The 266563-nt window shown below is 47.9% G+C and overlaps 4 protein-coding genes across 5 annotated transcripts; 2 read left to right on the top strand and 2 right to left on the bottom strand.

The window, feature by feature from the left end:
* Positions 1-33930: 33930 nt before the first annotated feature.
* Positions 33931-226169, top strand: rdgC (retinal degeneration C). Of its 2 annotated transcripts, XM_089567013.1 has the most exons (16): positions 33931-34979; positions 154547-154594; positions 157914-158041; positions 178342-178438; positions 181460-181626; positions 183842-184003; positions 192877-193043; positions 197576-197612; positions 198239-198388; positions 198925-198987; positions 200136-200321; positions 214511-214656; positions 214760-214866; positions 216992-217158; positions 217837-217921; positions 218296-226169. In XM_089567013.1, exons 1-16 carry the CDS (start codon positions 34901-34903, stop codon positions 218613-218615), a joined length of 2109 nt encoding a protein of 702 aa, XP_089423139.1. In that variant the 5' UTR covers positions 33931-34900; the 3' UTR covers positions 218616-226169. The 2 variants fall into 2 exon arrangements, with proteins under 2 accessions (XP_089423139.1, XP_089423140.1); XM_089567014.1 differs by lacking the exon at positions 154547-154594.
* A 7205-nt stretch (positions 226170-233374) lies between these two features.
* LOC149372520 (uncharacterized) lies at positions 233375-235083 on the top strand. The gene has a single exon (XM_089567012.1). It carries the CDS (start codon positions 233635-233637, stop codon positions 234970-234972), a length of 1338 nt encoding a protein of 445 aa, XP_089423138.1. The 5' UTR covers positions 233375-233634; the 3' UTR covers positions 234973-235083.
* Positions 235084-241602: 6519 nt separating this feature from the next.
* Cpsf73 (cleavage and polyadenylation specificity factor 73) lies at positions 241603-250698 on the bottom strand. The gene is made up of 2 exons (XM_089567011.1): positions 249048-250698; positions 241603-242172 (listed from the first exon to the last, which is right to left on the bottom strand). Exons 1-2 carry the CDS (start codon positions 250692-250694, stop codon positions 241699-241701), a joined length of 2121 nt encoding a protein of 706 aa, XP_089423137.1. The 5' UTR covers positions 250695-250698; the 3' UTR covers positions 241603-241698.
* An 11245-nt stretch (positions 250699-261943) lies between these two features.
* LOC149372518 (serine/threonine-protein phosphatase 2A regulatory subunit B'' subunit beta-like) lies at positions 261944-264466 on the bottom strand. The gene is made up of 2 exons (XM_089567010.1): positions 264436-264466; positions 261944-263262 (listed from the first exon to the last, which is right to left on the bottom strand). The coding sequence occupies exons 1-2, from the start codon at positions 264464-264466 to the stop codon at positions 261944-261946; spliced, it is 1350 nt and encodes a 449-aa protein (XP_089423136.1).
* Positions 264467-266563: the final 2097 nt, after the last annotated feature.

The following is a 266563-nucleotide window of genomic DNA, read 5'->3' as shown; positions in this document are numbered from 1 at the left end:
GAGTTCGAGACGTGGATGTTCAGGTGCTAATTGTGTCAACCGCTTGGTGAGGAGGTACAGGACAGGGAAGGAGATCACGTGCATTGGCTTGTACGCTGTGCTTAAGGGTCCTGGAGTGTTGCAAACATAACGGTATTGGTGGACCTAGTTTGCATATTTACAATCCAGTCGCTGCTTAAGCCTATGCATTTATGTTGAGGGGCGCATCTTCGTATATGCCAGCATACCAATCGCTTGTAGACGAATCCGTCTGGAGTAAGGGGCTTTGTGGATCTGATGCGTCTAGTCATCGTGGCTGCCAGACCTGTGGAACTTGAGATTTTTAGAAGAAAAAAAAAGGCGAGCTAGCTAATTGAATTATAACTTATTGTGCCAGTTCTTGGTAAGCCAGACATCTCTGCACAACAAGGCACTCCTCGATCTTGAAAAGTGGTGATGTGCATCCCAGACGTGGGTCAACAAATATCATGAGGTTGCAACCACGGGCAAAGCATTATTGAAGCGTAACTGCAAGCACCCGAGCAAGACCGATATTCCATGTGCAGTAATGGTCTCGTCTAGTTGTAACGTCGAGCACTTTACCTGAGTGAGTTTGGTGCCACTAACCTCAATTGTCTTCCAGATTTCGTGCAGAGTGACGCTCTCGACAGCTATCTTGTTGACTGTCACAAAGTCGTTGCCAAAGTCGATCTCTCGGACCTAGAAAATGCAGAGAAGCGTCGGTTTTAGTCGAACCATTTCCTCAAAGAGCTGATCTGATCGCACCTGCAGTTTGCTTAACACCTTGCTGGCCGGACCACGTAGCACCGTACGAAAAGCCTTGTTCAGTTTCGAAAAGAAAACACTGAAACGAAAAGAGGAATAAAACAGAGCACACGTAAAGCGCCCGGAAACATTACTGCACTTCTTTTATTAGTCTTTTTCCTGCACAGTCACCGCGGTAGTTCAGTGCTTATGGTGCTCTGCTGCTGACTCGAAAGAAGCGGGTGTCGATGCCGCCCGCTGCAGTCACAATTTCGACGAAGGCGAAATTCTAGAAGTCCGTGTAGTGTATGGTGTGAGTGCATGTTAAAGAACCCCAGGTGTTGGTAAAATGTTCTGGGGAATCCCCAAAGCTAGAGTAAATTTGTAATAAGGGAGCAACTTACTCATTGGCATCCACCATGTGGGCGCTGCATAGCTTTTCTTTGTAGCCGCATAGCTGCGTTTGGGTGGAAGCCAGTGAGTAATCTGCTCTCTTATTAAAGAAACGCAGGCGGTTGAAATTATCCGGAGCCCTCCACTACGGCGTCCCTCATAGCATGAGTAGCTTCGGGCATTAAACCAGCTGAACCAAACCAATTTTTTTCTGCGTAGCTGAAGAGGCACTGATGTTATTGGACTCAACTATTTCTGAAAACACAGGGACAACTAAAGAAGAAAGAATGCGCTTACATCACATCACTTCGGCAGAAAGCAGCTGAAACCTCGATGCCCCGTTAGCCAACTTACCGGCGAATAAGCGTGGATTCTTTCCATTCCCGAAAAAGAAACTGGCCGGCTAGGTTCGCAACGAGAAGGCTGTCGCGCTCTTTCTTCCAGTCCCCGGACTGGACGGCTTTCAGAAGCTTCTGCACCGGAAACGTAGTTACGAAGCGAATATATCTCGGGGAGGCAAAATATTTCGTGACTACGAAACATTGATATAATTTCGAAGCTCATCACGCACACAGCAAAAGGCTAAAAGTAAAAAAAAAAATGTTGCATGTAATCTCGTCACCACTTCCTTCTTTTTCGATATTAGAGGCCGCATCATTTAGAAGTTCATGTTTTTTTTTTTTCGACCTCAAATGGAAGAGAAGAGACAAACGACAAGAAGTGACCCCACTTCTTTGAAAACTACAGTCATTGGACATGTAAGACATTAAACTGCGCTATAGTTTGCGTCATTGGATGGTAGGTTTCGTTCGATTGCACTTCACTTTTTCTTAAAGTTAATTTTGTAGTGTTCACTGGGATGCGAGTGGACGTGCGCAATATGAACAGACTCGCTTGCCTCATTTGCATTTGGCGCTTTGAGTTGGGCTTTGGTCTCTCCCTGCATTTTTTCTTCACTGCATGGAATGCAGTTTGCGATCATATGTGTATACGACACAGTTCATCCTGATGATAGTTCTCATAAGGCATCTATGCTACTTACTATAAGAGGGAAAGAGAATTCCAAACTTTGCGCCCTGACCTGGGGTAAAGAAGCTACAACGGTACCAGCACCAGGAGCTGTCCTAAACAAATAGCTATCAGAAGGCCCCGCCTGTGCCGCCCTATCCCTGTCCTGTGAGAGGGCTCTCACCAGCACTGCTCTCATAACTCGTGTGCGAACAAATAACGTGGCCACAAATTATACGTTCTGACTGGTATCTCGACCGCGCGGATCTCAATCACATTTCATGGCCGAAAGTAAAGCGATTGCGCTTTTTGGTTGCGATCCTTCTGCCGTGACAGTTACGATTAGGTGCACACGCTGCAAATGTTGGGGAACTTCTGTGTACATATCTCTGCAGAATACACAAGGGGAGAATGTCAACTTCCAGTGTTGGACTGTACGTCCTCCGTGTTCACAAAGCGGTTTTTACCACAGCTGCAGGACAACAGAGACGGCCACTCACCTGAGGTATGTTAGTGGGCGCGTACCTCTTGCCGACCTTCTCGCGGGCCTTGGTGGGCGTCGTGGCGACGCGAATCATGATGTACACCTGCACCAGGAACACGAAGACGGCGCCAGCCAGGAAGGAGGCCACGAACACAACGCCCAATATGATCATGGTGGCGCTCCTGAACCACGACCTGCGCCGCTACACGGGAACACCACAATGTGGCCCAAATGAGTACAAAATAAGGAGGTGGCCAGAAATCGCTGCTGCACAAGTAAGCTTCGCTCCAGGGAACATCCGCCCAGAGGAAGAGTCCTCTTCTTCTTCTTCTTCACCTCTTTATAATGGCACATACCCACGTGGGGGGATTGGCCAAGGTATAGTGGTATACATAAGGAAATTTTCATTGCAATGAAGAAAAAATGCAGGGAGAGACCAAAGCCCAACTCAAAGCGCCAAATGCAAATGAGGCAAGCGAGTCTGTTCATATTGCACAGGAATTTTCAGTGCAGGAAGAGTCCTGCACTTTCTTCTTCTTCTTCCTTTCACGTGATCTGTCCCGTGCCTCTCCTTTACGCGAGGGAATCTTCTTCCTCTACAATATATAGCACTCAACCACCGCGGTGGCTCAGTCCAAAATCGCTGCGTCGAAACATAGCATACTGACCCGCCGCGGTGGCTCAGTGGTTACGGCGCTCGGCTGCTGGCACGAATGACGCTGGTTCGATTCCGGCCGCGGCGGCTGAATTTCGGTGGAGGCGAAATTATAGAGGCCCGCGTACTGTGCGATGTCAGTGCACGTTAAAGAACCCCAGGTGGTGGAAATTTCCGGAGCCCTTCACTACGGCGTCCCTCATAGCCTGAGTCGATTTGGGACATTAAACGCCAATAAATCAAATCAAACATAGCATACTGAGCAGTTAAGAAGTCGCCAGCTCGCGCGCCATGGCAAAGTAGATGATGATCGAACGTGCCTAGACTCGGGGCTCGTACTCAGCGCCCTGCTCATGTCGATGTTTCTTGGCGACATTTTTCGTCGCACACAAGCCTTGCCCTGCTGTAAGAAAATGTCCTTCGTCCGGAACGGGTGCTCAGTTAAGGTTTCTCATCAATGCAGCAAAGATTTACCTTGCATCAAGCTGCATCATGCGTCTCATCGCGCATATTTGAAACAGTTGTGAGTAAGCTTGCTGTGGAGGATGTGAATTTCCGGCCGTTTTAAGAAGCGTCTGCTCTTGGATGTTCTTGGCGTGGGTAACTCTTGATTAGTAAGCAAACAGACATTGTCCGCGTGAGTTGAAGATCGTAGTACCGAAGAAAAGAGAATGACAAGCAGTAATAATAATGAGAAAAAAGGTGGTACGTAGCTTCACCTCTTTCTCTGTCCTCCCGCTTCATACTCACTTCCATCATCTCTTATCTCACGGTGCGTTTGAGGATTGCACCGTAGGTGAGGTAACCAAACTTGACCAGACCTAGAGAGGGCGTCACATAACTAAGGACCGGACTGAGAGTGGTTCAATATCAACCTCCTCCCACGTACGGGACAGTCGGTTTAGCGAAGCAGCCAAATCCGTCTTGTCTCAGCCGTTCTACACGCGAAAAACAGCGGGGATTCTTCCATAACACGGAACTGTGGATTCCTCTGTTATGCAAATGTGTCATCGGCAGTCAGGGAAAGCGAACGAGGAAGACGAAGCACTGTGCCGTTGATGAAGTGGTGCGAGTTGTATAACTTGCACACAAGGGCAGATCATAGTGAGAAAGAAAATAACTAAAGATTCTTTTTCCTCTCGGAGAACGAACTCGAGTTCTAGACAACGTGAGAGAAAAAAAAAATGCTGGATATTATCCATGCGGTAATACGAATTTTAGCGACAGCTGAGGCGGTGGGAAATGCTGACGCGAGACGGAGTGTTCAGCAACTATGGCTGCGCGTGTGAGACTCCTGCCGCTTTTATGCCGCTCACTAGCATTAGCGACAGGGCTAAGCTTTAGTGAATGCTTTTTGCGGAGAGTGTTGAGATATCAGGGTAGAGTAAGCAGACAGTGGGCGCGGAGATTAGGCAAGCAGAGTTGTGTTTAGTGCTGGCGGTTTTATGGCGCATAAGTGGGTGTTGTGGCACACGCTGCCGTTTGATCAGTGGAATAGGAGTGTCAGTGTGTGGGAATTCGGAGTGAGCGGACGACGCCGACAATGACATAACTTCGCAGAACGACACCCATACAGCTCTCGCTGCAATTAAAAAGCGCGCTACTTTTCCTTCCCCACAAGCCTAGCGGTGCATCCAACCAACCCCTTCCCGTCCGCTTTACCTTTGCCACTTCCTCTCCTCCCCCGACCTTTCTTCTCACCCGCAACGCTCGTGGTCTGAGCACGGCTGCGCACAGCAGTTCTGCGCACGTGGACCGCAATGCTGTTTTCAGGTGTCTTTATATATTCGCAATTCCGTGGCTATGCAACGGTTTCCGCTGCATGTGCAATACAGGGCCAGAGCTTCGCGGAGCGTGTCAAACTTACGTAAGCACAATCGTCTGCTATCGCTGAAGCGACCAAATTTAATTTATAAGTTGCCACGAGGTACTCAAAAAACAATTAAAGCTCGCTGATGTTGATTGTAACTCGCTTAATTTGAACTACTGGCCTATTCGAACGGATTCTTTGCTCCCCAAAACATAAGCAGTACCAAAGAGGCTCTTCTTAATTCTAGGTGCACATAACTAGAAAAAATTCATTGTCCGCGATGCGTTCGAACCGATAGTCTACTCTATTCTACCCGTCTGACCTACTCAAATTTTCAGTACCTTCGTATAGGAGCATTTATTTTTAAGTTTATTTAGACTCTTGTGATTGTTCGCCTTTTCGCTGTGCCATTAAAAAAAAGAGAGAGAACAAGTAAAAAAAGGACATAATCACCTATAGCGCGTTAGAGCAACCTGTTATATGCAGTGATGCGTGCATTCTCTAAAAAAAATGACATCAGTTCAGTTCCCTGACGTGTCCGGGCCCCGCGTAAGTATCCGCAGAAAAGCCACCTTTGCCTGATAAAGTGAGCAGGATCACGGATTTTTCTTCACGAAGCGTGAGGAAGGCCGGTTATGGCAGCGGCCTTGTGAAAGCCGAATCAGTGCTTAAACGATTGTAGCGTCATCTTGCAGGCAGCGTCATTATTTATTTTTAAAGCCTAGATAGAGTTCTGCGACGCATGAGAAATACGCTGACGCGAAGAGTACTTAAGGTCACTAAATCAGATGCTGCTTGAATAGTAATCACACCGAAATAAATATTTAGTGCAAAGTTTGATTTTTCTTTATACGTGACTTTCTATAGTTTAGAGAACAGATTGCGCGAAGTCTTTTGTGCTCTGCGACCACATCGTATTTACGTGGCAGTAAGTCAACCGAAGTCGTCAGAAATTACGAAATCAAAACATGGGTGTCGTCGACACGCATGGGAGAAAGCGCATATATGAAATGACATTCATTACGTGTTGGTACTTTTTGTTTATTTCGAAGCTGCACGTGACTGACCGGCACGAAATAAATCACTATACCGTCAACACGGTGGTGGGCAAGGTTCGTGCAATCAAGAACCGTTCTTACGTATACGATGAGCTTTGTGATCCTGGATCTGCCTGGCAGGAGCTTCCCATGGAGGAAAGCATGATAAAAAAAAATAGAATGCGCACCGCTCTTTTCGATGTAGGCACGATGCATGGTCCAATCTTATGTCTGGGTCGGAATGCGATTGCGTTTCTTCCTCCAAGTTTGGAATTGGAGGACTGAAACGCGAAGAACAGAGCTGCTAGATAAGGCCCCATTTAAGCCGAATCAAGCCGGCCACATAAAACCTTTCTGTAAGAATAAATAAATAAATAAACAGAAGGCTGAGATAAAACGAGGAAGGCTGTGAGAGGAATAGCGTAAAATAGAGTTTGCGGTAAAGGCCGGGGAAGCAGCGTCGAGAAAATTGTGAAGCTCTTCGAGGCTGAACGGTTCCAGTGAACGACTTGCAGCCGCGCCACGGGCTCGCGGAAGTACGTTACCTCTCACCGAAATGTCCAAAGAAGCAAGGCCTGGAAAAAAAACACTGCCGAAACGTACCAATTGCTCTTTTCCCCTCTTCCGATCAGCGCCGGATAGAATTTGGCCTCACTATCTTCGTTTTTTATTTATTTATTTTTTCGCTCAGGAAGGCAAATGCAGCCGTGCCGACGCGCACTAACTCCGCAGGCGCGGAGTTTTCGGCGCATGGCCGACGAAGAAGACAAGCGATAAATTTGCTTGCCACTTTTAATCGCCTCCGTTCTCGACTGGCGGTTCGAATGGACGGGTTTGAAAGCGGCTCTCTAAGAAATTTGAGTATGTGTGTAGCGGTAGAATAAATCTTGCTCACATGAAAGAGCCCTCGCTTGCACCCCCCCCCCCCTCCCCCCTTTTTTTTCTTATTTCCACGCAGTCCTGAACTGAGTGCCTTTCGACGGTACTTCTTCCGTAAGCGCTGGTCATCGTGGGCGCGTGTTCTTCAGGCGGCTATTTTATTCGCTGCTCACGTTCCCAGATCGGCTTTTGAAATCACAGGGGCAGGCCGAGGTATGGAGTTGAGACGGTCCCTACGAGAAAAGCAAAAAAAGATTACTGCAATCGCGTTATATGGGGCCCTCGAGTTCCTTGTTAGCGGTGACCACGAGGGAGTTTCTTTTACAGTAACTTATTTGATAACTTCCTTGGTGTATTTTGCGATTTTAATCAGCGTTCGAAATCAGTCATTTATTTTTGCAAGCGATTTTTATTCAGGACTGTTGGTTGAATCAAGAATTATACCTATCAAAGTCAGTGTTCCGCGGTATTTTAACTTTGCTTTGCATTGTTCGACTTCCGCTCCTTGTGAGACGCTTTCATGGTCTTTCTCGGTAGATAGGAGTTTCAGCATAGTTTTGCGGTATTTGCACCACTACCACTGCTGTTTCCGCTCCTGCCATGTGGTAGTTGCGCCCGGGTGCAGCGTGCATTTGCGTGGTAAGTATCGTTGTTCGAATTACCCGTACCGCTACATCACTACCGTTACTGAACTTAAAAGTTACTGAACTGTTACTGAAAAGTTACTGAACTTAAAAGATCAGGAAGCATGGGCTTCCTGATCTTGCGCTGGTTAAGTCGTTATTTCGAAACCCTCTGGCCCTTTAAACGTCTCTCTTAAAAAAGAAGAGCTGCTGCTGATAGATTTCTGTAGTACATAATTTTCGCATATCGTTCTCTGTCCCGAATGCTGTTGGAACGTTGGTTCACATTTCCTGTTGAAATCATTCTCCTTGTCCACCTGGATGGAAAGGAGGGTGCTGAAAGTTGTTTATGGCTGCTACCGATTTTTTGCGTCAATATATTAAAAGGAAATTGGAGCTGATGTATTTGCTGAATATGCAACGCTCGGATTACTGTTGCTGCAGTGATTGCTTACTTGGCAAGTTTACCCACAATTCCTTTTAGGATCGTTCATTAGCATTTGCGGGATCGACAAACAAACGATTATGTGAAATATCTTAACGAGCTAAAATCTCACCGCTGGCATGTGGTTGTTATTTCTTATGCCTGTATTAATTTCCCATCGATAGAAACTAGAAATAAAAAAAAACAATCCCTATGCTCCTTGGTTTAGGTGACTGTTGGTTTTTGTCAGTTATACTATAACGAGCGCCTCTTTCCATTCCATTGTCTTCTAAAATCTCCTAAGACTTTCACGTCATTATATACACAAAAATAAGTAGACACAAGCTGCCTTATTTGCTGAAGACAATTTCTGCATATCATTCTCAGACGTCACCTCGTTAACGTATCGATTCTACACTGAGGTTACAATGAACCTTTTACGTTCGCCACATGACTGAAAATACGATGAAGGGGAACTAACTAGGGATATATGAATGCCTTCATCACCATTGCTTTTGGGTGGGCTTCATTGCACGCGTAAAGTGTGTTGCCACCTTTGTTTGTTTAGGTCCAACCACGTTTTGTCGACACCGATAACTTTCCACCACCATTCGTTTTCGAGAATTAACCAAATTTGTCTCTAGTACGTTTCTTCGGCCAGATAACGAAAGGTTCGGCAATGAGAAGATAATTAGGCGTGCTTCAGGAAGCTGCTAATCTTTTTAGAACCTTCTGCACGGCTTTTTCCTCTAATAAATAAAGGCTCCACAGCGAATTGTATGAGCTCGCATACTAACTCTTTCGACACTCGTGGGTGGGCGACGGTGGAGTACGACGGTGGAGTAAACAAACAGTCTTAGAACGGTGGGAAAAACCGTAATTACATACGTTATTCCTTGCCATCAGGTGGAACAGTGTAACGAGGGCCATTAGTATGAAGAGAGAGATGACGCCATAAGAGCAAATCGGATATGGCCGCCCCTTTAAAAGTATATCCACGAGATAGCAGCAGCGGGCGATTATTTGTGTCCTGATTAGTGAGAGTTAAAAACCATTTCATACTCTTCCAAGGATAAAGGCATAGTATGGGCTCATCTATCTGTCGTTTCAGCAGGCTTACCAGAGGCAGAGAAAGTTTGAAAACGAAGTTTCAACATTCGCTTACCGAACACAGTGCGAATGCCCGATGGTTCGACTACGCTGCACGTAACTGCTGCGAACTGTGAGCGCAGAATGATACACGGCAATCGCTGGATAACTATAGACGAAGTGTCGGAAATAATAAAAATTAGTCATGGCCAAGAGAATCAGATAATTAATTTATTAAGACTTGTGCCGTGGCTAATTTTCTGTTAGGCGAGTGCCGAAATAATCCCGTGAAAAACTGAACCAGAAGAGAAAAAACTCCGTGGGGACTTGTGTCAGGCGCTGCTTTCTCAAGCTTAAGATGTCTCGCACAGCATGTATGCTCACATGAAACGATTGCTGTTCTGGGCAGCAATTTTAGCCAGAGGCTAAACAAGAGGGCAAGCAATGGTGGCATCTATCGCCGCCACAGCCCAAGAAGTCTCCGACAACTCCGTAGCCCGGTAACACTGACCCTGTTTCCGGACCGTACACTCTAAACACTAACACGCCTATGTGGGAGTAAAGAAGCGGTAAGCTCTCCGAGCACTCTCACTTTTGTAAAAGGGAGTGCGCCATAGAGGACAGCTTCACCCCCTTTTCACTCCTTTTCTGTTCAAAGTGTACAAGAGGGTTGATCGTGAAGGAACATGGAACCATAGAATGCAGGAAAAAAATACCTGGGCAATATTCAGCGAGAAAAGGCAACAGAAGTGGTCTGGCTGAATTGAAGGGAAAAGAAAAAGAAAATGTGAAATTACAACAATTCTCACACTCCTTTGTTTTGAGGAAAAATTGAATGCTCTCCAGTGCTTTGAAGAGGCTACCGAATTATTCTGGCAGTCCATGCCATCTTTCTCGAGCACAATCGAAACGAGTTTTTCGCTTCGTAATTTCATATTCAAGCAGTTTTTTTAAACAGTTCATTCAACTTGCTTTACCGCTAAAAAAAAACAACAAAAAAACAACTGACTCGTGCTAGGTCAACTGACGTTACTATTTATGTAGTCGAGTTATTCTAGTTTTACGTGCGTGGAGAATTTTTCTTCCCGGGCGACCGCCCATAAGGACCTTCCAAGATTACCCGTCCTAATTCTTTTAGTAACCGTGCCCCAACAACTTGTTGAAAGGTTTTTCTTTTTTACTCATTCGCTTCGCGATTAGGCGCGCGTTAACTTGCGTACGATATATGCTGGCTTCGAGCCATAAGGACGAGAAAACAATTCTCTTCAATCGCATAAAGAAAGAGACGGAGCGATCCAGGCGACGTCCTTGGAGAGAAGGGAAGCGGCGAGGGAAGGCCACGGGGCGAGGGGCCTTAAAATGCGGCGCGGGCATTAAAAAGTAGGCAGGCAAGCTGCGCCCATTTCTGGAGAAAGAAGTTAGCCGCCAAACGACGACCCGTTTACGGTGGCTCGATCGATCTTTAATTCCGGCTCGAATAAAATCTGATAGTAGTGGTCGTCGGCACGCTTCTATTGTCCCCGGTGCTGCTGACCACGGCCTGCTGGGAACGATCAATACGCACAGCTGTCCTCAGCGGGGGATCCAGAAACAAAGGATCGTGCCCGGGGGCTATTTCGCGCGCCTGCCCGTGTCCGTTGCCGCGGGCTGTCCGAGACTCAGTGCGTTGCGTGCGGGGGGTCGGTCGCCGACAGCGCAGCCACGGGCGAGCGCTAATCACTGGAGATGGTGGTGGTGACATCGGTTTAACGAAATTACTGTCATTAAACAGCTTTTGTTCTTTTTCGTTACCTCCTGCCTCTCCAGCAAACTTGGTATCGAATTATATGCCTCGCAGCACTAATTTGTCGAGATAATTACTCCTTATTTTCAACATCATTTCTGTGCAGAGTTCGCGGTATATCATTTTCCCTTTTGTAAGCATGCATGTGCTCACATTATATGGTTGCGAATGTCGTAAGCCTTTTTTCAGCGAACGTCGTAAGCATATTATCGTTATCTTTATCGTTATGTCATCTTCGGCCGCGTTAAGCCCACATCAAAACTAACGGATTGCCCGTTTATCGCCAGTAATTTTTGCCTTGCGTATTCCGGCAGATTCGTTAATCCCATCTCCCAGCTTCACTGTCTACCTCAATCAATTACGTAATATCCCTTTGTACCCACCTCGGAAACTCTGGTAAACATTTGTGTGTTGGCACATACGAGCTTCGAAATTAAGCGAGAGTTGCGTAATATTTATTGGTCAGGACGTCTGCAGCCTCAACATGCACCGAGGTAAATTTTCAGATCTTCGTGAGGGAACTACCGAAACACGAAGATGACCAGATCTCTTTCATGTCAACCACCTTTTTCTTTCGTCCGCGTCCTTGTCGTTCGCTGGGACCTTTAAGGGATCTGAGGAAGTGTCGAATGGCCCAATAGTTAGCGTTACTTCACCAATATAATGGTGGCTGGAAAAAGCATCGTGATATTAAAAGGCATCTGGGCCAAACGAGGCATGCATTCGACATCAAGTGATCATGACAGGTATGACGGAAGTCTGGGCGGGTTAGGGGTAGCATCGTGCTTGCAACTGCGTAAGAAACAGAGAACCAATGGAAAGGTGAACAGATGACCGGTGCATGCGCTATTTTTGCCTTTTCATTCGTCCTTTATCTTTTGTGTCGTTTCATTTAAAGATGCATATTTGATTCGTGTCAAGAAGTGGGACTTTAAAAACACTGCTCACGGAATTGAGTCTGTTTCGAACAATGACAGCACAAAACTTGTTCCAAATAACATCGGTTGTTTCTTAAAGCGAATAAATAGAAAGATGCTTTAATTTGTTCTGCTGGCTCTCCCTGCGGTACTCGTTGGGAGCGCTGCTGTGATGCTCGTTTATCGCCTTTTAGAATAACCGTTCTGGCTCCCACGCATTTCCTCAATCCACAATTTATTCGTTCTTCCTCGTGCACAGCTAAAGGAAGAGAAGCGAATCAAGGAAAGCAACACTTCACTTTTCCTGCATCATGTGAAAATTAAAGTGAAATTAGCGTATCGAAGTTAATTAAAATTCAATCCCAGCAGTTTCCTCACCGTCAATTTTTAAGGCACTAATTTCACGTAATCGAGAGGTCGAAAAACAATAAAGTTGAGCAATTACTTTAATAAACTGATGGATGGCATCTTTAATAACATCTAGAGGCTTTTATAAAAAAAAACACAAAATTCAACGAGGAGCACGAATTATGATGGATAGAAAGCATTTATGCGTTTAGATATTTGCCTTGCCACATCTTCCTGCCTGTTCAGCTGGCGGGACCTCCCAGGGGCTCTGATAATTACTGTATATTTGCAATTACAGCGGTCAGAGCTCATATGTCATGCATATTATAATTGTATAATTGGAGCTAAACAAGAGCAAGCGGCCACTTAAAGTTGTCTGTGTGGGGTGGCTGTCTGCATCACCCAAAGGCGGGATGCTCGTCCCAACCCGGGCAGGGATGACGACAATTGCATGGAAGCGATAACGAACAGAATCCTTGATTTGCTGTATTGAGACGAAAAATATCCGACCCACGCCAGCCTTTGGAAAGAAAATGCACAAACTCAAGAAGCACAGCCCGGACTTATTTCTAATATTTATATAGAGGATAACGCAAAAAGGATCTTTCAGGAAAGTCAGACGCTGTCACTTTCGTCCGATATATATATATCAGAAAAACTGAACTTCAATAACGTTTAAGATATGGCTCGTGTAGTTTTTCAGAAAGGCTCAAACCCTTCCAAAGGTGGCGATTCGCTGATGATGAATTACACGAGGCAATGATGCAGAGGATGGAAGAGATGTATTTAGAGACATGTACAAGAATAAAAACTGAAATTTACAGAAGTGCAGTCACACAGACAGTTTAGACAAACTGAAACTTAGATAAAATGCTTGAACATAGAAAGCAGTTATGAGAGGCCTTATTTATCGCCAAAGTAATAGCCTAGGCACTGTCGAAGTATATGCAAAGCACGGAGCCCCTCCTAAGATTAGGTTCGTCTGGACTCCGTGCAGGTTGATCGAGACTCCCTGCTTAGCACGTACTTCCGACGGCACCTAGGCTTCAGCTATTACTTAAACTATGAATAAGGCTCAGTACACGCGCTTCTCTGAGGGAGAGTTAGCTTTTAAGTTGCAGTTCGTGTATTTGATTGTATGTCGACCCTCCGTAGGTTTCAGCTCTCATTTTTGTACATTTTGGTAAATACGTCTCTTCTTGAACTTCTGAATCATCGTATCGTGTACTCCGTGAGCACCGAATCACCATTTTTCCCATGAAGCAGAAGAGCACCGCAAAGTCATTGGTCTCGCCCTGACCGCCGCCGAGTCCCAAGGGATTCCGGGGGGCGGTTAGGGGAATGAATGGGGGTTAGGCTGCAGCCTTCTCCACCGTCATTTTTCACGGGTGCAAATAAAATTTATTTCTCTCTCTCTCTTTCGCCGCTACAGGCAAAAAGAACGTACCATAATCGCTCTTATAGAAAGCTGCTTGCGACACACTAGACGTGGTCTAAGCACTTCACAATTCGCTGCGAACTCGGCGTTGCGGGGAAATTTGGATTTTAAATGCCATTCTATGTTGGCACCTTTCAGAGCTGCGTGTCAAAGCGCGCATTTAAAGCCGTAAAGCGCGAGCCCGAACCGCAGCTCTGTCGGCACAATGCAATTCATAATAAGAGCAACTCGCTAGCTGTACACGGGCAACCGCACGTACGAGTCGTAAACAACGTACGCACACATAGAAATATACATAGATTGGCACAATAAGGGATGAATAGTACAAATTTTTTCGCGTGCTCTTACGCGAAAAAAATATAGAGAGGTGTGATAAAAAAGGGAAGCGGGGCGAGAAAGGTCAACCGTAAATTCAGCGGCGTAAAAACAACAATGACGACGACAGCGACCGTATAGCAACATCTACACAAACAACAACACGTTTCTGAATATCCCTCGGAGTTCTAGAGCCCATTATCTTCGCCTTCTGTCTTAGGAAGGACGATTAAGACAGAAGGAAGTCGAAACCGAGAGTGCAGAAACAATTCATATGCAAAGAAAGACAGAAAAGGTCGGCTTAGAAATGTACTATATTGTAATGCTGTAAAACTCGAAGATTTAATTCAACTTTCGTAATGACACGCACGGTTGTTAACAGACAACTTTCTCACCCATAGCCTGAGACTTGTTTTATGACAAACAAGAAACATTCAGAACCAATACATCAATAAGCAACCAGAATTAAAAAGAAAAGTTTCCTGGGTGATTAATTGCGGCGCTCTTGCATATGGTTGGTTCTTTATTTCTCGCCTTGTGCATTCGAAGTGCAACCTTCTCTTCTGGAAGCTTTATCCAACTTCTCAACTTCTCGTCGGCATTGAGCCAGCTATAGGCCAATGCTTTGCCTGTATTTCACCATTCTCGGGTCCCAGCCCACTGAAGATACGCGTCAGAAGGCGACTTCTAATACCCGTCTGAAGTGAATTCATAAGATGGTTGGAAACACTTGCCGGTCTTCCACTCTTTATCTAAACGTATTTACTTTGAGCCCCGCCTCTGGGGCGCAGTTCAAAGAAGGAAAGGAGAAAGCAAGGCGTCCTTATTTGCATGAGAACGTCCAAGGGTGACCCTGCGGTAGCAGGTGTGCTTGTCACTTCGAAGGCCGAGGCCTGCTGCAAGTTTCTTGTCTGAAGACACGCGAAGACGTGACACTCTGGAATAAGGAAAAGAAAAAAATGAAACAAGACGATGAAAAACAATACACTTGACAGTTCAAGTTGTGCGCATTTTATTTAAGCGCGTGCATACGTTAATTTTATTTTTCCACAGCGGCTTCTGAGTTGCATACAGGAATTCATACAGAAATTTATTCAAGGTTCAGTTGCTATGGCACTCGTCTGCTGAGCACGGATTTGCTGGTTCCATCAAGCGAATAGGCGACTGCATTTCTGTGGAAGTGAAGTGCAAAAACGGCTTTCTACTGAGATTTGGTCACCGTTAAAAATACACAGGTGCTCGAAACATCGCCGCCTCGGGATGAACAGTGCTCTTTTGATACGCAAAAGCCAATAACCCATTATTAATGCTGGAGTTCGTCTTAAGGCCATTAGTGGTCTAAGGGCCAACTTTAAAACACTCCTTGCCGGAACTGAGGCTGCCGTAATGTCAGTTCACTTTATTTTGGTCAATTTTTAAACACGCCTTAATAAGCAGTCCCTGGTCCTCCCTTAGGGCGCCTTTTGCATAATGTAGAGAAAAAGATATCTTCGTGCTTCTTTACCTCGCCCCTCATCCTGACGTTCCAGAACTCATATGCTTCCTTTGAAAGGTTTCTTGAGTCAAGGAAGCACGAGAGGTTTCTCATTTGAGGCAGAGAAACTGCGTAAGGCAAGCAGCGTTCTAAAATTCAGCCTTAAGCAGAAAATACGCAAACTGGAAGTGAAGCGTAAGAGATACGACGCTATGCGCACAGCTTGAAGATAAGTAATGATTGCAAATCATCAAGTGAACAACAACAAAAGAAAACGTCAAGAAAATCGAGAATAAGGACAATAGAGGAAACGGTCCGCGCAAGAAAGGACAGAGCGAGAGATATGCCTAATTTTTAAAGAACTACCTCTGAAGGCTGAAGTAAGAAATCGGCACAGCCGTAAAGCTCCAGCTTTCTATCGTTGTAGCCAGTGCCTTTTCTCGTTAGAGATATGCCTAATTTTTAAAGAACGACCTCTGAAGACTGAAGTCAGAAATCGGCACAGCCGTAAAGCTCCATATCGTTGTAGCCAGTGCCTTTCCTCGTTGCTCACGGAAATAAATGCATGAAGAACTCATCGAAAGAGCTGTCCTTTCTGAAACTCAAGCTCTTCCTGATGAGCCTGCGTGAAAGAAAGGCGCACACACACACTAAAAACAGTGGGGGAAAGTCTGCCTTACAGTCGGCAATAGAGAAACAAACCAGGTTTCCCAGAATGCAATCTCTGGAAGTGCGCTTGATACGGTGTTCCAGTATTTTCAGGAGTGGATTGCTTATGTATGCCTGCAGTTCGTGGGAAGTGAGTGATTCTGGGAAGCAGTCTGTTGCGGCTTCAACGTTTTCTGGTACCAGGATTTGGACAGAGAGGAAATTGAGAATGTCGAGACCGGAAGGGAATGCGTAGGCAGAATGCAATTCATGAATTTGAGAAAGCTGGGACGATGCACAAGTAATGCACGCGTATTCGAGGGCATTTCTAATTTGGCGTACAATTATGCGGCCACCTTTCGACGCAGCAAGCAATTTTTCCGACGATACTCTTTGTCAGGAAACAACAATATGTTTAATTAGCAGCTCATGAAAAAAAATTCCTTAAAATTTTTTATAAAAGTTTTTTTTTTGCAAAGGAAAACTCAGTAACTGTCATGATCAATCATATTGCGGTTGCGTGACCGGTACAGAGAAAAAGAGAGTCGAAAAAAAAAGGAGGGAGCCCTGCCATGGCTTGAAAGGAGTATAAAGTGAATATTAACTTGCTGCGTGAAGTAATCGAAAGCTAGAAGGAATGGAATTTCGGCCGTTTCTTTTATTACGAAAAAATGCGCTTACCTTACTTCAGGTCTGCGCAGTGTAATTCAGCTGTAATCACAGAGCTTGTGAAAATCAATCAACCACCAAGCAGAACTACTTTTGAAAACCTTTCCTTAGAGACTTGAAAAGAGCCCCAGCTGTCTTCCTAATGAGTTGCTTTTCGCACGAAAAATGATTATCCGGCGGGATGTGCCGGAGTGCTGCGATAATGGCTGTAACGCAAGAGTTATGGTTACCCTCTGTTCTTGTTGTAACGATGTTTCGCTGCAGAATGCGTGCACTTAAAGGCCGCACGCGTGCGTACCGCTGGGTACTGATCATATTTTGTCCGCCCAAAGGGATTTGTTATGAGATTTCGCGCGGGGGCGTTGTGGAATGGAGCAGCGCGCCTCTTACCGCCGACGCGAGCGTCCCGTCGGCTCGGGACGGGTACGCCGCGTCTGCGCCTACTTCTGCGGCCGGGATTGGGCTCTTGACATTTGGCCTGCCGCAGAGGAAGAGAGTGGGGAGAGGAGGAGAGGAAGGGCTTAACGGGACCCGCGGGAACCCGCCGAACAACCAGCTCGAGGCGCTGACGTTCAAGGCGGAACATCTTCCGGCGTTCCTTTGGCGCCATTGTGTTTTGGAAGCACAAGCTAAGGGAGAGGAATGGGACGATGTCGGAAGGATAGCGGATGGGAACGGGTAACGCAGTCAACAGCACTAGCCATATGTACAGCGTTTTTTTTTAGATGCTTTCGTTAAACACCATTAGACTGAAAATGGTCTTCCCATGGCTGCCACTAAATACAATGTGGCTTTTAAATGCGCAAACTCGCGTCATGCTCGTTACTGTGGTTGAAATGACACTTTTATCCTGAATGCCTAACCACCGCGTTAAAGAACAATGAACACATCTTCCGATATGAGGAGTGAGAAGTGCGCTGTTCTCGTCCCTGTGACTTGTATGTCCATGTAGCTAGGCTTCAGCGTAACCTATGTCCAGCAATCTTGGACAAAAATTTTGAAAACTGGAGAATTATAAGACACTGATATGCAAATATTGAAGGTAATGGTCCATTCTTCTGCTATGCAGCAAAATCTTTATTTTAAAGCGTTTCCATCGATCGCATCGAATAGTTAAGACTGCCATAGAAAACCAATGGGGAACGCTTTTGATGATAGCAAAAACGTTAATAGAAGAAAAAATCAAGATTGCCGTAGGGTGATCTGCGGGTATATTGATTGTTATAGTGAAATCTTATATTTTATGAAAAAATTGCGTTCATAAACGGTTTCCCAATCAAAAATGTTTTTGTCCAGAGTTGCTGCGTAAGATTTCTTTCCGCGCCGTAGCACCCGGGTCATATTTGGATTTATTTGCTGCTCCGCAGCTCCCCGGCAGCGGGTTCTGCGCAAGTCTAGTCATGCCTGCAGTACTGCTCCTGCCACATTCTCTACTTTATACTCTGCTTTAAGACTTTATACTCTTCTTCTGAACCAAATCGACCACAGCGAGCTTAGATTACGAGTGAACCAAGTCCAGCGTTTTGGACATGAATTTTAATTGTGAGGCGATTGTAGAATATTGAAAGGTACTTTTACCGAAATATTGAAGGTAACGGTTCATTCTTCCGAAGCGTAGCAAAATCTGTCTTTTAAAGTTTATCCATCGCTCATATCGAGTACTTAAGACTGCCATAAAAAACCAGTAGGGAAAGTTTTCAACGTTAGCGAGGACGTTAATAGCAAAAAAAAAATGCAAGTCAGTCTAGGGGGAGTCTGCTGATATATTGATTGTTATAGTGGCATATTACGATGTATGAAAAAAGTCGTTCATAAACAACTTCCCGTTGAAAAATGATCTTTCCCAGAATTCCTGGGTATGGCTGCATTAGTTCTTTTCTAGTTGATCGCTCCTCGTTACTTTATGCTTTTTATATGCTCACACAAACAAGAACCACTTTCAAGGATTGCGTAAACAAAATAAAAAAAACACGTAAATATAGGCCTCCAGATCATTGTGCATTTGCCCAAGCAATTTAGCGCTCCGTGGTGTGTCAGAACCCACCTTTGAGCTCGGGTTTTTATTCTTATACGCTCCTTCCCTAGGGTGCACTAAAGGTGTGAGAAGCGGTCGCAGGACCCCTCCCCAAGTGCCTGTAGCAGCGTTCACGGGCAAATGAGCCATTAAGTGATTCCGGCTTTTACTATTCATCACGCCACGTACGCTTGCCTCAGTGCACCGATTATTACTCCGCACTGCAGCTATAAATTTTCTCCAATGCACAGCGGATTCGCCAGACCATCGATCAAGTGTCCCTGCCTAAAGCGCACTTTGTTGGCGCAGGCAATATACGCCGCCTCTTGACCAGAGTTCCCTGTTTTCGCACTCGTGACGGGTGAGGGCGGCAAATTGCAAAAACAAACAAGTAAAATACGCGAAATCGCGATGCCACGCAATAAAAAAGCAAAAGAAGGAAGGAATACAGAATGAGGAGGAAGTAATAGAAACACGGATGTCGCCTCTTCGGCGGAAGCTGCGCCTTGCTTCCCTGAAGTTTGAGCAAACAGTTTTCTTCCTGCGGTGCGATGGAAACTTTCGCTTCGACTTCCCCCGAGGGCTCAGGCATTAAAAATGGGGAGCGGAGACAAGGGCTAGTATACTTAAGCGAAAAACTTCCTTTTTTCGCAAGGTAGTTGGAAAGTCGGTGCTATGAAGTTGAAAAATATCTTTCTAAAATCAATACATATATAACAGAGAACACGCACTGAAGTATCTGCAGTGTTTCATTTAGGTCGTTAAAATTTCACGCGCTCGGAAACGTTGAAAGAGCCATCAGAGATCAAAATTTTCGCTCTCTTGTCACTGTGCGCTCTTGGTGTGCTGTTCACAGGAACAAACGCATTAGGTAATAGGGACCAAAGAAGGAAGCCAGCTTTGTCAAAACATGAACGCTGAGAAGTGCGTGTTGCTGGGCTGGGAATTGGAAGTTGGAGGAGCGGTGGATTAAATCAAATAAATAAAACACATAGACGTGCCAGGCAACGGCGAAGGAATCCAAGAATGACCAGTTTGTAACCCGTTGTCAGAAACACGGAGCCCATTGAGTTTCCCACTGGAGTTCCCAACAGTGGGGCTCTCTTGCAACAGCTTTGAAATTCCTAAGCTGCGGAGGGTGAGGACCATAGTTTCCTATCTTTCGAGAGGTAAAGAGCGCGGCCAATTCAAGAACTAGACGCATTGCATGGCCTTGAAGCTAACATTTTAATTCATACAATATGTTTGACATGTATACGACAATATATCATTTGCGAATGAAAACTTCCAAGGTGTGCGAGCAGCGACGGAGGTTTTTTTTTTTTTTTTTCTGGGTAACTGCCAGGACGTCATTGTCTTGGACGCCACATCAGATAGAATGAGAGTAGTGATCGTAGCTACACATGTGGACGCCACAAGGCCTGCCTAGAAAGTGCAGCTATGCGCCTCGATCGCATTTCGCGACTGCGGTGAATAATAAACATTTAAAGCAAATTTATTACGTGGCTGTCATTAACGAAAGTTTATTTCCTATCCACACAGATGTTTGACCCAACTGCTTCCAGCGACTGCGCTTGCAAGGAGATCATAGGCGATGTTCTTTACCCTAGCCGCCACTATAGTGCTCGGCAGGTCAGTCGTTCTGCACAGTACCGACATGCCTGGAGGACAGGTCAGTGCCTGAGAAAACGATTCTTTCTTTCACAACAGGCTCTTTCACCCTTCCCTTTCCGTCCCTCTGCAACACCTCCCCCTGCCCTTCCCTTCAAGTTCAGCGTATGGTAGCAAAGCGGATTCTCGTTTGTTCGGACTGCATTTTCTGCTTTCGCTCTCTTTAATCTCTTACTTTACCTGTTCGTCCTCCGGGCGTCAAGTATGCGCGTTTTAGGTGCACAATCCCTTGATCGCGTACTCATGCACGCTGCATAGATATTGATCTCAATTGCTGTAGACATGCACCAGTGCGAAATACGTGTTTACAACAGCGCAGACCTCACAACTGTTCGTAAAAACGCTGAGCCCGTTGTTCGTTGCAGACACTGCCGTACACGGGCCTGTCTGGCATGCTCAGCGGCGCGCACTTCCATGCTGCCTTAAACAACGCTCGAAGCGCATGATTGCGCGCCTCACGACAGCGCTGGTCAACCGGCGTACGCCTACGAAGCCGAGTAATGACGCATGAAAGTGATCTCTCGGGCTCGCTTGTATACCACAGGCGATAGAGTTGAGTTTATGCTTAGACCCACGCAGAGACTAGGCCCTTTTTTATACGCTATTACCGCCAACCAGAACCTATCGCCGGTCGACGATGGCTATCAGCGCCCGCTCATTGTTCGAGCGCTGGCTGCCTAAGCGTAAGAGTCCGTACAAGCAGTGTACCGCCTATACATCCGTGCCAAGTGGCCCCTCCGCTTTTTGTAAACAGGGCAAACAATTGGCGTCCGGTTACTATAGGCGCGCGCCGTAACTCACATTTGTGAAGTTCGCAATGGTAGACGACTGGGCGAGTATGTGCTTCGTAATGCCTGGCCTACAACGCAAGGCACGGACGCGGACAAAGAAGCGGACGACCACAACGTTTCGCTCATACGATTCCTTCCTTTGACCGCATCTATGCCCTGAGCTGTGGTGCCAGCCATTTGCGAATTTGTGCGTTCATTTGACGTGCATGTTATGTACACTGTGCGCATATCACCGGTTAAGGCGGGAATTTGAAGCAAATAGAGTTTTGGAGCGCATGAACTACGCTCACTTTAAACTCGCAAGGTCGCAAAAGTTCATGAGAGCAGCATTCGGCGGAGAAGCGGCGTGTTCTGGGTGCGATCAATCCCCAATTTGTGGAAATAAACGTTCGTACTCAAATACCGGAGTTCGGGGCTTGTCAAGCCTGAAAAAAGCCGTCTCTTTTTATACAAGCTCCGAATTCTGAGCAGGGGAGATGGAAGTGGGGCAGGGAAGCTATACACAACACGTCAGAAGTTTTCACAGGCTTAAAAAAGCAAACAAAAAACAGGCGCATGATTAGTAAACGCGCGCGCACCAGTATTTCGCTACAGAAAGCAGTGACGGAAAGCAGATGCCTTATTAATTCTAACTGCCTTTTTCGTTTCAGCAAGAAACGTAGCAAAAATAAATTCTTCCTCTCCAGCTTACCTAAGCGAGCTTCGTAATTATGGTCGCTGCCTGCTTGATGGAAGCAGTGTTTGGGGATTGCTGAAAAAAAATGGAGAAGCGAGTGGGCAGCCAGTAAGTTTCGGAAAAATGTATTGAACTTTATCAGCAATGAAATGAACGTGCTGGTTTAGCTTAGATAAATACATATTTAAAATGCCCATTGGCTGAAATGTGGCAATACTTTGGCCGACAATGGTGTCCAGTTTTACGGGGTCGCAGCTTTAATCTTCCGGAGGTAATTAAAACTCCGAACGGCATACACGCACACAAGAAAAATAGAAAAAAGTATTAGGGAACAAAGCCAGGAATTAACGGGATGGCGATAACACGGATGGGAACGGAGTTGAAGCGAAGGTTTTTAGGAAAAGAACGGCAACAAAGGCTCTGCAACGAAAAAAGCCTGCAGCTGCAGAGATACAAGGAATAGGATTTATGACGTAAATTGTTTCTGTAATAGGCCCGCCATTATGCAACAGCAATATCCTTGATGGATTGGCACCCACTGCGAGAAACACCGCGGGTATTAGTACGAAGGACTTCTTGCTGCGGTGTGGGCATTTTTGAAATTAGAATCTGTAAGGGAAGCGAGATATCCGAAGCCATATTTAAAAATACAATACGCGAGTCATCTGTCCCCTACGCACCGAAGAAACATGAAGTAATTAAATTGAAAGCTGTCACTTTACGTTGTCAAAAGAGCGCGCTAAAAAGTGTTATGGATTTAACGTAGTTAAACCGAGTAGACGTGCGACAGCGTGTGTTCAGTCTTCCACAGGAGGGGGCAGTAAAGCTCCGCCTTAAGGGTATGACGCGATAGCTTTAGTGGGTCAAGGCCCATATATGCACAACTGGCCATTCTCTACTTGACATTCATCAATCGCGGCGGGTCCTCAAGCCTCTATCGGCGCAGTGGCGCGGCAGTTATGCGATGCGCCACTGCACTGACACGTGGCTGTTTCTACCACAGCCACCGGTAGGTACTGTGCTACTCATGTTGCTCTCTCTCAGCAACCTATCCGACAAGTCATTAATTTAACTGCTACCTGCCTCTGAATGGTTACACCTTTCGCGGCGCGACGCGAACATACCCGAGCTCCCTCTCATTGGCTGCAGCTTGCGCGGCACTCCTCCGAACTTACCCGAGCTTACCCGAGCAAATCGGGTAAGCTCGGGTTGGTTCGGAGCGCGGGACAAGATTCTTTTGCTCGATGTTGCTTTGTCTGGAGTAGTGCTTTCCCACTAATACTGCACTGACTGCAGACTGTCTGGAGGTGGAGTAAGAGGACTTGAGGAGTGGCAGGCAGTCATTGTGTCTAAAGTGAAAAACATTCCATCAGAAAACTGAAGTGACCCCCGTCTGTGTTGCCATAAAGCTTAAGGAAAGCATTAGGCAGATGGTACTGCCTACCCTTAATCAATGTTGCTTCGTGACTTCACGCTAAAAATGGTCACTGAAGATGGAGTACCCAGCAGTAGTTTATAAATGGGCAGAATTTAACATGTACGTGTTTACCGGGTCACTGTGCTGCTATAAGCAACAATGGCGCAGGCGAAGCTTCTTCGCCAGCCTCCGAGGAAGCATTCCTCTTACTTACTTTGATGCAAGAGGTAAAAGTAAAAACGGTTCTCTTACCAAAGCGCCAGCGTCGATCAACGCAGTTGAATTCGCTTTACTGCAAACACTCTAGCTGCACATACCCAACAATTCTGTTCAAAAGCATTTTTGAATGGGAAATAGTTGATCTTATTTTCATATATTTTACGATTTCACTATAACACTCAATATATCCGCAGATCTCCCGTCCGCAGGCTTATAATTTTTTTTCTATGTACCTTTTTGCGGTTGTCAAAAGCGTTCCTCTTTGGTTTTCTATGGAAATCTTAACTGCTCCATGCCAGCGATGGAAAATTTTTAAAAGAAAGTTATTGCTGTACATCGGAAAGATGGATCATTACCTTCAATATTTCGATTACAGTACCTTACAATTTTCCAATATTCAAAATTTTTGTCTAACAATGCTGGACGTGCACGCCCTCCGAAACAGTTCCCTGTCCACCAGAATCTGACGTCGTTAGGCAGCTGTCTTTCACTTAATGTGGCTGGCAGGCGCTTTTTCTGGAATCCGTTCATCCCTCGTCGGGAGGAGCGAAGTGCTCCACGGATAAGAGGTGGCGATCGGTCATCGTTTGTGCCGCCGTCGTGGCTTCATTATGCGCAGACTCCAGCTTGCCGTGCAATACGCAACGGGGACAATCGACCACACGGCCCCATCCGTCATCCGCGTCCCACTAGGCGGGACAAGGTGCAGCTCCAGTTACGCAGGTCCGGAGGCTTGCACTGACGTCTGTGCCATGGCGGAGCACTTTCTCCCTTTTTGCTTTATTCCGAAGCCCTAATTGCGCGAATTGCCACTACTCGTCGTTTCTGTTTCCCACATCTTCTGATTCGGTGGGTTCGCGCTCCGCGCCGCACAGTGAACCGTGCATCTTTCGTTTTGTTTTTCATCAAGAGTGCCAGTTTTTGTTTGTTTGTTTATTTGTTTGCTTCTTTGTTAATATGACCAATGTTTTCTTCCCTTGTACTGTGCTCGTTTAATTCCCACGCGGTCTTTACACGGTCAGGAATCCATTCTCCAAGCCGCAAATGCCGCTCCTGCACATTTTCTGTCATGTCGGAGGATTTGCAAGTTGCTCGTTTTCACTCTTCAGTAAATGATCTCGCTGGCATGTTCTGAAAGAAGAGTGGAGAACCCACCAAAGAGAGCAGCCACTCTTCGATGCGTTGCGCACAAATGGCACGAGTAAAAAAAACGATGTCAGTAAATCAGTGAATCAATCGATTGACCTATGAGTGAGTGAGTGAGTGTGAGTGTGAGAGTGAGTGAGTGAGTGTGAGTGAGTGTGAGAGTGTGTGAGAGTATGTGAGAGTGTGTGAGAGTGTGTGAGAGAGTGTGAGCGTGAGCGTGAGAGTCAGCGTGAGCGTGAGCGTGAGCGTGAGCGTGAGAGTGAGAGTGAGAGTGAGCGTGAGCGTGAGCGTGAGCGTGAGAGTGAGTGTGAATGTGAGAGTGAGAGTGAGAGTGAGTGTGAGTGTGAGTGTGAGAGTGAGAGTGAGAGTGAGAGTGAGAGTGAGAGTGAGAGTGAGAGTGAGAGTGAGAGTGAGTGTGAGTGTGAGTGTGAGTGTGAGTGTGAGTGTGAGTGTGAGAGTGAGAGTGAGAGTGAGAGTGAGTGTGAGTGAGTGAGTGAGTGAGTGAGTGAGTGAGTGAGTGAGTGAGTGAGTGAGTGAGTGAGTGAGTGAGTGAGTGAGTGAGTGAGTGAGTGAGTGAGTGAGTGAGTGAGTGAGTGAAGTCGGTCGGTCGGTCGGTCGGTCGGTTTATCCTTCAGCTCAAGAGTTTGGAAGGAAAAGCGAATGACATTAATAACTATTCCCGTGTAACAGTTACCGCAGGTCTAAGCGAACTTCAGTTGGAGTTAAAAGCGTCGACATACGACAGTTCCGCGCATTATACGAGGCCGTTCTGAACAATGTCGCAGCATTGAAAAATGCCTCGCAGATAACGGAGCGGGCACAAATCTCACTCTCCAGATGAGTGACGTTATGAGTTCGTGCGCTGCAGGCGCCTATCTTCAGCGCTTTTCTTCATTTTGCTGCCTTGCTCACGAAAAAAAAAAATATAAAGGGAGTAAGGAGAACGCTAGCACCCGAAAGGTCCTAAAAATGAATAGACATATGCTCTGATTCAGCACAGTGTAAAGGTTCGCTCCATATGTCCCGCGAGTGTGTGCACAGATTGTAACGAAGAATGATGATCTCAAACGAAGCTGGCGCAAGCTAGCGCTTAGAAATCCTGGTGGCACTCTCCCCAAGCGGCTGTCAATGTTAATTTCCTGCTCCAAAGATGTTTGCGAAACGGTGGCGGCTGTGGTTAGTTTAAACAAAGGAGCTCTTTCGCCGAGCCGTGAAACGTCCATGAGCAACGCTGGCGCCAGCTCTGCCGCGATAAAAAACCGTGAAATAGAAAGTTTCAAAACTTCGAAATGCGTTCTTTGGGCTGAATGGAGACACGGTCACTGCACCCCTTTGCATTAAAGCGGCACGACTATAGTCTCTTAATGGCGAAAAAAATGGAACCTAAATGCACATCTGGATCAATATATCGCAGCAGTGAAATGCAAAGTATGTTTCATGAAGAACCGAGCCTTATATTAGACTGAAATATGGCGAAAATTTCCAAAAGGGTATGCTGGCGAACTTTGCCATTTTCTGTACTAGCATAACTTGAGAATCACTTCTAGGATCCCCCCCCCCCCCTCCCCCAAAAAAAACGAAAAAAAAAACAAGGAAGAAACTGCTTTAGAAGTCGAAAACTGGGATGAAATGGAGCTGCCGTTAGTAGAGACTTGCAAAAGTAAATGTACTTAGATGCTGAAAAAAAATAGAAGGCATGGTGATAGTTTATCGTAAAACGTGTGACCCATCCAATGAAGTTTGGGTGCGTAAAGAGCCGAGATAGGGTAAACAAACAATATTTTTGAACTGCATTGATGAACATAGTACGAGAAAGATAGGCTTCTTAAGCGTATCTGTCGAGTATTCTCTTCTTTTCGCTTTATGTTAAACAAATGACGGAGTCATTCATTGCACTTAAATTCTGTCTTTTTTTTTCTAACATTAAAAAAGCAATAATTACAGCACAGTGACTGATTCCAAACTATTGCAGTGACTTTTTCTGAAAGAAGCCAAATCTCGCGAACCAAACAGCAGGCAAGCAGGCAGGCTGGCAAATATTAAGAAACCGCTTCGTAAAGAATACCGCTTGTTAATGTCGGGGGTATACTGCGGAGTTATACTGACACAGTAAAACAATACAATCCTGCGAAAAGTAATGTTCTCTACTTCACTTTTTCTGCAAATACACAGCATCAAAACGGTGAGGACTAAGCCACAGTCCTTCAATGCGTCCCTACTGGTCGTGAATACGGGTTGGATTTTTCGGGTTTGAGCGAAAAAAAAAAAACAATAAACCTCCGCCAAATAGAATTTTCTACATTAAATTCGATCTTAACCGACAATGATCAGTATCCATGACATGCACGCCACATTTAACTGTCTATTTAGAAGTGTTACGCTCAGTCAAAGGAGCAAATTAGCAAAGCACGGAAGCCAGCGTCGGGGTGGGAGTATGGTACCGTTGGATTAAGTAGAGCAGTCGTGCATTTTGAGGTGTTGCTCTGCAATAACTTTACACGTCTCTGCGGACTATCAGGCTCCCCTTCCCCGCGAAACGTCGTCCTGTATATCCCAGTTCACTCTCATCACCTGCTTAGGGAGTTATGCAGGCCTCTCTATCGCATGCAAGGACACTGACGCGAAAAACCATGCACGAGGGTCGCTAAAACTGTGACGTTCCGTCTACTGCGGTGGTTATGCTGCAGCTCCATCGTTTCTATGAACACGCATATCACGTGACGCCCCGTTCTCTCGTTTAATCCAGCGTAAAACACAAAGATAACACGCCAATCCACATTGTGGCACTGAACTTCTACATGAGTTTTTGTCAGGCGGTTCCATCAGTTAACCTCAATTACCTTTTCAATGGCAATAGCATTTCCTTCTACAAGCACCGTTCTAAGTGCGATAACTTGTGCTTATTTAACACGATAGCGTAATACCCTTACGGGGTATCACGCTATCCGAAAGTGTTTCGTAAACTTTTAATTGTTTCTTAATAACAACAAAAACACGAGTTTGGGTAAGCTTCTGATCCAAGGCTTGCCTTATTCCTGTTCTTTTTTAGAGGATAAACTGATTTTTTTTTTCAAGCATTAGACCCAGTTGTTGCCTCGATGAAGCTCTTGTTTTCGTATAAACAGGGGGTTGCAATCTTTTGCTGTCCATTTATCGCACAGTGAGGAAGTTTTTAATGTCGCAATGAACCTAAAATCAGCAATATGTATTATTTTGATGGCTTACAAATAAAGCCAGTTAAGTTTGTTGCGGATTTGTTAGTGCCATACCTAAACTATGTTTTAATCTTTTACTCACATTGGGTGCTTTTTCCTGCAACAATGAAACAAGAAGTGTTCGTTATTTTCAAAGGAGGTGATAAAGCAAGTTGACAAAGTACAGGCCGATTTCTATTCTTCCTATGTTTTCGAAGGCTCTCGAAAAACTAATGCTTAAGAGAATCGATGGATCTTTCTCCAACCATTCGTTATTAACTGACAGCCAGTTCGGATTTCAAAAAGGCAAGTCAACAAAATCTGCTTTACTCTTCCAAAAAGAAGTTATTTCAACGAACATAGAGGCTAAAACCTTCACGCTCGGTATTTTCGTTGATTTTACCGAAGAATTTGACCTTCTTAATCATGAAATACTAGCCTGTAAGCTCGAGAGCTATGCCGTCCATGGTCTTTCTCTTGAATTTTGTCGGTCTTATTTAAACATGCGTAGGTAGGTTGTTGCAGTCGATAATTACAAGTCTGGTTTCCTTTTGATCCAATGTGGTGTTCCGTAAGGCAGCCTTTTAGGTACGTTCCTTTTTAATGTTTTGCAAAGGACATTGCAAGCATAGCCCATAATGTAAGTTGTATTCAATACGCTGATGACAAGTCTTTTCCTTAGCGGCTTCTCTGCCGACGAACTAATTAATGGAGGAAATTTGGTCCTTTGTGCTCTCCAGAAATAAGATCCAGAGCTAATAGTTAGTTAGTCAACTCTAGCAGAACTACAGCTGTCTTTTGTCGGCCCTTTAGCTTGGATAATGCTGTAACAAATGAGCTAAAGTTAGAAAATAAGGTTATTTAAATTGTGGACAGGTTTAAATCACTAGGCATCGTTTTCGACTCTCGGATGAGATGCGTTGGCCATATATTGCCTACTGAAAGCAGGATTTCTGAATCTCTAGGCTTCTTTTCTAAATGCCGTATTGAGTTTTTCCCGAAGCATAAACTGATAATTTATAGCCCAATATTTCAATCGTACATTAATTACTGTCCTCTTGTTTCGGGCAATACATGAAAACAAGCCTAAATATCATACTCGCTGTCCAAAGGATCCAGGTTACTCTTCCCCAGCAACCTCTCAGGATTAATCAATAATTGAACTTCCACATACAACGGTGGGCAGGTTGTAATAACGTCAGAACATCACGTAACGTAGGTGGCCTACCTCCCACCCAGGCCACCCAGCTCTTCAAAGTCGCATGGGGATCGGACAGACAAACATCCATACCCAACAATTTTGGACAAAAGCATTTTTGAACGGGAACCAGTTTATGAACGCAATTTTTTTCATATATTGTAAGATTTCACTATAACAAACAATATATACGGAGATCTCCCGTCGGCAGGCTATATTTTTTGTTTTTTGCTATTAACGTTGTCGCGGTCGTGAAAAGTATTCCTCATTGGTTTTCTACAACAGCCTTAACTGCTCGATGCGAGTGATGGAAACACTAAAAGAAAGGTTTTGCTAAACATCGGAAGAATGAACCATTACCTTCGATGCTTCCATAAAAATACTTTACAACATATCCGTATTGAAAATTTTTGTCCAAGAATGTTCGACATGTGGGGGCTCCAGTGCCATCGCACTAAAACAGGAAAGTCCATTGTCTAGTAATTAAGCTTCCCAGGAAATTTTATACAGGGACGACATCATAGGTGCACGGCAAAATCAGTAAATCCCTTTGAAAACTTTTGCTCCCATGAATTCGCTAAGGCGCTAAGCCTACTTTTCACCCCAAGGCGAGTCCGGCTGCCGCGAACGCCCCCTTTGTTTGTAAACATGGTGTTGATCTATAGCCTCCATCGTTGGACACGCCGCGTCTACATCTCTGTTTGTACTGATCCGTACATCTCTGCAACAATAAAGAGCAAAACTTGAGTACATACAGCTCGCGTTTCGAGGGCGTAATACCAATAATGAAGTGAGAGAACAATTAACGCGGCGCGCAGCTAATTCTACCCTGCTACGCACTAGCCGTTGCCTATATCAGCTATGTCGGAAATGCTCGCGTGCCGGTAGGCACAATTTCCCGCTTTGTCGTGATCAGATTACGGATACCGATGGCATTCTGGCGCGTAAGCGACCAAGATAACGACTTAGACGAATTCACCGGAGAGCGGGGGGGCATTTGACTACGGGCCAGAGCAGCCAGTACAGCGTAGGCCCGTCCTGTATTGTGCGCGGGAGCCAGCAAGTTTCACCTGCATTCACGCTGCGACGAGACGACATCCAGGACGGCACGATATCACTCACGTCAGAATGCTTTTTGTAGACGTGGACAGTTGGGAGTCGGAAGAAACACCACCGGTTTACTACCGTGGCGTGGCCCGTTACAGCACTCAACGCCGCACGCAGTCACTAGGTGAGGCCAACGACATATTTTCGTCCGTTCTGCAGCTGCGCGGCAGCGCGTCGCACAGCAGGCCATGGCTGTCCGTCGTTCCATTCTCAAGAAGCATTTACTCTCACTGCGCAGAATGAAGTTCACAAATTTGGTGTGAATCCGTCACAGTGCCAGCGCGTCCCATCACTGCCAATGGTGAGCGCCTTCCCCGCTGGCCCCCACGTGACCGCTAGCGCCGCGGTGAGGTCACTCTTGGCTACGTACAAAGCTCTCCTCTAGCGTTACGTGCAACTTTCATGACCAGGGAAAGGTACATTGAAAGACACTGGTGTCACTCACATCTTAAGAACGTTACGTTTGCTACGTATGGACACAAAGAGTAATCAGGTTTAAACTGCGAGCTCTTCTGCTTAGATAGCAGTCACTAGAAATAGGTGTTACGTAAAAATATTTTATTTTGCGGCGACAGCTGTATGTGGCACATTCGGCGAAAGCATGTCGTCGTTGTCGGCTTCCTCGGATGCTCTTCCGCTCTCCCTCGGGCTCTCCCCTTCGCCCGTTTCTTTCGGTGCGTGTGTCATGTCTGACGGCGCCTTATATATGAACGGTCAATTGACTGACCGCGCGTGACAACATGGGAAGTACGCCTATACTTCATGGACGAAGGAAATAATTCAGCAGAGGCCATTACATTTGAGCTTGGCCCCATGCTTGGCCGCTGTCTCAGCATGCATGCGCAGCAGACGACGCGCAGAACGTTACTACTGGCTGTGCCGTCGGCCGAAGACTCCCAGTAGTCCTCGCGAAAGCGATTGACTTAGGGCACACTTTCTGGCGTGCTGCTCGGATAGCGAGGACCTCTCCTGAACTTTCCTTCCTCCATGGCCTGCCCACACCCCACAGCCCATGACTGCTTAATGCACCCGGCTACTCCAACACTTTCAGCGAAACGCATTCATTAGTGCTTGCCCGTGCCGCTAATCCGAGTGTAGCGGCATAAACTCAGCGACGTCCCACACACCTAACCAAAGTAACTAAACACACCGACTGGCACCCTGCCGCATCTGGCACCGACCCAGCTGTTGTTGAAATTGCATTAACGCACGGGTGAATGTCCCGTCATATTTTTTGCTTCCATTCTTGAAATGGATTGATGGTCACTCCGAACCGCCATTTGCAGCCACAATAGACCCTCGTTTAAAGTCCGCTTTCGGAACAGATTTCATCTTTGTAATTCAAGAAACAAATAACTGAAGGAACAAAATAGCGTCCAAGAGGTTAATTCATACAGCAAAGCAGTGATCATTGCGCACAGACTTACGCCATGATCGTGGTATGTGGTGCAAATGTGGGCTCTTTTAAATGAGTTCACTGCTGTTTCGACACGACTCTGTGCCGGCTTTCATTTTTAACCCCAATGAAAACACCGAGAACATATTTCATGACCTGATAACTAGTACTTTACTTTTGCCACCTGCAAAAATAGGTTTGTTTGAGTATTAAAGGAACAATCAGGACAAACTTAAGTTAGCTAGTATCAACAGACTGCCGTGCTCTGCTGAGAAGAAGGTCAGAAAATTAAATACAGATGTCGCCACAACCGGTCCTTTTATCAAGCAAACTGCGATGACGTCAAGAGCGTTTTTTGTTTTTCTCGCAGACCTCTCAGACTAGGCAGTGCTGACCTATCACTTCCAATTGCGTAATCAGAGTTTTTCGTTTGTTTGTTTTTTTCAGTCTTGACGAGTTTGAATTAAGTGGCGGAAAAAGATGCGGCATTCCAAAATCCTACAATTACAGCAGATAATGCATCTTTTGTAGCCTAACAAGAATCAATCCCACGAACATCAGTAGCCCCAGAAACAATTCTGTCTAAGTGCAAAAACTTGGTCAAGTTGTCATCAGTGCCGGTTTAAAGTGTCTGTAGAGAATTTCAGTAGTAGTAGTAGTAAAAGACTTTTATTCGACCATAATTTATAGGCCGAGCATGTCAACCGCCTGGGCGACCAGAAGCCGCTGTTCTTCTTCCCCTTCAGCGACAAGCCAAATTTCAGTGAAATACGTTTTTAATTTACACATTATTAAATCGTGAAATAAAACAGAAAAAAAAGTAATAGCGCATGTCGCTGCGTGGCGTCCGCTGAGCGAGGGGGATTATGTTACTGAGGGTTGATTAATTCATGTTTTCAGCTCTAGTAAGAAATTTGGTCTCTTACAAGTAGCCCCTTAATTTCAAAAAGTTTGCAAGCATGTGATTTGGTCTTGTCAATTTCTTGGAATAATTTTGACGCGATTGCCGGTTTGAAGTAATCACACTATGTTGTGAGAGTCGTGTTCACTCTGCTATTATGCTACTGAATATTTTGCCTTGTAATTAAATAGATACGCGTCTACTACAATGAGATATGAGAGAAATAAGGCACGCGCATTATTGCTAACCATTAAATATAGCTGAGGAACGCCAGGTAAAGTCCTGTGGAATGGTTTGTCGGGCTGCCGGTATTCTAGTCGATGTGTATGAACCGACATGTCGTATACCGTAGATTTTTTTGCAGCTTGTGGAGCAGCGTATCTAAGTGCCGTTAATCATGGAGATTTTTTTTTGTTGTAGATGTCGACAAAAGCCCAAGCAAAATGCAGTGTTATGTAAGCAAACAATTAAGATATGGGGCCATGGCCCTTTACAGCCAACAATGCATGCCCTGTTATGTTCGCTTACAGCTTCATAAAACTCAGTTGCACATTAAAAGTGCTTGTTTTGCGCTTTGCTCATTAAAGCCACAACAGAAGTACTATGAGCTACGATGGGCCCCGGAGATCTCTTTGCATTAGGGACATTTGAATGTATTGTTTATTCACTTAAAAGCCCGTAATTTTCCAATTATTGTTGCACAAGTTCGCAAGTAAACAGCAAAAAGACAAGGAAAATAAACAACTTTTGGCACCGCTCCTTCACATCCAGGACAACCCTATGCGAATCGCCAAATTAAGAATAAACGCCAACTTAATTACTGTAGTCATCACCATGGAATGCACCTTGGTGCACCGCCAATAAAAGAGCCAAAGGAAGTGTCACTCGAAAATAAAAGAAAAATAGTTATAAAAGCGAAGAAAGTAGAGCTAAATTCTTAGTAGAAGGAAAACGAAACTTGAAAAAGAAAAGCAGCTCAATGAGTGTGTAATTTATCATCCGGTGATGTTGAAAGGAAACTTGGAAGCAAGCGCCATTTCTTCCAGCACGCCGCATTAACAAATTGCCAGCGATTCCCAGTGTCATTTAGCGCCCTATTCGGCAAACAAAAGCTCGCGCGAAAAACACGAAAACCGCCTCGCGCTCGGAGCGGGGGCGAAAAGGCGGGAAACGGATCTTTGAGAGTTGTGTCTTTCTTTCTCCAAGGGCAAACCGCTCGCCGTGCAGAGGGAAGAAAACTCATGCGCCCCAAACGCCATTCAATGCTGCGTGTTTCGCCCGAACCGGGTACGGCGGGCGAGCAGCAGCAAGCGGCGCGCACGTTCTGCGCCGCGTCGTCTGCTCTGCGCGAAACTACTCCACTGCGCATGCGCGCCAGAGTTTGGCGCATGCGCTTTCTCCTCCCGTCCGGCCTCGCGCCGTTTTTCGGAGCGGCCAAGCAAGTGGCGTCTCAAACCGCCTGCGAGCGGTGCTTCACCGAACACGTCGATCGCCACTTCTCTTCTCAAGCATGTAGCGGCGCGACACCGTCGTAGACTGCGCGGACTTTTTGAGTTTCGTTCAGTTTTCTTTGGATCCGTTCTCGGTGGAAGAAACAAATTTATCCTCCTGCTTTCTCCTCCACGGACTGTCCGAAGCCCCCCTCTCTCTCACCGTGTGCTATAAGATTGTGCTTGGCCGTCAACTTCGAGAAAGCGTTGCTTATACTGCTCCAGTTTCTCACTTACATGGTGCCACTTCCTGAAAATTGTGTGCTGCTTTTTTCTCCCAAACACCAAAGCATGACAAGAAAGACTTGACGACTGTTGGCCCGCACCGAATGTCAACGGCGGCGACCACTGCTTGCAATCATCTGGAGTGAGGATCCCTCGCCACCGGTTCTCCGTTTTCTGGTCGGCTAGCTGTGCGTGCATTGCCGTCTTCTAGTCCGCCGCGCCGCCGCCGCCGCATCACGCGGGCTCAGCCAAGCGTCACGCTTTCCCGCGATGCTCGAGCCTGCGACGGGCACGTCACTCGCGGAGGCGTCCCTTCACCGCTACGCACACCCTCTCGGCGCCGAGGAACGCACGGACGCACGCGTGATGATGTTTCGCCGCTGAGCCGCAGAGCGCCGACAAGACGACCACAACGACTTCGACGACGGCGACTTGCGGCCGCTGCGAGGAGTGAGTGACCAGTGCGCGGCGGAAGATCACTCGACGGTGGAACGACGCCTCGGCTAGTGAATTACAGCCGTGTTCATTTCACTTTTTTTTTTTCGAGGGGCCAACGGTGTTATATTCGCGGTCTCTTGCCGTTGTTTGGGTGGAATGCGCTGTTGGCCGCGCGACACGTGAGACGGGTGCGTCGTCTTCGCTGCCAGCCGTGAGCAGCGCGACTGGGTGAGCTTGGTTCCGAGGGGAAGACAGCCTTCCAGGCCCGGGAAAGAAGAGATGGGCTGCACAGGGACGAAACAGAGCAGCGAATGCGACGCCGTGGAGAAAGTGGAGGCCATGGGCAACGCCGAAAGGGGTGAGTGTGTCAATAATCTTTCTTTGACACCACTGTAATAACGGATTGTTACCGACCGGTGGTGAAGCCACCGTCACCGTAAGCACGCGTGCGAAGAAGTTAACTCACAGTGGAGTGAATAACTATATATTGAGAGGGGACACATGTGGCATATGCGGTTATCGTTCATGTATTTCATCGAGTAATTCATTATTTATTTCTTTTTACTTCGTAATTACATGATAAGATAAGTGACCATGGGCTGGTTGACGCTGAAATTAATTGGAGCAAAATGGCGGTTTGAGCTAGTTGGTACATCTTCAAAATTTCACCAGCGCTGGGACTAGGAACAAGAACAGTTCCTTAGTAGCGCTTGTCCTTGTCTTCCTTCTCTGTTCTTGTTCCTAGGCGCAGCGCTGGTGAAATTTTGAAATAAATTGACATCCATAGTTCACGCAACCTTCGGCTCATACAGCGCGTATTGTAACAACAAGTGTTTCGTCCTTGAGCACATCTTGAAGTGGTATGTTTCAGTTGTTAGTTAACTACAGTGCCCCAAGGACAGTACGTGAAAGAAGTGCAAACCGGATAAGATAAAGAACCGTGAAAGCAGGTAACAACCGATAGCAATGTGCCGGCAATCAAGGTAAAGCAGAGGAAAACAAAAGTGGACGAGAGTAAACAAGATAAGACAACTCCGGCAGCATTCGCGGCACCGATAGGTAGCGTTCTGAAGGCCAATACAAAACGCTCAGATGGCGTAAGAAGTGACGGAACATTCCTGCAAGAATGTTTACTCGCACGCGTTGCTACGGGGGAGTAGCGCAAACCATTTATATACTCACGACCAATACGTTTCTTAAAACTTTTTTTTGTTTGTTGTTTTTTCTTTTTCCGTTGTCATAGTTAGTGTAGCGGACGTAGTTACATTCCGGTGTCGCCAAATTCCTCGCCACATAAAGCCTTAAAATGCGTAACTTGTTTGGTGTTTCATTGGCACATTTTGAAATAAATACAGCAGCTAAGCTGAAGAGGTGTCATATAACCATTCCGCACTGAACTGACATGAGAGTAACTAACGCCAAAGATTTAAACTATCCTTGGCAGCTTCAAGTCAGCAAGTCGTTACAGGTATAATGAATCCATTTGCCATTTCCTATAGTTTCTGTCGCTACGACTTAGAGCACAATCTTATCGGTTCTTTTCGGCGAAGGCATCTACGAAGGACAACAGTTCACCACAATGCATAGGCTCCTCTTAATGCGGATAATCTATTACTGCTAAACAATTTTTTTCCTGTATGTTCTTCGGGCAACTAAGGAATACATCACACCATGATAGCGCAGAACCGCATAGCATTTTTCAAGCTGAACTGAAACGCTACTGAAGTTTACTCCTCAAGACGTTTCAGGACTTTAGAGAAACCTTGCACACGTTGTCACATGCTCACTCAGTCGGCCATTAACTTTGAAACCTAGAGATATACGCTATAGACGAAAAAATTCAGCCGAGGTGAAAGAATGTATTGTTCTTTCACCACGTGTGGCTTAGCCGGAAAATCCTTTGTCATGTGTGTGTGTGTGTGTGTGTGTGTGTGTGTGTGTGTGTGTGTGTGTGTGTGTGTGTGTGTGTGTGTGTGTGTGTGTGTGTGTGTGTGTGTGTGTGTGTGTGTGTGTGTGTGTGTGTGTGTGTGTGTGTATATATATATATATATATATATATATATATATATATGAGCCACATTTCCTGTGTGGTGCCTACACGCTTAGCTCCATAAACCATTAACTAAAGGCTAAGTACGATGCAGCACTAACACAGCTGCATTTGGCAGTTCGGGCTCAACAGAAAATATTCGCGTGCAGTGCCTTGTTTCTGAACTGACCAGTTTCTGCCGTTATCCACCAGAGCCGAGCCTGCACCCTGGCTTGGACAAACATTGCATCCGAAGCATTCTTTCGACAGTCTGCATCAAACGAGCCTCGCGAGTCGGGCGTCCAGTGCCAGCCGCTAAAACATACCACTCGCACTGATCTCCGCAGTCCGCGCACTCGCACCAGATGACAGCTGCTGCGGAGGAGAGAAGTGCACATTAGCAGCACACGGTAACCCCAGCGGCTGCGACACTGCAAAGCACTCTGTTTTAAGCGTCAGAAACGTGGTGGCCGTCGTATGCATACTAATGGCGTAACCTTGTCGAGCCGAAGAATTGAGCAAGTTTGTCCCAAGATGGTACACGTCACTGACGCTCCCTCGCGAACGGTTATTAGGCATCGTAAATCTTTTGTCTCCTTTTTTCTTTCGTAGATTGTTGGTGGCCGTGATACAAGCAGGCGACAAAACTGCGAATCCAGTGAAACAAATCCGTACACGAAACGACTCTAGTCTTCCTGTCTGCATCGAGTGTTAGCACCTTGTGCGTTGTCTTCCCTCACGCCGTTCCCAGAGATGACGTATGCGTTGGCATTCGATACAACATAGCTACTCGCGTCAGCGTTCAAACGAAACCCCTTCCAACTCGCACATTCGTGGACGGCTTCATAGCCGACCACTGTCCGATCGCGTGTTGGCTTCTCCGCGCGAGCGGCCAGTTTTTACAAGTGGGTCAACGCGCGGCGGCGGTGGGGGCGAGACTTAACCGGTCGGAACCCCACACCGCGAAAGCGCGCGCGACGGCGTTCGGCGCTGGATTCCTCGACTTCTTCTCCGCAGCTGGCTGTTCGGCCATTACCGCACCTTCGGCCAGCCGCCGCTCGTGAGCGATGATGTCCTCAGCGCGCGCAGCCGATAGCATCTGGCAATTATTGCGCCCGTGCCGCTCGGCACGCGAAGCCTTCTCAAGCGCGCCTTCATTAAGACCGTCCGATTGCGCCACACGCCCCGCCTCTCTCTTTCCAGCCGGCCCGCTTTTAATCATTCCCACATCCCGCTAATCCGGCGCTTATACGGGCTCCCGCTGACGGTGACCGAAGAACTGCGAGCGCGCCTCTATCGCCTTCGATAGAGACGTATCGACTTTTATTTCCCCCGGCGACTTTTTTTATTGCGTGCGTTATCTTCCACCGGAGCACGCAGGACGAATACGTAGACGAAACTTGCACGCCCTGTGCAAACATACCTAAGAGGAACTGTGGACCTGAAGCTTATCGCGATCTCCTCTGCGTGCGACCTACTGCCAGGACGGAAGCCCGACGACGTCCCAAAAGGGAGCTTTGCTTCCAAGTCTGAAACGTCTATTATGGTCACTGTAATAGGCTCAGCCTTGCAAGAGCGCGTTCGTAAAGAAATAAGCCGGGGGACACACTCCGCAGCGTGCAGTTTTCGGGGTGGAACTAGCTCAAACGGGAACTTAAATTTAGGCAAAATGACGTCAGTCTCAGATTCAGTTGCGGGATGTCTATGGTTTTGTACCGTCGATCGCTGGGGGTGCATAATGTAAGCCAGTTCCTGTTCCCTGAATGCCGATATAGATTTGCAGTTCGTACCGGCAGATTCGCCAGGTGGCCATGTGCCAGCTATAGGTTGCATGTGGCCACCGTTACGCGGCTACTTTCCGAGCGAAGGTTATGAGTGTGACCTACACCTCCCCCTCTGAACATTCTTTCAGACGCATGTCGCTATGGTAGAAATTGAGAGCCGGCCCGCCTCAGCACTAAACCGAGTCATCCTTATTACTGCTCCTCGAGCAGAGGTTATACCCTTGCCCCAGGAGTCCAGACCCTGTCCGGTGATAACGTATCCCTATTTCATCCTTGCTCTCCAGAAAGTTATATTCCATTGTGGAGAGAATAGTGTCAGTTAGATTCCCACTTTGTTACTGCAACATCGCCGCCTACTACACTGCTTCCATATTATACCGCCACTCGAGAAAACTGAAATAGTTCCGGGAACATTCCAGGCCCCAATGTTGCAAAGTCTACCTCTTCCTGTTGTGCGGGCTTTCGGTTGCAGCACTCATCTCGCCTAGTGCGTTCCCATGGGCTTCGGTGCTCCGTTTTACAAAAAATAAAAAATGAGAGCTGAAACAAATAACAAACGTGCACAATGCTAGTGAGGCAATTGCAGCTCTGGAATACATTTCCAGCGCTTGCTAAAAGGGCTTAGAACAATACAAATAAACCTCACGAGAGCAACGTCCGGTTGTAAGGCGTTTATCTTCGGCCGTGTTTGCTCTCGCGATATCGGGGCTTGGCGGAAACTGCACGCAGATTGTGTAAAGCAGCGAAGCAAAAAATCGTCACGGAGAAACTGAGCGCATGCGCCGATTTTTTTGTTGCGAGCTTCAGGACGCCTATTACATTATTTGGTGTTAAAAAACAGTTGCGCGAAGGAACGAACTGAAAGGAAAAACAGTGTAAGACTGAGCAGGATCGATTCACGATGCAGCAGGGAACAGACTATAGTAGTCGCCCCTAATAAGCATTATTCTAGAGCGAGTGCCCTAAAAGCTTCCACGAACGGCACGGCACGTCAGGCACGTCAGGCACCGTTGTCAGTCTTATTTTACTTATGGTTAATTGTAAAAAAAAAAAAAAAATGAAGAAAAGAGTTGAACAGTCGCGTTCTCGATGCGTTCTTTATTCCAAACACACAGTATATATTTTTGATGGAACATCTTCAACACCTTCCCCATTTTAATATGTTGAGGAGGCCCAACTTCCCACAACGTGTAACCTTCCACAAACTACTGCTTCCCTCTTCTTGCTTATTTGGTCGCAGGCCTTCGCACTTTTGATACCGACACGTACGACAAACTGAGCTCGAACGAAACCGGGAGAGTACGAAGCACCCCTCCATTCCAGCCCTAGGCTTTCGCAAATCTGCAATCAGCAAAAAAGCGTAATGAGTGTACGACGCGGCGTCGTCCACGCTTGGCCGTAACTCGGCCCATAATCGCGAATCGTATTTCACTCCGATTTGCCGAAGCACCTCCCAGGCCCGCACTGACACAACGTAACCGTAAAATTGCGAGCAACTTGCTGCCGGAAATCCTCCTTATTATCGCCGAGAACACAGGGGGTAGGGAGCAATCGTGTGTAAGTATAATCACGTCCGCAGCCTTGTAGCACATGTTTACTCTAAGCGCCTGTATAGTATGCCCCAGGTTAATCTCCTCGGCACACTTCGGCCAAACTTGCCACTCTGTTCGCAAAGTACGCGTGTCGGGTCTTATATATCTTTGCACCTGCCCGGACTGCTGCCCATTAAGGATGCATCTGCAGAGTATAGGTAGTATTGGCATACAAGCGAACGGCGCGCAAATGCACTGTTGTGAGCACACAAGAAAGAACGCTCTCCCGACCGCACCCGTGCCTGTTCTTCCGGCTGGCTCTGCTTCGCGAAAAGCGCCGATTGAGTTAGCGGGTAACAGCGCGCTCTAATACAGCAAAAAGGATGTACCGCGGCTTTGCGCGTGCATGGGAAGAAAACGAAACAAAACGAACGAAGGAAGGAAAGGCAAGAATAGATTGGAGGCATCGGCGAAGCAGGCAAGTAAAGCAAATGCAAGCCGGCCCGACCGGACAGCGGCCGAGGCGGGCTCATCTATCATCATTTGCGAGCCATGACCGCACCAAATCGGCCATGCGCCGTAATCACTGACCACGAAAATCGGCCGGCGCGTCGCCACGGCTTTGCGAGGTAGAGAACGAGTGGGGGGGGGGGTATCCTCTCGCGCGATCTGCCGACCCCGGCGATGCGGGCTGCCTACGCGAGTGCCTATGTATATGCAAGCGAGTGCGATCGTCTCCACCGCTGGCCGTAAATCGGAATCGGTAGTAAATCTATGCAACGGCATTCCGATAGCACGCGGCCTTGGTTGCCCTGGCCCGCGCCTAATGTTGGCCGAATATTTCTGAACGGTTCCGAGTCTTTTAGCCGTCATTGCGGCACGGTGTCACACCAGGACATCGTTTTTTTCTGTTGTTTTTTTCAGTGAAGACCCTTCCCCAGCGGTGTCCTTGTCAAAACAGGGAGGCGCGACTCGACCTTCGCAGCTATTTAATCGTCGGGCGTTCCCGGCCGAGCATACCGTCGCTCGCTGCAGTCGCTGAATGGTGTTTACCTCTGAAATCCATATATCAGTCCTGAAATTTAATTCACTTAGGAGATCGGGCGACGCGTATTCATTGATGGTCTGAACGGTCTGCACCATTTTGTATTGGTTTCCTTTTTCTTTTTTTGAGTGCTGAGTAAAATCGCTCTCAATGATATTATATCTATTCCTCATTCCATTTTCTTATTTATTATATCAGTGTCGTATTACATTACACGTCACATCAATTTGTTTACGGACTCTGGTAATATGATTAATTTATTTGAAATTTCAACTTTCAGTTTGAAATCACCACAAATGAATGAATGCTGCATGTGTCGCTATCTATAGGCATCAAGTGTTTTGCACAGATGGTGTTCCTAAAAAATCAGCGTCAAGTATCGAATATGATCGAGCCATGTACACGCGACATTAAGGCAGCAACGCAGTAACTGTTTGAACGAGTAATCCCTCAGTGAACTGTTGCACGTATTCTACGTAGGCGACCTCGTCGTGTTGGACATTGTTGTATTCCTTCGCAGTCGTGCACGCGGCACCGCTATACAATGTACTACGTTGCCGGCATTTTATGGGCAACCGCGAGGGTTGTCCCAGCACTTTGAGTTCATTATCGCATCAGATTGTTTGGCGGTGGTGGTAGCAATTTAATATTACAAAAGAATAAATTGCCCTAAAGGATGCGAAGAGCCTACAGGACTAAGCTTCACGGGGAGCTGTGTCCACTAGCCATGTTTGGCTAACTGGTTGAGCAGAGCGGCCTCCGATGAGGAGAGTGATGGGTTGGGTATCGGGTGTACTGCCATGGGTTGGGGGCATTCCAACAGGCAGTGAATAAGGGTAGACTTGGCAGCCCAAGATGTTGAGCAGAGTAGGAGGGTCAAGGCAGGGTGGTAGCGACGAAGGAGTGAGATGTCCCCTTCGTCAGGTGCAATTGAAACAGCAAGTAGAACTATTTAAAAAAATTGAAAACAGCGAACCGACAACGAAAATTGGTTCGTGGCTGCAGGGACAAGGCTGCACTCAATGCGGTGGTGAGGTCGCAGGGATTGTTAGAAAAACAATCGTAGCAGAGTTGAGTGGTTGAAATAACTACTGGAAAGGACGATTCCATTCAGAAAATGTAAAACAAACTAACGAAAGCCTCAAAATTTGTTGCTCGCGTGCAGGGCGGGCAATAACGTGGGAGTAATGTTTGTGACGCCACAGGATGGGAAGAAAAACCTTCACTAGAAATTTCATTAAAATACGTTAATCTCTAAAGTTGCTCTTTAAGCGGTGACGCGTCGGTATGATATTACCGCTACTAAAAATGAATTCAGTCGCTTGAAAGCGTAAGGCCCATTTCTTGTCCGGACGTCGGTCCCGCTAGTACTGCTAAATAGTACCAAATGCGCACACTGTACATGTGCGGAGCTCACGTGACAGAGCGGGTGGCACGTGCTTACGCACACATGTGGCCTATAAGCGAGCTGTCACCGAAGCAGAGTTGGTAGTTAGAAACAAACCTCGGACAGATGCAACCCGATTTTTTTTTTTCGGATGCGGAACCAATTCTTTTCAGTATTTGCCGAAATTTTTGATTTAGCGAAATAATTGTCAGTTCTCTCAGACTTTTCGTATCGAGTTTAAGTACAACCCAGAACCCCTGCAAGGTCTTTTACACAGCACACTCGTTCACAGTTCACTTGCTTTTGTATGGCACCCGTGTCGAGTATAAGTAGCGCCGAGAAGATGGCGCCCGGCAAGGACAGGGTCCAAAAGCAAGCGCCAACGCCGGACACGCGTTATCCGAGCGGCGCAAAGGGAAGCGATGAAAAGCAAACAAGCGGCGGCGGAGCTCTTTCCACCGCGACCCCACCGTGTCTCGCTCCGGAAGCGCTTTTTACCGTCTCGAGATAAACGCGCATTCCGCATGTATGATGCGCGGTCGAAGGCTACCTTGGGCGCAGCTGATGATGCGCGTTCCGGACGCACCGCTGCCTGTGCATATAAGCGCTTTTGAGGTAATTTGGCGAGCAATTTACGACGCCTACACGGCGCCTATCTCGCGCCGATCGTGTCGACACGGCAACACCGCCAAGTATGCCTGCTACTCCGAGTGTTTACTTTAATCCTGTGCAACGTCGCGGGCGTTTATGAGCGCGCGGGCCCAACTACAAACGAGATCACCTCGCGTTTCGTTCCTCTCTTCTTTTTCTTCCTGGTGCGTCGGCGTGGCTGGCTCGCGTGGTGATAAATTATTCTTTTCGATAGGCAAGAAAAAAGAGGTGGAAGAAGAAGCGGTCTTGTTAAAGGTAATTTCGGCCGTCATCGGTCGTAGCCTCCTTTGAAGATATAAATCGTGCTTGGGAGTCCATCCGCGAACTCGCCCACGTTCTTTAGATCGCTGTCCGCTACTATGTTACGCTAGTCATCGGGGTATTCCGATGCGATAACATTCGGCACATGCCTTGCAGTTTCCTCGCAATCGTTGAGCACGACGTGGTAGTTATCCCTATTTAGATAACTTGGTAATAGCTACTCTCGGCATACTATTTGTTCTTCGAAGATTAGTCTCCTTTCTGTATGCATGCGAGCGTGTGTGTCGGCCTGTTTGTGTTTGTGAGGGAGAGGCGGATTTGCTGCTCATGAGAGTGTGTGTGTGTTTTTTTTTAAGATGTTGATTGCCTCAGGGCATAAAACGGTATGTAATGATAGATGATGTTCTTAGTTTGCGCGCTCATAACATTCAAGTGCTATGGGAAACCAAACTGGGAACTGAGACTACGAATTGGCTCAGCATTTTTTTTTTATTGACACGAAAGCATTGTATGGCTATGTCACGTCAACAAAAAGTGTCCGCAAAACGTGTCCTTAAATTTTTATCCGCACCATTACGTCGTTCTCTGAAGATGAATGCGTGAAATTGTGATTTCGACAGATAGTGTGTGAAAAAATGTTACCGTGGGAAAAGTTTGGCTGATGAGGTATAATTGGGTAATTAATTAAAGGCGAAAAGAACGCAAAAAAAAAATACGCTTAGACGTCAAAATACCCATGGACGGCGATATAGTACATGGACGTCAGAGCAGCCACGGACCTCGATGTAGCATGTGGACGTTTTGTTTTCGCATTGGCCCAATACGGGTCTCCGCAGTGATCTCAAAGTTTGTTTGTTTTTATTTTATTTTTCTTGATTGCTTGGATCTTAACCAAGCATGTTCAGCGCAACTTTGCTCATTTCGTATTTGTCGTTTCGTAAATGGTCGTCCTCTGTATGCAGGGAGGCAGTTCTCCTGTCGCGGTGGTTATGCTTGGCCACGTCGTGTGACGCGCCGACCGCAGGTGCGCGGCTCTCCTTGGAAGCGCAGCCTCGATCTCGCTCTTCCACCTGGTTGTCAACGCTGGGGCGAGATTTCGATTCCTAGAATCCGCGCTCCTTAAATTTCACTCGCAAACTTTCGGCAGCTGCGGTGCGAAGCAGTCTTTCCCGCGAACTGCGGCTTCAGACACGGAGCATATGTAGAGTTTCTGTTTACTTTTGTTTCTTTCATTTGTCTTTTTTTTTTCTTCTCTTGCGCTTAAACGTATTTTATGGCTTATGGGGGTTTTAACGTCCCAAAGCGACTAAGGCTATGAGCGACGCCTTAGCAAAGGGCTCCTGAAATTTCGACCACCTGTGGTTCCTTAACGTGCACTGGCATCGCACAGTACACGGGCCTCTAGATTTTCGCCTCCATCGAAATTCGACCGCCGCGGTCGGGATCGAACCCGCGTCTTTCAGGTCAACAGCCGAGCGCCGAAGTGCATACACAAAAACTGAAACGTTACGTATTTTATGCGTTCATGAACCCATCTCTAATATTCGCTTCAATATGTGAGCCCATCTCTCTAAAAATAGTCATCCCCAGTGTCGCCACTGGGACCTTATGACCGTTCTCGAAGGGGAAATCTGTTGGCCCGATTTTCATGTCAGTAGTATCTACCGGAAGCCGCTGCGGACACTTCGGCGCACAAGCCTCAGAGGCGGATTATCTTCATATACATTCCCGACACTACTTCCCTGATGTTCTACATCTGCTCTCTGCGCTCCTTAACAATTCCTGGGGCATTTTGAACATTGAGTTGATAGACACATCACATTCTTTACAGCCCTCTCTCCGCTACAACAAACCGCCTATTCAAAATACCGAGTGGAACCATTTTAAAATAGCTAAAACAACAAACCGAAGTCGAAACCGAGTGTGTAGCCAGGGACAACGCTTCCCGTGCAGCAGCGATGACGTCAGAAACACATCTAGAAAAACACGTACGCGCGTTCATTGGCTGAATTAGCGACTAAAAATGATAAGTGCGTTGATAAAGTACCCGGGTCGACCTAATACAGGGCTCGAAATTTTATTAGTGTGCGGAAAGGTGGTATTAACGTGCGGGCAATGTTTGTGGCGTCGAAAATGCAGTGTTGCCCGTAGAAAATATCTGAACTGAGACCACTCAAACAACAAGTTTTAATATTCAGTTTAGCCGGAATGAAATGTCGCATGGCTACCAGACTTGGTGGAAGTAAATAGTATACGTTACCTCACAAGCAAATAATTCGAAAAACCCCCGAAGCTGTGCTAAAACGACCAAAAACTGGCCTTTACAATGGTGCTGCTTTTGCAGCACAGCAAAAAGTTTACCATCAAGGGTACCCACCCGTTCCGCCCAGTGAAAAGGGTATGGTGCTTTGAACATAACTCTGCAGTTTCCTATTTTTGTACAAGTTTTTTATAAATGTTGCCAGCACTGGGAGAACTGTTCACTTAGACCAATACCTACTGCACGTAGATAAAAGTGAGGAACCGAAATGAAATGTGATCATGGCCGTATGAATTAAGTTTACCTCTACACAGTGTTGTTCTCAGATTGAATTTATGTTCCCCACAAATTACAGGTGGTTAAATTATTTTCTAAGTTGATATGGTACTTCAGGACCCTGCGCGTCTTCGGAATTAATGTGCGCTGCAACCACATAATGGCTGTATCTGATTTCATCGGTCTGTTCGCAGGTACTAGTGAGGCTATAGCGCGGTTTTGAACATACACTTTCTTTGCAATAATAAAAACATATCAATGTTCGCCAGGCGCTAATGAAAACTAACAGGTACCCCTTTCAAAGAAGCCCTATTATTTCTTTAGGTATCCTCAGGTGCTGATGTTTCACCACATAGCGTCGCTTCTCTCAGGCCTGGGCCAATTTCTGTACCAGTTTAAGCTTAGTTTCTCTGCCAGCTTGTATTATAGTACTTGGTTCTGTCATTATAAAGCGACGTCCTCTTCATTTCCACTACACCTCGCATTCTGCTCACGTTAATAAAAGTCGCCTGTACAAACATTACTGCATAACTCCATCGACCCGTTAAGTGGTGACTTTCATGGTACCTTATTGACGCGCATGCTCAGCTAAAGTCTGAACTCTCGCTTCCAGTATTACACACGCATGATTGAATTTAACGCAGCATAGGCACGCCTATCGCCCGGTTTTCAAACATACACCAACTGCTCTCACAGGCCAAAAGAGGAGCGCACGCTCGAACTAGTCGTGTAGAAGTTCGGGGAGTGTATAGTGTGACTCCCTGGGACCGACACGCTTTCTGCGAGGCGCGCGAGCCGCCAAGTCAGGCATGCATGCAGCGTCGGGCACGTGGGGACGTTCGCGCGTGCCCAGACGGGCGCGAAAACAATGACAGAAGCGTGTACAAGCGCGCGAAGGCAGAGCGTGCTCTAAAGAGAGAGGAAAACAGGCGTGAACACCAACAAAAGCAGGGGGGGGGGGGGGGGGGGGGGTGCAGTATGGAGTTGTGCCCCCTCCACCTCTCCCCCAACTACACCTGGTAAAAGATAGAACAAAAATATAGACAAAACAACGTCGTTCGGTGCTTGTCGCCGGAGGTGGCAGGAGCGGCTGCGCGGTCGGGAGCTCTCAAACTGTCAAAGCGGGCCCCGACGCCTTTCGTCCGGTTCGCGCCGCTGTGTGGACGTGGAATGCGCGGCGCGTCCGGATGTGCTGTTGGGCCGTCATCGGTCGACGTCGTCGCAGTCGGCGTCGGTGGCGGGACCAAGCACGCACGCCCGCACCCATTGCGGCGGCGTGGTCTGTCCCCTCAAGTAGAGGAGCCCGTAAAACGGTGGGCGCTAAACGGATCTCGGGCCCTCGGGGCGGCACCGATAAGGACGCGTAGCGACGCGACGCGCGGCACGCTAATAAAACGTCCAAACGGAGCGGAATACGCGGCTTCTTATTCTTTTTCGTCGTCTTCTCGCGGAGAGCACGGTGTCGACAAGCAGTCGGAGAATGGTTGGTGCCCGCAGTCGTTTCGGCGAAACTGTTTGTCGACGACGGCGTGTTTGCCGAGTGCGGGTTCCTGTCTCGGACCCCCCTCCTCAGTTGAAAGAGGAGGAGGAGGTGGGATAGGAGTGTGGGTGGTGTGTGTGCGGGAGAGACGCTTTCTAGCTCATTTTATCCCCCATACAATCGTGTGCGCCAAAGATCGATAGTATGCAACAAAGCGAATACGTGGAAGAAATCAGGGTCGAAACGGAGCGAATTCAGCAATACGCTGTTAGAACGATCTGGCTATACCGGTCGAATGAAGGAACGCAAGCGGAAGAAGATACGGAGAAGACTAAAATGGAAAGAAGGCCGAAATAGGCTTGGAGGCGGAACATCGAGGAGTCTTCTGCGCAGAATAAATCGACCGAGTAAAACTCCTCCTGTATGCATTCGGAGCCTGCCATTATGGACGACGCATCCGCCGTATTGCTTATTATCCGGCTACTTGTTGTTGGAGCAGCGAACGACGCTACGTCGTCGGCTATGCTACGTTTTAGTCGCTGTGATTTTATGCAGTCACGAAGCTGAATGCAGAGATGAGCGCATTGGGAGTTCCAGGTCCTGCCTTCAAAGAGGAATCTTCAATGCGAACCTCTCCTGAAATCAATGCGCCTGCAAGATATGCACTTTTCCTCGGGACAAGAAGAAAAAGTCGCATTTTCTGTGTTTAGAGGGCTTCAAGCGTTTTCTTTATTTTCCGTTGTTGAAGGCTGAGACATGAGTACGTTTGGTCCTTTTCAGTTCTTTCTTCCAGGCGAAAAAAAAAAAGAAAGGTTCTATTGGGTGGCTTTTATATCTGCCAAGACCGCTTCGCCTACAACTGCGCTTTATCCAGAGAGAGGTCAGAAGAGGGGCAATAATGAGTGTAATCTTCTGTATAGCTGACCTGTAAGTTTGCCGCTAAAAGTAAAATGGTAGGAAGAAGAAATTCTTTGGTTTGGTTTGGTTCACGGGGTGAAGGCCTCCGGAAATTTCGACCACCTGGGGTTCTTTAACGTGCACTGACATCGCACAGTACACGGGCCTCTAGCATTGCGCCTCCACCGAAATGCGGCCGCCGCGGCTAGAATTGAACCCGCGTATTTTGAGTCAGCAGCCGAGTACCATAACCACTGAGCCACCGCGGCGACGTAGCAAAAAAATTGAGGAGGGCGGGAGAGGGGAGTGAGGGAGAGGAGGGGAAGAGGTTGTTACTAAAAGCTTTATTGAAATTGCGGATCACATGATTGTCTGCGCGGTCTCCCATCAGTTCTGCTGAAATTATCCAACTAGACGAGGTTTACCAGAGAGAAATTGGCTCGCGAGATTGCCAGCGACATCTCTCTTCCGGTGCTCTTAATAGCCGCATGCTTTTACGAAGGACGCAGACCGCGGCGGAATGTGCAGCTGGATCGCGTATAGTACAAACATGCTCGCATTTGCATTTTGCTGTCTCTGAGATGCTAATGCCATCATATGTTGCCGATGCTTTAACGAGCACGAGTTTGTTGCTCGGGGTTTTCGGCAATAGTCCATTGAAAGGTCTGCGTCACATATCTGCAAGGCTCAGTGCTGGGTTGTGTAGTGAGTGGGCGTGCACTTGCGGCGTCCTTCTAGCCCCGAATCACTCACTGATGTTTAGAACCTTCGTTCTTATCACACCAGTGGAGCGTCAGTGCGATAAGTCAATTAGGCACCAAGGTCTGACTATCACGGGAGCGCATACAGCCTCGTTCACTGCGACCTGCAACGCGTATTGTGGAGTGGCACCTCAGTTTTCGATGCAGCACTGCTCTGGATATGCCGATGACGGATGCGCCGTGCAGAAAACAGATAAAGGGAGCTACTACATGGTGCTACAGCCTGTCCAATCCAAGTGTCGCTTCGGTGATAAGTTGCACCGCTTATACTATGCACTCACTATACAAGTTCATCGCCGCCGCGCCGCCGGTCATTCTCGGTACTGCCGTTACAGGCGACTTCCAGCGATTCGGGCTGAACGCGACGAGCGCTTATAAGTAGGCGCACTGTCCGGCCCTGTGACTCTTCCTCCAAACCGGAGCTCGTCGATGCTAGTCATGCGCGAAACCAGTTTAGCGACGCGTGAAGCCGCCCGACGCTGTTGTGACGCTGGCTGGTTCCCGTTCTGCTGTCTCGGGCCTGACTAGGCGCCTGTACGAACCGGTCACCTTGGTCGAGAACCCGTTCACGCCGTTCTCGGTACCGGAGGCCTAGAACACAGCGCGAATTGTAATCAGCGGTGCACGAGGGCATGTGAGCGGAGAGGCGGTGTATCATTGCGATGTTTGTTGCACCACCAGTAGCTAAAAATGTGCGCATCGTTTATAGACACACCTCAAGTTTTCAGCGACGCTTGCACTGAACACGACCCACAAGAAGTGTCGTTTAACAAATGAAGTGTAGAGTACATTGAAACTTATCCACTGAGCTAACTGACGCAGTTATTTGTGTACCTGCTAACTGTGTATGGCGATTATGCAAGAGCATTTCTTCGCTACGCAGTAGCGCTACTTATATCTACAAGCACGTATGATGAGATTTGTAGTGGCACTGACTGCACTTGATACACCACAATCGCAGTCTTCTAAATGCGTAAGGGCTCTGCAGACGCTTTGGATTGAATGACCTGGCGCTAATATGTATGTTCTGTGTAGGCTTCGACAATGTTTATCAGTATCTTAAAAATGCAAAGAATGTTGTTTACACGCACATTCCATTTACCTTACTTAGCTGCAACACGCTGAGGTGCGTGTAAAATAAATTAAGCGCCCAGTATGATACAGAGAAATATGCACTGAATGGGCACACAGACCGAACAAGGCACATACGGCACACAAGTCTGTCTCCCATATTTATAAATGCTTGGATGGGACCGCAGCGGTGGCCTAGTGGTTTGAGCATCCGCCTCGAATGCGGGAGGAGCGGGGTTCGATGCCCAGCGCCGCCGGGTACCCACCGGTGATACAATGGGTAAAAGCTTTCCGCTGGTCTGGTGGTTGGATTCTTTGAAGTGAATTGCTTGGAGAATGGGTCATGGACCCCCACCTTAAGAAGAAGACAAATCTTGTGTCATGGCGCTGTTTGGCTTCAGATGCCCTTGCGCCATTTTTTTTATTTTTTTTTTTATTCGGTTACCCTAAAGGCCCGTGTGGGCATTACATATGGGGGGTACAATAAAAGTTTAGAATACGGAGAAAATACACAAACAGGCGAGTGCACACAAAATTCGAACATGAAGCAAATACGTCATTGCAGCTAGATATATGTAGCTCATACAACATTCACAGCCCCAGGAAGCACTTCAGACTGTCGACAAATGTGACGTGGTCAGTGATGGACGCCACGTTTTCCGGGAGCTGATTCCAGTTGCGAATGGCAGCAAGAAGCGGTGACTGAAAAAACAGATTTGTGCGGGCGCAAATGGGTTGTACTTTGTGTTGGTGACCCAGTCGCGGAAATACCTGGTTAGCTGGTACTACGTGTAGCGCAGAAAAGGGTGAATGACTATGGTAAAGTCATCATCATCATCACTTTGCGTGCTCCGCAAGCGAAAACCACAATTTTATCACACCAGACCTGTCTGAAACTGAATATTACTGCCTCTTAAACTGATCTTAAAGTCTCGAGTCGGTATGATATGCACGCCGACACAATTTTTGTGTGCTAAATCTGCATTTATGAAATACTGTGTCTTCAGCACACGAGCGAGAAAAGTGTCGTCACGAAGCACGGTCTTAAGCTTTGAGAGTGCTTTCGCTACCATTGTGCTGCTCTAAATCCACTTACCTTCGTCAAGCGCAGACTCGACTTGGCACCTAAAGTGGGTTAAGGCTCCAAAGGCACTATTCTCAGCATGTGGTATCGCGCTGAAAAGCAAAAGTAGGTAGTATTTGGCCGATGAAATGTTTCCTGCAAAAAAGACTGGAAACGAGGCATTCGACGGAGAAAACTATTGTCCACTTAAGTGAGGAAGAAAGCGCTTTATTTATCAATTTTCGAAACAGTTCTGGGGATTAGAAACTACTAACTGCATATTTTATAGGCGGTCTGCGGAGGGGCAGAAACGATGACAAAGTAGCGTCCGGATTATTGATTTTTTTTTCCCCACATCAAGTTTCCACATAAAGGGACACTGAGAATCAACTGACATTGCCCTGCATCGATAGATTACATTGTTTTAATGAAAAAGATGTTACTTTCATTGAAAACAGAGCCCTCGTCAGCTACAAAAGGTCAAAAAAGTAAACACAGATGTCGCCACCACTGGCCATTTTCGCATGCAAATACGGTGCAACAAGGCTATTTTTTTCGCACAAATCCCTGAGGCTAGTCTGCACTGCCATTCTCTTTCAAACGGTGAAGGCGGAGTAATTTCCGCGGCACATCGTCACGAGTTAAAATCGAGTGGCGGGAAAAGTTTGAAGTCTCATTTTCTCAAAAATAAATCCGTCTTTTGCTGTGGGACGAATATGAACGTAGCCAGAAATAGCCATTGAATCGACTTTCCCTGGGAAAGCATATTGGATGACGATGTGCACAGTGACCTTTTAAATATCTCAGCACAGTTTATTACCCGCCAACAACATTCCATTTCCGCAGCTTGGCAGCTGTCAGTCAACACAGGTGCACTGAAGTAAAATTTTAAAAATCACCGTTTTTATCATAATTACAGCGTTCTTTTGCTAGGCACGAAGTCACGGGATCTAATTCCGGTCATAGCGACCACCTTGAGATGGAGGCAAACTAGCAAATACACCCGTGTACTGCAAGATGTTAGTGCACGTTAAAGAAATCCATCTGATCAAAATTATAATCAGAAGCCCTCCACTACGGCGCACAATTTTATCTGCCTCCTTTCACTGACTTCCTTACCCTTCCCTCAAGGCCCTGTTCCGGTGTCCACCAAGAGTGAGGCAGTTACCCAGCCTTTCATGTTCTCACAAGACCTTTCCACTTTCAGATTTTCGATTTTTCTTCACCGCGGGCGCCGTTGCGCCGGGGTACAGGTCGCGCAGCAACCTGGCGCTCTCCCCCAATTGAGCGAATGGCGCCGCGAACGAGGGGGAGGCACCAGGCTCACCCCGAGAGCGCGTTGTTGTTGCCCCGTGCGGTTGCGTCGAAGAAGCGGTCGCGCAGTCTCTCCCCCCAACGATCCTCTTGAGCTCGCCGCCGCAGACCCAACGAGCATTCCGCAGTCAAGGCCGCATCGCTGATTCTCCTCCCTACTCCTGCTCTTGCAACGGCGACGAGCTGAGAGAGCGGCCCAGCAGCTCGATTCCACCGGCGGATCTCGCGCTTGCCATGGTCGCTTAGTTTCTTTCTTTCTTTCTTTCTTTCTTTCTTTCTTTCTTTCTTTCTTTCTTTCTTTCTTTCTTTCTTTCTTTCTTTCTTTCTTTCTTTCTTTCTTTCTTTCTTTCTTTCTTTCTTTCTTTCTTTCTTTCTCTTTTTATTTCCTTCTTTCTTTCCTTTCAGGCCACTGGGTTCGCGCGCGGCCGGTCCCTGAATGGTAATTGGAGAGAGACGGAGAGGGAGGTATTCATTGACGTAAGGCGAATACCGGCTTCCTTGCGAGTGATAGAAAGCTACACGGTGCCTTCCGAGCCAACAGCGGCGCTGAGGCGAGTCTCCACTGATTAAGGAAGTGACTGGGATCTGCTTCACCAGAGAACCGCAAACCAGCCCGGGAAACTAGATGGATTCCTGCACTACCGTCATGGCACATTTCGAAAGCACATGCATTAACGAAGAGCTGTGCCCCGGGTTATTCTCTGTGTGGACTTAGCTTCTGTCTTTCCATTATAGGAATTTAGCGCTTATATCCCCTCATGGCAATAATTATCAGTTGTACGGATGCTGCTCCGCTGCAGTATGTGGTGACGTTGGTGCGTGCAGACGCCTGCGGTATCCCTCGCCCCCGGCGCCCGTATAATCGGCGTTCTGATTTACTGAGACAGGGCCCGCTATGAAGCACGCTCCTAGCAGATCTGCAGACCTTGCGAGTGCTTCTAGAAGGACAGAGACTAGAAGAGTTTGAAGCCTCTATTCGGGTGATTAGGCACGTGGCAATCGAGGACTTGTACCGGCCTATTACGGTCACGATCATGGCTTCCGACGGGCTACGATTGCGTTATTTCGCTTTGAATCTCCCTGTTACCTTGTTTTCAGCGGGGCCGAACGCCATACGGTTCCGATAGTTGCCACTGGGCCCCCTAGACTCCTGCGTAGCCTTCCGGGACACATCTTCACAAGCATCCCTCTTTCCTTTATTCACTCATTCTCTCCCTTCCTCGTTAACTCTCATTCTCTCCTTCCACACTCCCATGCACCCTCACTCACTGTCATTCCCCTTCCCTCCATTCCCCCCGCCCTCACTCCCTCACTCACTCACAGCACCACCAGACTGCGTGAGGAATGACTCAATGGCAGTGAAGTCTGTGCAAAGCTTAGCGGATGGCATCATAACGGTTTGCGGGACGGAGTCTGTCGCTTTACTTTTAGACGCCGTACACCTCGCCCTCTGTTACGTTGCTTCCAGCCCAGCACCCACCTCCTTCCTTGAACCTGCATATCCTCAACTCCAGACCGGTGTGTGCCCGGCCATCGCTGCCACGCAGTGCGGCGCCCTGCTTGTCGGCACTCAGGAGAGAGACGGGCGCACGCGGTGCTGAGGCCGGCGGGTGGCATTAACGAGAGGCCCGGGCCTCCTTTCGGGACGCGAGTGAAGGGGCAGACTCCCGACCCACTTAGGCCGGTCCGACCACGCGCGCCGCAACCGCCCATAGCCCGGCATCCATGGTTTGCTCCTCCGCCACCACTCTCGAAGTACGCGGCCAAGTGTCCTCTCCGCTCTCTGGGCAAACACGTCGCCGAAGAAAGAGCCCTGATCGAAGGAGCGGTGCTTGTTTTCTTCGGAGAGGGAAAAAAAATGTTCATTGATTTACTCGTTCGGAACTCTGCCCCCAGTGGGGGGACTTTGTTTCGTCCGAGCGGAGGCCGCAGCCGTGGCCCCGAAGGGGAATGAAAGTTAAAGAGTAGCTGAGCGTATCTCAACCCCACGCCTTACACAGGCAGCGAAATTGAAGAGGCAGGACGTTGCCAACTAGAGGCTTGCTTTTTTTTTCTTTTCGGAGACGGCGGAAAGACAATATTAATATGCACGACGCGTACACTCAGTCTCGTTAAAACTGCATGTTTTGCAAGCCTATTGCGATGTCGGCTAAACAGGGAGCAGAATCAGCAACGTTATTTTGACATATGCAAGGGCGGATTTATGGGCATCATCTGGAGGGTACGCTATGAGAGGGGTTGTTGTTGCGACTGTAGGAAGGATGAAAGGGAAAGCACACGGGCCTGCCCACTGGCTCGGGCTGAGCCACACTCGCTGCCACGTGCAGAAAGAAGAGAGTTGAAAGATATGAGAGGAAAGATTGAAAAAAAAAAAAGACGCGCGTCGCAACCACCGCGTCCGCCGAAGCGACGACGCCGGCTGTAACAGATACCCCCAGCCTATGAGAGGGGTTGTGGTCGGAAGTGCGGATCTATTCGCGCAATGCGTTTCGTCAAAAAAAGAAAAAAAATTTAAAGGACGCGGGATCTCTCTTTTCTTTTCAGATAAAAAATCAAATGTCTCATTCTTCCACTGCGTCCTGTGTTTCGCGCTGCTTTAAGATGAATCCGTTCCAACTTGCCCAGTTTTCTGTTCTCGTTAAATGGCTCATCATGTTGAAAACTCCTCCCTCGGGAAAGAGCGGGTTCAGGTGGTGCTCTGCCTTGTTCTTCTCTCCCTTTAAATCCACTCTCAGCGTGAGAAAATTTCTACATTAGCTGGTGTCCGGCAATTCCTCAATCACGAGAGCTAACGTAAGCTAAGGCGACGGCCGGTATGCAGCGTTTTCAACGCGCTTGAGAACTGCCTTCTGGATTCCGAGTACAATTACTGATTTACTTTATAGCTTCTGGTAAGCTTCGCTGTAAGGCACTGAAATGAAGCGCTGACTGGGCGCAAGTAATTGGTAGCTAGATCGCCCGGAACTGCGAGCATAGACCCGAACGCCATATGCCGTATACCACATTAAAGGATCATGATTACTCGCACTGTTCAGCCCTGTGCCGCGCGTATCAAGGCGTCCTATTTACGGCGCACACGCTGTAAATAGAACGCATCTGGCGTGTTTTGCCTGCGCGGCGGGGAACTGGGCAAATCGTTCAGGAAATCGTTACCTCGGTTGTTGCAACCTTACAGATTTGCCTCACTTTTTCACAACATTCAGCGCCTCGGTCAACCACGTACGGGAACAGCTGTCAGCTCGCACGAGTGCCCCTGGCGACCGCAGCGGGGACCTATAGTAGCTTGGCCTATAGTAGCTTCGATCCCAGTGCCAACGGGTACCCACCTATGAGACAATGGGTTCAAGCTTATCCCTGACCTGGTGCTCGGCTTCTCTTGGTTTAAATGCTTGGAAAATGGGTCTTTGACCCCACCTCTATAAAATGAAAATACCTTACGACATTGCACTCATTGGCGAAAGCGGCCCTTGCGCCATTAAAATTCACCATCGCCATCATCGTATGTCCCTGACGCCTCCTTGCTGCGCTTTTCATTTTCGTTTTATGGAAGAACGCAAGTTTTTCATACTGCGCGGTGTACCGAAGCGTACACGTTCACACCATGCTAGAACTCCTCTTTAAAGCTCGGTAATCGATGCCGTCTTCTGAATTATTGCTGAAGCCTTCGATGTGGCGTTCTTACAGCAAACAGCACAATGACGCGCAATGCTGTACAAAGAATCTCTGTCGTCACTAAAAACGTCGATATACAGTTCATAGACTGTCTATGAACTTCCAAAGAAATTTTCACCAGGGCTGTGTAAGCACGCTATACGACTATTCCTGTGCCTTCACCCAGTGAAAAGCAGCAAGTCTGGGAGTTCTTTTTTTTTTTTTTTTGCAGACGGGGCGCCGACGAAGTATTTCTTGTTCAAGCAGACTTACACTCTCCTTTGCCAAAAGTGGCTGGCCCACAGGGTTCGCTAGTGAGCCGTATAGAGTAGGATGTACTCGGCAGAATACTTATCCCGAACTAGTGACCACCAAAGCTCCGCAGAGGTGCGCTCACCCTCCGCGGATTCGGAACTGTACAGGAAAGGAGAGAAGGTGGGTGCCGTAAGCGTCCAGCTATATGCAGCTGTACCGCGAAGAACCCTTCGAACTTTTAACGAAGACTGCGCTTTCTTTTGGTGGCGTGTGTAGCAGAGATTGTAGCGTGTAGTATCATTTGGCGCCTTCATTAATGAAAAAACTCTGCGTGTCACAGGGCAATTCTGTACGCGTAGAGTGATGGCGTATGAACGATTAAGAGCATGTCTTGGGCGCTGGGAAGCCAACGCCTTCCTGAGACGCCCCTGTGGATTCGGGGTATCACTTTGGTCTCAACGTGCTCTTTTAGTCCAAATAATGCGAAACCAAAGTGTAGAGGCACTGCAAGCAACCTGAATTCGTTAGGAGGACAAGTTAACATTTACTGCTGAATTCAGATGAAGGAGCTGTGCATCAGTATTGGTTAGACTACACGAGGAAATGAAATGAGTGCCTCGCAGAAATGCTGGACGCCACGGCTACACTGCTGTCCATTGTTATTTAGCAGCCCGCGACTGATTAACGATCGAGTGTGGAATACCAATACGGCGAGAGACATTTCCTGCATTTCGATTAGCGACTAATATGCAGCCACCGTGGTCGGTTCCGGATCTGCGTCACCGCCCTTGTGGGCCTGCGTTTCATACCTTAGCGGATAAAACTTCTTGGCTGAGGTCTGAGGCCTTAGAGATTTACAGCCTCTCAAAAAAGCGCGATATCTTTTTCACAGAAGTGCTGACAAAAAAAATCTAAAGCGCAGACCAAATCTTATATGCTTAAATACCTGCTTAAAGCACTGTTGAGGATGCCAGCCGTCGCAACACCACACGCGTCATGACCAGAGGCCGTGAGCTCGTCTTCCGGCTGCAAGTCAGCAATGCATCTGCCGAGATAGTAACCTTCAAATCTTGTCAACACGAAAGAATAAAGAATAAATGACTATTACAGAAAGGGGCCATGCAGAAATGCAGCGCTAGCTGGCATGTGATAAAGCTTACGAGAGGGAAAATGCTACTGCAGTGAAATTATTCTGTCTAGCTGCCAATCACTGGCGGGTGCCTTAAGCACGCTGTTATTAAAGTGCTACAGCTCTTGATTTCTCTGCTGGGCGGCGGCTTCTTCCAGCTGTCGCACCCGGGGTCTTCGCATCTGAGAGCAGCGGATTCTTTCTTGGCGTTCTTTCTTAGACAGCTTGGACCACGCGCCATAGGAACCGCGTTCAAAGCACAATGTTTTGCTTTGGTTGCTTCCATGGCCCTTCCGTAACTCGACTGATAATCCGCGCCACTGGCGGCTGTATCATAAGTGCTGCAGCAGCTGCTACTGCGCAGGCACGCAGGATGCCGTGCCATCTAGTCATTTCACGATGTTTTCTTAAAAGCCAAGGTGCTGGGAAGCGTCTTTTTTTCGATCCCGCGCTACACCTGGTGACGATGATGTTAGCTGCAGAAGCGCAGGCTGTGCGCGTGAGATGATCACGGGATCTCGGACGCAAAAAGACCTTGACTACGACTACGAACATCCCTTGCCCTGGAACCTTCATTCTAACATTTCGCGCTGTAGAAGAAACGTGCACTCGAGTCATGTGTGCTAATGTTCAAGATTCTAGATAACACGCCTTAGATAGTATATCTAGGCTATGTTGGCACACCGACCTATGTTTACGCCTCATCAACGACTGGGCCAACACTTCGACTGGCGCGAAAACAGCACAGTACGACAGCCATACCGAGACCCAAAGAGGTGGGAACCGATGCGAAACGGAAAAGGGAGTGCGCATGGTGGTTGTGCTCGTAAACAGTCCCGCACGCACGCTGAATGTGCCCCATTGATGGCGCTCCAGCCGAAGAATAGAAAGAAAAAGAAAAAAAAGACAAACACAGGCATGACCCGCTCTCAAACAGCGTTCTGCAAGCCAACACGATGACACACACGCGTGACAGAAAATGTGCACCCATTGTCCCAATTCGGGGAATTTAGAGGCGTGACAGCTTGGCATTCGGAAACGCCACGCAGAACACGCAGGCCTGGCGCGCATACGTCCAACACGAAATTTACTCGCGTTACGTGCGATCTGTAGCGGCTATAATATAGAGTAAGAACCGGCTGCTCTGCGCTGGTGCCCTAGGGAAGTTCGACGTTACGCCTTTTAAAGGAATTTGACCTTACTCACCGAGATAGTACGCCGTTCAGGAAGGCAACGCTGGCGTCAGCTCATTCGAAAGCTAGCTTCGCACTGCTCTTTCCATGTAATAGCGGTTGGTGTGACTAGCTGGCGTGCCGACCGACTTGTTAGGCTGTCGCTGCCGCACGAGCCAATCATTACTGCCGGCGGTACGATGACTGCGATGCGGGCTCACGTATATCGCTGTTGCCAGCTAACAGATTTGTGAATTGCGTAGTGATCGCGCAACGGCTTCAACAAGGGCGAGAAGTTTCAGTGAAAGAGGGCGCTGTATGAGAGTGCGCGTCTCTGGGTTCCCGGGGCCCGCAGCTTGAGCGCCATCTGGCCGCGCGTATCTGCCTCTGTTTGCTCGCAACGCTGAGAGAATGTGAACGCATTACGCTGTATGCTGGTCGCTGTTGCGAGCGTGGCGTGAGGCACTAAAAAGCAAAGAGAAAGAAGACATTTGCACAATATTTACGCCGTCGGCACCCTCTGGAGGAAACCCTGGGTAAACAAACGTGCTCATTGCCACTGCCCCCCCCCCCCCCCCACCTCTTTTCTTTTCTAATTCTATTAGTGCGGCGGGGTTCGTTCGGAAACAGCGCAGTCTCAATGCTAATGCATATTCACGGAGCGCGGCTTTATAAGGCTGTCCTCAGCTACGTATCATTGACCGAGAAAACAGTGAAAGTGCTTCTTCATCCCGTTAAAGCCCAGTTTTGTTTGTTCTCTTGGCCATCGAGAAATGAAGCCCTCTTCCTATTTTAGCCGCTGACACCGGTAAGCCGGCCATGATTATTCATGAAGTCGAAGGAGTGACGTCGAGCCGTCGTATGACAGCATCAAGAACGAAGAAAAAAAAGAGTTGTTCGTCACCACTCCAACATGACCGTTCTTTTCTTTTGCCTCATTTTCTTTTTCTCTTGTGTGAATGATAAAAGATAAAGGTCATTGATAGCTTAAGAGATTAACCTACTGGTGGCGCTGCAGTCTGGAGGCAAGGTTTCGCATTGAGTACTATAGTCTTCACTGCGTACGTAAGCTTACTCTCCGCGTACTAAGTACCACTCTCCATAATTCACCTCGCAGTCTTCCACAAGCTCCCCAATTTCTATTAGCTTACAACGCCACCTTTTCAAGACGCCCAGTGTCAGTCAGTTAACTGGTCGGTCGGTCGGTCGGTCTCACTCACGCACGCAAGCACTCACTCACTCACTCACTCACTCACTCACTCACTCACTCACTCACTCACTCACTCACTCACTCACTCACTCACTCACTCACTCACTCACTCACTCACTCACTCACTCACTCACTCACTCACTCACTCACTCACTCACTCACTCACTCACTCACTCACTAACTCACTCACTCACTCACTCACTCACTCACTCTCTCTCTCTCTCTCTCTCTCTCTCTCACTCACTCATTGAATCAATCAGTGTAAACAGTTGTCATTTTATGTCGTTTCCTTCTCCATAAAAATTTAAGGACCAATGATGACAAATGCTGCATGCGCTTACGCATCCCCATTTCAGGTACTCAACTCACGGTCGTTTTCGCAAGCGTATTTATTCAAAGATCTTCGACGTCCAAATCTTTTTTGAGCAGCCCCTGTCACAACTGGCAGCGCATGGGCTCCACTCTGTGACGAAATGAATTTACGTACAAGGAATCAGGGGGACATGTCTTGAATCTGACCGCCAATTTCCAATCCGTGTAGCCGCGCTAACTCTCAACTGCCTCCGAATTATGTGCGTTTGCTCAATAAACTCGGACTGGAGCAAATCGAGCATACAGGGATGATGAATTGTGCCCATTCTTCCTCCATGAGCTCGCTTCGCAAACGCGGCACTGGAACGGTCCCGTAGAGCGTTCCAAGTAGTGCGAGGAGATAAAATTTTACGAAGAATTTTGACTACTTTTTTAGAACATGTTGCCGCCTTGAAATTGTCTTATTTCCCCAACCTGATTTCATATCGGATTGCGTTGTCTCTCACGCTATCTCATTGTACTTCGGAAAGTGCTTCTTCCGAAGCTTTTCTAAACAATGAGGATAATATATAGAGCATGGGGAAAGAGTATTGAGGAGATACTAGCTGTTTCTTGGAGATTCCAGTTTCGATCGCAAGGGGCGTCCGAGCCAATTTTCTGGAATGAAGATGGTGGGAAAGGGCGGACTTGCTCAGCTGGAGAGGTTTATTCAGCGCTTCACGGTAATAGATTCGGCCATTCGGCGAGTTTGGCTCATGATTTTCAGTTTTCACTTTACTATTTACCTGCTTTAGAGTCTCTGAAAAATCCATTACTCTCCAAAACTCTCCAGGCGATGGGCCTTGTGACAGTAATAACGGGGTGCTGCGTATGTTCCCTCACGGTTTTGTCTGAAGAAACCGGGAACCCGTTGAGTGCAGGGCCCTTAACACGTAGAGCGGCGAAACACACCCTGTTGACGGCGTAATAAGCGGGCTTCGAAAAGGATGGCCGCGGATTGCCCGCGCCTTTCAATAACAACGCTTATTTCTGTTCCTCAATTTTTCAGTCCTGAAAGGAACAGCCGAACTTTCTCGTGCTTACGCTTTCTTTGTTGAGTCATAATCACTCTTACAAAGCTGTACCTGTCTAAAACACTAAAGTTAAATTATACTCGGACGCTTTCAGGCTAGGTTTTTTTTTTTTCTTCTTTATTAGTGCGCCGTCCGTGCAAAGAGCTGCGCTCAAGGCCCGCTTGATTCTGCTCTGTCCGCTAGGAGCAACGCTTTCTTTGTGGCGTTGAGTTCTCTTTCTTCCTGTTCACCCAATAGTGCGAAAACAAAGTCACTTTAATTTGACGAGTACGCGAACTGTTCATGCGTTCTGTGCGATAAACCGGAACAACATCGCTTGACATGCTACGCAACATCGTTCGGAATAGGTGCGCAAGTGAAGGCCACTCTCAGAGAGCTAGCATATGACGACAAAATACTGCTTTAAATAGTCGGGTCATGCATAGACAGTTGCATAGTAAAAGCTAATTTTTAGTCTCGCTGTAAGATTAAAAAGCCATGAGAATGCGAAAACCTTGTCTTAAACAATGCCCTGCTTGTCCCTCCCAGCCTCATCACTGCAACGTGCCGAAAAGGCACCAGCAAGCAAGGAGAGCCACCGCCCTTGCCAGGGCCTCATTTGTTTCAATATATGGCGGAGCTGCCTTTCGCTGCGTGCAAATATATATCCGTCACGGCCGGCGAACAGCTGATATAGAACAGAAGCGTCCGGCGAGCTCTTCTTGGTCTGCCTGTGCAGTTTGCGGATCCCATTCTTTCTCCCTCTCATTCGCTACATTATATAAAGAAGGACATACGTTGCAGCAGCAGTGCACCAGGTTCTGGCGGGAAGGAGGTATCGACCCTCTGCTTTGCCCAAGATAACTTGGAGAACGTTCTGTTCCAGCGCGCTTGCATGCGTCTTCCCGAAGCAGGTGCATCGGAAACTCGTGATCATTTCTAGAATGCCTTGGATCGAAGGTTTTTTTTTTGTGTGTGTGGTAATTACCGGACACGCATCAGAGCCGCATGGGGGACGGAATGCGTCGTTGGTCATAAAGTTCATTAGTTGTAGGTGAGTGACCAGACTGGATCATTTCTAATGGCTGGAGGAAAGTGACGTCACCAGAGTTGAACATTTCTATTGGCTGGAGGAAAGCGACGTCACCAGACCGGAACATTCACATTGGCTGGAGGGAAGTGACGCCACCAGACCGGAGCATTCCCATTGGCTGGAGAGAAGCGGCGTCACCGGATCGCAACACTCCCATTGGCTGCGAGTGACATTACCGTCAGGGCCTGTAAAGTATAATAATTATTTTCATGCCATTATGTAGCACTGCTGTCATCTGCCGCGCTCACTGTAAAAATCATGGCAAGAAAATATAGCTGCTGGAGCCTCGTGCAATTGAAACACACGGAAATGTTTAATTGAACCAGGATAGAATATATTATCCAAGCCCAGATGCCGGGTTTGAAGGGCATAACGGTTAGGCAATGGTATAAACAAAGTTTGTCGAAAACTTTTCAACATAATTATTTGCTCACCTTATTGTTTTACCACTGACTGAACCTGCAGCTTTGGCCCTTCTTCCGTACTGACCTTGCCAGGCGCCTTTTGGAGTACAGCATGGACGGCGAAAATTGAAGACGATACTGTCGTGCATTTAAGTGCAGCTGCTGCATCGCCTTTTCTGTTTCGTAACCCAGATGATGAGCGGGGTATAGATGTCGTCGAAGAGAAACGAACAACGGTTTCGTCTTTGGTCCCGAAACTGAACAATCAGGACGCGCTGTCACATATAATTACGCCAGACGACATGACACGCTGTCAACTGCTGTTTATACTATTATTTCGAAAGTGAGAAGCATATGCTGTAAGTAATAAGGATTTCGCCATCCGCCACACGTTACTTCGGAGATTCGGATACCTCGGGAAACGTCAGTTGTCAGTTTATTGTGTTCCTTCGCGCGAAAGTCTTAAAAGGCGTTTTAAAGCGCAAAACTGACACTGAAACATGGAACCGAACTGAAATGGGCTTCGCCGAAGAGCCGCTGTATCAATGCACTTTTGAAACCTATTAGAACCAACACTTTCCTATCGGCTCAGAGTAAGCTGGTACCACTAAAAACTGAAAAGCCCTAAGCCCTTCTAAAATCTTCACATTTTCATTCTGCCGAGTTACACAGCGGCCGCTACTAAGGAGTCTCAGATAACTGTAGTCAAAGGCCCTTTCATGTTTAGAATTGTGGGGGAAAAATTTTTAAAAGTGAAAAATTGTAAGCAACTGTTGCGAAAATATTGAAGGTAATGTCCATTCATCTGATATGTAGCAAACTTTTTATTTTGAAGTGTTTCCATCTATCGCATCGAACAGTTAAGATTGCCATAGAAAACCAAAGGGGAATGCTTTCAACGACAGCAAGAACATTAATAGAAAAAAATACAAGACCGCCGTCCCGTGACCTGCGCGTATATTGATTGTTCTAGTGAAATCTTCCGTTATATAAAAAAATTGCGTTCATAAACGGTTTCCGGCTCAAAAATGCTTTTGTCCAGAATTGCTGGGTATGCGATGTCCATACGGTGATGTCTTAATACCCAACGGCGTCGTTCAAGGCTGGAGGCGGGGCATCTTCGTTATTTCTGAGTTCGCACACGGTCTCCTCCAGCATTAACGTTATTGCTGAAGGCAACGCTTTTAATTGGCTGTGTGGGTCAATACTCAGTAAAATGCCGATAGCAGACGTCGCATCCTTGTTTAAGGTGGGAATTTATAAATTGGGTATGTATGCGACAGGCCTGCGCTATATGTATACCCCAAAAAGGCATCCGCTGACCGAGCGTTGAGTGTAGCGGTATCCTTATAGGCGTTGCTGCATAGAAGCACCTTAGGAGTTCGTAGGCTGAGGTTGAGTCCTCCTCACTGCAGTGAACTGCGCAGAAGCGAAAAACACGCTACAAATGTCGGCTAGGGCATGACTGCTGCCACAACTGACGGTCACGCGAGCTCGCGTACCCTTGGAACACTCAACGAACATAAAAGAAAAAACAATAATAGAAGCGTGCGCGGCGGGAGAAGTGGAGAGCGGTAAAGAGAGGGAAGGGCAGTGGCGTCCGAAGCGCGTGTAAAGCAGACATTCCGCCCGGCAAAGCAAATTCTCGCTAGTGCGCCACCACTGAAGGCAAAAGAACTCTACAAATAAGGTGTCGAACTTCTGGAAATTGTAACAGCGTCAGTGGTTAAACAGCGTTCGTTCTGGCATCCAAAACTACGTTAGCGCAGTCGCGGCGCCTTCTACGCGTTCATTTCGAGCGGGACACAGTAAAATAGAAACAAAACTCACCGCTTTCCGGTAAAAAGAAGGAAAAGTAAATCACCGCGCGCCGTTCGAAAATAAAGCTTCTTCTTAAAAGCAAAGCTGAGCGAAGCGCCAGGACACGATGGAGAGAAAAAACACGCGTCCCAGCGCGTGTGCCTGAGGCTCTTACTAGCTTTGCTTTTCGCCGAAACTTAAACTATGCGCTGTACTGATTTCTCTTCAACAGCCCCTCTCTTTTTTCGTCTTTCTTCTGCTTCTTTCTGGTTACCTTGACAGTGCAAATCCTGCTGGCGTCGCTTGTGTTAGCGTCAAGAATAAGGTAGTACGTGTCCTTCAAGCGGAGGCGTCGAAGTCCCACGGGTAAACGGTTCTCTGCTCGTTCTTCGCCTCGGGGCGTCACCACCCACTCGGAGAACGCCTCGAAAATGTCCGACAAAAACGCAAAGGAAAACAGGGGGAGGGGGGGGGGGGGGGTTGCGTCAGCCGGAAGTGAGCGTTGACGCTGTACGCGTCCCTTCCTTCCAGCTTGTGCTTCTCAAAAGTTGCCTGAAAACCAGAGCAGTGGTTGTCACCAGCAGAAAATAGCCACTGAAAACGGCAGATCGGAGAATTTTCACGCTTATCGCCTACATTCTGCAAGTTGCTTATAGTCTTGCTTTTGCTTGTGAAAGATGAAATCCTGCTGGCTATAATGTGGTTTGTTTTTGCGATCGAGTTTGATGTTTTTTGCTGCTGTTGCCTGCGGAGCAGCCGAACTCTTTACTCTCGTTGTGAACTATGAGCAGTAAAGCAATAAAAACCGTGTTCGCCTGCAGCTACCGAATTATACTCCTGAAAATACATACATGAAAAAAAAACAGAGCTGCGTAATGACAGCTAGGATACAAACTTCGCGACGCAGAAAGGTTGGGGAAAGTGGAGGCAATACACTAACCATCAAGACGACAGGATGTTAACTACAGGTGTCCTACACAGATCTTTTAGACGCCCCAGAGGCGACCACAACAGCCGATAACTGCGCTGTTAGGTACAAAGCGGTTGGCCAACATTGAGGCTACAGCGAACCTTTTCCTCGGAGCACCGCGCCCATACATCCGCTGCTGCGCCTTTAGGAGTAGCAAAGCAGAAATAAACCTTTTTACGTGCCGTATTTGCCAAAAGTAACCGAGCAGCGGTGGTTTAGGTCCTTAGCCACGTGGCGAAGCACTTATGGCAGCCCTTAAAGGGATACTGAGGCGGTTTTCGAATCATCTAACCTTCTAGGGTTTTGAAGTAGTGTCATTGCTGATCACGTCTGTGAAATTATTTTTTCGATTTTGGCTAAAACAGTGGCGCAATCACCAATTAAAAACGCGCTGTTTAAATTTCCCGCGCCCAGCGCGAGCGCAGGAGAGGGGAACAGCGGAGAGGGAAACCTCGTCCATGTCGGCCAGCGTGACGTCATGTTGAGGAGCCGGGGATGCTTCGGCGCACCCGAGCGCGCTTTCAGCGCGCGTTGTTTCTCGTGCTGCATGCGTTGTTCCTCGTACTGCGTGCGTTGCGACGTACAAAGCGTGTCAGCCGACCTTGAGAATCAGATTCAACAGGTACTACTCAGCGTTCGTGTCCACGAACAACTACGGCCGCGACTGTGTCGTCTTCCACTGTTTTCCGCAAGACCACAAGCTCGCAGCGCAACCGCTCGCTGCTGTGACGAAGAATTCAAGCCGACCAAAGCAAGCTTACTCTGCTCGAAACACTTTAGTAAAAGCGGCTACAGGCAGAGCTTGTCCTAGTGTGATCACTGGAAGTTTCTGTCGAAAAGGCGGGCTAAACCATGACACAGTTCCATCGGTTTCCTCGCGCATAAGAGGCGTGCCACCATTCCGAAGAAGCGCCTCTTTTAAAAGTAGAAACATGCTCACTTAGCCCCTGAAGAAACCTTATAGAGGCTTAAGCATGTGTCGCTCTCCTCAGATTAGGTGCGGCCAGACCACCTGAGACGTGCTCAGCAAGGCTCGGTTAGTGATTTTATACTCTGTTCGACGTGTCCAAGCAAGCAAGCAAGCAAGCAGAGCAAAGCACAATAAAGCAAAGCAAGCAAGCATCGAAGCTCTTCATATGCGGCATCTCGTTTAATCCTAGCTAAGCAATTAAAATGAAAGCGTTCGACGTTGATTTCGGATGCAAATTTATGAGAGAAATGAATGCCAACCGAGTTTTTGCAAAAAAACACCGCAACCTTACTCGGTTTCTTCATCAAGTTGTGGCACCAGGCGAGTTGCAGCTAGCTTGGCTTTTAAACACACCTATAGTTGGCAACTACTTCAATGAACCTAAACTGCAAATCTAGGAAGGGCGAACGTTTCCGAGGCAGCGATTAATATTTTCTGGCATCTGCTGAACGCGCCAGGAGTGAAGCGTATTTGTGCGCGTATTTGGCTTGGTTTCCAGACCGCAATGATTGCGTCACTATCCTGTGGTCACATGCCTCGCAGTGCTCGGCCACTGCGCTTCGCTAATTTTGACACCAACTTTGTGCTCCTTCATCGTTCACTTGAAATACTTTCTTGCCCCAACCTGCAACGCCGGGTACTGAGAACAAGATTTACGCAGTGCTTTGGGCCTTTTCTTTAGGATGACGCTCTTCCGGGCGAGCCAGGAGGCGTCCGGTGGTGGTAATTGACTTGAGTATTGTTCGCACCCCTTCCTTTCCGAGAATACGAACCGAGATTGTGCTGGCACCTTTTACGCATGGTCTGCATCGCGTCTTTGACGCTGGCGTATGCTTGTGCTAGGCATAGAATTTTTTGCTCGTGTCTTTCTTGGTTTCAGGCGATACGTGGAATGAGCAAACTGTAGTATTCTTTTCTTCGGTAGTCAGTAAAAAAAAATAGTCGCCGTATTCGCTTTTACAACGACACGGAAAGCTGCGATCTGCCCTCAACGCAGCGCCGGATCCGCATCGGCAGCTTCTCCAGTCCTCAAAGTGACGTCACGACCTCTCTTGACCAATCACGGGCGGCGGCGCGCCGCGCGGCGTGCCCCGCGGCACAGGCCGCATATTTCGGCTAAAAAAGGCAATTCGCACTTGTTTTTGCCTTATTTGGATGCGATATTCCAGTATACAGCATGAAAAACTATAGGATGCCGCTGCCAGCCCGATTTTCAGGAAAAGTGCTTCAGTCTCCCTTTAAGCTCTGGACCTTTGTAATGCAAGGTGAACCCTTGTCCTCACGTTTTGACACCTTTCGGTTTTTTTTCTTTGGAAGGCGGGGGGTGCCGTAAAGGCTCCACTATACAGTTGAGAAACAAACACCTGTTGCTCGGTTACTTTGGCAAAGGGGGTAAATCCATGCAAAGTTGGCCTCTGCGTACAAAGCCAACCATGCCTTGTGGTACCTGAGAATGATAATTCACTGCATAGCGTCCCATATCTGCGCAAGTCACTTTAAGAAGTCACGCACTTCGCGTACTAATCCAGTTAACGTAAAAACAGAGTCCATTAATTTTGTTACCGGTCGTGAGGTCCCCTGCTGAGCCTGCTAACTGAGTGCTATTATTTACTAGGAACGCTTTGCAACCTGAAACATGGGTGTCAGAAGTACTCAGCACTTGCATACTGAGGACATTCATTCATTCATTCATTCATTCATTCATTCATTCATTCATTCATTCATTCATTCATTCATTCATTCATTCATTCATTCATTCATTCATTCATTCATTCATTCATTCGGTCGCTTGGTTGTTCGGTCGGTAATCCACCTACCCTCTCTTTACCTTTCATCTTCGAACCTAAATCGTGCAGCCGGCTGTTGCTTCGGTTCATCCTGGTCCTTCATTTTACTTCTCTGTTCATATAATTATATCGTTGTAATGCGTGGTAAGTCGTATCAAGTTCGACTCCTTAGCCTGTGAGTTGAATTATCGGAAGCACCCTGGTAGAAGGAAGGCATTTATGTCGCAGCCGTGTACACCTCTCAACACTTTTAGCCTTTTCTGTTCATCCCGTCACCTTCAGGAACAGGTAAATCATGGTTTATGGGTGCTTTGCTCTCGCTATAGGCGTCGAGGCATTCCTACACTGCACTACAATGAACCGCAGATGCTTCAGTGAGCGCACCATCGTTAACTTATGGAGAAAAAGAGTTTAATGCAGTTGACAGGCCTAAGCGGAGAGGAGAGAAAGGAATACAGAGGGTACATTCCTTCCGTTTTTTTTACTCGGTTCTATTTTCCCCAGTCCCTTTTACAACGCTACCTAACGCCGACATCCAAGCTTTCATGGCGCTGCGCCCGCGCCGGAATGGAATAATTAAGCACGCGAGGGCCGGAAAAATGTCGCCCACAAGCACGGTTGGTTATTCCTTCGGAACAATCTGCTCCAGGAATGGGTGCCAATAATAGAAAACAAAAACGGCAAATTACCTTAAACGAACACTATTTCCACATTTTAAAAAAGGTTTGCAGAGACTCGCGTCTTAACCAGTTCTTGAAGAACTGTGCAGAAATCTTTAGAGCTTGTTACATTTTGTGTTATATATTTTTATCTTGGTTATAATATATATTTAGTTTCCATAAGTGTTGGGGCTTCCGTCGAGCTTAAGTACGGTCCGGGAATTCGCAATTGGAACATGAAAAAAAATTTTGCTTCAATTACTGTGAGAAAGGCCTTCGTGTTACTTGGGCTGAGGTGTGTGAAGACGGGCGCTGTTTCAGAGTCTGACAGGAGGCCGAAACAGAACGTGACTGCGCAGTGTCCTTGTTTCTTATAATAGCCGCAAAACTTCGACACTTTCTTGCGAAAGAGAGACAATACAAAAAATACAGGCTTTCCAATACTTTCAGCCAGTAGAACTGAAAAGGGAAGGACAAGTAAGTTTATTATACTGCTCTTCCTTCCTTTCCTGTTGGGCGAAGAAAAGATAATCGTTTCTCTGCGGACACTAAGGACGTTCCTATGCTGCATACAAAGAAAACATGCATTTCTTTTCCTGCCGTTACGCGGATTCACGGACCTAAATTTACGAAGATTACTTCAGACAAGCTTCAAGCATTTAGACGGTGGAGTTCCTTCAGAGCGCGAGCGCATAAAACTTGCATTAATGCTATCATCAAGTCAGCGCTAAGTTTTCAACGTCCTGGGCGCCTCGACCTAAGGAGCAGCGCTCGTTCCCGAGTCTTGGCAGGAATTTTGTGGACAAGACATGCTTCGGGTGTTATCTGAAGTCTGTATTTCTTTGTGAGTGCGTGTGTGCGTGCGTGAGCATTACGTGGCTCAAATGAGCGACACAAACCTAACGAGCCTTTGATGACGTGTCTATGCATCGAAAGAGTTTCCGTGCCCAAGAAATGCCAACCAGGCCTGATACATCTTCCTTGTCGAGCTTAAGTATAAGGAGAAAAGAAAAAGAAGACCTCGAAGAAGCCTCCCCGCCCCTCCGCAACGAATGAAGCGCAATGAAGCGCAGAATGTCATTACAGGAGCCCTAGCAGAGGAAGGCATGACATGGATATATAAGTGAAGCAACTTTACTGTGCATGTCGTTGTCGAAAGAAATGGAAGTTTGATAGGAGAGTACCGCGAAGCCGATGCAGAGCGGCACGGGCACCTTGCCAGATAAATTGCTCGTGCCATCGATCAGTTCTCCCAAAGGAACGTATGTGGTTTGGAATCGACCGCGTTTGGCGGCGTTTACGCGCGGGCGTTTCATAAGATAAAAAGCTTTCAGGACATGTCGGTATCCTGTAAATCTGTCGATACCGTATTCGTGCTCTGGCGGAGAATATTTTTGGAGTTGCGTTAGTGGTTTGCATTAGAGGGCTGCATTCAGGGCGACGCCGGAGACGTCAGAGCACGTCCCAAGAAATAGAAAATTCCTGAAAAAAAAAGTAATAGAAACGCGCGCCTGTAGTTCCTGAACGGACAAAATGCGCTGCCAAGCCACTTTTTGTACGTGCAGCGGAAAAATTTTTTTTGGATAAGGAATCTATGTGCTAAAGAAATCAAAATGCGTAAGTGAAACTGTTGCTGAGATGGAAGGCCTATCATAGAAATTTGCAATTATAGCAAGGGCTTACTTACACATTACTTAATTATATATATAATAATTTTGACCTTTTCAGTTCGTCAAACAGGTCTTTGCGTGCTTTGTATGCTAGCATGTAGAATTTTTGTTTTGTGTGTTTTTTTTCTTTCTCTTTTTTTTCTTTGCTGCCATTACCTGAGTCTACCCAATGTGAATATTGTGTCAGTATTGTATAATGTTCTTTCGCTTTCTCTTGTACCTGCTCATTATTGTATACTTGTTGTCACGCTTTGCAACTGCCTTTTGTATTAAAAGCCTTGCTGTCAAGCTGCTGCCAAGCGAAAGGGGTCTGCGGCTTAGTCAAGCTGTCTCTCACAGCTTTTTCTGCGCCTCCGCTGTCTGTATCTTTACAAGGCAGAAATAAAGAATTTGAATTTCAAACTTTAGCGCTTTTCCGTACTTTCGATCAGTAGTGCGTGTTTGTAACTCGGCTACTTGTATGACCTGGACAGCTACAATACCTGTACGAGTTCGCGCTGCAAAGACCAAGTGAAACGCTCGGCGAAGTTTTCCAAGCATTTATGTAACAAAATAGAGCCACTACGTTACTGAAAAGGTATACCGTGATGCAGGGCAGTAAACTGAAGCGGAGTAACCGTGATAGATTCAAAACAAGTATTCAAGGCAGTAGCTCATTGGGCTGCGCAGTATTTCAATTGTAACACAATAAAAAAGTGACAGACATGAAAAAAAATCAATATGCCGTCATGACTGCAATGGTCGCAAACACCTGCGCCGTGAGCTGAACTGCAGAAACGCCGTTTTGTGGCGTCGCAACTGATTCTGGTCACATTCGAGGCGGGCCGCCTGTGGAGGCCGTTTTCGCACTCCACCCTTTCACCGAATATTGTAATGCAAAAACATCGCGAAAACGTCGCGGGGAATAAATGCATGCCTGCCACCTCCGAAAAAAAATGTATATAAAGCAGCGTGGAAAAGCGACGCCCATCTTGGATTTTGGTTTCTGCCGGTGGTAGTGCCCCTGAAGACGCCTGTCTTAATTCCCTGCCATAGCGCTTCCGTTCTCACACTGAAGAGACGGATCGACACTGTGGCCAAGTCGGCAGCACTGTGATATTGCTGATGGTGAGTCCTGACCGGCATTAGGGCGGTGTGGCGGGCTTGCGGAGACGAAAGGTCAGCGGATACGATTCGCTTTTCTGTAGCTCAGTTCGTTGGCGTTTGACCCAATTCGTTGCACGTACACTTCGAGACCGGGGCGTTTAAGTTCTTAACGGATCGAGTTAGTGTGGCACTCCGACTAGTCAAAGGTCGTGTGGAAATTAGGTCGGCGTTGCGAAGGGCCCGATTTAGATAGGTTGAGCCCACCGCAATAGTGACAGTTAGCCGCACTCCTGTTGCCACGCATTACGTCATCGCTGACCGCTTCTGAAGCCGGCATCCGCGGGCGTGCTTCAGGTGTCGCTGTCTTTGCGAGCGAACGTCATAAGTACCGCATGTCGGCGGATGGGTGGATTTATGGAAAACTTTATTACGTGAGTGAGTTTGGACCGTGCAAGGTCTCAGGGCCACCGCACAGCCCTCACATTACGCGCATGTGTCCAGGCCACGTAGGGCCATGGCACTGGCACCCGGTTCACACAGCGAAGTTGCGTGTCCGGGTCCTGCGACGCAACGAGGGCCTCCCATTCCTTCCATGTACCGATGGCGGGCTGTCCCTGCGGGGGAGGATCGGCAGGGCAGCGGAAAGCCGGCCAAAAGACAGGCATGCAATACTAACATCATACCGTGTTTCGCATTCGACCGTCACTCATGCATTCTGTTTGTTTTGTGCTTGCTTATGCCGCACGTTTGTATGACGGAAGTATTCAATGTGGGCACTCATCAGACACACTACAAACCTCCTGTTTGCAATTTTGGCCTAATCTCGGTAGGAACAATACAACGGGACCTGTTATTTCTTCCACTGAGCTTGAAATCTTTTTCCGTTGTCACCTGTAGAGTGTCGGCCTTGGTAAAGCCTGCTTTTCGCATCACACTGCTGCGTAGAGGCTCCATCTTCACCGCACTTGGCTGTACAGGGATGCGCGAGCTTTCCTCCGTGCCGAAGGTCACATTATGTTTTCTATACCAGGTACAATAACTTTATACAGACCAGCCCTGCGCTGACACTTAATGGAAAATAGGAGAATTTTTGAAAGAACGGACAACAGCGCATTTGAAAGCGCTTGTTTTACACTGGTTCGGTGGCGCGATTAACCCCCTAAAGGGCACTTTTTTTTTTTAATGGTAACAAAATGTTCATTTAGTAGTCCTGCTGCCTTCTCTTGGCAAACCGAAAAATCTTGTGGCGGGTGCAGCGCAGCACGAGACATAGAAGATAGAGGCGGGACACGACGCATTTTACCTCAAAGTCCTCGATCTCACCTCAGCCTCAAATAAAATCTGTAGACCGAATTCACTCAACCTCAAGCTCAATATTTGAGATTGAGGTCTGCTCAGGAGCCCTCACCTGGTTTTCCTACAGAACACTAGCGACCTTACTCAACCTCTCCTCAACCTCACGATATGAGGTTGAGGTGGCGTGCTCAATTTCAAAAACAAAATAAAAATAAAACGTGACTAAATGAGCTCTTCACAAAAAACAGGAATCAAGAATCCAACTGTCGAGAATCCTGTGAAATGGGTAACCCAAAATTAATGCAGTACCGCTATAATTCCCACTTATAACAATATTTCAATTTTAGGCCTGTATAAATCTCTATTCAATATGCAATGTAATATACAGACAGGAGAAAAAATCTCTAGGACGCGTGAGCCTCAAACGAAGCCGATAGCACTATTATTCTCGGCCAAGCCGAGGTCGCACTAGTGGAGATGAAGATGAGATTCACGTTATTTAATATGTGGTAGTGAAATGATGTGATAATTGACAAATGTGGCCATAAGCCTCCACGTGGCTTATACGAGCCTAAACCGCTATCCGAGCAACGCAGAGACTTTCGTCCCAGATGGTACAATATGCCATTCAACGTGCATGAAGTAGAAAAAGCTGGTAATCCGGCATGACAGCTCGGATAGTTTATGATTTGCACCCGGAAGAACACACGTCCCCAGCAATTTCCCGAGGGCTGCTTGTAAACATCGGTCAGTCATGCGCAGCTAGCCCACTGCGGTAACAGCTTGCGGACCCGGGTTCAGAGTGCGCGGCGACGACCACGAGTACATTGCTGGGTACATTACTGGTTACGTTTGCTTCCGCTTCATAGAGCCGATCCTTTGTTCAGATTGTTTTCTTTCGAAATTGCACTGACCAATAATACATCGACTCCCATGACATTGTGTGTCTGCTAGTACCACATGAATTCTGCAAGCTGTTTACGCCTTTAGAGTCATGATTACAGCACGTGCACACAAAAATACTGACAACCAAGAGGAGACAAACACACCTGCGGGAGAGCGCGCCCGCTTTGAACGCGTCCCCCCCCCCCCCCCCCCCTCCCCTTCGCAATCTGTCTCCGGGGCATCTGGTGTTGCTCACGCGTTGTGCTGTAGAACTGGCACTGTTTACAACCCCAAACCGTTTGCGCACGTTAATTCCGCCCAGGCAGAAAGGCGCGATCTTCAGGTAATCTGGGCCTGTCGCAGTTTGCTTTAAAAAAAAAAAAAATTGAAGGGATCAGTGCCGGAGAGGACGCGGGGGTTAAGTACCGGGGGTTGCAATGAGCCTCTGCAAAACAGGTAGAGAAAACTTGGCTAACGGCGCAGTTCGATAAAACGGCAGAAAATGGAATGATGACGAACTAACGAATAAAAATCGCAAACAAAAGTCGCCGTGGGAGGAGAACTCATCCCAAGAATACCGGCGAGGAGCGTCCTGCAGCAAAGGTTCGTACTGAAGGGACATTACCGTGGAGCTGCCGAAACCTAGGAGCACGCCGCTGCATCCGGAATCGAGAAGGAGGGCAACCGAACACAAACCGACATTCCAAACCAAACTTTATTTTATTTTACAAATGTGCATACAGTCTTTAGGATGAGCCACAGGCCAAAAGCTAAAGAAAATAGCTTGAAAATGCCTGTGGCTCATCTAAGAGCCATTACAAAATAATAAAATAAACACATGCATACAACGGTGGCAGATCGGAAACGAGCACACTGTGGAAAGAATTTATAATATTTACGATTGAACTGATGGGTACACAGAGATGTAGTTTGAAACTAGAAAAAAACAATTAAAACTGAACAAATGCATTTGAAAGTTATACACTGCTGGGTTGATTACAAAGGGGGAAAGGACACCGATACATACACAAACTACAATATATGAAAAGAAGTTATGGAATATTATTTACAAAGTACACTTTTAAATCATGTGGTCGGAGGTTATACATGCTCAGCTGGTTAGATTCGTAGCTGTTTAGAACATTAGGTATAAGGAAGTTAAGTGCTTGTTTACCATAGTTAGTTCTAGCTCGTGGAAGTGTCCATTTTGCAGTTGATCGGGTTTGAACATACTTTTCTATGGGCTTTAACAATGCGATATTAAGCAAAAAATTACATATTGATGGTGAAGAAAATTTGAGATAGTATAATAGGCGGTACTCAAGAAAAACATTGACACGAATTACTTCATACTTAGTAAACAATTCAGCCGTATGGGCAGTAAAACTGGCACCTGCGATAATCCTGATAGCTTTCTTTTGGAGAATTAGAATTTTCTGTAGATTTGTTTTGGATGTGGTAGCCCAAACTATGTGGCAATAGTTAATGTGTGATTGGAATAGGGCATGATAAATCATTCGTTTTATACAGGGAGGAAATTCAGTGCGGTATCGAGCAAGAAAACCAACGGAAGGAGCTAATTTCTTGCGAATATATGTTGCGTGTGCGGTCCAGCTCATACAGGCGTCAAAAATTACACCGAGTGATTTGAAGGTGTCCACGATTTCTATTTTATGATTCCCAAGTTGAAGATCATCGTTTAAGTTAATTTTGACGTTTTTAGGCCTGAAGAAAACAGCTTTAGATTTATTGGTATTAATAGACAACCCATTTTGAACGGACCATGCATGCAAAGTTTTAAGAACAGCATTACCGCGATTTAATAACTGATCTGTTGAGGAGCCCGTTAAGAAAATACTGGTGTCATCTGCGTACAGAATGAATTTAACGTTACTGTCAATGTTTACGAGATCATTTATGTATACGTTAAAGAGAAAAGGACCTAAAAGGCTGCCCTGAGGCACTCCACAGTTTATAGCCTGAAGAGTGGATCCATGTCCATCACAGAAAACAGCCTGTTTTCGATCAGTGAGGTATGACCGTAGAAGATGGAGACACATTCCTCGAACACCATACATTTCTAGTTTAGCAAGCAAAATAGTGTGGTTAAGAAAGTCAAAAGCCTTACTGAAATCAACAAAGATACCGAGAGTTAGACATTTACGTTCAAAATTTTGCAAGATAAATTCTTTTTGTGAGAGGAGAGCAGATTCGGTAGAGCGTCCTTTTCGAAACCCGAACTGTGAATCTGTTAGCAAGCTGTGTTTAGTAAAAAAGCTATCCATTCTTTTTAGAATAATCTTCTCATATACCTTCGAAAAAACCGGAAGTACGGAAATCGGGCGGTAGTTGGTTAATACGGCTTTATTACCTCCTTTAAAGATAACTGTTACTTTGGCATTTTTCATTTCATTAGGGAAAATAGAGCATGAAAGGGACTGATTAAAAATGAAAGCTAGATACGGGGCTATTAGGTCTGCAACAAACTTCAGCGGTTTTATTTGCAGCCCATCATAATCCACACAGCGTGTTGATTTCAGATTCATTAATACTGAGAACACTTCTTCCGAATCCGTTTGATAAAAGACTATTGATTCATTAGGCATATTGCTCATTAGGCACATTGTGTTCAAACAAATCACTGTACTCAGATATTTCTGGAACTCTGAATTTCGGTTCCAAAACGTTAAACCAATCCCATTAATAAAAGTTTCTCGATTCCCGAAACTCGAGTCCCTGCAGTGCGAACTCATTTTGGTATGTCTATGAGGTCATATTATATCCCATGTATATTCAATGAGATGCCTGATAATGTTTTCAACTTGAACACTCGCAGACAGTTACGGGATGCTATTGCCGAGCTTGAACAGCTCTAGTGCATGTGTTTTAATCTACACAAAACAAAGAATTGATTTGGTAGCAGAGGTTGTTGCGTCCGCGTCTTGTATTGTTTCTTTGGAGTAAATAAAGTAATTATTATTATTATTATTATTATTATTATTATTATTATTATTATTATTATTATTATTATTATTATTATTATTATTATTATTATTATTATTATTATTATTATTATTATTATTATTATTATTAAACTCTCACTGCTCACTTCGGCGGTGCGATCCAACTCAGCTTCGACAAGTCTCGGCCTCACCGAATGACGATCTCTCTCAGCCTCAAACTCACGGGTGAGGGTTCGATTTGCTGGCCTCACTCAAAAAAATTCGAGCTAGACCTCACCTCTTCCTCATTTCACTACGTAATAGGGAGGTCATTTTGAGGTTGAGGTCGAAACCTCATTGGGTTGGTTGCCCATTTGTGTGAAAAACAGAATTAAGGGTAAAGACGCATATTATTTTGGGATCCTCATGCTATAACGGACCTTGAAGAATGGAATTAATTTGACTTCTCGTAGTGTGCATTACCTTACTGCTCGGCAATAAACTGATAAAACCTTAGACATTTCCTTTCTAATTTGAGTATACAGCCCATGTAAAACTCTATGTAAAACTCGCATGGTGGACCAGCGCTGTGAATCCCCTGTTTCAACAAAAGCCCTTTTCAGCCATAAGATTGTTCATCTTCAAGAACTGAGTAAGCAGAAGGACTTCCAACCAGAGTGGCGATCCCTCTTGGCGGCATGCTCAGCCTTGCCTCCCTTCTAGTGACTTGTGGCCTCAGCGTGTTTTGCTTTGAGATCCGTTTAATATCTCTTGCTGAAGCCTTTGTAGATATTTCATGAGCAGAGAACTATACGTCACTGTAGAAAAAATACCGTGTTTAAGAAAAAAAAAGGTTTCGTGGCATAATGGCTATAGTGCTGCGTTTGTGACGGAGGAGACAGTAGTTCAGATCCTTTGTTAAGAAATGAGCTTTTATTCGTCTGTTCTCTTTTAAAAACAAAGAATTGGCACCAAGTAAGTAGTTTACAATTTGGCCTAAGTATGTGTTTTCTTCTAGGCAGAGTTTGGAGAGGCTGTGGAGCCAAATTCACGGTTTAAACCCCACGCTCAAAATCAGTTACTTCTCCTCCTCTTTCTTTTTCTTTAGATCAACAATTACCAGGCCGCAAATCAGTTACCGTTTCCCCTGTGTGTGTATTACCTTTTTAGGTTACATTTTGAGACGTTCTTCTTCAGCCGAAATCTTGCCACATGACCACGCTTCTAGATGTCGTCTGCTTTCGCCTTCACGGGGTATGTTTTGGAAATACGCGTGCCAGACATCTGCCAGATCTCTCCTTCGTGAGTGAAAAGAAACAAAAAAACAACATATAAATACGATTTTCACGGGACGGGTTTCTCCCATCCGGCCGCATATGGTAGCATCGCAGCAAAACACCGCCTCCGCAAGGACGCTCGGACCCGGGCAGGCTCGGAGCGAACGTCGGCGTTTAGAGTGAACCCGAGAAAACGAGCGAAGCGGACGCGTTTGAGCCGACCGCGCGGGTGAGCCTCGTTGGAAATGTTCCGGGGCTGAAGGCCTTAGAAAGGCGCGCGTTTACAGCGAACCATGCAGTCTGCCCGGGTCCCCGAGACGCCGCATCGTCGTCGTGAGTGCTCCCCTGTTTGTGTGGCTGCGCTTCTGTGAAACAAATCAAAAACAAACAGAGCGTAGAGGAAGCTATGGGAAGCCCTGAGCTCAGAGGGGCTCCAGTGCGCGGTTTCTTAGCTCTTTCCCGTCGTCTCTGTGCGATGACCGCCGCTGCGGCGGCGGCGTCTTTTACGGCGTCGTCCTTTACGGCAGGTGGTTCGGCCGCGGCTAACGAAGTGCGCCCCACCGCAGAGCCCAGCGCGCTGCGTTTACGGGCGTCCCCACCAACGACTGCGCTGACGCCATCAAGGCGCGCCGCGACGCTGTTCCGGGCGGAAGCATGCTTCCGCCGACCCGGGTCGCTTCCTCCCTATCCGACTTAATTCGTTTATCGGATCCCTGGCTCGCAAACGCATGTTGGTTGTTGGGGAACCTAGAAGGTCACCTGACGGAGATTTGGGGTTCCTTTTTATTGCACTTCTGACTTCAGACGCAATATTTTTTTGTTTCTCCTTACCCTGCTGCGGTTACGGCTGGGTGACCTTTATTAGAACGCTGAGAACCTGTCATCCCTTCTCATTGATGTCATAATGTCCTTTCCTGTCGCTCCAAACAATCGGTACGTCATAAAATCAGCAACCGAATCACCGAAAGAGACCGACTTGGATTATGGTCTTGCTTGGCTGCAAAAATGGCAACTTCTCCAAGCGCGCAACCTTCCGCAGTGGCTTCTAAGAAACATCGGTCAAGGTAGCCATCGTTGCTCTCCTCTCTTTCAGAGCACGACAGTACTCTTGTTCTTTACGAGTAAGCAAAATATGTAAACTTTGATCTGAACATTGAGCCAGCGTGTTTGGCGAGCTGCGATATTACCTCAGCTTCAGAAACGTACGTGATAAAAAAAAAGAGGTAAACAGGTAAGTAGGCCCAACACCAACTATCCGAGTTTAAAGATACCAATGCAGCTTTTTTCCCCCTTTTTTTTAACCCTTGCTGTGTCCTCTTCTCAACAATCGTGACTCTTCATCGTATACTCATTCTTCTCGCATGTCATATGATCATATTTAATATCACAAGTCCTCTGCACATGTTATACCTCATCTCATAGTTTAAGACGGAATGCTGTACTGCAGAGGCCAAAACTTCAAGTCGACACACACGCGCGCGCGCACACACACACATACACACACACAAACACACACGCGCGCGCACACGCACGCACGCACGCACACGCACATGCACACACACACACACACACACACACACTCACTCACTCACTCACACACTCACTCACTCACTCACTCACTCACTCACTCACTCACTCACTCACTCACTCACTCACTCACTCACTCACTCACTCACTCACTCACTCACACATACACACGCATACACAAACACACACACAAACACACGCACACACACACATACACACACACCCGCGCGCGCGGGCACGCACCCACGCACGCACTCACGCGCACACTCACGCACGCACTTGTTTACGCCCTAGAAGTAAGTTTCTAAGCTTGGCGGAAGGAGATTTCATCTACATTTTTAAACTCTGCCCCCTCTTTCCCATGAGTCTTTCTGATTCCTGGCGAACCCTTTGCTGTTCATCAAACCCGCCTTTTATATAACAGTACGTTCATTCGATCACTCAGTGAACAGAGTCACCCGCGGCTGCCCCGCGTGTTGCTCCTTTCCGTGACACAGCATCGTTGCTGCTCAACCCCTCTGCTACGCGCCCTTCCCCTCCACAGCGGTCCAGCGTGCTCTTTTCCATTTGGGTCCGCTTATTGTTCGGCACTGGCCTTCCCGAAAGACTACTCATTGTCGGTGCAGGGACGGAAGTAAGGCGAATCGAACGCACTTAAGCCTGCCACCACCGCCACGATCTCTGCTCTGCTGCAGTGTATTCATTAACGAGTCTCGAAGTTCGCGCGAAGTTCCTCCTGCCCTGAGCGAAGCGCCTCACGCGAGGCGTACCGTGTTAAACGCACTGTCGCACCAGCATGACACGGATGATAACCGGTGTGATAGCAGGTGGGGTGGTGGTATGGATCGAGGGACTACCCCGGAGTTCTGCTGGTTCCCTCATGCAGTATGGAAATGCATTGAAAACACATAATCACTTTAAAGTTCTGAGCTTATAAAAGTTTTATTGCGAAAGCAATACTACTTGCACTTTCACGCCTTTGCCGTCCCGCGGCGGTGACCACCCTTGACCTTAATTTGACCTTGATTGCATTAGATTGGATTAGATTAGATTAGATTGGATTAGTCTGGATTGCACTGGACTGGATTGGATTAGATTAGATTAGATTAGATTACATTGGATTGGAATGGATAGGATTGAATTTGATTGGTTTGGATTGGATTGGATTTGTTGGTTTGGATTGGATTGGATCGTATAACCGATGCATCACCACAAGTCTAACCACAAGCACCAACACCAGCTACACTACCAGCTGTACCATGGCATAGGTACGGATATTGCTTTCGCAATTACCGGGCTTAACCAAGCTAAGCCACAGCGAATTTTTTTTTCCACCACCAATGAATATCGCTTGCCCAGACCAAAAGTGGTCTTTCTCTGTGGCCGGACGCGGGGAAAATTTATTTTGAGGAAAGCAAGGACGCAGTAACTGCCTCGCTTCTTTGTGGAAACCTCAACCGCGATATCAGTTAGAGTAATTACAAAGTTTGCAGTGACGAAGCTGAACTTTAGCGGTGGTACGTGAAAGGGATGAAGGAAATAAATTTAAAATTGGCTTTTGTCGAAAGAAAATGGCGCAGTGACTGTCTCGCTTTTCGAAGGAGTAGGGAAAGAGGCGCACTGGTGGATCATTCCGGACAAACTTCGACCTTCTGGGGCCATTAAACACGCACTGACACTGCATAAGGTTGTCAGTGCACGTTGAAGGACCCAGGATAGTCGAAAAACAGCCAGGGTGGGTAACAAATAGGAGTATCAGATGTAGGTCGTGAGGAGAGGAAAGCCGTGGCGTACACCTGCACCGTGCAGTGAGGGCCGGAATGAACAGGGCACAACAGAAGAGGGCGAGAAAGAAGTGAGAGCAGACTGAGAGAGGGTGAGGGCCGTCGGCAGCAGCGAGTCCGTATCCACTCTAGCGGTAGCGGCTGCGGCAGCGGTCGTGGCGCAACCGGCGGGGCACAGAGTTCGCCTAAACGAACAGATCGAAATGCCAGCCGCAGACACGCCCCTGAGCAGAAATGTGTTCTATTTAAAAGCGCCGAAACAGAGCATTGCCTCCGGGCACGCACTGACGTCGGCAGTGGATCGCAGAGCGGTTGTGCACCGTCGCTTCAGCAGGGCCACCTCGGCGACCGACAGAGGCGGTGTGCTAAACGGGAGTTTCTCGCTTTGCTAATAAGTAGCCCATTGCGCTGCAGTGAGCGCTTCTTATGTTGATTACTTAACATTCCGACTTGTCTTACCTGTCAGCCTTACTAATATGCTATTGTGCACTTTCATATTTTATATGTGCACTTCCTCCGAAAAGAAATTGGTACATGGTCAGCTGGTTGTCTTAATATTGCGTTGCTTAATTATTAAAAAGTAAATTTAATTAACTGTGGCTTCTGTTAAAGGGACCCTGAGAGTAACTGCGTCCAATTCCGTTTTTAACTAAATATCATGTTCTCGCCTATTTATGGCTACGTTGATGTTTTCGGCACCAAAAGGCGCATTTACTGGTAAACAAAAATTGAATTTGAAACATCTCCAGCCTCTAGATTCGATCCCATTACGTCAAAAGTGAAAAGGGCTCCATGATCACTGCTTGGAAATTAAGAGAGAGTAGCTAGCTTCAGGATCGGCACAGAAAAAAAAAATCTGTCTTGACGTCACCGATGTTTGCTTGCGAAAACTACCGAGGTGATGGTCGTGCCTGCATTTTGCTTTGTAACCTTTTTTAGCTTATAGAAATGTCATTGCCAATGACCACAACATCTTGGCAGTGATATATCGATAAAGCCAACTCCAGTTTTACCTCAGTGTCGCTTGAACAGTGTTGCATTTCTCGTGTCATAAAATGAATCGGTTTGATCTGCAGTTCTGCAGCAGCGAAAAAAAATGGCAGAGGAATTATGAAGTGCAAGGAATCGAAACGGAGCCACTACATCGAACCCCCTCCCCACACGCATACACCAGAAATGTAAGGGGATAGGTAATTAACCGTACGACGCCATATCGTTAATGCTTCCGTTCAGCGACGTGCAGTCCTCTTTGTATGTAACTTCGCAGACAAGGACCCAATTTCCTTTTCAGTGCAATTAAGTTACTTTACAGCCTTAGAAGCAAAAATGACGTTCGAGTAGTGTCTCTACGTCATATTCAAAATTTATGTGACTTATCAAATCCACCGTTCCACGTTTGACATCACTACCCTTTCGACGAATCCGCATTTTCTCGCGCGCCGTCGGGTTCTCCGCTGAACGGTAGCGCTCGCTATCCCTTTACGAAGCTTTAGAACCAATTTCTGGCTTACGGAATCCACCTTTTCAATGTTCTGAGGTGAGGATGTGTTCCGGACTGCATGCGGAGCCTTACAACCCTTACAAAAAAAGTTTTCGACACTCTATAGAGCGTCTATAGAATTGTGTCTATAAAGTCTATAGATTGTCTATAGACAAAAGTCTATAGGCAATACAAATGCCAAAGACAGTCTATAGACAATCTCTAGATTTATGGCCATATACTTTTAGTAGACTTTTCTCTATAGACGGTCTATAGACTATGAACAGACAAAAAGCAATATCTATAGGAAGTCAATAGAGTCAATAAGGAGTCTATAGACTGTCTATAGACCATTTTTATAAGGGAAGTAAGGAAGACAGAATACCCAATCTCGCAGCACCACCCTCTAAACACGAGAGGAGTAAAAAGGGAGTAAGATGGGTGCTAGCAAATAAGGTGTACGATGTGCTGTTCAAAGCCTGAGGTAGATTTCCATCGATAAAAATACGAAATACTTGCCATTGGCAGCACAAACACACAAACAAATTCCCTCTTCAAAACATGGGAAGCTCGAGCAGTTACGAAGATTTTAACCAAGGTTTCAATCTCCTCTATTTGATAACCTCAGGACCTCCGGCACCGCGTTTAACAGCCTCCTCCCATTGCTAACTGCATCAAGTTACTATGCCTTGCAGTGAGAATACACCTGCGATGTCAAGAGTAAGCATCCAATATATTTAGTGATAGAAATCTACTCCGGAACTGGGCTGGCATACCCAGCGTCTAGAAGGGAGAACGCTGGAAGAGAGCTTTCTTCCTTTTTACTGCCACATAGGCTTACTCGTGTTTACTGTGTATATTCAACGGCGGAACTATTAAGCCGCTGGGGAACAGCGTTACGTTCAAAGGCTAACGCCATCAGGGGCACTTTGAGAGGCCTTGCATGTGCAGTTCGATGGGGGCGAAATGTTAGAGGCTCGTGCGCTATGCGGTGTCAGTACACGGCAAAGAACCCAAGGAGGTTAAAATTATCCGGAGCCCTCCACTACGGCGTCCCTCATAGCAAGTCGCTTTGGGACGTTGAACTCTGTGAACCAAAACCAGAAATTACGCGAGACTGATTACATGCTCATCTAACCACAAAAGCACAATGAAAAAAAAAAATATAAGATATGGATGGCTTTCGCGTGGCAGAATTGATGACCTCATTCACAAGTGGTGCAGATTTCGCGAAATGGAGCTGGTGACATTACGCAGGCTCATATTCTTTTTATTTACCCCTTGCAAAATTTTTTACACAGTCTATAAACTGTCCATAGACTTCTGTCTATAAAGTACATAGACTCTCTATAGACATCTCCTAGAGAACAGTCTATAGGTAATACAAATGCTATAAACGTGCCGCCGCGGTGACTCAGTGGTTATGGTGCTCGGCTGCTGACCCGAAAGACGCGGGTTCGATCTCGGCCGTGGCGATCGAATTTCGATGGAGGCGAAATTCTAGAGGCCCGTGCACTGTGCGATGTCAGTGCACGGTAAAGAACCCCAGGTGGTCGAAATTCCCGGAGCCCTTCACTACGGCGTCTCTCATAGCCTGAGTCGCTTTGAGACGTTAAACTCGGCAAACCAAACCAAACCGCAAATGCTATAAACAGTAGAATAGTAGACAATCTATAGATTTATGGGCACACACTTTTAGTGGACCTTTGTCTATAGACAGTCTGTAGACTATGAATAGACAAAAGAAATATCTATAGGAAGCCAATAGAGTCTACAAGAAGGCCATAGACTCTCTATAGACCATTTTGATAAGGGTCGGCTGCGTTCTTTCTGCTCCTGCTGTAGGCAGGCGGCTCCGCATATAGTGCGAGCTACTTCGCAGGGACCTGATTTCCGTAATCCGGCTCCTCTCAACCCATCCGAGAGTGCGGTTGACACGTCGCAAGAGAGGAGTCGATGGAGCAGCCGAGAAGCGCGTGTACTACCTTCTCCAGCCGCTGTCTCTGCCCCGTCCTTCTTTCGCTCAAGGCCCGCGAGGAGGTCTTGGGAAAGCACCGTGCGTGCCAGTTCGACGTTTGCACGGGGCTCGTCAAGATTCGTGTACCGTCGCTCTCTCTATCGGAGCGGCGTGACGGATCAGCCTGGCAGCCTCTGTAGAAGGAAATCTGTCTTCGGATTTGTGACGCAACGCAATCATTTGGAAGAAAAGAGGTTAACGACGCGAGGGAGCTAAAAGACGATTCCGATAGTAAACCTCGCGCTCCCGGGGTGCGGCAGAGGAGCCTTGCGACAGATGTAGAAGCAGCACATCCGGATCGCACGCGCCACGAAGACAATCAAGATGTGTTCTTTTTCTGTTCTTAGCGTCAAGGCCGCCTTGTCCTTGAAGAGTAGGTCAGGAAAATATCAAAGTAGATTCAGCTTAGAGTATTTGGGCTTATACGAGGTCTTAACGACCCCGAAGTTCGTAAAAGCAACCGATGTAGTAAAACAACAGACCAAGTGTACAGTATTCAAATATGCGTTGCTCATATAGCAAAAAGATTAAAGACGCTTCGTTAAAACTGCACATTTACTATGAAGTTCCAATGAAGGTACAATACCGTGCGGCGTAAGTTACCTCGTATGACAGGAATGGGGAGCTGTGTACTGACATCTTAATTTGACGACTAGGGGATAGTATTACCTGCCAGGGACGAGCAGGAAAAAAAAACAACGTCCGCGAGTGAGTCAGACCGTAGAGGCAATGCAAAAAACCCAGCCCTTTTTCCGTGCTTTAAAAATCACCTTCAGCCAAACACACGCAAAAAAAAGAGTCGTTTCAATTTAGAGCGCCAGCTTTGCAACTGTGCTTGTGAAGAGCTTTGGAAAGTACAGTGTGACTACAAGTAAGGCAAAAATTAAAAAGGAATTGAGTGCACTGGAGGCTGGATGCACCTGTCAAGCGTCATTGATTTCCGCCTTTTGACACAAAGCGAATTATCTGCGTGGCACGTAGTGATATTATCTCTTCGCCTTTGGAAAAATCTGGCCTTCTGGGACTGACCTAATGATTCAGGAGCAAGAGGTGCCTTGAGACCTCGTTTGTCAGGGTTATCGGTAGTACTTCATTAGTGCAATCTATGTACAGTTAACCTATAACTAAGTCGGGACTACCCCACCAGGTGGGTTCTGGCGCGTGGCTTCTTTGGACAAAAATGTACTGCCCGATTCTTGAACTCATGGGCGTGTTCTATTTACCACCTGCAGCCATAGACGAGCCTTTCGATGTCGTGGGTCTGTACAGGAATGTATGCTCTTTGAATGGTCTTGGAGGGAGAATACTTCACGTTGATTCACGGTAGTCTAATCACTAGTCCATACTCTACATCTTGCTCGCACATGTCGACCGGTTTCCGTTCGCACGGCTGGGATAACAGTATACTGGCGATACGTCCAGACTTCAGAGCACGTCAGGAACTGCAGTGATGCATCTCGAGCTGTCCATAAATATTTAGTTTTAGCGCTTTTTGTCGGCTACAGTCAATTTAGTGCAAAGCTATTCTAAAAAGTTCACAACAGCAAACAAAAAGGCTCCGTTCCGAATCGTTTATTCGGATGTTCTTGCCAGTACTACGGGCATAGTCCCATCTTTTTTTTTTTTTGTCTCTGGTATTTATCTTTATTTTTTCGCGAACAGTGCCAAGTGGGTAAAAAGTCGTATCAAGGTCAAGGTCCTTGCGGAGCGTGAACTGCGTAACAACTGTGATGAGCAATTTTTTTTTTCCTTCCCTAAATCTGTCCCGCGCTTTCAGCACCGCATGTGTCTCATTGAAAAGCTCAAAAATAACGGAGAACCATCAAGAAAGGGTGCGCAAAAGGAAAGAGGAAGGGGGGGAGGGAGTGTAGGTCATCGGACATCCCGGCTGCATTCCACTTCGCTTGCTACAGCCGCGCCGGAGCCGGCGTCTCCCTAGGCGGGTGATCAAGCTGCCGTCGGCATCGGTCCCCTGGCGCAGACAATGACGCCAGAGCGCATTAGGAACGCGACGGCGAATACAGACGGGGTCCACTGTAGCGGCGGTATTCGCGCGCAGCGTATATGGCCTTTGCTTCGCTCGCACTACACATACGCAGTGCAGGACGCTCAAAAGCAGCAAGCGTTAAGTGCATATACTGGAGCTGAGCGTCTGCTTCCCATGTGCGGGACAGAGATAGCAAAAAAGTAGAGAGATGGGAGTGCACATTAGAGCGCGAGCAGCGTCGCTCCATTTCTGCTGTCTAAATTCGGGTGAGCTGCGTGTCGTTGACCGTCCTGTTGAGCAATCGTATGGTCGCCGTCGTCATGAAGTCGCACGTTGCTCTCGAAACTTTATTTCTGAGCTTGAACCGGACGATCCTCTACTACTACCACCGGCGTTCTTTTGGGAGTTTGGGCGCCAGATGCACTTACCTCGTCTTTTTTTTTTTTTTCGCGAGATTTTGTTTTTCTTGTTAAAAAGGACCGGAAGTAAGTCAGTGTGGAAGCAATAGCCGGTCTTTGGTATACTTTGGCCTCCGCTGTCGCTTTGGCCTGCGCCGCACACATTAAAAAAAGTACCAGTAATCTCGCCGAATGAAGCCTGAACAATAGCACTCAAGCTTGATGCGTTCGAGCAGTCTATACAGCGTTTCAACAAGCGCGCTCGTCGTAACTTTTTAATCGTTTTCGCCGTCTTATTCCCTCCTCTACTTTGAATTCGCGGACGAATAAAGAAGAGTGCTGCTTAACCGATGACGCGGCGTTTCTCAAGAGAAGGCCTTCGGCCGGCAATTTATTCCAACAGTTCGACGCCTGTGCCCCCGGAGGCAGGCGGAAAGGCGAGCTGCTGTTCATGCTGCTGCTGCTGCTATCCGGGCGTCACGCTGCCACCCAGCGATTCTGCCAGCGTCAGACGGCGCCCAAGCGAGTCGAACGACGGCCTCTGACTTTTAAAGTCTTCTAAGTGTCGAACCCTGTCCCTCGATGCGATCAAAATGGCGGGAAAGGGGGAGCACAAAAGAATGCAGAGGCCGCTTTAATTGAAGGCGCCAATCTCTGTCGGTGGCGCTCTTTCTTGCAGCTGCGCCCCCCCCCCCCCCCCCCCCCTTTCTTCCTCTTCTTCCTGGCGGGCGGCCGGGCGGGGCGTTTAATATGCATGCGACGACAAGCGATCTGCGGGTCGCTGCGCCTGTGGCAAGAAAGGCCGACTCGATCTCGCTCCTGCCCCTTGTGTCCTTTTGTTTTGCATTTCCAATCCTCCTTTTTTTTTTCCCCCTCGAAAGTTCGCGTCACTCCGTGTATATACCGGACCCTCCGATGGCGCGTTGCTGCGAGGTGAAAATACATTCCCCTCCGTTTCTTCGCTTTTATTTTTTATTACTTTCTTCTGCTCGCAGAAAGGGGGCTCGTTGCCCGGCAGCTTGATAAGCCTGCCTGTCAGACCTCCTCTGCGCGTTGATTAGCTGCCCACAGCCTTCGCGTCCCGCTTCGAAGCGAGGAACAGGCTGCTGTCATACGCGTTTACCCCCAGCCTTAAAGAATCATCGCGAAATTTTCCTGCTTCTCTTCTTACCTCGCCGCAAGAACGCGGGGAGGCCACAGATCTCGGCGCCATTTTTTTTAGATGTGTTCAGCCGCCAGTCCAGCCGAGCGACCTCGCTGCACAGCAGAATAACACGACTGCTGACAGTCTCTACCTTCGCGCTCGGGACTTTCATATATCTCACCGTTTCTATTTTCCCTGCTTTCATACAGTACTTTCGATCTACCATTTAGGTGTGACGAAGCAAAGGAAACTCTTTCCCCTAACGAAACAGTTGAGAATGGACGAATGTGAACTGATATGAATCAAAAGCGGTACCTGCGAAGACCTCTGACTCCTGGCTCATGTATCTGACGCTCAGACGGATTGCGAATTCTTTTTCCCTGGCGGTGCGCCAGGAGGAATTGCTTAATAGCCCTGTCGGAGAAAAATACCGCGCTTTGTATATGGAAGCCCACACACACACGCAGGCATCTGTTTATAGCCTGCTACTAATCCACGGCTATCATCCTGTGTGACGTCTTGTGGTCATTGCGGCTGACAAGAGCAGATGAGTGAGCACACAGGCCTTTCTCGACTGCCTCTGGGAAGCTATGTACGCCGTATAGGTCAACGCCTTGGATGTGCAGAAGACACCCGCCGATCTGAGCGTCGCACGACTTTGTGTCGCTGTTCGATGACTTAATTACCGTGACGATGCGTAAGTACGTTTTCACGTATTGTCCTCGTTGGACCGCAATGAGGGCATCTACTGGGGCATTTCTGCGCTGCGGGTGTCTCGGCTGCTGTGTAACACGGGTGAACTCCGCATAAACTTTGTCGTGTGACATGGTGGCTTCCTTCCGAAATGGCTGATGAAGTGGTCTAGAAAGGGTATTTTGCACCGTCTGGGTGACGCACTTCATGAAAATTCGGTGCTGAGAAATTGGTGTTCGTTTCTGCGATTTGTTCGGCCGTGGCGATGTCATCACGAAGTGTTTTAGGCCCGAGTTAACGTATTCCGTACTACGACGACAGCACGACGATCTGCAGATTCTCAGGGTAGCCTTTGAATTTTATTTGTTATTCGGCGGCACCGACTCGTCTTTTTTTTGTATTCGAATTACCCATTAACTAAACCTAGCATGACCGCGGCCTGTACATTCGTGATACTTCATTCAACTTGTTCGCCTAAAGTCCAAGAAAGAGAAGTCACAGCTGTGGTTGTGAGATGGGCGTGCGGACTGTTCAGCCAGTGTGTAGAGCACGTCTCTATTTTATTTTCTTTGGGTACGCGCGGGCTGCGGTTCTACCTCACTCTCGTAAAAACAGTACTCGCGTTAGGCAACTTCACTTGCCGCCGTAACAGTTTATGAGTTGGCGTTGCTGCTTCTGTTTGTAGCTGGACGCCATCGAGAAATGGTTGTTGGGTCTGCTCATGTTTCTTTTAATTTTTTTTTTAAGTTCATGGATTCCGTGCCGGCCAGTCGTTCGTTCTGGGCCTCTATTGCGTTAGTGATATCTTGGCACTTGTCCACGCCTTGGATCGAAAAGCCAGCTCTCTTGGAAGAGTAAAATGCAGTGGTTACTACATGGCGGGTGACGCGGTTTCGCTGGTCGCTATCCGTAGCGTGAAGTGAGAAACTCTCGAGCAGTTTACGGCGGTCACATACTGAAGATTCTTACACTTCGCCGTACTGGTTAAGAGCGAAGGCACTCACTCTAAACACAAAGAAGTAAAAAAGGAGTGCGCTACAGGACAGCTTTATCTTTTTTTACTCCCATACAGGCGTATTCGTGTTCAGAGTGTAGACGCTGAAGCTGCGGGAGAGCGGAATATTCTAGAGTTGCGACAATGTATATCGCGCCCGAGATTCACCGTCACAGTCATCGTTGCAGATTGTAACGCTACATGTGCACAAGTGCTGCTGATAGCTTTCCGCGATGCAAGGTACGAAACCGGGTGGGCTTGCATGCACTAACGCGACACCGTTGACGGAAAATCCGGCATCGTAGTCGGTGTGGTGATCAGAAAATCCGGATTGGTCAAAAAAGGTGGCTAGGTCACACGTGGAGCGGTGAATTTGAGAAGCGATTAAAACATTAGAAAACTGGTGATTAGAACGCCTCAACATACCTCAAACTTCAACGGGACAAGTGAATGAATAAAGTAAATTAATTTCGCTAGAACAATGCGGAGAGCTTCGCCCGCAATGCGTAACACGGCAGACTTGAACGTAGCTTGTCGCGTGCTCGCCTTTTGCCGCATCCGGATACCATGCTCTGTTCGCGAAGAAGCTTCATAGCCTGCTAAAAGTCTCCCTTGTCGGGTATTACACAAGAAGAACGTCGGCCATGGCTTTAACCAGTCTTTGCACGATCGCACCGCTTTCTTTAAAGCTTCATTATTTTATCAAAATCTTAAACGACAAGGCAGCAGCAGGAAAAGCTCGAATAAAGCGAATGAACGAAGGCAATGCACAGAGGACCACCGCTTTGGCAAGGGGGATGAGGGAGAGATTGGTTGAAGGAGAGTAGGAGAGGGGGGGGGGGGGGGTTGAGACATCCGCGGACAGCTGTAACTTTGCTCCCGAAACGGCACGCTGTCGTGACAATGTCCATTGGCATCGCCGGCAGCGGACGTGGCTAGGGGAGCTGTCCCTTCCGAGTGTCCTCATCCCATGTGGAAAGCGGCGCAAGGGGGGGGGGGGGGGGGGGGGGGGGGAGAGAAGCGGAAAGGAAAGCAACCTTTGGCCTTCCTTCCGCCTTGCCCTTCCTTCATAGCCTGCAGCCTGTCGACGACGCCAGAGGCGAGCGTTGTCACCGGGCTCCCGTGGGAAAATGCCAGGTGCGCACCGGCCAACTTCGAGCGGTCAGTTGGGTGGTGCGTGTCTTGTGCCTTTCGGTCAGGCCGCGACGGTTGGAGGGAGCGGAGAGGCGGACGGATCCAATCGTGTCTGTCTTTTTTTCTTTCTTTTTTCTTTCTTCTTCTTTTGCTCGTTCATTACCTGACAGATTTCCCACTTCCTCGACACGCGCTCTTGTTTTCATTATTTTCTTTCACTTAGCTGCCGCCGCGCTGTTCTTCGAGACACGCCGAGGAAGTAAACATAGGGGCAAGGAATTTAGTGGGCCACTTCTATTCGGCCAGCCTCGTTCAGACATCGGTCAGAGAAAGTTAGAGGCAAGAAAAAGGGCCGTGTGCCACAGGGCGGTCCCAGTGACTGAGTGAGAGACAAAAGGAAAGAATTAACTGGTCGCGATAGATTTCAAAAGCACTGCAGTGTTCGTGGTAAGGAACAGTCCTTCTTTTCTTTTTAGAGAAGAAAACAAGGCTAATATAATCGAAGCGAGGGAAACTTTCTGGCGAAGAAGCGGGCCTGTAGTCTTGTAAACACATCGGTCGTCCTCGCAGATTGTGCTCCCCAACATAATTTTGTAGATTAGTGCATACGCGTACTTGAATACTCTAAATCTCAGATTATTTCGGATGAACAAAGTTTCTGCTTTTTTAAAAATTAAAGTGCCACGAAACAAGAACAAAGAGAAATGAGGCCTGCCCCAGATTTAGGCGGAAATAACTGTACGAACAATAGACGTCCCCTCACAGTTGTGAGGATGCATACTTAGAAACTTGACCTTTGTTCACATCACATTAATCTTCACACTCCAATTTCTGCGTATGACTTAAGAGGCAGCCATCATGCATACCTATCAGCTTGTGGGCGCTTTAGTTTTTTGCACAACGGGTAATGTTTATTGGAATATTAACTTCATGTTCCCTCTGGTATCGCAGCTTGCGTGCGTTTGACAGATTCTGCACTTGCCTCCACCCTGCCATCAGCATAACGCTGCTAATAAAGCGGGAGAAAGTTTAGTTCCGGGCGACAAAGGATGGGTAGAGTAGGACACAGCTAAAAAAAAAAAAAATCTGCGGTTCGTAACACTGGGCCACGGTCTGCGTCGTCCTGTATTACTCCGCTGGCTGATCATAACAGTAAAAGAAATCAGCTTCTTAATGTCTGCCTATATTAAAGAAGCCAGGAATCGAAATTATAGAGCTTATATATATATATTTTTTCATGGGGCTACCTTCTTGTTTAGGCAACAGGAGGAGTTTTCACAACGGACTACTTTTTTGTCGCGGAGGAATTCTGTGCGGTGGTCCTGAATGTGGTCTGAGCTTGCTTCACTGCAGACTTTGGTTGTATCCGACTATAGTCGGCCCGGCCCGCGCGTTGTGGCCAGGCGCTCTGGTAATGGGTAAGGGTTAAAGCAAAAGAGAAGGATGGGAGTGATCGATGGGCGATGAGGATGGAGAGCGGCGACGCATATATATGTAAAACGCGGGAACCGAAGTCCTTATCTAAGAAGCGCGATCCGCTTGCTCTGTTGTGTAAAAGCTTCTGCAAAAACGATGGTGGTCTGAGTAGGAAGGCCTAAGATGATAGAATTGACAAAATAACATCCCAAACTGGGCTTGCATAACTGAACACAAAAGTTGGGACTTTGAGCAGCGGTCAACGACCCTTTTAAAGCGTTTCGTTCAGAAAGTTCTTTTTTTTTTAACGTGTTTACTTCGCGTTATCACGGTCTCGGGGCGACGTTTTCATTAAAAAAATAATGAAAACATCGTTGAAGTTGCGGAACTCTCTGTTAGTCCTTGAATATCCGGGCCATTATCCTACAGGTAGGTGGCAGTTGTGCATGTTAGTTCACGCCCTGTTAATCAACTATTGCTGAGAATTTCCACTTGTTAAGAAGCCTGCATAGCCTAGCAAGGTCTCTCATCACCTCTCTTTTGGGATCTTGGTTTTACGTATATGTCTATTCAATGTGAACCAGCAAATGAAGCAGCATGCATTTCTTAAGCAACACTTCAGGCAGAAGTATTGGCCACAACAAGAACAGCGTACTACACTCTAAACATGAATACGCCTATATGGGTGTAAAAAGGGTGTAAACTGACCTCTAGCGCATTCCCTTATATAAAAGGGTGTGCGCTATAGGACAACTTACTCCCTTTTTACTCCTTTTTGTTTAGAGTGTATCATGGGCATCTCCATAACGGCTGAAACCCTCAAAGCCCCGGGTCTCAAGCTAAAGCTGAAAAAAAAAGGCGGCGGGGTGCATTCATCGGAGCGCATCATACCGACACACCACGATGCCTCAGAGTCTGAACGAGACAAATCGCTGCTCCTAATGTCGACTAGCCGAACTAGTCAGCAAGCGGAATTGCACGGGTCAAACAGATGCAGTAAACGAGACGAGGAACAAGCAACATAGAAAACGATGCTGATCAAACAAGCACCGGTTTCTGCGTTCCGCGTCTGGCTCGCTTTTCTTTCTTGGTGTGGTCTCGTTCCCTGTTTGACCCTTCATAAGGGGCTTCCGCCGCGTATGCGTGCGTTTCCCGGGAGGCCTAGACGAAGAAGACCGCGCTGGCGACAACGAGGAGCGGCGCGTATGATCAGCGGCTTGACCCAGATTGCGGGACAGCGCGCCGCAATGGGTCCCCGGGGACCGGCCGGGGCCGCCATAGGCGTTGCCCCCAGCCCGTGCGGGTCGTCCTCACGCTTTAGTGGACGTGAGCGAGCGCTATCTGTCCGCACGACGCGCCCGCAGCCCCGACACGCAGACGCCTGGCGCCAAAGCCTCGTACGCCTTGGCGTGCACCGAGAGGATCCGCCGAAGGCGACTCCGTAAAACCGATGCCTCCAATATTCAACGAGAGATCACATCACCACTGACAGCTAATTATACAGGGACAAGGTCGAAGTCCCAAGTGGATATGATACTCCCATGTAGTTGTGGCTCGTGATTGTTCATCGCCTTTCTCCGCGAAATATGACATCGGCGCCTCAGAATACCGTGACCAACCCCCCCCCCCCCCCCCCACCCTCCCTTCCCCCATCTATCACTGTCGCTATCCTTCGCCCAAGAGACGAGTGGAAGCCCTGAAACTTTTTATTGTTGTTAGCGACCATGATTCGGCTCTGCTATTGTGCACGTCCAGTCAGTAGTGCCGTTGCGACAAAATGGTTTCCCGGATGTCGCCCGAGGCCCTTCAGCGCTTTGGAACTTCTTCGGACGTATAAAGAGAGTTCTTGATTTGTCCATATGCCTTAGCGATCGTTTTTTTAGGTGTTATGACCGGCCTGATTCCAAGAGAAGGCAAGCGTAGCAGGGCCGGCCGAGATTTAGGTGTGCGAATGAGACCGAGATGTTTGCGGGGATAGGGTGACCGCAGCTTGCACAGACCTGACGCATAGGCCGCAGCCCTTCACTACGGTATGCCTGATAGCCTGAGCCACTTTAGGACATCAAACCCCCATAAACCAGTTGCTTTAGCGATCATCTGAGTTTAAATGCACACAGAGCACTGGCTGTGGCCAAAGGCGATATTAGGCTACATACAAATAGTACTACATACGTATCCAGCTCCCAGGCAGCTGTCCGCGGCGATTACAACCTGCGATGAAGCGCTCTGCCCCCACATAAAACTAACTCTGAAATGTCCAATCAGTCGGGGTGCAAACGTACCGAACAGTGCTGTACCTGAGATGTGACCATGTTACGCAGAGTATCGCTCAATCCAAAGCAACCATTTCAATGTCCCTGGTTTCGCATATATATAGATTTCCAGCCTCAGTCCGTGTTTCCCGACCGACCCGAAATTGAGTAGCAAATTTTATTCTCTCCTGTGGCGAAGCGATACCCCACAACACCAAGGCCCCTTCATCGCTGTTTTACCACTGTGAGGGAGGGTGGAGTTCGTGGGCTAGGCTTAATTGCCACTACAGAAATCTCAGAGCGCGTGCAGTGGAAGCAACGAAGCTATTGTGCCGCGGGTTACAGTATACGCAGTGAAAAGAGTACGAGCAGACCTCCAGGCAGAGTGCACATAGAAGAAGGGCACAGCGACTTGCGCTAAGCGTTCTTCATCTCTTGCGAGTTCCCGAGTCAGTTGCGCACAGAAATATCCATCGCCATGGTCTCGGTTATCGTGGCTTCGTGACTACGGAATGCAGTCACTCTAGCCACAGCCCGGTTTGGGCGGGGCGCACTGCACGCCTGGAATGCCCGTGCTCGTGACAGCGCACTGTGGCCCGCCGAAGGAATCGCTGCAGCGGCAAGAGCAGCGCGAGCGGGCGTTGGACGAGTGGGCACCGGATGGAGCCGACCCATTAACGGCCCGTCACGTACCACGTATGCACGCCGCTGGAATCTCGTGGCGAGCCCTTCGCCTAGCAGTCGTCGGCGCTGAGTCTGCTACGATGTGCGCCGTCCCTCCACCCGACCCTATCCATTTTACGTCGCTGGCAGCGTTCCCGATTTTGCTACGCATTTTGTTGTGGGAACTATGTACGTTACTAATTTGGCCGGGAGCGGTTAAAGACCGGTCTATAAGTAGCCCAAAGGCGAAAGTAGAGCACAAAATGTGGCCTTGAGAACCTATTGTCTGGTACTCAACGCGTTCTGTTTTTAAAGTGACCACAGTGGTTCCCACTCTTTACAACCCGCGCATGGAAGCGCGAGTACTCCGATTCGCCATCGTGTCTTTTTATGCGTAGCATATTGCAATCACTCAGTTCAGCCCTTAGGCGCGGCCGGGCAGCCACCAAACCACGTGAGCAAAAAAGAAAAAAAAAAGACGACTGAGCATGGTGGCGGTTGCCACCGCCCCGTTTCAAAGGGGGCGCTCCTATCCATCCATCCATACGTCACGGAGAAAAAGCTGCTGAGAAAATCGAGTGCCACCAAACAATACCTCGCGCAAAAAGACCGCGCAATATGCAATGCATTCTTGGCTTAACCAAGCTAAGCCTGGGCATCTTTTTTAACTGTTGAGTTCAAATAACGGACTTTCTTCTTTTTTTTTTCGTTAAGTGTCCTATTCACTGTTTATTCCTTCCATACACATAGAACAGCTGCCTGTATTGTGTGCCTCACTGACACACTCTTCCAAAATGCCTGTGTCCATTTTTTTTCGTCTCGTCTTCTTCTTCGCCCATAAATATGCACGTCACAAAATGCAGTGTCCTTGCTGCTCGATTAGTTTTTGTTTCAACTTCAGTGCCCTAATTGCTGTCCATCTCGAAAGACGACGCTCAAGAAAAATAAATGCGAACTCCGGAATCTCCACGTATAGGCCGCTCTTAGCCCTCGAAATATTTCCGGAGTTATATCAACATTTGTCCCATTGGTCTCGAGTTTAAGAAGGCATAGTGAGCAGTTCTTTCTTGAACAAACCTCTTTTTGATTTTTCCGTTTACTCATCGAAAATAACAACGAGCGTCTGGCACTGTTTCCAACGGACTCATATCTCCTTTCTAGCTCACTGTTTCTCAGAAGGCCGATTCTCTTCGTACCGAATTCCACCCGAGAGGCGCGCGGCTGGCATGGCTCGCTCGCACAATAGGCTCGCTTGGAGCCGACGGCCTTGCTGCTGCTGCTTCTCCGATGCTGATGACGATGCCAGGTCTCGCTGCCGAGGTCGCCGTTTCCCAAACACGTGAGAAACGAGCCAAAAAAGAAACAAAGAGGATAGCTGCCCGCGCATGGAGAGGATTAAATGGCCTTCCTTCGGGGACCGGCACGCGACGAGATGGTGCGGCGCTGAGTGAGGAAGAAACATTTATTACTTAAGGCGTGGGGCGGGGGGGGGGGGGGCACATGTTCCGGGAGTTCTATTGGTGAAGGTCTCCGCCACGTTCCGGGCACTTGCCGTCTCAAGCGCTTAGACCGGCAGCTCCTTAGCGGGAATTTGATGCTGGGACCTTCCAACTCTCTTCCAACTATGTGTCTCATCTTAAAGTTCTCTCGCACGCGCGTTTAGCGTTCTCATATTTTTTATTTTCACGCCCAGCCAGTACTCTTGAGTAGCGCTATATAGCTAAGCGCCCCGTTCCCACTAAAGTATGTGCGGGCGATTGGTATCGAGTTTCGAAGTTTTAGCCGTGCAAAGACGTTCCTCGGGGAGAGTTAATCCTCAGCCGGGTGCTGCGGTCAATCCGATCACGCTTTCCCGAGCACGCGCCTCTCCCTCTCTTCGTCCTCATCTGGCCGCCCTTTTCCCTCTCCCCCATGACGCGCGGTGCCCCGAAGGCTAAGAGCGACGGGCCGCCGCCGCTTGCTCCATCGACTACTTTCGAGAGTGGACGTGTGGAAGGAACGCTGCACGCACTTTCTGAGAAAAAAAAAAAAAAGAAGTGCCTAGCCTGAGTCTGCAACGCTCCTAACTCTGAGCTCCTCTCGAAATCTCCTTTTCGCGAACGCTTTCGCCTTTCGAAACTTTGCGTCACCGTGCGTACAGGGTTGCCCCTACACTCTGCCGCGCAGAGACCCTGGGCACTCAGGGCTTAGGGGCCACTTTGGGAACTGCTCTACAACGGCACCAAACGGTGCGAGCGAACTTTCATGGCAGTGGACCTCCCTCGCTGCCACTTTCGTTTCTAACGTTCTGAAGCTGTAGTCGCTTCGAGCTGTTGCCATCAAGCCTTTTACTGCCTCGAAACTCGTACGAAACAAAGACGACTAACTTCGTTTTGACTTTAAGCGGAGAGGAAGGCGGGGTAAACGAAGCGCCGCCTCACTTCGACCTGGTGTGGATGCTTGTTGCCGGACAAGCTGTGACGAAGAAATGTTCGGGCTCTTGAACATCGGTGTATGTGAAGGCCGGTAGAGGTATCTTACATCATGTGCTAATCACTGCTCTTTAAACTTGTGTCAGGTTCCTTAGTAGCATACTGAGGTGACCTTGCCTGCTATGCGCGCCAACTGTTCTTGAAAGCCGTGACATCTTTCATGTCTGTAGCCCCCCCCCCCCCCCCCCCCCCCATACGAATGTGCACGTGTAGCCACGCCCCTTTGCAAGCATTCACGTTTCTTTTATTTTCTGCACTTTTTCATTCAGACATGGCGTACAAAGCGATAACAACGTTTTGTACGGTGCAGCAGGCATAATGCGCTGCCATTCCATCTCCTCTTGTAACAAACGGCGGCTGTCAGCGAAGCCCTCGATGTCAGTGCACGAGTCTTTTGTATCCACGCTCAAAGCATTCATCAGTTCGACTGAACAGTGGCGCTGACAAGCCGACGATCATTGTCGACGGAGAGAAATAACGACCGCGCCGCTCGGCGCGGGAGCAAGTCGCCAATTGGCGCACTATACACGAAACACACGCTGTTGCGGCTCGAGGTAGCGTGGCCAGTTGTTGCGTCACCAAGGGGGCTCGTCCGGGATGAGGGAATGGTCTGAACTTCCGAGTTGGTTAGAGATTACAAAAACAAGCAGATTTAATGGCAAGAAACTGAGACACTTATTTACAAAATTTTACAAAGGAAGTACAAGGAATCAAACGTTAAGAGTTCATAGCGTCGAGCGTCTGGATGAGCCTGTTAACCAAGGCTCAGAGCCACTGGATGGACCTATTACCGAAGGTCCAGAGCCACACTGGATGAACCTATTACCGAAGGTCCAGAGCGTTCGTGCCCACTTTGGTCGCAGGTTATATAGCCCAAGACTCCGCCCCTGCACCAGGCGACATTCCATCGCGACACAAAAGATCGGCACCAGCACCGCCATCGAAGACCTGTTGAGCCTCCTCACTAGGCGGTAACTCATCGTGGCACAAAAGATCGGCACCACACGTCACTGCCAACTAAGACACCTGCTTAGAGCCCGCACGTGGGAACTGGCGAGTCCGCATTCCTAAGTCCGCAGTCCGCATTCCTATAGCATTGTGTCGTGTTGACGTCACAGCCGCAGCTGCGCAGGCTTCCTCTGATTCGTTCCGGGTTTTTTTTTTTTTTCAAGACGAGGGACACCCTTTCTTCTCCTGTCGTCGGTTGCTTCTCGAAGGGAGGTCGTTTTCGCCGAGCCGAGTGTGGGAAGAGCCTCGTCGGCCACTTCCCAGAAAGCCACCCTTTTTCGTGAGGTCATCGTGGGGTCAAGTTGAAGTCAAACGACCCGTCAAAATTGCCGCTACGTTGAATCTCCCTCCGTTACATCTCAGGTCTCAAGATGGGTCGTAACAGCTACCTCCCCCGCCAGACGAGTCTCGGCGAGTAGCAGTCATCGCTGCTGCACGAAGAGACGACTTGCAGAAGCATGCCAGAAGTATGCCAGAAGCCTTCTGCCGCTCGCAACGTGGTCTTCTATTACGCCGGCCAAATTCTTTGAGGCGTCTCTGAAACCTCAACCACATGCGCAAGCAAGCACTCAACTTTCCTCCGAGCAAACCAGTTCCAAAAGAGGGTGCTATAATCCGGTTAGTATAGTCGTTGTAGAAAAGCTCACACTGAAAACCCCCAAGACCCACGCAAGCTGAGAAAAACCGAACCTGCTACTGTACCCTTCACTTTCAAAAACGCACGAGAAAACTTATAGTAGTAATTTTGGTTCATAAAGAGCATTCCGGACAGCTAAAAAGTCCGCGTCCCTTCCGGCATATACTTAAAAAAAAAGTAAACAGCTCCAAAAGCTGCATAATTGAGTGAAAATCACAAACTTTACAAAGACCACTCAGCATTACCACTAAAAACTGGAAACTCGTTTGCCTTCATCCCTGTCTCGTTTTTTTTTTTTTTCAGTGAGTCAATGCACAAAAAAAAAAGGCAAACATTTATTCCCCGACTTGGACATTCTTCAGCCGCGCCCTGCGAGGTCGTGGTCGGATGGCCGTTCTACAAGCAGGTGCTTCAAGAAAACTGCGAAGTTGATTGGTTCCGCCTCCGCTCGACCTACTGCGGAAAGGGTGCCTCCTCCATTTCCTTGTCCCTGCTTGCCGCGACTCCCTCCGACTCACGCGCTCTCTGCGGCGACCCTTTGTGTGGCTGTCGAGCCCTATTCTTCGTAACGCAAAGCATGCGTCTCGTGTCCAACGACCACGCCGTCTGTCGCTCTCTCGGCCCGCAAGGGCAGTCACCTGGGCTTTCATCGTGCCCATCCGCCTTCGGGAAAATGACACTGTGGGTTTTCCCTTTCCCTCAACAGTTCTCGCGGTGCTGTCCCGCGTTAATTTGCCGGCCCTCGCATCAGCATTAATCTCTGCCCTAGCCTTTCTCAATTGCTTGTCGCGTTCGCGATGTTTCTTGGGTAGCGACGCTACTCGTGCTTTACTCTGAGTGCTAGGCGGCGGATTAACTGACGAATCGTCTACTCCGGTGGTTTCGTCTGAGCTGCAAAGCTCATTTTCCTGCTGTTTTACTATCGGAGCAGCATCCTCCTCATTCCGGGCAACAGAAACAGTCTCGTTTGTACGGCACTTTCCGGCGAGCGTTGCGCTCCTGCCTGGCGCTTCACTGTTGCCGTCAGGCAATTCCCGTTCACTCTTTGTGCCCCTTAGTACCGGCGCCTCAACTTCTTGACTGCTAGTGCTCGCCAGCTGCACCAGCGGTGTCCCCTCTCTGGCTCTGTCATTTCTTTCACACCGAACCTCACTGCATTCTTTCTGGCGCGGGACCTCTGCCTTATCTGCCAACGCGCCATCTGTCTCAGGGCTAACAGTAAGCGTTTCTCCCATCTCATCTTCCTTGCATGGCTTCCCGTTCACTACCAGGTCATGCATGTAAGGTTTCAGCAGCTTCATGTTTTCATCGCAGTCACTGACATACGAGAACGCCACCTTTTCTTTTCGGCAGTTCATTGCTATGTGACCCGGCTCATTGCATCTGTAACAAGTGAGTGGCCTCCTAGCCTCAAACGCGGCTTTTTCCTTCCGTGCATTGGCCATTTTTGCACCCTTCTCACTGTCATCCTGTTTTTGAGGTTTCTCGTAAGGAACCTTCCTTTCTTTCTTCTCGACTGTAGAGCTCGCAAAGTGCCTCTCGGGACGATAATTCGCACTCCTTCCGAAATTACGGGGCCTATCAACTCTAGTTGTGTTGCTAAACTGCCGGCGCGAAGCGTACTCCTCAACGAGTTCGGCAGCTTTCGTCGCCGACGCTACGTTGTCCCGGTCCCTTAGCCAATTTCTCTCCTCTTCAGGGAGGCAGTTGTAAAACTGTTCCAACAAAATTCTCTCAACTACAGCGTCCCGGTCACTATATGACTCCGTACTCTTTAGCCACTCAACCAAGTTCACTTTCAAATTGTATAAGAAATCGGGATAGCTCTCGTCCCTCGATTTCTTAGCTCCCCAAAATCTTTGCCTAAACGCCTCGGCGCTAAGTCTATACTTTCGTAGAAGGCAAGCCTTGACCTTCTCGTAGTTGTCCGCGTCCTCCCTACTGAGCCGCGCGACAACCTCCGCTGCCTCGCAGGGCAGAACCGTCAGTAACCTTTGAGACCAAGTTTCTTGACTGTAGACGAGGTTCTCGCAGGTTCGTTCAAAATTTACAAGATACAGACCGATATCCCTTGATACCACAAATGGCTGCATGTGCTTAGACATCTTGAACCCTGTCTCCTTGCTGAGAAGAGGTACCACTTGCTGGGGACAACTTCCCAACCTCTCCCTCAACTCTTCTTCTAATTTACTGAGCTCAGCCTTTTTCTTCAGTAATTTTGCTTCCCTCTCACGTTCGCGCTGACGCCACTTTTCCTCTCTTTCTCGCTCTTCCTTTTTTTGTTCGATGAGACTCCACTCTTCAATGAGCTCCTCATCATCTGCCCCCAAATCAGTAATGGCCTGAATTATCATGGGTTTTCGTGCCAAACCCCTTGTCTCAATCCCCAATTCCTCACACAACAGCAACAGGTCCGACTCCTGCAGTCTCTGTAGGTCCATGATAGTTCTGAGTCTGAGCTATTTCCAAAACAACTATGCAAAAATACCAAACCTGTAAGATTTAAGCACAGGTGTCTACCAGTTCTAAATTTTAACCCTCTTATAGAACCTGGTCCACATCAAAGGAAAAGCCAAGCACTCACCCACACACGTGATCATGTCCAAGACAGCTGCACTCTCGCTGGCCGACCGTTGTTGTCGCTTGTGGCTTCAGATCCTCATCGCTGATCCACAGTTGTTGGTTCTTCGTATCTCACCAGTCTCTTCAGATCCCAAGGCTTCGGATCCCAGGCTTCGGATCCCAGTTGGGTCTTCGTATCCCACCAGTCTCTTCGGATCCCAAGGCTTCGGATCCCAGGCTTCGGATCCCACGGCTTCGGATCCCAGTTGGGTCTTCGTATCTCACCGCTGTTCACCAGTTGTTGCAACTCAAGGTAGCAGATCCCACCGCTGCCACCAGTTGTTGTGACGCAAGGTAGCAGATCCCACCGCTGCCACCAGTTGTTGCGGCTCGAGGTAGCGTGGCCAGTTGTTGCGTCACCAAGGGGGCTCGTCCGGGATGAGGGAATGGTCTGAACTTCCGAGTTGGTTAGAGATTACAAAAACAAGCAGATTTAATGGCAAGAAACTGAGACACTTATTTACAAAATTTTACAAAGGAAGTACAAGGAATCAAACGTTAAGAGTTCATAGCGTCGAGCGTCTGGATGAGCCTGTTAACCAAGGCTCAGAGCCACTGGATGGACCTATTACCGAAGGTCCAGAGCCACACTGGATGAACCTATTACCGAAGGTCCAGAGCGTTCGTGCCCACTTTGGTCGCAGGTTATATAGCCCAAGACTCCGCCCCTGCACCAGGCGACATTCCATCGCGACACAAAAGATCGGCACCAGCACCGCCATCGAAGACCTGTTGAGCCTCCTCACTAGGCGGTAACTCATCGTGGCACAAAAGATCGGCACCACACGTCACTGCCAACTAAGACACCTGCTTAGAGCCCGCACGTGGGAACTGGCGAGTCCGCATTCCTAAGTCCGCAGTCCGCATTCCTATAGCATTGTGTCGTGTTGACGTCACAGCCGCAGCTGCGCAGGCTTCCTCTGATTCGTTCCGGGTTTTTTTTTTTTTTTCAAGACGAGGGACACCCTTTCTTCTCCTGTCGTCGGTTGCTTCTCGAAGGGAGGTCGTTTTCGCCGAGCCGAGTGTGGGAAGAGCCTCGTCGGCCACTTCCCAGAAAGCCACCCTTTTTCGTGAGGTCATCGTGGGGTCAAGTTGAAGTCAAACGACCCGTCAAAATTGCCGCTACGTTGAATCTCCCTCCGTTACATCTCAGGTCTCAAGATGGGTCGTAACAACGCTCACCTGTAGCAACGTCCCTGCCTGAGTAGCGTCCCGCGCAGAACAGACGCACAAATGCGATCAACCACGCGCGCCGCAGCGGTGGTCGATAAGGGGGCCGCGACAATCCCATTACGCCAGTACACTATAGCCACCGCGCGGCTGCCGTATGGCCTTCTTCGGACTCTGCGCGGTTAGAAATTGCTGCCTTCGGCCCCTCAGCCACCAAGCGTCGTGACGAGCGCGCTTCGGGTGCCGGATCTGCACGCTTTGTGCTTCGTTTTTCAACGCTCACTCCCCGCTGATTGATCAATTTGCTGGCGAGTTAACTCGGAGGGCGGTTCCTCTGTATTTTTGGCTTCTTCCTACTTTTTCTCTCTCTATCGCCATGCTTGCTTTTTTGCTTTAGTTTTGTTTATCCGTGCGGTCGAGGTCTCCCCGGCGGTCCGATGGCTGAGCGGATAGCCACAGTCAACGCGTTCACCGCGCCACGAAGTTTTGGGCAACAGGGCCGAAACTGAGCAATGTGAAATACGCTCGTTTTGTTTTCGTGGACGATGGCATCGAGTTCCTTTCTGCTGTAAGTTATGATGTCTCGTGTTATTTGCAGGCGTGCGTTGACGTTAAACTATAGCGTGTTTTTGCTTTTCGCGATGCTCCAGTGGTTACAGCTTGTTTTTTGTTGACAAACGTTTGTTTTGATGGACCGATGCATTTCGATGATGTTTCGCGCTCCTTAATTAAGTGCATTCGTGCTTTTAACACTGTTTTAGCATTGTCGCATTAATTTCGCTTCACAGGCTCGGACGCAACGAACTTTGTAGAAAGCATGCTATTTTCTTCACGTATTGAGGGCGAACGCGACAAACATACACACGAACAAATGGCAATTTAAGAACTTCGACTCAAGGAACGTAAATACTACATTGCTTGGATTCGCTGCGACATCCAATGCGATTCGACGCGGCTCGCGTATGTACGATAAAGCTTAAGCCAAAGCAGCGTAGAGAATTCGAAGAAAAGCGTACTAGTGATTTTCATTTGCCCTATGGAGAGAAATTAATATTTTAATAAGTAAACATAGCTCGTGTTCGTGCTCTAACTGAACTGAAGTAGCGTGTTTGCGCCACTCAACAACAAAGTACGGTGATCGGCTCCGTGGTATCCCGACGTGTTCTTGAGTAAAACGTGCAAATCCATGAAAGTTGTGTCGAAGAGGAAACTTTTGCAACTTAGTTTCACTCCACGGGTCCCGAATGTTACTTAGTTGCAGCCACGCTAAAACGTTTGGGCCAATTTGGCTTGCCACGATCTGGGTAATTTATCTAAAAGCTCGAAGTGTCGCACACAACGCCAGTAATTTGTCTGAAAAGGTCGAAGTTGCAGCCGGTATCCGTAGCTTTCAAGAGCGTCGTGCTTTCAGCATCGAACGCCTCGGGCGGTTAGGTCACTCTCGCGAGCGCAGAAAACTGCCACCCGCACCCTCTTTGCGCGCTAGAGTCCGTCCTACGAGAGCATACAAAGCCGAGCTGTAAACACAGCGACCGAAGCACTGACCCCGAGACCGCCTGGACGTGACACAGCGGCTCTATTGAAGCTCGGGTCAGAGCGTCCAGCCGACGGGCAGCAAACGGCCAAGTTTGTCAGAACTGACCCTATACATAATGCCCCTGAGCACGTCCGGCGACGAGTGTATGTATGGGTATGTATGGCACCCGGTTCGTCGTGTGGAAACTTGATGTCTGTCGACTCGATAACAAACGCCAGACGTCCCCTCCGTGTCCAGCGCTTTCTCGCACAATCGGCGAGCTTCCATAGCATTCATAGAAAGGCGTGCTTTTTCTTTTCAAAAGGCAGAGCCGGCTTAACAACTGTCCTATTTCGTACTACTTTGCGTTTGGTCTTTTTTTTTTTTGCACGCTGCTTCACGATTAACTTTTTGCATTGTCTCTCTGAACGATAAAGAAAATGTAGGAAAGCAGAGGAATACGCTCTGTTGCTCTTTGGATAAGGTGTGACGTGAGCCAAATACAAATCACGATAACAACGGATCGTGTGCTCAACATGAAACGGAGAGATGATCACAGCCTTTCAAGAGTTCTTTTTCAGTAAAGCAGGTTTCATAATTTCTGTTTCATGAAGGGATCTTCGAACGACGTGTGTGTAAGGTTCAAAGGTGAATATTTCACCAGCTGCGTCGTTCAAAAGGCTTATTTTATTTATGTCCATTGTTCGAAAAAAAAAAAACGTACTATTTTGGCTAAGTTATATTCAGCTTCCTGGTCGTAATCTTTCTGTTTTGATAAGAGTACCAAGCCGCAGGCCGATTAGCAGAGTGAACAGGCGTGTCGCGTCAAGTTCCAGCGCGATTCGAGCTGCGGTTGGTCCAAGTGGAAAAAAATCGTTGGGTCTGCTGTATACCTGACGCTGCAGGCATCATTTTTTTCGTAGCGACAATCTCATGCGTTCAGGGAATGAAGCGTACGTCTCTCGTTCCCGGGGGAAATCATGCCGTGCGTGCGTGCGTGCGTACGTGCGTGTGCAGCCCACCGAAGGAGCAGATGTCCGGCAGAACCTCCGTCATGTTTGTCAAGCCGGCCTGGAAAACTGCTCTGCCTTTCGTTCCCGTGGCAGCGATAGTTCCGCAAGGAAAGGACAACAACAGTCACTTTCCTGGGGATAAAAAGGGAGCCGGAAGGGAAGCGGGCCGAATCGGACGCTGCACCCGTCACTGGGGACAGTTGGTCAGAAAGGAGTCGTCGACCGGCCTCGTGTTGGGTGCTCCGCCTGGAAGCCTGACAAAAAAAAACGATAAAGAAAGAAATGACAGTGATGTGGAGAAAGCCGGTGCTTTGTTGACCGTCCTAGGTCGGAGTTCATTGTCGTATTAACCGGATTGCGGCATTTCTTTTCCTCGTTCCCTTCTGTCGTTCGTGTGAAGGCTTAACGAAAGAAAGAAGGAATAGGGTAGAAACAAGGTAGGATAAAAAAAAAAAAGTTGTGTCGTGGAGGCGTGCTCAGCTTACAAAAGTTGAGGTGCGCCGCAGCGACTCGCGTGGAGTTTTTCGTCTGCACATTTATTTTGCGCAGCGCGGTGCGGAAGAAAGAAACAAATGATAGAAAGGCTATCAGCTGCGGTAATCTTCCTTCCCCACTAGGCAACGCACCTGTGGGATGCTTTTAATAAAACTATTCCCTTTTCTGTGCCCGCATCTGTCTTTGCGTGCATTTAGTTGTTTGTGTAGATCGATTTTCATATGTGCCTCTGGCAACCGCAGTGCTGCCCCTGTCGACAAAAAAAACCCCATACAGTCCTTTGTGGCAGCTACATAAGCCTCGCTAATATAGATAGACCTTCAAAACAGTTATAAATAAAAAAAATAAGAGAATGTTCGAAAACGCCTATGATTTGCATAATGTCAAGTTTTAAAAAAAGCTACGCGACTAACATTCTGTTTGGACTCTGAAACGCGCCTGGGAGCTGTACCTGTTATCATTCTATCTGCCCGCTGGCTGTTCGAAGTACTCCTTCCTCTAGGACCCGCAAGTACGGAACACATTTTCAAATAACTCCAGCAAGAATATGCTAGATCACAATCACTTACTTTTTCCTATGTCATACAATCAATCAATCAATCAATCAATCAATCAATCAATCAATCAATCAATCAATCAATCAATCAATCAATCAATCAATCAATCAATCAATCAATCAATCAATCAATCAATCAATCATTTTATTTCCTTAAAAAAGGAGGAGTACGGGACTAAAAGCTCGAACAGCTTGACGAGGTCCCGACCCCTTGTTAGTTGGCATGACAGCAGGATGACGGCCAGTCTTACACAAAAAAAAAATGAAAAATATCACAAAGCAACGGGTAATACAGAATGAAACAAGACGGCAATCAATCGGAGAAGCAACAAAAGGTAATACAGATAAATCAACACACATAAGCAACAATACACCGACCTAATCACCACTTGACTACCTTTATCTTTGTTTTCCGTCAAAACGTATTGCTCGCGCTTTACTTCAGTTCCACTTCTATCGATCCCTATAAAACTACACTTGGTCTATGCGGCATGGCTTGATGGGAGCGCTGTAGGTCGACTCCGACGATGTGGTGTTTGTAAAAACGCGCCCTGAAATCTCAATAGACGAGTTCTCCACTCCATCGAGATTTGGCCGCCGCGGACGGGATAGAAAAACGGGACGACATGTTCACATAACAGAGCTCTCCAGAGGCCCCGAGTCTACCACGGCGGGTGTTGAATAAATCGCTGTGAAGCGCAAGACATCGAAAATAATTCTCACCAGTCTTCTCCGCGTGAGAAGACAAAATCCCCACGCGTGTACGAATCAAGAGAACAAAAAAGGTAGGGCGTCTTGACTTGGCAGCGTGCTGGAAAACTGTGTATAAATAAGACCGCGGAGCGCACTGTGGTGTGAACGAAGCTTTCTCCCCTTGCTCTTACGTTCTCTTTTTGCACCAACACCGCAGGCGCTGGCCTGCTCGTCGCGGGCACGATTCGTGGCGTGCGCGCGGGAACACTGCAACGGCGGCGGCATTCGCAGTAATCCAGCGGGCGACAGCGCCAGAGACGCACACACAGACGGCGTTGTTCCTTTCAAATTGCACCCAAGCCCCGCAGGGTGCCGTCCCGAACAATAGCCGCGGCGCTTTTTCTAAAGCGAGGGAATTCGCTCCCAGGTATATATACGGCGAACAGCCAGCGCGCGCATCGGCAAAATAAATGCCTTAAGGGAGGAGACAGCCGTTCTTTCATTCTCTCACCGTCGCGCGCAATCCCTTTTGCAGAGCACGTGCGAGACATTTTCCCCACACGCGTTCTCTTCCCGGCGGTTCCCGGCAGCATTCAACTTTTTTTTTTTCGCTTGCAAGTAGAGAATACACACCCATCCCCCTTCCATTCTGTTTTACAGTGCCCCAAGGAAGGAAAAGTGCCGGTCGATTCCTTTCTTCTCCGTTCCGAACGGATTCGCACACCGGGAGGATCTGACACTTGCTCTGGGCAGCCTCCCCCCATTCCTCTTTCCCCATTTACCTTTCGTTTCTTTACGCTTCCCTAACATTTGCCGGGGCATAATTTGCTTCGCTTCCGCTGGATGCGCAGGAAATTAACCCAGGACTCGCGATGCTTTGCCCTTTGAATCAAGAGGGGGTCGCGGATGTACGCGTCGGCTCCCTGATGCAGTGAACCACCTCGCTTCCCCCCTCCCTTTTTTTTTTCCAAACTGAGGCCCGAACGAACTCCGGGAAATCAGGAACACCTTTGTAATAAGACGCGGCCCTCGCACCGAGGTCGCCATTAGTGGTGTTATTGTTGTAACGGCCGGGACTCGGCCTCACGCTTCTCTAATTATGCCCTTCACCTGCCCGGAGCACTCCTTATGTAAACAGGCCGCTCTGTTTTCTTCCCCTTGTTCCCTAATCTTCTTTTCCTTTAATCCCGTGCTTCGGAGTGGTGCCCTAACGTCCGATCGGCTCGTACGCTGCAGCACAGTGCAATAACGCCGTCGGTATTCTGGCATTACTTGTTCGTTTTTTGTTTTGTTTGTTACCTTTCAGCTCATTTGTTGTTGATTATTTTGAGATATGTTCAGTTTGATACATTTGTTTTGGTCATCGGAAATGGGCCTCTATCTCATCAAGAACCTTCGGCAAAGTTCCGAAAGCTTTTTTTTTCTCTCTCTCCATGCTACCATAATGCATTCCCCTCGACCTGAATGTCGTTATCGCATTAATTCGACTGCGCTGTAAGCTGGGGAAAGAATAATTTCGTAGCTGATATTAATCCGCGTGCTATATCGATCCGACATGTATGAGCAGGCTTATGAAGGACGCTGTCAGGCCGGATATTTGTTGTGAATGGTAGTAACATAATTCGGGTCCGTTAATGTGGGGGATTTTCTGCGAATGCTGAAGCATTTTGGAAATTTAGGTTCTCGGCGGAGGATTTGTTCAGGACGTCAGGGCGCCTGATTAGTGCCTACAGTTTCGGATAAAAGTGTGTAGGACACAGGATATTTGCTGCAAAGCCATGTGGCGAGGCTTTTACGACACATTTGATGATCTGAATAGTTATTCCCGAGTTTGATTTGTGGAGCTCGCGTACAGCTTCATGTGAACCACAGAGTATTCGGATTTTGCGCGACATGTCAGTTTGAAGCAACTGACTGCCGACCAGAACGTTTTCCACCTGCAGTAGAGCGCCGTGAATAACGAGAAGTTCCCCTTCCTTTAGGCACCCAACGGGTGCACTAATAGTACGGCAGCCGTTGAAATTGAGATTCTCACGGCTGCGTCATGCAATTGATATGGCTCCGTCTCTCAGGGATGCATCTACGTATATGTCCTCCCCATCTTGTTCTCTATCAGCGGCCGTCTGTCTAGCTAGGTGGAGTTGTGCCGCCGTTTGGGCTCTCGGTGGAGCCGTACGTCTGCAGCGGCCGAGGTGAGGACGAAGCCACGGCGGAGCCGGCCGGCCTTCATAATCAACCGGTGCAGAGAGTTGGCGGTCCCAGCGTTTCAAAACGCGTCCCTGTTTCGTGCAAGTTCTGCGTGTTTCGTGCCGAGTTAGTTTCCTCAATGATTTTGTGCATAGGAGGAAGAGGCACTACTTCACCTACAGCCGTGATGCGCTTGTGTCGTGGTAGACCTGCTATGGTGCGTAACGTGACCCTGTGCAGTCGAGCTAGGTCTTCGTGGATTTTCGTGGTCAGTTCGTACGAGGGGGCGCCGCAAAGAATCTTGCCAATTGCTACCGCGCGAGCCGGCGTCTGACGTCATAAAATGCCCGTACTGTGGTTGTATGTGTCGTACTGGCCTATACCACCTAGTTTGGCATTGTTCAGAGTTCCGAAAGGGACGCGACGACATCGTCGCCAAGCATGGTTTTCCCACAGATGGCGAGGAATTTCGTGCATTGACGAGAGCCGGGGCGAACGGCATCTGGGAAGATATTGGCAAATATGATAAGTGGCCTCTACAACGCAGTGTAAAGAGTGGCTAGACCAGCCATGCCGTCCCTCATGTATCAGTAGACCCATACTTTACCTTTCCTTAACGACCCAATTCCCCAACAAATAGCCTTGAGCGTCCCTTTCTAAATAAACAGCTCATTCATTCATTCATTCATTCATTCATTCATTCATTCATTCATTCATTCATTCATTCATTCATTCATTCATTCATTCATTCATTCATTCATTCATTCCAGAGCTGCGGGGAAAAGAGAAGGGCGATGAGGGCAAGAGTTATCCCTACCCGTCCAGAGGTTTCAAGAAGGACGTACGATACAATAGCATACCCTCTGGCCTTGAGGCGCTAGTCCAAGACGCTGTCCGTTTTAATTTCGCGAAAATCGAAGTAACGACGCGTTCTGGGGAAAACGAAAAAAGCCTGACGGGTCGATATTGCATCAGGCGGCCATTCCCTGCGGCACATGGGGGCATTTGAGCCTCAAAATTCGGCGTCGTCTTTGGCGCGATTCTCCTCTGTATGCATGTGTCACGCAGAGCAGATGCGCAGTAGCTCGTTTGTCTAGGGTGGTATTAAAGACATCCTATGGGCGAATTAGAACGGAATAATGTAACAGAGGCAGCAGGTTTAAAGAGTATATTTATGTAGAGGAAAAGCGGAGTAGCGAATATTGCGTGGCTGTGGGAGATTAGGCGTTGGTGTATTAAAGTCGTTTTCTATTTATAAGGCAAACCGAAACCAAGCTTTCAGTCTTTTAACCCTATAGTTGGTCACAATTAAAGAAAGCAGCGCGCAAATACTCTTAAAACAAACAGTCCAGCCAGTGATGTCGACCGCCTGTCATGGCGTCGCGGTTAATCCCTTTTCACAGAGGCTCCTGCCAGCCACCTGTGATTTCACCCACGCCAGAGGATTTACCGTGACGTCGTGGAAATCAGTCGACGTCATTGGCTAGATTACTTCCTTTGAGGGGTATCCGCCGTTGCGTTCTTTAGATGTATCCGGCTGTGGTGTCTTAACTCTAAGTGCGGCAGACAGTGACACGAGCGAGTTCTTCCGCTATAATTTTTCTACCTCTAGGAGTTTCGTTACTTAAGTGTTATTTTGGAAATCATTTCACTTTTCCGGAGCTTACTTTCAGTGCCCTCATTCCACTTAGTGAAACAGCAATCTCGCTCATGCGTTCATTATCAATCCAATAACTGTTCTCTTCATTTCTCTACAGTTAGAAATGGAATAAACTGGTGTGAGTCCTCGGTAAATGTATGCAGCCTGGAGCGTGCGCAGGCGTGGTAAAGCTCAGGGGAAAACTGGAAAGCTCTGGCGTTAGGCGAAATGTGGGATATGCTGGACTCGGATTTAGTTTTTTGATCTCTCGAATACAGGTGGGGCTAGGCTGTATCACTTTCGGTACCGGTACTGTCCACTGTGCATAGACGAGATTCTGAGGGCAGTCAGCGCTACCACGTGTTGAACCCCCATTTTTGAAAAAAAAAAGGAAGAGCCAACAAAAAATCGATTGAGTTCTCGATGACGAAAGCGATGAGTACGAATACGAAGCCAATGTGCTCAATTTGAATGAAGGGGCACGTGTGTGCTAATCGCTTATTTGATTGGTTTACTAAGTTCAGAAAGACTAACGCTGTTTTTTAACGCACTTTCACACACGCCGGCGTCCACGTACACGCACATGAAGGTGTTCAAAGCAAGTGTCCACAATAAGTGCCCGTTAGTCGCAGCAGCTCTCGCGGCTGCTGCGGCCTGTCTGGTTGCCGGGAAGTGCGAAACCCTTCGTCCGAGAGGATATTTTTCTATTTTCTAAAACTGCCATTTAGACGTCAGCTACAGCCCATTTCATTGAGATACCCTTCCTATTCGGCTCCAGCGCGAACTGCATCTGGCTTTGATTTCACTTTTTTTTTGTGTGGTCTAGTTATCTGCCGTCCAATATTTGAGAAACGTAACTGCTCATTGCCCATAATTGATGTAATGTTATAAGATTCCTTATACGGGAATGGAGGCTCCTTGTGGCCTGTCATCAGGAGCCGTACGAGGACACATCACTTCACATCATGCGGTAGGACAGAAATAAAAACAAAAACAGGAGAGTACCGAGGGGGTCCTTCAATCCGTTTCGCGTAATCCAAAGAAAACTCAATAGGCTTGCTAGAGTTCCCGGTGCGCAAGCATCCAAGACAGCGGTAGATAGCGGCTGAAGAGGCTGGAAAGCAGCAGTTCCATGCCATGACAGATGGGCCTTGCTGTAGGCACTTCATCATGAGTAAGCTGATCTGGCTGACAGGCAGGGGGCTTGTTATAGTTTGGCGGACGCCAGTAGTTATGCAAAAGCTCGGATCGTGGTGCTAGCAGCCCACATAAGGAAAGGGAGTCGCAAACTTAGTTGCACAAACTTATGCACAAGCTGCACAAGGCTAGCGATCGAATGCGCGCGCGCGCGCATTCGATCGCTAGCCTTGTGCAGTGTGTGTGTGTGTGTGTGTGTGTGTGTGCGTGTGCGTGCGTGTGTGTGTGTGTGTGTGTGTGTGTGTGTGTGTGTGTGTGTGTGTGTGTGTGTGTGTGTGTGTGTGTGTGTGTGTGTGTGTGTGTTTGGTTTGGTTTGGTTTGGTTTGGTTTATGGGGTTTAACGTCCCAAAGCGACTAAGGCTATGAGAGACGCCGTAGTGGAGGGCTCCGGAAATTTCGACCACCTGGGGTTCTTTAACGTGCACTGACATCGCACAGTACACGGGCCTCTAGAATTTCTCCTCCAAAGAAATTCTAGCCGCCGCGGCCGGGATGTGTGTGTGTGTGTGTGTGTGTGTGTGTGTGTGTGTGTGTGTGTGTGTGTGTGTGTGTGTGTGTGTGTGTGTGTGTGTGTGTGTGTGTGTGTGTGTGTGTGTGTGTGTGTGTGAGAGAGAGAGAGAGAGAGAGAGGTCAGCGAGCAATCAACGGCAAAGACCTGCGGCCCCCGGCCCCCGACCTGCGACTGCATGCGCAGGTTACGTTTTCAATCAATACTTCGAAAACGATCCTGTTGTGAACATCACTGAAAGTAGTCGTTAGGTCGAGCAATTTCAGGCCTATAGGCTGGTATTTAGCTAATTGAGATAGAAGATAAACAGCGTTACCGAAAAGGCCAGTGGTTCAGGATCGGAGAACAACTACCCGTCACGTGGGCCTAACTTATCGCGATTCCCGTCTCCTCATTAGAGCCCATTTTGTATGCGTGAACCAGAGACACTATACCGCCTACAAAACAAGTACTTCTAACGCAGCGGTATCAGCTACGGTGGCTGTCCATCCCTATGTAGAGATTGTACGACTCACAGCACACCGGGGATGGTTGCGTCGCCGCCCCATTTTAAAATGAATCGGACAATTTCAAAACTGTGAGTTATTGAGCCCCATCGGCGCCCGTTCACAGCGCAAGGCAAACACAGAAACTTCACTCCGAGTTTTCAGCTGCTTGTAATGACATATGTGCTGTACTACACCCTCTGCGGTCGTTACCAGGGCCACTACCATTAACAGCAGCGGCGAGCCGTGAATGAAGGACAGTGAGAGACCAGACGAGGGCGCTCGTAACATTCCGACGGCGCTTGTCATCCACAGCCCCCAGCAAAACAGCAGACAGAGGTCCGCTGTTGTCCGCGCCGGCTCACAGCGGGGCCACAAAGGCAGAAAAACAGAGAGACATGGGGAGAGAGTGACGGAGGTAAAAGGCAAGAGGAAAAAAGGGGCGCGCCCGGGTTTCACCGGAGTCCGCGTGGTCAGCAGCCGGTGTTGATCTTGGCGCGGCGGGGAACCGTTGCGAGCTGCCTCTCTTCTCTCCTCTCGGGCCGACCAAAACAAACACCCCCCCACGCCCGACACTCCTCGACCGGTTCCGCGTACTCCTCACGTTGCTTAGCGTCAAGTTTCGCGTCGTTTACGGCGATGCGGCAGCGCGCGTGGCTTCCCGGCCAGCGCGCGGTGCTGCCTGTCGGTGTTTTGCTCGGCCATCTGTTCTGTGGGATGCTGCATACACAAGAGCCAGCTGAAAGTTGCGGAGAAGCCTACAGTCCAGTCTTGGTTTGGGGCTAATATTGAATTGGAGCGGACGCGCATGCGCGAAGCGACCCCCGAAACAATCGCGTACGTGTGTGTTGTGGGGCATAGCTCCTTGAAGGTCGCCGTTATACTGTGTGCAGGTAGCTGATGTGCGAAAACGTCTTTATAAAAATTCAGCAACCAGAGATAATGCAGACCTGGCGGACATTTCACTACACTGTGCCAGTGTGGCTTAGTCACTGGGCTAAATCGTTTTAAGATTGAACATTGTTGTTGCTGATGTTGGTTAAGTGATAATGTGTCGCGCGATTACTAGGAACTAGCCGGTTGGCAAGTATTGTAAATCCAGGGCAGTTTTATTCGGTAATCTAAGAAAACAAATGCAGCAATGTACCGAAAATAAACAGGTCTATGATCCAATCCGGCTTGATCTGACGATGGCTATAAAAGAGCTAGACGTCTAGTCAACCCCGTAAAAATAAGTGGCAAAGATTGGGTTACGACGCCTGACAGGTCACCTGTTGAGCGACCAGGCATCAAACTTGCGCTCGATCGATTCGGCAGTTTTACAACCGGCGATGGACGACCGCGGCGACTAGTTTGAAATCTGAATCTAATTACACGCGTCTCTGTAGTTGAATACTTGAACCGGCGAATCAAGGCGCCATTGTACGTGGGGGCAAACGCCACTGTACTTTAGCTCTCGCGTGAAATCACTCCTTTTGAAAGTTCTCAAAGACGCTCATTTCCCGCAGTGTTTGCATGCGATTACTGAGACAGAGCATGGTGTTCTGCGATCGGTCAAATTGTGGACCGAATTTGAACAGACCAGAGTGTATAGGGAAGAACACTGCCTGAACAAGCGCATGCGTATACTGACGAATGGAGATGCGGGCGTCTAGTTAATGCGCTAAACATTTCGGCGAGGAGTTCGAAGTCGTTTTCAAATCGCATTGTGCAAACAACTGACACTGGTAGGGTGGAGACGCCTCGCGTATCGATTGTGTATTCTCCATAAGTGATTGAGATCAACTCCGAGGGCTTCAAAACATGCAGGGTCGCAGAAACGCACCTCGTCTGAATTCACTATGTACGAGATAGACATCTCACGGAACAAAGCGCAGCACAGCGCTGTTACGATCTAGTGTTCACCTCAGAGCGGCGGGAAATCGCTGTGCAGTCAGAAGTGGAACCAGGAATGAAAAAGGGAAACGTTAATGGGTCTGAAGAAATGACAGGCGCTGTATAACTGTGTCGGTCTCGATGGACACTTAAACCGCGCCGTTAGGGAAGGAAGGGATGAAGGAGGGAGTGAAAGAAGAAAGAGGCGCCGCACTGGAAGGCTCCGGATTGTTTCGACCGCCGTGCACTGGCACTGCATAGCACACGGGTGTCCTTTTGCCTTTCTTCTCCATTGAAATGTGGCAGCCGCAGGCGAGATTTGATCCCGCGTCCTTGTGGAAGAGAAAAAGCGTGAGGAGAAGGTGGAGGCGCGCAAAAGCCGTGCTCGGCCAACCAGACAGCACTTTCTGTGCCTTGTCAGCCGCATGCAGCTGAAATTCAGTCTAAGCAACAGTTGACCTAAAGGTCGTCTTTTCGACCTGCAATGATCTGGGGTCAGATTTTACGTGCCACCTTCCTGGCGCAACTAAAAAAGAAAGACAGCTCGAATTGGTTGGGATTTGCTAGATATTTACCAGCTTGCGTGATTCCTCACACGAAATAGTCCATTTGTCAACGAAGTCAACCTGTGCACATGAACAGCAATAAAAGCTCAACATTCATCGCGCGTACATTGTTTGCGGGCGTTACATAGTTAAGTCTCCTTCACAAAGGTTTCCTCCCCGTAGCAGCGGGGGAGCGAATTTTTGTCTGTAAATGTGCGCTGTTAAGATTAATGTGCTCTCTTTCTAAAGCTCGTCGTTGAACATGAAGGTCGCGAAAGAACAAGTTCAGCGATAACAATCTGAACGCTGTTCTGAAACGACCGACGCCCCTCTTGTCTCCCAAACTACATTTATAAATGCATTCTCTTCCAAACTGGCGCCGTATCTCGGGGGCATGAAAGAGCCTTAGCGCATTTTTGTTTTTGTTACAACCTGTAAGAGCATCTGCTTTCTTACGCGTCCGATGCCACGTCTTAGCAAGCAACAACCATCGTTACGTGGTCGCTAATGGCTTTCTGGATGCTGCTTGTTCATCGGTGGCCCTTAACCTGAGCTGACAGCCGCAGCTGAGCAAATCTCGTCGGAGCCACGCCGTTGAGTGGCATGCCCAGCGCCAGCGGAAGACATAAGGCGATGCTAAAGCTGCAGAGCGCAGGAAAGCTGTGCTAGGGACGGGGAAGAAGAGGGGGGGGAGGAGGTAGCTAGTCGCTGCTTTTGTGGTGGCCAAGCCGCCAAGCGATTTCTGTCAGGTGCCCGTGGCAGGCCGGTGCTGGGCTTGTTATTTTCCCACCTTCCGCTCATTATCGGAAGAGCTCCCCTGTGCGAGCACATGAGCACAGAAAGCGATGTGCTATACGTTGCGTCACACGGTGGTCGACGTACAACGTTCGGGGGGGGGGGGGGGGGGGGGGCTGTGATAAGACCTTTGGTGTGCGCGGGCCCTCGTATAATGTCCTGAAAGGAAAAAAAGCATCGCATGGTCTTGAGGTGCCCTGCACCACTGATGTCGAAGAGGCGATGAGAATCGCGAGAGCCTAGGACGCAACAGCAGTTTTCTTGCAATGTTGCGTAGGTGAAGGCACACAAAGTCGACCTTAGTTCGATACTCTTACGAAACAAGGAGAAATTTTTCTTCAACTATGACGAATTGATAGGCGGAAACAAGGCTCCATGAGAAAAAGGGAGGACGGGTTTTGCTGTAGCAGCATACCTCTGGCTGCAGCGGCTTTTCTTTTTTTGGGAACGGAAGCTGAAGCGAGGGGTTAAGAGAGATGATGAATATTGTAGTTGATGATGCAATCACGTGCTGAACGGTGGCTGACGTGTATAGTGCGTACAACAAATATCCGGTCGTCTAGTGAGGTAGCACGATGAATATCGAAATACGGAAGCCCAGCCGCGGACTACGGGAGATTTGATTAGAAAATTTGATAGGGTGGCGTAGAACAGAGGAAATTGGGGATCGATGAGAGAATACTTTGTAATTTGGTTGCCATAACTTGAACGCTTATGATTATAGTAATGCAATAAGATAGTGAGCTCCAGCCGGGATGCGCAAGTTAAATACACAATGGAAAGAACTAGTAGGAAAAGTGCCCGCACTTCTCATGCAGCTTTACGGCTGTGCTCGGGAACCGTTTTTTTTTTTTTTCTGGACTAACTGAATGTGCTGGCCGCGTTTCGAAAAGAGCGCATCGTAGTTAAGCCATGGTTTTGCGTCTTGTCGAGTAATTCCCGCGTTCCGTGTTTGGGAGGCACAGCTCGAGTGATTCATTGAGCCCCGTCGCAGAACACCTCGAGGTCTGAAATACGAAGAGAAATGTCTCTCATTGCAATTTGGACAAAGATCATTTGAAACGACAGCAATGGCGGAGCAGCTTCTGTTCATCGTATAATTTTTTCTTCCCTCTCATTCCAAATGGTTTAAGTTTTAAGCCACTGGAACGTGTTTCCGTTGAGCTTGTTAACCGTGACGTCCTTGAAGAAAATTATACGTTAACACAAAGCGCTTTCACCACTTAGCCGTCGAGGTGTTTCAATGGCTGTGGTGTTCGGCTGCAGAGTCGAAGGTCGCCGGACCGAAACCCAACTTACATCAGCGGCTTTGCGATGGAGGCGACATACAGAGCGCCCGTGTGCTGTGCAATGTTGGGGCACTTTAAAGAGCCCCATGGGGTCGAAATTAATTAAAGCGGGGACCTCCATTGTGTGTCATCTCTAACACCACATACCACTACCCACTGAATTACCCTTTTCCAGATATGATATGAGAAGATGAGGGTGAAAACAAAAGTACACCATGACGGGACTGGGTGGATAGGTTACCGCGCAAGTGAAGCGACACAGCCAACCAGGCGCAAGGATAAAATGACAGCCTCTCCAGTTTAGTTTGGTTTATGAGGTTTAACGCCCAACCAAAGTGACTTAGGCTATGAGGGACGCTGTAATGAAGGGCTCCGGAAATTTCAACCACCTGGGATTCTTTAACTTACATTTACATCGTACAGTACATGGGCCTCTAGAATTTCGCCTCCATCGAAATTCGACCGCCGCGGCCAGGATCTCTAGTGTTATCTCCCTTTCCACTCTCACCTCACTGTCTCTCACCTGGAAACGCTCCTTGCATTTGGTCAAATTGATTGATTGATTGATTGATTGATTGATTGATTGACTGACTGATTGATTGATTGATTGATTGATTGATTGATTGATTGATTGATTGATTGATTGATTGATTGATTGATTGATTGATTGATTGATTGATTGATTCAAAACTGTTATAATCAAAAAGAAGAGGTGCCCGTTAGCTCAGGACAACGGTGGGGCGTCTTTATGACCAGGAGTCGATTTGAGTGTCCCGGGTCAAGCTGGCCTTAGATAGCCTTGCACTACAGTTGTCTTGTGCCGAGAAGCTGCATTCCGTTCGTGGCTGATACGTGCTTAGCGGCATTACAGGTCATCAGAGAGACAGAGGCCGTCTTAAGTACACAAAGTCCGGAATACACCATGGATCCAGGATAGCTTAAGCTTGCTTAGCCAGAGCTCCCTGGTATGTGCGCTAAAGCAGGCGCACTGATGCGAGTCCGAATGATAAGGCGGTTTCGAGCGTTCGACGATGCCACGTTGCTGACCGGCTGCAGGTCTCTCTCCGCGGCTCGCGCTAGGGCGAAGCTGCAGTCTCGTTCCGGTTGGCACTGCGCCGGCACGCGCGTTGGCGAGCTGCTCTCTCGCTGTAAACGGACGTTCCCCCGAACACGTCAGCCGCTGCCTCTTCCGCGATGTGGAGTGAGCCTCTGCTTCCCAGAGGAATCCAAGATTGCCGATCATCTGAGACCTGGTCAAGTTTGCGGCTGCTCCATGCCCTGGCAATTTATTGAAGCAATAAACAGGCAGTGATGCCACGATGTCTGGGCCGGCTCCAGAGCTTGCACACGAAGGGCACACACGACCTGGTTTTTGGTGCTTACTTTGTGGTTTGGTTTGGTTAATGGGGTTTAACGTCCCAAAGCGACTCAGGCTATGAGAGACGCCGTAGTGGAGGGCTCCGGAAATTTCGGCCACCTGGGGTTCTTTAACGTGCACTGACATCGCACAGTACACGGGCCTCTAGAATTTCTCCTCCAAAGAAATTCTGCCGCCGCGGCCGGGATCGAACCCGCGTCTTTTGGGTCAGCAGCCGAGCACCATAACCACTGAGCCACCGCGGCGGCCGGTGCTTACTTTGTCAAGGAATAAAACTCTTCACGTCGCTTGTACGAAAATCAGCACTGGAATGAGCTATTCTATGACTACAGTGCGGCGAACGGTACAATGAAGAAGGAAACACGCAGGGACACTACACAGTGCTGCATTGTGTTCCTGCATGTTTCCTTCTTCATTGTCCCGTTCGTCCCGTTGTAGTCATAAAATATCGTCACCAACTCGCCCAACAACTTACTTTGTCGAGCTATTCTAAGTGATGTAGGCAACAAATCTATTTTCGTGCTCGTCAATAAAACAGCGCCTGCTACCGGTATTCTCATTGTTTAATTAAAAAAAAAAACCCTTTAGTAGAAATTAATGAAACCCACAGCACAGAAACAAGGGTCTACAACGCTAAATTGTCTCGGCAGTCTCGTAGAGCATGAGAGATGAATGTTTGCGCGCACCAAAAAATATAGAGAAAAAGACTTAATCAAACAAACAAAGAAAGAAGGAAAGCAAAAGTAGCGATGCGTGGTACAATCGCTCAACTGCGGTGGCGGCGTGCTGAAGAAAGCGAACTCGCGGTCGAAAACGGAAAGCACGGAGGGTGTTGAGAGAGGAGGAGGATGACGGACGACGATCGCTTTTGGGGGCCGAGGGCTCCATTTAGGACTCGCTCGTGTGCCGTGTTGCCGGTGGCCGAGCGGCCCAATGCTATCCGGGCTGGGTGTATACGATGCGCTGCTGCGTGCTGGACGCTATCTGATCACGCTTCGCCTCTCGAATCCAGAGTTTCTCCTCAAACAGCAAAAAGAGACAAATCGAGGCCTGGCGCAAAGGAGAGGGTCATTGTGGGAGTAGCACTGTGTCCGTCTTGTCCAATGAGCTGCGTGAGCCGGTTAGAAAGCAGACGCTTTGAGATGCTACTTGAGAATGGAAACGGTTCCGTGCTTTCGCATTCGTCGGGTGAATAGGATGGAAAGGAAGTACGTAGCGTCTTTCACTGTGGCTTCCGTGATAGCGTGCACAACTTCTTGAACCGGAACTCGTTCCGTTTATACCGCAACTTTTTAACAATAAAATGCAAAAAAAAAAGCACACGCAACCCCTTAAAAAGAGGATACGTGCAATTACTACTCTTTTTCTTGTAAACACCAACGTTACGTGCAGGACTTCTGAACCAAAATATCTTCGTCTTGCTGGATTTCACTGCAGTGTCGAACACGTCGAAATATATGCGAGGCTTTACTAATATTATACGATCGCGATGGGCCAGCATCTCCTTGGGTATCGTCCCACAGGAGACTATGGTTCAGCTTGCGCAGTGGGCGCTGGTGGCCAGTGAGAGTTTGTGCTTATACACTCGAAGACGTGTGAACAATTTTTTTTTAATTCCGGGTCGGGGTAACGCCATAAATTTATTCCACCTGAATTTCTTTCCAGCTTATTGACTGGATCATGTCGCGCTCCACCTCCGCTGCTGCCAGGATTGGCCGCTGTTCACGATGAAAGATGAAGGCATGAAATCGGTACAAAAGAATGTTCTTATTTTGCTGGGTCAGGCCCCTGGAACTCTAATCCGTGATTCTCTTTTAAAAACACTCCAAGAGTCGAATGGTGCGTTCCTTAAATTACCTCAAAAGCGCTTGCGAACAGAAAGACGTACTGAGTTTTAAAGGCCGCTTCGCGGTGGTATGATGATTCCATTCGAAATATAATCTATTTTTATTCTTTCTATGATAAGAATGAAACTGAGTGGTAAGAAAAGAATTGTTACACTATACCGGTCCCGGTAGAATATCCGGAAGAGAGGCTTAGGCGTTGTCTTCAAGCTCCACGCGTTTGACAGGAACGGAAAACCAAATCGCGGCTTCGTCCGGCACTTTGTCCTCGTTCGATGCGCGTGCGCTGTCTGGAGCAAAGCGATCCATCCTGGAAAACGATCCACCGAGAATACGGGTCTATATTGAGCGTTCTTCCAAAGTTGGCACTGAACGATGTTAGAGCACCAGCGTCTCTCTATTGCTGGAACTCTCTCTCTCTCGCAACACTTTGCGATCGGCCCCGGGAACCTGAGCATCTCTTCTGAGCTTTTTTTTCTTTGTTTTGTACATTTCAGGGCGAGACACGGTGTCGTGAACCGTAAAGACTTGTTTGAATTTTTATTGATTTTTCTTAGGTTATAGGCATGCTGATATAAGGAAACCATATACAGGTGTTTATAATGCAGTGAATATCATTGGGCTGATGACGATGACAGCCATGATAAAGAAGCTTGTTAATCACTGGATCTCTGTCAAGGTTGTAACGATTTTAAATTACAGATGGTATAAACCTTACAATATAATCATATCGGTAGCTTCTCCTGCTGTGCCTCGTCCAGAAGCACTAAGTCCAGTGCCCTCTAAAAGTTTCATGAGTAACTGAGCTGCTGCGCACTTCTCAACTCTCTTATTTAATCACTTCTCAACTCATGACCCATTGGGGAACGCAACCGGATGGACTCGCCCTGTGGTTCACCGCACCTTCTCAAGTTACGCAGTAAGGCATGGTACTAAAGTAAAAAAGAACAAACTAATGAGGAATTTTTCTCCCATCACGTGACAATTCGCGAAGTTGCTATTCCGATATCGGAATTCCCAAAGGTGGAGGTGAGGGAGGCAGTTTAGTGCGAGCTCAGTTTTTCAGCAGCATTATCAGATAACAACCGCCTTTCCTTCCCTATGCCTTCAACTTGTCTTCGAAGCTATAAGTGCCTCATAATACAGCACTATATTTCCTTCGAACGGCGCGGCGCCCGTTTTGGCACTCGCCTGCCCGGAAGCGTCCAGTTGCTGCACGCAGGCCGCGGGAGCGTTTCCCGAAAGTGAAATCACCGTTCCCGCGAGGAAGCCATCGGGCACCAGTGTATATTATGTCCGCAGCAATAATCCGGCCGTCGAGTAAGGGTGATTTAGAGGGCGCAATCTGCACTCCTTAATGGCGACATTAAATTGTCGGTAAGTGCTCGCTTTGACGTTCGCGCTTGAGCCGCCACTGGTAATTATGTTCAGACGGCTAATCATTATTGCACTTCAACTCCAAAAAAAAAAAAATGGAGAACTGCAGTGCGTTCATAGCTGGTTGAGCAAGACGGTGTACCGTCGTCCCCAAATTTTTCAAGCCATCATGTTTGCTGGTGGACTGCACATCGAATCCTGGCACCTTCGAAACTCCGGAAATGGGAGAATGAAAGTTTACATCAACATCTACGCATTTGCAGTGCTGATGATATCACGCAAGCTGCATTTCAAGGTGCAGAAACAACCACACTGACCTGAGAGTGTTTAAAAAATAAAAACAATACATCTTAAGTATTGGGTTAAATAATGAAGAAAGCTTAGAGTCATAAAAACGAAAGAAAGTATATAAATTTTTTTGTTTGTTTGTGGTGTTGATCAGTGGGAAATTAATGGGACCCGAGGTATTCCTGTGACGTCGTGGGCGCCATTTTGCGGTACAGTACTCAGCTTCAGCAGTGTGAAAACCGGAGCATGTGGCGATAAGCCGAACAGATATGCTTGTAGCCTCTCGCCGTGCTACATGCACCACAAAATGGACCCCGCCGTGACGTCGGTGCATAGCCAAAACAGTTATTTTATGCCTGAATATTAATTTACTAGAAAGTCTTACAAAAAAAAGAACAGAAAACAAAAATATTCGAAAAGAAATACACCGCCGACGGGATCCGTAGGTTCAGATCCCACGTACCGACAGCATGTTGTTGCTGTTTTGTTTCTACTTTGTAATCAGTTATCTTTCAGCCATAAAGTATTTACTCTATTAATTTTTCATTGTCCAACACAACAATGAAAAGACATCTTTAATGATTTTCTTAGTTTCGGTCACTTTTGGCTTCCTTCATATGTTGTCATAACGAGCCCGTCGTTTCCCTACCTTTGTCTGCCTAGGTTTAATAATTGCTAATCAGAAGAATGCATTGGAATGCTCAACTTTTAAGACTCTAGCCACTGCCGAGAGATCCTGAAAACAACGCAGAAATTGTGATTTTATATTTAAAAAAAAAAACAGGGCTGACTGAACGAGGCGACCAGGCGGCTAAGCTATCTCATGCACAGTAAAACTCCTTCTTACCTGTCGAATTCGATTCCCGTGAGGCCGTCTCCACTGTTCTATCCCTTTTCCCCTATTACTTCCCCAGAACTGCTGTGCTGCGGCAACAGCGCTAAAAGTAATCTTTTTTTCTCTAGTTCTATACACGGCTGTCGTAAAGTGCGCAGCAGTTCAATACAAGAATGAAAAAGGGAAATCACTGCTACGAGTAGAGTGGCTGGCGTCTCCATAGGGCTTTATACTATCGCAGGAAAGACGAACGATCGGACGTGAGGTACACGGATGTTGGGAGCCCAATCAATTCGACACAGGGACGAGCGAAGTGCGGAGAAGGAGGCTCATAATATAAAAAGAAAAGCAACACAGACGCAACTTGGCTTTCGCAATCAGTGCCCGAGACGGCCAGCAAACAGAACGGCCTGCGCCACGGCCCCAGCGCGAACCAACCAACCAACCAACCAACGTTCCTTTTGTGCAGTCATTGTTTTGCGTTTCCTTCCCGCGAGCGCGTGCCTGGCGTCGTCGCGCCCCTGATCTCGGCAGAATGGCTCGCCGGCTTCCACGGAATAACCATACTCCTCTTTGCCAGGATTGCCGGGCCCGCATCGAACGCATTGACGTCCAGTTCCGGGAGCAGAGGCGGTCCAGAGATATACCCGATTTTGCGTTGGCTTGGTAGACGGCCGTGGTTTCATATATGTGCGTGTGTGTGCGCTGCAGTTGCTGCTGATGATTCCAGAGACAGTGCGCGTCTATAGCCCTGCCTTCCCCTTTCCTCCAATTGCCCTCGCAGTCACACTCCGGAGGCGTCGGAACCTGTCACGGAAGCGAGACGCTAACGGTCGCTCGCTCTAGGACGGCCAGTTAGCGTCAGTGGTGCAGAATAGACACACGTTGCCGTGTCGATCAACCCACTGTGGCCCCTACCCCCGCCCCGCAGTTCGTTCTGCGCGGCGGGGAAGGGGGGGGGGGGGGGGGGGGGGGCGTTATTCCGGTGTTGGGTCGTGGTTTCTTCTGCGCCCTCGCGAGTCGCGAAAAGCTAGTCGGACTTCCGCAGGGACCATGGCGTCACGGCCGACTGGCGCGGTATGTGTCATCGCTGGCCGTGCTTTACGGAGCCGCCGAGTTTCCCCCTATATGCGACGACTCCGTTGCTGTCATATCTTCTTTCCAGAGGAAAGAGAGGAGAGGACTGCGCGACGTGCGTGTTTGGACGTGCGTGCCAGAGTATGGCGTAGAAAGGGCGATGGATATATCCAGGCACGAGTTTTCGCGAAGGATGCAGGATGTTTTCGCCTGCAGAGCCTTTTAAAAGGTTTAGTCCGCCTTAAAGGCTTACCTACAGCAGCTATAACGCAACAAGGCGCCATACTAAATTGATATTTGATTTCGTTGCGCGCATACATATTCGCAAAAGGCATTTCAGAATACTCAAACGATGCTATTTCTGCCAATTATTTGAACAACTCGAACATTTAAACAACATTTTTACCGCGATAGCGTTGAAGGCCCCATTCACCAGAAAATCCGGTGTCGGTGTTGTCGGTGTTGTGAGCGAAAAATGACAAGAATGGCTCTGGTAGGTGATCTCGAGAGAGCAACATAGGAGGCAGGTGGTCCACCTAGGTCACGTGACCTTGCAGTGACGTCACAACCAGCCCACCGGATGGTAAGCAAACTGCCCCCCGTGGCAAGTGCAGTTAAATTAATGATTGGTCGCTCGGGAAGAGCAACTCGGGCCGCACAAGGCCCAACGCTCGGTGCACCTGCCATCGTAGGGCAGTGGCGTATCGCTTAGCCGCTGCACCACTGCGCCAGGAGGGGTATGAGCACTTCCAGGGATCTATCAATTAAAAGCAGAGAATAACCTTCTGCATATATGTGGACTTTACCCATTACGCTATCGCATCGTACCCTTAAGGCGCAGCTTAACTGTCCCAGTTTTTTTTTTTTTCGCTTTCGGACGTTAAACCCTCATAAAAGCAAAACAAAACAAATTTTTGGTTGCATGCTCACTACATTATAACTCGATTGTAGAAATGCAAAAAAAAAATATGAAGGTCGGCTCTGCGGTGACTAGCCAAGGCCATTTCTCCACTCCCGACATGAATAAATAGAAGACCGCCTCCTTTTGAATAAAGTTTTGTTCAGAGAAGGCCAAGGCTAAGAAGGAAACTTTATAAATAACTTTCGAAGAACGGATGCATTTAGCATCGGTTTAAAAAGTTCGACGTAAGAGCGTAATCCTCAAGGGCAGGCAAAAGATTGATTTGCCGATTCAGGCGCCATATATTGCGAGATATTCCGAAGGCGCGCCACACATGTGCCACGTGTGACACGCGGATGTCTTGCAGCTGCATCGGCGCTCAGAATTGCAAATACACAGCGTACGCGGATGCGTCCATAAACGTACATACTGAAATTCCATTAGGAACGGGCTAGCATGACCGTGGGTGCACATGCCACTACACGGATGTACTATTTATACACGCGTAAGCTCACTCGTCGTATAAATGCATTTAAGAATACTTTTACGCATTTAAAATTCAGAAATAGTCTTTCCTTACTTAATCATTTCATGGCATAGATTCAACCCGAAAAAAAAATTACAGTTAATGTCGCCATATTCATTAGATTGCTGTGAGGTGTTCAACGAAAAGAAAGCAATGCTCACAAGACCTTGAGCTCGCGCATGATATCGCCAAAGAAAAACACTTCCTCAAAAAAAAGGGGGGGGGGGGGGGAAATAATCTAGGAAACGGCTTTAAAATCAACATTTAATTACCATAAAGCAGTCTCTGCGCTGCTGTTTGATAAGTATAAAACAAAAATGCGACGGACCGTAGATTCACAAGGACTGTTTCTCCCACGTGAAAGAACAGAAAATTTGCTCTTCTATTTATTGGGGACGCTTAGCAGTGAAACATTTCGAAGGTAAGCTGGTAACCACTCAACAGTTCGGGGGTTTGAGGCGGTTCTACCAGCATCGAGAACAGTATCTTCATCTATCTGTCTTATTTTTGACTTTTTCAAGAACAGAGCGGAACAACCGCAAGCATAGCCAAGCAGTGCCCCGCTATCGTAGCTCAACATTCTCAATTATGCATTTAGTTCCAGGGAACAAAATAATTTGGCATGGCCGCAATACTCCCCAACATATAAACTCCTGCAATGAATACTAATAAAGTTCAGGCTTTCTGCATGCCTGTTTGTCCCCTACGAAATTCTCGATGCGAGTATCGTTCTGTTTTCGTCGGAGATGCTGCGGATAACCAGTGGTAAAGCGGCTTAGTGTCCCGCTTTAGCTCGTAGTTGTTTCCTCCTTTTCTCGTCAGAGATACTTGAGCAAGAAATCGAAGAAAGTCCATGATGCTTAAACGAGACTTCGTTTTAACCATTTTGGTTTTGCAGATACGCACCATATACGTTGTAACTTGCGCGACGCCGATCTTCCTCCATCTTGTATACCTGCATTCATAAAACATGACGAATGCATTACCCGGCTACGCCATTGCGTGCCTCGTACTCACCGCCAGTTTCCTTTTTGCCTTTTTTTTTTGTGAGGAGGCATTAGGCTACAACTGTGAGCGCACTCTCCTGACTGTGCGATATCCGTAGTGTTTTAGGAGCTGAAGAGGTGCTACTATGCACAATACGCGAAATGTGAGCACCCATTACGACTCATAAATGTGATCCTGGGTAGCTCATATAGTAGATTAGAACATTTAATAAGGGTATTGCTTTTCGAGAAGTTTTCTTTCTCTTTCTTTTTTTTTTTTTCTCGTCGTAGTAGTCGTCCTCGGCATAGCCGGTTTAACACGCCACCTGAAAAGCGCAGAAGGTAGAAGCAGAGCGTAACACGCCACCTGCCGTCAATGGCAGGTAGAGTGTGAAGAGCTGCGCTTAAATTTCGCATTACCTGATATCGCAATTTTCTGTCAGTTTTTTAGCAGCCGAACAACCACATTGAAATTGAAGCAAATTTTTCTTCTCGTAATGCACTATTAGCACTGCGTAGCGAACACCGGAGACATCTCTTAGCAAAGAGAACAGATATGCTGCTAGAGCACACAATGAGCATTCGCTCTCTAAGTAAGGGGATAGAATACAGCACCTGTAAAGTAAATAAAATGGGATGCTGATTGCAGAGCTGAGTTGGGTGAAAGCCTGGTCTCGCAAATGTGTTCTCACGTAAGGTCGCTTTCTGAGCGGCTGAAGTAGGCGTGCCGGCAATCCCTTAAAGAGCGAGAGAGAGAAAGAAACACTGTGAACCCCGACATTTTGGCATCGATCACCATCCTGCAGCGTCTGTATGAGTTTCTCCTTCAATGCTGTTTTTGCACGCCGCAAGAAAAAGTAAACTACCGTATACTGAGCCGCAAGTCACGGAGCTTTGGTACAGAGATACAGCAAGGCGAAGCCTAAAGGAGGTCTCGTCTGTTTATGTTCTTTATCTCTTCCTCCTACACACTTTTTATCATCAAAGGAACGATTGCGCAAAGTTGGTCCTCTCTTGCCTGGACGAGTCCCTTGCCTTCTTGTCATCTTTTCTGTTTCTTTAGCAGCCCATACCCCTGCACGCAAACGCAAACACACGTGGCCGCAGTGCCGGGCAGTCGCCGAGCGTTCTTGCACCGGTACCCCGGGGGCAGCCGGGCGCCGTCACGTTCCGCACCTCGGAGTCCGAGAGGACGGACTCATTAGGCACGCCAGTCTCGCGTCCCAAGTAGAAAGCGTTAATTTGCCCTCAACTCGCTCCCCCTGCCTCCCCGAATCGTGCAGCGACGAACGCCGTCGCAATCGTTCTCGCTGGGTCGGTCGTGCAGACCGGGAGCGAATACGTGGTTCGTAAGCGACGTCGTTCTTTCGCCAGGGCGCGAGTGAAACGTGCGTACAGAAGTGCAGTAGAGGACCGAGTAGTGCCCTCCGCCGGTTGCCAGCCGAAATGCGCGAAGCATGCAAATTCCGAAGCAATTGGAAAGGACTGTCTGTCACCATGGAAACTGCCGGTCATATTACTCTTCCTTTTTTTGTCTTGAACGGAACATTTTTCGCGCCCGTAAAGGGAAATGTTTCGCAGAACCTAACGGCAAAAAAAGAACAAACAAAACAGCTCTTATCATTCGGGACTAATAACAGTACCGTCACACTGCGCATGCTTCCCTAAAGCTTCATGTGCATGCACATATTTCCCTAGAACCATAGAATTGGAGCACTGTCATGCGCACCTGCCTGCCAGCTAGGTAACATATTGTTTGCCCGTGTAGACGCAGCAATGCAGCATCACCTGTTTAGTTATCTTCTCGAATTGGGGGCGAAACCTGTTGGCAGCAGTGTTGTTGTGGTCGTTGTTGTCGACCTTCCGGCGCTACCCTCTGGAACGGCTGCTGCAAGTCAAGAACGGTTGAAGGCCATTGGGAGGTTCGTTTGTCCTGCCGTTGAGGACACAGGGCTGGGGTGGGTGATGATGATGAGCACCATATCTTGAAGGAGTTCACGCTTAACAGTTTCCTTGGTGTCGCCGTATTATCTTATACGGAAGTTTCTGCCATCTGTCGTAAAATATCTCCAAATCATACTCGTATACTATATAGCCCTTGTTACCGGTAACCTAACGCCATATCTGTGACCGCTACAGGTTCGTCGGTCCGGTGGGCAGCTTGTCATGGTTCGTACAGGGGAGTAAGGAAGGCATTATTATGACATTGTTTCAGCACATGTCCTCGTGTGTCTTTCCTTTCGTCCCTGTGAAAATTTGCGCTATTTCTTTTTTTTTTTTAAATGACATTGTCGACACGAAAGTTGTGGTTGTCACTCCCTACCCCTTTGCGGCTATGTAGGTGGGACACGTTCGAAACGTTCGACGCCCTGCCGCTATCTGGGTCCTGACATGCGGCGTCTTTGCGTCAAAAGGAGCATGCGAATCGACCGAAGAAAGAACGGCGCTGGTCTCCAGCGTGGAGAGGAAAGAGGTTGGGAAAGTGGGAGGGAGCCCTATCTGCACGACATTAGAACAGGTCCAACTTTTTTGCGCGCCTTACTCCTCCTGTACTCAATTTTTGGCCGTAGAATTCTTGAAAACTTTGATGTGAGAAGCGTGCTGACGTTTTGTGAAGCAGTTAAGTACAGCCTTCGTCAAAAATATACAGCCCACTGGGTGAGTTCCTAGGCCGAGCACTATGGCCTGTTTTTCCGTTTGGAATGAATCCATTAAGGCGGACTTGGGTATTTTGATTCGACTACCAAATCTCGCGAAACACTGCTTGTGTGCATTATTATACCTACAACCACAGCACACGTGTTGGCTCGTCTGAACGCATGACCGCTTTTCCGTTTTTACAGCGCTAGCATTATATTCCTCTTTCGGCGAAAATGTGCGTGCCCGCCGTCCGTATAAAGCACCTCCGGAAAAACGTCACCCTACTGAAGCCTCCACCAGCCGGAAGCACACGAAGCATCCGAACGAAAAAGCGACTGCGAAACCGAAACCAAAGACGCAGTTGGTGGGCGACCAATGTAAAATCGAAATGTACAGTCGCGGACAAAAGCCTCTGGTATGCGTGTTTCATCAACGAAGCCTGTAGCTCTGTTATTAACAGCCGGCTGACGATCACACTTGTGGATGTGAAAAAAAAAGGTGGGGTGCGGTGGGAGGGATGGGATTTGGACGTTCCCCTTAACAAGTGTGGTTTCCAGCCGCCGGCTAATGATGCAGCTATCACCTTCGCTTACCAAACACGTGCTCCAAATACTTTTGTCCCTGACTGTACAACCGATACTACTCAGGAGAGAATTCTGCTGTGCTAGTTGGTGCTTCATGTTGTGAAAAAGTTAGCGCTGGCAAATGTCTAGTTTTCGCGCTGACTTCTTCACTTCGAACCAATACTTAAAGCAGGTTTGAAGTTTGAAGTTTGAAGGTCTGTCGCATAACATAGGATCGCCGGTGAATTTTATTTTGTTCGGTCTAACCTTTCACAGCCAACTTCGCTGGTTTCGAAATGATCTTTTCATATAACGCACACGTTTCCCCTACGACTAGCCCCTAGTGTGTTCCTCTTGTTTCGATATGAACTTAATTCGCCTCTTCGACAGAGCTTTTGAACCATTCAATACTATTAGGACTCTAAGGATCCCAACGGCCAGGTTCGTTTTCCTGACAGTGTCACATAGTGATGACAAAAGTCCAGCAGTCAGGAACGCAGGGGAAAATGTTTCGAAATGAAACTGTTTACGGGGCTGACCTGTGCCCCGAAAAAAAAAATGAATGTCTCGGCGCGGCGATAACAACAAGCCCGCGCGGCGGTCGTCGAGCAAAATTCCCACCGCAATCAGCCACGCTGAATTTAATGCTGGCTAACAACCCTCGAGATAAAGCGCCAAAAGCATCTTAACTATGTATAAGTCGTTTCATGTGGCGTCAATCATTCGAGATCAAACTGCTAGCATCCCCCGTCGCAAAAAAAGTGATAAAGCGTGCACCGGTGGCTTTGAGCTTGAACGACCAAAAGTACGAAGCTTCGCAGTAATAGGATCAACGAATACGCGGATCTCGGTCTGGATGCATAAAAACCGGACATCGAGCATGCAGCGTGTGGGCAGCAGCAGCTGTTGTTCGCCTGGTGTTGTGTTGTTCCCCTCCAGGGCTTCCAGCGCTCACAGAAGCTTGCGGGAGAGTAGGCACTTGTGCGGAATCTTCCGGCAACTGGCTTCCGCCCTTGGCTGCCGAGCAACGTTCTCCAGCATGCCACGTTTCTGGCAGGAAGGGGCCCCTACCAATGCTCCTATACAGCCCCGCACCCATACACACCGCACGGAGATGAAAGGAACGTATACTGCAACAAAGCGAAGGCTGGCAAGTTTTCCTTCCGATAAGTGTCGTGGCGAGGTGAAGTTAGCAGCGACAAAGTGGAGGAGGCTGTATACTAGCGGGTAGGATGCAAACGCCAGCATTACGTGCGCTGCTCCTCAATTGTGAAGTATGGCGTCGATGTGCAGCCGTCTGGCTTCGCAGGGCCCTTTACATGAAAACATGAGGAAAGCTAGTTGCTCGCTACAGGTGTACATAGAACGAAGAAAGATTGTGCCTTGTGCTTAGGCGATGATTGCGTTGTGCTCCTCACCGCTTCTTCTTGTCTCTTTTCAATCCCCTCATCCCTCCTCCCCAGTGCAAGGTAGCCAATCGAAACACCCTTCTGGTTAACACCCCTGCCTTCCCTCTTCCTCTTTAGCTCTCTCTCTCTCTCTGCGTTCGATACCGCCACGATTGTGCCTCGCGTCTACAGTCAGGGAGTAAAGTTTACTGGCCGTGGATTGGAGCAAAGGAATTGAATTCTGCTTTAACTCGTTAGCCAGTCAATTACTACTTCTAGTAGATGAAGCACGAATTTCCCCTAATTCTTCTACGCTTCTTCAATGCTCTTCATTGACCTGTTTTGCCTCACCACTCTAAAATAAGTGTTTTTCTCAAATCCCGCATCCCGTAAAGTTTTGCCCATGGGTCCACTTCACCACTCAGCATTACTCATGAGCCGGAAGGGGAAAGGAAACTTGTCAACAAACCAGAAGCATTATTGGAGTCCATAGCATAGTATCCCACGTTATGAAGTCGTAGTGTGTGCTTTTGTATCACCTCGTAAAAGTCAGTCTTGTACAACTTCCACGCGTGAGCGAAACTTTATTTTAACTGATGCGATACGAAGAAAATGAACGCATCGCACGCTGACGAAAAGAACGGCACCATGTATTGCATTATGAAGCAATGAAGAAACAGCCGAGTATAGAGGAATACACATTAAAAGAGAGAAAGGGGGGGGGGGGGGTGCGCAACGTTATAACAGCATCATCAATGGTTACCCGGGGAATCGAGCAGGGCCAAACACTGCGGAGCACTGCGGAGCCACGGCGCTAGCCGAGCGGATGAAATCAGTGCGGAGAGTGTCGCCGCAGAAAAAAGGGGCGACTTAGTTCGCACACGCGCAGACGCTCGGCGCCGGGATCCGTGCTAATGCCATACGCGAGCACTCTCGTCTTGGCACAGTTTCAACGCCGCCGCTACGCGTACATTTCGCAGCGATCGCATTCGTCCTTGGTCGTGTTCCTCCTGCTCTTTATATATATTTCTCCTTTTTTCACCTTTTTCTTTTTACCGTCCTATCTCCGCACGTCTAAATCTCCGCCGTCACCTGCACCTTACCGCCACCGAGCCTGTTCCAGGCCGTTCGCGGCGTCAGCTCGGCAAAGCAGTCATCCATATAGCGATCGTTAGACGCCTCGTAATAAGCTAGCGTTGCGCAAAACGAGCAAGAAACACTGCGCGGCGCCCGCCTAGGATCGTCCCCAGCTGAGAAGCCGCGCCGTCGAACAAAACGTCTTGCAGCAGCGTGGATCGCGCTCGCTAAGTGTGCGCGAGGCGCGAACCTCGATGTTCTTCCACTTGTCTCCGATGGAAATAGGTGTTTTTCTACTTTCATTCGGGCTTCTTTCGTTGCGCCGCTTACACAAAGCGTGTGAGGGCTGACAAGAGTTAGCAGCGACGCGCCGACAGACAGGGAGGGAGGGGCGAAAAGCAACACGCTTAGCCGGAGCTGTCGGGTGCACCAACCGTACGGCTCACAGCTGCTTGTTCTACGCGATGAGCAGAAGACGGGCTCCTGCTTTATTTTGGCTGTCTGTTCCACAGCCGACTGAAGGAGGAACGTGGAGACTTCTAGGGTAGCTCCGCGAAGTGCTTGCAGCTGTATGGCCTGGTGGCCTTTATATTATGATCTGCCTTTACAAACTATATTGCTTGAAAATTATTGCGAACGATTAGCTGTTATCAGGCTGAATAGCAAATTTGCTTGGTGTGTCACTGAGCTGAAACAACGTGACGTACACAGAAGAGGACAGCAAACAAGCGCTGTTTGTTTAGTCAACATATTGGAGTCCCGAAGCATCGTTTACCCGAGTCCTGCCGTGTTCCTTAAGAGGCGTGTTTACGTATCTGCCAGTTTCGCCTTGTACACAAGAACCGAAATAAGGGACGCGAAAACTGACGAAGTTCAGGACGCTGTTTGTACAGGAACAAGCGGCTTTAAGGCTGTGGGCCTACGTTATGTTAGGCGCACGGGCATTTTTTTTTTTTTAAACGAGACAAACTCAACTGAAGTGTGCATGGTTGCAACGCTGCACCAGAGCTAAAGAAGTAAATCTTCTGCAATAGAGGGGCTTTGTTTCTGCCGATAAAACGGTGTTATCCAGCTGTGAAAATAAAGAGGGCGCAATTTATTTCGACGAAGCGAGAGCGATGCCTGTATATAGATATATAACATATAGTTTCGGAGCTTTCCCGCGGAAGCGCCTCAACGCGGAGCCGATTCGTGGGACGTGTCTAGCATATTGATTCGTCTCAAGCTGTGCTCAGCTTTTATTGCCGATCAAGCAGTGCACCGCGCTGACTCAGCGTGGGCCGCTTTCGGTCCTCTTTATCACTAACAGAAGAGCGCATAATAAATCATGAGAGAGGCCGACCGTCGTAAAGGGCCCGTAAAGTGCTTTTCGCTTACGTACGCAGCCTAGGGGATTCGTGTTGCTGTACCTCGTTTGTGGCGTGGTCAACCCATATTGAAGGTCGCAATCTAAACTTCCCAGAATTTTGCGTGCTCTGTGCGTGCTTATAAGAAGCATTTAGATGCTCTTAACCAGCAAAAGTGTGAGGCAGTGAGCCCTGCGACTTTCTGCAGATGGGTGTATGTAATTATATATAAACAATCGACCCGGGTGGTTTTAGGCAGAGGGTGATCACTGGTTGTCCAACCACATTCCCTCCATTTTTCAACGAAAGAAGGTTTAGAAAGAAGGAAGAGAAAGAAAGGTTGGTTGGTTGGTTGGTTGGTTTGGCTGGTTTATGGGGTTCAACGTCCCAAAGCGACTAAGGCTATGAGAGACGCCGTAGTGGAGGGCTCCGGAAATTTCGACCACCTGGGGTTCTTTAACGTGCACGGACATCGCACAGTACACGGGCCTCTAGAATTTCTCCTCCAAAGAAATTCAACCGCCGCGGCCGGGATCGAACCCGCGTCTTTCGGGTCAGCAGCCGAGCACCATAACCACTGAGCCACCGCGGCGGCTCTGAAGAGAAAGAAAGAGACGAAGGAAACTTTAATGAGAGTCAAATGAAGACCCCATAATTCAAGAAATGCTTTGTGATAATGATGATGATGGTGGTGGATTTTTATGGCGCAAGGGTTCCTGTGGCAATAGAGCGCCAGAAACAAGGTTTTTTTCTTCGACGCAAGTTTGGTCAAAGACCCATTTTCCAAGCAGTTCACCCTAAAGAAGCCGAGCACCAGGCCAGGGGAACCTTGTAACCATTTTATCACCGGTGGGTGCCCGGCGGCAGTGGGGATCGAACGCCGCACCTCTCGCATGCCAGGTTGGTGCTCAAACGACTAGGACACCGCTGCGGTAGAAATGCTTTGTGCAACCACCCCTCCCAATCATGGCCTCCAAGAGGCCCACACGTTTGCCCATGACAATGAATAGGAAATTTTCTTCTCGAGTTGCACAGCCATGTGCTAACAATGTCAGCAAGTTGCGGACATTGAGTGGTGAAGAGTCTCTACAAGAAAACAAACTAAGCAAAACACGCACAGGGGACGAGGTTGCCGGGACGAGCGCAGTTTTTTTTTTTTTTTGTTAACAGAAGCCGTGAACAAGCTCTAAACTACTTTACTTAGAACATGTGGCTATCAGCAGCTAGCTCGGCATCGAAGTCTGCGGTGTGGGAGGTATCAAAAGCAGAACGAAAATATTACCTGCAGCGATGGCTGAGTTGCTGTTCCGTTTTAATGCTGAGAACGAGGTCGCGGGTTCGAATCCGTCCTCGACGGCCGCATTTCATTGCAAGGGAGGTGCAAAAACTTCCCTGTGCTGAGATGTCCACGCTGGATCGAGTTCCAGGTGGTTTAAAATACCTAATCTGGAGCCCTACTCCACGGCATGGCTCGTATCCTCCCTCTCCTCCGCAGCACATAACCCATTTAATTAATAAATTACAAAAGAAATCAAATCCTTCCAGCATAATTCACTCTCGCAGGCGGCAGCATTCGAGTGTTCCTGATTCTGAAGACGTGTACTGTAGCCACAGCCGGCCGTATTCAAACGGAGCAGAAAACTTTCCCGTTACCTCCAGTTCGCGAGGAAAATAAATGCTATAGTTTATTCGGCTGCTGGACGCATACCAGAAGACTCTCGACTTCGGCTAGAGTACTCCATTCATGTCGATGATGATTACCCTATACGTGAACCATACAACAACGCATCAAAGGCGTGTACTCGATTTCTCCATAACAGTGTGCTCGTGGTCGAGCAGAAATCCGCATACCAGCACCGCCACGAACGGCAAAACTCGCTAGAATGGGCTTCCGTGCGCAGAGTACCATCGTTCCGTGCCGCGTGCGCGTCGGTCAGCTTGGTTGGTCGTACGGAGACCTTTGTTTGCGCCGCATCGATCCTCCATTTTCGGCCACGTCTTGGCGTTGGCGGGCCAAGGGCGGCCGTCGGTTGCGTGATGTGCTGTGCCGGGCCTGCCGAGGGAGATCTCCGAATGGATTGTTCGGGCACTGGCCAGCCGCACCGACTGGGCCGGTGCGTGGCTGTGGGCGAGAGTATGAGCCCTGGGTGCTTCACTCATCGATCCCTTAACACCCCTGAGGTGTACATACCAATGTCCCTCAAGATAAAAGTACACAACAGTTGTATCTTACCGGTACTCACCTATGGGGCAGAAACGTGGATGCTAACAAAGAGGGTTCAGCTTAAGTTAAGGACAACGTAGTAAACTATGGAAAGAAAAATGATAGGTGTAACGTTAAGAGCTCGGGAGTGGGCGGAGTGGGTGAGGGAACAAACGCGGGTTAATGACATCCTAGTCGAAATCAAGAGGAATAAATGGGCTTGGGCAGGGCATGTAATGCTAAGGCAAGATAACCAGTGGTTCTTAAGGGTGTTGGAGTGGATTCCAAGAGAAGGCAAGCGTAGCAGGTGCCGGCAGAAAGTTAGGTTGGCGGATGAGATTAAGAAGTTTGCTGGGATACTGTGGCCGCAACTGGCAAAGGACATTGTTAATTGCAGAGACATGTGAGAAGCCTCTGCCTTGCAGTGGGCGTAGTCATGCTGATAATGATGATGATCAGGTGTGCATGCGTGTCACTTCACCCTTCATCAGCGTCATCTGGAGTAGCATGTCAGCGGCATTGCGGGACTAACTTCGCTAGCAACGTTTGGGAGTGCACACTTTCTCCCTTCTTCCCCAAGCCTCTCGGTTCATGGCCAATCCCTCCGTTTTGGTATCCGCCTTATGTTGCTGGGACAGCAACTTCCATCAACTTGCAATAGGATTATCGGCTGCAAGTCACTTGTCGTGTGCGGCCTCTTTCCTCAGTCGTCATCTTTTGCCCACTGTATTCGGTGCGCTACTACTCACGTCAGTCCCAGAGGGATAGCGTAAGTTGGCTCCCATTCAAGCGCATCTCTCAGTCAGTGGAGGACATTTAAGAAGCGAAAATAAACTTTGGTCGCCTTGCAGGTGTTCATTACTGAGCGTATATTTTAGCGCTCAAAAGAGTAGAAAGTGTGACACATGTTTGACAAAAGGCTAACGTTCAACATTAAGAGTGCAGAGACAGAAAAATTTTCGATCTGTTTTCTTCCCTTCAATGAAATGCATGGAATAACTGATCATGGACAGCAACGCCAAGTCCACCTAGAAGCCGCAATTGATTCGAAACAACTTCTTATGCAGATCATGATTCGTGGGAGCGCACACTAAAGTCTGCTGCAATCCACACATGGTTGACGCGCCAAATACTAAATGCACTAGCGCGACGAAGTTTGCCCAGTTTTGTGACATACGTACGATCATCCCGCGCAAAAGGTCACTCCTATCGCATTTCGATGCCTCTTTTTCGAATCCTCCCTGCTCCTGGAACAGCCGCATATTTACGAGCTAGAGCCACCTCTCGGAAAGATTCGCGCTTTACGGACGCCCGGGCGAGAAGGCATTTGTCGGTACGTTTCTTTCGAAAGCCATGCGTATATTTTTACGTATTATCCGCCCCCTCTATTTGGCTCACCTCTGGCGTTTGCATGGCGCGGATCCGGGTAATAGTGCGATTCGTTCTCGGGCGCCAAGGTTCTCGCATCCAAACCTGCACGAAATACCCTGGATGGATTTTCTTCCTTTTTTTTCTCGCGTTTTCGTATATATATGGATCGAGGTAAACATGCAGAAGGAGGGACTTTAATAACAACTCCGCTTTTTTTTTAACAGTGGTACGTTATTCTGAAAAAAAAAAAGTAAAAAAAGAACCAAGAAAACTTGACCAGCAGTGATGGTTACCTCGACTTGAGCCGCACGTGCCGTCAGGCTTTGCATTCGCGGCATCGAATTCTCGAGCACCCTCGTCGTCGTACATTCTCGTTGCGGGACGATAATCAAAGCGGCGTGCTCTCGAGAACCCTATTCGTGACAGGACGCGAGCGGGTTGGTTCGCGTTCCGGTGTGTGTTTGTGTGCGCACGTGTGTAAGAGGACTGCCTGAACGGTGCGCGAGCGCCGGCCGGAGGCAGGGCACGCCGGCGATCGCGATCCCGTGCGCGCGCGCTCTGGGTTCGTTGCCGATTCAAAGCACGTTCCGCATCGCGCGCGGGCGGGCGCGCTCCCGCTCACAAATCTGGCAGTCTTCCGCGCCACCACGGCCGCCATTATGTACACACTGAGGGAGACATCGCGCGGGGTTTTAGCGACAGCCGAGGACGACGAAGTTGCAGCCGAAGACGGAAGGAAAGAAAAAAAATAGATGAAATCAGCAAACAGCAACGAATATAGTTCTGACAGGTCCGCTTTTGAACGAGCTAGGACTTTGCGACGAGCGAGCGATTCATTCATTCATTCATTCATTCATTCATTCATTCATTCATTCTCTCTTTCTTTCTTTCTTTCTTCCTTTATTTCTTTCTTTCTTTCCTTCTTTCTTCCTTTCTTTATTTCTTTCCTTCTCTCTTTCTTTCTTTCTACCGTTCTTTCTTCCGTTCTTTCTGCCTTTCCTTCTTGCTTTATTTATTTATTCCCTTCTTTATTTCTTTCTTTCTTTCCTTCTTCCTTTCTTTCTTTCTACCATTCTTTCTGCCTTTCCTTCTTTCTTTCCATCTTTCTTACTGCCTTTCTTTCTTTCCTTCCTTCCTTCCTTCCTTCCTTCCTTCCTTCCTTCCTTCCTTCCTTCCTTCCTTCCTTCCTTCCTTCCTTCCTTCCTTCTTTCTTTCTTTCTTTCTTTATTTATTTCTTTCTTTCTATTCTTCTTCCTTTATTTCTTTCTTTCTACCGTTCTTTCTGTCCTTCCTTTCTTTCCTTCTTTCTTTCTGCCTGTCTTTCTTTCTCTCTTCCTTTCTTTCTTTCTTTATTTTTCTTTCTCTTTTGCTTTCTTCTTCTTTCTTTCTTTCCTTCTGCCCTTCTTCCTTTCTTTCCTTCCTTCCTTCCTTCCTTACTTCCTTTCTTTCTTTCTGTGGACGCCCGTTTCGCTGTTCTTTTTGCATTCCAACAGTTGCGTCCGTGTGTGCTGCGGTGCGGAGTGCCGTGCCGTGCATCCCTGAAGCGCTCGAAGTTTTCATCCTTTTCGCGCTCCCCATGGCTGCATCACGCTTTGGTGATCTGCCCAATTATCGTTTACTGATGCGATGCCCACAGTCTCGGTTGTTGCATTAGATGAACAAGGCTCTCTTGTAATACGATTAAAATTTCCCGCTGTTCGATCACCCCCTTGCAACACGCTATATACAGAACTTATTTCCCAGTGGAGTGATCCCGATCAGAAAAAAATATGCGAGTGCATAACACGACGCATCGAACGCGTCATCATCAAGTGCAGATCGTCAGTCGCGACGGCGTGGTACGGCCGAGACAAAAAAATGCATACATACAACACAAGGAGGAGAGATAACCGCAGGTACCACCAAGCCCTAATAAGGTTTTGAGAATGGAGTCGTACTCGAACAATACGAGATCATAAAATTCAAGCAACAAAACCGCAAAGCCCTACCCCAGCAGCTGCTGCTCAGAGAATCAGAAACGAAGCGCATATTACTGAAAGATTCACGATTCGGTGTTTGTATTTGCGACAGTTTGTGAGCCAGGACTTCATTGTTGTTGAGCATATATACCCCTCTTTGTGCCACTATTGCTCTTTGCTGAGCTATAGAATTGGGGAGCTTGCATGCGTAAAGAAACACACGCACGCACGCACACATATGAACGAGGTAGGTAGCGGGCGCCTGTGTATAAAGTAACGACTAATTTTGCACAGATATTTATTAACGAAAAAGAATACAGAAAACAGCTTTCCTGAAGCCTTACCTGGCTGATTCAATCAGTAAGCAGCATTGCACTGGCTGCGTTAAGCGGTATGGTCTAGCTATAGTGATAACTGTCACACAGCTAAAAGTCAGACAAGAAGAAATTAAGCAATCGGAACGTAAGCTTCTTGTCTTTTTCCAGTCGTTGGAAGCAAGCGTCTTGCAGGGCTACGATGAAAAATTTTAATTTGGTACCCTCTCCCCACTCATTAGTTTGAAATGGGGATTTCGCTTTCACTCGCTTTACCCACCGAGGCAAGTTCAATCAACTTCCTCTGGCACTGCAACGATGCATGCGCGGTGGCTATTCTGAGCTCTTTCTGCGCCAAACTGGCACTGCTTTCGCGTTGATTAGTTAGGAAACAAAGTGCTTTCATTAATATAGATGGAGAAAAGAGGACTGTGGAGCATCAGGAGCTTAGTTAGAAGTCGACTATTAGTCGGCATTTGTTTTCATATCCCTTCAACCCCGCATTTTGCCCCTCGTTTCAAACTTATTGTTTTTTAAAGAAAAAGATTGGACAGCAACATTGCGGCCATTTATGGCATTGGCTCGATTTTAATTTTATTTTTCGTACATCTCATGCCCATGAAATAAATTGGAACGGTGCACGAAAGTTTATAACTAAGGGAAGCATCGCCGAGAAAGAAAAAAAAACGGAAGTGGCGCGTGAAATGGTAACGCGCGCAAAACCTGGGTTGGAAGAAATTGTCTCGAGAAAAAGACGAAAGGAAGAATAACCAGGGGACGGCATTGCCCACTAAAACTCACTGTACATGGGGGCGAAAAGAAAACACAGCAAATACAATGTAACGCGGGTGGCAAAGCAGGCACGTAGCGGCGAAACTCATAACGAATGGCTGCAGTCCTGCCATCTTGTTTTTCTTTTCTTTTTGCCGGGGTTGGACGCCGGAGGGCTGCCAAATTTCACGCAGTGATCGTATATAGCGCTGGTAGTGCTGGTGCGTTTACTGTGGCAAGAAACAGCAGTAGAAGCTGGCGTTTTTTAGGGGCACACTGCGAACTGCTGCAACTGCTGTTGGTCGCAGATTCCCCGGTGAATTGCTGGGAGTGACTGCAGTGTTGCAGCGTCAAAGAAAGAAAGAAAGAAAGAAAGAAAGAAAGAAAGAAAGAAAGAAAGGAAGAAAGAAAGAAAGAAAGAAAGAAAGAGAGAAAGAAAGAAAGAAAGAAAGAAAGAAAAAGAAAGAAAGAAAAAGGAAGAGAGAAAGAAAGAAAGAAAGAAAGAAAGAAAGAAAGAAAGAAAGAAAGAAAGAAAGAAAGAAAGAAAGAAAGAAAGAAAGAAAGAAAGAAAGAAAGAAAGAAAGAAAGAAAGAAAGAAAGAAAGAAGGCGCGAGCGCTGAACGAGCGTCGCCCTCCCCATCGTTCTGCTCCCGCTGCGAATGAGGGTGAGCACTATGGGAGGTTCTGACCTTGCCTCTCTCCCGTTCAAGGATGAAGTGGGACGGCGGAAGGGGATGCTCGAGCGCTTCCTGTCCCCGGCCCGGACAGAGAGGGCCGTTGGGGCTCGGCAGCAGCGGGCTTGCTCGATTTAGGAGCGGAAAGATGAGAACGTGAGAACAAATGGGCGAGAAGCTTGCTCCGGGCCGACTGGCGCCCCAGCCGCTTTTCGGGCATCATCCTGCGTTGTTCGTACTGGCATCTAGAAAATACATACATTCTCTCGACAGCCGCTGTCGACGAAGTGCCGCCACGTGAGCGCAGCGGCGGTAGACAAATGCGGACCATTGTCGCGAAATATCTTGGCCTTCGATCGAAAGCGGACGTTGGGGGAAAGGCTGATTGATTGGTTGATTGATTGATTGATTGATTGATTGATTGATTGATTGATTGATTGATTGATTGATTGATTGATTGATTTCGACGTTGTGCACGATATGTACCAGTGAGCCGAGTGCGGAGAAAGCTGCGCACATGTATCCAATTTTGTTTCGGGAAATAGTGCACCCTAAGAACAAACATTGTCTGAAAGGCACCACAGCTAGTTTCGTGGTATTTTCCCCTTATTTTCTCAACCTAAACCTGCCACTGCTGACAAAAACCTGCTGACAAAAAAAAAACAACCTTGCCAGAAGGCTCGGAGATTAAGTGACCCTCAACACGAGAGTTCAAGGCTGTGCTGTAACAGCGCGCAGTAAAAAGACTTTTTGTACACGTCTGGTGAGATGCGCATACCCCTTAGGTGATTTCTCATGTGGAACATTATTTTGTTGGCAATGTCGCGGATAGCGTTTTTAGCCCTCAAGTCATGCTAATATGCTGGTAAAACTCACTTGAAATCCTATATTTGTCCAGGTGTCTTTCACACGTTCTGAATGTCACGCACGTTGGTAGGAGAAAGCGAAAATGAAGTCGCAACGTCTCGGTTCAGGTCTCTACAGAACAAACAAAGACCAACGTTTGCAGTTAGATTTCAAAGAGCTTTGTTAATCATGCGAAAGACGTTAATAGTGTAGAGTCGACACTGGTATCCTTATGTTTCTTATGTGCACTTATTTTATTGCAAGCGCATCCCACGTCTGCGCAGGTTCAAACTCACATAGTCCCCTCGAACTTTTCGTGGGTTTCTACGAATACCTCCACGCATCGAGAAGAAGGCTAACACTTCGAACTACTCGGGGGATGTTGATCTAGACTCTTTGCAGAACGAAGGTATGGCTTCAGACTAGCCGGTTTGCTTTGCTCAGAGTTTGTTTTCTTTGGGTTATGGTTGACAAAATTAAAGAAAAAAGACATAGTTCACAACTGATAAGCAGCGAACAGTTATTTAAAACGCAAGATCAGTTCGATGCAGTAGAGCTTTTCGTTTACATAGGTCTCGTCGTATTCTTCCCTTTTGTCGAGTTTGTCATATCCGAACCTGTGTTATTCTTTTCCCGGAAAAATATTTTGACAGCGGCTAACACCCTTCGAATAGCGCAAAACACGATGTAGGCCACCCGCGACGAACAACACGGGACATCGGTTCGTGGAACGCGGTGAGAACGAATTATCAACGAGGTGCAGGAGGATGGCTATTAAACATGCTATGCGCTGTTGTCTTTAGACACTCGCCTTGCGCAAGCACAAGTAGACTGCAGTTCTACGAATTGTGTTAGTGTATTTAGTTAATACCTCTAGGCTGGTTTCGGTCGCTGGCACAGTTCATTGTATCGTTGAATAAGCAATGAGATCGGCACAAGCAATGCGAGAGTTTACTGAGAAATGGCACTGCTGCAGAGGGAGGGAGCAGTGGATATGGCCTTCTCCTGATCAACCCAAGGTTGCGGGATCGAATCCCGGCCGCATCAGCTGCGTTCGCGGTGGGCAAATTGCAAAAACGCCTGTGCGCTGTGCGCTGTCACAGCACGTTAGGGAACTCCAGGCGGGCTGGCTTAATCCGGCGACTTCCACTACGTCTCCTTTGCGCAGCTTCATTGCGGTAAAGGGACACTAAGGAAAAGTAAAGTTCGCCTGTATCGATAAGGTACCGCGTTGTAATCACAAAGAGGCCACTCTCACAAAAACGAAGCTTTCATAAGCTGCAAATGACCAAAAATCAAGGTACAGGTGTCGCCATCACCGGCCGATTTCACAAGTAAAATGCGTTTGTCGGCACCAATCTCTTGAGCGGATCCCAGAGGCTACACTTCAAAACGGCGGCAACCCGACGCTTTCGGTAACGACGGTACGAGCTTGAATAGACCGGCGGGCAGATTTTTAAACCCTATTTCCTCACCGAAAAATGCGTCTTTTGTGTCCATCCAGACATGCATCGGCATAGCCAGAAAAAGCCAGAGAAGCAATTCTTGCTTAGAATTATAACTGTCCGATGTTTTCCTCCATGACCCTTTAAATCCTACATAGAAGAATCTTGTGGAGGTACTCTGTGATGCGAGCCATCAGTTTGTGTTTGTTGCGCCAGATTCAGAGTGTCCCATTTCAGTATCCGATTTGCTGTGAGGCATTTCGTTGTGGCGACTTGCCGGAGCACTCTGAATGACGATTTAAGTCGACTGTACTCTAGCGACTACGCTCACCCTAAGTTCACTGAAAGTACCCCCGCGGCGCGTTTCGAAGCCAGACAGCGCAGTGGCTGCTCTATTCAGGTTCTTTACATGCCACTTGAAACACGAACACATGCACGCACACTTAAGCATGCGTAGCAAAAAGTCACTGTACTATTAGCGCAGTAAAAGTGACCATCTCGAGCACTGATTTATTTATTTATTTATTTATTTATTTATTTATTTATTTATTTATTTATTTATTTATTTATTTATTTATTTATTGACTGAAAACTTTTATTGAGCGAAACAAAGAACTTGAAAAGTGGATGGTCGGCACTGAAGCCAACAGAACAATGCCCCCACCGTAGCGGATTAAAAAAGAAAGTCTAGCTTAAAACACGCTTGCCATGAGAGAGACGAATTGTATGACGAGTCAGTGTATACAAGCGAAAACAGCTAGAAATCAGGTTATGCAGAAGCCGCTGGGTGGCATAATAAAGTGCTCTAAACGACTAAAGCGAAGGTAATGAGCCTCTCTACCTTAAAAGCAAAGAAGTTGTTTGAACAGCTAGCATGATTTGTTGTTAAGCCTTGTATCTCATTTCTTCGGCTGTTTCCAGTGATATTAAATTGCGGCGCGAAGCTTTTCCGCGCGAATAGTTAGAAACAGCTGCAGAATTCATTGCTGCCCAAAAACTGCATCTTAATAAATTAGCATCCACTTTAAGCAAAGCACTGGAAAAATTACATGCGAAGCCAATGCGGTATTTAAATTTTTAAATGCCGTCCCCGAAAAGCGCACATTCTAACAAATCTGCTCATATGCGCCAGCAGGATATTTCGACGTGAGGGAACGTAATGAAGTTCTAGAAGCACACAGACCCCAAACAGGCTCGTATTGTCTGTTCAAGCTATCTCCCTTGCGTTCATTCATCCAGCCGAATGTGCGACGTTTGGAAGCTAAGAGTGCGGAAATTGCTGTCAGGAAAAAAGGCTTAGCAGGCAAGGTTCCGCAGACAGAACCTAAACCCGTAATAGGCTTGTTTCTTTTTGTTGCCGGGTCGGCGCTGTAATCCGGAATAGTACGCAATAAAGTTCGCGCAATAGCTGTCTAGAGAAGCTCATGTAAACTGCTGTAGCTTTGTCTTTGTTTCGTATTTTCTTACTTGTCCTCTCCGGAGGCGCACGTTTTGTGGCACCACTGTGCTGCGATCACTCCGACGATTCTCCTTCTGTCTCGCCTCATTTCCTTCCATAAAGTAGTTTGTTATCAGATGGAAGAAGCACGCTATATACTGTTTCCATCACTTGACATACAACAAAAATTTCGATAGAACTTGAGCGCAACGCACTCAATGTCGCTCTCGCTATGGCAACGAGCTTTACAACGTTATTGCCCTCCCTCTTGCGCCTTGCCGCCGAGAAATGAAGTTTTCGCAGCAAGGACGCAGATTTGTGACGAACTGTTTACCCCTCCGGTCTGTAATGGGCCGCTATAGCTTCCCGACTGTCGTCGTTATTGGCGCGAGTGTTTTGTCGCGTGCCGAGAAGCCTCCGATTGATTTTTCTGCGCAACACACGTGTGCTTGTCGACGGGGGCTGCTGTATCCAGGACGGCCGCTGGCACCTTCTTGACGCTCTCTACCTGTATTTTTTTCTACGCGGCAGCTGGATGTCGCTGGCGGGGTGAAACATGTCGCACTCTGCTGAAAGTATGGACACATGCTGGGTTGCATAGCTGTTGCAACTCACGAATGTATAACGCTACAAATGTGGGTGCCCATTGCGCGGTTTCCCGATGATCTTCGGCAACGATTACTGAATGAGACGGAACAATTCTGCAGGCTGGTTGGTGCGTGGTTAGCTGGGAAGGTTAGAGCGCGTGAAGACACGGACAACATAAGAAAGGGTGTGGACAGGATACAACGCTATTATTAACTGATGCCTTTATCGAAAGACGACTTGTTTCTGTACAGCAGCTGCTCGTAAACATGAAAGCCTACCATATCGCCTATTTCTGTGCCTGCTTGTATGCTGTTGTTGATAATGGTGTGATTTTTGGACGCCAGCTAAATTCTCTGTTTCTTCATTAAAGGGCTTCTCTCTCGCGGCTCAGGTCGAGGAGCTGTGTACGAATTGTGCTACGTTAGACGTAGCATCTGGACGTGACACACGCACTTATCAAAAACATATAAGCAGGCGTGAGCCGCCCCGGTGGCTCAGTGGTTCTGGTGCTCGGCTGCTGACCCGAACGACGCGGGTTCGATCGCGGCCGTGGTAGTCGAATTTCGGTGGAGGCGAAATTCTAGAGGCCCGTGTACTGGGTAATTTCAGTGCACGTTAAAGAATCCCAGGTGGTCGAAATTTCCGGAGCCCTGAGAGAGGGCGCCACCAGCGCCACCGTGATCGGCTGTGCGCACACCGAGCTCCAGCAAAATCACGTCTACGTCCAGGTTCCTGACCTCGGATCGCCACCAACCGTTCTACAGGAGCGCTACTTCATCGCCTGTACGCCTGGTAACCAAAATTCCAAGCGTTCTGCGCCGTTTTTTGGCACATCAGCATCTGGCTGGCCGCCCACGCCGGGCGCGCTAAGCCAAGCCTACATCTGCACCGCCGGGGCAACGCCCCCCGCGCTCGCCAGCATGCTCGCAGCCGGAACGGCGGGGAGCTCGCCTAGCCAGTCAGCAGCCCAGGCGCTGAATCACAAGCACTGTGCTCCCGCGGCGCCCCGGCAAGCCACCGCAGCCACGATCGTCATGAAATTTGCGAACCACCTCAACCTCGGCAACACTTTATTCCCTGTGCTCTGTCGGTCCGTCATGGATTCCGCCCGCCTAACCAAGACTGAACGTGACAATACCTACATCAAACTCCGCACCTCGCAAAACATCCTGGCCATCGATACCCACCGCCCAGCCGCTGCGGACAAGCTGCTCCAACTCAAGCAAGTTTCACTGAACAACATACAGTACGAAGTCACCTCGTACGTAGCTAACGACCCCCTTAACGCCCGTGGTGTTATACACGGCATCACCATGGACTTTACCGAAGACGACTTTGCCGCTAACCGTCGTGTTGACGGCACCCGACTCCTAAGCGCCCGCCGTCTCGGACGTACCAACACACTTCTGCTCACCGTCGAAGGGCCCCGTCTACCACGCTATGCCGTCTTCTACAGCGGAGTGTACCGCGTCTACCCGCAAAAGCCGCACAGCAAACAATGCACGCATTGTCACGCCATAGGACACCGTGCCGACGTCTGTCCTAACAAGCCTAGCCTTGTTCGGTGCTCGATTTGCAGCCAACCGTTTCCTCCTGACCAAGACCCAACGACTATCCCACACGAATGTGAACCACACTGCTGGAACTGCAAGGGCGACCACACACCGTCTCATCCTGAATGCCCCGCAAGGAAAGACGCCGACGCTGCAGTCCTAAAGTGGCACCGCGCCCAACGACGCCATCGCGCCCGCGCCGCCCCTCCACCCCCTAAAGCCGACGCGACCATCTGGCCGCCCCTGCCTACCTCGAACCGCTACGAGGCGCTTCAGCTCTCCTGCAGCAGCAGCAACAACAGCCTGGGGCACGAGACCGCGCAAAGAAGTCAATCTCGAACCAAGCCCTCTGCCAAGCGGCCACCATCCACCACTTCTGGTGCGGCAACCAGCACCTCCACCTCCTCTACTAAACCGCAAGCTTCCGTGATGCAGTCACAGACTCCACCAAGTCACCAGGTGAGCGGTCCATCTCCCACATCCATCGCACCCCCTCCCCCGTCCTTCCAAAACCGGTTTTACTCACGCCCCTCCACACCTACTCCACTTTCACCCCTCCCTACCGACAACGCTATTGCTCTCATACAGCAATCCCTTGCTCCCGTCCTATTGGCCTTACAACAACTGACGGCTCGCGTCGAGCAACTAGAGCACCATCTCCTCTCCCTCGCGTCCTCTGCCCCACCCTCTCCCGACGCAGGCTCCAATGCTCCCCCTCGAAAGCGCGCAAGCGCCCCTCTAGTGCCTAACCTCGACACAATGGAGGAAGACCGGCATGATGAGTGATATCATGCGACACACATCCCCACCCCAAAACCCTCTAATTATTTGGCAGTGGAACTGCCGCGGTTTTCGTCGCAAGAAAAATGCCCTCTTGCAACACATGCAGATTACTGGCGTTAACCCAGACGTCATCGCACTGCAGGAAACGCACGGTGCCTTTTCTCTGCCAGGTTACGACCATTTTACTCAGCCAAGTATAGTCATGAAGAGAAAAGGACATCAAACGCCCCCTCCTCCGCCGACTTTGACGGTTACATACATACGGCGCACGATACCCACCATTCAGGAAGATACATCCCACCTCAACTCCGGGACGAAAGAGCATGTCCTGACACACTCCACCTATCAGGGTCACCGTATCACGATTTTAAACTGCTACTGAACTCCCTCCGACTCCAAAACCAGCATCCCACCTTTGCATACGGCCCTTCCTGCCTCTAATGTCCCTACTACTTTCGTCCTTCTTGGTGACTTCAACTGCCCACACCCTGCATGGGGATACGACCGTACTTCAGCCTCCGGACGAAAACTCGACCGCTTCGCCAGTATTCATCACCTCACCCTCCTGAATGACACGTTCATGCCTACACGTCTAGGATGTGGAGCACAATCCGACACAAACCCCGACCTCGCATGGATTCGCAGCGATCTCCGCGCTTCTTGGAGTAATACGGGTGACACGATGGGGAGTGATCACTGTATTCTTCAGATAACGCTCACGTCCCAGCGACCCTCCAGACCACCCGGAACACATCTACCTCCCACTATGCTCGTAGACTGGCCAAAGGCTCGGCCGGCCCTCGACTCCTTATCAGTCTCACTCGAGGACCCCGAAAAATGGTGTAGCGCGATTATGGAGACCGTCTCCCAACACACCAAACATATCCACCGATCTCCCGACTATCCATACATTGACACACACCTACTTGGGCTATGGAAACAACGTCGCCGGGCCATAAAAGCTTGGCGCAACTGTAGATCTAGCCACGCATTGAAAAGAAAAGTTGCTGAACTAACGCAAGCAGCCCAAGAATACGCTGACCAACTAGCCACGAACAACTGGCTTCAGCTCTGTGATGACATGGTCGAGAGACTCCACACTCCAAAAGTCTGGCACATTATGCGCACCCTACTTGGACAGGGTAAACCTCGTAACACACTTCAAAAGCTACAGTTGGCCCTCTCCGTTTCACAAGAAGAGCTGGTTGAGCAAATCCGAAATCAATTTTACCCATCCTCTACTTCTCCTGCCAGCTCCCCGTCATACCCTTACACCGAAGAAGAAGCAGACGAACAAGGAATGAATTCCGACTTTACATTCGCCGAACTTCAGGCTGCTCTACGCTCCCTTAAGCGAAACACAGCACCCGGCCCCGATAAAGTTACCTATGGTATACTCCGTAATCTCCCCGATTCAAAACTAGACGAACTTATTCAGATTATTAATACTGTTTGGCGCTCCGGGAAAATTCCCGCTGCATGGAAAGAGGCACACGTAATTATGATTCCGAAACCAGGAAAATCCTCTGCGCTCATCACTAACCTCCGCCCTATATCCATGACTTCTTGCCTAGGGAAGCTGATGGAGAAGATGGCCCTTACCCGCCTCGAATGGCACCTGCATACCAATCGCTGTCTTGCTCCCACTATGGTCGGATTCCGCGCCCACGTATGCACACAAGACATTGGACGGCAAATCTATGAGGATTTGTACGCCTTCCCAAGCAGCGCACAGCTTCGAGTTTTGACCGGCGTGGATATCAAAAAGGCTTTTGATAATGTCGCCCACTCCGCAATTCTCACCAACCTGGCAGACACTCGCCCTGGGGTCCGCATGTTCAACTACATCAAAGACTTTCTTACAGACAGGACCCTCCGAATCATTGGCCCCGACGGCACACCTTCCGCCCCCTTTCCCCTCACCGCAGGTACACCACAGGGATCCATTCTTTCACCTATGCTTTTCAACTTGGCAATGAAAGAACTGCCCCGAAAACTCGCTGAAATTCCTGGCCTACGCCACGCTATATATGCGGATGATATCTCTCTCTGGTCTACCACAGGAAACGCCGGGGAACTAGAATCCACTTTGCAGCAAGGCCTCGACGTCGTTCAGGAGCATGCACGCCGCATAGGTATGAGTTGTTCCGCCGAAAAGTCGGAATACATCGTGGTTTCTAACGCTCCTCAAAAAACCGCTTCTTCCTACCGCGAACTCATTCAACTCTCTCTCGCGCAAACCCCTATTCCCCGACGGAGCCACATCAAGATCCTTGGCTTCACTTTTCAACAAGATGGCAAGTGCAACGTGTGGCTTAGCCAACTCCTGCAACAACTGAACCAAATTCGCCACATGCTGTCCCGCATATCTCGTCAAAAGCATGGACTCAGAGAACACGAACTCCGTCGAGTTATAGAAGCACTCGTTTATTCGAGGGTCATGTACGCCTACCCCTATCAACGCCTCACATCCTCTCAAGTAAGCAAACTGGAAGCCTCTCTGCGTCGCTTCACTCGATTAGCCATGGGAGTTCCCATCTACGCCGCAAATGCTCTGATCGCAGACGCCGCCATTTTCAACTCCCTCGAAGAACGCGCAGCAGCACACCACCGAGCCCAGATACACCGTCTCTCTACCTCCGAGCAAGGCAGAGACCTCCTCAGCCTTTTCGGACACACCATTTCCCAACTACCCCCGCTTCAACCATCTGCTCCCCCGTGGAAAAGCCTCCCGCGTCTTACTGTAAAACCCATTCCACGCCACATGTCTCCAACGATAAATCCCGGGCGGCGTGAAGCACTGGCGAACCATTTACCCGTACTGGGCCACGACACTTACTATACCGATGCCCATATCCTCGAGCACCAAGTAGTTACTGCAGTAGTCGGCCCTCGAAGCACCTCCACACATCTCCACACAGGAGTGCCCTCCTCAACCGACGCAGAAACTCTGGCCATAGCAGAGGCGATTACGCTTCACGACCACCTGTCCTCCACCATCACCATACGTGCAGACTCTCAGGCTGCCATACGCTCATTCGAATCTCAAAAACTCCCTCCCCATATCCTAGACACTTTGCTGCAATACCTAACAGCCCACCCTACGCTCCATGTCCGCCTTGAATGGATTCCTGGTCATCAAGGTATACCGGAGAATGAGCTTGCTCATGCTCTGGCCCGTGAAAAAATACCACCGGGCCCTCCGACTGCCTGGCCAGCCCATTATAATCCCAAGGCAGACCGCGCTACACACCGACAGGACCGCCGCGAACACCTTCGCAATTTGCGGCACATGCGACGAACCCTTCCGTCACCCTCCCATTTCCTTTGCCGTGCTGACGCCTCTCTAATTCGACAGGCACAGACTAACTCCCTTCCCTGCGAACTGTATTCCCACTATATCCTTCATAAACCTGGCAAACCCGCCTGTCTCGTGTGCGGAGAGCATCCCTCCAACATTCATACATATTGGTTATGCCCCCGCGCAACTAACTCTCCCACCATACCTTCCTCGCATACCTTGCCTCCCCCCTTTCACCTCACGTGGGCCCGATGGACCGCTCCACCAACCTCTCTGCAGCCCACCCTCTGGCCGCTCCTCGCCGCCCACATCCGACGCATCCAAGGGACACGTGGCCCTACTCTGCCACCGCCGATAAATAGCGCCCACCAAACGGGCAACTAAGAAGGCTCGGACTTGAGCTGAAAAATAAAATTTATCTCTCTCTCTCTCTCTCCGGAGCCCTTCACTACGGCGTCTCTCGTAACCTGAGACGCTTTGGAACGTTATACCCCATAAACCAACCAACCAAGCAGGCGTGGCAGAAGGCAATATTATATGCTTTTGTGTTGGTTTTCCTTTTTGTTGCTAGGACCAGCTGCTTTACAGACGTTTGTCGACTTTAGATAAAAGCCTGAGTGGTTGGTAGCGCTGTCTCCCGTCTTCATCTTTTGTTCTCCCGTTAGTGCCTTCTTACGCTGTATCTTGGCCAGTTATGCAGTTAGTACTGTCTCCTGACTGGCCACTTTCAGGACCTTATTCTTGAAAGGGAATCAAATTTAATTCGCAACATGCTACAATGTCGGCGGTCTTCACAGGAAAAAAACTGTGATAACAGCTAGACGGAGGTCAGGAGCCTCTTTCTGAACGCAGAACAGCGCATACACAGCACCAATTGCATGATGGATTATAATATGGGCAATAAACATAGGCAAGAGCGTTACAAGAAAATGCGTTAAACTGCACGAGTTTTATTGGAAACATCAGCTAACAATATACCGCGTAGTTTGGCATGTGAGAGAGTGGTAAATTCAATTGTTGTTTTTAGCCTTCCAAAAGATGGTGATCTTTGATTGGCTGGCAGCGTCGTCTTCTACAATGTCTTGTTAGTCTCTAACAGGAGTCACTGCTTCCAAGCAAGTTACCGTCTTTGTCAAAATATCCAGGCAGCACGCTTTACTTTTCACTCGTATACTGCTTCCCAAAAAATCAAAAGGTCTTGAAAGGGGGGGGGGGGGGGCAAGTTCCTCTTCACCTACAGATATTCAGTGCTTGAGGACTGGCATACGTGTCCCACTATATCACTGATAAGCAAATCCTGCTGACTGTTCAAGAAGAGCGAGCTTCGGCCAACGACAATAATTGGAGTCAATATGAGAAGCAAGTCTGTAGCGGTCGCGCTAAGGACTTTTGAGGAAAGAAGAGAATGAATGAGATATAATGAGCGGTCATCAGACGTAACGTTTTTCGTATTTAGGGGTGTTGTAAGGGCTCCACTATACGGCCGAGAAAAAAAAACCCGTTGCTTGGTAACTTTTGGCAAAGACGGTCATCATCATCATCATCATGCAGGTTATCTGGCGTGCTTGTGAACTCAGGGTATGCAGGGTTGAAGGAGATTAAGAAGCACGCTGTGTTCTCCTCCTGCCTTGCCTTTGGACAGCATGACGTTCAGGCAAAATTATTTTATTTGTTCGTTTTAGTGAAATTTTACTTTGATACTGAACTTTCCTAGAAATTGTATGTGCCCTAATCAGTCAACTGGGGCAAAAATGCAATGCAGATGCAACAGGAACAACAGAAAAAAAAAAGCGATGCCAGACCACGAAATGATGCCGGCCCAAGCTTTTGTGGGCCATTCAGTTAGAGAAAATGTCAGTTTTCATAGCTGATCGATTTGCTGTTATCGTAACCGCACAACCTACAACCTAACACCAGAGCGACATGCGAAAGCACTTCTATTGATAGTATTTGAGGTAGTTTAAGCAAGGTTATTAACGACTAAGTTCAACCCTGAGCTCCGGGAGGAAAAAAATCATAATCCGGCGTACTTCTGTCACTGCGGTGCCGCGCTTAGTCATCGCTGTGAAATCACTACGCAACACAGGGAGACCGTTTGTGGATATGTTACTTTACTCTGTGAAGAAAGTGCGCACCTCGCCCTATTTGAAACAGGACGCACACTCTAGTTGCCGTGAGAACTGGCACGAATGTCTTCGCTCTTTTTCGCTTGCTCGATGCACAAAAGCGCTTAGTTTTAACGCTCTTCTTGAGTACTTAAATTGTAGAGGCTGTTTTAAGCAAGTAGCCAGTCAAGTGTTTCCGTCCGCCTGGGTTACAATTCGCTCTACTGCCGTTTTCATAAATGATAATGTTAGGATCATTTAATGATTGTGCATAAATTATTAAAATGCATCTTCGAGACGAGCAGTCATAGCCTGTAATCTCAAATTTGGTTCGAGCATGTCTGAAATCTTCGAGGCGATGCATCTACGCGGCTCCTGAAAGCTGCGGTGGTTCTCGCCATTGCTGATTGTTTGGCCGGGTTGGTGTCGCAACTCATCCCGGTTTTCACAACTGTCCAGTTACACAATCCAAGGCCCAGACTTCCGAGCAGCAGCGGCCACGTTTGCGGGTGGCCGTTATCTACAGAGGGGCACTCCTAGCATTGCATGTCGTGGCATTTGGATTTGTGTTGCACGGCAGAGACGTTGCCGGTGTCGTGACCACTCTTCCCCTTATCGAGATGGATCCGCAGTGGTATTCTTTCGCGCGTAATGTAGCGCGGAACAGAGCAACCTTACGGCATGCGTCAGCGGTAACCACGCAAAACTCAATTCTCTTGCTCCGGCAGGTATGCCTGGACGGAGACCCTATCAGAACAGACGTGAAAGAGATAGAGGTAACTGCTGCAAGGCTGCCGGGGCAGCAAAAGCACCCGTAGACAGTAGCTGGCCCACCAACACGGCACAACAACGTGGAACGCCAACATTGCACACCAACACGGCACGCCATCGCGGCGCACATGCATGACGAATGCCACGTTGCATACTACGTAAACCACGTACACCTTAAACACGAATACGTCTATATGGAAGTAGAAAGGTAGCAAGCTGTCCTCTAGCGCACTCTCTTTTATATTAGACACTTTTAGCATACCGTGTTCCCGTTACCGGTACCGGAGTACCGGGAACCCGCGCTCAGCCAACGATCATCGCAAATCTCCTTGACGTCGCCAGATGGCGCCACGTACCCGGCACCTCCGCTCGCGCCTGCAGCATCGGGACCAATCAGCGTTTGCTCACCGGCGGTAGGCGGGCTCCCGGTACTCCGGTAACGGTAACACGGTACACGGTATGCTAAAGGTGTCTATTGATTTATAATGGGATTGCGTTAGAGGACAGCTTACTCCCTTTTTACTCCTTTCTGTTTACAGTGTAATAGTGGTTGTCGCCTTACTATTGGAAAAGGGTTGAAGAGCGCCCTTGACACGGCGGCAAGCTCGTTTGCACGGAGACAGCATTTATTTCTAACTTTTGATATCGCATTTTCAAGTGTACTCAGTCGCCTGGCCCGAGTGGAACAGTATTTCGGTGTGAGTGACGGCGGTATGCCACGAGTTTGCGAAAGGCGCTCATTTGTAACCTCCGATCGCTTCTTGCTGGGGCTGACGAGGTATCAACATTAACACCATTACAGTGCCGTTATTTGGGCGCCAACTAACTATGCGCTGTTGCCCAGTAAGCCTGTTATCGCAAAAACAATGAATAGAAAACTGATCGGTGCGAGCTAACTTTTCTTGCAACATTCCAGCATCTGTTATAATTCCTTCAAAGCACGAGCAAGCGCACAGACAAGGACAGATATAAATGCCTGCCACAAGCGGTATTGTGTATTTTCTATCTCTGTACTAACGTTTGTTGACCTGCTCTTTCTTTAAAATAATGTCAGCTAACCCAACAGTCACGTCTCCTCAACCTGTTATAAAGCATGTAGGAACCCGGAATCCGCCAAAAAGTATCAAGGCTGAACAAGCATGTCCCTTACCAAAGCTGTTTGAACCACACCTACCGCAAAATGTTCCCGATACGCTGTTTCAGAATAAAATACTGTGATTGGTGGACTGGTGAATTGGTACGAAACATGAAACTTCGCTTTCTGCCACGCTGAGTTTCAAAATAATATAAGTTGCTCTGAGTTAACTGCGATTACAGGCTGCCACCTGAAGCCTAAGCCACAGACCGCAAGATCTGCCTTTGTTGACTGATTTTCGAAAACGGATTTTCGATTTTCGAAAGGGGATTCACGGCCATGGAATCGAAGTTTAATGACGAACTAGCGATGCCACTTATCTAACTTCAGTCTGTGCCTGGTAGTGTGGTAGGCTGTTATAACGAACAGGCAAATGTGCAAGAGCATGGGACGTGTATGCTGGTCGTAGCCGAAAAAAAAATATTCTTTCTTTGTTCTATGTATCGCACTTTCAGCATTATGTATGTAAAACCTGAGATCAGCCTCAGGCATACAGACGCCATTCTTCTTGAATCTTCTGTGTAGGCACAGGTGGCTTTAGACACGCAGTTGTTGTATTTGCGACCACTCGAAAGCAAAAGGTCTGGGGAAGGCGTAATAACTATGCACTATAACAAACTAACCCACATTGCAAACTCGTTATTTCCAGCGATATTTAAAAGCTGTCATGTCTAGGGATCCCTGAGAGAAAAAAGAAAGGCTGGGTCTATACCACCTTATCATCGTAACATCACCGGATTGATTTGCTCTGCTAACTCATCTGTCACCGCTACTGCTCAGACAGAAGTTGTTACCCTCACGTCACCATCATGTCAACTCAAAAAAGCTCTCTATTGATTCGCATTAGTTATTATGAGGGTGAAAGTCACAGTGAGCCCAGTAAATCTCTGATCTCCATTGGCCTAATGAAGTTGGCGTGTCTAGTCGTATATACCACGAGCATTTTGCACATTAGAAACTTATGACGAGCCGTGTATATTAGGGCTACTTATTACCATTTATTATTCGCCGTTCAAAGAAAAAATTGCCTGAAGTGTGGGTTGTCGCTGATGCTCAGTGGAAACGTCTACTGTTACTGTTTGCACTCCTCGTGTTTTAGCAACGGTTCTCCTTCCTGATTAGTTGTGTTCACGAACAGAACTAGCAAAGTGCATGTTTTATGTGTGCCGCATTAGTAGCCACACTGTCCTGCAACGTGCACGGGTATTAAGCCTATCAAGTGAGCGTGAACTAGCAGTGACTACACACTCTTTCTTTTTTTTTTTTTGCGACGTCAGAGCCAGCTCATACCAAGGTGGTGATCCCATCTTGTGGCTTAGTTTGACCTACAGGAAGCTCACCTGTAAAAACTGAATGTGGTTCCCAATTTTTTGTGTGTGTATTTCACTCTCCTCGTAGCTAGAGTTTCCAAACTGACCCTTCTGGTACTGTTTTTTTCTGCAGGAAAATACTGGCATGAAACATAAGTAATGGTACCTATGACAGACGTGTAAATCACGCAGGAGAATTGCGTTCTGTCTTGCCCTGTATTCTCTTCAGGACGTGAAGCTATCAGCTAAACGCGTAAGGGGTTGACAACTATCTGTGACAAGCTGCGTGAAAAGAAAAAGCAAAACGCGCTCTCGTGCATACCACTGTGTTTTCTAAAAAGTGCGCCACAAAAACGATAACCCGAGATGCCTCTATTCGCGTATGAAAGAGGCGACTGTATGTTTTTTTTTATTTCCATTTGTGAATACTTTCAAGGAAGGTGGAATTGAGGAGAAAAATCAATAGTTATTATTAAGTCTCTGAATCCAAGATTCCCGGCGACGCTTCTGTCTAGCTCTCCCATTCAGAGGCAAATTAGCTGAAGTACCGTCCTCCTTACCTTAAGAGGCTGAAAATGTTCGCTTTCAAATGAGAGCCGTCAGAGACAACTCCCGCCCTAATCAACTCGAACGCAAGCTGACTCCAACTGGAGGGCGCTAAGCCGTGCAGATCCCAGCCCGGTGAAGGATTAGGCCACGCTCGTGTTTCATTCACGCTGCACATCTGCACCGGCACGGAGCACGCTCGCACGGCAAAGCCCTCTAATCGCTCACACTGCATGCCAAAGCAGCCTTAGCCGTTAAGCCGCGCTTGCGTCTCAAGACTGCCCTGAGCCTCGGCTTGAACCTCTCCGCCTTTTCCCTCTCTCCCCTCGGCAGCGATGAAGGCCGCCCTGCTGATCCAACGCTGGTATCGCCGCTACCTGGCCCGGCAGGAGATCCGGAAGCGATGCTCGTGGAACATATTCCAGAGTCTCGAGTACGCCGGGGAACAGGATCAAATCAAGGTGAGTGGGCGTCTCTCTCCCCTTCTCAAGTGTTGACTGGGAGCCTCTCAAGCCTTCCGCTTCGTCACTTAATCAAGAGGCTCAAGGCATTGGGATTAGAGCCCGTTCTCATTTAGACTCAGGCGAATCGTCGGTAATCTGCATGCATGTGGGATTCCGATTACAGTGGACTGAATATATCAAGACTGGAATTGAAGGTCTCCTGGATGAACGCTGTGCAGCCTATCTGCGAATTCTGTGGCAGTCATTGCCCTGTCGGGATCAATTAGTCAGGGTGGCAATTATATTCTTTGAAAAACGGCTCGGTAATTCTACGGCGATCAGACAATGTTTCTGCAAGTCTGCGACTCTTTTTTCTTGTTTTGTTTTTCTTTTTTGACAAAATTATTAGCACTGATTCGAAAAGAACCGTTGTTATGTTCCTTGCTTCACTGCGTAACGACAAGACGAATCCCCATTAACAAGTTATGAAACAGAGTTACGAGTCCGCAATTAATGCGGGACTAAAAAGGGCATTAACTAATATCGGCTTTGTGCAGGGATGCACAGAGCTCCGTTGTTGGTCAGCCTGGTCTGTAGGGTCGCTTTAGATCGAATGTGAATACGCGTGCGCTGGTGCAGCGTTCTTTGGCAGTCGGGTTTGTCGCGTAGTCTAATCCTAAGCCCTGCCCGCATGCACCGCTTGACGTAGCGTCCATTTATTATGCGTCCCGCCCGGTCGCGACCGGTTTTCGAGGCACACTTTCGACACGCAATTCGTGTGCATATGTCTCAGCGGGAGCCCGTGCGTCGCCTGAATTGCAAAATTTGCTCGACTCTAGAATCCGCCCGCATTGGCCCAACATTGGCCCCGCATAGCTACCGCCGCCGACGGCTTCGAGGAACTAGCCGCGTTCCCATCCCCACTTGCGTCCTCTGGAAACACGTTCTGTCCATTTTGCGACTCCGCCGTTTCGCATAGGGACGGAGGGACGTTCTTTTCCGGGAAACACATGCATAGCAGCCACGCTGCATCTGTTCCGTGCAATCCCCACAGGGATTGAAAGGGAGAGGAGTGTTGCGCGCAGGAGCAATTTGTCCGCGGCTATAGGAGTTCCCTATACTGTGACCTAAATGTCGACATCGTTCTGGACGGATCGTGTTATGCAGTAAGTCGTATACTTGGAATTTTTTTTCCTAGTATTTGCAAATTTTTCTTGATTTATTTTCATTTTTTCAGGCTGTCTGTCTATTCTTTCCGAGACGTTTCTATTTCCTTTCGGTGATCTATGTGCACTGGGGAGGCGGTGGACTCCGAGGTTGGCCCAAACGCATGCATACAGAATTCCGCATCTTCTCACCCGTCGCTCTGGAGTGATCGCCATTGAAGAATGCTACACGTTTTGCCTTTCACTCGGGCGCACTCTCATTCTAGAAGCCTAATATACTTATGCGGCTTAGCCAGGCACGCAACTTATTCGGAAGCCTCGAAATTTTATCAGCACATGGTGAGTGGCTCTGGCATTTCTGGCCGTTTCATATTGTTTCTTTGTCTCCTAGCGCCATTGCGTAGAAGACAGAGTTCTTTGACAAAAGCGCTCTTTTCTGTCTAACTGTCATCGAAGCTGAATATTTTTTAAATACACATAGCCACCTCATATGCAGGGTGTTTCAGTTAACTTGCGCCAACCTTTAAAAGCGACAGCGTTGTCTACAAAACATCGATTAGTGCAGAGTTATAGGCAGTCGTCTTGAACAAATTAGCATATTTTTAAACAATCTTGCTTTTCTAATTAACAAAAACAAATTAGCTAGCTTTTTAATCGTTTAGTTTAGCGTTAGATTTTCAGTTTGATATGTTGTGGTACAAGTAGTTTCCTTCTAAGTGTCTAAGTAGTCAGCGAGATTGCATAATTTTTACGTGGCTATGCACTCCCGCTTCGCCATGTTAGCACTCTCAGACGTACCCCGACTGAAGAAAATTGGTAACACAATGCCGCAGTTAATAAACAGATGACCTGTCACAGCGATCGCGCATCCCTGAACCGCTGCACCATTGCGTCAGTAGTGGTATGAGGACTCCCAGTTATCTATGAATGGGAATAAGAGGGTACTGAGGTCATAAACACCACGTGGCCATCATTGGACCAATCATTGGACACCGGCAGATTTGAAAACTCTGAGGACCCCCAAAAATTTAGAAATTGGCTCACTCCCAAAATCCCAAAGGACCCCCAATGGACTATGGTGAATGAGTGGGCGGATTTGTGTGCATTAGTTGGTCGGATTAACATAATCCCATTGGATAATCCAATGGAAGGTGCCGGAATATTCTAGAAGGTGATGACTCATGCATACCATATAAGGGCAATGGAACCGGTTCCAACCTGGGTTTTGGCGGGAAAATCGTAAGCAGAACATTAGAGACTCATTGCAGAGACCATAGAAGACGATCTAAACGCTATCGAATTTACTTCTTTACTAAGGTTGTTAAGAGGCCCCCAAGTTTGTAAATCTAACAGGTTTTTTTCAAGCTAGGCAAGTTACGTTGGAGAAACCAACTGAAATGGTCATTACTTAGCTTGCTCTATGAGTCTCAAATTGCAAACTTTGGCCTTAAGTTAGGGACAAAATTTTAACTAGATTATTATTATCAATTAGCAAAACATGCTCGAGCACTGCAAAAATATGCTAACTTGGAAAATGCGACGGCCTATAACTTTGCACTAGTCAAATTATCAAGGCTGTGGCTAGAGTTCCGTCCAGACGGAACTACAATTTGCGCTAGAGTTCCGTCTAGACGGAACTACAATTCGCGCTAAAGTTCCGTCCAGACGGAACTGCATGTAGCGATGGGGTTCCGTCCAGACAGAACTGTATCTGACACCATACAGTTCTGTCCAGCATTATCTGCCACATGAGTTATGTCAAGACGGAATTAAAGCTGGCGTTAGGGATTGGGAAACCAGCTTGCTTGCAGACTTTTGCATGTCCATTTAAAAAAGTGGCAATCCTATTCCCCCTAATGTGTGACAGGATATTCTGCCGCATCATTTTATTTTCCAAGCAGTCAGTGAGAAATGGCAACAGAACGAGCTTTGGCTTGGGTTTGTTGGTGCGTTTGCATAATGCTTGTTGACCGTTTGTGTACGTCTTAGTCTTTTTCGCGCTACGTCATCGTGCAGCGCAAATAGCGACAGGGCTTCACATCACTTCGCGAAGAGTTCCTGCACTCTGCTTCTAACAGTGTCATTTTCCCGATCCTGCATGCATGCACGGAAGTTATACCTTCGAGGATGTAACTAAACGCAATACGCGGACAGATATTTTGGTGCCGTATAAATGCATAGAGAGAACATCTGAATGCAGCTTTGTCAACTGGTTATTCCAGAGGCAAATAAATGCTTTATGTGGGCAGAAATCACCCATTTTGTATAGTAGGGACAATACGGACATTAGACAGTTCTAGTTTTACGTACGTAGAACCTTCACGCACGTAAACGTGAGCGTACGCTCGTGTCGCTTCGTACAGTTTTAGCTACACGTACGGGACGCAAACTGTGTATATCTGCCATAGAACCTAAAAAATGCACTAGCATGTTGTGCCGCGCCATCTAGTACAGATAAAGAAAACTAATTTTGTTTAGTCGAGCTGCTTGGAGCGGAGCCAGGCCAAGCCACAGTGCGGGCGGTAAATACTTTCCCCCTTTCTTCTGACTGAGCAATTTCAGTTCACCGAACTGTATGTTGCATGTTATCTTCAAAGGGGTTGCATTCCTTCACGTCCCGCAGCATAATTAAATCATCGCTTTTCGAGAAGCGAAGGCGCGCTGGTGTCCCACTCATGTTGACGACGTGCGCGTATGGAGCCAAAACGTGCACCTTTTTGCTTTTCCCGCTGACCGTGCCGAGGGTCTCGCGATATCCCGCGAGGTTTTGAGCTTCGCGTGGTCTCGCGAGACCGTCGGCACACTCATTGCTATGACGACCACAAACGCTTCTCTGTCAGGCTTAGGAGCTGCTGAAACGGATTTCTATCTGGAAAACAAAAGCTAGTGCTCACCTAAAACTTCATGCGAGAGCAAGGATAGACCAACTGAAGGCAAATACAGCAGTTTACAGCACGATACCCCGTCGAGGGAATAGCGACGAAGCTGTTATCGTTGTGAAGCGGGCGGGCAGGGCGCCGCCATCTTGCCAACGCCACGCACGCAAGCAAGCAACGTGAAGGCCGCAACGCAAAGATCCGAATCTCACGTACGTCCGTGCAACCCACGCAGACACTTCACGTTCTGCGCATGCGCACTGGTGACCCGTAAGCGCTCTACATACGTGTAGCTTCTACGTACGTGAAGCTAAAACTGTCTATTGTATGTACGGAACTCTGGCTGCAGTAAATATTCCGTCTGGACGGAACTGCAGCAGCAGCAAATGTTCCGTCTGGAAGGAACGCTAGACACTCCGAATTAATCAAGAAGCATGCGGTTGTTTTTAAAGTTTGGCGCAAGTTAGCTTCAACATCGTCTATTACCACTCTGTCTTATGTAATTTGTAAAAAAGAAATAAAAATTTGCCTGGTGATCCAGTTTCCGTGCTGCGTGCAATGAGACACTTCTGAGGAAAAATGTTGCTCCATACTATGGAACTGCCCTCGAACAAAATGTAGGAACGAAATTCTTACAAAAAGGGGCGAATAATATATGAATAAGAACAGGAGAACAAATGCACGTCGCGACATGTTAGCAACTGATACTTGGTAACTATGCTAATATAAGAAAATATACGGCGCTGCTGAATGTACTGAACCGGCACAAGTTCTACGCAACTGGACGCAACAAGGGCCAATCGGTTTCATCAGCCAGCTTTTTCTTTCCACGCGGCGCCTTTCTCTTCGCAGTACTTCGAGCTCTCAGGCGAAGTATTCCTCTCCCGGACAAGAACGACACTAACCCAGATTCGCATGCATTACGCCGCGAACGAAGCGTTTCATCCGCTCCGCTATGAGCGACAACACGGTGACGCATTTATACCGCCATGTCTGTGCGCAGTACGAAGGATCTTTAAGCCTAACCATCACTACCATGTTTTCTTTGCGCTTCTGCTTCCTGTCGGCCTCCCATACCTCTTAACGTTATAGTACGTACGCAGATTCGTGGAACGATAGCAGAGAGATGAATGTGTCATTTCTCTCCATTCGCTCGTCAACGCGCAAGCAGGTGGTCGCGCTGCGAAGTAGCTTATAAGCGATGAGAAAAGACAACAGCAACAAAATGCTCCTATGATTGGCCACTGGGCTTAAACCGTTCTCCAGTGGCCTAGACACATATAGGCGCGTTAGTCTCGTCACGATCGGACGTCGTGTCTCGCGTCATGTGGAATCCGGAAACGAGCTCCGCATGCCCAGCCGTGCCTCCTGTTTTTTTTTTTTTTTCTCCCAGCTGCACGCAACAGCATGCATGCAGCCCGTAAGCCGGCTGCTACGTGAGAAACCAGGCAGCTGGGAGACCGCACGCGGCCCCTGAATGCGGAGCCCGGGTTTGTGCCACGCGCGCGCGATCGAAGCAGTTTCGAGAGAACTTGCCGCGAGTGCTGCGTTCTTCTGTTCTCGCTTCTGCGCGAGATGACGAGAACCTCCGAACGGCGGGAAACTCCTCTTTGAGGCAGGCCGAGCGTCGTCTGCCGTAATGTACGGCGCCTAGTACCTGCTTTCGCTTCCTGGAACCTCAAACAGTTTCCAACTACTACATCTTTCTTTCTTTCTTTCTTTCTTTCTTTCTTTCTTTCTTTCTTTCTTTCTTTCTTTCTTTCTTTCTTTCTTTCTTTCTTTCTTTCTTTCTTTCTTTCTTTCTTTCTTTCTTTCTTTCTTTCTCTCTTTCTTTCTTTCTTTCTTTCTTTCCTTCTTTCTTTCTTTCTTTCTTTCTTTCCTTCTTTCTTCCTTTCTTTCTCTCTCTCTTTCTTTCTTTCTTTCTTTCCTTCTTTCTTTCTTTCTTTCTTCCTCTCTTTATTTCTCTCTTTCTTGCTTTCTTTCTTTTTTCTTTCCTTCTTTCGTTCTTTCTTTCTCTCTTTCTTTCTTTCTTTCTTTCGTTCTTCCGTTCTTTCTCTCCCTTGCTTTTTTATTTCTTTCTTGCTGTCTTCCTTCCTTCCTTCCTTTCTTCCTTCCTTTCCTTCTTTCTTTCTCTCTTTTTTCTTTCTTTCGTTCTTTCTTTCTCTCTCTTGCTTTTTTTATTCCTTTCTTTCTGTCTTTCTCCCTTCCTTCCTTTCTTCCTTCCTTTCTTCCTTCCTTCCTTCCTTCTTCCTTTCTTTCCTTCTTTGTTTCTTTCTTTCTTATGCCTCTCTTCTTATAGCTTTCTTTCATTCACATCGCGCCGCGAAAGTTCCTGAGAGCAATAAAGCTTGGTGCCGCTACGTCACGTAAAGCAACTTGCGCTAAAGAAATGGCGATTTGCTTTGGCGTAGGGTCTGTACGTAACTGCTGCTGTATACCGCAGAACAAAAGGTCCTCAGAAACCGCAGAAAACGCGAAACAAAGGGCCTTAACGGGCAACTGTTTTGTCTCGTGCGATCTGAGCGTGCCATGTTTCTTCCTCTTCGCAAATTTACCGCCGGTTAATCAAGCAAATGATGGGATTGAATGCGAAGCACTGTGCGGCACTTGGCCTAGTGTGTTTAACCCGAACTAGTCTTACTAACCAAGTGCACGTCTGCGCATTGCTCTCTCTGGCTTCCCTCTTTTTGTTCGTCGTATCATTCTTTGTTTTACCGTTTTGTCTGTCTTCATTTAGTTCGTTCGTTCCTTCCTCTTTTCTCGCTATTTATTTTTTCTTTTTCTTTCGTCCTCTCGCTCCGGCTCCTCGCTTTCTACTACATTAAGGAAAGGGAGATGGAATGGGGAATCATCATCAACAGAAACACGGGTACATCATTACGGCGCTTCTCCGCCAAACAGCTGAAGTTTTTTCGAGTTAACGAAGTTTCATATTTATCGAATAAAGTCGGGTTGTTTCTTCTTTTTGATATCTCATTCTCCTTTTCTGGGAGTCCTACGCTCTAACCAAATATACGAGGCTAAGAAACATATAAGATCGTGTTCAAAGCTATCGAGGAACCGCATTGCTCTGCTGATTGCGCTGAAAAGGATGTCTTTGCTGGAGCCCGTGTGAGGCGGTCATGACATTCAATACAAAGACTTGTGTGTGCAGAGTACTGCTTGAAACAGTTGTGTTGTGTCTTCTTGAAAGTCATGGCGTCAGTTCTAGTAATTTCTTCCCCTTGTGAAAAGGAGTAGACGGCGCTGGCATCGGGCACCAATCTCTCCTTTATGTCCATGTAAATAAAAAGAAATTCTGCTCTCGCGTTTCAAAAGCAGGCCTAAATTTTCGGCACAATGTCAATAAAAGCTATCCGGAAAGATGAAAAGTTACGTTTTCTTCAAAGGAAAGACGCTTTCATTAAGGAGTACTCCCAACCTTACGGTTGGGAGCCGTATGGTTGTATAGCCTGCGCTCTGTCGTGCTATCTTTATTCAAGGTGATATCAGAGAGAGAGAGACAGAATACCTTTAATGAAAGAGCAGAGAATCGCTGGCATGCTACTCTGCGTGGGGAAGGAAATTCGGGAGATAAAGGCGGAAGGAGAGCGGTGCGGAAAAGATCAAAATAAAACAAAAAAGGGGGGGGGGATAAATTGAGGTCATTAAATGCGCACTAAGGTGCATCGGCGAGTAATGGTGTTACATATGAAATGATGAAGTGCATAGTCCGACATATGAGCTAACAAAGCTCACTGCCTGGAGAATGGTTGAGGATAACATGCAAGGTGAAATTAGAGCTTGGCAAGATGTCCAATGTCCTTTAAGTATGGGAGCAAAAAGTTCGTCGCATATCTCTGTTGCTTAGGGCAGGCTAAGGGACCTAAAACACTGCCCATTGTTAGAGGCACTGGGGAGAGCTTTTCCATGCTATATTCATAGTACGCACGCTCGTCAGCATACGCAGGACACTCAAGCAGGATATGCTCCACGGTTTCGATCGAGCCGCAGTTGCCACAAAGCGTACGGTTCATTTGACCGAAACGGTCAAATGCCGTTTGTAAATGCAGCGTTCAGGCGAAGTCGGTAATAAAGTGCTTCCAAATGGCGAGGAATTCTGGGTGGGAGTCTTGATCTGAGATGTGGGTCAACATGAGTACAGAAATTGGTAGTGGTGTGTCGGCAAGCCCCGGATCCGATACGTTTCTTCTGAATATAGGTAATGTCAGAAAGTAAACGGTTTCAAAGGAGCTTGTGCTGTAGCTCAATAACATAAATCGCCTAACGATAGAGGACGAAGAGAATTAAGCTCATCGGTTCTTGCCAAGTGAAATTGAGTATGAGTACAAGGCGGCCGTGGTAAACTAGCAACTAAAGAAAGTCAAGCTAAACTTGTCTTTATCGGGTCACAGGAAACCAGAAACATTAGCGCAGCTCCAATCATACCAACAGCCTCCGACAGGAGAGTAGGCCCTGCAGCTGACAGCGGTTTCGCGAAGCTAGGGACGCTTCCCCCCCCCCCCCCCCCCCCCCCTTTGTTTGTGCACCAACAGCCCTTGTTTGTGCACCAACAGTGAGCCCGACGCTAGCGACGCGCTAAAATGACGACAGCGTTCGTTGGCGCATAATTGCCAGGTTACTCTGACTATAGTTTAACTTTCACAGCTCGCCCTCGCTGTTTGTGGAAAGAGAGAACAGCCATAACCCAGTTAGGCTTCGACTTACGTAAGCCAGCAAAACAGAAAAAGGAGAAGAGAGAACGTGGCGCTCGGAGGCCAACTTTCTGTGTTCACGCAAACCTACAGGCTTAAAGCGAATACCCTGGCTCTCGCTGCGCGGCTTTTCGCCCGCTCTTCTCAAGCACTCGTGCAGGCCGACAAATTTCCTGAAACTTCCGAAGAGCGCGCCTATCACTCTGAGCAGACGTCCGCTCTTACATGAGGAGGCTGTCGCCCCCTTCTTCTTATTTTTGTTATTTTTAGAAAATCCAATTTGCTCGCTTGCGAAGAGCGCGGGGCAGTCGTGTTTGTCGAAAGCTACACGTCGGCGAGCCGACGAGCGCACGCGTTGGCTTTGCCGACGTGCAGTAAAACCTCGAGGAGAAGCCCCCCCTATCCAGCTGCCGTTTACCCATAACAGCTTGCGTGTACTTGCGAGACTGCGCTTGTCGGAGCAACAGCAGCAGGCTTGTCACCTGCTTGCAAATGGCGTCGTCGCCGTCCCCCTTCCCCTCGTCTTCAGAAAAGCGTGAGGAGGAACCGAACAAGAGAAAGATTTGTGGAGGCTGTTCCGACAAATCCCAGCGCCGTCGCTTGCTATGTGTGCTGGGAAAAGAAAAACGGGACGTGCTTGCCTTGGACGCTCCGTTAGCTACGCAGAGGCGCGTCTTGCTTCGTGAATACACGAGCAAGGAAATCTTGTGCTAGAAAATAAAGAAGGGCGTTGTAAGAGGTCTCGGCTAAGGCCCTAATCTTGACAGGGGCTTTTTTTTTTTTTGTGCCTCTTGGTTCCTAGTAGTAGGCACGTACGCCCTGATTGTTTGTATACTGTGGAGGAACCGAACATGTAAACGAAACAAGGAGCAAAATAATATCTCACTTTTCAACGATTTAGACTTTGTCACCTTCAAGCTCAGTTCTACGGCAGTCATCCGAACCCTACCAAAATTCCATAATATTCCATTCATGCATTCGTTTATCGTTCATTATTCAGAGAGACCACTAGATAGTCAGATAGAGACGACTAGAACCTCTTTGTTATAAAGGTATAAGTTGGAAATGGAGTACCCGATTTTGGCCGGGGTCTCGCTATCATGGTAGGTGTTACCAGAGGTGCCGAAAAATGAAGATGAGGTCCTGCAATTTCCCTGGTAGATGGAGAATAAGCACCGTAAACCAATGAAGCGTGCCGATTTGGTCCGGTTAGCGCATGACGTCACGACCTAGGTAACAAAGCGAAAACTGGACATGGCTGGGGGCGTACACGTGCGCGTTTGGGTGACGTCATCCATGTCCAATTCTCGCGCCGTTTCCTAACCCCTGGAAAGAGTGGGGTGTCCGGGAACATCTCACCCTCGCCTGGCAGACGTGAGTGCCGGGTCGAAGGCGCAGCAGCTGCTTCTGAAATATGAAACTGCCTCAGCATAACGATGGGACTGTAATTCCGCAAGATCCGTCGCATGCCGAAAGAATGGGACATGTCACCTCTCTGTGCACGAGTCGTGCCGCTAGGGATGACGCCAAGCTCTTTCTCCTTGTGGCATAGAGTTTCTTACTATTACCTAGAGGGAAAGCTGGCAGCGCTGCACTTCAGCCACCATGGACGCTCAAAGCATCATGGGGCGGTGAGCTACTTGCTGCGGGACAGTCGTAGTTTTTCGGGAACATGGAGTGGCACTACTGAGATGTTTCATTCCGAAAACGCTGTTCCTGTGTGCGAACCCGATTTTCGCGCGAATGCAGTGTTTAAAAACCATAGTAGTGAAACCGCAACGACACACAACGCCAATAAAAGGTTTCACTTTTCCAAAATGCCATTAAAAAACCTTTGAAGTATTTAGGCAACTAAATTTTTTTGAAAACATATTTCCTTTTAAAAAGCACGAAATATTAGTTTTTTTAATGTTCAATACTTCGCCAATAGGAAGAGCAAGTCGTCTCTTATTTTGGACAAACTTTGCACTTAAAGGCTTTTTTGCTCGTTTGTTGCAATTTACAGACAGGATATTTAATGTTAGGACATTCGTATTTATCGAACAGCTTTATTTTTGCATTATTTTTTGGCCAAAAGTTGAAGTTCTGCAGTCGGTAGCTCACCGCCCCATGATGCTTTGAGCGCCCATGGTGGCTGAAGTGGTCACGAGGGGCCTCCATGCAAACTCCCATAGACGGCTTGCCAGCTTTCCCTGTAGGTAATAGTAAGAAACTCTATGCCTTGTGGGCATATGTTCTCACTATGAGCGTTAGACCTTACTACGCAACCTTGTGAAATGGAATACACCACAGGAGGTCGTCGTTGGCGTTCTGTTCCCTGCAGGTCTATAGAAGGAGAGGCGTGTGGTAGCATGTGCTTCCGGGACAGTAGAAGGAGATTAATTTCTTTCAGTCTATGAGACACAGCCGGCATCCCGCCTGCAACTTGATGCCACCACTACCATCGCCGCCACAACTGCACGGAAGGCAAGGGTACGAAACCACTCCAAAACAAGCGAATGTAGCCCATAATCAGGAAGGGCAAAGTCAGGCAGTAGAGCATAAGAATAGTGAGTCAAGTACTAGCGAAAACATAACAGGCAAAGCACTTCAGAACTTCGAGGCGACGAGGATGTTCGTAACGTTAGCTCCAATACCATTACATACTTCGATGACACGTGGCAAGGGTCCTCTATGAATTCTTGCTCCCATGCAATGTGTACGACGACTGCTGATTCAGTTTCGATGCCGCCGTAAACACGGCTCTCTTCTCAGATACTTGAGTACCAGCGGCGCGTAACCCTCAGCGAGCCGAAGTAAAAGTGAACGCGAGACCAGCGTGCAAAGGGTATACTCCATGCAGGACACGAGGTCGCGAGCTGTTGAGGTTCGGTGAACGCAGCGTGCGGTGGTCTCTTGCCCGCACGCCAGCATTCTTAGCTTATTTGTTTTCTAAGGGCAAACAAGACTGAATAACCCTCTTACACCACTCTTGCCAAATACCGTTTTCTCTTTTTACCTGTCCGTTTGCGCATCGCGCTGTTTCATCTGCGCAGTCGTTTTTGCTGCAGTTGCTACCGCTGTTTTCTGCCGGAAAGTGTTTGCGTATGTTTCGTGGCTGAGTTTGTGTACGCGCGTACGTACCGGGTGGGGTGGGGTGTACGTGCGTACGTACCATACGCCCTCTATGGTGGCAGAAGGCGTCGCCGGGCTCTGGAGGCCTCAGCGGGCAAGTGAGTTCACATGATGACTTCCGCGCGGGTCTCTACCGCAGGCGCATCCAATATGCATGGCAGTGGCGCGACGGCTGCTTGTGAATGCGCAATGAGTTCGGGGCAACCCGCGCGGGCCACCGGGTGAGCTACGCTCTGTTGGCAGCCGCGGACCCTTATTCCCTACCCCATTCTTCCCCACTCACTTTTTTTTCCCTTGCCCCGAAACTGTTAGCCTTAACGCTCCGAGGCCAGCAGGTGTGTTGTGCTGTACTGTACTGTGCTGCGCTGCCCTGCCCCGCCTATTTTTTCGCGGAGGAGATAAGGGCTGTTGTTCCCCAGAACTTGCCCATGTATCCCAGCAACTGTGGGCTGTGGCGCGGTGGCCGGGGTGATCTGCTGCTGCGTCCGGACTCGAAGTCACGCGCTCAACTCATCTCAGCGCACGTACTCATGCACAGACTTGAAGCCAGAGAAAAGTGCGCGCTTTCTATGATCACGGAAAGTCTATCTGGGAGGTGGCAGCTTGGGCTTGTGTCTTTCTGTCTACCTGGTCTATCTATAAGTCTATCGGGGAGGCTCGCTGTGTTCGGCAAATATTTTGAGAACAATAAATGCGGTCCACAGTAAAAATGGACACTTTCGAGTGAATTGCTTCAGTCACCATCTTTATCGCGTGTGCTTCAACAAGCTCTGGCTCTTTCGAGAAGGCACGGCAGAGAGGAAACAAAATTAAAAAAAAGGTGGTGCCAGCTGCTTTCATTTGTGGGCATTCCAAAGACGCTGAATAACTGCTACATAGCTATTTTAATTTTATAGCTTACCATCATACAGCTTTATTCCTAACATGCCCAAACATGTATCAAATTAAGAGGTTGCATCCCAGGTGTTCCTTACTAAGGTGACCTTGTCACAACTTAGTACAAGCAATATAACTATGTTTTCGCAAAATGAGGCGCTTATCGTGATCAGGATAAGAAGAACGACAGGCACCTTCATCGTGTCATGAAAAAAAAAGCTATTTCGAGAAATTTTAAGAGCGAACACTAGTTTGTGGTATCGCAGGTTGTAGGCTAACTCAAAAACTAAAAAAAAACCCCTTAGGCGATCCTCTGTGGGTAGTTTGAATGCGTTAGCAACCAAACATTCGTTATATCCGGGATGGTCATACTGAGTTCGTTACATCCGAGGTAGCATACTAAGGTTCGTTAAATTCGAACTCAACACACGTAAGGTATCTGAGTGGCATGCTGCCACCTCAGTATGCCACCTCGTGGGGTATGCCACCTCGTGGTGGCATACTGCTACCAGGCCACTGTAGACATGTGACAACCTGATCACCGGGTTGTGCACAACCTGGCTACTAAATGATGGTCACCATTTCCACTTTCACAGGCCCTTCTAATGCCAATGCGTAATAAGACTAAGGGCAAACGACAACACAGGGTGCGATGAAAAGGTAAATGGTGTGTGTAATTCTAGAGAGAGAGAGAGAGAAAAGGACGGAAAGGCAGGGAGGTTAACCAGGCGATGCCCGGTTGGCTACCCTACACTTGGGGAGGGGAACAAAGGGGAAAAAAGGAAAAAGAGTGGCAAGGAAATGAGTCTTCTGAGTGACCAGCGACCACTATGTCACAGGGACAGAGGGCGCGCACTGAAAACTTAGATTATAGGCGGGAATGCAACCCCGAGTCCCTTAGGAAATTCAGGAGCGCTTTCACCGCTTTCCGTTGTCTGGAAGGTTGTGTCCAAGGCCCCAGAACGTTAGACTCTGTTAATGGACGCGAGTCCAAGCGGAGCAGAGAAGCAACTAGGCAACCGCGCTCTCGCTCAAAACGAGGGCAGTCACAGAGGAGGTGGCTGATCGTCTCGTCACAACCACACTGGCCACACGCAGGAGAGTCAGCCATTGAGATGAGATGGGAATAGGCGTTTGTGAACGCCACTCCCAGCCACAGGCGGCACAACAGCGTAGTATCACTGCGGGGGAGGCCGAATGGTATATTATGTTGGAGCAAGAGGTTGAAGTGATGCGAGCGGGGTGTCCAACCTCCAGGGGCAGACCACGACGTTACAGTCAGGTTTCGGGCGAGCAGTTGAAGGTGCCTTGCTGCGTCAGCTCTTGTCAGTGGTATGCGGACAGTGTTGGTTGTCTCGTGAGCCGATCGAGCAGCATCGTCAGCTAAGGCGTTACCAACAATGCCGCTATGGCCTGGTACCCACTGGAAGATGATTTCATGGTCTTGTTCGATTGCCTGGTGATGCAGATATCGTATCTCCGCTATAAGTTGCTCATGGTCGCTATGTCTCAAGGCAGATTGAAGACATTGTAGGGCAGCTTTTGAATCACATAAAACAGCCCATTTTTGAGGTGATTGTTGTGAGATATACTGTACCGCCGCAAGAAGTGCGGCCAACTCTGCTCCAGTGGAGGTAGTCCGATGCGAAATTTGTTGGTGAATTTGAGTCTGTCGCGCAGGAACGACCACAGCGCAAGCAGAACTAGTAGAGGTTACTGATCCATCCGTATAGACGTGAGTACGGTCCCAATATTCGAAGTGGAGCATGGACAGTGTCAGTTGCTTAATGGCTGGCGTCGATAAATTTGACTTCTTCGCTATCCCCGGAATAGCAAGGCGCACACATGGGAGCCGCGTACACCAGAGAGGAGAGGGAGGTAGTGCTGCCGGGGTGAACTGTTGTGGGATCGACGACTGTTGCTTCGTTATCACCTTCTAAAATGCAGAATGTGGTCTCTGCAGTGGTAAAGGCGCAAGGTGATGCTGTGGAATCCTTGAGATATGACGTATGTGCATTCGCAAGCAGTCTAGGACAATATAAGTAGAGATCGGGTGGTCTTTGGCGAGTGCAATGCTACCCAGTGTTGATGCGCTCCGAGGGAGACCTAGGCATGTGCGAAGGGCCTGACCCTGCACTGACTGGAGGGCACGCATGTTAGTTTTGCACGTGTTTGAGAATACAGGTGTACTGTACCGCAAGCATCCCACAAATAGAGATCTGTACAACTCCAGCATTGACTGGACCGACGAGCCCCATGATTTTCCTCCCAGAAATCGAAGTAAATGAGCGATAGATGTTAGCTTTTTTTTTCAGTAGAGTGCAATGCGGGTTCCATGATAAATTGCGGTCGATCAGGATCCCTAGGAAACGATGAGATTTACTGTAAAAAATGACTTGACCGTCGATGCGTACCGGATATGGAGTCATACATTTACGTGTAAATGCCACTAGCGCGCACTTTTCCGGTGAAACGCTGAGACCTTTCTTCTGGAGATAGGAAGAAGTGATCGATGCTGCCCGCTGAAGTCTTGCACGCACCTGGGGACGCGTCACAGAGGAGGCCCAAATGCAGATATCATCGGCGTACATACACACCTGGACGGTGTTGGGGAGGTTCTCAGGGAGGGCGATGAGAGTCAGATTAAATAATGTAGGGCTAAGGACACCGCCCTGGGGCACGCCACGGTAGGTGTAATGCGCAGGCGTCGGGCCATCTTCACATTGGATAAAAAATGATCTTTTGGACAGATAGCTCTCTATCCACGCAAACATCCGACCACCGATGCCCACAGTTTCCAGCGCATCAAGGATGGCCTCATGGGTCACGTTGTCGTAGGCACCTTTTACATCCAGAAAGAGTGCCACTGACAAACGTTTCAAGTGCTTCTGTTGTTGAACCGTGGATACGAGGTCAACGACGTTGTCAATAGAAGAGCGACCCCGCCTGAAGCCGGCCATAGCGTCAGGGTATATTTTGTAGTGTTCGAGGTACCATTCAAGGCGCGACAAAATCATTTTCTCCATGACCTTTCCTACGCAACTGGCCAAAGCTATTGGCCTATACGATGAGAGCTCGAGTGGAGATTTCCCTGGTTTAAGTATGGGTATCAATCGACTCGATTTCCATTCTTGAGGAACAGCACCGTCGAGCCAAGAGTCGTTGTAACGTTTGAGGAGCTCTTCTCGCGCGTCGTGGCCAAGGTGGGACAGCGCAGCATATGTGATTCCATCTGGCCCTGGTGAAGACGAACGGCGACATCCTGCAAGAGCAGCGTCGAGTTCCTCGCGAGAAAAAAGGACATCCATGGCTGAGACCCGTGAGGCAGGAGGAACACGCCGGGAACTCGAAGCAGTTGGTACACCAGCAATTTTCCTGCAGTAGTCCGTTGCTACCTCAGACTGCTGTCGATCTTGATAGACAGCCAACGCATAGAATGGTTGTCTTTGCTGCGGAAGCGTACGGAGGCCCCGCACAGTACGCCATATGAGGGACATGGGCTTGCGGGGATCCAAGTGCTGACAAAAGGACCTCCAGCGCTGGTTCGCCAGCTGATCCAATCTTCGTTTGATTTTTTTTCTGCGTACGTCTCGCCTCCCGTAGATCATTTAAGCACTTGGTTCGTCTGTATCGCTTTTCTGCTCGCCGCCGAAGAGCACGCAGGCGTTCTAGTTCAATATCGAAATCACTGCGTATTCTTGAGGACGTGATGTGACTTCTCGCAACGTTCATAGCATTAGCTATAGTGTGCTCCAGCCTGCCAGTGAGGGCTTCTTTGCTCGTCTCCTCCATATGTTTTCGAAATACTGCCCCAGTCGATTCGTGCGAGTTGGGCTGGGGTGGACGCACCAAGGCCGTTTATTTTGAGGTAGGTAGGAATGTGGTCACTTCCATGGGTCTCCACATCACAAAACCAGCGAACACTCCGGTGCAACGACCTTGAAACTAATGTCAGGTCCAGGCAGCTGCTGTAGTGACAGCCGCGCAGGTATGTAGGACTGCCGTCACTCATAACATACAGATCATTGTCGGAAGCAAATAACGCCAGATGCCTTCCTTTGGCGTTAATCCTGGTGCTTCTCCATAGCAAATGGTGGGCGTTAAAATCGCCAGTAATGATCCAAGGAGCACGGGTTTCTTCCATGATGGCCTTCAGCCTTTCGCAGTCTAATTGAGAGGAGGGTGACACACATGCTGCAATCAGTGTGAATTCTTGCGTTTTTGTCTTGATTAAGAAACACGCGTATTGATTGTCATTGTGAGGTGGAACTGGGCAGCAAACATACGTCATGTCAGTGCGGAGGTATACCAAGACTTGGCTGCGCTCCCCGCATGTAGGGGCGAAAAAAGATTCGTACCCGGAGAGCCTGATTGCTTCTGATAATTTGGGCTCGCAGATTACCAATATCGGGAAGTAGTTAGTGAATACGTAAGGACGAAGACTTGACATTCGCGACCTCAGACCTCTTGCGTTCCATTGGAAGATCGTGGCGCCTCTGACTTCCTCACGAAAGGTGGGAAGGCGGCCAGCCATTATGGATTAAAGTCCTTGAAGTGCTGAACCCAGGGAGTCCAGCACTAGTAAAACGCTTCGAGCAGTTGGGGATTGCAGAGCCTGTAGGAGAGGCCAAATTGCGTTGACCACGGTCTTTAAAATCACAAGGATTTGGCGGTCTTGCTCCGGGAGCCCGTCTGCAGCGGCCGACGTGCTCAGCGATGGGAGCTTACGTGGAGGGGCCTCAGGAGGACATAATGGCGGAAGCGCTGGCCAAGGATCGGAACCTGATGACATCTGGCCACCCTTGTCCACAGAGGGCGGACGGAGCACACTGGGGCGAGGAGGAACAGGAGGTGGAGGAGGGTGAGCAGGAGGCGCCAACAGCGCGTCGTTGCGGCTGTCATTGGCAGCAGCCTGTCTGGATTTCCTCTTGCGTCGGGCACGTCTCTTGCGAACGATCGCGGTGGCTTCGCGGTGCGTCGAGTTGTCTCGGACCATTTGTCTTAGGACAGCACGCTCTTCTTTTAGCCGCGGGCAGTCTCTAGATGAGGCGTCATGGGGACCGTTGCAGTTTGAACACCTGAGAATTTGTGCTGTGCATGTCTCAGAATCATGAGGCTCGGCACACCGGGAACACACACTCGCGTTGCCGCAGACTCCGCTAACATGGCCCAGTTTCATACAATTGGTGCATTGTAGGGGCTTTGGTATGAATGGCCGTACTGCGTGACGAAAAAGGCCTACCTTCACATGTGACAGAAGGCTGTCGCCTTTGAAGACAATCTTGACACAGCGAGATTTCCCAAGACGTGAGACTCGGAGAATCACGGTGCCTTCGTTTCCTGGCTTCACAAGTATGGGCAGATCTTCTTGCGTGATCGTCTCATCGACGTCATAGATGACGCCAGAAGAAACGTCCTCGCCGAGCGGGATAACTGTACGGACCGACATGCCTCCGAGTTCAGTGATGGCCCGCAGTGATTCGAGTGCTGGCGCATGATGGACGTCAACAGCAACAACGTTTTTGCGCGAGTTCACGCGAACGTCTTTAATTTCGTTCGGCACAAGGGCCTCAAGTTGCATTGAGACAGCTTGCCTGTTAAGCCGCCTCATGTTGTGGGATCGATGCGCAGGCAGGATGAGAATAGTATGCTTCGATGCTTGGCCAGTTGTCTTCACCGTGGACTGGCTCGATGAGGAGCTGGCTCTTAATAGTCTTCTTTTGGTCCTGCGGCTCAGGTATGTCTCAAATTCACCTTCGGTACTGTCCTCGCTGAAGTACTCTATGGTATCCTCGCTGTCGGGGTCACTGGGAAGGCTGCAACGCTTCCTCGAAGAACTCGAGGAAGGAGCCGGCAGTCTGGTCGGATGCCCAGGAGGATCCACATCCATCGCCGTATGACGGGGGCGGCGTCCCCGCAATACACACACAAAATACACTAAAAAACACTGGAGACGGATAGAAAGCGATTCCACGAGGATGCACTTCGTCGTCGTCGTCGTCAATTCTAGCAGATTGATTATAGAAGCAGCTGGAGGTAAGAACAACTGCGGGTTAGCGGGTTAGAAAGAAAAATGTGTATAACAGTTGCATTTTACTGGTGCTCACCTATGGGGCAGAGACGTGTAATCTAACGAGAGGGGTTCAACTTCGGGCAACTCAGCGTGCTATGAAAAAGAAAGTGATAGGTGCAATCTAAAGAGGATGCGAGCAGAGTGGGTCAGACAACAAACGCCGGTTAATGACATCCTAGGCTAAATGAAGAAGGAATAAAATGGGCACGGGGATGGCAGGGCATGTAATGTGAAGAAAGCATAACCGATGGTTGTTAAGGGCAACAGTGTGGATTCCAAGAATGCAAGCGTAGCAGGAGAGACATGACGTTAGGTGGGCGGATGAGATTAAGAAGTTGGCCGGGATAGGGTGCTGCGGCTGGCGCAGGATTGGGCTAAATGTGGAGACGCCACGCTTTGGCGGCCAATGGCCAATTTTAACAACGTTTTCGCGACCGCCGCAGTCCTTCCGCTTATGATAGAAAAACAAGTTTTAGCTGTTTAGAAAAATAAACGTATTCACTTTTCAATAGTATGCATTGTTATTAGCAATAATTGTTGGTGCGAGTGCAGTGAGCAAAAAACTTAGCGCATAAGTAGTACTTTTGTTCGACCTGCCTGCTTGTGTCAGTTTCTGAAAAAAAAAAATACAGCCCCCAAAAAGCTTCTGAAGCTTTTAAAATAAATGCTAATCTTGATATTGACTGAGCGGTTTTTGACATCAGAGGATAGCTATTTAGAACCTGCGCTCTAAAAAGTACCAAAAATGACAGAAATGACATGTATAAGCAGCTGATTAGCTTCCCGTCTAATTGACAAAGCTTATACATATTTGGTACTTCTGTGGAAGGTGCCTATTTCGTTAAGGGGGCAACGTTTTTTTGAGTTGCACTCAGCAGTTCATTACTTTTCGTGGTTCAAAGTTAACCGAAATCGCCAAAACGTAACCCTGGTGGTTTCTTTGTTTGTTTGTTTGTTTGTTTGTTTGTTTGTTTATGGGGTTTAACGTCCCAAAGCGACTAAGGCTATGAGAGACGCCGTAGTGGAGGGCTCCGGAAATTTAGACCACCTGGGGTTCTTCAACGTGCACTGACATCGCACAGTACACGGGCCTCTAGAATTTCTCCTCCAAAGAAATTCAACCGCCGCGGCCGGGATCGAACCCACGTCTTTCGGGTCAGCAGCCGAGTACCATAACCACTGAGCCACCGCGGCGGCGTAACCCTGGTGGTGTCGCCAGACACAGCATCAGCATCGGTTCTAAATAGCTATCTACTGGAGCCAAAAACCGCTCGGTAAATAACGAGATTAACAATTATTTTAAAGTGTACAGAAGCCGTCCCTTTTTTTGTGTTTTTTTTTTTTCAAAAAACTTGTCAGGCAGATCGAACAAAAGTGTTATTTTATGCGTTACGTTTCTTGCTCACTGCACTCGTGTCATAAATTATTGCGGTTAATAACGCATACAGTTGAAACGTAAATACGTTTATCTCTTTATGTATGCAGTGACATCTCTCTCTCTCTCTCTTTTCCCACGCAGTTGCACAACTTCTTCCACGACCTTCTGACCCACCTGTCCAATGTTAAGCCCTCCGTAGCAGCAGCGATATCGAACAGCCCGGCGCAGTCTCTCAGGGGTAAGTAGCCGCTTATGTATCGCCATAAAAATAATTTAGCTTAAAAAAAGGGGGGGGGGGGGGGGGGGGTAAGTGTTTTTTTGAGACAAAGCCTCTGCAACGGCTTGTTCTCAAGTTCAAGGAATGGGTGCCCCGCGGCAAACGTGAAGGGCCTCTTCGTCGCTTTGCTGTGCGCGGTTAAATTAAGAACAGAAACGCCTCTAACTGTGCTTTTCAACACTGAGGAGACCTCCTCCAATCCTACAAGAGCAGAGAAATAGGTACGACAGTCAGCCGTAGACAAGATAATAATGCCTCATGGGGCCTCAGGAGCTCCATGGGGCCAAAATGCGTCGTCTGTCATAAAATCTGCCCATTGGCTGGAAGAAAGTGACGTCACCGGACCGCAGCATTTTTATTGGCTGCAGGGAAGAGACGTCACCAGATGGAATCATTTCAATGGTCTTGATGGAAGTGACGTCACGAGACGGCAGCATTCCCAAGTAATTTCCAGCACATAATAGGATTAGGTGTCTCTGCGCATTTTTTTTTTACTAAAGAATTGCACCGGTTCCACAAGATTTCTGTCGATGTCTTACTTGCTTGGATAGCGAGTGCTTATCACAGGAAGGACAAGAATTCGCTCTGTTTTGTTTACGCGACACGTGGCAAGGCTTTTGAAAGACACGTCCAAAATGCGAGTGAAATGCGCATCGTCAGATTCCGGAAGCGGTTAGACCGACTTCGCCGGCAGGTAATCTGTCGACCGGAAATGATGGTTTCAACAATAGCTGTCCTTTGGCTCAACTCTGTCGATTATGGGGCCATTATTTTCCCATCCACGAACCTGAAAGGAGACGCAACCGCTTAACGCAACCCACTACGGCCTTGCCGCAAGGCAAGTGCGCCTTATTACTTGGCTTCAAGAGGAAAAGGCGGGTTATGACTTTTTCTTCGAAATTGCACTGTCGTGCCTGACTTATTGTGTCATTCTGAAGGACCATTGAGGAAAGCAGAATCTCAAAATTTTCCAACTAACGCGATAAACTGAAACCGTCGCCTAAGGTACCTGCATCTGTTCCTCAATAACGCGCCTGCAGTCTTTTTTTCTTCTTCTTGTCCTTCCTTATATTCCAAAAAAAAAAAAGGGGGGGGGGGGGATGAGTAAAATACAGTTGCCTTCCCAGCGAAACGCTCCTCGCTAAAGCATCTATGAGTCTTGTTTACCGAAACTTGGCCGCTCAGAAGCTGCGAAGAGAGTTTGCAGAACAAAAGAGTTCATTGATAATGTATGAGCCCGCAGCGTCAGGGCCTTCGTCTGGTTTATCCTCTTTGGTAATCGCATCAGGTAGTTGGAGGCCGAGCTCATCAGTCTACTGTTCCTCGCAACATTTCGTGTGGGGCTTAGGGAACTTTGGAAGCTCGCAGATAACTTACCTGGCGGCCACCGCCGAATGACCTGGGTCCAGCTGTTGCTTAAATAACTGCTCTGACTTAGTTACAAACTAACTGGCTTGGCCAGCTGGTACTCAGCGTTAGCTAAAAAGCTGCGTCGGCAAAAGCGGCAGACAAGAACGCTTCCGCGCAGGAGCGGAAAGGAGAAAATTTATCGAGGAAACGTTGGAAACTCTGGCAAACAAAAAAAAAATGAAAGCGATTGCGTGCGTAATCCAGGGAAAGCTCATTTCTGCCGTTTCTAGCATTCGAAAATTTTGTTATTGACATCGTATTTTTTTTATGTTCCAAATTGTGCGAAGGTCTAAATGTTAAGCTGGCTCGCTTCAAGCAGTATTCGAGCTTCAGTGCTAAAATAATTTTTTTTCTTTGCTATTATCGAACTACTTTGTGAGCATTCCTTTAACCCGTTCGCCTCATTGTACTTCGTTAGGAAAAGTAATTTTGAATAAAGCGCTACAGAGTTTTTTTCTCTCTTTTTCTTATTCCGAACAGTTGGCTTACTTTCTAGAGATGCGGGCATGTGTATACCGAGTACGCTATTCTGTTCTTATTGCAATTACACTTATCCTGCAACAAATCAAGTGACACTGTGCCGGACAAAAGCAGCACCAGCGACCGCTACCATCCTACACATGCCATGCCTCCTAATTTCATTTAGGCAGCGCGTGAATAATGTAACTAGTTCAGCAGCTTGTCCTGTTTTCTTATGTTCGTGCCTGTATACATGACGCCGACTGATTTACGCTTCAGAGATTTGTTAGCAGCACCGTTTATCAAGCCCTATGTACCAACAAAGGCCGTGTGCAGCGCTTTTGTTATTTTTAGCCAAATCTTAGTCGCATGACACCTGTCGGTTGTTTAGTGCGCTCTTTTCTAGTTTCTATAGTATATGGGTCAACGTGAAGGCTATACTCTGTAGTAGCGCGATAAAGCTGGAGAACTCCGTGTGGACTAGTCGCGCATCCTTTCCATGATGCGAAAATAGGTGCAAATGTTCTTCTTTTTTTCGCCGTTTCAGAACAATATTATTGCAGCAAAAAGAGCCGGTGCTGCTTTTTCTGAAAATGTTTAATGGCAGTGGCACGCTGACAAATGCGGTAGAACTATTCAACTTCTCGGCCATACACCTGCTGCCACTCCGAGGCTCTAACTCAGTATCGAATGAAGGACATCTAACGACACGACGTCGTTTGTCAGCCCCTGAGTTGCTGGATTGTCAGAGAAACCTAAATGAGAGCAACCCCGGCGTAAATATTTTTATTTTATTTTTGTGAGTGTTCGTCATTCCAACTTCGAAACTCCAAATCACAATCCGGTAAATCTCAGAATACATTAATTGAGGTGACCAGATGGAGCCGCCGCCTGGTGGCGCTCTGCAACATTATTGCTCGGCGGTAACCTCAAGTAGGTCAGATTAAGCAGTTCATATTAATGCCGCATGTGGCGCGACAGTCCGCCAACTCCTTCGTTTGGATCAATCACAGTGCCAGGTTTGGATATCAATCGATGCCCAACGTGGAGTCTGGCGATTACGTAAGATAAGGGTGCTGTCGATTACAACGGAAGTGACGTTGACGAGCGCAGGCCAGCCGAAGGAGCTGGAGAAGAGCGAGCAGGCGGAGCAGGAGCTGTGGAGGAACACGAACCCCGACGAGGTGGTCATCGAGGAAGCGTACAGGGGTCCGCACCTGCGGCTCCCGCTCACCACCAACCAGGTGGACGCGCTCATCCAGGGCTTCAAGGACCGCAGGGTGGGTGTGGTCTTCCCTCTCCACTGCTTCCCTGGTCATGTGAAAATAGCTGAACGTGACTTTCTTTTTGTTTGTTTGTTGTGTTCAGTAACCGAAATAAACGCTACTCAACACAACTTCAATTAAAATGACGCCGCTAGTACATTCCTTACACTGCGCCATCTGAGGCAGTACAAAGAAAATCCGGGCTGTTCCTTTACTTCCGCCGCTAATCCCAACAAAGCACTTCGCAGTTATTCTCTCACCATAGCAGAGACAACGTGTGAAGAAATTCCCATTCCTTTCTTTCTCGGAAATCTCTAGTCAACCGTAGAAATATCTCTGTTCCGGGAAATCACCAGTACGGAAGAGGGGAGGAAATAGAATTGAGGGGGATGAGGGTAAAGTCATCGGTCGTCGTCGCAACGTCATTCGTTAGAGCAGAACAATGGCATTGGCGGGCTCACAACCGCGTCGATAACGGCGGTGTGTTCTTGTTGTTAGATGGAGCGCCGTTCGAGCTCAAACACGGAATCGGCCTTAAACTCGTCACAATCGTTCGAATCGTTGAACTCAAAGCCGAGACAAATAGCCCGTCGTGCCGTCCTCATTGTTCGTCTGCCTATCGGCCGAAAGAGTATGAACATAGACAAATGAAAGGTAATTGAAAACAGCTTTCCTCGAACGATGGGATCAACTTTCACAGCTTTAATGTCGTTGGACACAGAGGACCGTTAACTGCACCGAATGAGATCACCAACAAACATCTCTCGCAATCACAGTGTTTCCTAATCCTCACAGTTTGTCTCCGGGGTGAATGACGAGCTTTCAAACTACTTATCTCCAGACAGACATTTTCCAGCTAAGTCGTATTTGTAAGTCACTTCTCAGAACCGGTATTGTCAGGAAAATAAAATCAGAAATTCTTTCTTGCCGTTTATTTTAGTCTGTGCATTCGCACGATACAATACTGCACTCGTTTTCGCCGTAAATGTTGAGTTTATAAGTCATGACGAATCATTTACAAATAATTCCGCCGATCGACAGAAAGCTCATAAAAGCTAAGCGGATGTCACAAACGCACCATAAATCTTCATCTGTGTTCTTGGCATGTTTGCTATTTGATCAGTTGCACAGACAACTTTTCAAGATATTCTTTTGTCTGATGCGACAGCGGGAGTTCCCACTACAGCTCTACATCGACGTCTCCCGTCGTGGCTCGACAATGCTTCTTGCATTAAAACCGACGTATCCACGGTTTGTGTTCTTATCTGAGGACAGTAGATCAAACTTTGAGTCAAACGGTAAACCTTATGCGTTAAACGTGAACATACATTTTATACGTAAAGCCGGTCAAATCTTTAGCTGGCGTGCGTGACGGCCGCGTTATCCGTGCTCCTGTAGCTTATGACGGAGCAAACTTGCTAAAATATCGAATTTAAGCACAGGCTCACTAAGCCAGTGCTTAACATTGAGCTTTACGCAAGTTTCCTTCATCCCAAAGCGCAGGAGCACAGAAAAAGCGGCCCTCGCGCACGCCAGCTAAAGACTTGGCCGGCTGTACGTATTACCGTCTTCGTAATACTGCATCACTAGTGTACTAAATGGGGATCCCCAGAACTGGTGGCGACAACTAGTGAAGCTGATTCTGAAGTAAATGAAACTGCACCTGTCTTTGCGTTGTCTCCTTTGGGGAGGATTACTGCTCGCACATCACCGTATCAGTTCAGGCATGCAGACAAAGGTCAAGAGCAACTTCACTATAGGATGCGACTGGACATCTTCACAGTACAATAGTACCGACTATTACAGCGAAAGTACAGCTCCCCAATTCTTTAATAATATTGCGGGGGCGTCGACTAGATGGTCGATTAGAGTACTGTGCAGGACGGCAGTGGTACAACGGACGAGAGTACTTGCATGCGCACAGTGCGCTTGCCAGTAGCCGCGTCGTCTGCTCGGCTGTTCTGCTGACGACACACAACCCCCTCCTCGTCTGCTCGTCTGCTCGCGTCGCGAGCGCAACAGCAGCGAGGGGACGAGCAGGAGAGCAGCGCGGGGGGGGGGGGGGGGGGGGGGGGGGGGTTGTGTCTCGTCAGCAGAACAGCCGAGCTGACTACACTGCGACTGGCAAGCACCACTGCTATTTTACAGAAGAATTGGGGAGCTGGGCATCGACCTTTCTCTGCGCTCAATTATCCGCACCTCCTTCCCGCTATCCTTCTGTGGTGCGCAGACGCTGCACGCCCGCTACGTGCTTCTGGTGTTGCACGAGGCTCGTCGCTACCTGCAGACAAAGCCGAACGTGAGCGCCGCCTCGACCGCCTTCGCCAAGCAGATCACCGTCGTCGGAGATCTGCACGGAAAGCTGGATGACCTGCTCACCGTCTTCTACAAGGTCAGTGCTCTATTCGCACACTTCCCAGCCGTGGCTGTTAGGCTGTGACTACAGGCATGCAATGTGGCATGATACAAGTGAGAACCTAAATGTAATCTTGTAATGCAAAGACAATCAGAGGCATCATTGATTTTTTCCGTCTGCCATAGGGTCCTTAAGTACTTGCCTGCTCTGGCATCAGCAGTAAGCCCTTTCTGAACACCAACCGTCGTAGTCAAAAGCGAGTTATATGAGGGTAAAGATAATTCCGGCTGGGTATATGCATGTCCAGACGACTAGCCGGCGGCTGTATAGCTGCGCCAAAGCAGGGGCGTCATCAGCGCACCGGCCGCTTCTGGGCTGAATTCTCTGGTCAAGAGTGGCGTCATCATCGTGTTCCGATTCTCGTAGAGGAGTTCGATTCCGATTCTTTTCATCCTTAACCATTTGCTGGGACTTTGCAGCCATGATCATTTCTTCTAGCCAGTATCATCGAAAAAGTAAAAGAATCGTGGATGATGCTGATGATGATACTTTTACCATCGTGAGCCAGGTTAAGTCGAGTTCAAATGATAGCAACTGATTGACCTCCAATTTGCCCTGTTCTTCACAAACTGCGGTCACCTTACCCCGAAAAATTTGTAATCGACTATTCTCACCTGACGTATATGATAACAACGGAATAAACACAATCGAAGCAGAGGAACAGCCACTGCATGAGACAGTCCCCGATATCTACTGCAACGCAGTCTTCTTACAAACATAATGCCGACCGTATTACATGTGGCGGTTCGTTTGGTCAGTGCACAGCGCCGCCCCTGTGACGAAGGAAGCTTGAAGCTCCAAGGCAGGATGTAGTGTCTTGAGTTTAGTTGTCGTTGAGCAATTGACTTGCCAGAGCCGGCATTGTTTCGCTCGCTGGCGTCACCACAGATATAAACTCTACTCTTATTTTAGAAGAAGACACACGGGAATGTGACCTAAGCCGAAGTTGCTCATAGAGGAGCAAGAGAGTGCCTTCTGCGAACACCGTTTTCATTTTTAAGAGAGATTTACTAAAGCACAGTGCGATTCGAACCCTCTACCACGATAGTCCCTACGGTACAGGAACGCTCATCTCTCTAAGCTAAATCTGTCTAATGTTTTTCGATTTCAACCGCTGGCTTGCGGCGTATAAGGAAACGGGTTTACGCAGACTCGTAGAAATATGCGTCCATCAGAAGCACTGGCACAAACATAGTTGATTTATGGCGATTATGCAAGAAGGGCAACTGTGAAGCAAGGAAAACAATACGAAAAAAAAAGGACTTTGATCCGATTGGCTTGCGTTTTAACAGCTTTCGGTTTAACGAAGAGAAACTACGCCTTGATGAATAATTTCCCCGCATCGGGTTTTCCCAATCACCGCGTGCTCCACGACTAAGGTTTTTTTCTGAAACTTCGTCACCTGCGACAAGACTTGGACGAGGGCTAACCACTGCACTGCAGACGCATGGTATACAGCTTAAGTCTTCTGTGTGTTCTGTAGTCTCGAGCAGCCAAGGTTGAGCCGTCAGTGCTCGGGCAGTCGCGAATTCCTTAGGCGGCCCGTATGCCGGAATAAGCTCAGCGCAGCGACGGAATTTAGTCGGACGCATTCGGCGAGAGTGGCCCCGGCATTGCCCCTTATGGCGTTCTCCCCCTCAAGACAGTGTTCGACAAACCGGGCTCCAAGCCATGGCAACGAAACGGCTGCCGCGCCGTGAAGGCGGCACCAGGCGCCGAGGTCCCCGGCGGCAATCAATTTCCATCCGCGCTTGGGCCAGCCACCCGACGGCGGCGAAACAATGTGCTCGCCCCGTTGTTTCGTGCGACCCGCTTTGTTTCCGTGCTGTTCTCGGCGCACGGCCTTGCGCCACGGGCCTGTGCAGGCCCTGCCTCGGTTTCACACCGGCAGCCGCCTCTGCTGAGGTTCGGGCTCCGTCTGTCTAAAACAGTGCTATTGGTTGTAGAAAGCTGCGCCCGCTGTATCAGAGTATAGCAATGGCCTAATTCACTTAACTGTTTCGCTCGCACCTAGAAAGAGCGATAGCTATGTAGGGACCCCTCGAGAACAGCCACTTCCACGCCTAACGAGCTCATAATTGGATTACATGACCCCTGGTGGCGTAAACCTAACCAGCAAGCGAACTTGGCAACATTCTGTTATTGGTCAGAGAGTGACCACGTCGTCCCGCAGCGGTGACGTCGATACTATGACAGGCAACCTGTTGCAGTCTATTCCATAATAATGAATCACAGCTGTAGGGCGTGGCCGGCGGCCAGTTTCCGGAGATTAGCAGATAGCGGAGCTGTTCAGTCGGTCATCACTGACGAACGTCGTTTCTTTTGTCTTTTTTTCTGTCCTGAGCAATTCCATCAGACGCCGCAGCTAGCGTGACACTATATTAACCTCCGAGTTTTGGGTCATTCAGAGCTCCGGAACTTCTTTGTCAAAGACTCCGGAGCAGAGAGACAAAAGGGTGGTGCCCCCGCCCCTCAAGAGGGCAGCGCCTTAGTCTCTAACTGTTTGCGCTCACATGAGATTCCTGACAAACGCTTCAGTTCTGGCCCATGGTTGAGAGAGGGCAGGAATATGGCATCTGGATGCTTAGCCAACGTTTCGTCTGTTCAAAGCGTTCATCACTAGCGGGGGATAAATAGATCCTTCGCTCCGAGGAGGATGTTCCGGTAGGGGAGGAGGGTGTGATGTGGAAAGGGTAGCGGGGATGTTGAGCGCGAAGTTGAAACCTATTGTCCAGACGTGATGGCGTCAAACAAGAAATACGCCAGTTCAGCAAAAAGGAATCCGGGTGTTGGGGAGGGTGAAGAGATAGCGAACGTGGGTTTGAAAGGCTGTAAGAACGCGCTACGCTATACTGCCATTAATTTCAAAACGGCAGCCGGCAATCGTTTTCGGTGTGGACGTGACCAGCTAAATCGAGTGGCCGGAAAATTCTTAAATTCGATTCTCTAAAACATAAACGCGCCTTCTGCTGCCAGACGAATGTCAGCAACGCCAGAAACAGCCAGAGAATTAATTTTTGCTGAGAACAATAAATGGATGGATTTTTCCTCGGTGTCCCTTTAAAGAAACTGTTTCGATGACGACGACGGCGACGAAACCACTGTGGTGCACACAAAGCGTCCGCGTCCTATATCCATCTCTGATGAAAGTTCGTTAGTTCCTGTGGGGTATGGGCCGGAATGAAAATGACTGCCTCCGAACCACGAACCGCTCTCGTTTGAAATCGGCTTTGTGAATTCGACTCCGGCCTATTCGACGCCGGCGCTCTATATAGGTTCTGCTACCCTGCGCCGGTTTTGTTAGACAAAGCCTCGCACGTGGTCCAGCTGCGACAGGGCAGATTGCATGGTCGACTTTCTTTGTTCTGGCGGGATTGCGTTTAGCGCCCCTTCACCGCCGGCAGGTGTTAGGTACAGGGAAGAGCGCTTTGAAAACTCGCCGAACAGAGCACGTGGGGCCAGCGTCCTGCTTCCCGCGATAGGGAAATCCGACGAATGGAGAATAGTAGCGAGCGGAATTCTCGCTCGCTATCGAGTCGTGAGTGATGGTGACGCGGATCGTCACGTCGGATTTCACTGCCATGTCCAGTTTTATTGCGCAAAAACTTTTAATATTGGAATATTGTAAGGTACTCTTGTGGAAATCTTGAAGGTAATAGTCCATGCTTCCTAAGCGTGGCAAAATCTTTCTTTTAAAGTGTTTCCATCGATTGCATAGAGTCGTTAAAAATTCCATAGAAAACCAATGGGGAACACTTTTGACGATAGCAAAAAGTTAATTGAAAAAAAAAAAAGCAGGCCTGCCGAGGGGAGATCTGCGAATAAATTGAATGCTATAGCGCAATCTTAGAATACATGAGAGAATTGCGTTCATGAACTCTTTCCCGTTGAAAAAGGCCTTTGTCCAGAATTGCTGGGTATGTGCCAACAACGCTGCGAAGACCTGAAGAATTGCACCGTTTAGACTAGTAGCCTGCCATGCAGCTGAACGTCGATGCCGTCGCAAATATTTGCTTTTAGTGGGAAAGCACTATTTACGAGTTCTAACCGGCATCTGCAGCTGGAACAGATCAGATCAAGCTTAACCTCGATCAGAGCTTAACCTGTGTCTAAAAAACTCAGGGAGCACTTCGGCTCTCTAAAGTGCTGCAAGGCGAAAGCTTTTCGTGGCGAAGTTTTTTTTTTATATATCTTCTATTTTTATGGTATTGTTTATATTTGTTTCTTTTCTTTTTTGGTCTAAATTTCCGGAGCCCTTCACTACGGCGTCTCTCATAGCCTTAGTCGCTTTGGGACGTTAAACCCCCATAAACCAAACCATCTTTATTGTTTTTATTGTTTTATTTTTCATATTTTTTCATTTTATTTTTGTTTATTTTCTTATTTTTATTTCTATTCTTTTTATTTTATTTCTGAAGCCTATGAATTCACTAGATGCGCCTTTATTCATACTCAAACCTTTTTAGCCTTCGTGGCGGAGTGGTAGCGTCTCCACTTCAAATGCCAAAATTCCTGGTTCGATTCCCAGCGTCGACGCAGTTTCTTCTTAAGTAGTGACGCCGAAACGCGGACGAATCTTCCGACACGGCTGCTAACGACAGTATGAGGCATTAAAGGCTTTCGCCTTAATATCGTCGCCACATGTGCCGGCGACCCAGCAAAGCAAGATCCTGAGGCAACCAGGCGAAACACAAGCTGTCGCTTGTCTACTCGGTGTAGCTACATTAAAACCATACCGCTTTTTTCCGCGATAGCTGTCGGCAAAATTTTCTTTGGCGTAAACACCGTCAGCGTCATCATCCTATGGTATGTCGTGATTGGTGTCTTCAGTATACACTTGCTGCTACTTGGCAGAAAAGTAAAGCGGCATGCGAGAGGTGCGGGGTTCACAGGTGATAGAATGGCTAAAACTTTACCCTGGCTTGGTGCTCAGCTTATCCAGGGGAAAATTCTCGGAAAATGGGTCCTTCAGCCCCCCCCCCCCCCCCCCTTCCCATCTTGAGTATCCGAAAACATGGCACTCTTTGGCAAAAGCTGCCATTTTGCCCTAAAAATTCCTCCTTTTCTTCTTTTTCATCATCATCATCAGAAATGTATAGCGGTAAGAATGCGTCCTGAGCGGCCATGTGATGACAGGTAACCTAGAAGGGAATCCATTCCGCTAGCCTTAGAGATCATCGGTTCAATGTTCTCCGTATTACTCGTCATGGCAAGTCCATTTTCTCCTCTTAATTTCCGTTAGGATATGTCCAACATTCTAGGGAAAAAATTTTTTTGAAAATTGTAAATTGTTAGAAATTGTTATGGAAATATTGAAGGTAATGGTCCATTCTTCTGATATGTAGCAAAATGTCTATTTTAAAGTGCTTCCATCGATCGCATCGAACAGCTAGGAATGCTACAGAAAACCAACGGGCAACGCTTTTGACGGTAGTAAAAACGTTCATAGAAAAAAAAAATAGAACACTGCCGTTTGATGATCTGCGCATATACTGATTGTTGAAGTGAAATATTACATTATATGAAAAAAAAATAGCGTACATAAGCGGTTTCCCGCTCAAAATTGCTTTTGTCCAGAATTGTTGGGCGTGAAAAATAACACGAGTTTGTTCTCTAATAATCCGCGCTATTCCCTGTCCACGTATTTGCGCTAACATGGGCATGCATGTCCCTAATGCCGCGGCTAGGTGTTCTTTGGCAGGCACGGTGTATTTAAAACACGACGTTCCTGCTGCATGCAGTCGGCGATATGAGAAGTGCCAGAAGGTCAGGCGCTATGGTCTCTCGTCAACAACGCCGAGGGTGCAACCTGATTTCGCAGCGCCATCGGGGTGTGCATAAGAAAAGCAGGATGCACTACCGTAAAGTCCTGGTCAAAGCTACCACTTGTTGCTGCTAGAATGCAGACTCAAACCGGTTGTGGAAACGAGCGTTGTCACTGTCGTCCTCAAGCGCGACGGTGGTGCCGTGCGGCGGCCGGTGGCGAAGCAAGCGCTGTTGCCATTGATGTTCCATTCTGAGAATTTCCCCTTCTTGAGGGAATCCCGAGAATAAAATTTCGAAATTTAAAGGAAATTTGAATTGAGACGAGTCTCAGTAATACACGTGCTCGTTTTTGTAAACGCCTTTGCTGTAATGTGACTGTTACTCGCTCATGTAAAGTAAATGGCATGGTAACCTAACCGCTGACTTGATAAACACCAGCCTATAGGCATTACATTAGCTTCAGTTTGCTCAAGCTCTCCGTCAACCTGGAGCTATAGAGTCAGCGTTTAGAGCGCAGACTGGAAGCGTTGCCCAAACAGCGTTTGATCCCAGCCTTCGTATGCCGCGTAGGCTTTTGTGTTTCTCCGGAACGTCTGGTATTCGTTTCCGTGGAGCCGAGTTCGATTTGGTCGGTTCCGCATCCTCTGCTCCGAGCAGAGCGGACAGTGCGAAAAAAAAAGAAAGCAATAGGAAAGGAGCAGAGTATAGAAGGGCCAGGGCATTGCGGTATCCTAATTTGGAGCACGGTTCCGACAACCTCAATCCACGGGCTCTCCCCACCCGCGCTCTCTTCGTGTACCCTGTACCCACGCTCTCCATCCCGGGAGCCACCCGCAAAAGCAAGGATCCCTTTGGCCTTTGCTTCCGTTCGCAGCGTTTCATTGCTTGACTGTGCTTTGCGGTTTCAAGCCCCGAAGAAGAGTAGGATGGAAGGAAATGGTCGGAACGGACGGCCGTTCTGTGGGGGGCACGGCGATGGGCGTGCGTGGGGACGCTTCCGCGGTTCTTTTGCGCCTGAGTGGTTCCTATTTCGTTATGAAACGGAGATGATCCGCGCTTGGCTCCCCCGGCCCGCGTTCCTCTGATGTCGCCGCGACAGTTCCATATCCGTTCTTTCTTTCTTGTTTCGTCTTGCGCGCGATGTTTGACGACGTCTTTTGAGAAGCGACCATCATTTCTCGTCACCTGAAATGGTTCCTTTGCACGCCATGTGCAATGAACGGTGAAGAGCGAAAGAAAGAAGAAACTTTCAATCAACGACGTGGCGTGGTTCGGGCAGAGAGCTGGGCTTCTAATCATCCTTCCGGATGGAACTAGGCGATTATTATTACCCACTCTTTCTCTCTCATTCGTCTTCTCTCTCGTAAATCCTTTTCGAAGGGCAAACAAAGCATCTTTTGAGTTTGTCCCTGCTTGAAGTTAGAAAGGTGACTCCAGTAGCAAGTTTCGGATGCGGATTACGCGTCAGGTTTGCCGAAGTGAACGGGGTGGATGGAGAAGAATTGGGAGGACTAAGAGGGACGAGATCAATATTTTCAGCTATTGTCGCACGCGCGCAACGAGCAGCGAGCTTCGTAACGGTACGCTGGGTGCCTTCGGATAAATAATAGGCAGGCTTTTCGTCGCAAAGCGGATCATGAGCCCTGATAGGCGGGGTGCATCGCGCACCCGCGACTACAAATTTTTTCCAGGTCACCTGTAGTCTTTCAACGAACAAACAGCGTTTCGAAACGCGCGGGCGCTTTTGCATTTTCACGGCCTTTGAATCGCGGCTTCAGCACCCGGTAGCCTTTGAACCCGCGACCTTCCTCTCACCGCTAGGAAGCTTTCATGACATCCTGAGTAGGAGCATAATGAGCCTTTCAGATAATGCATTACTTTGCCTGAAATAAAGCTGACAATGCGAACGCTAAAATAACGGTGCGCGGAAAAAAAAAAAGAAAAGATAACGAAGAGACAGTGCGCTTTGCGCCACAGCGAGTCCGCGTCAGTGTGACGTAATCTTGCGGAGACTAAATCTCACAATCTTCATTGGATCAGGAATTCGTGCATTGGACTTATTTCTTGAGAAATTAAGAGACATCATGTGCTCCTTCTAGTGGAGTATATACCACAGCTTGAAGCATGTCTCGTTTCGTTACAGCTTGTTTCACTTGAGAGAAACAGCGTGGATATTTACCTTCAGCACTATGCGCGGCAATACGGTGTGTTGTTATGCACGAACAATGCAAATTATGCAAAAGAAAGGGTCCAGCTCTCACTCACAGCTAAGAATGTTAAAGCAGGAACCACACATTTAGTCACTGGTAGAGGTGCCCACAAAAGTATTCGGAACGCCGAAATCACGAAAAGCGTCAATTTCCTCGCTAGCTAGAAGTGCAGCCAGGCACTGAGGGGTGTATTGAACAAGTCGCGCTACGAACTGCAAGGCGCACCCTTCAGTTCGTGGCTGCATGTTCCGAAAACTTTTGCGGGCACCTTGATACAAGGCAAAATCTAAAAAGAAAACAAAGACTGCAGTAATGGTCTCAGCTGTGAGTCGGCGTTAGTCTTGGGCTCCTTTGCTCTGCATTCCCGTTTTCTCGTGTCATTTGCTCATAATGAGTTATAATCGACTGGCCGAACGCTCCACTGTATTACACTGAATAGGGGATGCAATAAAAGAACAAGAAATCGAAAAGTCTCAGAAAACAAATTAAAACAACAAAGCATACCAAAGGTACAACAAGGTACAAGTAATGCGCACAAAAGCATTCTCAAGGTGCTACAAAATCACTTCAAACATTTCATAATCTACAGGGCTAACCGCTAGAGATAAGATATTTCATTCGCAAGGAGGCTTACGAAAGAACAGTGATTTATTAATCTTAGATTTGCACTTGAATTTCTGTGCTTTATGGCCATATAGTCCACGCGCTGGTGCCTATATAATAGGTGGTGGGGTAAAATAGGTACTGTACTTCTCGCATTGAATTCCAACCCTATTTTAATAGCTATTGTGAGAGAATAAAAAATTGTCTCCAAAGAATCCCAGCCCAGTGTGTGTTGAGCACCTCCGTTACGTGATGTTGGATGGCGCGCAGAATGGGCTGCCCTCGAGGGACAACCCGTACGTGTTCAACGGGGACTTCGTGGACCGCGGCATGCACTCGGTGGAGGTGCTCATGCTGCTGCTGGTCTGCATGCTGGTCTGGAGGGACGCCGTCTTCCTCAACCGGGGAAACCACGAGGACTTCAACGTCAACCTCAGGTACACCACTGGCCTGCTACACTTACACAACCGGGACACATCTGTAGCTGGCTGCTAGCTGGCGTGTTCTTCTCGACACGAGTACACTACGGCTGTCGCATGCCGTTCGGAACAGAACATATTGTACGTGTTCGCTTTATTAAGCGCAACGATTCACGCTTACAGTGTTAGTTGTGCGGGCAGCTTTCTCCCGGGTAAAAGGAGAAGGAAATGTTCCACTGTTGCAAGGGCCGTATTCTCTAGAGATTCTCTTTCCATTACCTTATATTTTTCACACCGCTGTCATTGCTCAGTGCCACCTTCGATAAAAGAACCGGCGAATGACACTGCTTGGAGGCTATATCAATCCTAACGTCACAGTTAGCAGCTGCCAATAATAGAGACAAAGGAATAAACCTAGGTGCAAGCTGACACAAAATACGGCACCGCGTGGGATTGAGCCATGCTCCTTAAAGGAAAACTGCATAGGTTTTAGAATTCAACTAGCTTAAGAGGGTCTCTCTCTCACAACCTCAAAAACCAACTCTCTCACAACCTCAAAAAAGTGGCTGGCAGGCACCACGTGCCCTTGGTATTCTCAGCTCCAAACAAGCTGTCCAAGCTATGCCCTCGCATTACTGGTTGTGCCGGCAGGGGCTGCAACAAAAAACATGGGTTCGCCTACGCCAAATGTGCAATAGGTGTGGTGTACTGCATCCCCCTCTCATGTGGGGCTTCATACGTTGGCCAAACTGGCCGCTGTATTAATGACCGGCTACGGGAGCATGCCAAAAACATAGAAAATAACGACACGAATGTGAATCTTGTGCGGCACCTTGCTTCGTGTAAATGTAGGGCGGGATTAGAGAAGACCACGATTCTTGGCAAGAGCGGTAATGATAAGGCAAGGCTCGTTTTAGAAGCTTATTATATCAGAAAGCTGTCCGAACGTTGTGTCAGTGACACGTCGGTACACATATACTCATCTGAATGTGCTTTTTTAGATTCGTTTTTTGATTAACTCGTTTGCTTGACGGATGTGCATTATCTGTACCTCGCTACGCGCATGCTCTTCATTCCCTTCCTATATATCCCCTGTACTTCAGCATGAATAAACAGTTGGTAGTCAGCGCTCGTGTTGTCTCAGTGTGTCTCTCTTTGTCCCTTGTCTGTTTTTTTGCGCTGAATTCAATTTAACATGCTTCACCAACTAGCCCGGCAGCTTGCTCTCCTTAAGAGGGTCGAATGTGTGTAACTTGCAGGTAAAGCATGAGAAGTATTTTTCGGCTGGCAGTTGAAATAGTGAAGTAATCGCCGATTAAAATCCAGACGCCCTTCAAGCTTCTCCGCAGCGCACAACGCCAAGTGGGGAGCGCATGATGACGTCATCGAAGGTATCGGAACATTTCCAAAGCACAAACGCCTGCTCTGAAGAAAAAAAACCAACGCCACCGAAGGCAAACCCTTCCCAGAGTTGTTTGGCAGCGTCTAACGCGTCAGGGCAGGGTGTGGCTGACGACAGCGGTAATTTGAAATCATACCTTCCGTGACGTCACGCTGAGTATCTCTGCACTCCTCTGGTGCATTGAGGAGAAACGCAAAATTCAATCGTCGATTACGTCAATATTTCATATGCTAGTGCAAAAACATTTGGCATGCTTTACCTACAGCCTATATAGATTTGAATCCTAGAATATCGCGAAATTCTAAAAAAAGTGCTGCAGTTGCCCTTTAAGCCCACGCACGCCCACCAGGATCGCCGGAAAACGCAGCGTAATTTTCGGTTATAATGTATGAAGAAAGCAAGGCCAACACTGTTCTCTCGAGAGAAAGCCATCCAAAGTAAAGAGAGGGCTGAAAAGAGATTGGTGCAAAGAAAAAAGACAAGAGAGGCCAATCGCAAAAGGATTCCGGCTGGACAATGCCAAAACGCGCACAATAAGGGCCCATGCTGACAGCGCCAGGGAAACCTACTATAAGGAGCAGACAATGCAAGAACAACCGTGTGTATGCGTCGGAGGAATTGTACCGATAGGTTTCATCCTTGACGGCAACCGAAAACGTCTGCCCCTACTCGTCCAGCGATTCCAATGCATGCTATGCTGGAAAACCCCCCGAAACCCCCATTCCAGTCATCGCCTCAAAAAGCAGAAATAACGACGTGCATTCGCCACGTGCACATTCAAAACAAGAACACAGCGCACCGAGCACAAACTCTGAAACAACCGCGCGAGTGTACATACATACACTAGCCGCGAGGTTTCAGGCGTTGCGATTCGCAAGCACCGTTATGAATTACGCCCGCCACTCGACAACATATCGATGATCCGATGTCAGAGAAAGTAAAAAAAAAAAAAGAAATCGGCCGGTCTAACAAAATAGAAAGTGGGGCTGTGTGCGCGTATCGGTCGAGGCAGATGTCTCTGGTGTGGCATCTTCGATCGGGCCCGTAAGTGCTGCCCTGAATCCATCGGCGCGCCAGGCGTGGCATCGTGGTGTGATGACCGTGTTTGAACGTGCGTTGCGCTTCGAAACATCCCCCCCCCCCCCACCTCCACCTTTCAACGTACACACTAACGCTCATGCGCGCATATCCTCTTTATATTTTTGTTTTTCTTCATCGACGGGCCGTCGACCCTGCTGGTATGATATTCGACTTGCGAATCCTGGGCCCATGCCCGTCTCGTCTCGGTGGTTACGCTTCCGAGAGAAACGGCAGGAACAAACTACGTACAGCTGTGGAAGTTTAAAACTCCTGAAACGTGGAGATTCAAGATGGAAATGCGCACTGCATCTTTGGAGAAAGCGGCCCTGTATTTCGATACCCCCTGCGAGCGAATTCGGTTTGTCGCTCTCTTCGGGCGTGTCATACTGTTGGGCTGCGTCCGGAGACGTTCGCTCACAGAGCGCGTCCGATTTCCGAGGGAAACGAGAGAAGATCCGTCCCGGAAAGAGGAACGTCGAAGTTTTGACGGGCGCTTAAGGGGAATGCCACGGACGTCCGCAGAACAACGGGTTTTTCGTAACACGGAGGAGATAGGGATGCACGAACGACGTAAGGATACACTAAGGGAAAGCACGTCCTGTCGGCTCGAAACACAGCTGGAGAAGTTTTGCGCTTTTGCCTTCGAGAACTCACGTATTTCTTTCCTTTTTTTTTTTTACGCGTACACTCGGGCGTCCATTGGCAGACAGCCCAAGCATACACACGCTCGCATGATCTCATACATACTGATGTAGACAGCAACGTTTATCCTGGTCTAACCAGCCGTAGAAAACGAAACAGGAGAGAGCCGAAACGCGAATGTAGCTCTTGTTGACCGCTCGGTAAAAGCGCATGTTTTTTCTGTGCCTGCGAGAATTCTTTACTTTTTTTTAACGGAGATCGAGAGGCTAGAAGCGAGGTTCACGAAAGTTTTCTTACGTAAGCCGCGTCCCCGAATGTCGGCGCCATTTTTTTTTGTCACAATTGAGACACTGCTTTGTTGTCTCTTACGATTGGCAAGAGCTCTAACTCCGAATAATGACTGAAAACTTTTACTGCCAGTCGTGAAAAGCATTGCGGATGTGGCCTCTGTATAAGGCGAGATTCACAACCTTGTCCTACGTAAGAACGCACTGCGATTGGACAATGCGTTCAAAGCTTACCGGTCATGATAGCCAATAAGAAATGCGCGCAGGTCAATAAAGACCCGAACTTGCGTAAAGGTAACTTTTTGAAATCTCGGCCCCGTATTCGCAAGACGTCTGTTACGTATCAGTGCTTTGTGCTTCGTGCCTTAGTCAGACATGACAATCAGCGATGCAATAATAGTCAAAATAGCCAATCAGAATCACCCACTCGCCCGCGAATTGTGCTTAGGTAATCTGCAGCTGGAGAATGTCGATATGTTCTCTGAAGGTTCACGAACCGAGGGTGCACGCTGTAGCAAAGCTACTTTGAAGATGTTGGATGACCTTGAATATTTGAGGCTGTGGTAGGAGGTGTTTTTAGTTTTGACTGGTTGACCAATGATAAGTGACTGCCGACTTGATTACGCAGCGCTGATGTCACAGGCACCCTAACATCACCATTACCACCATCTTCACGTGCCGATTGTCGCTTCACACTCAAACATCGCAAATGACTTTTAACGTCGCGAACCCACATTCAACTCGAGAGTCTACGAGATTACCCGCATCGCTGTTCGAGGTACAACGCGAGGTACGGCCTTCTTACATTGTCATCACATATGCATTTGCACCATCTCATCGCTGTTACAGCTTATAGCTGCAATTACGCAAAGGGTGTCATTATTTCGGACCTTCCAGTCAGGTAAAAAAGAGGTCGCCGATTCACCCCTTCACTCAGCTTCCCGCTAAGTTGTAAAGGCTTTACTATACTCTACACTTTACTAAACTATACTAAGTTCGCATTGTAAACTCAGCTATATACTAGAAATAGAATACACATTAAATGAGCCATTTCCGAGTACCCTTCACGATTTTAACACTCTTCGCCACATACCACGCCCACACTGACTGCTTGGCGTTCTCTTTTGTTTCTCCCAAAGGTACGGATTTCTCAAGGAAATAATGTTCAAGTACACAGTAAGTAACTTCACTCGCTTCATTTCGCTGTTTCTCTCTTTCTTTTTTCTCTTGCAATTCTATCGGGTAATCAATGTGTCCTCAAGCGCTTTATGTACTGCTCTAAATAACAACCCGCCATGCACTTGTGAGCTCTGTGCAGACGCTGATTTTACGATGTTACTGTTGTAGTTAAGTGCCCTCTAATGACTGGCGCTGTAGTATGAGTGGTACTTTACTATACTTCAATTTAATACATCACTTTACTTTATACATCAAAGTATACCTCAAAGTACTGTATTATACAGCAGCGCCACCGTAAACGATGGGAAATGATAGCCGGTACTATTGCGAGTTTCGCCCGAACATTATCATCTACATCTTCACACTCCATTTTAATTCTAGATATGTCGTATATGCCTGCCCACGACTTTTTTAAACCTGTTCCTCTTTAGTGATCCGCTATGAAGCAGTGTTGATACTTGCTCCGCTTTTATATCTACGTATCCGCTTGCATATAAAGCCGTCCTAATTTGACGTTCCTATATTGCGATTTTCAAGGAAGCTCTGAATATTTTTTCTTTTCTTTTTCAAATGTCACCTTCTGCGCACTGAAGTTGTGCCCTCCCCTTTTGTCGCTGGTGCAGCGGCAGGCGTCCAAGATCGTGCAGCTGACCGAGGACCTGTACAGCTGGCTTCCCGTGGCGACGCTCATCGACAACCGCGTATTCGTCGTCCACGGAGGGGTCTCCTCCATCACCGACCTCAAGATCGTCTCCGCCATTAACCGGCACCAGGTATCTTCCTTCCTTCCTTCCTTCCTTTCCTTCTTTTACTTTTTTTCTTTCCTTATTTTTCTTTCCCTTCTTGTCCTTTCTCTCTTTCTTTCTTTTCCTTTCCTTCCTTCTTACTTTCTTTCTTTCTCTTGCTCTCCTTTTTTGTCTGCGAAAACAGTGCTATAGTCTCTCCCCCCCCCCCTCCCCCGCCGTCGTCGTTAAATAAGGGACTCAGTTTTTGGCTGAGCGTGCTTTCTAGTTTCACCGTCGCCTTTAGCCACACTAAGTGGCACGACAGGAATGCGGATGACTTTCTTTCTACACCGCCCCTGGGCCTCATCATTCGCTCCTCAAAGACCTCGAATACGGCGTCCTGAGCATCGCAGATATCAGGGGTGTGCCAGGGACCAGCGGTTAACGCGACCAGAGGCATTCGCGGGCTTGCTGGCGAAAGTAGGGTGGTCGGAAAGTGCTCGCAGTCGCCAGTGCCAGCAGCGGTACAAAGAGATGGTAGCTACGGTGGTCCCGTTGCATTGTCGTGCTTCTTATCTTCGCAGTTCGTGACGGTGCTGCAACCACCGCTTCACCACGGTAGTTACAACGCCAACGAATGGAGGCAGGTGAGTGATACGTCATTATACTTTGATCATTTTGACTGCTACAAGCGCGGAACTTTCGTCCACTACGACAGTCATGTTGTGCCCATTTAGAATTATGTGTCCGACTGCGACTACCTAAGCAAAACTGGTCTTCACACCTTCTGTCTCCTGCGTTCCCTTCCTTCTTTATCAACCTGTCCGTTATGACACAATTTTCAAACAATGAAAAAAATAAAGAATTAAGAAAGTGGCTCGCCAGTGGAGCAGTGAGGCACGGATGTCCCTGCGGCGGTCCAGGTCGTCATCACTGCATTTGACATGTTTCGCTGGGCGCAAGTCGGGAACATGTTTTCTGTTAGGATCTTAGCCGTAAGTGTCTGTGTGGCTACTTGACCCGTGGTGCTGATGGTGATAACAACTTTTGTTTCAAAGAAAAATAAAGACGGTCTTCAAGGGTGCGCTCCTACTTGTCCAGGAGTCCACGGGCCTGGTGATCCGGGGCAGATTCTTTTTCAGTCACTGTTGCTGAAGTACGAAGCGCGTTTTTCGGTTGTCAGCATCGGCCGGTAACACACAATAGGTCAGCAGGGATCAGCGGTCTGGAGAACATATGCCCTTTAGATCAATATATCTATTTCACTACAGATTGTTTGCAGGATTAGACGGGAAAAACTAGTCGAGGGATCAATTAAATTTAGCGTTTGCATACGCATAAAAAAGTTATTGCTGAAACCAGAACGTATTCGTAAACAAAAGCATGTAAAACTTATCAAAGTGGTGGTGCGATGTATAGTTCTCCAAGATGTAGGATACTTTGGAGAAAAGAATACGTCTCGGAGCCTGTATACGACTTCCTGGCTCCATTATGATCCAACTGATGCCGCAGCGACAGCATGCACACCAATGGCGTTAAGCATCGTCTGAATTACCAACGACCCCAGTAGAAGGAGCGTGGCTAAGTTATCCTTTCTGGAAGCGATGGCGAAGACTAAAATGAGCCCAAGGAACAGGTTCGGGCCCCGACACGCCGTCGTTCCTCGATTGCCGGATATATTGCTCAGTGTTTCTTTTTTTTTTTTTTCAACGAGATTCCTTATTTTTCTGACTTGCCTCTAAACACACAGTAAAGCCAATTAATTAATTATAGTGTGGTCCTTCACTGGTCGCAGCTGGTGGACCTATTGTGGAGCGACCCGCGTCCGCAGCCTGGCTGCCGCCCCAACGAGATGCGTGGTGGTGGCAGTTTCTTCGGGCCGGACGTGACGCAGGCGTTCCTGCGGAAGCACAAGCTCGACTGGATCATCCGCTCGCACGAGTGCAAGCCGGACGGATTCGAGTACACGCACAACGGAAAGGTATATACATACTTCACCACTAAGCGCGGAGTACGCACACATTCTGTCATGCTAAAGCCACTTGCAGAGCAAGCACGGCGCGAAGAAAGCATGGGAAAAGACAGTCGACACCTTGCTCTGTCTAGATGGACCTCGAGAGCTGCTTGCCGCCTCAGTGAAATGGATGAAAACTAGGCGCCAGTGAACAGGGAAAAGAACTTTGCTTTGAAATATGACCACTAGGCTTAGCATGCACCTTCTCCAGAGGGAAAAGAGGTGAAACGGAAGGTGCGGGCCCTAAAGCTACGGCTGACGACGTCAACGTCACCCGCCCGGAGGCACTTATAAAAGGCCATTGGCACTCAATAGGTCCAGTAAAGACCTGAAGCAAAGCAGCTGACATGTAGAGGATACTGAAGGAGTAAATAAGCCCGACAGCCTAATGATGTCTAACAAAAATAATGCCGGGCATTGCTGAACGTAGGTCCACCGCCAAGGCATGAAGTGCACGTCTACAGCGTCCACGACTAGGCAAATACAATCGTGGCACGCACTGAATGACAGCGCACAGATCATAGATCGCGTATAATCCCTTTTTTACAAACAAGGTTAAATGTTTAGAGAAGTGTATCACAAGCCGAACGATTTCTCATGGCACCTGAAGTTTTCCTGTCCAACTTGTTCCATTCCTCGCAAACGTTACGCGCCCGTTTCGTATTTGCTTCTTTCTTCAAAGGCGGAGTACTGAGCTATCTTATTAAGCTCCATGGCGTCGCCCCTGCTACCGTTTATGAGGCACTGTAATGGCGTCGGCTCCTGCTTAGTCTATTTCGAGACTATTTATTTCGTTTTCTTACTGAAAACGATTGCGAGGCCTAACATATGACTCACTTTTAATGCGATAGCAATGAAAGTTTCACCAGGGAAAAAAAATGTGTCGTCGGTCATAGAATTCGTCCATTGGCTGGAGTGATTTGACTTCACTAGACGAAAAGTGACAACTATACGGCAGTGTCGCCACCTCGAGACACGTTTCGTCATGTTGTAGGTAGCCAAAGAAAAAATAAATAAAAATAAACATTTACTGCCTGCATTGTCTATGGCACAACGGGCTTAAACCAGTTTAAAATAAATAATGAGGCACGAGGTGATAGAAAAAAATCTCGCATAGCATAAAACTGAAGAAAAGAAAAGGTGGTCATTGTAGCACCAGCTGCCGAGGAAGGGCCAAGCTCGGGGGTGTGTCCGGAATTCTTAAACGTATACATGTAATTTAGATAATTAAAAAAAATCAAAATACATGTTCAACTATATAAAAGTAGCAATATTAAACTAAATGCTCAGAAAAGTGCCCGCTTTTCCTATTTGGTTATACGATAGTGATGAGGTCACGATAAATTACAAAAGTTGCGTAGATAATTTTGGTTGAATATTATAGACTAGTTATTTAAGGAAAAATGATAAGAAATGTGGCATGCACTATATTGACTGACCATTATACAATATTTATGGGCGCTACAAGATGTAGAAAGCATTTACATAATTTTAAGCGAACTTTATACAATAGTTATTCCAGGTGGAAGAGCACTGGCAAAGATTTTTGTTACTACAGAGTTTTGGCTTCATTTCTTTTACAATAGTTATTGAAGGGATGACTTGAATATATTCTGGGTCATTTGAAGGTGTCAGCTTTCAGGTGGTCTGAAGGTCCGCAGCGATGGAGACGAAACTCAAAAAGCGCCCGTTACTCGCGAGATATTCTTAAAATGCGACTTTAAAGCCGAATTCGCGAAATATAGAGCTCGCGAAAAATAAGTCGTTCACAGTATTCACCAGGAAGTGAGGTATAACTACTGCGTCATTTCCTTTCCTCAAAACCAATTTTCTTCAAACCGAGGGAGGGACCGTGTTAATACAGCGAGAGACGTGTAACGCGCTCCCTATAGTAGAAGAGAGGCGGCTGAATCCAGCGGCTCTCAAAGCGATAGCGACCCACGTGACCAAAGCCGACGGAGGCTGTAAGGCTCGAGTGCGGCTAGCGCCATCTATGAGGCGGCCTGGAATGCTCTACGTCGTCTCTGCAACGCATTTACATTCGCTTTCGATGAAGAGATAGACTGAAGAGAATAGTGCGGACTCTCCCCAGATCACCCAATTCGGCACAGCGAGGCACAGCTGTCAGCGGCTTATTACAGATAAAGAAAGCACAAGGGAATGCTGCGCGTACGAACGCTGATAACCGCGTTCAGACCATTAGTATAGCTCGACATGACCGGCGGTGGCGACATTACCCCGACGTATGCAGGCTGAACAAACAGTGCAAGAGCAAGAACGCATTGTTTTGTTCAGCACGTTATACGATATCGGGCTCGCTCAGCGTGGTGGCACACGCCCACCTCAATGATTCACTGGCGGGCAGCGCTAGTTGGCGCCGCCGACGTTCTCGGCGCGTCGCAGATGGGCTTCCATGCGCGTTGTGACGTCACACCGGCGCATTTCTGGGCACTTAGCGCGATGAGCCGCGCTCTGTATCCAGGCGGTGGCCGCTAGTGGCTTCCGCCGGCGACTTGTGCGCATACGTTGTGCGGAAGTACCGTCGGGTCTCCAACGCCCTTCCTGGCTATACCACATCGAGTCAACGAGTGTTTCTTTTGTTTGTTTTTTTTTTCTGATCAAAACCGAGAACAACAGCTAGTACTGCCTAACAATTATGCATAGACAAAGAGGCAAGCAGTTGTTCCCTTCATAGAAAATCCGAAGGCATTATGCAGTAGGCACATCGCTGCCGAAAAGCAACGGATGAGGCGAAGGTGTGGTGGTCTAGGGTTTAGTGCGCCCATTCTTGTGGAGCGTCCATTGTGGAATAAACGGTGATGAAATGTTTCTGAACTGTCACGGCGGCGACATCTGTTCCTTTTGCACTGAAGGTCAGTATTTTGTAACCCGCCGCGTTGGACCAGCGGCGTCTGAGCACGATTTGGCCGGTTCGATCCCGGTCGCCATCAGATTCCGCCAATGTGTAGCAATTCGAGGGAGGCGAAATGCACTGAGAGTGCAGCGCACGTCCATGAAACCTATATGGCTGAGAGTAGCCCGAAGCTCCGCTACATTACATGCTTCGTAGACGATCACTGATGCTTCGGATCATTAAAATATGTTACCAGGTACCACTGTATACCACTACCTTAAATGTCGCTGAAGACAGCTTTATACAATTGCTGAGTATTCTCTTAGTAAATATTTATTAAGGCGCTTTGCGGCTATGTTGATGTTTGTTCGGCAGGTAAACACTTATTTATTGCGGAGAAAATTAGATTTAAAAATGGAAGACTGTTTTTCCTTCTACTTGATTCAAGCTCCTGACGTCGAGACAAAGAAGGACTCCGTGATCCATCCACACTAAAAGAGAATGGCTGTGTGTCTAGCCGCAGGTATCCGATCCCCCCAAAAAAACTGTCTTGGCGTCACCTCCGTTTGCTTGCCAGAGCGGCCGGTGGCGACACCTGTTATTCACTGATTGAATTGTTGTAGCTTATTTAAGCTCGGCTTTCAGCGACAACAGCCCGTTTGTTATTAGGACATCCTCAGTGGCCCTTTGAGATCACGCATGCGGTTTTCGTAGAGGGCGCTTACGTATTAGAGGGGCGAGGTGTTTAAGATATTCGCTTATAACACCCTTGACGAGTTTGGTTTATTGGGGTTTAACGTCCCAAAGCGACTCGGGCTACGAGAGACGCCGTAGTGAAGGGCTCCGGAAATTTCGACCACCTGGGGTTCTTTAACGTGCACTGACATTGCTCAGCGGCCTCTAGCATCTCGCCTCTATCGAAATTCGACCGCCGCGGCCGGGATTGAACCCGCGTCTATCCGGTCAGCAGCCGAGCGCCGTAACCACTGAGCCACCGCAGCGGGGCCCTTGACAACTAATGCCTTACTAAACCAGCGCAAAACGTATAAACACCCGCAAGGACTTCACTTCAGGTTTCGGCTGGTTTGAAGTCGAGAGTTTGACGGAAGCCCGTCTGGTCGGGATGGGACATGACGAAAAAAGAAGAACGGCACCGACCAAAAAGGAAAGATGGAATGACGTTTCGGTTTGTGAACAAGGCTCCTGTGTGGGAGCCGAAACTAGAGCACTGCACGGGCCTAAATCTGAGGCCCGAGCCCGGCCCGGGCCCGATACCTGAAGCCCGAGCCCGGCCCAGGCCCGCGGCTTCAAGCCCGGGCCCGGCCCAGGCCCACAAAGTTATCGCTGTAGCGAGCCCGGCCCGGCCCGTGAATCCTCGAGTGAAGCCCAGCCCAGCCCAGCCCGGGCCCGGCCCGGCCCGGCCCGTTTCACAGTTACGCTTGAGATATACTGCTCACTCTGAGCAAGTAGACTGCTACTAGACCGATAAGAAACTGGCCGACAAAGGTTCTGAAAACAGTTTGGCTTGCAGAAAGTTCGTTCTTTTTAACCCAAAAGGAAGTGATTAAGAGTAGTGCTCGCCATGCCCGTCTTTTGGACAGTGATCTCGTGCTGGTGCGCAAAGATAAACTAGGAAGTTTCGAGAGCCAAATTAAAAGTTCTGCATACGCGCGTAACAGACTACTTTGCATTTCCCCATGATTTTAATCAGTTATATTTTGTCGTCCGGAAGTATAAACATTAAAGCTGTCTAGCAAGCAGTGGGATGACAATTTTAGTGAACGCGATCTCACAGGTTGAGCTTATAGCCGAACTGGTCGCCTTTCAGCAGAAACGAAATGCTAAAAGGCTTGAGTATTTCACGGTGTGTGCTTTGAAGACTATAAGCGTCGTAAACTATGTTCCTCACGAATGCATTTATAATAGTGTATAGGTATGTTTTGGGGTGACGAACGATCAATGGCCAATTAAGACCGGTTGAATTTTACTCTTACTGGTGGAGCAGAAGACAACGCGCGAACCACGTGATAACTTACAGGGCAAAACACTTGTCATGACAACCAGGCTGAAGAAGCGAGGAGGGATAGATGTGGTTATAAGATTAGATTTACAAACTGTGGCGAGTTTTTGTGGGTATTTCATTTACGAGACGTTCCGGTCAGCTGATCAATATGAAAACCAAATGCGCTTTACTTTGTGAATTTTCTCACACGAGAAAAATATAGCTATAACATAAACGCTATTTTTTGGGGGCTTAAGGGCCCAAGGGGAGGCAGGCTGTGAGAGAAACCGAAGCAGAGGGCTCCGGATCATTTCGACCACCTGGGTTTCTTCAACGAGTAGTGATACTGCAAAGTACGTAGCTTTCATGCTAGCCGCCAAGGTGGAAAGGCGGCCGCCGAGGCGAGGAGCAAACTCTGGTTCCCCGGCTCAGTAATCAAGCTCCTTGACCTAAGCCACCGCGGCGTGGAAATAAGGAAACAAATAAGTCAAGTAGTAAAGCTTAGTTTTTTTTTTTCTCAGCGCGTACTATAACCCATAGCTCATCCGTGATGCTGCTCCAATGCCGCAGTTGTGTACTTCACTCTGCAATAGTGAATGAATAGTCGGACAACAGCCGTTTCTTTACGGACCCAAGCCCGACTCGGGTCCGCCGCTTTAAGCCCGAGCCCGGCCCGGGCCCGCAACTTCAGGCCCGGGCCCGGCCCAGGCCCGGCAAAACAAATCATGGCCCGGCCCGGCCCGGCCCGCGGGCCGGGCCGGCCCCGGGCTTTCGGGCCGGCCCGAGCCCGTGCAGTGCACTAGCCGAAACGTCATTCCATCTTTCTTTTTTGGTCGGTGCCGTTCTTCTTTTTTCGGCTGGTTACAAACCGGGTTAACCAAGCCTAAATAATTAATCTTACAGGCACGCTGCCTTTCTGTCGTTGCATTGAACAACCACCTCCAGAAATCCTCTTTTAATTTTAACACTTCGCTAACACGTCTGCCTTTATTCATTACAGAAGGCTGCGGAACCTGCATGGTCCTTTACTTTTTGCTTTTCTGTTTCATGAGCCTCGCGGACGGACAGGCAAAATGCTCGCACTGTGAATCATCCCATTCCACGCACGCAGCGACAATTTGTTCTGCAACGTCTTTGTCTCCCCGCGAGCTTTGCGCGGGAGGTAATTAACTTCGCCGCGTCACAGCCCTGCCGCCACCCACGCATGCGCAGCTCCAGTGCGCGCGCAATTTCACGTCTCAGCTCGCGCGGAGGAGCGACAGCGCAGCGAGGCGGTCAAAGAAAGGCGCGCCCGCGCGCACGCGGAAACGTGACCCAGCGAGCGTCTCCGCACACACAGCGACGGGAGCCTGTTTTACGGCCACCCGCGGTGGTTGATTCAGCCGGTCCCTGATTTATCCGCGGCGTTTGCCGCCGTAATTGCGAGACGTGCCGTGGCGATTGCGAGTGCGCGAACACTGCGCGTCGCGCATGCGTCTTCTTCTTGCCATCTGTGGGCACGGATGACGGAGACGGGTAAATCTTGAACGGGTATGGGAAAGCAAAAGATAAAAAAAGGCCGTGTCAGTATTCATTTCTGGACACGCTGGACGGGAGTGTAAAAATCACGGTTGTTTCTGCAGTGGTTCCAGTATGGCATCTTGTATGCCAGTTGAACAGAGATATGCTCGTGAGTAATGCCGTATTAGCTCGCGTTATGAACGTACGTTTTCATCAAAAATAAAAATTATTTATCTTTCTTTTCTTTATTTTGATGACACTTTCAGTCTTAACGTAAACATTTTTCCAAGCTTGGCCTGACTGGCTAAGTAGGCTAGGACTTGAGCTGGAAAGAAAAATGGCCTGGCTTAGCTTATGGTTAAGCCTAGGATGCGAAGCATACCGCCGGCGGAGGCTGCGCGTCCGCAAGCGAGCGCACGAGTTGAGCCCCAGCTTTCACAGCTCTTGTGACGTCATATCACGTGGTGCGCCGATGTAGGTCAAGTGGTAGCTACGCGGCCGCGCGCGGCGCAGCAAGGAAGAGCTCGGTTGTGCGGCTAGTATGCTTCGCATAAAAGTTATCACTCTCTCCAACTGGTAGACATAATGTAATAATTTGTGCCGTTGAATAAGGAGATGCGTTTGTTATTACAGTTAAAATTTACACCATTCTATAGACAATAAAATTTCTTTCTAAATTTGAATCATTATTGTACAGGGGATACTTCTATTGCGTGATTGGGTTCGCATAGATGCGAGTAATAGGGCAGTTGCAGTTTATTTGTTGTGGTTGCATTTGTATTAGTTAAAAATGGTTATGCTATTCAGGTATGTTGGTGCTTCTTCACTCGCAGGAGAAAGACACAGCGATAAAAGCAAACCGTTTCTTCACACTGTCCTCTCGTCTAATGTACGCGCCGACATAACTCTAATTTGGGGCATCATTGTTCACCTTTTTTTTTTTCTCTGTGTATACAGCGAACCAATGATGTCTGCTCCCAATATACCGCATTCGCCGCTCCTTTGCAACAATTTCCAGAACTCCGTGTCAGGCAAGTTTACGCAGTTGAAGTTTAAGTACAAGCTCTATTAGCAAAGAGAAAAAAGGAAAGCGAAAGAAAGGGATGGGAAGCACAGTAGGAAAATTTGTTCTCTGTCTTGATTAGACTGTTAGCCCGTGGTTAGTCTCATAAAATAACGCCGCTGCTTAATTCTCAAGAAAAGCGGCCTTCCGGGGCATACTGTAGTCGATCCCACTTTACCGAAACCTCTTAGCCTTCTATGGCTTCTAAGAAACGAAACCTATAGCGAGCTCTGTAGGCTGAGTAGGAAATGGGGGGGGTTGAGAGAGCTTTAAAGACTGGCTTATTAATACCCGGGTGAAAAAGAAAACTGCTCGTTCAACCATCCGCACGAACCGTTCGTGACAGGTGAACTGGTGAGCTGCACGCGAGAACGCGGAGAGTAAGTGGATTAACTTCCATGTTTAATATTCAGCACGCCATGCCGTCTGACACCTCCAGCAGCCTTTTTCACAGCCCTTAACTGTTCTTTCGAGGAAGTGTACGCGAACTCTTTTTGTTCTCCTTTGTGGCAGCCCAGTGGTTTAAAAGCCGACTCAAAAGCCGCGTTATGAAAAAAAATACACACTTCGTAGGTTCTCCGAGCAAATACGCATACCGACTGCATCTCAGGAGTCGTGCTCGCTTTAAGCGGTGGACACACAACCTGTACCTACCGGGATTTAATTACGTCTTCCGGCAACGAACAGAGCTAGTCAGAGAGAAATGTTTGGGGACTTCTCCCAAACACAATCCCGGCTCCATTTAGAAGCGCAAACAAGCGATGCGAAAACACCGATAGCAGGAAGAGTAAAACAAAAACAAGAACAAAACAAAAAGAGAGCGGAGTTTACGCCAATCTACTTCGTGTTGCCGAGACGAATAGTGGGCTATCTGCTTGGTCGGTGAGACGGAGGCACACTCCTCATAACCCCCCCCCCCTTTCTCACTCTCCTGCTCTAACTAGCGAATAGGTAGTCTAGACGCTCCGCCTCGTTTGGCTCGTGCACTGGCTTCAATTTGTTGCAACGCGCATAGACGCTTACGAAGTATAGCCGAGTGTGCGCAGAACCGGCTAACTGCCCCAGCACCGAATGCTCGCCGCGGGAGCGCGGGGATGACCAACATCATCTCGACTAGGCTGTCTAGGTGGCTTTGGGATGACGGGAGAAGCCCACTCAGTCGCGCCGCCTTTAGCGGGAAGGTCTCTCCAGTTTCCCCTGGCGGCAATAAAAGTGCGTGCGGTGGAGGGGCTGCCAAAATGAAGGGCATTTCTTTAATTAGGATAGTTTCCTAGCACCGCTGAAACTAGGAAAATATTATTTTCATCAAGTTCCTGCGACAGCAATTTTTGTTTTCTTGTTCAGATAGGTAATTAAGACTGACGTCAGCCAGGCTTCAGTTGCATGCAGCTGCAGGTGTAACCTAGGCAGTGTTTTTTCAGGAGTTTTTGCGTTAGCGTTAACTGCTAGGCTAATTGGCAATGTGCAGTTATAACCGTGTTATTATGAGTTCCTGCAGCGGGTGGGTTGACAGCTTGCATCCAGGGGCGCGGAAAACAGCTTACGCCAACACATGCTTTGACGTCGTCCTCGTGAGCAAAGACAAAACGACGTCCTCGCCGTCTTTTGGCTGCGTACGAGGACGATGGGGAAACGACATACAAGCGCCCGTATTGCTCGTATCTCTGGCGTCCTCGTCATTTTGCGTTATACAAGCGAACATAATCTCACACAGGCCGTTTTCTGTTCCCTTGCTGTCCAAGGTATGTGATCTAGATGCATTTTAGCGAAACATCCCTCGCCAGAAGCTTATTCTGTCCCAACAGATTTATTTTGAAAGATCTGTTTTCATCTTAATCTTAACTCTTAGGGATTATGGCGATGTTTTCATTTTTCTCTGCGGTCCCTTCTTCCCAAATCGAATCCAGGCAATGAAGCTATGCGTCGAATAGTGCTCCACGAAAGCACAATAAGTCGGGACCACGAGCATAATATTCCGACAAAGCCTGTCCAGATACCCAGCATGGATGCCTCTAAGAGATCTGCATACGCGCAACGTTTCTATTCAGTCTATATGCTGTTTCTTTTCAAACAACCAAACCTACGCTGTTTCCAGCGCCTTTTGTCTCTTAACCGTTATTATAATTTACTGGTAAGGCTTATGTGAAATTTTGCTGCGCAGGTTTCCTGTACGCTTGATAACTGTCACGAGCGCAGGCGGTCCGCTGCGACCTTGTATGAGTTTTCAAATGTTAACAAAAAAAAACTTTTCATGTAACCCCTCGCCCCCCCCCCCCCCCCCCTAAAAAAAACACGTTCTTACTCAGACGAAGGCCAACAAGTTTGTTGTAATAAAGACGAAACGGTTACAAGTAACTGACTACTTGTAATAACTGACTTTTCTTTCTTCGCATGTTTTAACGTTCTGATTAATTCTTGTTAGCCGAAATGGTCTCAGTAATGCAACATTTTTTTTTTTTTTTCATAAGAATCGATTACTGCTAATACGTTATAGTTTATTTTACGGAAGGATGTCCGTATATGCAGGCCGGAGCGGTCTGCATTTCACTAGCCCCGTGTTCCGAGCTTCGCATTTCGCATTTTGCCACGACAGCACAACAAAATGTCATCTTCACGTGTGCAAAGACTGCTTTAGACTGATCTGCGAGTCGCCTCACACGTAAAAACAGTCCTGGGTTCTCAGAGACTTCCTATTGCAGAGACTTCACTGGCAAAAATGCAGCAGAGTGTGACCTAAGCAAGAAGCCGTTGGCAGGCAAGAGAACACAGGAACTGTTCGATTTCTCTATTAAACGTCAGACAAATTTAACAGCTTCTAAACTTAATATGCAATTGATTTCACCAACGATGTACGGCACGCACCGAATTGTTTATTTTTATGCCGAATAAATAATTTTCCCTCATATAAATAGGACACGTTGCTAGTAAAGTGAATGCCTTGTTTACTTAAGAATTAAAGGGCTGCTTGTGTTCGCCTTAGTCTTCGTAACCAATTCCCCTTCACTGCAGTTCGCGCAAGCTCGGTACAAGGAAGCAAAATCATCTCAACGTTATATAATTTAAAAATAGAACGGCAACGAAACGCACCGCCAGCTGTTAAGAAAGCTCGCCTGACAGAAAATCGATATCCACGGCACTCAATAAAGCAAATTATTCTTGACGTTTGGGCTATTTTGTTCAATATATTTTATACCACGAGCACCCAAACCTACCTCATATTGAATGGGTATGCATATTTTCTGTTTAGCCATGCCTGATGGCGCTGTAATGCTTTCCTGCATGCCCAGTAAACAGTGCAGCTTAAAGTGACTCCTTGGCACTTGCTTACGAAGCTTGTATGGCCGTCAGACATGCGGATATCTTGCAGGATTCGTTCAACGACCACTGTCGTTCACTACTTTTCGTGTAAAAGTCGCATTCACTGTATGAGGCCACGTCGGCGCCACGCGTCTGTGCATCCTTTGTGAACAGTTTACGTCCGGTGTCAAAAGTTTACTGGCCATTCGCGTCGCTAAAGACTTGAAAAATCTTCGCTATATACTGCAGCGAGCAGGCTGAAACCGGAGCAAGTAACCTGTTGTTTTGAGTGGGACAGCTTTTTCACTTCTTCTCCATCTACTATTCTTTTCTAAGCTACTGCATTTGACTCCAGGCTTGCTATGTTGCGGCAGTAGATTTTGGGATAGCGGTCCCGTGTTGGCGTAGACGCACACCGGACCAGCGGGATGGCTGCCGCACAAGTGCAGTGGCAAATGCGCACATCTAACCTCCTATTGCGGATGCGCAGCTTGCATCCAGCTCGTCCGCTCCGCTGCGCTACAACCCTCTATGCTAATGACTCTCGCCGAGTCCGCTATAAGACGCAGGGGTTGATCTGTAGGCAAAGAGCCAGATGAATGTACCGGGAGAAGATTCCTTACAAAATGCGGCGCTATGTTTCATTTGCATGGCCCTCGTAAGTAGGCTTTTTTCTCCACCGCACCGGCAAAGCCCGGTGTGAGCAGCTTGAAGCTGACAAGGCCTGATCCGTCCGCTCTTACCAAAGCACCTGGCACGGTTGAGCCCGCCTCCGTGCTTGGCGCATGCATCCGGTATGACGGACGGCCGCTGCGTTGAGCTTTCAGAAGAGCGCGCGCGCACTTTTAGCTATGCCCAAGCGCCGTTTCGCGCGCTTCCCCCCAATTAGGGCAGTGGCGGGTTATTTGCGCCTTCCCGGCATGAAAGGCACGCCCACTCCTCCGCCGCCCCTTGCATGCGGTCCTTTTTCCCCTTTCTACTGCGTCGTACTCTCCCTTTCAACGAAACCCGCGCTCGTGCACGTCGTCCTGGATTCCCTTTTTCCGGTCCAGCCCATTTTCTCTACTCCGCGCTCTTTTTGCCGGACTCTGCAGGCTCTCTATATGCGGGCTCCCTTTTTGTTTTTGGTGTGCGTAGCCGGCAGAGGTTCCGGAGAATTCGTAATGGTTTCTGTGCGCGAAGACTTGTGTTGCGAAATTCTCGCGGAAAGTGGAAATTAGGTTCAAGGAAACAGAACAGACTGGTGTGTGCTCGGAGATACGCATTTTTTTTTTTAATTCAAAACTGTTTCAGGTCAGCTGCGTTCACTTTCTTGTCGCGTGCATCAGGCCATTCATAGGCCTCCAGGAACTTTTAATTTACGGAAGCTCATTTCTTCTTCACCAGAATGTCTGACATTGCAGCGAAATTCCACAGTTTCGAAGCAACCGCCGACCATTTTATTCTCGCTTTCTTGGGTAAACTGCGCAGAGTAATTCGCTGTCCACCTCACTACGGAGTCGCGACGGTCGTCACTACCTGCGGTAATGTTTACTGCAGTGCAGACCTCTGTAAGGGGGGTTTTCTATTGTTCACCGGTGTCCGATAAATTTATAAAGATGGAAATTAGCCCGTGTTTCGGTGCCAGTGCCTAGTGCAAAGGCTAGTGTAATACTGTTACGCAGGCTGGCGTGGCATAAAAAAGCCACAATGTTGATGTTAATGCTGATTCGTGTCCCATCTGTGCACTTCATTTCTTGAAAGCGTACTAAGGATTTGTCATATGAAAGCCCTAAACTTGTCGCAGAATAATTTTGAACCTATTCTTGCACTGAGACGATAGCAGTATCAACCGAGTTAAGTCATTACTAGCGGCGTCGCTTCAAAATAACTTCGTGTACACCCATTACGATATAAATTCGTATTCCTTTTTCTTTTCTTTCGTTTTTCAAGACGGTACACGTATTCCGATCAAAGAAAAGGAGTCGCGTCCACAAAGCTTAATTTTCGTGTGGAGTTGGATAGCCGGCTGCCGTATGGTGACTAATCATGACGGCTTATGTTTCAGCTACCAGGCATACACGAAACTGAATTATGTATGCGAGTACTTTTACAAATCAGGGTCCATAAAATGTCGCTGGTGACTTGTCGCGCACCTCGTTGGAGCGCCTGTGGAAGGGCGTGATTCTAGAACGGGTGCTCAGTTAAGCCGTTTGTCATCTTTCTAGGGAGTTTGAATAAATGGAGTTTGCACAAGCCATGCAAGGCGTACCACGACATATCTGTCTAGTTTGTTCGCACTCTCATTATCAGGCTGTACACTCACGGGCATGTACGTGGGCAGTACCAGCTCCTACAGCTCACATTCATGGCCTACCTCGTTTTATGCATCACTGCTGCTGCTCGCCGCGTCACCTCTACTACGGAGCTGTAGTGGGGGTCACGCATTGATGCTTGTGTCATTAGGTTTCAGTCGACTAGTTCGCAGAAACAAGCATCGCGCTGTCTGTCAACGACTCCGCCCGTAATCAACTCATACGTAGCACTGAGTTCCGGCTATATCGCCCTACCATTGGGACTGCAGATCCTTTGTTCGGCGACGATACTGAGTGCGTTAGTGTGTCCTGCCGACACCAAGTTCTTTCTTTGCTCGTCAGTAAAAAGACCCTTCGTTAGATCTTTTGTCAAAGCTTGTCGTCTCACTACGTGACCGTGCTGCAGAAATGCATTGCACAAAAGTTACCCACACACTGAGATGAGTAAACACACTGAGGATGCCCTAAAGGAACAGAACAAAAAGGAGATGCAAGCAGGAGAACAAAGGCACATTGGCGAGGTCCCTCCCCTGTCTTTGTTAAAACAGTATCTTGCCTTCCGGATGGGTAGAGATAGGATAACTTTTACGCACTGTACGCTCCGGATATTTTCTCTATTGCTCCTATCGGCACAAAGCGAAAAATAAAAAAGAAACGAAGGGTGACAGGACAGCAGAGTTCTGTCGGTTGGACTCAGTTACACGTACAAAAGAACGAGCGGTCTTTTGTAAGAAACGAAAACTAGCTCATACGTATGCCAGCTCAGATGCCGACACAACATGGTTCCGGTGTTCTTATTGGGCTGTTGGACAGAGCTGCACAGCTGGCAGGAGCTTCATTGCGTTGGGATTCAGTTCAACGAATTCGTTCACATTTAGTGTTTGTATGCTCCTCTAACAGATTCGGAACTCCGGAGACCGCAATTATTTTGAATTTCAAAAATATGATCACCAAAAACGTAATTGCTTTTGATAATAAACTATGAAACAATCCTTAGGCAACTCATTAAAGACTAGTCCATGCACCGCGACATAATCCCCCTTTCATTCAAGGCTGGCTAGCAGCTGTTTTCGCCCCTCAGTGAATTTTCTGACGAATGACGTTTAAAAAACTTTCGAGTGGCTGAAGATTGAAACTCCTGCGCAGGTGCTGACCATCTTCTCGGCGTCCAACTACTACGACATCGGCAGCAACCGCGGGGCGTACGTGAAATTGGTGGGCCCCAAGCTGGTACCGCACACCGTCATGTTCGTCAGCACGGCGCAGACGCGGAAGGCCACCATCCAGCTGAGGTGAGTGCGTGCGTGTGACTGCGAGCACGAGATCACTACTTTTCTCGGGAGTAGTGACGAACAATCTCCGTAATGGTGCTGTGTGGCGGGAACCCGCTTGCAGGAGCGGCTACATCGAGCACAGCGCGCTCCGGGAGCTCAAGCAACACGTCTACGCCTGCCAGACGCCTCTGCGGGCTGAGTTCCAGAAGCGAGATCCGGAAGGAAAAGGTACGCTGTTCTCCTTTTTTTGAGTTCCTTTCGAACAACATGGACGACAAGTGGGCTGGCTAGCTGGTGTCTCATCTCGAAGGTTCACGGCACGATCAACTCGAATACAGTTACTGTAAATGTTAAATGTGGCATTTAGTTTTCTGCACGATTCGAGAGAGCGGAACTTGCGGAATCATGCAAGGCTAGGGAAAAATGCTGGCACAATATATTGCCACGCCCGACAACTTTTTGGGCTTGGTTTATTTCACTATTTCATGTTTTCCTGCCTGAAGGAACCAGCTATTGTGGTCCAACAATGGGCAACGTCACAACCCCTACGACGTCTGGCGAGCTTCCCGTACCTCGCTCTAAGTTCCATCTCCTGTCCGCAATGAATTCGACGAACTCCCCTGACACTTCTGCAGATGCTGAGCTATCCGGAGAGCTTTCACGCACCGGGGCCAGTTCTAGCACGGTCGCGCGCACCAAGCTATTATATTCGATGTTATTTTCTTTTTCCCTGACCAGGAAAAAGTGCCGTGGATCGAAAAATACTAACGAAGTTCAGCGTTGCGTTTTTCTCTTCTATCTCTGTTGTGCTTTGTGAGAAGCTCCTTTGGTCCATTCCTATGCGTCAGTTACCGGTAAACAACACGCGAGAACTAAGTGAGACTGTTCTTTTAAGCATTGCCGACAGCGTGAGACCGATACTCTCGCAATCACTGGTTAGGGTTCCACGACTTCTCTACCTGAAACTGGTTAGTTTCAGAGGAGCCAGATGGCTGTTCGAGCCTATGTTTATTAGGTAAACGTCCAGAGATGCCTTTCTTCTGCTTCGTGATTCCTAACACCGAGGAGAAGAAACTATGAAAAGTCTAAAACTGAAGCATGGAAACCTTAGCCGGAATCAACAAGGGTTCATTTATTAATCTGTTTGTTTTCTCTCTCTCGCCTTTTTGCTTGCTAGCTTGCTCGCTCGTCGGCGTTTTTGAAAAGGTAAATGAGTCAAGAGAGAAGAACAAATGAGAGATGAACGTTGCTCTTCGCCTTACGTCTGCTTTCTTGACGATTTTCTCTCAGACAATGAAATTAACCAGAATCCAGATTATAAAAAAAACGCCAGGGTAATTGATGATCTCGCATCGCCATAGCCGGCACGCGGCACTAGTGCTGCGAAGGTAAGCGGATCGAAAAATACGTTTCCTAAACGAAGATATCGAAGTTTCGTTAAGACCTGGTCCGCCTGTGGGTTTCTGCGTGTGACACGACAAACCCACGTTTTCCGGCAAGGTCGACTGCTTACAGATGGGCGAAGAGCCTCCACACACGGTTATCGGCGGCGATCTGCGCTCGGCGAATACGAGATGGGCGCTCCCTTGCACAACCGGGCAAGACCCGCGACCATTTCTAAATGAGAGGTTCGCGTGCGTTGCTGCTTTTCGGGCGATCATCCTTCGTGCCTGCAATCAGCAAACACACGGCCGGGCCCCAGTAGCCAGACATCGTTAGCGGCGTGCTCTTGGTTGGTTAAAACAGGGAAGAGAAAGGCACTCGCGGATGCTGTCTTGCCTACGCCCCGTGGTCGATAGACGATCGCTGACCACACTGCCTTCGGGGGCCTTCGAGAACATGTCCATATAAGCGTGCTCGTGGCGGCGAGACGAAAAACAGCGTTTCACGGTTGCGTTTCGAACAGTGTCGTCCGAAGTGGTACTATACTTATGGTGCTTTATAGTCTGACCTGTGTCAATACAAGGTTGCAGAGGTTAGCTACAGGGCAGATGGATGACACTGTTCTAGAACAAGAGCTATAGTTAAGCACCGAAACAGGACGTTCTGGAGCTTGTCCACGTAAAAAAGAATAGGAGAACCTGCTTCCGTAGTCAGGTTGTAACATGACAATCAAAACTGTAGCTCTGAATAACTGCCTTGTTTACTTCAATTCATTCTGTAAGCCGATTGATCAGCGGCCACAGGTGCGAGCACCATGTCCGCGGCGGTCATGTTTCTTGCTTCTCCCTTGCGATCTCATGTGTCTATGTCCCCCCACCTCTACCCACTGCGCCCCCGCTCTACAAAAAGAAATACCTAATGAACCTGTAGGCATGGCCTTGAGCACTGACGGCCCTGTGTATGCGTGCAGGTCAGGTGAGCCTGTCCGACTGGTGCTCGGTGATGGAGAACGTGGTAGGTCTCCACGTCACGTGGCGTATGCTGTGTCCGAAGATCGCCCAGTGCGACCCGGTCACTGGCGCCGTTCTCTACGAGTCCACCTTCGACGAGTATGCGCTCACCAACAGGCTTGCGCAGGTAGGCTGATCTCGTCTTACTCACGCGTAAATCACACCCTTTACATGGCCTTCACTGTGCAGTCGTACTTCTTCGAATATGGCAGAAAGTGGGGGATGAGCAAGTGCGCATGCTGCGGTTCCTGGATAAAAGAACTGAATCGTTAGTGGGGATGATGTTTACAAAGAACAGGAGAACTGAACAATTGAAAAGAATGGTATGATGTGTTTTATATGCTTGTGTATTAATGGCTATACACAGCGCTGTGTATCATCTCGTGTTTATTCGACCTTTTGTGGGCGTCTCCGATCACGTGGTACGCTTCATAACGCTTCCGAACCCAAATAGCCTATAGAACTGCTTAAAGCTATATAGTAGTTAGTTATGTGTACGGAGGTATTTGCGGGCTCGTTGCAAATCTGAAATCTTTTGTGATGTTTCTCTCTGTCGCCGTATTTTCATCCTTTGTCGATACTGGTTTTCCCTACCCATTGCCTTCCTGCGTAACCGAATATATATATATCTAAGAACAATGAGTGAACCTTTCAGCTCTCAGCTTCTTTACTGCCAGCTTAGAACGCTTTTTTCACGTCCCTCAAATTACGGGCAATAGAGAAAAGCTGTTAGTGTTGGTATCGCTGGGCAGAGATTCTCATCCCGCATAACTTTAATATTTCTTGCATAAACGTTCACTTACAGAATGGTCCATCCTTCCTGGAATCGCTGTACAGAAACAAAGACAGCTTGGAGACCATCTTTAGGATAATGGACAAAGATGGATCCGGTGAGTTGCTACGTGCATTCACTACGCGTCTTTGCGGTAGAGAAACGTATGCCTTTCGCATGGCTTGGTCATGTAAGTGAACGCATGGCCGCTGAGTTGAAACTATTTATGCTACTTTGAATTCTTTGTTAGCACTGCTGCAATTTACATACCTTTGGCCCGAACAGTGGCGGTCTACCGCATGCCCCGACTTAGAGGGAGGGCGAAGGCATCCTCGCTTCGAAACAGCAGGCCAGACAAGGTCCCTTACGCGGCTTCCGCACTTTCGTAGCAAAAACAAACTAGAGTGACTGCACGGGAGACAAAAAAAAAAAGTCTACATTTCGAGGTTGTCTTTTCCCGTTATGTAACCCTTCCGGGTACCTGTCCCGCAGGTCTGATCTCGATGGAGGAGTTCAAGGACGCGTGCGACCTCCTCAGCCAGCACGCAAACACGCCCATGTCCGAGGAGCAGGTCGAGGAGCTGGCCAAGAGCATCGACATCAACAAGGACGGGTTCATCGACTTCAACGAGTTCCTCGAGGCCTTCCGCCTCGTGGACAAGAGGCCGCCCACCCCGCCGCCGGCCACCAAGGAAGGCAACGGGATGCCCTGCAATGGCATGGCCAACACCGCGCCCGTGGCCACCATCGACGAAGACCAGGACGCCGAGGAGGATGAGGAGGAGGAGGAGTCCTACTGCACCAAGCTCTGATGCTGCGACTGGCTCAGTGTGTGGGCCGTAGCGAGAGGGACTGTCTTTCATAGCCAAGGCTCTCCGGGACTCAGTGATGCAGGGTGTACACAATGTCCATTCCTCTTGACCCGAAACGCTCTCGGCAAGAGCGCATGTTGCTGAGGCGTCCCACTGAAGGAGCGTGTCGCTGGCTGCAGACGCATCGCACGTCTTCGCTGGCAAATCTCGACGTTTACTCGTGTCGTATCTTCAACAGCGGAGCTGAACAGAAGTCTCTCGTTATGGACAAAGTGCGCGCGATCGTCGACCCCGTGAAGCGGCAGGAAGCGATGCAGGTAGCCCGATGCGGAGGAGTTTTGATGCGAAACTCCCCGCGGCCAGGATGAGTTGAATGTTGCCAAAGGAGTCGTCCGTAAAAGCCGCATTCAGTGGTGTTTCGACCGGAGAATCATATTTAACAAAGCAAGAAAAAAAGAACGTCCTTTTATTGTGCGATTTGATTTACACACACACAAAAAAAGAAAATTTAAAGGCTCTGCTAAGCCTGTAGAAGCGTAAGTAAAAAGCAGATAGCGCCAATTGAATCAACGCCATCTTCATGCTGGTATCTTGACAATAAGGTGCTGTACTGCAGGGCCACCATGAGAGAGTTAAACGGAAAGTAAACTTTGAGCAGTAGAGGAGGGCGTGTTTCTGCCACCAGCTGCAGTAGTGCTCCACTGCCGAAGCTGTCGCAGCTGTAATGCAACAAACAGTTTGCCCGTCTCTGGAGGCTCCGTTCTGCGTGACTATGATGCAAGGAAGATAAGCGGCATATTTCCCCAGGCAAAGGTTGCATATAGGTCGAACGAATACGCAGATGGTACGCGATTGGCACTGAGTGATGAATGCAGACTCTTTCTTTCTAAATGGAGTTGTTCATAACCTACAGTTCTTAGGCGGAAGAAATCAACCAGGCCGCAGTAGACGCGATTGCCCGCTTTATCTCAAACAGCATTTTAAACAAGGCGAAGTTTGTGGCTCAAAATTAATGTGCGCCCCTGTAGTCATTGTATCTAAGCTTACATTCAATTGGGTATGTTTTTGAAAAAAAAAACGACTACCTGCACTCCGCAAACCATGCGTACTGCGATCGAATGCAACCTCTTCACATGCATAGGGCTCCTGTGTTACAACTGAATATCTGGATCATTCACTTGCGCGAAGCCGGACGTAGATACTTTTTTCTCCCAGTCGTCCTCAGATGGGCACTTGGACTGCTGGATCGCTGCCCTGAGCATTTGCCTGTGGGGCTGCGGCAGTAATTGGTAGGCACCGCGACAGAAAAAAAAAAAGCAACTTCGCGACGTACCCAGGGATAGTATAATAGCACCCTTCTGACCTTGTTCAGTTGGCATACAATGCTTCAGCATGTTCGTATTGAAAAATTCAATGTGATAGACAAAAACAGAAATCATGCAATGTAGGACGGGTCTATATTGAAGTTGCAGACGCTAGAAGAGCGAATTCCTCGGTATTGGCCAATGTTTTCAAGGCAGGCTATGGCAGCCGCGTACAAGAACTCGTGGTCGTTGACACAAGTTCGAGGTCGAGGATTTATAAAAAGGACTGTACCAGATGGAGGCGTGCATACTGCATACTTGTCTATAAATTTGCACCGTGATTCGTTGCCTCTCTTATGCCATATGGAAATTATTTTCCTTTAGTTTTCTGTTGGTGTATTACTGAAACAACCTTCCAGAAGTAGCTTCATAAGTGCTAATAATTCCTGTACTATCGGAGACAAAAGATTGGGGGAAGAGGGAAATTAATTTTTATTTTTGCTTCGCTAAATTTTTGTCCGCACATGGCTTGGGATCATGGGTAGAAGCGACAAAATATTGGCGCGGAAAAGCAGATGCTATGAGCTTCAGAGCTGTGCAGATGCATAACGCTTTCAACAATTTGCGAAGCCTCGTCTGTGTAGTCTATGTAGGACCATCGATCGGATTTCTTGCGCGTACGCTTTTGATACGCAGCAGTCAACTCGACAGTGAACATTGTTGACGCCACGTTAGTGTTAACAGTTCCACTTACGGCACTGTGTCCTGCGTAGCTGGGGGCCGCCGACCGCGGTCGAAAAATCTGCGCCGCTTCAGGCGCCTCTCGCAACAAAGTGCATCCAGGCATCGTGTCTAGCTTCGATAACAGCTACAACCGCGCTCAACGTAATGAGGATACAGCGTTGCACGTTGTCGCTCCCGTCGTGAAAGAAATACGCTACTTCCCTCGGTAAGCGTTTAAGTAGGGTCCTGATGACAACACATTCACTGTGCCCTAAGTGTCAGAACAAAGCCGAGACGTGGAACACAAGGACTCTCACCGACGGATCACCGCGTGTTGGACGCGTGAGCGTCGTATGCATCAACAGCCCTTGCGGCACCGTCTTGCCTCCTGTACAACTCAGCCAAGTTTTACACTTCACTCCATTCTTGTGCGTTTTCCGCCAGTTTCCTATCGCATCCTACACAGCCAGCGCTTGCGAAAACTTCCCTCAATCATTAATCAATTACAAACACTAACACAATTATACCCACATCAATCGACCACCGAACGCCCGCGATGCCCTTGCAAGACCCATGCACAGTTCAAGGTCTGCGCGATCACCGAATATTGCAGAGTAGATGTCCCGTCACGATGTGCACGTCTCTATACGCCTGCGCACTGTCTCCTGTCTGGCGATTGTTCTGTGGTTGCAGTTTGTGTGTGCGTGTGCGTGCGTTTTCGTGTGTAAACTCCCGCACTTATTGTCTCTCATGATTTCTACCAGCTGGTTTGAAACGGTGGTCCAGAGACTGAAACAGAAGGCGACTTCGTAGAACCTCTTTCTATCTCGCCTCAGGGTCCAACTCGCTACCGCTGCGCTCTCCAGTCCTTTCTTGCGTGCAGTGCTAATCGCTTCGCGCTCTCTCTCTGGCCCAAAAGAACGCCGGTTGCAATACCACCGGATGACTCTGTGGAGACGCGGGTAGCTCGCTATCGGCTCTCAGAAACTCGCGCAGCACACAGCTACGGGTTCTGCCTCCAAACTATTGTAAGCCCTAATGCAGCCCCTGTATTCGAACACTTTAATTACAAAAATGGAATGGCAAACAGCTGCAAGAAAATACGGGCGCGGATCTCTCGGTGTCTATGAGGCAGATCCCTGGCCTCCGCTATAGCAGGAACATCCGTTGGTTTCCCGGCGAAATGCGCACATTCGCTTTACACTTTCAGACACGCGCTTAAGCTGACCTGATGAACGCAACTTCTCTCCCCACGCAGCAGTCACGCAGCCTTTTGGTCCTCGTGATTTGTGACTCCTCAAGAGTAGTTAGCTGCACTGAAATTACGCGGTGCTTCACCTCCGTGAAAAAAGCGAATTCGATAAACCCATGCGAACGTCAATGAGATCGATCTATCCTTATGAACTCGACCTGCACACGAAGTTGTGCTCAGTACCGATACTTTCACACGACCTTGGTTTCTTCCATTTACGCAAAACTATATCCTGTCCAATACAGTCGATAAGTTTTTGATACAGCAGAGCAAAGCAAACATCATGCATCAAAGGAAAAGGTGGAGCAACGGGAAGTAGCAACGCACAACTTAGCTTTTCACACTGCTGTGTCATATATTTTCGGGTACCAATCAGCCGAATTCTCCGCGGAACGTTGCAGTCAGGTAGTCTCGTCATATTCCGTATGGTAAGTCGTCAAATTAAAAAAAAAAGAAATATCAGACGTGATCACTTTAGCGTTGCTTTTCTTGGCCTGTGGTAACAGCCAAAAAAATCCTTCGAAATATTGTGGTAAGGGTGCCTTACAACAGGTTCACATGAAACAAAAAACAAGGCGCTTGCGCGCTGCTGATTCATACTGATGACTCTAGTAAGAAATACCTTCCTAGACACACGAAGAAACAAAGATTAATTGTCAGTAAAAAAACAGTAAAAGTATGTGGCTCTTCTTCCGCAAGGTGCAGTACGCCTCAGAGAAAATAACGTCTTTAAGCTCGCTACGTAAAGCGTGTATTGACAACTGGAAAATATCCTGGCCCTTAGCCGTGAAATTACATTTCTGGACTTTTTTTTTCTTACTTACTGTTCTTTCTTACTTGTACTTCTTTTTCTTACTGTTTTTCTTAAACTTAATTCGTACCAGTCATCAGTCACTTCGGCTAATTTTTTTCTTTTCCCGTGCGACTGTATATTTCAGTCATGCTTAAACATATCAAAAAGAGAAATTACTGCCGAGTGCCAAGGAAGACAACCACTTTGCTTAATTACCACTTCTGACGGTAAGCCGTTTCCGGATGACAAAAGTGCGCTTTTTCCCGTGAGCTGCCTTCGTTTCTATTCCTAGTTTCATTAAGATGCACGAAGAAAACGGTAACCGTTGTTTATTTTTGCTTCCTTACCACAATTAGAGTCGTTGGGGTTCCTTTTTCCTCACTGGGCCAGCATAAAGACCGGTATTTTTTCGTTCCATCCGACATCTTTCTTTACTAATTGCGCACTACGGTGACGTGGAAGAAGGTACTAACTAGTGAACTAACGTTCTGCTCACTGCTCGTGATTGCACAAAGGAAAGACACACGGGGCCCAAAGGCTGTGCGAGTTGCTGCCATTGTGTGAATATCGTGTTCGTGTGACCGCACCATTCTTTGAACGGAAAGCATACGCTCTTATAGGTGTTCTCTCTGCACTGTTTGCGGTATATCGTAGCTTCTTTGGATGTTGCCTCTTTTTACACCACCACGGTTATGCAGTGGATGGAATCTGCACGTTCAGACACTGTGTGTCGTGGCGTAACGCCCGAACGCTCTCCGTGACTCACTCGGCGTTCGCCTGGAGCGCCACCTTTCTCACCGCGTTTTCTCGTGCTGTTTGCGTGCACTGTTGTTCTTCCTCGTACAACATGCGCTACCTCCGTAGCTGCGCCATCTAATGCTACCAATGCAACAAACCCGGTGCTCCTTGCGGGATGCCCGTTCGTTTCTTGACTATTCCTCCCAATGTGCATATATACGCGTTATGTACGATACGAGATATAACCCGCTCGGTAGATCGTAGTACGATAGAGTGCTTAGTCCCAGGAGAGAGGCGGTTCGCAGTGAAACAAGGTAGACAGATAGCCATATATTTTTATTTCTAACGTTCGTGTGCCAACCTGTGCGGGCTCCGAAGAGCGGCTCATATTCCTTACTGAGAAAACCGGACGTAAGCCGCGTCGACTCGTATGCAGAGTACTGCGCAGGACCCTCGTAGGAGTGCAGGAACCTGCCAGTGTGTCAAACACCAAATTATGTAAGTAGAAAGATTTGGCAGTGAATTCGTTGACCTTTGCCTCACGACGGCCCCGTCATCGCTCGAATTTACATGAATCGCAGTTCCGTAAGCGTCCGACGCATCCGTTCGACATTCACCTTTACCAACTCCACCTAGCCCTGTGTATGACAGTTCCGGAAAGAGGCGAAAATCGTGTAGAAGTTCGTACACGATGATTAGGATAACCATTTTCCGGTCACGCTTGCGAGGAACTCGTTTATTTGCCCGACTTTCAGCGCCGGCTTGAGTTCCCTGCGATGTCATGCTTTCGGGAGCACAGGGCTAGGGTTATAACCTTAGTATTACCGTCAAGGTCGAAGCTATTCCATAAACATGGTGCACGGAATAGGGATAACTGTCAAACCTCCTGGTATTATGATGAAAGGCGGGCGTCGTTTCGGCGCCATCCTTCGCTTGAAAATAAGACGAAAAGATGGTCGGACGCACTCTGGGAGCACTTACTTGCACCTGTATTCGGTCTGTATAGCTTGAAACTGTGGAAGCGCCTTCAACCACTTTGTCTAACTGAAAATAGCGCCAGAAGACCCGGAATAACATAAGTTCTCTGTTAATGCCGGGAGGTTTGATGACTTCAGCCTTGTTTGTGGGATGGCATCGACTGTGACCACTCCTAGTACGCTGAAAATGACCTGAATCGGAAAGCATGAGCTAAAGTTGAATAACTACTTCAATATAACTGCTTCGCAGTCGCAATCACCGACCGCTAGGCGGCCCCGTGAACGAGCCGAAAGCTTGCGCGTCATCAATCAGCAGACGAGTTTTTGAAATGCTGGGGATGAAAATCGGCCACGCTTGCACATCTGAATGGCCAAAAAAGTGCATACAAAGACAGACAGACGAACAAAGAACACAACGTCCAGCTTATAGAGCTTTTCCTTGTGTTCTCCCTTCATCCGTTTGTCCTTTTACGCGCTTTTTCAACCATGAATTATAACCAGCTTAGGCAACTTTCTGCCCTTCTTCAACAATTGAAACGTACGCTGGAAAGCTGACTTCCTGCAGTCCAACCTATGTTTGCATTTTTTTGTTGGTGCTCAATGCAAATGTTTGTCTATTCTCAAAGCACCTTTCAGGCGACACTGGAACCGCATACGACTGTTTCTGCTCATATAGTCTGAAACGCTTTAGCAGCATTGCGTCGGAAAAATCATGCTACTCTTTAACATCTGCGAAATATTGCCCCTGTTTCCTTTTCTCCCTGCCAAACTTAAGAGCGCTCTGTGTTACCAGAATCTCCATGCACTTTCACTTTTATATAAAACAATGTGAGAGGACCATAAGCGTTTAACAAAAGGTAACGCAATTAACATTTCTAACTAAAATGGGTCGTTTACAAGTATATAGGGCAGGGGACGAAATCATATGCGTCGGAATCTCCACTGTGAGTTTTTATCGGCAAGGCAACCGTCATACGTACAAACGTCCACGTCGTATTACGATTGCCTTTCCCGTTTGTTGTGTCCTATCTATGGTAAAAGCTCCAGCTTGCCGCTATTCTTTATGGAACTTCATGGTGCTTCTTAGTCCTTGCCTTCACATCTTTATCAAGTAGCTCTAGTCACACGCGGTCACTTGCTTAAGATCCAGCCGACAAGTGCATCCGTTAGGGTTCTCTGGCAGAAAAATGTCATTTAAGCTATAGGGGTGTCTTGGCTTGACTGGTTGAAGAAAAGAAGAAAAAATACGACCACATAACCTGTGCAATCATCACCCTTTATCAACGTATATAACTATATAAATACAGGACCGATTTATATTTCCCTAACTATGCACGCGCCGACAAGGTATACGCAGTCCTATGCGACGCAGTGCAAAAGCGCTGCGACCGTATACAACGGTGCCAAATGGGCATACTTGGACGAAACTTTCCCAATCCATACTGTTTTATGATTTTTTTTTAAATAATGGCACGGATTTTAACTGTCCTAACAATTTAACCCGTTCTAAGTGAACTATCAAAAGCTTCTATATGACGATGAGATTCCTGTTGGCTGCGGCAAGTCTCAAGTGCACAGAATCAGTGGACGGAGCTGGGAAGAGCGCGCCGCGACGAGAAACAAGTTTGTGCCCCGAATATTCTTGCTGTCTCTATATCTGTGTGTACATAACATCTCCCAAGATTAAGCCAGTGAAGCGATACTGTGGTTCGCACTACGCACCCACGTCCAGCACAAAAGATAATAAACTCGTTATTTAAAAATAAACATCTGGTTTCCGCTTCTTGCTCTCATTTAACAGTATTTTCACTGCAGCGAAGCAGTGAAGAGTTTGGCAACAAACCTGAACGTCAAAAGCAGGGGATGCTCGACCGAAGAAAGGGGGCCTGGAATACTGCGAGAAGGGGAGAGGGTATTCCTTCCCCCTCTTCCCGCAATTTACTATATACGTCGATCCTTCGTTCGCAGTGTCCAGGCCGATGATGATGATGACGAAATAACTTTATTTGCACCAGTCAAGGAATCAGAGGGCGATGAAGACTAGAGTTTTGACCGCCGTCGTCATCTTCCCCTTTCCGCAGGCTGGGATCCCTTGGGATTCAGCGGTGTCCAGGGCCAGACGGATGACTGTTTTTGTTCTTCTTTCTGGCTGGCCATTAAAGCCTCCCAGGACTCTACATTCCTGTCTGGTTCGTTGTGGCTAGGGCATGTCCACGCCATGTGGATCATATGTCTGCTATTTCATTACACTGTTTACACCTCGGGTCTTGGATCGCCGGAAGCCATCTGCTTAATGCTAGTGGGTTGGGAAAAACTCCCGCCTGTAACTTTCTCTATATGATCTCTTCCTTTTTTCTGAGGCCCTTATGGTCCAGGTAGTGTATGTCTTCCTAATCTGTAATGGCTAAGAATATCTTGGTACGTGTTCAGCTCCTCGTCCCTCTGAAGGGGCTCTCTACTCGACGAGACGATACACTTCATTCCACACCTCATCCATCGCATTTATGAACTGTCTGCCACTTCGACCCACATAAGCCCGCTTATACCTAGGGCTTGGAGTTTTCAGGTTTTACTAAGGCGAAAGCCTGTAATGCCTCATACTGTCGTGACCAAGGAATGTTAGCAAGTGTGTCCGCGTTTCGGAGTCACTACTTAAACAAAAACTGTGTCAAAGGCTGGGAATCGAACCAGGGCCTTTGGCATTTGAAGTGCAGACGACCACTCCGCCACGAAGGCTCAGGGTAAGAACATGAATAAAGGCGCATCTAGTGAATGCATGGGTTTCATAAATAGAATGAAAAATAAAAAAATAAGAATAAGAAAGGAAACAAAAATAAAAAGAAATAAAAATAATACAAGCAAAATTAAAACAATAAAATATGAAAAATAAATAAAGTAAACAGTGCGCCAGGAAACACTTTCGCCTTGCAGCACTTTAGAGAGCCAAAGTGTCCTCTGAATTTTTAATCTGAATTTTGCCATGCTTTTTTCGGCGTTTAATTTAGTACGCCACTTTCGGTTGGCTTGGCGAATATTATTTTTCTACGTAAGAATTTTCGTTTGTTTTTTTTTTTTTTTTCCTTTTTTTGGCCGCCGCGGTGGCTCAGTGCTGACCCGAAAGACGTGGGTTCGATCCCGGCCACGGCGTTCTCCCTGCCGCAGAAGGCGGGATACACCTCGCCATGCTAACTGTGCCCGAAAAAAAATACCAATGCTGAAACTTATGCCACGGGAATCCACTCCCAGCAATTCTTTCATGAAACCTATGCATTTCATCCAAGCTATCTTCCTCTTTGTGCAGTACTACTTTTCGGGCCCCAAATTCAACGCGAGCGGAGGAAGTTGCAATAGCTCTCGCTGCCGCCGATCCAAAATCGAGAACGGTTATCACAGACTCCCGCCGGGCCTGTGAACACTATCTTGCAGGGGAAGTATCACCTCTTGCCCCCCAAATTCTAAGACGGGCTCCCGCCGATCCAACTCGCACAAAGGTAATCTGGGCTCCTGGCCTCCAGGGTCTACGAGGCAACGAGGCCGCTGATGCGGCCGCCCAAGCGCTCGCACACCACGTTCCTCATCCTAGCTCTCCTGGCTCGAAGCTCATCAACCGCTTCTGCGGTTCCGCGAAATCTTAATTCATTACTGCGACAGCCACCGCCTCTGCCCGGCACCTGCCAAGGGGCTAAGTAAGGCGGAGGAGCGAACTCTGCGGCGCCTGCAGACAGGAACTCTTCTCTGTCCTGCCATAGCAAAACACTTTGATCCGAACACAGATGGGCGCTGCCCGCACTGTGCAGAGATCTGCGATATTTTTCACACGGTGTGGACATGTACTCAGAATCCTCCTTCCCCCCCCCCCCCCCCCCCCCCCGAGAGGCATGGGAGACTGCCCTCCTCAACTGCTCTACACTGGAGTCCCAAAGGGCTCTAGTAAAGCGGGCGAGACGGGGCCTCGTCGTGCGGTGTCCCGTACTAAGGATACCAACCATGCAGCGGGGTCTTCTGACTCCCAAACTCTCTTTGAGTATTAAAAAGATGCCCAGGCTTAGCTTGGTTAAGCCAAGAATGCGTTGCATATTGCGCGGTCTTTTTGCGCGAGGTATTGCTTGGCGGCACTCGATTTTCTCAGCAGCTTTTCCTCCGTGACGTATGGATGGATGGTTGGATGGATAGGAGCGCCCCCTTTGAAACGGGGGGGCGGTGGCAACAGCCACCATGCTAAGCCGTTTTTTTCTTTCTTTTTATGCGAAGCATATTACTAGAGCTACACTACAGCCCGTCGAGCGCGGCGGTGGAGCTACCATTGACCTTTAGCGTGACCACGTGACACCACGTGACAACATGACGTCACAGCAGAGGAGAGATGGGCTGCCGGCTCGCGCGGTCGGCCGCGGCGGTGGAGGCTCCACATCAGAGGCGCGGCGGCTGACCACGTGACAACATGACGTCACAGCAGAGGAGAGATGGGCTGCCGGCTCGCGCGGTCGGCCGCGGCGGTTGAGGCTCCACATCAGAGGCGCTGCATCTGACCACGTGACGCTACAGCAGCGGTATAAAGCTGAGCTTGCCTCGCTCTCCGGGCAAAATCTCGCTAGGAGTATCTGATCTCGCTTCGGCGAGCGCGGCTTCGGCCGCTTATCTGATTTTTTCAGCAGCGTCCGCTCCGGCGGACGCAGTTGTTGCTGCGACGCGCGTCTTTTCTTGCCTTTTTCTCTTTCCTCTGATCTCTTACCTCTCCTCTATCTGCACGTTGGCAGCGGTGGTGGCTTGGCTAGAGCCAGTAGCAGGCCCGTGCAATTTCCTTTTCATCCTTCTCTCAGTCACAACAACAACAACAACAACATCTCCGGGCACTTACGAGGCGGCCAGGTGTTGGGATGCCGCCTAGAAGTAGGGCTGATTTGAACGAGAAGCGAAAGCTTCAGCATGCCACAGAGACCGATGAAGAGCGGGATGAACGTCTGGCTAAGCGGCGTGCTCAATATGCGGCTCGGCGACAACGTTCTACAACAACTGAAGAACAAAGCGAGGAACTTGTCAGCAATGCTTTCACTAGTGCTGCCACCGAGTCCGTCAGTAGTTCTACAAGTTCGGAACGCTGGAATGCTACGAAACGGAATAGGCGTACGTCGAGGGGAAATATTGCTACAACCGCCGGTACTACAGCTGATGCTGCTGCTGGGAGTACATCAATACAGTCTATAGGGAATGGTGGCGGTGGTGGAATAACTAAGGGTGTTTCCAATGTACTTTCCATGGGTGCCAAGAATGCTGTTGTAGCCGGCGCTGGGGCAGCGGTTGTACACTCTGTATTGAATTCACCGATGATCCCGTATATAGCTGCCACGGCAATCCTTGCTACACTTCTAGTGGTTGTATTAAAATGACCAAGTATTCAACCAAGGAAAGCCATGTATTACCAAGCCTAGCCATCAATATGCTTCGCATCTGACTAGGCTTAACCTTAGCTAAGCCTCAGCCATTTTTTATTTTGTTTATTTTCTTTTTTCCTTTTTTTTCTTTTTACTGTGTTTGCAAATGTCACCAAGAATCGCCATCATCTTTACCTACGGTTTTTCCTCCGGCTGTCGTGACGTCATGTCACGTGGTTTGGTGGCTGCTCGGCCGCGCCCAAGGGCTGAACTGAGTGATTGCAATATGTCACGCATAAAAAGTTTTTTACCACCACTAATCGCGCCATAAGCGAAGGGAGGAAGGTGGGAGTGAAAGAAGAGAGAGAGAAGGAAATAAAAAAAAAATGCCGACGATTACGCTACTTCCTAATGGGAAATTTAAGCGCAGCTCATCAGCTGTTTCAGCTTTTCGATAAAATGAGGCAAAGAATTCGACGACGGCGACGGTAAGCTTCAGCTTCATCGGTACGCACCTCTGGATTCTGGCGACGACGGCGCTGGGCCTCTGCTCCGGCAGCTCGTTTAGCAGCGGCGGCAGACGAAGGACTTCCACCGGTTGCCTCGCTCATGGCTCAGACAGGAAGAACTGGCAGAGAATAAACCATTTATATAGGAAGGCGGTTCGCAGTGGCGAACGGCGGCGGCTATGCGTTTCGGATCGGGCGGTGCAGTGTATTGGTTTTTGAAGAAAGGAAATGGCGCAGTGTCTGTCTCACATATCTCTGTGGACACCTGAACCGCGCCGTAAGGGAAGAGATAAAGGAGGGAGTGAAAGAAGAAAGGAAGAAAGAGGTGCCGTAGTGGAGGCCTCCGGAATAATTTCGATCACCTGGGGATCTTTAACGTGCGCTGACATCGCACAGCACACGGGCGCCTTTTGCGTTTCGCCTCCGTCGAGATGCGGACGCCTCGGTCGGGTTCGAACCCGGGTACTTCCGCTCAGTAGCAGAGCGCCCTAACCCCATAGCCACTGCGGCGGGTACAACACCGGGAAGAAAATTAACATGAAAACAAATGTTAGCGTCCAAACGCCAACAGGCGAGCACTCTAATTAGACGGCGCACACTCAAGGTCGCCGTTGTTGCCTCGTAAGTGACGTAACGAAACGAGTGCACAGAGGTTTCTTTAGTGACGTTACCTCCTCTGTGTGTACGTTGCAACGCAACACGACAAAGCACGCATACATTACTGCAGTGCGGAAAGCAAGAAGTAGAACGTGTTGTCGGCCTAGTTGGCTGAATACTTCAGACATGGTAGTTGCGCGAAAAACAAGCTGCGCACGCTCGAAGTACTGTACATGTACATTCTTTTATGCGAAGCATACTAGCCACACAACCGAGCTCTTCCTTGCTGCGCTGCGCGCGGCCGCGTAGCTACCACTTGACCTACATCGGCGCACCACGTGATATGACGTCACAACAGCTGTGAAATCTGGGGCTCAACAGGTATTGGCTCAACTCGTGCGCTCGCTTGCGGACGCGCAGCCTCCTCCCGCTCCTTCTGCTAGGGGCGCTGACGTCGCAACAGCTGTGAAAGCTGGGGCTCAACTCGTGCGCTCGCTTGCGGACGCGCAGCCTCCACCGGCGGCCTAACTCCCGCTCCTTCCGCTAGGGGCGCTGACGTCACAACAGCTGTGAAAGCTGGGGCTCAACTCGTGCGCTCGCTTGCGGACGCGCAGCCTCCGCCGGCGGTATGCTTCGCATCCTAGGCTTAACCATAAGCTAAGCCAGGCCATTTTTTTCCTTCAAATATGTGCTGTGTCCGTTGAATAAAATCAGCTGTAAGTTTGCGCTCGTCCTGTACCCTGTCTTGTGTGTGTGTCGCGCAATTACCATGTCGGAAAGCAAGAAGCATCGCTGATTAGACGGCAAATATTTTCTCATAGCAGGCGGCTTTGAATACTGACGATATGTTTTGGAAACGTTGTTGCGTTTCTAGTGCAAATGCGGGAAAAATTGGCTGAGGAAAACGTAAAATCCGCACGTGCATGCACGGGCGCGCCACTGCACTGGTCTTCCTCTCGTTTTAAGGCGAAAGCCTATAATTCCTCATACTGTCGTGACCAAGACGTTTGATTTATTGATTTATTGGGGTTTAACGTCCCAAAGCAACTCAGGCTATGAGGGACGCCGTAGTGAAGGGCTCCGGAAATTTCGACCACCTGGGGTTTTTATGCGTAGCATATTGCAATCACTCAGTTCAGCCCTTGGGCGCGCCCAGGCAGCCACCAAACCTAAAAAATAAAACAAACGCTTTCGCCTTGCAGCACTTTAGAGAGTCAAAGTGCCCCCCTGAATTTTCATAGTACTTAATGACTAATTGGTAATTATCAGTAGTTAAGAAGTGGCATGCGGGACTGTGCACTGCGCCTCTACCTTAACACTAATTAATCAGTGTACTAGTTAAGGTCACGTTAACTATCACTAGCCATACATTAACTAGTATCCCGAAATGTGCAACTCATGCTTAACTATCATTAACCATCATTATTAGACGTGTCCAGACGTTTCATAGACAGTGTCCAACACTCTAGAGAGTTCCATCACTTGGCAGGTGAATGACAGGACATGATAGATGGCATTAGAACAATAGTAATGACCAATTAGCCTAATTAACCTTTCTAGTCAGACCACATATATAAATAATACGGAAAAGGAAACTGGTCGAGTTGGGGAATCGAACCAGGGTCCCCGGAGTGCGTGACGAGCACGCTAACCGCTCCGCCATGCCAGCTCGATTGTTTAGAATGAACAAAGACGCATCTAGCTAATACTAAAGCCCTTTTATGAGCTTTTCTGCTTTAGCTAATACGGCGTCTTCGTTCACTCCCATCGTCCTCCCTTCCCTTACAGAGAGGTTTGTCCACCGAGATATGCGAGAGAGATACATTTCCTTTCCTCAAAAACCAATTTACCGTCGAAAGGCGTAGAGCCGAATGGGCGATGGCGTTCTATGGACTCACTGGCAGCGTTGCAAGACGCTGTTAACATCTTAACCACACATAAGTGACACAAGCAGCAACATTGCTTAAGGCTTTCGCCTCACCGCACTTAAGGTCAACAAAGTGCCCCCTGAATTTTTCTTTTAAGGCGAAAGCCTTTAATTCCTCATACTGTCGCTAGCAGCCGTGTCGGCAAATTTTTCCGCGTTTCGGCGTCACTACTTAGAAACTGCGTCGAGGATGGTAATCGCACCAGGGGCATTTGAAGCGGACACGCTACCACTCCGCCACGAAGGCTCAAGGTTCGAGCATGAATAAAGATGCATCTAGTGAATGCATGCTTTTCATAAAAAAATAAAGGAATAAAAAATAAAAAGCAGAAAAAAAAATAAGAATAAAAATAAGAAAGGAAACAAAATTAAAGAATAAAATGAGAAAAATAACTTCTGAAAAATAAAAAATAAAAAACAAACAGTGCGCCAGGAAACGCTTTCGCTTTGCAGCACTTTAGAGAGCCAAAGTGTCCCTTGAATTTTTTCTATCTTCTGAGTAGCGTGTCTTCTGAGCTGGAAGAATGAATGAACGGGGCATTTCTGGCGCTTAATACGTATTGTTCGACAATTCACATACGCATTTTCCGAACCGTTCCACTCCCGCATGGTGCGTGCGCACAGCGTTCAAAACACGATGAACGCGCAAGGACAGCTATCATCATCAACGGAAGCGAACGCTCGAACAGCAGCCATCATCAAAGCGGCAGAGAGTTCAGCACCAGCCTTCACAAACGTACGAACGATCAAAAGGCACAGCTTGGAAGAGGCGTTGATTGAGAACAGGTACTGCTCGGCGAACGCAGCTGGATCCTTGGAACGTGGCAATGGACTCCACAGACCCAACTGGAGCCCGGTGCACGGACGTGAAGAATCAAGGTGAGCAAGCGTCTCCACGCAGCCGCGACGAGCCCGACGTTGGGCCCCAGAGCTACGAGTCGCGAGCAACCGATCTACGACATATGTATGCGCAGTCACTCCGCAGAGAGTTGGATGTCGAGCTACCATCGGCAAGCTTTGCCAGCTCGGGTTGGGACTTCGCCTTGAAGGTGCTGAAGGCCCAGAACGAGCGCGACCTCCAAGCGCGTGAGGAGCTGTTCAAGCTTGAATGCAAAGCCGTTGCCAGGCACGTTAAAGCTCTGGAGGAACAGCTGAGGGACGAAAAGATGTTGCGATCGTCGACGCTTTCTGGATGCAAGAAGCTAGAGGCGAGTCTCGAAGAGCGTGGTCGTCAGGTAGCTCATCTTCGGGAATGCGTTGGAGAAGTGGTACGAGAAGTCGAGAAATTGGAAGGCTCGGCAAAGCACAGACAACAGGAGCTAGAAGAGGCTCGCGCGTCGCGGCAGGAACTAGAGCAGCAAGTCGTGGCCGCTCGCAAACGCGTCAAGGATTTCAAGTCGCAGCGCGATCGAGTCAACGAAGAATTGGCACCGGCCGAACGTGCGCGTCGCATCGTCCAGGCCGAACGCGACGAGCTTCAAGATGATGTAGCGAACGCTATTCGTCAAACAGCGCTTCTTCGCGGAGACACGGAGATTCTCGAAGCGAAGCTTCTCGGCATGGAGAAACAACTCGAGGATGAGCGAAACAAGACGCGAATACTGACCGACGCGATGCGTGCGGTGCAGGCACAAGCTGACCAACTGAGTGGCGAGCTGGTCGCGGAACGCAGCGCGTCAAAACGGTCCGCGGACAAAGCGTTCGTGCACGAGCGTCAGTCTGCGGAACTCAGAGCGGAGCTGCTGAAAGTGGAGGAAGCTCGTAAGGCCGGACAGCGCTCGGTCGCGGCTCGACTCGAGGAGCGCCTAGCGCAGGCATCCGATCTTCTTCAGCAGACCGAAGAAGGAAACCGGACTGCCGCGCGAACCATCCGGCAGTTGGAGAGGCTGCTGGAAATCACGAAGAAGCAGGTGGAAGACGAGAGGAGGCGCGCAGAAGAGCTTAAGGAAGACGAAGAGACGTTCAACAACCGCGCCAGGGAGCTCAAAGCCGCGCTCGACGACGCCAAGCCTCAGCATTCGCAGGAAAAGGAGCGACGGCTAAAGCTCCTGTTCGAGCTGCAGGAGGCCCGAAAGGTCAACGAGAAGCTCGCGAGTGACCTTGCCGCCTGCGGTGACGCCTGGAGCGCCCTTCGCCAGTCGGAAAAGCAGCGCAAGCTCCAGTGACATCACTCGGGAGTACTGACCCGCTTCTGGACACATTGAGGACGACGCCCAACTTTCCGAGTGTTGCGCGCAGCGAAATAAAACAGGCTTTCAGTGCCTCGCTGCAAATAATCATGCGTTTACTGGCTCAGTAATCAATCAGTATGTTATACTTAGTATAGAATATAGTGAGATAAAACTCAACAACGAAGCGGCTTTTCTCCGTCAAAGGATTCTCTTCCAGCCAATGGTGTCGGCGGAAGCCGCCGCGGTGGCTCAGTGGTTGTTTTGCTCGGCTGCTGGCCCGAAAGACGCGGGTTCGATCCCGGCCGCGGCGGTCCAATTTCGATGGAGCCGAAATTCTAGAGGCTCGTGTACTGTGCGATGTCAGTGCACTAAAGAACCCCAGGTGGTTGAAATTTCCCGAGCCCTTCATTACGGCATCTCTCGTAGCTCGAGTCGCTTTGGGATGTTAAACCCGATAAACCAAACCGATTCTCATGAGCCTTGCAACGTGATAATGCAGGGAGTGGCAGATGAAAAGGGATAGTCCCCTCCCCATGCTCGGGGTTACCCCCTCCCTGCATTGTCACGCTATCAGGTTCATGAGAACCGGCCGACGCCACTGGCTGGAAGGGGTGTCGTTCTTCAGTTGCATCCAACAGTCAAAGAATTGGGGAGATGTCCTCCACTGCGTTCTAGGTATACCACCTTTTTAGTACATCTGGTCACATTGGTTAGTGCCGAGAAATTGAAATTTGGTTTTTGAGGAAAGGAAAATGGTGCAGTATCTGTTTCATATCTCGGACATCTGAACCGCACCGTAAGGGAAGGGATAAAGGAGGGAGTGAAAGCAGAGAGGAAGAAAAAGGTGCCGCACGCGATGCCGTACGATGCCGTAGTTAAGGGCTCTGGAATAACTTCGATCACCTGGGGTATTTAACGTGCACTGACATTGCGCAACACACGGGCGCCTTTTGTCAGGTTCGAACCGGGGAATCACGGCTTAGGAGCCGAGCGCTAAATTGGAGTTTCGTTAATGAGACGGCGCCGATACATGAACACGTATCGTGCCATGGAGTACGCCGGCTTCTGATAACCGCCGGCGCGTTGTGGCCAGGTTACGTGCACACGTTGCACAAATGGGCAACCGTTTTTCGAGCCCCGCCCGCCGTAAAGTGCGGTTCCGACTGGCAAAGTTTGCAGATAATCTCTGCCGTATGCGCTACAAATACGGTGTACACATACGACAGTAACCATGTCCCCGGTCTATGGCGTTCCTGAACAACCGCCTTCGCGACGGCAAGCTCAAGAAACGGGCCTTCCTACAAGAACAGCATAATTCCCTTCCTAGAGTCCCAGGTATCCACGCATACCATTCTCCTTCTATCCGTGATCGACGCAGCATCGCTTCCTCCCTCCAACCACGGAATTTCATGTTCACAGTTTCGTTCCCCATACGCCGCTCGATCTTTCAAGGTGATGCAGCAATCTCCAAGAGGTCGTTGCCCTTCTCGTTAAACCTGCACGCACCCCCAATACCCTGATCTCGTTCTGCTGAACCAAAAGACGTGGGTTCGATACCGGCCACGGCAGTCGAATTTCGATGAAGGCAAAATTCTAGAGGCCCGCAAACAGTGCGATGTCAGCGCACGTTAAAGAACCCCAGGTGGTCGAAATTTACGGACCCCTTCACTACAGCGTCCCTCTATGGCCCGAGTCGCTCTGGAACGTTAAACCCTGTAGGGTCTGCTCGCGGGCAAGTCAAATCTCGCGCCGCTCACCGCGGGTAGCCTCGGACCCCTTCTTCCCGAGTGGGGGGGCGGGGGGAGCGAGGCTGGGAGAAAGCCTTTATAAGGCGAGACCGGAGAGGCTCGCGGCCTCTCGCTCTTGGACCAGCCCTGCGAAAGGACCACCTGACCCAGCTGCCACGACGACGACCGGCCCCCCTGATGTGAGAATAAACCCTTTGTACAAAGTCCTGCCTCGAGTGACTGCCTGTGCGTCCCCGCGCAGAGGAATTGCCCACAACCCCCATAAACCACTCTATTGCTGTTCCAGTACCTAGGTCAAGTCAGCCCCCAGTATACCTCTCGGCACTCAACCCTTTTTCCCTCACACCTCCGATATGCAAGCTTTACGAACACATTCTTGCCGCTCGCTTGTCATGGCGGTTAGACTCACATGGTTGCTATCCAGAATCCCAAAACTGTTTCCGTCCACAAATTAGAACAGAGGACCGTCTTGGTGCTTTGACTGCTTATGTAATTCACCATTCTCCCCAAAGCTACCTTGTTCGCATCACGATCCTGATGGACATCACAAAGGCATATGATAACATTGTTACATTCTGCAATTGTTGCCTTCCTTTAAACCCCTAGCCTCCCGCACTGGTTTCTCTTCTCTATTCACGCCTTTTACACAAACCGAACCGAACCTTCAGTGTACGTGTTAATGGGAAGCCTTTTGGTTGCCTCACCTCCAACAGAGGAGTGGCCCAGGGCTTCATTCTAGACCCCACATTTCAATGCGTTAGCATCAGAATGCTTATGTGAATGAAAACCCGGCATCTGACGTTTGTCTCACAGATCATGGAGAGGTAAGTAGAAAAAATAAACTTGCCATATTTAAGGCCTCGAGCAGGATTCGAACCCGCGGCTGACAACCTCCTGCGCTGTTGGAAATCGCCGTCTTTATCCACTTTCATCCATGCACGATACAGTCCAAATGCAACAGCACGTGACCACTTGCACGTGCCAGCCCAAGTTCCAATGCAAGGCCATCAAACGTTATTTAATCAGAAATGATTTCAAAGAATTAGAAACCGTCAAATAGTTATACCAACTCAGCCAAATTCAGCTATATGTTCTCAAATTCATACAATCCATATTGCGTCTTCTGCGACAAAGTGGCTGACTTACATCATGTGAAATGGGCGCACGCCAAAAAAATCCAGATATTGTGATATCAACGACCCAACAACTAAGGACTAAGGTGGAGCTGTCCAGGATTCCAAATGATTGTTGTGATTTTTTATATTTCAATTGTTATACCTTAGAACTCTGTTCGCTCTTTCACAATGGATGATAATTGGACTGGGCTGTGTAGTGATCGCAAGCATGATGGAAATTGTTTCTGCTTCATTGGGGTGTTTTACGCCTAATACCATATAGTGAAGTATTTGCTCCTATCAAACACATTTTGCTGTTCACTAATGATGCAGTACCTACATAAAAAATGTTGGCCTATTCTTCACATAGTTTCTGAAGGAAGGCTGCCCTAGCTTTGCATCTTTCTTTGTAATATATGGTTTGGTTTGGTTTATGGGGTTTAACGTCCCAAAGCGACTAAGGCTATGAGAGACGCCGTAGTGAAGGGCTCCGGAATTTTCGACCACCTGGGGTTCTTTAACGTGCACTGACATCGCACAGTACACGGGCCTCTAGAATTTCTCCTCCAAAGAAATTCTAGCCGCCGCGGCCGGGATCGAACCCGCGTCTTTTGGGTCAGCAGCCGAGCACCATAGCCGCTGAGCCACCGCGGCGGCGCTTGTAATATATGGATGCATGTCTCTAGGTAGGGGGGTGGCTACTGAATTTTCTTTAGTTTTCATGGGTACTTCATCTTTATTCTTTGTGGTGTATACCCTAGGTATATGGGAACAGGGTAGGCAAAAATTTTGAAAAAATTGATTTTTTTGTTTTTTCTATATTTGGAATTCCCAATCTTTCTTCCACGATTTCCAATAGGTCACTTGCGTGTGCACGAATTATTTACCTCAAAAATTGACCTTTTCCGAAAACAAGGTGGTGACCGACCACGCCTCCTTTCACACCTGAGAGATCTGTAGGTCTCCTAGGTTTAAAAAAAAAACAATGGAAAAAAACGCCCATTTTCTCAATGTTTAGCAGAATAGTTACTGGTCGACTGGCAACAGCAGTAAATGCCTAGCGTTCCGTTTTTAGCGAAAACAATTCTCAGACGCTGCCGGTATATCTCGGGACGCGGGTTGTTTTGCTTCTCTTTCGACTTGCTTTCACGATCAAAATCGGTTTTTTATTGCTTTGAGGCTATATTCTAAGCGTTCAAGATATGACGAAGACGAAGAAGTTATTTCAAAAGCGGCGCTTTCACGGGAATCGTCATAAGTTTGTTCCTCATGGCACCAAGTCCTCACAAAGCATTCCGACGCTGGACGCAGTGGCCACCGCGTGCGCAAAGCTGTCGCTCTCGGCAGCACAAATGGATGACCTAAACGCGAGTTTTTGTGACTGTGGCTATGCTCTGATTGACACTGACATGCTGTCGTGTGCCATCGTGAAAGCTGTGCGTGTAAAGTCTGCAGCAGGGACTTGCAGCAGCTCGAAAATGCAGCACGAAGAGCTGGCGTTGCTTGCACTTACTCTCTCAACTGCGTAAGGTGCTCTTCTTTTCATCAATTGCAGACGTCAAAAAGACAAATACGGGCCTCTATGAAGTCAACGCGAGGATTGTGTATGCCTTGCGACACATAGGAAAAGGTGCAGCTGCTGGAGTGACGACTGTACTTTGCATACAGGGCTGCACAGCTGGTTACAAAAGAGGCCCGAAAAGCAAGGCAGTAAACGGAGAAGAGAAAGGTTGACTCTGGAGGTGTTTACGAGGCCGGTGGTTATTGATCTGATACATCCGCAAGTATTTATAGCGTGCAGGGTAGCTACAAAGCGCTTTTATTTACTTCAAAGCTATTTATCTAGAAATGTTGATTTTTGCAACGTTTGCCCCTTTTTCTCTGGAACCGCAGCAGCTAGAAACATCATTTTTTGCCAACATTATTGCAGCGTAGGGGGACATCTATTGAACCAGAATTATAAAAATTAGTTCATGGGATTTTGTTTCACAAGCTATTCATTGGCCATTTTGGCCTGAAAAATGAGTAGGTTCACTAAAAACAAGAACAAAAAAAAGCCTCTTTTTATTACACAATACTTCTGGTTCAGTAAAGAGAACTTGGAGAGCTAATTTCAATGGTACCAATATGATTGTTCTGACCTTAACAGATCCTGAGAAAACGGGTCACATACATACGCTAAAATAAATGGGAGGTATAGGGCCTACCCTGTCCCCTTAAGTCTCTTCAGCACTTCTCTGCCTGCATGGGTAGCTGTGGGGCAAATTTTCTGGGCAGTGAGGTGGGCTTCTATATATTCGTCCAGTGTGTGATGCACTCTTAGATTACAAGAATAATTCCGACACTGAAATCAGGAGACTCACCTTCCCCGTCTAACTACCCGCCCGCGTGCAAATCAACATGGCTTCCGAAATGGTCTATGAACTGTCACCCAGCTTGCAGAAACTCTACACGACCTATCTCAAACCAAGAATAACCAATGAGAGATGGATAATTTTGAGGGAATTTCTGAAAACCTTTCGATCGGGTTTCCCATGTCTGCTTGGCAATGGCCCTCTCACTCACTGGATCGGTGATTTTATGTCAAACCACTATCAATGTGTGGAATTAGTGACCATTTTTCTGACACTCCTCCTGTTCTGTCTGGCTATCCACACGGCGCTGTTCAGGCTCCACTGCTGTTCTTATTGTACAATGATGATATAACAAAGACTATAAATGTCGTCATTCACCTCTTTGCAGATGACTGCAAACTTCATCATTCTGTAAGAAGCCATGAGGACGAAGTAAAACTTAACCATTATTTAAATAAAGTGGTGCGGTGGTGTGCAGACTGGTGAATCGTGAGTAACACTAAGAAACAGTTTACATGTTTCTTACAGACAAAGAAATCAAGACTTCGTTTTCCCTATGGTTTTCATGAAAAGAAAAGCTGCCGAGTACAAATACCTGGATTTAGTGATTTCTTCTTATCTCGGCTAGAAAGCACATACACAGCATGCAGCGAAAAAGCTTTAAATTATTCTTTCTCAAATGTATCCTATCCCGTTCTACCATCTAAACAGATTCTATGTATTAAGTTAATGACATTCCCAACATTTTATTATACCTACTGACACCCACAAACAAAATATCACCAAAAAAGTGCGTGGCTGCTAACACACAACTCAGCGGAAAAACTCAAGGGCAACTAGGGGCCTTATGCACTGTAAGCACATTTTTAATCTTGCTGGTTTGTTTTGCTTTTTACTTACTCGACTATTAAAAATGCACCTATTCCTGTAATAATCCAGATGAAATTGACAGTATACTGAAAAAAAAAAATAAATAAAAACCACATTTACCTACTATCAGCAACGAATGAAACGCAAACAAGAAAACTCCTCGAGAGGAAATGCAAGTGATGTTAATTAATATTTCTGAAGCACAGTCTTTGTGCCTTCGAAATTAAAATAACCAGAGCTAGTATTGAGCTTCCCCTGGATAAGAGCTTCTTGTTTTGCTGTTTGTGGGTCAACTGTCTTGTTCTCATTTCGAAATATTTCTTGCTCCTAGTTTGTCTTCTGCATATTGCTAGCATTCCCAAAAAGCTTAAGACATTCAAAGGTGAAAACACACAGTTGCTACTGACTGCAAATGTTGCAAATTATTCTTTAGCCACTTGGAAAATAATCATCAGTGCATGCATGTGGCTAAGAAAGAGACTTACAGGCATCAGCAATGTCAACACAAATAAAACAGGATTAAGTACAGTGAAACAGGTACTGAAACATGTTTAATGCTGGGTTAGGAATTTTCAATGAGATGAGAAAAAAAGACGAGACTTTGCAGCCCTGGGAGCTGTCCAGCCCTGAACATCACACTTTCAGTGGTGCCATAGAGTTGTACAATTTTGTGACAGCAGTCGAGACAATCTGCTGCAACACATCATCTCCTTCACACTGAACTTCAAGGCTCCTCAGGTTAATGTGTGCACTTTTGTCATTAACAGTGACCATCATCCGCTCTCCCTTAACCACTTTACCAACAGAGTCTTCGCCAAACATTTCTGCCAATGTCTCCATGAGACATTCCGTGAAATGCATGCGGTCCACCTTTACGAGAGATGAAGGAAGGGCCTTGCTTGGAACATTCGAGCACTGTGCACGCAGAACAACTGTGATGACAGCATCAGCAAAGAGGTCGTTGACAGGACTGGAGTTCCACTCCAAAACCACCATGCTTGCTGACTCTTGCACAATCGTCACTTTTCCAAACACACGGAGCGCTTTTTTTGGGCCCTCCACGATTTCAACATCGCCGGACAGTTGATTCAGGAAGAAATGAAGCATCTGGAAAAGTGAAAGAAAATACAATCAGAACTCAGCTTGATTGAAGGACAGCTTTTTTTTCTACAGTCTCTCCATCTGCAATTTTTTTCCCACAAAATGGCAAATAAACCATTTCAAAATCAATTTCCAATTTTGATGGCATTCCCATCAACTTACAAGAAAATGTGCATTTCACTTTAATGGCAGAAACAGTCCTGCAAGAGACACATTCTGAACTAGTTCTAACCACATTGTGAATAAATAGGAATCTTCTTCATAACATAAACAAGTGAAAATGGATGAATCCGTAAATCCACTTCAAAATAAGAAGGTAAGGAGAATTATTACTTGACCATGCACTTGACACTAGAAATGGCATTAAGTAGCTCAAAACGTTCACACTTACAAGGTTAATTACAGACCACACCTTCCTTTGCAGTTCACATTATGCTCCTCTGTTATGTGCAGACTCACCAACCAAGCTTTTTAACCTTGACAAGAAGTTTCACATTTGTGGTAATTTATGAAAAAACTAAATTCATTTTAATGTGAGTACGATAAGGAGCTCGTGTCACAGAAAAGTCGGCATTGGTGGCGTTGGGATGCCAAAATCCTGACCGGTCTGTCACAGCCACATGACCCTCAACGGATTATCAGACAATCCACAACATTCACGTGAAACATGACATCACGCATCGAATGAAAGTGATTAAAACATGACATGTAATGCAAATTAAAACCCGCGGCATGTGTCAAATCATTTAACTTTATAAAGTACTTCATATGGCTTAAAGAAAAATTTTAAGAATTTTAGGCGGGATTCGGTTGCGAGCCAGACATGCTACAGACTAGGCCATGCAAGACACACTTGCACGGCCTGAGAACAAGCACGAGTTTATATGTATGTCTTGTGGTCTTTCAAGTAAAGTGGTATCTTATGACCGTATGCTAATGCGTATGTGTGTACTTGGAGAGGACTACAGGTCGGTACCACAATGTACCAAGGAGGAGCTTACGTGTACCCCTAATTTTTCTTCACACGCACACAGAACTGGTGGTTCCTGTTGTTTGCACACTGCCTTCTCACAAACCGTGTGTACAGAAAAAAACATCTACATGCTAATAGCGAGCATGCCAGGCCGTGACCAATGTTTGCTTTGATATTAACATACAATGCATACCGGAAAACAAGTGCAGGTGCTGTCAAAGCAGCATATACACTACTAATCATAGGCACAGTTCTGTGCATTTTCTAAACGCAAAAGTGGGTGTGCAGAGAATTTATGATGGAGAGAAGAGTGAACAATGCTTGAAGCAATGTTACTAATTGTCAGCAAACTGCACCATGTTACGCAGTAATAAAATGAAAATAATTCAACGAATGGGCAAGCCACTGGTGATGTCTTTAAAAGCCACACGAGAACCCTGAAGCAGTGTTCTAAGAATACAATCAAACAAATACAGTAAACTGCATTTGCATGCATCTGTGCAAAACAAAATAGCTAAATGTTCACCGACAATGTCCACAAAAATATGAAATGAGGTTTATAGAGTGTTGGGAGCATCAGAGATGGCTCCAATTAGTGAACTTCTAAGACGAATAAGCTTTTCCCATCAGGGCTCTCGTAGCAGTCTAACACCCTGTGGCAAGAGCTCATGGTAACATGCACTACTAGAGCAATGAGATCAGAAAACTAAAAGATTTTTTTTGCAAGATTTTTATGCATTTTGAAATTTCATGTGCTACTCAACCTGAGCTTGAAAGAATAGTGGCAAAAATTTTAGTTCCACTTGTGACTTTATATAGAGCCACTAACATGGTATGCGACATCATCTGCTCCAGTTCAATAAGTATTATCTAATGTTGCATGGCACTATGGTACTGTGCACAAAGCTGGTGATAATATGGACCTGCAATCATCCATTGGCAGTGCTGAATGGTACTTCACCACTCCTTGCTCAATGCCATAAAGGCTCACAGGTGTCACACTATACATCAAGTAAAACTGTTTCCTCGTGTTCTTAACGGCCTGAGTTGCATCACTTCTGAGTTTGCCACACACTAGCGCTACACTCACTGTTAAAGGGACCGACACCAGAACAAATCATTTTATGAGATCATGGTGGAAATGCAGAGATCTTGCCTAGCGCCGACACAGCCAGGCAATATATTACTCGTTAAACAACAAAATCTAGTTTCAGCTCAGCACAATTCAGCAAAACTAGTTAAAGCGATATTTTGTCGTGAAACTCTGGTCCTATCAGCACTACAGTACTGCATATCAGTACATGTAAGCTATGTCCTGTGTCAACACACTTTGCAGTGCGTTGCCTGATGCAATGTAAGTTCACACTGAAAAACAGCACCACCTTCATTTCAACAAGCAGAATAATGAAACAGCAACACTTTCAAAGCAGGGCAACACACAGTCATGCACATATTTGCATAACTGTCCTGAAGGAACGTGCAAGTTGACAGCTGCACAGTTCCATAAAAGGTTGCTTTTCTGCTGCATTTAATTTTCGTTCCTCAATTTGCCAGCGTGCAGTCACTTCTGCACTCTCTTACTAGCACCGGTATACAAAAAAATGGTTCTGTTTATCAATATAAAAATTGATTAAAATATCTACTCACTTTTTTCTATAATCCCATCCCTTATGCGACATTGAACACGTGCCTCAAAGCAAACAAACTGAATTTAAAGGCCTACTAACAAAAATGCTGCAGGAGCAGCCCATTTTGATACAATGCTTTGCACTGTGTCAAAATGATTATGGCCCTTAAAAGTATGTCATTAGTCCCTTTAATATACTGTGGTGATCCTCTGGATGTGCACAGGCTGGACCACATAGGGCCTGTTTTCCTTTATGTGCCAATACTCTGTTGAGACACCAGACTAAGGTAAGGAAAGTCACGTCACTGCACCCCGGCGGTCTACATACCCAATGCCTACAGAGTTATGTACAGTCTTTGTCAATGCGTAGAACCCAGGGAGTATGCTTTTAAGCCGTATAGTAGGGCTCCTGTAGCATTCGTGGAAGTCCCACCCGGTGGAGAGGGCAGAAACAAAAATCTTCTTATCCTCAGGAGGTTTTGATAACTAGGTATGCATTACAAGCCACACAGTGCGGCTCAGAAGCAAACCGCCTGGGCTATAAACTTTTCACAGAGGGGGTACATTTAGTACTTCGTAACTGGATTTTCACACTGCCAAAGCAAAAGTGGGTGGAGAGTAGGCCCTGGATTTTCCAGTGTTTATATTTTTTTTAAATCAGCAGATGTTATCGGCATTTATTTCTTTAAAAAAATAATTAACGCTGTTTCACGGCTAGTTGCATAGAGAAAACACTAAATGCAGCAATTATTGGTGAAAAAATTAACGTGCTCCACTTTTACTGACCTCATTAGTGCAAACACTATTCACAGATGGTCTTAGTAGATACATGCAAACTTAGACACTAATCAGCCTTGCCTTGCATGTTCCTTTATGATGACAGAACAAATTTCGAAATTGCTTGTTCAGCATTAGCATGTGAGAAAGGAAACCCTAAAGCGTCAAACAATGCCCCCGACAAGACAGGTCAGTTGCAAAGGCAAGAGAGAACCAAGCGCTTGGGTAATGGACAGGATACGATATACGTAGCTGCAGCAGGCCCAGTGAATGGGATAGCCGCAATATTGACGGACACCCGAAGGCTCTCCCATTATGAGCAAAATAATCAGAGCGCAGAATTCTACACAGGCGGAACAGGCAGCCATAGCCCTTGCCATCTGCTGGAACCGGAATACAATAGTGATGCCCAACTCTAAAACAGCAGTGCGGAATTTCATCAGAGGGCAAGTAAGCGAGCCCTCCTGGAACATACTAAAAGAAGCAGAACCGAAGAACGTAGTGGTCCTCTAGATTCCTGGGCACATGAACACGCCTGGAAATGAGGCAGCTGCCTCTGAGGCTCGAGCCACACTTTTCCAAGCCCTGAGTACACAGCCGCCATACTCTCCTGACAATCCGTCCAACCCGCTACTAAGCTACGCGGACATCACAGAGTACTTTACAATGAACAGAAAAGTTTTTCCACACCTAGCAAGAATGTCAATACGGGAGAAGAACACATAATTAGGAGAATACAATTTAACACTCTGCCCGATCCAATTCAGTCCCTTTGGTATCCCAACATACAAATGGTATCCCAACATACATGATCCGGCCTTCCCCTTATGCGGGAAACCGGGTATAATGTTTCATATGACATGGCTATACCAAAAAAACTCCAACTCAGAACAAACATTCGACACAACCTATGAGCATCGGGGTGTGCAAACATTCCACTGTCCAGAAGAACCTGGTGGAAATGGGACGAGCAGCGCTTCAGGCCACTGGGCTCACGGACGGAAACCAACCAACTTTTAAGTTCTCAATAAATGTTTTTCCTGCCCCTACAAAACAATGCAGCGTTGACAACAAAACTGACCGTGTACTGGTGGTATTGGAACTCTGACGAGTTCCGTTAGACTGAATTCTTCCCGTACTACAAGCCTGTAGATCAATTCACACTGCGTGAATTCATCCGCAGCTCTGCTTAGACACACAGGTCAACTTTTTGGACATAGAACCAGAAAGAATAATCCATGAATTATAATATGTTCAAGATTTTTGGCTGGATGGTCTGGAACCAAATGTATTCAAGCACCTTGCAATATGCTTCCCCGAGGGTTTCGGCTACCATGTTCATTAGGCTAATATCCACGCTTCCATATACTCTGTTGCAGGTACCCGACTCCACTTCTCAAGCAAGGCACAAAGTTTCACACTAAGGACGGGTGGTCCCCAGCCAGCATGAACACACATCAAAACCAGCATTTTTCAGTTTTTTTTTTTCCGAGAAGTCTTCCATGAGGCATAAGTTGAGAAAGGGAAAGTGAAATGTAGGATATAGAAAGTTAAAAGAAGAGGTGGAGATCAGTTTCAGCGAGGTAGTCACATTTTTTGCCTGAGGATGTTTATAGGTGTTCAGCAAGGTAAGTTGTTGGGCGAGTTGGTTCCGATATTCCATGACTACAGCGCAACGAACGGGACAAGAAGGACACAGGCAGGGACACACAGCGGTGCAATGTCCCTGCCTGTGTCCTTCTTGTCCCATTCGTTGTGCTGCAGTCATGGAGTATAGGTGTTCATCGCTTTAAACCTTAAAGGCCACACCTTAAAGTCCACTGCCTAACTGTGACAGAAGTCATAATGAAGAGCCCTAGGAGTTTCTCGGCTTCCCAGTGTTATTTGATGCATGCGAAAATTTGAGCACCTAGTCCCTTTTGCACTCCACCTTTATTAAATGCAGTAGCCATGATCAGAATGAAATCCGCTAGTTCACAATAAATAGTCTAATACCAACAACAGTGTCACAGCAGCGGGTTAGTTTTTCATACAGCGTTCGAAAGGTAAGCTTGCTCTCTACTCACAGTAGCGGGTTAGTTTCTCTTATAGCGTTCGAAAGGTGAGCTTGTTCTCTACAAAAGTGTTCCGAACAATCCATTTAACATACAAGGTTTTCAGTATTTCTTGGCCCACTTTGCATAATGAACAGTTGCCGCACCAGTAGGTATCTGCTATGCTTGTGGAATTTATTATGCTTCAGATAATGAGAGAGTCACCTCCTTTCTGTAGACATGTGGAGCTGTAAGCAAGCAGTAAAGTCCCTTTACAGCATTTTCTGTCAACTACACCTCTTTCATGACGCTTCCTCCTCGCATAGACTCCCGGCTTCCCGTGCTGAGTGAAAGCGCTGCCATTTTGTGTTCGTGGGGATAGTTAGCAGCAGAGCTGGTTAGTTTCCTAAATCAAGCTTAAAGTAAGTTGGCTCAATTGCTAGAAGCCGAGAAACACCGTAGCAGTGCAACGACACAAGATTTGCTAGACTATTGATGCACGCTGCACAGAGGCATCCGAGGCCTACTGAGGCACTGAAACAAGCGAAAAAAAATGGACGGTGACTACAGATAGCAGCCAGAAATCGGAATCGGAAAAGCCATATGTGGATGCAGAAAGAAGGTGCCAAACAGCAATCTTCAAAAAATAATGCTGCTTAAAAAAGCGTCAAAGTCAACAGAACGGTTTAATATGCTGAAGAGCCCCACAGCACAGCATACTATACCTCCCAATCGTGCAGAGTGGTTTGGAGCTTTGAAAAGCACTGTACAAATAATTGCTGCCATCAGCACAAGAGCAATAGCCATGCAGTTTGTGCATTCTACAGCTTGCTTCCTCTCAACTTACTGGAGATGCTGGTTAAAGTTGTGCTGACAGACAGACAAGTTTATGCACTTGCAGCACTGTATAAACATCACACCCCTTTTCTCCTCAGAGGACTTTCCTCCACCTTATCTCTGTTTTTCCCTCATGCATGACAAAAATAGTTCAAACCCAGCTTTTTATGCAGCTTTACAATGGTTCGAAGAGCAATTCATGTGTTTTCTGATCGCAAGTCCCCTCTGGAGCACACATATAAAGCATTTCACACATTAAACATGGCACATGAAGCTCCGAGCATAGTCAATAATAACTTTTGTGCAGTTGCTAAGATTAATACTTGGTGCACAAGGCTGACATCACTGCATAAAAAAAAACTTCCTGGAACAACTAGGTCACCACATGACACCTGAGTATGCAAATGACTGATGGTAGGCAATGTATGAGCATTCACAACCTTCAGAAGAAAGCTACTGAAAGTCTGGCTCCCAATGCCATTCAAAATACCAAAGGCCCATTCATTTGCATAAAAAAATAAAACACTGATAGGAAACAGAACTTGTTAAGCCACAGCTTAAAGGTTGGCCTAAGTATTCTGAAAGTCTGGCTTGGCACCAAGCACACGTAGAAAAAGAGGAAACACTGATGTACCTGGAAAGATCCCGTGTAGCTGATGCTCATTCGCTGCCCCACAGTGCTCATGACCATGTCTGTGTACTTTCCCAGGTCCCCTGGAGCTAGCAAGTGGTAACTGAAGTTACGCTTCACCAGCACACCCGATAGTTGATGTCCAGGCTCAGGTGGCTGTACTGCAAGTGAGCCCATGACTTTGGCCGTCTTCTCGCCACGGAAGTGCAACTCAACCGCCTGTGTGTTGCGTGGGTTGTGCACTTCGATGCGTGCCTCCAGGTCGTCTTCATACTCACGCACAATGGCTGCCTTGAGGCGCCCCATCTCATTCTGCTCACCGTGCACCAGGACAATATGTGGCGGCTTCAGCGTCCGAATAAACTCACTCGTTTGCTGGTAATCCGTGTGTGCCGAGAAAGAGATGTAGTCAACACTCATCTTGAGCGGCAGCTTCTGGCCAACCATTGTAGTAATCTCCTCGGGTTCTGAGAGTATAGTTTTGGCTAGCGTTCCTTCAACACAGTAGCCTGCAATGATCACACCGTTTTTCGGGTCTGTACACCAGCTCTCGAACAGCTCTCGCGATAAGCCACTTTGCATCATGCCCGGACTAGCCATTACAACACACGGACCAATGTCTTCAAAGTGCTCGATGCTTTTCAGGTTCGAAATGTGCTTGAAAACAAACGGATTGTTAATTGTTATTTGGCGTCGGATCCGCTCGTTCATGGCATTCACGTATGTTTGGTAGACGGCCATGCATTTCTTGGCCAGCGACGATGCGTAGTAAATCGGAATGTCGTGAAGCTCTGGGTGGTTGGACCAGTACTCGTCTAAAATGAGAAGTAGCTCCTGTGCTCGGCCCAGGGCGAAAACGGGAATGAGGCAGCGGCCGCCGCGGTTGACGATGTCGTGCACGAGTCCCGTGAATCGGGCCTCTCGCTCTTCGCGCTTCTCGTGAATGTGAGTGCCGTACGTGGACTCGATGATGAGCACGTCGGGGTGGATGTTGGGAATTTCGGCAGCCATCAAATGTCGATCTTCCTGCCGCGAGAAGTCGCCCGTGTACAGCACTTTGACTCCGGCTATCTCGATCATGAACATCGCGGCGCCCAGAACATGGCCAGCATTGTAGCACCAAAATCGAATCCCGTTCACCTCCTTCTCTTCGTGGAAGTTTATGGTTTCTATCTTTTCCATGCTCGATTCGAGATCAGCTTCTGTGTAGAGCATCTGTTCTGTGCCGATGTTACTAACTTTGATGTAATCTGCCAACAACCAGCGGTAAATGGCCTTAGTGGCATGTGTCATAAAACACCGACCTTTGAACGTGGTCTTCTGCAGAAACCAAGGAAGGGCACCACAGTGATCCAAGTGAAAATGGCTCACAAGCAACAGGTCAATTTCATCGGCTTCAATGAGATCGACGTAAGGCAAAGCGTCTAGGCCTGACATGCCGGGGTGTATACCGCAGTCCAGCATTATACGTTTGCCCTTAAACTCAAGCATAATGCACGACCTCCCTACTTCTTGGCCGGCACCAAGCGGTCGTATTAACAGTAAGTCATTTTCCTCAGCAGGGACTTGAGAATCTGCTTTTCTCTTCGGGCTATCGCCCGGCGCTTCCATAGCAGCTGCCATCTTTAAACAAAACGGAACCGCGTGCATCCGTCATGCGCTCGTCGCCCCACACCCAGACGACGGGTAGTAAAAGAACTACTTGTTTTTCCAGTTTCGGTTTCAGTCTTTTTGTATGGAATCACGATCATGTCGAAAGAATAACAGTCTTGTAGACCCAAAAATTGTGTCTATTTAATCTATATTGTCCGCCATTATGCAAGGAAGCAGACCTTAATCATAGAATGCTCTTTTTCGAACGCATTTTTTCCTTCGCGATTCATTATTACGGACGACTCGCTGAAACCACTTGTAGGTTATGCATGCAAACCTGCTCATTTTAAAAATCGCAGATTTAAACATTTAGCTTACTTGTACGTTGGCAGTCTTATTCTCATTTTTGATGCATTTGTATACGGACATCAGTATATATGAAATACAGGAACGCAGTACGATGAAACAAATGACTTTGATCTTATCTGGACGAATATCACGTGAGGAGAGCGATTTGAAAAGTCAGAAACATTTTGAAATAAATATTTTTACGGTTATTATGCAATCTCAAACTGTTCTCAAGTAGCGCCGAACATTACAGTAGTGCTATAAAATGTTTTGCAAGTTGCGGTAATGCTGTACATGTTCCATATTGTAATATTACATTAACGTACAAGTCCTCTTATTGAAACGTTGGCAAGCATTCTGAGGCTTGCCCCACCTTTGTTCAATTTGTGAACATTTATTTATTATTTATATATTTATTCAATAAACCCCTAAAGGCCCTCAATCGAGGGTATTACATAGGGGGGAGCAATGACACACAAAGCAAAATAATATTGAGCAAGCGCCAATGTGCAATACATAAGAACAGAAAGCACATGTAGAAAACAAAAGAAATAAACAAAAACCTGTAGTATACATTGTAATTTACACGAAAAAAAGAACAGATAGTGTTTTAGAGGCATAACAACCGCAGGAACAAAACAAAATAACAAAAAAGCTGAATGCAGCATGTGGTACAATCAATTAGTGAAGCTAAACAGACATTTGGGTAAGAAGGTCCTGAAACTTATTAAGATCCTGTTCAGAAGCGATGTGTGATGGAAGATTATTCCAGTCGACTATAGTACGTGGTATGAAAGAGTTAGCAAACGAAGAAGTGTGGCATGATATGCGTTTAACTTTCAGCGGGTGGTCGCGACGTGGAAAAAAAGATTCAGGTGATTGAAAAAAATCGTCATGGAGCAGAACATGATGGTAAAGTTTATGGAAAAGGGTCAAGCGTGATAGTTTGCGGCGATGTGATAACGTATCAAGTTCGGCGCGAGCCTTTAGTGCGGTGACGCTAGTATGACGAGAATAATCAGAAAAGATGAATCTAACGGCACGGTTTTGCAAAGATTCGAAGTCATCAATAAGGTATGCTTGATCCGGGTCCCAGATGGCCGACGCATATTCGATTTTAGGCCGTATTAAGGTAACATATGCTAGTTTTTTCAGGTGGAAAGGCGCTTGTTTAAGGTTACGTTTTAGAAGACCCAGAGAGCGGTTAGCAGCTGCAAGAATATGGCTAAGATGGTAATTCCATGTTAAATTAGACTGAAGGTGTAGTCCCAAATACTTGTAGGAAGTAGAAAGTTCAACCGGGTTATTAAGGAGAGTGTAAGATGTTGGGATGCGACAAGACTTGCGAGTGAAAGAGACAAGTTTAGTTTTAGAGGAATTAAGGGTCATTAACCAAGAACACCACTTACTAATGGAATCTAAATCAGTTTGCAAAGATTGGCGGTCAGAGTCGTTAGAAATGCTACGGTATATAGCACAATCATCAGCGAATAATCTGATTTTGGATGATACGCAGGCGGGTAAGTCATTTATGAAGATTAGAAAAAGTAAAGGACCCAAAACGCTACCCTGGGGAACACCGGAAGAAACGGGTGAGGAGGACGAAAGATGATTATTGACAGAAATGAACTGAGATCGGCATGCAAGAAAAGCTTTAACCCAGACAATAACATCGGAATGAATGTTCAAGTGGGTTAGTTTGAGCAAAAGTCTGTAATGGGGGACCCGGTCAAATGCTTTAGAAAAGTCAAGGAATAGCGCATCGACTTGTTTGCCTGCGTCTATTGATGAAAAGAGGTCGTAAGTGAAGCCGGAAAGTTGAGTGTCACATGAGAAACCCCTTCGAAATCCATGCTGGTATTTGAATATGATGTTGTGGTGCTCAAGATAGCTGATAATATTAGTGTAAACAACATGTTCCATTAGCTTAGATATGGAGCTAGTTAAGGATATTGGACGATAGTTGAGAGGATTAGAGTGGTCACCAGATTTGAATATGGGTATTATTTTAGCTACGCGCCAATCGCTAGGAATCGATCCAGATGATAATGACTGAGAAAAGAGTGATGACAATACTGGGTAAATGCTCTCAGAAATGTTTTTAAGAATCTTGTTGTTAAAGCCCAGAGGATCAGAGCTAGAAGTTAGTTTAACATTATTCAGGAGGGATTTAATTCTTTCGTCATTAATAACTAATTGGGGCATAGAAACCTCAAGAAATTGATCTAGGATGGGAGCTGTAGCGATGTCTTCTAAAGTAAATACGGATGAAAATGCTGAAAGAAACATCTGAGCACATTCGGATGCAGGAATTGGAGTGTTATTCGAGTCAGTAAGGATAATGTCATCAGAGCAGCGGGGATTAATAACGCGCCAGAATCTACGTGGGTTATTGGTGATGATTGTTGGCAAAACATTGCTGAAGAATTCCCTGCGGGTTTTTTTTAGTAATACTTGGTATTCTTTATCGCTTTGCTTATACCTTTCAAGGGAATGAGAAGTTCGATGCGCTTTGGCTTGTCTGTACAGACGTTTTTTCTTATTATTAGCTCTACGAAGCCTGAGATCAAACCACGGTACACTTGGGTTGCACTTTATCGATATAAGAGGAATGCAATCATTGATGAGGTTAGTAAGTGTAGTTTTGAACAACATCCAGTTTTCCTCAACAGAATGAGAGGACCAATCAGAAAGGTATTGCACTGAGAAGGTGGTTAATTCGGAGTTCATTTTGTGAAAGTTAGCCCTGTTGTAGCATCTTATCTTTTTTGGAACAGTTGTTCTTTCGCTGAGCAGATAGTTGATGTGCCCGGTGATAATGTCGTGATCGGAAAGGCCTTCATGATGAATGATATCTGAACAAATATTTGGGTCACTGGCTAGGAAGAGGTCCAGAATGTTTGAGGAATGCACCGATGACCGAGTAGGTTGAGAGATAATTTGAGATAACGAAAAGTCGAGACACGTCTGTATGAAGGCATGGGCTTCTTTGTCACTAGGAGGGGCAGACAACATATCCCAGCTAATGTTGGGAAAATTAAAGACACCGAGAATGAATAAAATAGAATTCGGGAAACGTGCACACACTTCACCTAATATGCGATGTAATTCTTCAGCAAAACCGTCACACATGTCAGGAGGACGGTAAAATACTCCAATTATAAGGTTAGCAATGCCGCATTTCAAAAAAACAAACACACATTCAATGAAAGAGGTGACTATTACAGGTATGGCTACAATTTCCTTCTTAATTGCAATGAGGACACCGCCTCCTCTCCGGAACTTCCTATCGCAACGAAAAATATTAAAGCAGGATTCACTCAGCAGAACACTACTGTCTGGAATAGCATCGTGCAACCATGTTTCCGTTAAGGCAACAATCGAGGCAGAATTAGAGTCAATGAAGGAAGAAAGAGCAGCGGCTTTAGGAACAACGCTTCTGATGTTAGTGTAAAGAAAAGAAGTTAACTTAACTGAACGCTCGGAACAGGGTGGAAACGAAGATGAAAGAAGGGGAGTTGAAGGACCGCTTAAACGACTTCATGTACTTGTGGAACGGGAGATACAAACTGCACTGCTGCTGTTGTGATCCCACTGATATACATCTTTATTGATGTGAAGTTTGTCAAACACAAGCTTAGTTTTGTCCCCCTCTTTCTTTACTTTACAAAAATTCAGCAAGTTCCTGCGCTTTTCGCGAACGGCAGCAGAATAATCACGAGAAACACTAAAGCCCGAATCCTTTAACTTGTGCCCATTGCTGAGAACGTTTTCAATTTCTTTACTGCTGTTAAATTTAGCGATGATGGGCCGCGTCTTATCTGAGGAATGACGCCCTAGGCGATGAGCACGCTGAATTGAACCAACAGTGATTTCGAGTTCGCGACTGCAGAAATCAGTCACGAGCTGTTCAGAAGTTTCTATATAACGAAGTTTCTATGTAAGTTCTATATAACGTTAAGTTATATAGAAAACGCTATATTAATGCTTTACAGAATCACTGCTTTAATATAGTGTTCTGAACGTTATTCTAATATTAGAATCATATCTATAAAACAACATTAGAAATATATTTCGAGCAGTGATTTGCAGAACTTTTCGAACTGTTTTTACAGTAAAAATTTTTTCCAACTATCAGTGTTTTGCAACCACACCTCTCAGATAGTACTCGCCATCGATTGCGTGCACAACCCCATCATTTTATCAGAAAAGTTTGCTTACTGCGCATTCGCCACTATCACCCATGGGACATCCCTCAGTAATGGATAAGCTTGTCTCCATGATATCCGTTCGGAGGTGATTGAATACGAGTTGCACATTGTGCTGTATAGTGGAACTGAAGTGTCGCCCTCTGCTGGTTCTCGCAAAGCGTTGTAAAATATTAAGCTGTGTGGCCTCACAAATGGCAGACCTGCATGCCTGTGCAGGGCTGCTTCAACATTTTCGAGAATGCTACATTTATGTTGTTTACATGTTTCATTAATGTTCGGAGAAGGTTATTCTAGCCTTTATATGGAACATTACAAAAACCTTAGAAAAAAATGACATTAAGCGCATTGAAATAACATTTGACCATAACAAAAATGTAACTTATTGAAATGTTTCGGTGCTACCTGGAGTCATGTCGACCATAATCAAGCCCCTTCCTCCAACCACCCCCCCCCCCCCCCCCTTCCATAAAAAAAAATGCAGATAGCACTTTGAAATATGGAAGCAGTGTTTCGAGTTTCTTTCCTTACTCGGATAAACTCTTTCAATGCCTTCTCTCTCTCAAAGACCTGCACCGCTTTCTTTCCGTATCCATTTTCTGTGCACCTGCACGCCGTGCGCTTCGCCCCAAGGCCATTAAAAAGCTGGCCTCTTCAAGCGACTTTTAAGCCTGGTGGCAAAGGTCGCTTTAGCTACCTTGCAAGGCTCGGGGGTGGGGGGCAGAATTCACGCTACATTCATGCCTTGATTCAGAATATATAATGCATGGTGCATTCGAAAGCATCATTCGATGTCTCCCGCGGATTCTTTGCTCTCAATTCGCGAATTTTAATTTTTTACCCCACAGAAAGTTAGGGGCTTTGTATATAACGGATATCTACTAGTATGATTTATTTCAATAAATATCTTCGGTGTTCCACAACTCACCCCCCGTACATATAGCTACACTGATGAAAGGGCCTATCAAAGCCTCGTGAAGGCTGCACATTTATGTACGGTAAGTGGCGCGGATTCTAGTTCACTGTGCCGTCGTTTTATGCTCTGGAGGTTCTCGTGATCTCGCTGTGTTCCCAGAGGATGGAAACCTCTCTCACAGTGATGGCCCTGCCAATATGCTACTTCCAAGCGTCAGAGAATCCAATAGCCTAATATTCTATTTGATGCATTTCTTACTGTACCAATTGCCTACACTCGATAAGCAATTGGGATATTAGTCCTGCTATTAGAATTTTCGCTAGGGATACCATATGCCATGCCATGCTATCTATGCCATACCATGCTATCCATGCCATACCATGCTATCCATGCCATACCATACCACTGATACCAATCACTTGTTTTGGTTGGTTTATAGGGAAATTTAACGTCCCAGAGGGACTCAGGATATGAGGGACGCCGTAGTGCAGGGCTCCGGATAATTTCGACCACCTGGTTCTTTCATGCACTGACATGGCGCACGGTGCACGTGCTTCTAGCATTTCTCCTCCGTCGAAATGCGACCGCCGCGGCCACGATCAAACCCGCGTCTTGCGGGTCAGCAGCCGAGCACCATGACCACTGAGCCACTGCGGAGGTTGATTACTTTCCTTCAGTAAACGACAGGAAATACATGATACAAATTATTACCAACGCTTGCCTTTGTTTCAGACATTCGGCTGCTTCAATACAACAGCATCGCACCAGCAGACTCAGGTGGTTGCCGCTGCATGGGCACTATGGCCGTTCAATACCATTCAACCGGGTGCAGGCCTGGTTGCCTTATGTGTTTTATTTACATATGCTTCCTCGTCATAACGTCTTTTTTTTTTTCCTACAGCACTAGCTGTCTTTGACTAGTTCCCTGGTTTGGCATCGTCGTCGTCGGTGTCAACGCCGTCGTGCAACCCGCATGTCCCATCCCGCTTCCTCCCCAGTGTAAGGAGACTCAGAGCTAAGAGAGACTGGCTAAGCTAAGCTCTGTTTTACCTTATGTTTAAATTTCAGCGAGAGCCGTCGATCCCAGTTTAGGTACAGTATATCTATGTGATTTAAGTAACCAGTCGGATTGCCTGCCATCTCCCTTTCAAACTCGTTCGTCGCTTGTCACAAGTGCCCCCGCCATTTAGTAGTGCTGAATGGCGGCTGCTGCGGCGGCTTCTGCCTCATCCGGCTGACGCTTGCGATGTTCTCGTCGTTATGCCTACTTCCGAGCTTCATCCGTTCGCACTTTCGAGCACTTGACGACTGACAGATGGCCATTAGCAGTCGAGAAGTCTGAAGAAGTCTGTAGCGGTAGCTGTTGCTCCTCCGCTCCTCCACGATGTGACGTCACCGGCCGCCAGGACGCGCAGAGTCGCCATCTTGCGGCGCGGCGGCGAATCCTCAGTGTGGATGCCAGAGCGGCACTCATTCATGGTGACTATTGTTTGTCTCCAGTTTCAGTGCGTTCCTATTTAGTTGCCTGCCTCTTACAAAAGAAATGCGAACACGATATCACCCTGGGTTGCAAGTAAGGCAATAATTGATAGGCCACTGCCATCCCTACAGCTGCATGAAGCCGCCCAGCGATAGTATATTCTCGTCAATTATGTTTGGGATCCGATAGGTACTGATACACAAGTTAGCTTGGAGACTGCTGCCAAACAAAAGGCAATCTGAACGGGTCATTTTGTGGCCTCTATACGAATGATCAAATTGTTTGAATATTTTATTCTCACTGCGTTAATTGGTTTTGAAAGGTATACGGTCAACAGCAAATGAAACGCGAACAGCAAAATGAGACAACAGTATACCTGGCGGAAGCTTAATATATATAAAAGCAGGGCAATTTCAATTCGAAAGCGCGAAGGCTGTCCTTTAGAAGTGATAATCAACTTTTGTTGTATTTTCTCTCCAGGAGCTAATATGTTAGTGCTTCTGTGTTGGCGTTTCTGTTCACTTGTTTGCGTTTCATTTGTTGCTCGTAGTACATGTCATGCATTTATATTGTTGGTGTTAAACTTGCAGGCTACAGCCCATCCCTCACACCACAGTGATGAGCAAATTTTGCCTGAGGGTACTTCGGAAACGTTTGACGATTTACATAATGCCCAGCATTAAATGTGACCACAAATACTATACATTGTCATACTGGATAAATGTACGCCATTGTGAGCCTAGTAACAATGCTATTGGGCTAAGTACATGCTTGTGCTCTCTCACGTGCAAGCCCATTGTTTCTGACAAGTAAACATTAAGAGAAGAATATAAGCATCAAATGTGACACGTCAGTATGTAGGGCGGATATAATAGCACTGAATTTCACACTATCTGGATTCCTCTCTGCGTGGCAATTTTTACTTGGCAAATAGTAATAGATATTGATATTCGTATGAATACGAATACAATCAATTTCTTTTCGAACAACGTATTGATATTGAAGGTTTTATTTCCGGTTTCTGCTTTCTAAATACCCGACAATTATGTTTTGCAAAAGTCTGAAGTCAGTGTCCGATAATTACAGAGCTAAAGTAACCTTCCTCCCCTCGCAACTCTTTGATCAAGCCTAACCGCACTCATCTGCAGTGTTTTTCAGTGTATTAGCAGCGCGTATAATACATACCTTACACTTCAACGTAATAAAAACTTGTAGGACGCTCAAGCCTTGCCTTTAAGGGTAGAACGCGGTAGCGTTATTGGACCATCGCCGCTAACTGCGGCCGCGCAAGGGGAGGGGAGATGGCTCCGCAGATGGACTAAAGACGGACGGGATCGCATCGCCCCTCGGCGGACTCCGCGATGGATGGAAACTTTCGGCCAGACAGACGAGGCCTAATGCCAAAGTAGTATCGCATCATCACGTGGCGGCAAACTTGGCGGCTGCGTGGTGGGTTTATCCCCCTCTCTTTCCCCGATTAGTGATGCTCGAAACATATCTGACACATCGATACATAGATTTTCTGACGCTGGGAAATAGCATATGCACGGCCTCTTCATTAGCAGAATTCATATACTAATGTCCTTTGGGAACACAGTGGCATCACAAGAACACGCAAAGCATGATACCGCTACACTTACAGCGTTTAGTCATGCCGCCTTCACTGGGTCATATGCATTGGTGGTGCTTTGTTGAAGAGCGAAGTTATCTTAACAAGTTCCACGGCTAGGTATTAATGCGAGAGCATTAGAGTTAACGTCAAGAGCAACCCGGCGCCGCCCGGTGTCGCGAAATTCGCTGATTGGTCGAGAGAGGTATGGCGTCACAAGGTTATGTAACCTCAAAAAAGAATGACGAGCAAGGCCACGTGACTCTAAGTGTACCAGTCAGAGGCCGCTACCCAGAGAGGCAATCGAAACCGGATCGAAATCGATAATTGGTACATAGTGTATTAATAGTGATTAGCAGACAGATTAAGATGGATTAAAGTGGATTAGTAGATTGATTGAAAAAGAATGGACATATGTGAAATGTAATGTTATAGCATTCCGCTCTTACGGTGACTTAAGCTTCCCCATAGTTTTTTGGTTATGCATCGTGTGAAACTGACGAAGTTTGCCTGTGCGGATCTGTTAATTGAAGACCGCCGTCTTAACTGGTGACGCCAAAGAAGTTAGTGTTGTTCTTGTTTCAAACTCCGCATGTTGCTTCTTCTTAGACTGTATTTAATTTAATTAAAACCGATGTCAGGTTAATACAAGAATGTATTAAGCAAATACATACCTTTGTGTCCTCCTGCTTCGTCCGTCGTCTTGTTAGCGCTGTACCCTCCCACGATGTATTATTGCAAACTCGCCCAGCTATCCATCCTTCTTCAGTGCAAATACAAACTTACATTAGAACTCTCGCTTGAGCTGGTCTCCAGCCTGCGGCGCAGGCCAACTTGGGTAACCGAATCAAAACCGGAGTCTCTGACTAAGAGCGTGATGCAGGGTATACTACCTTTCAGCCACTAATTGGCCCAGTCATTCATTTGCTGCTGCAGCAATTCCTGATATTGTGCGAATACTTTCGCGAACCAGCTAGCACCGATCACTCGTCGCACCCTTAGGGTAAGCGCCTGTATTTCTTCTTTCTATAATCCATTTTCGCAATTTGATCCCAAGCTGAAACTATACATTAAGGATAATAGGAAAGATTCAAGGACATATATCTCACATATATATCTCGTATAATACACATATCTCACCCGGCGATGATTTATTAATGTCCATTAAGCATTTAAGAAAACCACTATTTCTGGCATTTGAATTTGTGATGGAAATACGTGGGCGCAAACTAAACGAGGCACAAAAAAAAAAAGAAGACACTATAGGACACGCGTGTCCTGTGTCTTCTTTTTTTTTTTGTGCCTCGTTTAGCTTGCGCCTACGTATTTCCATCATGAATGGCCTCCAACTAGCCCAACTTTCCATCTTATTTGCCTCTGCTTTACAAATAATAATGACAGAAATTACGTTGCCACAACGAAAAGAATCTTCGATTCTGCTGATGCCTATAAGAAGCTTTATAGCCACTTGGACAACCAAATCGAAATTGTCATTCTTAATTATTAGTGATTTTGAGGGAAGGAAATGGGGCAGTAACTGGCTCACTTCTCGGTGGATGCCTAAACCCCGCTGTTAGGGAAGAAGTGATAGAAGAAGCAAATGAAGATGAAAGAGAGGAAGAAGGCTCCGCATTAGTTGCGACCAGCGGGGGATCTCTAACGTGCACTGACATCGCACAGCACACTGGGGTCTTTTGCATTCTGCCTGCATCGAAACGCGGCCGCCGGGGCCGAGTTTCCAACACAGGTTTCAAACACAGGACGAGCGCAATCCTGTGTGTTGTTAGCGGGACCAATGCCTCGCGAAATTCATACCGCATGCGGAAAATGAATCACATGCAGAGGTCAATGGGACTGGCCTGGTGCTGCAGCGAGTGGGCTAATGATGACGACGACGATCACAATGACTGCGAGAATTCATAATCATCATCATCATCATCCACCTAAAGTCCACCGCAGCACAAATGCACCTCCAGCTGCAACCACCTTGACCATGTGCACATAACCAAGCACTAACTCAGAAACCGGATGACTAAGTGTTCGGTGCAAGCTGACACTCGTCTGAGTCATCGGGGGAAAAAAAAGGCGAATGAAACAGGCTATCAAGCGAGAATAAAATGGAAGCAGTATTGTGGGCGATGAAGGAACAGTTGAAAAATTGACATTTCAGATTGTGTAGGACCAGCAGATGTCTTAAATGCAGCAGTTCTCATGGAGTACCTTTGCTGTGAACTTTTTCTGCTGCATGAAATTCGGGATGCGCACGACGTCTAATTACTTGCGCGCTGAAAGCGACAGCGGCTGCACCATCTCTTGGCGGCGCCACTACTAATGCGCACGAGTGTGGCATATTCAAAACAGATCTCGAGCAAGCAGCCAACAGCACTTTGCTGATTCGGTGCACGTGCAATCTGTCACACATCATGTACATCACAAACTGCTCTTGTGTTTTCTCTCTCGAAGGAGGCAGCAAATGAAGGAGAGAGAGAGGAAGAGGTGCTATAGTTTAAGTCTCCGCAATAGTTTCGACCACCGGGCGTTCTTTAACGTGCACTGTCATCGCACAGCACACGGGTGCAGGGCCACATTGAAACGCGGTTGTGGACCGTGAAGGTGTGAGCAGTCGCCCGGCCTCGAAACACATTAGGTCTTCTAGAAATTCCACGCGACATGCGTAAAAATGCCCAACCAGCACCAGGCAAAGGACGTGAGAATTTATTCTCTGAATGAGACAAAGAGCTCCAATCACGGCAGGTCGTCGTCGTCAGAGGTGTCATCCCCGTCGCCTTCTTCCATGAGGAGATTGAACGTCGCTCGGGCGAACTGCTCCCATTGCGTGAAGCCGTTGCGCAAATGCTCAGTGTCGAAAGGGTCGAAGACCTCGTGGTGAATGAACTCGTAGGTGTTGATGAACGTGTTGAAAAACACAGAAGCGAGTGCACATCGTTTCAGATCGGAGAGAGCAAAAATGCTCGACGACTTGGGCTTCACCAAGTCAATCATCTGCCGGCAGACGTCCGAGAACGACACCGACTCGTTCATGAGTACAGTGACTCGCTCGTACTGCTCGCAAAAGAATGTTTCGAGTTCGTACATCGTGATCTTACCATCCCCGTCGAGGTCGAGCCGGTTAAACCAGTACTCGATGCTCCTTGGATGTGACTTATCCTTCTCGGCGAGCAGGAAGACAACAAAGTCAACGTACGTCATAGCTGACGTGCTCAGCAGAGCAAACACTCGCTCGATCGCTTTGGGTACCAATGCACCTTTTTCGTAGCGTGTCAGGTCAATTCGGCTCAAAAGACGATCGTTGTCTTTATCCAGAGAGTTGAAAATTGAATGAATGACGTAGGCATCCTTGTAAGAAAATGCCCCTTCTACATCTAGGAAGTCAGTGTGAAGTTCCAGAGCATCAAGCTGCGACAGAAAATCACTGCGTCGAAGCTCGGCCATGCCGAGACGCCACGTCCATGTCTTGCCGACCTCGAAGAACAGACGGGCTACTACTGTGTCGATGTACACACTGTGTGATCTGGTTACCTGCTTTAGAAACGAGAGGCCGCTGTGCGTGTCAATCAGATCTTGGATGAGGTCCTTGAAGTCACAGGGCTGCAGGTAGGTGCGGCGGCCCTTGGTGAGGACAAACACCACCTTGGACAGCCTGTCCCTGCCGGCGACATGGTGCATCTTGCGGCAGAATTCGAGCAGAGCTTGCCTCGTCGGCGCTTTGGAGATGGCCTGGTACATGGGAAACTTGAGGTACAGTGGAAGTCTGCAGATCTTGACAATCGTCTCTAGGTCCTGGGGGTTGAGCGGGCGCCTCCCGATGCGACTAAGCTCAGCGGACACGTTGGCTACGAGGTCAGAGTCCACTTCTATGGACAGCACGCTCAGACTGGCGACCAAAGGCGTCTCCGAGCCCCTTGCACTGCCGCGATCGTCCTGGTCGCCGGTGGTCCTTTCGAGGGGGCCGCCGGCGCCATCGCTCGGGTGGGAAGCCATGCAGAATGGTGTCCGGCGGCTGCATCTCAGACGCTGTGCGTCTACCTCACGCGGGTGAGGAGCTGCGCAGAGGAGCAGACAATGACAGTTCTTCCATGAAAACTGAAAAATTAGAATCAATGAATGAGCTCTGCAAAGAGGGGAAGGGGGGGGGGGGGGGGGGGGTGAGGACTGCCTAATTCTTAGGAGGAGAAATCACCTACTGGCAGTGACGGGCTGATTATCATTTTACACTGCGTCCGAGTTCTTTGGTGCCTATGCATGCAGCCATGCATAGGCACCGAGTTTTCAGTCTGCCGGGGGGAAAGGGGGGGGAGCAGTTTGTACCCTCTTTTTCAATCGCCCTCCCCCCCTCCACCGGGCATGCTCCTTGGCAAAAAAATTTTTTGTATTTTACTCTCAGGATACAGAGTACATTACAAAGGGGAATCGCAATTCACCGCAATATAGAAGATAAAAAAGGCAAGGGGGCCAAATACTGATCCTTGAGGAACCCCAGATCCAAGTGGTACTGAGGATCAGCGTCATTGATGCTGAGAAATTCAACACGAGAAGAAGGAAATCCACGGATCCAGTTAAGAACTGCAGGGATCAATCTTCAGCACACTTAGTTCATGTAATAGCAGTGAGTTATTAACTTCATCGAATGCTTCAGCAAAGTCGAGAACTATGCAGTCTGAAGAAAAAGCGGAGTCCGAATAGAAAGGCAAGTCGTAAGTGAGGGAAAGTAGTTGAATGTCACAAGAAAAAACTTTCGGAAGCAATGATCTGTTAAAAGGAATCATCATCCTCCAGAAAATTAACAAGATGTGCAAATATATGCACCATTATTTTGCATGCTATTGATCTCAAAGATGTGGTTCAGTGGCTAGATGGATTCTGTTTATGTCCAGTTTTATGTGCTGGTGTGACCACAGCACTCTTCCAGTCTTCAGTAGTATACCAAAATGATACGATTGTGAGAATACGCATTTCATAATGATATAAATATAGCGCCCCCGCAGTCGGCGCCTATGCAGCTATGTACGCTGGCTGTCGTGTCCCTGCTTCGCGCGATTGGTCATTGCTTCCGCAGATTCCTTGTCGACAAACAACTTAAATCGGTCGATATCGTCACCGGGAAGACGCACCGCGCTTCATAAGGTTCCGCGAGCGGCGACTCGTGAATGCCGTTCGCAGGGTAACGCGGATCACGGCGCGGGGACAGCTAGCGTGAGAACGGCCGCCGCCCTTACCGTCTTGCAGCAGGCGGGAGGGCTCCGACATGGGAGGAGCATGAATGCAGTGCCGGAGAGGCGCTAGGCGAGGTCACAGCGCTGGTCCCCTGGCGTGCCTGGGGCCCAGCAGCCTAGCTGGTGCGCCCATGACGATGCGTCGCCCCAGTGACAGGCTACGACGAAGAGGAAGAAGCCGCGCCGCTATGCCTCGGCTCCTTTTTCCACTACGTGGCCTGCTGGCTACTCCTTGGTGCGCGTGCTTATGGCTGCTGCTGTTATCCAGGCATCTAGTGGCACATACTCACACTGAGGCTAAGAATGAGGAGGCCAGAGAAGGCTAATCAGCAGGATGTTATTTTGATGAGAGAAAATAAAAGGTAGACTACATAAGCCGAGCGGCTGAGCTTCACTAAGTGCGCCTATTGAAAGGAGGCGGTGGATTAAATTGAATGAACACGGAAAGGAAAATGTAAGGTTTAGCACAGTAGCCGAAGTGATTCCAATTTGAAATTTTGAACGGCGGAACAAGCACTACTCTGACTGTGCACCCAAACACAGGGGCGCCAAATGAACGCAAGATAGGACTGTCCAAACCGAGGCCCCCAGCTGTGACGCAACAGCCCCTCCGAAGCTCTTCCTCCAAACGAGAAGCGGCGGCAAAACAGCAGAAAATGGTCTACTGGTTCTGGTTCACGATAAGTTTGGAATAAAGTAGAGAGTGGTAAACCTCACCTGTGCAGCTAAAACTTTAACGACGGAACACGGCAGCGCAGCCACGTAAAAGAGACATTAATATGCCGTTTCGGACAGAATATCCTGCTGTGCTGAAGATGCTGGTAATCCGAAGATGTTAAAAGAAAAAGTTCAGTTATTACTGTACTACTACGATAAAAATATTAAGGGGCGTGTTCTAAGAAATAAAAAAAAGTTTATTGCACCTCTACCGCGTGACCCAGTCGCGCGGTATTGCTACAAGCCAGGAGGCCAGGCTGTTAATATCTGACAGGCCCATAGGGCACTGTGTAAAGGAAGCGTCAAATTTCAAACATTACATTTCCAGAAAAGAATAAATAAATAAAATGCAATACACAACAAAAAAAACACTTGAACATATGTAAAAAAACAGTAATAGACCTCACTACAGGAAAGTAAGAAAAATAAATACGCAATACAACTCAAAGCACAACAACAAAACAATATAAAATGCAAGTAGCTCGTGTTATTAGCAGTGCGTAATCGAACAAGTCTTGGTACAGTACAATTCAAGATATGGTGAAGTGCCACTGCGCGTCCTCAACAGGCGTACGTCGAACAGGTATACGTCTCCGCTAGAACGTCTCCGGTAGGCTAAATCATTGTCTCCTGCGCCGGCCGTGGACATCAGCGAGGACGACAAAAGGGAAGCATGGTGCATGATTTGAACGATACCTCGAAACTCGGCGGGGACGATAGCAACAAGTATGCACTCGGCGGGAGCGCAATGCGCGTTGCTTTCGGCCTCGCTAAATGTAAGAGCGAACTTCTGAGAACAGCAGCGAACAATCTCGATCATTGCACAAGCCTATTATCATGACCGTACGACAATGATCTATACGGTCTCGTCTCACGTAGCGCACAGAAGGTGATAAAGCGACAGAAAAAGGAGCTCTGTGGCAATATTAAAGACACGAGGCGCCGATGAGGAGTAAGCAGTGGTATATGTACGTGAGGTTTAAAAGAGCTCTAAAACACCTTCCGGGGAGAGCGCATCAACTCGCTGAATCACTGCATTGGGTTGTCATGGACACCTGACCCAAATAATGCACTTCTGCAGGCAGCAGAGACACTAGAATCGCGCGCAAAAGTTGACAAACCCTTGCCAGCGACTTTGTCGTGCTCAAACCCTCTTACGTCGCATCACTTTCTTGCAGACATCAGGCAGCTACCATGGCCGCGGCCAATAAATGGAGTAGCTCCGGCGGGCCAGGAAGCTCCGCCCCCTGGAGGTGGGGCCAGCGGACAAGCGCCGCCCTTTCAGAGTGCAAAAAGTGACGACAGGAGAGGGAAAGGTGCGAAGACGCCGAAATTCAATTTTTGTTTTCTACGGATAACTCAGCTTCTAGAGAGCGCATCAACAAAATTTTTGCTGTAGGAAATTCGTGAAGCG

This window comes from Amblyomma mixtum, chromosome 1, assembly GCF_055824585.1.
Source record: "Amblyomma mixtum isolate Tamu chromosome 1, ASM5582458v1, whole genome shotgun sequence".
Classification (NCBI taxonomy): domain Eukaryota; kingdom Metazoa; phylum Arthropoda; class Arachnida; order Ixodida; family Ixodidae; genus Amblyomma; species Amblyomma mixtum.
The sequence above is the reverse complement of the archived record's forward strand: the minus strand, read 5'-3'. Positions and strand labels throughout refer to the sequence as shown.

Coding starts and splice junctions, on each gene's coding strand:
- rdgC (XM_089567013.1), top strand. CDS start 34,901: ATGGGCTGCACAGGGACGAAACAGAGCAGCGAATGCGACGCCGTGGAG. Junction 181,627..183,841: donor AGGGCTTCAAGGACCGCAGG/GTGGGTGTGGTC, acceptor TGTGGTGCGCAG/ACGCTGCACGCCCGCTACGT. Junction 198,988..200,135: donor ACGCCAACGAATGGAGGCAG/GTGAGTGATACG, acceptor CACTGGTCGCAG/CTGGTGGACCTATTGTGGAG.
- LOC149372520 (XM_089567012.1), top strand. CDS start 233,635: ATGGACTCCACAGACCCAACTGGAGCCCGGTGCACGGACGTGAAGAAT.
- Cpsf73 (XM_089567011.1), bottom strand. CDS start 250,694: ATGCACGCGGTTCCGTTTTGTTTAAAGATGGCAGCTGCTATGGAAGCG. Junction 242,173..249,047: donor GCTACACGGGATCTTTCCAG/GTACATCAGTGT, acceptor TCACTTTTCCAG/ATGCTTCATTTCTTCCTGAA.
- LOC149372518 (XM_089567010.1), bottom strand. CDS start 264,466: ATGTCGGAGCCCTCCCGCCTGCTGCAAGACG. Junction 263,263..264,435: donor CTCCCGCCTGCTGCAAGACG/GTAAGGGCGGCG, acceptor TCCTCTGCGCAG/CTCCTCACCCGCGTGAGGTA.